The 246,878-nt window shown below is 35.0% G+C and overlaps 10 protein-coding genes and 2 long non-coding RNA genes across 24 annotated transcripts; 4 read left to right on the top strand and 8 right to left on the bottom strand.

The window, feature by feature from the left end:
* Positions 1–4,296: 4,296 nt before the first annotated feature.
* LOC127938080 (C-C motif chemokine 25-like) lies at positions 4,297–8,005 on the bottom strand. The gene is made up of 5 exons (XM_052534486.1): positions 7,963–8,005; positions 7,333–7,414; positions 6,483–6,600; positions 6,059–6,170; positions 4,297–5,501 (listed from the first exon to the last, which is right to left on the bottom strand). The coding sequence occupies exons 2-5, from the start codon at positions 7,394–7,396 to the stop codon at positions 5,487–5,489; spliced, it is 309 nt and encodes a 102-aa protein (XP_052390446.1). The 5' UTR covers positions 7,397–7,414; positions 7,963–8,005; the 3' UTR covers positions 4,297–5,486.
* An 8,806-nt stretch (positions 8,006–16,811) lies between these two features.
* LOC127938028 (ran-binding protein 3) lies at positions 16,812–34,548 on the top strand. 7 transcript variants are annotated; one of them, XM_052534406.1, is made up of 17 exons: positions 16,812–16,871; positions 19,424–19,479; positions 20,494–20,530; positions 21,482–21,562; positions 21,671–21,742; positions 23,539–23,604; positions 25,296–25,409; positions 25,892–25,992; positions 27,139–27,255; positions 27,381–27,478; positions 27,556–27,631; positions 27,929–28,025; positions 29,167–29,291; positions 29,732–29,852; positions 29,938–30,080; positions 31,497–31,692; positions 33,289–34,548. In XM_052534406.1, the coding sequence occupies exons 1-17, from the start codon at positions 16,850–16,852 to the stop codon at positions 33,330–33,332; spliced, it is 1,566 nt and encodes a 521-aa protein (XP_052390366.1). In that variant the 5' UTR covers positions 16,812–16,849; the 3' UTR covers positions 33,333–34,548. The 7 variants fall into 7 exon arrangements, with proteins under 7 accessions (XP_052390366.1, XP_052390386.1, XP_052390401.1 ...); XM_052534426.1 differs by having other exon boundaries at positions 16,822–16,871; positions 25,308–25,409; XM_052534450.1 differs by lacking the exon at positions 16,812–16,871 and adding an exon at positions 17,193–17,242.
* Positions 34,549–36,420: 1,872 nt separating this feature from the next.
* Positions 36,421–38,884, bottom strand: LOC127938064 (calcyphosin-like protein). 3 transcript variants are annotated; one of them, XM_052534466.1, is made up of 5 exons: positions 38,737–38,884; positions 38,281–38,481; positions 37,176–37,353; positions 36,900–37,109; positions 36,421–36,631 (listed from the first exon to the last, which is right to left on the bottom strand). In XM_052534466.1, the coding sequence occupies exons 2-5, from the start codon at positions 38,355–38,357 to the stop codon at positions 36,530–36,532; spliced, it is 567 nt and encodes a 188-aa protein (XP_052390426.1). In that variant the 5' UTR covers positions 38,358–38,481; positions 38,737–38,884; the 3' UTR covers positions 36,421–36,529. The 3 variants fall into 3 exon arrangements, with proteins under 3 accessions (XP_052390426.1, XP_052390436.1, XP_052390420.1); XM_052534476.1 differs by having other exon boundaries at positions 38,281–38,474; positions 38,737–38,797; XM_052534460.1 differs by lacking the exon at positions 38,737–38,884 and adding an exon at positions 38,557–38,716.
* Positions 38,885–41,043: 2,159 nt separating this feature from the next.
* LOC127938017 (uncharacterized) lies at positions 41,044–63,886 on the bottom strand. The gene is made up of 4 exons (XM_052534385.1): positions 63,722–63,886; positions 62,625–63,035; positions 48,017–48,291; positions 41,044–45,108 (listed from the first exon to the last, which is right to left on the bottom strand). The coding sequence occupies exons 3-4, from the start codon at positions 48,264–48,266 to the stop codon at positions 44,657–44,659; spliced, it is 702 nt and encodes a 233-aa protein (XP_052390345.1). The 5' UTR covers positions 48,267–48,291; positions 62,625–63,035; positions 63,722–63,886; the 3' UTR covers positions 41,044–44,656.
* A 12,633-nt stretch (positions 63,887–76,519) lies between these two features.
* LOC127938011 (protein ABHD8-like) lies at positions 76,520–90,872 on the bottom strand. The gene is made up of 5 exons (XM_052534378.1): positions 90,350–90,872; positions 82,794–83,558; positions 81,359–81,529; positions 81,044–81,260; positions 76,520–80,108 (listed from the first exon to the last, which is right to left on the bottom strand). The coding sequence occupies exons 2-5, from the start codon at positions 83,543–83,545 to the stop codon at positions 79,854–79,856; spliced, it is 1,395 nt and encodes a 464-aa protein (XP_052390338.1). The 5' UTR covers positions 83,546–83,558; positions 90,350–90,872; the 3' UTR covers positions 76,520–79,853.
* Positions 90,873–102,878: 12,006 nt separating this feature from the next.
* Positions 102,879–155,193, top strand: LOC127938001 (piezo-type mechanosensitive ion channel component 2-like). Its single transcript, XM_052534359.1, has 52 exons — positions 102,879–102,991; positions 105,313–105,355; positions 107,515–107,677; positions 108,236–108,497; positions 109,425–109,638; positions 112,861–113,029; positions 114,117–114,239; positions 114,615–114,650; positions 115,535–115,664; positions 116,416–116,579; positions 117,394–117,624; positions 118,701–118,815; positions 118,931–119,127; positions 120,720–120,868; positions 121,248–121,421; positions 122,051–122,289; positions 122,951–123,111; positions 123,185–123,361; positions 123,524–123,649; positions 124,149–124,349; positions 125,693–125,897; positions 126,239–126,340; positions 126,618–126,783; positions 129,183–129,426; positions 130,211–130,313; positions 130,502–130,661; positions 131,275–131,364; positions 131,952–132,088; positions 132,296–132,358; positions 134,243–134,346; positions 135,759–135,857; positions 136,355–136,469; positions 136,882–136,950; positions 137,031–137,197; positions 137,292–137,470; positions 138,788–138,961; positions 139,792–140,418; positions 141,302–141,560; positions 142,238–142,420; positions 143,301–143,574; positions 143,745–143,883; positions 145,074–145,221; positions 145,378–145,592; positions 146,578–146,736; positions 147,474–147,621; positions 147,709–147,897; positions 148,832–148,927; positions 149,116–149,288; positions 152,309–152,425; positions 152,526–152,608; positions 152,724–152,949; positions 154,101–155,193. The coding sequence occupies exons 1-52, from the start codon at positions 102,886–102,888 to the stop codon at positions 154,351–154,353; spliced, it is 8,646 nt and encodes a 2,881-aa protein (XP_052390319.1). The 5' UTR covers positions 102,879–102,885; the 3' UTR covers positions 154,354–155,193.
* On the bottom strand, positions 146,714–150,280 carry LOC127938008 (uncharacterized). Its single transcript, XR_008148616.1, has 3 exons — positions 149,268–150,280; positions 147,715–147,969; positions 146,714–147,602 (listed from the first exon to the last, which is right to left on the bottom strand). It is a non-coding gene; the product is annotated as an uncharacterized LOC127938008 (long non-coding RNA).
* Positions 155,194–156,818: 1,625 nt separating the features above from the next.
* LOC127937992 (gamma-soluble NSF attachment protein) lies at positions 156,819–164,587 on the bottom strand. Its single transcript, XM_052534353.1, has 12 exons — positions 164,284–164,587; positions 163,158–163,225; positions 162,981–163,065; positions 162,267–162,284; positions 162,076–162,106; positions 161,888–161,997; positions 161,059–161,125; positions 160,915–160,985; positions 159,428–159,506; positions 159,245–159,324; positions 159,044–159,173; positions 156,819–158,128 (listed from the first exon to the last, which is right to left on the bottom strand). Exons 1-12 carry the CDS (start codon positions 164,337–164,339, stop codon positions 157,988–157,990), a joined length of 936 nt encoding a protein of 311 aa, XP_052390313.1. The 5' UTR covers positions 164,340–164,587; the 3' UTR covers positions 156,819–157,987.
* Positions 164,588–165,104: 517 nt separating this feature from the next.
* On the bottom strand, positions 165,105–178,790 carry LOC127937986 (uncharacterized). The gene is made up of 2 exons (XR_008148603.1): positions 177,118–178,790; positions 165,105–172,455 (listed from the first exon to the last, which is right to left on the bottom strand). It is a non-coding gene; the product is annotated as an uncharacterized LOC127937986 (long non-coding RNA).
* Positions 165,181–174,637, top strand: LOC127937980 (ras-related protein Rab-12). The gene is made up of 6 exons (XM_052534334.1): positions 165,181–165,641; positions 167,411–167,471; positions 169,655–169,793; positions 170,309–170,398; positions 171,467–171,571; positions 172,207–174,637. Exons 1-6 carry the CDS (start codon positions 165,437–165,439, stop codon positions 172,312–172,314), a joined length of 708 nt encoding a protein of 235 aa, XP_052390294.1. The 5' UTR covers positions 165,181–165,436; the 3' UTR covers positions 172,315–174,637.
* On the top strand, positions 175,657–228,483 carry LOC127937933 (microtubule cross-linking factor 1-like). 5 transcript variants are annotated; one of them, XM_052534317.1, is made up of 16 exons: positions 175,657–176,544; positions 182,813–183,037; positions 183,162–183,320; positions 199,522–199,581; positions 200,014–201,429; positions 205,656–205,808; positions 208,737–208,865; positions 209,859–210,077; positions 212,550–212,711; positions 214,059–214,226; positions 215,895–216,134; positions 217,387–217,689; positions 218,036–218,112; positions 219,273–220,836; positions 223,059–223,119; positions 225,801–225,947. In XM_052534317.1, the coding sequence occupies exons 1-15, from the start codon at positions 175,846–175,848 to the stop codon at positions 223,095–223,097; spliced, it is 5,613 nt and encodes a 1,870-aa protein (XP_052390277.1). In that variant the 5' UTR covers positions 175,657–175,845; the 3' UTR covers positions 223,098–223,119; positions 225,801–225,947. The 5 variants fall into 5 exon arrangements, with proteins under 5 accessions (XP_052390277.1, XP_052390275.1, XP_052390274.1 ...); XM_052534315.1 differs by lacking the exon at positions 223,059–223,119 and having other exon boundaries at positions 208,782–208,865; positions 225,801–228,483; XM_052534314.1 differs by lacking the exon at positions 223,059–223,119 and having other exon boundaries at positions 225,801–228,483.
* A 1,961-nt stretch (positions 228,484–230,444) lies between these two features.
* On the bottom strand, positions 230,445–245,778 carry LOC127937769 (acetyl-coenzyme A synthetase, cytoplasmic). The gene is made up of 18 exons (XM_052534303.1): positions 245,539–245,778; positions 245,257–245,452; positions 241,983–242,074; positions 241,732–241,835; positions 240,651–240,723; positions 239,995–240,070; positions 236,834–236,915; positions 236,422–236,559; positions 235,530–235,700; positions 235,253–235,386; positions 234,012–234,144; positions 233,779–233,835; positions 233,609–233,689; positions 233,345–233,453; positions 232,479–232,547; positions 231,457–231,633; positions 231,305–231,379; positions 230,445–231,223 (listed from the first exon to the last, which is right to left on the bottom strand). The coding sequence occupies exons 1-18, from the start codon at positions 245,696–245,698 to the stop codon at positions 231,096–231,098; spliced, it is 2,055 nt and encodes a 684-aa protein (XP_052390263.1). The 5' UTR covers positions 245,699–245,778; the 3' UTR covers positions 230,445–231,095.
* Between the last annotated feature and the right edge of the window lie 1,100 nt (positions 245,779–246,878).

The raw sequence follows: 246,878 nt of genomic DNA, 5'->3' as shown, positions 1-246,878 counted from the left end.
TTAAGATATGTATAAACATAAATCATAAGTCAAAGAGCAGAAACTAAATGTTCAATTAATGATAATTCAGTTAGTTCTCATCAAAATGTATACATAGGTCAAAAAGCATCCTTTTTTTGTTGAAAGAATGCAAAACGCAACCTAGAAAGTGATTTCTATAGTAGCATAGTTAGCAAAAACTGACATCAGTTACTCATTCTTGAACTCATTTTACAAGAATTGCACCTGAATGACCCGTCAGACACAATTTATGGGTTTTAATAGTTCATTTGTTGACAAAACAGCTGCAGTGTGATTGCTGTCATCAACACGAAACACTGTTATAAAGCAGTTCATGTCATCCTATCAAGACTTTCACACCCGCATTTGATTAAACATAATACAGCTGAACTCTGTGCCAAAATCTTTTCATTTTGATTCACTGTGATTTGATGAAAAATACAAGGCACTGAGAAGTATGCAAACATGTGAGTCACACTCGTCCCTGTACTGTTTGATCAGCGGAGCCCTGCAGTGATACCGTACCCAAACACATCCAGATCTGATCTGTAGCTTGACATTTATACAACTTATTGAGCAACTAAAGATCCAGACGTGCAGATCTTTCACAGAACCAGCATATGCTTTGCCTTGTGTTTAAACATGACAAAAGCTCTGTGTAATGTCAGTATCAGCAAGTTTGAAAAATAAAATATTTGTATTCAGCAAGGATGCATCAAATTTATTGAAAGGGATAATAAAGGCTTTTATAATGTTACAAAAGATTTAAACACTGTTCAATATGTGACACCGAAGACTTTGAAAATTCAGCTTTGATCACAGCAATTATTATACAGTATATTCACATCGAAATGAGAACAAAGTAAGGTGATTGCATGCTATATGGTGCATGTTGCAACCTGCTTCATGAACCTGGTGATGCTGTCAAATGTGTTAAAAAATTTAATATTGTGCATGGAGTCAATTATAATATATCTGCTTCAAAATTGGTTATTAAATTATGACATGCAAACCGGCATAAAATTAAAAGATTTTCCTATCAGAGGATTATACGTCTTGTCTTAATCTTAACCAACAATTCCCCCCCAAAAACTGCTTTTATCATGTTTAAGCACAGCACATTTTTGGCATTGAGATTGTAACCATGTCTTGGAGTTTCCCTGGTACTTTGTTTTCTAACAGCAAATATTTTTAACGTGTTAAAATGCTACATTTATATGTGTTAAAATGTCTAGATGATTCATTTCGATTAATCAAAAGTCTGTGCATCTTACTTTTTTATTATTTTTTTTGTAATAATTTTATTCTTTCTGTTTGCTGATGGAATTCCCATTTCATGTAAAACGAAAGTCCAGTGCTACTTCCCGATAACAAAGCACAATCATATCAGAAAATACATCAACTGAAGCAATATATTTCAAAATGTATTAATGACTCTACAGTAAGTGGCCAAGTTCATGCATCATAAGCAACGGTATCATCAACTATCAATGGCAAGGTCAGAGGTTTGATTCCCATTGGAAGTGCATGAACTGATTAAATTTATGCCTTAAATGCAATGACATTTATGCATTTCCACAGCAGCTTACATGCATTTTATCAGTTCGTGCATACCTTGGGAATCGAACCTATGACCTTGCACCTGATTGAGCTACAAAAATGCATGTTAAAGCTTCAATAAGATGTTTAGAAAGTACCGTACTTGGATTTTTTCCTCCAAAATGTTTACTCAGCTTCAGAGACTACTTCTACTCCTCATAGCTGACATGAGGTAAAGTGTGCTTGTGAATTCCTGCATGTTAAAGCTGAGCTCCAACATGTTTGGGATTTAGTCGCCTTAAATAAAACTTCTTTGAAGAGGAATCTAATTCCTCTAAGCTATGCAAGCGTTCTCGAAGAGCAACAATAACAGTCTTGGATTAAATACACAATGGGAAAGTATGGATATGCATGGTTCCTTATAGGCAAAATGAGCCATGCATGTTGTTTTTACATTTGTGGCCTCAATATATAACCTGACCCACATATTTGGATGCTGTTTGCTTTCCTAATATTTTTGCACTACTAGCTCTGAAAGGATGAGCTCATTGTGCACCTGAATTTGTTTTTATGCATTAATCCCTGGAGATAATATTCACCTGAGGCCCGATCACCTGTAGGGTTGGGCAGGATGGCCTACTTTAGAAGAACTACAGTAGTACAGTAGTACTACAAATGCCACCCTCAAAGAAAGCCTTGCCACCCCTTCTGCCGACCCAGTCGGCAGCAACGAATTAAAGGTTATGGCCAATTTGAAGATTTACGAGCGCAAATCTTTTGTGATTCCTGAACCCGCTCCAAACTCCCGAACTGATTCAAATGATTTGCGATCCCCAAACTGACTCAAATGATTCGCGAACCCGCTTTGAACTCCCGAACTGACTCAAAGGATTCGCGATCCCGCTCCGAACTCCCGAACTGACTCAAATGATTCGCGAACCCGCTTTGAACTCCCGAACTGATTCAAATGATCCGCGAAGCCGCTCCGAACTCTCGAACTGATTCAAATGATTCGCGAACCCGCTTTGAACTCCCGAACTGACTCAAATGATTCGCGAACCCGCTTTGAACTCCCGAACTGACTCAAATGATTCGCGAACCCGCTCCGAACTCTCGAACTGATTCAAATGATCCGCGAAGCCGCTCCGAACTCTCGAACTGATTCAAATGATTCGCGAACCCGCTCCGAACTCTCGAACTGACTCAAATGATTCGCGAACCCGCTCCGAACTTTCGAATTGATTCAAATGATCCGCGAAGCCGCTCCGAACTCTCGAACTGATTCAAATGATTCGCGAACCCGCTTTGAACTCCCGAACTGACTCAAATGATTCGCGAACCCGCTCCGAACTCTCGAACTGATTCAAATGATCCGCGAAGCTGCTCCGAACTCCCAAACTGACTCAAATGATTCGCAAACCGGCTCCAACCTCAATATTTTTCTAGATCCGCCCCAGCATGTAATCCTGACATTTATTACATTATTATTGCAGATTTCTTTCTAATTATACATATTTTTGGCTTGCAGCCTTTGGATAAGTGGCTAGTTTAATTCACTAAAAAGAATTATGCCTACCGATGTTAATTAACTAAAATAAACCAATTTATCATTTGTTTGTGAACTGAACTACAAAAAAGTACTAAAACAACTAAATGTTGAAGATTTACTCGTGTGTAATGCTTCAGTCCTCAGGCTTTATGCTCCTCAAACAGGAAAAGATAAAAAGTAAGATAAAGAGAAATATTTTCCTCAGTCACATCATTACCAGGGTATATGATGTTTTTATGGCCTCCACCTCTCATTTTTCGCATTTGAAGTAGAAACCCAACCTGGCTGCAGGATATTTTTGACTCGAGGCCAGAATGAACTGTAGCAACTGGAAACAATTTATCACGAAGGAAGCCAATTTCTGAAGGCACATCTCGCTGAGATGCTATCTGAGCAGACGACCAGCAGTGAAGAGAAGGAAAAATGCCGTAAAGGTGCAAAAGTGGGACTTCACACGTTACGCGTGAAATGAGAACTCCAGGATTACAGCAGCATGCTGGAACCCGCAGGACAGCCGGATATTCAGACAGCGTGTCTAAAGTGTTCCCTATTAGCCTTGAAAAGATAGTGATGCTTGCATTGTAGAGTTTAACACGTCCTTCACTAAGAAAACAACAGCAATGCATTATGTTTTCGGAGATTTACCATGGTAGGACCTTTGGGTGCAATACTGTGCTACATTGTACTTTTACATCTAAAAGACCATTTCTTTCAATGCAACTTAGGAAAGATTATTTAAACAATCAGTTGAGGTAAATAACAAAGTACTATCTGATAACTCCACAGTACTTTCATGTAAACGCTGACCTTTAGAAAGTAAATTTAACAGCCTCGCTCTGTTTCACAAGAGCCATAGGCTATAAATCACTAGCTTTTTATTGATACAGTTTTCTTGCGCAACAACAAGTCTTTGTTTAATGGGAAAGTGAAAGCAGGTTACAAAGCAATAAAAACGATTTGATATTAAATAAAGTCTGGAATGGATTAGTCTACTACAGTCAAAAAGTAAATGCAAGACAATGAAGTCATGAACTCAAATATTTCTCATCAAATTCTTCTAAAATCAACTGATCTACATTTTTTATATATCTCTATACTTTCAGTATGACAACTATTGATTTATTTGTGTCTTATTGTCTGATAGGAATTATAGGAGAAGCATACTTCATAAATACATGCATGCATCATGTAAAAAAGGATAAATCCAGTTATTTTCAAACCATTTTATTTATGATATATGAGAAAATATCTGCAGTGTAAAGAATATTGTACAACGTCTGGAACCCAAAGAGCTTATGACCCAGTTTCAAAACAGCCAAACCAAAAAACACATGGCGTCATAGCCTTTATAAAGATGCATTCTAACTGGATTAAGTGTGAACATTAAAGTGAAAAACAGTAGTTCCACTTAAATAAAAAAAGAAATAAAAAATACTCAAATATATAAAATGAAATATGCAGAAGTTGAGATTCACGAATATAAACGAGATCCACGAATATTCATTCTATCAATAACTATAAAGTAATCACTCCTAAAGCTTAATGCATTAACCAAAATAACAAATCATAATTTACAATGCATTATAATATCATACAAAACTCAAAAGTAATTTGTCGGTGTGTCAGTAGTATAATTAACTCATAAGGAAATAGAAGGATTATCTGCATTTCTTGCAAAACTTCCCACCCACAATTACAACTAATAACATTTTCGATCACACTGACTTTTTATTACACATACTGTTGGGCAAAAGCAGTAAATCAAAGTGTGCAAAGTGAAAGTTCATAATACAGTAGCTTAATATATGACCCTCAAGGTGATGCTGTACACATGAGCTCTATTCCAAAATCTAGTGAGCTGCCTATAAAGTCAGTATGTTCAAGCAGCATTTCACGCATTGCTATATGAACAGAAGGAATTTAAATATACATTTTATTAGATACAGAGAAGTACCAGCTAATGTAGTTTAAATGAAGGCTAAAGTAGTATACTGGACAAGGATGAATCTTTGTAGTGCGCATGCGTCAAGGTTTCACGTTCGCGCACATTATTAAATAAATGCTGCGTGTTCGACAGTGCGCATGCGCTAAAACCAAGTACGCTTCTGGGCTTTCTATGCAGACGGCTCACAAGGTTTTATAACAGAAGGCAACGGCAGCACGTGGAAAATGAAAATAAATGGCCATCTCCCATTCTGAGCATTTAAGCAGCAGTCCGTCAGTGAAGCAACAAAAGTCTGGAAACAGGAAATGCCACCTGATATACCACATACACCGGAAAGTCACGATCCATAATGAAATGTGCGCTTGGAGAGCCAGATCTCAAAGAAAGAACGTGATTGGCCGAGACACCCGGGCTGCTTTCCCTCTGGTCCTCTCTCGGCTGCCACTGGTGTGTTTAACCCCTTAGATTCTGTACATCAAAGAAAAAATGAGGTGATTTAATAACAGATTTACATTTCCAATAATGTCTTTTGACTAAATTATTTTTTTTATAAATATCTCATATTTGTTTTAGTACATTTAAATACATTAAAATAAGATTTATTTGTCATACTGAAGGCGGTATCTGATCTACTAATATTCTGAATTAGATCTGTAATTATTAAAGTTAAGGTTTTTGTCATTTTGTTATTTTTATTTTTATTTTTTTTAATAAAATTATTCCTCTTTCAATATAAAAGTTTCACTCTCTTTCAATTTAAAAGTCTTTACTGCTGACTCCAAAAAAAAAAAAAAAACTCTAGAATATCACTAGAATATCGCACGGCTGGGAAAAGGCTCTCAGTCAATCAGATTTGAGGACCAGAAAGAACTGTTTTAGTTAATGCTTATTTTATTTTGAGTAAAGATTTTAATTAATGATAATAAACCCGACTACAGAAGTATTTAAGTCCATAGGTGATTACAAATGCTTAAACAAACAAAACAATTTTTTTGCATTTTAGATACATTTCAAAATGTTCGCACCTTCCTCTTCATAAATGAGCCGCCTGTCATTGTGTCCACCCTCCGCATGAGTTCATGCACCCATTTTTCCCGAGGGTCGGTGCAAATCATACGGCCACGTTTCAGGGTAAAGCTGCGGAGAGATGATTACATTAAACATCATTAACTATGAGCTTTAAAACAGACAGTCACATATAAAAGACAGATTTCTCTTCTGTGGTTCACTTCAGTGCAGTGCATTTTATGGCTTCACTTTGTGCCACGTGTCTCTCCGAGTGCCACTCACGATTCAAAGAAGTCTTAATATTTTATTTAATCCCAACCAGATTATTATAATATATATACCTAAAACATACAGTCTTACATATACAGCTGTGCACAGAATTACTGGCGCCCTTGGTGATGCAAAAAATCTGTACTTTTATTAAATAATAATGTTGCTTACACAATAGCTGGGATGTTGCAGCCTCCGTCCATCTGTTGTTTTCTGTAGCTGATCAGTCTGTTTTTCATGGACGGTTTAATATTCCTGACATACTGCAGACAGCAGTCCTCATACGAGCCTACAGACAGACAGACATACACATCAATCACATTAAAAACGCGTTTTTGCATCAATAAATCATAACGTCACGGTTTTTGCATGCTATGATTTAGTGAATTTGTCTAATAAAAAAAGAGAACTGAAACTCAATAACTATTCAAAGTACATAAATACATTGCAGATAACATAAAATGTTTAGTAACCTCTAAAATTACTTTTACAGAACATTTACTATTAGAGGAACATGGTGAGGTGGACACACTGTCATCAGTACTTTTATTATATATTTTTTTACAAAATAGATGAGGATAAATGGAAGTAATATAATCAGTCCATTACTGTTTCAGAAGGTCACACTCTGCTATATGCAATATGAATAAAATCACTTAAAAATCCCTTAAAATGATTACACATGCTATAAAAATATACTTTAATAATAATATTATATAAATAGCATAATTAAATATAATTAAAAAAACATATCATGCAACAAACAAGGTATGGATATGACAAAAACAGTTAACTTGACATTGCATGTGTGATTTTAAAATGATGCAATTTAACATTGCTGCACAACTGAAAATATATAAATTTGTTTTTTTCCTTTAGGATTAATTTGAACAGGCAAAATACATCCTGACAATTTGATTTTGAAATCTAAAAATGTATTCAGTTGTTGTTGTTCTGAACTTTGAAGAAGTGTTTTCCCTGTAAAAGATGATTTGAATCAGTCATCACATGTGGTTTTTACCTTGTGCCAGTGTGAGGTAGATGAATCCCAGGAGGACGATGAAGAAGAGGATGCTGAACCGCATGATTTCCCAGTGTCTCTTCTGTAAAAAATGAGTCTGAAAATCATAAACTGCTTCACCAGATAGACTCACAATCACATGCCCACGCAATACATGCTCTTATGAGAGCCTCCATAAACCTTATCAACATCAAAGATGCGTTTTCCAGCATACTCATTTCTCCAGCCTTGACCTTTGGACGTCATAAGAAAGTTCTTTGTGTTGTCAAAAAAACCCAGTTAAAATTATGACAGATATTGTAAAAACATAATTCCATCATTGCAAAAAAAAAAAAAAAAACAAGCAAAAAAGCGAAAACCTACACATTTTATGAAAAGAAGACAAAACAGTAATCACAGTAATCTTGAGTAAATCATCAATGAATATTGACCTGTGTTACAGTTTTTTTTCCGGTCACTCCAATGCATGCAGTAAAACCGCAATAATGTCAAATTTACTTAGAAACCAAACAGGTGACGATCAGCATTTCAAAGAGAAAGCAAAAATTTTATAGATTTCCATCATAAAAGAGTTTAGATCTTTAAAAGATTGCTGTTAAACATCAGAGTATTTTATATTAGTCTGCTCACCTTGTTTGTATAGAAAAGTGTAGTTTCTTCTCATTACCAGGATTCTGTGCACGTTCCCAGCTGCACTGATTTATAACGGGCCCAACCCTGATATCTGAGCCAGACCAAGCCACGTCCCTCACAAGGAAATGATGGGACACTATGAGATCAACTTTCATGGTTGGTTAAATAAAAAAACAAAAAAACACAGTAACTGATTTGTCTATCAGGATTTTAGATGTATTCCCTTTGACTCTGATGCGGCTAACCAACCTATTAGTTTAAATATTCATTCACAAATTGCTGAAAGGCCATCCAAGATGTATATGACTTTGTTTCTCATTGAAATTATTGCAATTAACAGCCAAGCTGCTTTGGATAATATCATCTGCTAAATGCATATATGTAACATGTAAAAAAACCATGCACTGCATTGGATTTTGATTAAAAATTATCAAGTTATCATGCACAGAAAATTTCCACTGGAAAAATTGCTAGCAAATTTACAAATAGTAAATAACACATTGAAATAAACATGAAGTTTTAAAAGTGTAAAACATATTAAAATAAGTTTTATTTAATTTACAACATTGAAAAACCATTTTGTTTCCAAAAAGAATAAAAAGTACAGGAAAATGGAAAAGTGTAAATCATCAAGCCTTGTGTGAGGATCAGATAATCTGTCATTATTCGTGAAAATGTGCTGTAACAGTAACAATAGTTGCACACAGCATTAATCATTAGGAAGTGAATGCCAAAATATTCAGTAGCTGTTTTGGGTTTACGCGACAAACTTAAACCATGACATGATTATGATGTATAAGCACAGGCCAAAAACTACTATAATTCATAAAAAAAAAATATTTTCCTATAAGCAACATATTAAAGATTTTTTTTTGTTTGGCTTGCATATTGCAACAAGCTTCCTAATTCATGCATATTTGCTGAAGATCATTCAGTTCTTGCCAGGAAACACAATTATGGCACAAATTTGCGCCTTGCAGCGATCTAAGAAATGTAAGCCAAACACAGAGCTGTTTAAACTTGACTTGTGTTGAGTGAGACTTATACCATTTTGCAAAAAAAAAAAAAAGAAGAGTGACAGGAGAAAGTGCATCAAATATCAACCTCCGAAGAAACAAACACACTTCAGCTTAAAAGCACAGATGTTATAGCATAGAGCTTGATGTATATCTATAGCAGATCATGAAGTTTCCTTAACCTTTTAGCACAGCATCTTAATAAGTGACAATTTACTTTCTGATTGTCAGGTTGCTGTTTAATTTGTACAGGAACATGAAAAAAGTTGCATGGACTGAAATTCAAAGCATGTGCTAATTATACACCTTTATAAATCAGACTACTTGATCTGCTTTTACAATGAAATCGAAATTAATCTGGATTACTTTTACAGGTAAAAGATTACCAGAAATATTATATATTATTACACTATATTAAGCACTTTTAGTGAAATAAAAAAACACTTAATGATAACAGGGAATACTATTTATTCCCTTTCAGTTGACTTTTTGTTGTATAACTCTTATGATAAACCATCAAACTGATGATAACGAGGAGAACAAAGACATGACTGTGGAAATATGATTGCTTTTTTTGTAACAGTGCAAGTAAGAGAAGATAATCCTCATGGATATATTGCAGTATTGATACAAAGACACTGAACCTGCACTTGAGTCTTTTTTATCTATATGAGTCATGTTGATTCATCCGCCGCTCTGCCGGATTCAAGTTCATTTTTTATAGGGGTTATATGACGCTGCTAAAGAGAACATTATTTTGTATTTATACGGTTAAAGGTTCAAAAAACACATTGTTTCCCACATACTGTACATTATTGTTTCTCCTCTATGCCCCCCCTTTCTGAAATGCAAAGATTTTTACAAAGCTCATCGCTCTGAAAAGCAAGGTGTGCTCTGATTGGCCAGCTGTCGAGTGCATTGTGATTGGCCGAATGCCTAAAGCATGTGACAGAAATGTTAGTCCTCCATAAACTGTGCAGCACACATCTGAATATTTGTGTTGAACTGTTCTGCATTAGTCTTAGTCTCCAATTATGTGTCTCTTTTTGTTTTCCAGCTTTCACAACGAAAAAGCGCCTCCAAAACATGGTGTGCAGTGTTTTAGGAGCGAACGGACCAGTCTAAACTTTTATTAAGATGATCTCTTTGGGTTTGAGACTTTAGTCTTTGCAACTTTAGGGATCTTATCTATTCACGAACAGCTTATAACACTCCAGAGAAAAGGGAAAACTTGAAATTGCATCATAAGATCCCTTTAAACGATTGGTCAAAAAGATTCGTCAGAGTGATTTGACTCCTGAGCTTGTGAGTCTTTTGAACGATTCATCAAAAGAATCAAATCATAAGAGTCATTGTGAATTGAACTACACAGTACTATAATACGGTATCTGTATGTTACAGGTATAATATTATGTCAGTAAATGCCCTTTTACCTTTCTGTATGATGTTATCTTCCTCCGTAATGCTCCAGTACAGAATGACGCCATCGCAACTTCTTGCGTCACCGAGGTAGAATTCGAATTCTGATTTCATAGAACCGCGTTTTTTATTTTTAGTTATTTATTTATAAATTATTATTTTACATGCAGCCTGCAAGGAGAAGTGATGAGGAGACAGTGCTGTGAATCTTTGTGCTGGAAAGTCGCGAGCCAAAGTTTGGAAACCTTTACCTTTGTAAAGGCTGGAATGGTAATGTTATAGTCTCATTTTATTTTAAAGGTTTTTAAAGCGATTTTTGAAGTAAACATTTTTTCTTCAGCTTTCTTCTTCTCCAGATGTTGACTGATGGACTGGAGTGTGTGGATTATTGTGATGATTTTATCAGTTCTTATTCTGACGGCACCCATTCACATATTACACATAAGTCACATATTAAAGCATGCTTCACAGTTTAAATACTGGAACATCAATGTTTCTTAATCACACATATTTTTTGATGATCAATTAAGTATTGTCAGCTATTATGTAAAGAAAATTTTTTTACGTACATATTAAAACAATAAATACATAAAGTATGTTGAAGGCCCGCATAGAACCAAAAATAACTAAAACTATTACAAACCTAAAAACATCAGGGACTCCATATGATTAGAAAAAGTCAAAAGGACGAACAGGGGCATTTATTTCCCAAGCTGTTCTCTATCTCAGGTTGTATCATGTTCTGACAGCGTTTTGCATCATATTTCAAACTCTTCTGTCACCAGAACATTAAACCATGTGTTAAATGTGTTGCTCCTTTGGCCCCTTGTTTCCATTTGAGAGTGGTGTTGAGATGCCAGAGCTTGATGTGGGAATGTGGGATGTGTAAGTGGCCATGTGATAGCGTGGGTCACTGTTTATGTCTCTTTTTCCTCAGGGAGTCCACTGAGCCGTAGCAAGAGCTGAATCAGTTTGCTTTGGACAGAGATTTCTTTTGTGTGTTTCTCACAGGATGCACCCGCTTCTGTTTCTTTCATTTTTAAGTGTTATTTATGGACTTAATGGAAATATGGTTTTAATGAAGAGACTGAAAACTATATGCAGTTATTTTCTAAGAAATTAGGCATAAAACTGATAAAAAAATAAATTGACTTTTGTGATGTTAAAAAAGATTGCTATTTCAGACAAATGCTGTTCGCTTGAACTTTCCGTCCATAAAAGAATCCTGAAAAAAAAAAAAAAAAAAGTGAAGCAGGATAACCATTGTCAACATTGATTGATAATAATCAGAAATATTTCTTGAGCAGCAAATCATCATATTTTCATGATTTCTGAAGATCATGTGACACTGAAGACTGGAGGAATGATGCTGAAAATACAGCGGAGCACCACAGAAATAAATTACATTTTACAATATAGTCATATAGAAAATGGTTAATTTAAATTGTAATAATATTTATAAAAATTACTGTAGTTTTAAGCAAACAAATGCAGCCTTAACAGGTGAAAATAAGTAAATCTTTGTTTTATTTGAGTTTATTTAGTGCATAAACAAGAGAAAATATTAAACATAAACTTTTTTTCTATTATATTATTCTAAATAATTTTTTTATTATTAACTAAGTAGAAAAAAAGTGATCAGCTAATGTATTTATTCTTTGTTAATGGCTCATCACCTATTTTTAAAAACTAAGATAATTCCCATTTGTTTAAACATTGACGTTTATCTGGCATATAACAGCAGTGAACAAGAAAAAAAAAAAAAAACAGTGTTGGCATCTGGATCTTTCTTTTCCTGTAACAGGTCAATATGAGCCATGATGGATTAATGGCACTGATATCTAACAATAGCAAAAATATATTTTGACAGAAAATGATGGTCTGCCACCAGCCGTGTTTGTTATGATGTTTCTTTTGTGCCTGAAAAAACTAATACTGTATGCACATCTTTCCCATGTTATATATCTCTACAGGTCATTTTCGGTGAGTTTTTGGAGAAAATATAGATGTCATTAATCATGAGCGAATCAGATTGGCCCCGGGCCCCTGGAGACTTCAAAGGGCCTCCATCAGGACTCTTTAAAATCAGCCATGATCTTCAATCTGTCATAAACACTGAATTTATACAGCGTCTCCCGGAGACAGAGAGATGAAACAAAGATTTTCACAAGACAGAAGCATTGCAAATGAGATCTCAAAAAATGTACCTTGAGGGGAACAAACAGCTTGAGCAGAAACCTCAAAGTGACAAGTTTGTGCCTTATCTCAAGTCAAGTCATAATACAGGGTGCTTCAAAGCAGCTTCATGGTAATAAACTGGAAAATTACATTCCAACTAACCATTCACTGATGACAAATACATACTAATTAAATTAGTGATGTCTAAAAGTACATTTAGTGGAGAGCCGATGTAGACTTGTTTCTTCTGTGAAAAGGTCTTGAGTTTGACCCAAGATCATATAATCTGAGCTGCTCCACATTCATTTTATAGCTCTATACTTACTTTATGACAACTCATTTCTGTCTTTTTTATCTCTCCTAAGGAATTATAAGAGCAATATCTGCTAAACGTCTACGCTCCTCATACAAATGCCAGGAAATAACCATTTGTGACTCTGGAGCACAAAAACCAGTCTTAAGTTGCTGGGGTATATTTGTAGCAGTAGCCAAAAAATAACTTTTTATGAGTCAAAATTTGAGATTTTTTTTTTTTATGTGAAAAATCATGTTATGTATTACGTAAATTTACTACTGTAAACATATCAAAATTTAATTTTTGATTGCTAAGGACTTCATTTACACAACTTTAAGGGTTATTTACTCAGCATTTAGATTTGTTTTTAACTTCTTACGTAATAAACCATACATCAATTGAAAGCTTATTTATTCCGCTTTCATATGATGTATACATCTAAAATGAGAAAAATTGACCCTTATGACTGGTTTTGTGGTCCCGGGTCACATTTCTGGTTCCCAAAAGAACCTGTCAGTGAACAATTCTTTTAGGAAGCATTTTTAAACATCTAAAGAACCTTTTATGCAAAATGAAACAAAAAAGAATATTTATGTTTAAGTGTGTTTCGTAAATATAGTTAATAAAAGAGGAACCACTGCAATAAAGCTATTAAAATCAAATAAAGCACCTTCTTCAAATTTCAAATTGCCAAATAAATCATAATTAAATCCAAATGTTGCCATTTGAAGTCAAATACATAGTGAAATCGAAATGTTCTTTTATCTGTGCATTAATTCTAAACTTGACTGGAGAAATTGAATCTAAATGTGTCTGCACCTGAGCTGATATATTTATTGCCTTCTGTCCACTGATGACTTTATTGCATTTCTGACTTAAATTGTACTTATTTGTTACATGAACAGAAGCCTGAAAGACACCCATGAGATAAAACAATTAGGCTTTCTGGCATGAAATGTGGTTGCAAAAGAGAATAAGGAATATACAATGGTACAGACATGGTATTCTTGGAAGAGCTTGGAAGTAAAAAAAAAAAAAGGTAAAAATTCTTTGGACTTTTTGGTAAAAGTCTGGATTTCCCCTGCTTATTTCACAAGTGGTCTCTATATCTTTTGTGTTACTCAACTGACAAGGTGTTTATTAGCCATGAAACACCCCTTTATGCCAAAATCTAATCTTGAATTATCTGACCGTATTATTTATGACCTCAATAACAGGGCCAGATATACAACAAAGCGGGGATTCTGCACAGCCTGGATATCTACAATGTATCCGATATCGTTCTTAAAGTCTTTCATGCTCAAAATAAATGTTGAAATGTGTCAACAAGATCCTTTTGACTGTGAGAAGCGCAGATGAACGCTTGAATCATCCAACTCTTGTTTCACTTTAGGCATGAACGAGTCTGTGAGAAATGGATATTATTCAGTTCATGTATACATCAAAACGGTGCCACTGACTCCTGTAATTACACAGAATGGGATTGAATTGTCAAATAAACAGAAACAAATCACTCCTTTTACTGTCTGTCTACTATATAGTAAAAAAACACCTGTTTATACATGTGATGCTCTTTAATGCACCAGTTTTCTCGTTCTGAGAGGAATCTTAATCTTTCAATCAAGCGATTCACTGGGGTTTTTTTTCTCTCTATATAATCACTCACATTTATCTTTCTGTCTGTCAGGAGGTCTCTGTATGTCGCCTTGTTGCATGTGGTTACATGGGTTTTGCCCTAGGGCTGTGTAAATATTGTGAAAGAATATCCCACCCGAGAATATTCTCTTCTCATTTATTATTTATTAAGCACATGGGTCAGGGTTCATGTGCAACACGGGGAGAAATGTGTTAGTGGAGAGCATGAGTTGATTTTTTGCACAATTGTTGTGTATCTGAACTTTCTGTTTTCTCCTCATTCAGGACTCAACCTGCAGCATACAGTAGTCTGCAGTTTATTACATATGAATGCAAACACATGAAAGATTTAAAAAACAATTAATAATCAAATTACTAACATTCAAATCAAATATCACATTTTAAAATCAAAATGAAAAATGTAGAGCTAATTTAAAAAAAGGAAAATGATTAAAATGAAGTTTAGGCATCTATTGGTTCATAAGCGTTGGCAAACTTGGCCATCTAGTGGTTATATTTAATTACTACAAAAGACATGAGAATAAAAAATAAAACAGAAATGAACAGAATATGCAGAAATAATAATGTCCAGTAATATATATATATATATATATATATATATATATATATATATATATATATATATATATATATATATATATATATACATTCAATAAAATAAAAATAAATAAAAAAGGAATAAAAATGACTTATGTAACAAATAATTCTGTAATAGAATAAAACTGAAATAATAGTATAAATATTATTAATTACTAATATAATTAGTATTGATTAAGCTTACACTAGACAATAGTTTTTTTATTATCGTTATTTAATTAATATTGTCAATAGATGCAACAAGACAGGAAAATTATTTGCAAATAATAAAAAATATATAATATTGTGATTAATACCTATTAAAATAATAATTAGGCATTGCAATATGTTACATAACATAATCTTTTTTGTAGCAATAATTAAAATGTTAGTGGATGCACCATGACATAAGATTTGGGATCAAAAAACAAATTTTTACAGTAGATTCTTCTGCTCATTAATGCTGCATTTATTTGATCAAAAATACAGGAACAATGTAATATTGTGAAATATTATTATGATGTAAAATAACGTTTTTTATTTAATATACATGAAAATCTAATTTATTCCTGTGATGCGCAGCTGTATTTTCAGCATCATTACTCCAGTCTTCAGTGTCACATGATCTTCAGAAATCAGAATAATATGATGATTTTTTTTTTTATCAGCGCTGGGAACCGTTTTTGCTGCTTAATATTTTTTTTAACCTGTGTTACTTTTTTCATGATTCTTTGATGATTAAATAGTTAAAAAGAAGAGCATTTATGTAAAATATAAATATTTTCTATACACACTACTGTTCAAACGTTTAGGGTCAGTACGTTTTTATTCTTTCTTTCTTTTTTTTTTAAGAAATTAAAACTTCTATTCAGAAAAGATGTATTAAATTGAGATTTATTTTGTTAGAAAATATTAACATTTTGAATAAAAGTTCTTCTTTTTAACGTTTTATTATTTTAAACTTATATATATATATATATATATATATATAAATAAATAAATATATATATATATATATATATATATATATATATATATATATATATATATATATATATATATATATATATATATATATATATATATATATATTTGGCAGCACAACTGTTGCCAACATTGACAATTCTAATAAATCAGCATATTAAAATGATTTCTGAAGGATCATATCACACTTTATACTGGAGTAATGGCTGATGGAAATTCAGCTTTGTATCACAAAAATAAATTATATTTTAAATTATATTAAAATAGAAACAATTAATTTATGTCGTAATAAGATTTAGTAAGATTACTGATTTTTGATTTTTGATAAAATAAATGCAGCCTTGATGAGCAGGAGATACTGCTTTAAAAAACTTTATAAAAGGGAAATAATGTTTAATAACAGTAAATAGTGATGAATAACTAAATATTATAATAATCATTACGCAACATGATACGTTAATCGTTTTTTATAATAGTGATTCATACCGTTGGTACAAGCAACAAGACATTGTAGAGGAAAATAATATTTTAGAGCGATAATCAGCAAGTTAATAATTATAATATGATGAATTATAATATGATGAATGTTATTAGGCATTATTTACATTGTAATTTTAGTTAAACATTATATATATTATTTTTGACATAAATGGTAAAGATTTCTTGTAAAATGACTTATATTCACATTTAAATTCAGCTGCTTTGTGAGATAAAGCGCACTAGTGCCGCGGTGCATTGTGGGTGTTCACGGAGAAGTAAAATGGCGGACTTGGCGAACGAAGGTAGGCGATCGTGTGAATCCGCACAATGAGTGAAGTAAAGCAAACAGACCGCCACCATGAGCCGTACACCCCATAATAGTGTCGGTTAGAGTGCCGCGCGCGTTTGTGACGCGACCCCCGCGCTTCCGCGGCTCTGAGGACGTGTGTGTGTATGAATGTTTAGCTCAAGTTAGCCGATGAGTGTGTTAGCTTCGCGGGCTAAGCAGCGCACTGACAGACCGTGTGTGTGTGTGTGTGTGTGTGTGTGTGTGTGTGTGTGTATATATATATATATATGTGTGTGTGTGTGTGTATGTATATGAGTGTGTGCGTGTATGAATGTGTCAATTAGAGTGTGTTATGAAGCTAACGGACTATCTCCTGGCCTCTTGGTGTGTTTCTCTTTTTGAAATTTTTAGGCGGGTTGAAACGCTAACTGTAAAATAACGTTTAATTTAATGCGTGATCGCAATGAATTCAAGAATGACGCTTTTCTGTCTTTAACATATGTATCTTTAGCGTACAGTTAAACATGTAGATATGAGGCATAAATGTATTCGATGTATTCTGATGGCATCTTTATGTATTAACACTAGTAGGATGTGTTTTTTTATTGTAATCGTGGCTTATGAGCTTAGACTACTAATTTACCTCTAGCCTGTCAGGATCGGTGATGTGTGAACCGTTTTTAATGATTATTCATCCTTATTGAGGCAGTCCAGTGTTTAAAATTAAACAAATACTGAAACGAAAGCAAATGGTGGGTGGGGTAATGTAGCGAGTTGCTCAACTAGTGGTTGGTTTCGATGTGATGTGGACGCGTTGTCATCTGTTGACGTTATTCTGATATTTGCGTCGATTAATAGTCGGGAACCGGGATCTGGAGCAGGTGGCGGTGGTTCGTTCTCGGAGAAGCCGCTTGTTGGTGATGCTCACGCGGCTCGTGGTGTTACCGGGCTCCGCTGCCTGAGCTAATGCAGGCCCGCGCACTCACCCTCCTCCTGCTCCGGGGTGAAATGCAACCCCATGCACACATGATTATTTTTTTTGCCTTTAGGGGGAAATGTCCTTCAGGGGAGCAGCCTTGAGTGGTGAGATCACCCTTCGGTGGAAGCCTCAACCCTTGACCTAATTACAGTGATGTGCAGGTTTACATGAGCCACCCAGATGACTTGTTTTGGGGAAAGCAGTTGTTTACATATGCACGTGTGCTGTTGCACTCTTTACTGGTTAGCAAATCATCTTCAGAAGGCCTTGCATTCTTCCTCATGAGTGATTGTTGCTGTCCAGTTTTGTTGCTGTCAAAGTCCTGCAGCTAAAAATACTAGACGTGTGAGCCTGGTCACGTGACTTTGTTTATTTACGAAGCATGACGGTCATTTCAAAGCCTTTTAATTGAGCCAGGAGTGTCTAGGGTTGTGTTGTTTTGCTTGAGATAAGATAACGTCTTTGTCTTCCGGTGACTGGTTACTAACCCCAGTTGATCAGATTACCAGAGGCTTGTGATGGCAAGAAATGATATTAGACAACGATACTATTCAGAAAATATATGAAAAGACATTAAAAAAGAAAACTATGTCTTGGAAGAATTGTTGAATTTTTATCACTGATTAAACTGAAAGAAGTTTTCTTTTTTCAGTACTGTTGTTGTTTCTGGTATGTTTTTATATAATCGTTTAAGAATATGTTATAATTGTTGTAAATTATTTATTAAAATTGTATTGTTAATGTTGCTAAATGTTGGTTTCATTTCGGTAACAGATATGGTTTACCTTTCGTCATGATTATAATTATTTATTATAGCATTTGTGAAAATGCCACCAGTATAAAACTTTACTTATTCTTATTATTTTATTTTATTATTCTTATTTTTTCTACAATTTTGGATAAAGAGTTTAGATAAAGAGTCGAGAGTTGAAACCTCTTTTGTCAATTTATTATTGTTATTATTTTTAATAATAGGCTTAGGCTACTGGAGGCCGTGTGTTAGTTATTTTATAGTTGTTTGCAAGCATTTTTATGCATGACGCAAATGCCTTTTCAGAGTTTTAATTAAAACATTGAGTATATTTTCTTCATATTGCATGTTTAATTTTTTTTTTTTAATTATGAGTGAAAATTGAATATTTTCAGTGCATGGTAAAATGTGTTTTAGTATCTGTCTACAGACAAAGCTGTCAGTTGATTTTGATGATAAATAAAAACTGACCTAGTAGGCATGGTTAACTCTGATCTATGGCTGTTTAGTTAAACTAAGATGTTACATTGGATGTTGGGTTCATTTGGTAAGTTTGCGTCAGTCCCTATCCTCAAATAAACCATTTTAGGAAATGACCTATTTTGTGAATGATTATCTTGTGACTTTGGATGTTTGTGTGCGATGTAGGGAAAACTTGGATTGATCAGAACTATAACATTGGTACACTGCAGCAGAGCAGTTTTCTGGTTTGTCTGAATGAAAATTTGAGTTGAAATATCAGCTTATTGAGCAGGATTGTGGAAAGGCATACGTGTTTTATATCTATTTGAGCTATGTTTCATACCAATTCTCTTTCTGTTTTTCTTTTTAACAGAGAAGCCTGCCATAGCTCCTCCAGTGTTTGTGTTTCAGAAGGACAAAGCACAGAAGGTTTGTTGATATGATATTTTACTTCTGTTTTTAATTTCATCATAAAAAACTTAGCATGCACATTTCCTTATTTGACAACAATAGCAGCAGGAAGACCAATAAAATTAACAATAGGCAGAGAGAGAGAGAGAGCAAGAATTGAGGTTCAGTTCACCCAAAAATGAAATTTGTCTTTATTTACTTAGCCTCAAGTTGTTATAAACCTATTTGAGTTTCCTTCTCCTGCTGAACAGAATAGAAGATTTTTTGAAGAATGTTAGTAACCAAACAGTTGACGGTAGCCATTGACTAACGTTGTATTTTTTTTTCATACTATGGATGTCAATGGCTACAGTCATTACTCAAAATACATTGTGAAATTTCTGCTCTGCTAGATTCAACAAACAGCATTGCAAATTTTAAACACACGTGTCCACCATGTTCTCGGCCAACAGGAAGTCCTACTAAAAAAACTCAAGCCTTTTGTTGCGATTGCGTTTCTATTTGGTGGCTAAGAAATGACGCGCTGCAGCTTTATGTGTTGTTTTTAGCAGCTTTGACATTGTGAATTATGTAGTTGCCAACTAAACAAACCCCCTTTTCATAATAGCCGGAGGATTTTATGATGGAAGACACTTAGTGGGAAATATTAAACTTAACTTTTGAGTTTTATAACAATAACAAAAAAGACATTTTCAATAAACGCTCCGGTGGGGCATGAAATTATCACCTTGTACCTGACAAATTTCAGCATTGGCAAGTAATTTCACCAACTCAGTTGGCCAATATGTCTGGCAGTGAGATGAATTTCAGCTGCTGACTGACTAATACTGATATAAATCACTCTCAGAATCTGATTTCCCCCGAAGCAGTTTAAGCGAATTAAACAGCATTTCGATTTTGGCTTTTAGTGAGAAATTATTTAAAAACGGGGCTGTTTAAGATGTTGTTTTCCCCTTGTACAGTGTGTTTCTCTGTAATGTAGTCCAGCTCTGCATGACCAAATACATTAATTTATGTTTTTGTCTGTTCCAGAGATCTGCAGATGGGTCGAGTGCAGAGGATGGAGACGGTGAGTTTGAAAAGGTTTTTTTTCCAGTAATGCACCAAAGTGGAAATTATTTGCGGCTAAAAATTCAGGATGTATTGGGCCGAAAGCTAAATATGCAAATTTTGAATTCACACTTATATTGTGCAGTAGTATGCTTCAGTCAGATGCTCATTTGATACCTAGTTTGGATCCCAAAAACAACACGAAAAAAAAAACATTCAGACTGATTTGTGTATGACAAAAGCACATTGTCCCTTACAGTATATTACATTAGATGTTACTCTCACTGTCTTTAGGTCTTTAGAGGTGTGTCTTGGAAAATGCTAATATGTGTATTGTAATATTAATTTACATTGAATTATAATTGTGTTTGCATATTGACCGCAGCATTCTTGCCATGGACTTGCATTGAAGTCACATGCAGTCTGCCTTTGCTCCAATTGGTTTTACTCCATTGCTTTTGCTTTTAAAGTTGGCAAAAATGATGATGAAAAATAAGAATTGAGATTTTAGTTTGGGGTTTAATGCATTATTATTTAAATCCTGAAAAATATCATAATGCAATATTTGTTATTCTGAAAACAAAACATTTTAACAGCTGAAAACAGAAATATTGACATGGAGCAAAAGCAGCATGTACATGCAATGATGCAATGATGATGTTTTGCTGGAAAGGAACTTGTATATTGATATGTGATGAGATGCAGACAGTGAGATACTAACACAGCGTTTGATGAAATATATTGTAGGACACAGATGTGCCTGTATCATCCAGATATCAGTAATTTTTAGCTCATTTGTTATTGTTAAAGGCACATCAGCTGAAGGTAGAACCCAGTGTAGTTAACATTATCAGAATGCTGAATGATTGCAAAAGGATCATTTAAATAGAGCACATTCAGTTCTCCAGAATTGAAGTGCTTCACTAGTTGTAGTTTCTGAACAGTCTATTGATTTAATTGTGTTCTCCAGATTCAGATCGAGATGAGTACTGTCCTCCAGTAAAGAGAGAAAGGACCTCATCTCTGACCCAGTTCCCCCCGTCACATTCAGGTGAGTCTGTAGCCAGTTCGAAGTATTACTTTGGTGATTTTTACTGAAAGTGTTACACTCCCATCTGACCCTCTCTTCCTTTCATGCTTTCTTTGTCTCCTGCTACAGTTCCCAAGAATAATATCTTCATGCCCTCAAGTTTATGCCAGTCTCCAACTGGTAATTCAGACTCGGAGCCAGGTAAGAACCAACCTTCTTTTCAAAGCTCTGGAAAAATAGTTTAATATGCAACTGTGGAGGAGGGTTTTGGACCAATGAGATTTCACAGTGAGTGAATACAAATAGAAACCAAAACTGGCAGAAAAACGTCTTCGTTTGGGTTCATGACTCTTCAGCTTTTTTGTTTGGATTGGAAAAAAAATATTTTTACTCAAGTTTCAGGGTAATCGACTGTTCAAATGAGAAACACAAATTCATAGTTCTTTAAATCTGTCATAGGTGATCCTTTATTTAAACATTATCTGTGGTCAGAGGACTTCTCTGGTAGTTTTAAAAACAGTTTGCAATGATATTGATCAAAATCTAAAAATACTTTATTTGCTTATTTTGGCTGTCACTAGATGCTTCATCACGCCAGTCTCCGTCTGGACATCTGTTACTCAGAGTAATTTACAGGGTTCTGTGGCCGTCCACAGCTTTTGTCATATTTGACAGTCTTAGGCTTTGTTTACGATGCGCACATCCAATTTGGTTTTCAGATATGAGCTCCAGGAGTGACTGTCTGCATGATTTTTCACATGCTGATGTGGTTTGGAGTGGGTTTGTAAACATAAAAAAATCTGTTTTTGGGATGCATTATAACGAAAGTATAATGACATTTTGTAATGTTATTTCAAGATATTTTTTTATGGATGCATGTGTGTACACACACACACACACACACACAAACACACACATATATATTCATAAATAGTTTATGTATTGTCTACTGTATAAATTAAATGTATTATAAAATGTTCATTGTTAAAAATAATTTTAATGTCATTTATAAAATCACATCAGTGTATGAATTACATTTTATTAATACATTCAGAAATGTAAAATACCAGTAAATAACAAAACATTTACATACATTTTAATCTCATAAAAATACACACACATACATACACACACAATTATGGTGAAAATTTAACATACACTTTGCAATGTTAATCATTTTACCAAAATACGAGGGATCATAGAAAATGCATGTTAATTTTTATTTAGTACTGACCTGAATAAGATATTTCACATAAGACACATTTACATGTAGGTCACAAGAAAAAATTAATTGAATTTATAAAAATGACTCCGCTCAAAAGTTAACATATGACAATGTTAACAACATGCAAGTATCTTCTGTAGTTTCTGAAGGGCAGTGCTACATTAAAAAGACATGATATTTAGGCAAAAATGTACAATCTTCATTCTGTTCAAAACTCATTTAAAACACATTTGCTAAGTGCTTTCAGATCTTTGATCCTCTATATAGCGTGTTACACAGAGTGATGTAAATGGCAGATGTTGTGCATGCATCTGAAGGCAGCTTTCTATTTTGGACTCTCTTGGAAAGAGGCAAGCACACTAAACCCAAATGTGTATCGGCTGCTGTCAGGAATGTGCTTAAAGAAGTCCAGAGGCCTGTGGGGGGGGACTAAGGTCTAACAGGAAGTGGTCAGATCCGTTTTGATGCTGTAGATATGAGGCACAGCGATGAGGGCCCAACAGACGTGTATACTGTGTGCTATGTAGCTCATACTGCCTACTGTTTTTGAAAAACATGAAGCTGTATGCATCTAAAAAAAACTCTACTGTTTTGTTTTTTCCCAAATTTCTGATGGAAAAGCACTAGACCTTTCTTTGCATTGTAGTGGAGAAAAAGCTTGTCTTATTCTTGACCGATCTGTTTGAGGTAGTGTTGTGTCCTCATATGGATGAAGTTTGAGTGTTTGTTTATCTGAGAGCTCTTGGTTTACGCTTCTGTTTGTGTGTTTCAGAGGAGAAGCCCGTCGGGTTCAGGTTGAAACCTCCCACACTCATTCATGGCCAGGCCCCAAGCGCAGGTAAGATTAACTCATTCCTGCTTTTACTACATTTCTACATCTAAACACACGTGTAAATCATGAATGTGCTCTTTAGAGCAGGAAAGATTAGGGAATTTACTCACAATGGGTCGGACTGTAAAGCTCCCTCTTTCAGTATTTTTATTTTTTTTAATATAAAAAGTAATCTTGTGCTTTTGAAAGCTCCCTAAATAGATTAAGCCGAATTGCTTAAATGTTCAGCTATTCAAATAGATCTTGCTTAGAACATTATTTAAAATTTATGGGCTATTTTATATTATTATTATTATTATTATTATTATTATTATTATTGTTAATTATTTTTTTTTATCTAATATTTAATTTGAGCTTTATTTCAGTTAATAAAAAAATTACGATATGTTTTAAATCATAATTCAATTTTAATTAGTTTTAGTCAACTACAGCGACAGTGGCTTAGAAAGCTTTTCCATATATTAAAACATCCCATTGCATGAGAATTGCAATTAAAGATTTTTATTTGATCATCAAACATTGGTGTGTGCTTTTTTGCTTAGGGATGCACCGATAAAAAAATTTCAGAACCGATCCGATAACAAAAATCAGATGTGGATCTGATACAGCACAGGTTTATTTATATCATTTCTATACCTCTGTGTGTTGACCTAATCATCACTGTTTTGTGTGTTAAACACAGTCAACTTCATTATACAGAAAAATAACAAATGAGGAAATGCATAATCATAATCTATGAAAAAAACACTTATAATCTAGTTTAGTGGCAGCAAAAGTTACTATAGAATTTTTTTTAATAAATTCTAAACATTAAGTGAAAAAACATTTTTAAGTGGGCAACAAATAAAGTGAAGGACTAAATCTGGTAAAATGTTACACATTGCTCTTAATATTGTTGAAAAACAAGTAAATATATTTAGACAAATATATATACTGTAAAATTAAGACTTTTTTTTTTTGTTTGTTTAATGTATAGCACGGTAATGAGGCAGCCAAACATGCTAGATATGACAGAACAAGAAAGGCTATTTCTAATCTTTTAATTGCGCAAAAGGATTATAATATAAAAGGCTCATCCCGTGTGCAGAATGATGCTCTTGAAGCAACACAAAGTCACAGCACGCTGCGCTCCACATAGAAAAGTTCAAAGCACAAAGGGAAGAGATATTGATGCGTAGTGTATTATATGTGTGCGATAGTCTTTTCTTTGAACAGTTTTGCATTTCAGTTCCTGTGTGTGAAAAACAGTTCCTAGTGCTATGATCTAATAGACAAAGTAACATGCTTTAGAAACAGCACTGAACTCCAGCAAGATAAAGTCCTCGTATGCAAAAAAAACTAATCTTTATCTACAGATCAAGTATAATAATAGAAACATTGTATCATTTTGGAGAGAGTTGTCATAAGTGAACGCGACACACAGTTTGAATGCTGAATGAATGACAGCTGCAGAAGAGTTACTTAATTTACTTAAAAACTTAAATATTCCTTTGTAACTCACATTAAACGGTTTCAGAACACTTAGAATAAAGTGCATGGAAACTTAACAGTAACATAATTCTATATGCGCAAAATCGTCTCGTCTGACCGATAACCGATCCGGTAGAAAATGGAGTATCGATACCGATACTGAGAATCAGATCGGTGCATCCCTAGTTGTGCTGCGGCATTTGGTTTCTGATTCAATCCGTTAGTAGGTTGTTTTCCAGGCGTTCCCAGTCAGAAGCCCAAAGAACAGCAGCGCAGTGTTCTGAGACCAGCCGTTTTACAGGCTCCTCCGGCCAAAACCCTCACAGAACCCGTCAAGACCAGTACGTACATCTCGCATAATGCTCCCTGCTGGCTTTCACAGCAACACAATCTGTAGAGCTCTCAGTCTGTTCTGTATAGATTCAGATTTCAGGCTCATTTTGTGCGTGGAACGATGTAATTCTCAAGTCAAAACTACCCAGGTTTCCTGAAATCTATTGTATTTTTTATTTATTTATTTTTTTTTTTGGTTGAATGTTTTAACGGGCTACTTAATTCCCCCCCAAAATTGTCTAAAATCTACAGAATACGAAAAATAAACTTTCATGTGAATATTGTGAGAAATAAGTGATTATTTCAGTTCATTCTCATTATTAGGGTACATTATTTGTATATATATTGTCCATCAGTCACCTATATTAGTCGTCTAGTGGACGTTTCGGGTGACCCCTAGTAGTCATGACTCAGGGCCGTGATACCCCGAGCTGGGAACGTGTGTTGATCGTGTGATGCTGTGAGTTTACGCCATTGTTTTCAATCGCAGACTCCAGCTGTGGAACAAACGGAGTGGGGAAGTTTGGAGATTCATCATCAGAAAGCCGATCTGTTTTCCTGAACAACACAGAAAGCTCGGACAAATCACCGGTGAGGACATACTGCACAAACATCTGAGATGGAAACGCTTGATAGATAAACCACAGCTAATTGCACATCTCGTAAATATCAGCGTCACCTGTAGTCATCGCTCATGGGTGCTTAGTAATTCATAACGGATGACTAATAAATATGACTGGAGGAGATTCTGGTCTGATCTAGTTCCAGCATTAATGCAGTTTCATTCTAGAGTTAATTATCTTGGTTTTCAGCAGCAGGATTGTGGTATAATCGTGCTGAACTCTTGACATTTAGAAGGTGTTTCGCTTTTAGAATTATGAAATATTTATTATGAGACTTCATTGAATTAGGCTTAAATATCTTGACAAATCTTTGCAATATAATCTTACAAGTGCATTTTTGGGAGACTCTGTACAAACTCATATTTCTATGCATTGTAAGTAGTCTGTTTTACTGTAATGACAATCTCAGTGTTTTACATTTCATGCTATCAGAATTTCATCCATATAAATATAGAAATATTTTGTGCTCAGTTTGAGGTGTTTTTTTTCCTTCCTTGAGTATGAGCTCTATATTCTCACTATATTATAGAGGGTTTCTGTGGGTCTAAGAAAGTATTAATTCACCCTTCCAGAAAAATGAAGGCTTTAAAAAGGCCTAAACACCCTTAAGTCAAGATACATTTACTTTAGATGCCATCTGGACATATAAAGAAATAGAACTGATGAGTTCATGCTTGAAACAAGAACAAATATCTATAAACGGGGAATTAAGTTGATTCTTCTAAACCTATTGACAGATATTTGTCTTGGTTTTAAATTAACTCCCTTTATTTTGATCAGTTTCTCAGAAAACAAGACTTCTTAATGTATTTTGACTCTTTAGACATTTGCACTAAAAAATTGACAAAAATACTGATTAAGAACAGCACCTTTTAGCAGTGTAGTAATGAAAGACCTTTACATTTAGAGACTAGAATGACGTATTGTTTTCCATTCAGTATTTTCCTTTAATCATCTTTCAGTTTTGGTCTTAAGTCTTATTTGCCTTCATAAAACGTACAGAAACGCTCTTCCTATAAGAGTCCTAAAAGCCTAATGTATCCAGTGTATTCACAAAAGTCCTAAAAACCAACAGTCTTGTTGCCGGATCTGCATTAATTGTGTTCCTTTGCAGAAGCGGGAGAAGGAAGGAGAAGAAAATGGAGGTGGACAGAAAGTGGACGGCAGTCAGAAGGAATGTGCAGTGGACTCATCGTTTGTGTTCGGGCAGAATATCAAAGAGCGAGCGAAGGTCAGCGCTGACTCACTGCTGCATCGGTTTCATTCTTTATTCTAGGAGCAAATTGGCACAAAAGAAGTTCCCAAGGAGTGTTTGTGTTTATTCTTCGATTCTGTTACTGTGTTTTTCTTGAGCAGTTGGATGAAAACAGCACATCCAGTGACTCAAAAGACTCCACACAAGATTCTCAGTCTGGCCGCACTAATTATTTTTTACAGTACATGGGCAGCGCTAGGTAACGATTCAGTAGAGCTCTGTGAATATGTTCGCTTTCTCTGGCCTGGGTAAATCTGCTTCTGTTTGCTCTTACAGCTCCAACAATGCCACCAACAGCTCGGATAAAGGCTCCAAGTTTGTTTTTGGCCAGAACATGTCTGAGAGAGTTCTGGTGAGTGGATACCATCACTAGTTTGGACATTCTTTTGCCTTTTCAGCTTTTAAATGTAGCATTTGAAGGAACAGTTTACCCAAAAATAAAAAACATTTACTCCTCCTTTTGTTTTGCCTCAAAAAGAAGTTTAGCAGAAAGTCCAAGCTGCTCTTTTCCATTCAACTAAAGTAGGAAGTGACTAAATATTTAGTTTTTAGCATGGTTGAACTATTTCTTGATTTCAACACCAGTGTAAACCCATTAAAAGGATCATCAGAGGTGTATAAAGATAGTTTTGTATGGGAATGCTTTCAGAGCCCCCCAAAAGGAGGCGAGGCGTCCGTCGAGGTCAGTAAAGACTGTTCAGCTCCAGCGTCAGAGCCATCATCACAAGAGGCCACACCTGAGAAAAGTAGGTACTCAACTCTATTTTACACAGTGTGTGTATAAATAACACACAATTCAGGGTTTCCACAGCTCTTTGAAAGTCTTAATTTTAGCTAGGTGTCAAATTTAATGCCCTAAAGTCTCTTAAATGGTACAAGAAAGTCTTAGTTATGATTTCGGGAGCTCTTAAATTTGGGGACGGAAAGACAAGAATTCGATACAGCTCAATGTGATGATTAAACGTAAACTGCTGTGTTTCTGTCGTTCCAAAAGCGCCTCCTACTGGCAGCTGTTGAGTTTGCATTTTCAATAAGCCTGTCTGCTGGTTTTGTTCATGTTTTACACAGAGTTGTAGATGTGAACCGGTCATCAAATCTAAACAATTAAGACACTAAGATATAGATTTATATTTAATCTATATAACAATTGATTGATAATAATTGTTTAAATTAATATAATTGATACTTTTGACAGTTTCTTAAAAATAGGCTGAAATGTGAAGTTTATCATTTTATAAACCTTTTAGTTTTCATGAAAACATGTATCTGAACTGTAAGTATCGATATATCTATCTTTTAAGTACAATTTATTATTTATACGTCATCTTTTTTTATACTATTTATGTAATTGTATGTTTTATACTTATATACATCTTATTAGATATGTTTATATATATATATGTATATATATGTATATGTTTGTTTATATATTGTTTGTATTCATATGCATTCTTCTGTTTATATTTATATGCATTGTTTTATATGTACATGTACTATAAAAAATAATAATAAAATAAATTAAAATTATTGAACAATTTGATTTAAAAAATGTATTTAAAATGCATTTAAGTAAATTGAAGTGAATATACAAGATATATATATCTATGATTTATTTATTTTTCAGTAAGCATAAAAAACATTACTTGATGCTGAGAACATTTTAATACCTGATTACATGTATGTTTGAAATTTGTTCTTTCCAAAATCACACTGTTTGGCTCATTGAATATTAAATCAGTTATGGGACCAGATGCTCTGGGATTAGTCAATGCAGTCTTGCTCTAATGTTCATGAGTCAAGCCTTCACCATGATAGGCATGTCTGCTGCGTTCAGTTCATCCTGAGCTGTTGAAGTGATGTTTTTCTCTCTGTGTGTGTGTGTGTCAGATCACAATGCAACGGAGTCTCTGGAAGAGTCCGCAGCCGCGTACACCAAAGCCACTGCCAAGAAGTGCATTCTGGAGAAGGTGGAGGTCCGTACAGGAGAGGAGGCGGAAAGCAACGTTTTACAGGTGAAATCAGGTTTACAAGGCATTCAGCATAGCAGTCACAACAAAAGTCTCCACAATTTAAAGAAACTTAAGAAGCACTTAAAGGATTAGTCTATCCCCATGTCATCCAAGATGTTCGTGTCTGTCTCTTCAGTCGCAAAGAAATGAAGGTTTTTGAGGAAAACAGGATTTTTCTACACTTCACTGCGGACCAACGGGTTGAAGGTCCAAATTGCAGTTTCAGTGCAGCTTCAATCTAGTGAAACAATCAGTCATTTTTAATAATATTCTTTTTAACCAGATACGCTCATGTTGCATTAGCTCTACTAGTCTACAGATGAGTTTCATAGAGCTTGAGTTGAATTGACCCGAAACATTCCTTTAATCTGCGCAGGCCTGTTTTTTCCTCAGTTAAACTTTGATGTCCTGATAATGGTTTGATTGTGTCTGTCTTTCCACAGATGCAGTGCAAATTGTTTGTGTTCGATAAACCAGTTCAGTCGTGGGTGGAACGAGGCCGCGGTCTGCTCAGACTTAACGACATGGCGTCCACTGATGATGGCTCGCTACAGTCGAGATTAGGTAGGAGCAGCGTCGGTCCACTCGCTTTTCTTTAGAGGAGCTGAAATGTCTTGATGTTCCTCATCTGTGTCCGTCTGTCTCTTAGTGATGCGCACGCAGGGCAGTTTGCGATTGATCCTCAACACCAAGCTTTGGCCGCAGATGCAGGTGGATAAAGCCAGTGAGAAAAGTGTTAGAATCACAGCCATGGACACTGAGGACCAGGGCGTCAAGGTCTTCCTCATATCGGTAGGATGGACACCTCCTTAACACAGGACATGCTTAGGTTTTTAATTGTTTGTCTGATAAATAATGCAACAGTTTAAAAAGCAACTCTGGTATCAGGTTTTACTGTTCACAGAAAACAGGAAAAATCAGGTTATATAAAATTCAGGGTTTTCACAGGTCTTTGAAAGTCTTAATTTTAGCTAGGTGTCAAATTTAATGCCCTAAAGTCTCTTAAATGGTACAAGAAAGTCTTAATTCAATCATTTAATCAATGAATAAATATTAAAAACGTACTTGTTTTCATACGTGTGTGTGTGTGTGTTTAAAATGGATTTTTATTATATTTAAGTAACAGATATATAAAATGTATTTATTTTAGATAAAATTAAAACTTTTAAATGTATGTTTTAAATATTATATATATATATATATATATATATATATATATATATATATATATATATATATATATATATATATATATATATATATATATATATATATATATATATATATATAATTTTTTTTTATTATATTTGTTTTAATTATACATTTTTTATTTTATACACGATTGAATAATTATATTATATATGTTATATAATTACATAATTTTTAATGTTTAAATGTATTTTAAATTATTTCAAAATTGTTAGAAGTTTATTTTATTATGAATGCATTTTAAACTTCTTTTTTTTAGTGAAGTGACATTCAGCCAAGTATGGTGACCCATACTCAGAATTTGTGCTCTGCATTTAACCCATCCGAAATGCACACACACAGAGCAGTGAACACACAAACACACACTGTGAGCACACACCCGGAGCAGTGGGCAGCCATTTATGCTGCGGCGCCCGGGGAGCAGTTGGGGGTTCGATGCCTTGCTCAAGGGCACCTAAGTCGTGGTATTGAAGGTGGAGAGAGAGCTTTTCGTGCACTACCCCCACCCACAATTCCATCCGGCCCGAGACTAGAACCCACAACCCTTCGATTGGGAGTCCAACCCTCTAACCATTAGGCCACGACTTCCCCTTATTTTTTATATATATATATATATATATATATATATATATACTTATTTTTTATATATATATATATATATATATATATATATATGTATGTATATATATGTATATGTGCATATATATGCATGTGTGTGTGTGTGTATATTAAACTTTCTAAATTGTAATTATTTATTTGGGGTTAGGGTTATTTCCTCCTCGTGTCTAATATATAAAGACCCATTGTTTACAGGTTTTAAAGTGATAAATTAGTGAAATGTTATAGATGTGTAGGAAAATATAAATTGTCTGGTTATTCTTAATTTTCAAATATTGAATCATATATATGTGATAGTTTTTCTTACCCATTCATCAGTGATCATGTCATGTATGTTAGTTTTGGGATCCCTGTATCATGGTGTAAGTTGTGTGTCTTCAGGCGAGCTCTAAAGATGCGGGTCAGCTGGCCGCGGCGCTGCATCACCGGATTCTGGCTCTGCGGAGTCGTGCGGAGCAGGAGACTGAGAGCACACCCGCCCCGGCCGAACCAGAGATCCCACAGTCAAACGAGGACGACAGCGACGATGATGAACCTGCTAACAACAGCAGCGGCACGGGGAACTCCACCGCCAGTGGTACGGACTATTTACTTTACACGGGCTTGACCTGAACATACCACACATCAGACACTTAGCTTATTGTTTTAGATGCACTAAACTAGAGATGATCCAATAGTGATCAATATTTCTTTTGATAAGGATAGTAACCAATAAATGGCTGAAATTAAATATAAATAAATTTTGTATATGTTCATTTTAGTGTAAATTCACTATACAGTTTACACGCATAAATCAGTAGCTACTACAAACCAAATCTTTGCTGCATGATTGTTTATATCAATGCATGATGTAAACTATATTATCATCCAGCTCTGATCTGCATAATGCAACTATAAGGCATGAATACATTAACATATTCTAAACATCAACATCATGATTTTCTGTTTCAGCTAGATTCCAAGGCAACATTCCTTGTTTTCTTGATGTTCTAAACTTGATGTACTGAAATGTTCCTGTTTTATACTGTAAAGCTGTTTTGACACAATCTGTATTGTATAAAGTGCTATATAAGAAAAATAAAAGTGAAATAACTGAAATTTAAATATTTTTTAAGAAACAAAATGTATGCACTTGACTAACACAGAAATGTACTGCATGAAAAATTACTATGTAAACAGAAACTAATTCACTATAATAGCATCCCAATGATAATACAATAACCCTGCTAAGAACTCAAATCAGTAGAATTTGAAGATATTCAATATTACAGTGATGCATTGTGAAATTCTGACAGATATTCATTGTAAAATCTGATTTATCATTACAATACGGTTTCATTTTTCATCATTAGTAAAATACAGTTGTCAACTTGAAATAACAATGAACAATATACAGTATATGCACCATTTATTAATCTTAAAGGCAGGGTCGGTGATTTGGTCCCAAAACATTTTTTGTGATGTCTGTTCACATCCCAATAGCAATCACTAAGTTAACTGCTCTAAATGTATTTATATCGTGTGTGGAAGGCATAGGATCATAAAATGTTTTGTCCAATCAGAGGATTACGATCCTGTCTGTCTGATGATGCGTCACCTTGTGTGTAGGAGGAGGCGTGGCTTTGGAGAGTGATGATGCAGAGAGGGCGGGATCTTACACTTTCAAAGCCTCTCCGAAAAATCACCTACCCTACCTTTAATGCTGTTTTCACCATTTTCTAATACAATCTTAAAAGTTGTAACATGCACTGTGAATAAATGAACAAATGGACTTTAATTAACAAAGATTAATCATATCTGCATAAAAAATTACATGTATAACTTATTGTTAGATCATTTAAAAAGTGGGAGCCATTTTTACCACGATTTATGAGTTGTGTTAGTATTAAAGAATGTATTTAGATTGTTCCAGTGATGTTAAATACTTTTGACTTGAATAAAACCAGTTATTTTAGAATCCTATATCTTTTTTTTTTTTTTTGTGTAACATTATCAAATGAGATCTGTAAATTTGATTATTAATATCCTAAATATTGAGTAATTAGAACATAACTAATGTAGACTGCTAACTGATAGGTGAACAATATACCATGCATTTCATGCTGTGATTGCATTGATCGTCTGCTGCTTTAGAGCATATTTTCTAAGTTAATGTTGACTTGTTTTCGTGCAGGTAACTGTGAGAACAGCGAGACCCCAGCCGCCGAGAGCACATAGCATCCTGACCCTCTGCCCGACCCACAGCCGCCCTCCGGGGTTTCAGCGCAGGCATCTCTGTGGACAGCCCCTTCGGACCGCAGCCGTGGACCCCTGGAGTGGAGTCTCTCTCACCCAAACTTCTGTTCTTCATTTCCCCCACCAACATTTATTGTAAATCTGGAGTTTTTTTTTTTTTTTATCATTTCATTTGTTTTTAGTTTTTGTTTTTTCTTTCCTCTTGGACTGCAAATAAACAAATTAAAAAGACAACAAATAAGGAAAAGACAGAAAAAAAGAAGAAAAAAACAGACTTTTCCATGTATGGCTTTGGACTTGGTCGCTCATCATATTGATGAGGTTGTTTCCCTGTGAGGGTGTTTCTCTCTCAGTTTAAGACGTGGCTCTTCAAGACTGCAGTTTCTACCGTGGGACCGTTTTTTACTCATTCTCTGTGTCTCTATCGCTCTCTCTTCTCATTGGCTCTCGGCTTAGTTAACTGGCCACATCATCGCGCTTATCGGCCAATCGGCTTCCCGGAAGCTCCACGGTCACCTGACCTCTGATGTGTTCTGTGTAGTTGTACCATTATTCCCAGCTGATTTCTGCCAGATTCACCAAGCGTCTCCTGGACAAGCTGACACTCTTACTAGTCTGTTAAGATGGTAGTTAGATTTCTCATTGGTGTTAACAAATAAAGGACTCAATGGGCACACGGACTCGTGTTGTAGTGAATCGCTTTCTACATCCGCCCCCTGTAAAAGAGAAAAATATCTTCACCCCAACGTCTCTTGAACATCAAATTGAGTTGTGTAGCTTCGTTTAGGGGCAAATAATGTTTATTTCTTTTCTTTTTTATGTAAAATGTAACCTTTAAATGCAGCATCGGTATTTGTTTTTATTTTCCATATTCTGAGGGGTTTGTATTGTGTTGGCCTTTTTTTTTTAATGTTGATTTACTATATTAACTTTTTATCCATTTTCTTGTTATTTGGAGACGATTTGTCAGAAATGAAGATTTTCTTCTTGTGTTGGAAGTTTGAGTGCATTTAGACGGAAAAAAAAGGACAAAAAAAACAAACTTGTACCCTTGAATGTTCTGTAAATTTCTATGTGTATATTATCACTTACTAGCACACCATGTCTCTGAATTCCTTTACAAAATAAATAGTAATATCAAAGTAAAAAAAAAAAAAAAGTTGAAACATTTGAAATAAAATTTTGTCTTATGTCAAAACGTGGGACTCTACTTCAGTTTCTCATATGGAATAATCTTTATTTTCTTAAAGAAGTGATGAATAATTATAGCACAATGTGTTATTTGTGGATTAATTTTATATAAATGTTTATATGCAAACAATCCTTTTCCAAAGTTTGGGGTCATTATGATCTTTTGTCTCTTCTGCTCATCAAATCTACATTAATTTGATCAATAATACAGTAAAAACAGTAATGTGAAATATTTAAAATAGCTGTTTTTGTGAATATTTTGCTAAATATAATTTATTTCTGTGATCAAAGCTGTATTTTCAGCATCATTCCTCCAGTCTTCAGTGTCACATGGTCTTCAGAAATCATGATAATATTCTGATTTGCTGCTCAAGCAACATTTCTGATTATTATTATCTATGTTGAAAACAGTTGTGCTGCTTAACATTTTTATTTTCATGACTCATTGATGAATGTAAAGTTTAAAAGATCAGCATTTATTTGAAACAGGAATCTTCTGTGCGTATTATAAATGTAGTACATTAATAAAATAATAATAAAAAAAAAAAAACTGACCCCAAAACCTTTGAATTTCAGTTGTTTGTTTTAGTTTAAATTTTGTTCAGAGACAAAAATCATTGTAGTTTTGGTTTAGTTTGTAATAACTGCATCAATAAGCAAAACACTCGTTTAGCACAAAGAAATATATCAAGCAATGTGTTTCTGAGATGTATGTGTGGTGCAGTGAACAAGATTTAGCGACCCTTTAGAATGTCCTAGCAACTTTTTTCCCAAAAAGCACCTTGCAACAAATTTATCCATTTAAAACAAAAAAAGTGGCAACTTTAAACAACTTTTTTTTAAAGTGACGTTAAAAAGGCACATATTTTCATCATAATTAGATGAAAAGAGGAAAACATTAAACAGCTAGCCAGACAAGCAGCACATCAACCTGGAGAGAGCTGAAGAAAGATGTCTAACAGTACAAACATAAAATGTGCATTAAGTTGCTTGTTCCAATCGTTACATGATAAATGCACATTTATGATACAACATGGTATTAGCTTGTATATATAATTGTTGTTCAGAAACTGAAAAGGTACTAGTCATTTTCTGCGAGGATGTTATCCATTAAGTTGTAACCATGTAACTTTAAAACACAAAATGCAGTGTGAAATTTAAAAACACCTGCGAAAAATAAATATGAATTGTTCCTTCATATTAACAGTACATTGTGTCCTATTTTACAGACTTTTTTGTAAAAAAAAAAAAAAAAACCCTAATTGTTCAGAATGTGCAGTTGATAAGAAAATACAAAAAGTGTGTACCGTTCAATAATTAAATGTTGTAAAAAAAAAAAAAAAAAAAAAAAGAAAAAGAAAAATTAAGATGTTTCTTGTTACTTTTAAAATTATTATTTTTTGGTTAATAATATTTTTAGTAACAAATAACATTTAAAAAAATATATTTGAGTAATCGTATTGTATATTCTACGTAAAAACGCTGTTTTGTGTCAGTTATGTAACGACGTCATCACGCAATGACATCACAACGTCATTTAGCAACTTTTAGTAGAAAAATAAAAAACCCATCTGCCTTTAGCAACACTTAGTTGGCAACACTGGCTCAGCAGATGGCGCTCATGAACATCTCACTCAACAGCACATTAACTGCATCAGATGAATGGATGCACCAGTTTGCAGTCTAAACAGCTGGTGTGATTTATCAAGTGACTGAAGAGTGTTTGTCAGAGAGCTCAATAAAGCCTTTTGAAGCTGACGTCTAACAAGCCTGGGTTTTTGACAGCGGTCATTTGGTTCACTGGCGTTCTGGTCAAGATTCACATGCGTTCATTGTGTCTTCTGGGAACAAGCACGGTGTGCAACATTAAAGCAAGATGTAGGAATCAAACACTTTTAATTAGACACAGAATTTCTACGAGTAAATATTGCACAATCTTAGTGTTAGATCTAATGACAATGCGACAATCAGACGACAGATGATGATGACTACAGCTTCCATGCGTTCTTCATCATGGTGATGAAATACTCATCGCTGTCGACAGAAGCACTGACTCCGCTGTAATAGTTCAGAAACTCCTCTAGAGTCACCTGGAATGGGAAGAAAAACAGATTAGTGCGTTTGAAATGTGCAAATCATTTATAAAGGGTGTAAGTTGTGTATAAACGGTTTGGGGTTTTATGTCTTTGTGGAGTACATTTATTAGTGAAAGTGACTAAAGCTGAGGCTTCAGCCAACATCTTTTTTGTTCGATGTCTAAAATTATGTTTTATTACAGAATTGTGTTTTAAGGATTGAAATAATAAAATAAAAATAAATATTTTGTAAAGCATCCCACATCCTAAAAATGGTAGGTACCTTTCCGTCTTTGTCATACGGAGAGTCGAAGGTTTCCAGGAAAGAGCGGAAGACTTGTTCTTCTGTCCACTGTCCGCTCTTGTATTTGGGGTGGTGTTTGCTGTCGTATACACCCTGTAGATCTTCTATGGTCACAACACCATCTCCGGTCTTATCTAGTTTCTGAAAAGCCTGATTGATCACCTGTTTCCGTGCGCTTGACATGGGCGGCTGAAGCACAGAAACTGAAATTAGAAGCATGAAGGTGTTTTCAGCATCTTGGAAACACGATCTTACCCTTAATTTCTCCAGAAACTCATCAAAGTTGATGGTGCCGCTTCCATCCTTGTCCATCATGACAAAGATCTGCTGTGCTTTGTCCTTCCCCACGGACATGCCGTAGTTCTCCAGTCCCTTCTCGAACTCCTGGAAGTCCAGAGATTTACTGCCATCATCGTCCATAATGCGAAATGTCCTGGAAAAAATATAAAGAATTTATGTTCTAGGTTAAACTATTGTACGTAAACATTTTCATTATTTCTCCCAAATCCGCTACATTTGTAAAAGCCGAATGAACTACAAAGACAAATATTTAAATTATTGATTCCTAAAATCCCAAACCCATAAATTATTGTAAATTAAGTATATTAAAAGTTCCAAGTCAGCTTAAAAACTTAAGATCAGTCGCTGCTTTTAATTTTTACTGTACTTCTGATCCAACTGTTTGAATCTCATTTTAACTTTTTTTTTTAATCTTGACCATATGAAGCTCTTATAACTTCATGAGTTGAAGTTCAAATATGAAATCATGAGTTCAAATAAATTAAATGAAAAAACATGTTGCCATGGCTTACTGATCATATAATTTTTTCTTACAGTGTTATACATTAGAAATTATATATTTTTCTTTAAAAAGGCTATTTTACGATTAATTAAGCTACAATTTAGATTTTTGAATTATGACATTTTCATTTTATTCTTCAGATTCTCACTATGCTAAAATAATATTTTATGCAAATTGCACATGTAAATACCTTTTTTGTGCATTGTAATTTGTTGATTTAGATAAAAGTCATTGTGCCACAGCTTTATTTTCTGTATCAGAAAATACTGCAATAATGACAATCTAAAATCTGTTGAGCATCACAACTGAGAATAAAAGTATCCATCTGGGATGCATAAGAGTTTTATGTTTCATTTTCATGAAAAATCTCTTTATGTACAAGGTAACTTTTTTTTGGGGGGGGGGGGGGGTGAAATGTGGCTTTGTTTTTTCTGAGACTAACCCCATCACTGGTTCAGTCCCTCTGGTGTAACCTGTGAGGTCAATATCTTACTCAAGGGCACAGTGGTCATAATTCACCTCTAGATTGCTTTAAAGAGAGTAGAATATTTCTCTTGCCTTCCAAGAGCCTTGATCCCCGCTGCGCCTCTCTGAAGGCACTGCTGCCTGAGCTCCTGCACTGCGTCTGTGGACATTGAGTCTCTGTGGATGCTCTTCAGCTTCAGGTTAGTAAAGAGGCAAGACGTGATGCACTGAGGTGGTCCTCGAGACGTCACGTGGTCAAACGAGGAAGTGTTTTTATGTAGCGATTTCTGTTGGCTTGGAAACACAAACTCAAAGTGTAACCACGGCAGCTGTAATCATAAAAATAACTAACTACTGCTATATAATTACCATATTTATAAGACTTAACCAAAGTATCCGTTGTGGAGAAACAAACAAATAAACAAATATTAAGGACAGTAACAGCAATATACGACTTTTAGCCTTATCCTTAGTGTAATTTCTGCGGTCTGATTTGTATAAATAAAAAAGGGTTTAATACGAATATAGTAGATGAAATCAAACAAATACCTCTCTTTTGCGGTGGTCTCTTGTGAAGTGCGCGTCTCGTCTCGTGTGTTAATCAGGTGCACCTGCGTGTTTCTCCGCCCCTCCAAACTCAACTCTCTTTTTGATTGGCTCTAAGGCGTGTCAATCATCAACTTCCTTTGTTCAGCATCTGCATTAATCAAAAATCGTCAAAAAAAGAGTACATACGAATATATGAACAGATATAGATATATAAATGTATCTATATCTGTGATTTACCATGGTAGTCAACAACAATTATTATTTCTGCTGCTTTTTATAATGTGAAACGATCTAAAATTACATTCAAAGTGTAAGACATTTTCAAAATGTTTGTATAAATTTGTTGAAAGTCTGAAAGAATGAGTTTTACTGTAGTACCTGTAGGCTACAACCATTTTAGCGAAAACTACAAGCTCATTTTGTTTAAGGCGGGAATGCGTGATCACGTGACGCACAAACGCGTTTCTCATAAACTTCAAGATGGCCTACTGTTTTAAATCAGACATTTTCTCACCTATTCATTTGTATTTACCACGGTAAACTACGACACTTCAGTACAGGTAAAGATATTATTTAGAAACAACTCTTCTTCATGTGTGAAGTAGTTTGTTTGTTTGTTTGTTTGTTTTTTCTCGTGGATATACATACGGATCACCTTTCACCACAAATTATTACTGTATTTACAATTCCCATTCATTAATTCCCTTTATTCTCATTGATCATTCTCATTTGGTTCACATTAGTAGTCTTTGGAAAGATGGCCTAAACAAAGGAATTATCATCCATATGGTTAACAGGTTAAAAGATTTCATGAAATTCACCCAAAGGCATACATGTTGTAAATAACTGGAAATGTGGCTGTTGTTTTCTATTAAGATGCTTATGCTTACAGGAGAAAGCAGCTGAAATGCTTCTAATTGCTTTCATCTGTTTTGGAGTGGAACGTTATAGAGACAAACACCTCAGTTTGGTCAATTTGCACCACTTAGAGAAAGATTAAAATCTTGGCCCAACGGAGGTATTGTTTATGTGTTCTCGTTTACTGCATGTCAGGGTTTTAAACATAAACAGGTCTTCTCACAGAACATTAGAGGTTGTGGGAGTCATTGGATTCATGTGCACAATAAGTGAAATGCACCAGTGATGTTGTAATGAAATGACCCTGATCTGCTAGTCGCCCTACAACGGGCTAAATGTTTACAGCCAATAGCAACAGTTGTATTTGTGCTCGTGTTCATCTGATCTTTATTTATTTATTTTTTGTATGTGCTAGTGCTTTTGAACATGTGGTCAAAACATTTTTAGTTAATTATGTGATGGTAAAATCCAAATAATGTGTTAATTAGCATGATTTTACAAGCATACTGTGCCAGTAAGAAGTATTCACACCCCCTTGGAAGCTTTCATGTTTTACAACATTTAGGATTTTTTGACACAGATCAACAGTAAAATATTCTTTCATGTAAACACACATCGCACATCTGGCTGATACAGGTTTTTTTTCCCCTTCATCAGTTTAAAAACTACCCAAGCTTGGTCAGCGTGCATGAAAGTCAGGTTGCATGACGTTTGCCTGTAAATTATCAATCAGATTTGGATCTGAGGCCATATTACAACATTTTTCTGTTTGTAAGGGCAAATTGTGTTGAACAACTTTTCAGATCTTAACTTCTGTATTACGACCCATGGTCTGGTTGGGGTAGGCTACTTCTCATTGGTCTTTTGGTGGCCTTCTTGAGTTTCTTAACAATTGATTTAACTGTACTCCATTGGATACTCTGTGACTTGGAAATCTTCTGGTATCTGTTTCCTTCCTTGTGCTTGTCAATTAACTGTATTGATCTTCTTTTTTTCTTAATGGTGGTTCTGCCAAAGTACTGCCTTTCCAGATTGAAGTGTATTTATATTAGAATCAAGCCCCTTGACAACACCAGTGATTTCAGTTTAAGTATTTGTGACCTCTAAACCACATTGGCTGCAGTAGTGTAGGTATAGGTCATTTTAAATGGAGTGAATGCTTCCTTAATGACTTCATTTGGATTTGAGAATCTGTTTTCACTTTGACATTAACAAGTCGTCCACTTATTCATGGTATTGTTTTCATTTTTTTTTTTTTTTTTTTTTTACCGTCCTTACTTTACCCCAATCGCTTGAACATCAAAGCACTGTAAACAAGATCTCTTCCACCAAAACTCAAATCTTCTTTTTGTGCCCTGAAGTTGTGCCATTGTAAATCCGCCGTCTACACATCTCGTAGTTGAGCAGAAACAGGAAAGTGAATTTAGAAACGCAAGAAAAGTAAGCAACTTTTGTTGTAAGCTGGGTATCTTTATTCAGCCGACTTTAGAAATTCCATTTGGCACAAGTGTAAAGTAATAAATACATCTCCCTCCTGAAATATCTAAAAATAAATGACAAGCATTTTGCAATAAATACCATTTATCCACAATACAGATGCATTGCATCGACATTTCTGCTCTTGGTGTGAAAAAGCCAACACTCCCAAATGCTGATCATGATTAGTTGACATTGGAAATGTAACAACATCAACACACACACACACACACTCACACACATTTGCATACCTGTAATACTGCCTCATCTCACTGTACACACAAATACAGACACTAAAGTACTCCACTCCAGTATGAATGGACAGAAGTAGAGTCACTGAACTTATTTGCATAAGCCTTTTCAGAGGGGGACAAACACTTTTACATGCTTGGTGACATCTAGGAATAGTTTACTCAAAAATGTACATTTTGCTGAAAATGTACTCACCCTCAGTCCATCCAAGATGTAGATGAGTTTGTTTCTTCGTCAGTTTTGGAGAAATATAGCATTGCATCATTTGCTCAGCAATGGATCCTCTGAATGGGTGCCGTCAGAATGAGATTCCAAACATCATGATAATCCACACCACTCCAGTCCATCAGTTAAAGTCTAACGTTAAGACCCTTCTTTTGTTTTGTTTTTTTACTTTAACCATTGTTTCTGGCTAAAATATGAGTCCTCTATCCATAGTATTGCTTTCTTCAGTCTCATTCTGACGGCACCCATTCACTGGTGAGCAAGTGATGTAACCATGTAAAATTTCTCCAAATCTGTTCCAATAAACAAATAAGCTCATCTACATCTTGGATGGCCTGAGGGTGAAAAAATCTTAAGCAAATTATCATGTTTGGGTGAAGTATTCCTTCAAGTTAATTTAATTTACGCATTTTATTCACTGTTTGCAATCTCCCAGAAAAATAAATAAATATATATATATATATATAATTTTATTTGCATTGACGGCACTGGTACCGCCTTGTCAAAGCGGGCGATCTCCTTCTGTATCCAATTAGCAAGTTTAGATGCAGTTTAATCACTTACTAGGGTTCCACCATTGGCAGGGTGCCCTAAATCTCTAAAAACAAATTGAAGACATGTTGTCTTGTCTACTGCTGATATATCCTCGGGACATGATGTACTGATTGTTTAAACTTGAGTAACTTGAGTCCTTGCCCTGGGTTTGAAGGTGTGTGGCAACATCAGGGCAACTCCATTGTCATTCAGAACGTACATTACATTTTAAATTCCAAATCACATACATAAATGAGACCTGAATTGAGATGTAAAACGACTGCATGCTCCATTAGCTGTTGCCTAGTTTTTACAGTAATTTGATTAGCTTTAAAGGAAAGACGTGTTTAGGGCTTGATGGATCCTGGCATGACTCCAATCTCATTTGTAGTTTTGTCCTTAATTACTTCAGAGTTACTCAATTAGACCACAGTATTTTTCAGTTGCAAAGAACAGCATGGATGAAGAAGTTATCTGAACCAATCTCAAGAAACGTAGTTGTAGATGTTGCCATTATCTTAATGCTCTACGAACTGATTTGGGGATTGTGGCTCATTTGATTTAGACCAAATTCAGCTATATCAGATTGTTCAGCACGCTTTGTATATAAACCAGATTTGTCCTTTTGTGTTTCTGACTTACATGGAATATGGTGTAATATATACAGGAGTTTAACTGGAATGTAACAGTAAAAAAACTGGCTACACTTTTAAAAAACAAGGCTAAACTTAACGCTTAATCCTGTACGTCTGAACAGCTTAGAACTGCTTACAACTCCACCATTAGACTCTTCAGCAGTTCATCTTCACACATACTGCGATCAGTTAACTGTGTTTATGAGCGGTTTCATGCTCCATAATTAGTCCAGCAACTAAGAGAACATAAAGAACTTTTTCTAACGGAGGGGTGAAGCATGTGCACTCTATAAAAATAAAGGTTCAAGAGATTTTCTGATGTCATGATGTCATAGAACCATTTAAGCTGCACAAAATAGTAACTGTTTAGCTTTAAAAAAAAGTGCATATGCGGAATTAATATAATATATTGCAGAAATGTGACGTGGGCAATTTTTTTTTTATCAACATAAATTAATGATGGCAAAACATGCTATCAAATAGTTCACAATTAATATATTTTCTTTCCATTTAATTTTTCATATTTTTTTGCCTTAATATAATGAGAATGAGTGCAATGAATTGGCATGAACAATGTCAAAAAAAATATATATATACATACATAATTTTACATACATAATTTTCTTTATGCAAAATATATTTATGCCTTTTTGATTTTAAGATTGAATAACCTCTCTTCTTGTTTTCTAAGATTTAACCCTATTTACTGTTGCTTTAGAACCAAAAAGCATTATATTATGAATTTTTGATGCACTTGTACAGCAGAAAATGGTTCTTAGGAGGACAGATCTTTGTTTAATGTAAAGTGCTTCAAACAACCATCGAAGAACCTTTATTTTTAGTAGTATATTATTCCATCTTTGTAAATAAATGTTACAATTGCATGTCCATAAATGTGTTCAAAGATAATAAATGTAAATATTCGCTGCTGAGAAAGACTAAACCTGGAATTAGTTTCCAAAATACAATGTATCTCATTGTCTAAAAGACTTTTAAACCGGAATGTGGCAATGAGAAAAATGAACTTAAGGTATTTTAAGGACGACAACTTTGAGGAAACATCTGTCCTTTTTGGTCTTTCGAGTTGGATAGCCTATATTCCTATTAAACTTAAATATCTGGGTATAAATTGTCGCAAAGATGAGAGAAACTTGGATTTGATCAGACATGCCTTGGCAAGGCTTTAAGGTCAAATCCAGGGGTTTGATATAGTGTGCATATACGTTTCAAGTGACAGTGTTGTTTTAGATAATATCCTTTCGGTCGAGAAGCATTTCTCTTGTATACATTTGATTCATATTTGTGACTAGCGTAATCCCAGGAAGTGGGTGCGGTAGAACAAGATTCATTGCATGTACATTCTTCCAAGGAAACAAACAATAAAGAAACCAAGAAAGAAATGAGGTAGTTTTCACAGCTGCGTTGCACTTCATACTTCAGTATTCAGATTCGTAACAAAAGCGAGCAGCATACAGTTGTCTCTGTAGCCCTCTACGTAAATATATATTTAGATATATCTTTGGTTAAATACTACTGTATCTGAACTTGTTCTTCTGCAGAAGTTCTCCAGTGGAAAGCGAAAGGAGTCTCCTGCCAGCTTTTGGTCCCATTGAATTAAACCAGCGATCCACCTTTGGTTAAATTCCAGTACCCTGTGCTAATCAAAAGTGCCAGTAACCACTGAAAAGGCAGAAGCAAAAAAATCCAATAGTTGCCAAGGCTTTAGACAATTCAGGCCTTGTCTTTTATGTTTTGTGTTTCACTTTTCTGTAGCTTTCATTCTTTCCATGGAGGCATTGTGGGTCCCTCCCAGCATCTTTTTCGAAATAGCAATGTGCCCTATACGTTCTCGAATAGTTCCATGATTTCTGCGTGTTCCAAAGCTCCTATGGTTACCACGGAATTCTGAAACATTCTCTTTTGCCATATTTCCCGGAATGTCATACGCAACCGCATGCTCTCGCAGAGACATTCTGGATGGTGTAGAATTTGTCCTTGTCAAAGAAAGACATCTTCTTCTCGAACTTCGTAGGGCGACAACACGGGGCGTATCGCGCCTTGTCTTTTTTCCCATTATCCCGTCCTTGCCGTCCTTTCTCACTGGAGCTTTTATATAACTGCATCTTCTCCATTACGATGTCATAATTGCGTCGTTCGTGGATGCACTTCCCGCTGCAGTACCTGAAGCGCACAGTTTCGTCGCTCCCGTACCCAAGCCCAAGCTCGCTCACCCTGACCTCGATCTCGTGTAGAGAGCACGGCTTCGGGTCCTTCCGCTCTCGTTTGGTTCTCCGTCCCGTCTCTGCTCTGATCCTCCTCTCCTTGCGGTCCACCAGGGTCGCAATCACCTTCTTCAGCTCGCTCTCAGTGAAACTTTGGAAGAGGTATGAGACTAGAGGAGGAAAAACACCCAGAGAACAACGTTAATGCTCAGAGGTTATTTTTTTCATCATTCAAGAGACTTAAGTGAGTTCTTAGGCAAGAAACATACTTTATACAAGTATGCAATTGTGTATGCTTTCCAAACTTTGGCTAATGTGCCATTAAACATAATTTAACGTGTGTTTGTGTTACTGTGCTGGTAACAAACCTCTAGGGCAATAGAAATGTCATTAAACCAAAGCCAGGCTCATTTAGAATGGATTCCCTCCAGAGTTTCTGTGGTTTTGGTTTTGGATTTATGAATAAAAATAAGGTCTGTTCACTCTGTTGTTAACATTACTTTAACGTTTAGTTCTACAAAATAAATTATGCTCAAATCCTTATAGCTTTTTGTACTTGTAAAAAAAAAATCTTTTCTGGATTTTGTGTGAACTCAACAGATTTTCTCATTAGGATTTTCTTCAAAATGTTTCTCTGCCATGAAGGAAGTTTATCTTACAGAAACGTCTCACTGTAGAAGACTGTGCTAATTCTTGTGGGAACACGTAGTTGCATTGCGTTCGTCTGACACATCTGTGCATTCACCTTAGAAGTGTTTACAGTCTTGTATAGAGTGTTTCAAACCTAGTAATGTTTGCTTTAAGTATCAATTTTATTTTCGGTGTTTTTACTAAAATCCCTTAGAAGTAAAATTAGATGCACATAAAACAATTGTTGAAATACAGTAAGAAAAAATAGACCTCGCTGAGGGCGGAAAGCATTTGACACAAATGAAAACAAGGCTAAAGTTGGGTTTAGACAAGCACCTCATTCTGTTGGTTCAGTGGAAAATCGTATATTCACTGAATTTGTAAATGCATTGCAAGCTCATTGCATTTTACATTGTTGGTTCAATTATGCTGATTATTATGTTGTTAATCTAGCAGGCTAACACTAATGTGGTTAAATATGACTTGAAAGCATCACTAAAAATGTGTTACAGACCATTGTGCATCATTGTTTTCCAGCTAAAGTGTGGTTTTGAATTTATAGTGTTAACTGCTTGCCTGAAAAGAAAAAAAAAACTATATTGTTGAATCCTGGATTTTATATAGAGGTAGTATTTTTCATTTTCATCTGTGTCTGGTTACATTTTTATGGCATCTACATTCACTTTGGTCTCTAACCATAACATTTATGTGGATACAGGCAGTGTGTTTGGGCTTTATAGTAACATTTGAAATGTTCAATATGATTGTGTATTGAGATATCTGAATTTGATTGAAACTTTGTTTTTTGGCAAATGCGAGCACAGTTTGAAACTCTAAAGGTGACATGAGGTTAAGTCTTATTTTCAGGAGACACGTCTGAGGAGTTGGAAACTTCAGCTTCAGTTTCCATGTGCTCTCCATTTAATTCTGTCTTGGTACTCCAATAATTAAACATACTTAATGTTTTAATAGAAATGGATCATGTGTCAAAGTTTAGGGCTTAGCCTGCACATTTTGTTAAGGATTCAACGGCTCATTTTAAACCGTTGTAATGCAGGATAATGTTCATCTTTAAGATGGCTTTAGTGTATTTTTCTGGTCTTTCTCTACTGCATGTTAATGTTTCTCAGCTTTGGCCATGCTGTACCTAACACTGAGCATTTAAATACACCTGATTCAATTTATTTGCTAGTCTTTAGAGACACCAAGATGGGTGTCCGGCTTCTGGGAGACATCAAATGTGTACCAGGTAGGGAAATAATTCTCTATAATAGGTCTGCTTTTCTTTGCAATATTTACAAGTCAGTTTTGGCATGTTTTAGTTTTGCTCCTCAAACAATCTTCATGAGGTGAAACATTTATCGGTCTCTGCATTTTTGATTGACAGTCCTTACCATAACAACTTAAAACACATCCATCATACCTTGTAAGTTTAAGACAAGACACTAAAGTCAAAGACATAGTTTTTCATGCACTGGTCGGTTTTGAGATGATGTTTCAGACTTATAGAAAGAAATCATCCAAAATACACTATTTATTTATTCTATTGCACTTTTTTTTATGTTTGTGTCTGTAGAGTTCAATTATATTTAAAAACTGTTTTCTGTATAGTTTTATTCCTATCTACATCTTGAAGGTTTTTTACAGAGGGTTTGTTCATATATAATTTGCACTGATTTGATAATTTTTTTTTATTTCTTTCGGCATGTTGAGAGTATTTTATTGAGTGATGGACACATCCAAGATCCCTTTTTGTAAAACCTTTAACTCTAGTATATCAACAAACCGAAAAACTAATTTTGAACCTGGCTTTATCCAATGTTTAGATTTATGTTCTGGAAATCCATGCAATTCCATGCATATTTAACTTCATAATGCATCATCTGCATATTTAAACAACATTTCAGAAAGCTTGTAACACAAAAATGTTTGCAATTCTTAAAGTAATAAATCAACTGGAGAAGCATGACACATGTTGCTTCTTTTGTAAATACAAGTGCGTCCAAAGTAATTATGTAAAGTATATGAATAATTAGATTGCTCTCTAAATAGGTTTGTATAGGTTAGATGTTAACATTGGTATATGCACATTTATAAAGGTTATTTCTTTCTTTTATTGGATTATATGCATGATGCACAACATTTCGTTCCCTTTAATGTCTCCACATATTGCAGAATGACACTATAAAAAATGTCGACTCTTTTCACCTGGGCGGTCTTGTCTTAAATCTCAAGTGAGCTGAGAGACACTGTTTGTGTGGAAACTGTGAGCCGAACGATAAATGAGGAGTTGTGTGAGTGAGCAGCGCTGGCTGCAGAGGCATGTGGTATAAACACAACGGCGACTGTAGAATGACATATTAAATCCTTCCCGTCATGTCTGCGTCAACGCTGCCTAATCCACACTGGAAATGTTACTAAGGAAAACCAAAAAAGGGTTTCTCTTACATTCGGAGAGAAGAAAGCCCATGTCCTCCGTGGCTCTGACCGCTCGGCGCGGCGCTGGCTTCCTCGCTGAGGTTGAGGAAAGTGAAGATGAGGATGATGTTGTGGCTGGTGGGTTTGAGGAAGGGTCTGATGAAATCCCTAAGGCCTCTAGGTAGGAGGACCCAACAGGTGATGTGGTTTTCATAAGCAGGAGGAAAAGCGAGGCACCAAAGAGGATGAAGGCGAGGGTGACCTCTTTCCATACCCTCATCTTAGAGCAGCGTGGAGCATTGAAACTGAAAAACATGTCAAAACAAACCCATTAGAAAACACAGCAGTTGCTGAGCTTTTGAATCATGTGACTCTGGACCACGAAACCAAGCATAAGTAGCACAGGTATATTTATAGCAATAACCAACTTTACATTGTGTGGGTCAAAATTATCAATTTTTATGTCAAAAATCATTAGGATATTAAGTTAAGATCATGCTTCATGAAGATTTTTTGCAAATTTCTTACCATAAATATACCAAAACTTAATTTTTGATTAGTATGCATTGCTATTGACTTAATTTAGACAACTTTAAAGGCGATTTTCTCAATATTTAGATATTTTTGCACCCTCAGATTCCAGATTTTCAAATAGTTGTAGCTAAGCCAAATATTGTCCGACTAACAAACCATACATCAATGGAAAGCTTATTTATTCAGCTTTCAGATGATGTAAACAGCCCAATTTCCAAAAAAGTCAACCCTTATGACTGGTTTTGTGGTCCAGGGTCACATATGTGGCTTTCTTCTTATTTATTGAAAGCTTTCAGTGAACTGTAAAAATGTTCCTGAGGAATAGTGGAAAACATGCATGGTTTTAAATGAATACTCTGCACAGAAATTACACTTTGTCATCTTGACATTGTGTCTGTTAACATAGCCATGCAGCTAAAGTGGTTGATTTATACTGCTAAAAAGTGCTAAACCCAATATAAAAACACCATATGAGTGGTTCATATCACTTGTGTGCTATTTCTAGTCCTCTGAATCACATGATAACTTAAAGGGGGGGTGAAATGCTATTTCATGCATACTGAGTTTTTTACACTGTTAAAGAGTTGGATTCCCATGCTAAACATCGACAAAGTTTCAAAAATTAAGTTGTACGTTTGAAGGAGTATTTCTGTTCCAAAAATACTACTTCTGGTTTGTCACAAGTTTCGGAAAGTTTTTTTCGAGTATGGCTCTGTGTGACGTTAGATGGAGCGGAATTTCCTTATATGGGTCCTGAGGCACTTCTGCCGGAAGAGCGCGCGCTCCCGTATAGCAGAGCACTTAGAGCACAACAGACTTCACTGATCAGAGCGAGAGCGTCACGAAATAACACGAAAGAAGTGTGTTTTTGGTTGCCAGGGCAAGACAACCCTGCACAGATTACCAAAGAAAAAACAGCATTAAGGGACCAGTGGATGGAGTTTATTTTTACAGAGCATCAACGGAGTTGTGCAAGTGTTTGTGTTTGTTCCCTGCATTTCGAAGATGCTTGTTTTATAAACAAGGCCCAGTTTGACGCCGGATTTGCGTATCGTTTATTTCTTAAGGATAATGCAGTCCCAACGAAAAAGGGTCACGATCGTGTGTTGGAACCGCATGCGGTGAGTAAAACTGCTTCAAATATCTCTGTGTTGTTAACTTAGCTATCGGCGCGTAAGCACATCAAGTAAACAACATGAGATGTTGTCATCAAACTGCACTTTCCACATGTACAGCTTAAAAAAAAAAAAAAGACGACATAAAGTGGAACTTAGTCATTTTCCAAAACCGCTAAGCAAATATATACAGTTTCAGTGCATACCACATAGAGACGTCGTTGCTGCTGCTGCTCTCGTTTAGTTTCAGCCTCGGGATCTGATTCTGGATCATAAATAAACGGCTGAATCTGACTGTTAGCCATGGTTTGTTTGGGATGATGGTTTTTTCCTCAAGGTAAAGTCACAGCTTCCACATGCTCTCAACGCAAAAGCCTACTCGTGCTTGTGATTCTTTAGCTCCGCCCACACGTCATGCCTCCAGCCGGTCGTGTTTTTCCGGGAAAAATCGGTACAGACTATCTTTCTCTTATGAATATAATAAAACTAAAGACTTTTTGGAGTTATGAAGGATGCAGTACTACTCTATAGGTACTCAAGATTAACAGGATATTGACTGAAAACGAGCATTTCACCCCCCCTTTAACATTTAACAGAATATGTATATTAATTATGGGTCTGTACTGGACGTTTATTAATGTAAAAATAAGGATAATGAGTTTACGCTTAGTTTGCCACCGTCATCTAACGCTCGTTTAAAGTTAATCTTTTAAAAACATGAATAGTTTAATTACACTGTTAAAAATAATCTTTAGCAAATCCCTGTTTAATATACATTTAGGCCTAATAATTTAACTTTTTCATAATGTGAATTATAATGTAACTGCATAAATTCGGTTTACTATAATAGTTTTATTTTTGATTTAGACAAAACAGTATAGAACTTCAATATTAATATTTATATTAGCATGAATGTAATATAAGATGTTTATCCATACACCAAATTTAGCATGTAAACAATTTTCACTCAGAGATTGCAAGTAATTTTTACAATTGTAATTGCAAAGAACAAATTGAATTGCATGTAACATCTTGAAGTAGAAAGACTGACATGGTCTAATATTATTATAACTTTTTTAAATATAATTATTACAAATATAATGTTTTTTTTTAAATCTACTCCAATAATCTTACTTTCATTTACAACTTTCGAAGAATAGTTTTACTGGGCATCAGCCTCGATTGTAATATCAGACATATCTAAATTCAAGTTATTAAATGTCTTTCTTTTTCAGCAGTGATTCTCAAATCTCTTTTGTATTGTTGTTTAAACAGGTTGCATCACTGTCTGTCATGTAACACAAAAATTAATAGTATCTGGCAGCTGATGATGCATCTAAAGGACTATTTTTTTTTTCTTTCCAGAACTTGCCAGTATAAATACTATAATCCACTTGAGAATGGCAAAAAAATTACAGTTAATGAAAACAAATGCTCATTTGTGTGGGGTGAACTAGTATGAAGTATGCACTTTTAGTGACTTAACCTTTAAAGTGTTATAATTTCTTTGCTTTCAGCAGCATACTTGGCAAACAGTCTGTTTTTTTTTTTTTTAATAGGCCTTAAGTGCATTATAATACAACCTAAAGAATTACTGTCTGTGTTGAAAGGTTCAAGATCATCACATGTGCAGGATGAATAGAGTAAGTTTCATTCTTCAGGTCATGATCTTTCTATGCATTGTCTCGTTCCCCAATTGATTCCTCATCTTCATGAAGGTGTGTCTTTCATAGCATCCACCTGGATAGAGACCTGACATCGTTGTACACCGGCAAGTCCAAACAATTAATCCTACTTCTCCTGAGGGGGGATTCTTGTTTGCAGAGATGATCCATTCAATGCAAACAGATTTATGAAAGTAAACAGACCTCAGTGTTTTGTTGAAAATAGACTGGCTGAGATGGAATAGAGTTATTTTTGTTTGATTGACCATTGATAGTTCCATGATGACCTTTCAACAGCCATGCAATCTTTCCATTCCACAAAAGGTTCTTTAATTTCAAAAAAGGTTTACCGAAAGGTTGTTTGGAAAACCAGAAATGCTTCTTCTATGCCCCTGCTGCCAAAACTCCCTTTTGGAAGCTTTATTTTTGAGAGTGCATGTTGAAAACGAAGACCAAAGTGTTTAATAACTGAACATGCTATGGGTGTAGTTGCTTCCAGTTTTCGGGAAATCTAAAGTGCTTTCTTTGAATCTTCGATGTGGGCCTGCTGGTATAACGTCCCATGCTGGATCTGTCTGTTGTCTTTTGTTGATTCAGCTAATCACAGGTCTAGCATATGTCTATGCCTGCATGCACACACACAGTTTTCTTTCATCTGACTGCATTCTTCTGAGGAATCTCTATTCAATGCTGTGTTGTTTTTGCAGTTGAGTTTTTTTTTTTTTTTTTGCTGAAAAGTGTTTGTTTTCCTTGCTATCACTAGTTACTGTTTTCTCTAGAGTAGAAAAGGAAGGTGAAAAAACTCATCCCCAAACGAGGAAATTGCAGATGGGTAGCACTAAAGGACAAATTCAGAAAGCATATGCAGAAGGTGTTTTGCCAGATTGACTGTATGTATGGTGGCTTTACTGGGTCAATACGCATCTGTTGGTCTAAAGTACAGATGCTCGATCCAGTGCTTGCATGCAAAAATTGGCCTATAATTTGGTCTGCCAATTTAACTTATTGTTTTAGCATTTCTTCATTTTTTTTTTTTTTTTTTTGCATTGAACTGTATAGAATGTCAAATTCATTTCGTCATTAAAATGTAGATTTCAATGTAATGTAGTTGGAAATATTGCAACAGTTACTTTTGGCCCACATCATTCAATAAAGTTAGATTTTTAGCCCTGGTCTAAGGAGTTGATTGGTTGTCTGAGGTCAGGGTGAATATATATATAGTTTGGTGGGAAGATGTTATTAATTGTCAGATATAAAGTCACAATGCAAAAAAAAAAAAAAAAATGTATTCCGCAAATAGAGGTGTGTGTGTGTGTGTGTGTATATATAAATATTATTATATATATAATTATTGACCTGATGGGTATTACTACCCACGTAACATTACTTCATTACTCACAACACAAGCTATTACTGTCTTTAATAGAAAAATGAATGCCTTTTTTTAATATGTCTGGAATTCAGTGTCTTGACGAACTTCTCATGCTGTTGGAAAGCATCTTGTCATTTTTGTTGTATTCTGGTCGCTTTATCTCATTGGCTGTGTATTTTGGAAACGGCATTATCACCTTCGTCACTTTGGAGTGACATCTGGCACGTCTAAACGCTCAAAACGTCCAACAGATGATAATGAATAGATACTCGTTATTTAAATGAATGTCATCAAAACATGTTCCGGTCATATTTCTAACCAGACTCTCACGAAAACGCTATCAATGTTATGTTTAAAAAAAAAAAAAAATTGGTGTATTCTGAAATCCAGAGTAAACGGGCAGTAAAATGTGTTTCAGGATACAGCAGAACACTTACCAATAAACTTTACCACTAATGGTTATTCGCCTTTCTGCTTTAATCGCCCTTTAGTTGCAGTACAAATAATCAAACAGCTATTTGAGTTTTCAGAGATGGTGGTTTGATGAATTGGCCCATTGAGGTGAATCATTACCATCAGTAGTGTTCTGCTAATTAACTCGATTTACTCCGAGCGTTATGATCGCAATTACATTTGAGACTGACTTCATGCTGATTATAGAGTTTGACATTAATTGCAGTATGTTTGATTTTAAGTGTTACCTCATCTATTTTAAACGGCTGTGATCTGATTGATCGTGAGAAAAACATTAGTGATGTCATAGTCCTATTCAAAAGGGTGCATGCAACATGTTTGTTTTATTGTACATATACTTTTATGATTTAAACCATCAGAAGCAGCATTTACTGGTTGAAATTATATATAATATTATATATATTTTGCACTAAATTAAATTTTTGCGTGCACAAGCTGCAACTTCCACATATGCTCCACTTACATCCAACTTATCAGTGCATTTAATTATAGGAGCCAACAATGTCACAATACTGAATTCTTAAGCAATAATACTAAACTTATTCTGGTTTACTATTGAACAGTAAATCATTTCTACATGCATTTTATAAAGAATCCATAACCGAAAAATGTATGGAATTTATGGAGATTATGGAATGCCATTCACTCTTCTTTTTCTTCTCTCTCTTCTCTTTTTTTTCCAAGGTTAACAGAGAAACACTTCTGGACTCATTTAAAACAGTTTTGCTCTGAAACTGCTATTAAATTTATCAAATGCGTACAAGGAAACATTAAATTAAACATGAAATTTGGCATTAGAAAGACTTAAATAATGCTTACAAAATACATTTCTTTTTAATATATATATGGATAGATTTTGGTCTAATCAGATGCTATCAAGTAGCAACTGCTTGTGTAAAGTCTAAACTTTTTCAGGTTTCAGGGAGAAATGCATTAACCAGGCTTGTCAGAAAGGATTGTGGGAATTTTTTGGAAGCAAACAAAACAAAAATTTTTCCTTGGAAGAGACTGAATATCTGTCCTTTTTCATCTGTCACAACATCAGTAACTTCCCATCTTATCTCTTATCTGTAGTTGTGAGAAGAAAGCTTGTTTAACAAGAAATAGCATGCAGACTTGTCGCACTAAATGGTTTCTGAGAAGCACGTGTCTTTGTAATCTGATAAAAGATGTCATCGCAGTACTATGATATTATCAGATTGATAACAGTATGGTAGGATGCATTATTCCAGAAAAAACAAACATTTGTCATTTGGAGATCACAGGTGATCTCGATGCCTGTCCTGTCAGCCTCATGCTTTTGCTGCCCAAGAGATATTAATGTGCATTGCATAACATTTCCTCTGGTGTTTTTATAGGAATAGGTACATACCCAAATGTATTAGACACTAGAAAAGAAGCTGAAAAATACAGTTAAATATGTGAAATAGTATTACAATTATTGCATTATTTGAAAAATAAATATTTTGTAACATTGTCTTTACTCTCAATTTAAATGTCTCAATGAAATACATCCTTGTTAAATAAAAGTTTTAATTTCTTAAATATTTTTTGATGCATAATATTGTCATTTATGTTTGTCAGACAACTTAATGCATTCGTATAGAATTAGACTTCATCCAATCAGATTTTAGAATCAGAACTGTCTGTTAGTTAAACTGTTTTGTTTGAACTCAAGTGTTTCATAATTCAAAGCTGTTTTGCACTGATGTCAGTTTTTATATTGTTTATATGTTGTAAATAATCTGATGGACACAAACACAAACAAAACGTTATTTACAGAAATAGATGTTGCCAGATTTGTGTAGTGTTGTAATTTAATTCTGTTAGCGTGATGTGATGTTACGCGTGATGTGATGTGAGGTTTTGCTCGTTCCACCCACCCATAGAGTCACATTTACTGTTGTCAACTTTAACACACCCAGCTGTCATTTTTATGACCGCATGTGTGTCTGAAGTATTCTACTGGTAATTGCAAATGATTAGAAAGCAGATACGGTGACAAACTACCTGTTTCCTGAGCAAATTTCTATCAGCTATGGAAAGGTGCTCAAGTTCACTGTTCGAACTCGAGTAAGAAAAATTCAGGAACTGTTCATTATGTTTAATCTCCAGTAAATACTGAAATGTACTGCTCAGAATCTAAAGCATAGTTAGGGAAACCTTTTGAATGTCTGTCACTTTTCAATTATTATTTTTGATCTAGTTGTTTTTGTATAGTTATTAAAAACTCTTTTTAGAGACGCAGCTAACAGGAATCATTCTAAGAAAGTTTGGCTAACATTATGGCAAGGTTTCCCTCGGTTATGCACAATGTTCTTACAGTAACGTTAATAAAACCTTTAAGTAGAGTTATCTGGTCTCTAATATAATTAAAAAATGTTAGCACATAAACATTAGTTATTCAGCCATCTAGTTTTTGTTTGGATGTTCATCTAACAATTTCATTTATTTCTTTATATTACAGCTGATTAGTTTCAGAATGTTCAGAGAACATTCTAAAGTAACGCTCCCATAGCATTTGCAAATATAAAATGGAATGTTTCTTTCATGTTTGTATAAACAAGAAAAAAATGTTTTGAATTTTTTTTTTTTTTAAACTGGATGTTTGTTTTGAATGTTTTTTTTTTTTTACTTATTTTGAATGTTAGCACATTTTTCTTGGAACATATTTTTGTCAGATTTACATTCACAAAAATGGAACTTTGAAATTTTAAAATTAAGAGTTGATCACTGGAAAAAATTGGTGTCAACTATTTTTAATCAGAAATTGCTTCTAAATTTTTCAAACAAAATTTGAAGTAGAAAAACTGTCGTATTTTCTCGTAAAAATGCTTAATCATTATATTTACAAAAAAAAATTGGTGACATTTGACATGCCTGTAAGAATCCTGTGATTTTAATTTTACAGAAATCAAATGTTCTCATTTTCTATCCTGTCACTTGCATATATCAAATAATCAGACAGCTCCATAAAACACATCAGTTAAACATTCTAGAGTTCAAGAGCTCTGTGTCAGAGCCATAAACTGCACGGTGAAAGGTGAAGCCACTTAATAAATTTGTAATAAGTGTGACACCTACTTCATGCTCTTCATTAAACAGAACAGGAATGTAAGGCTTTGGTCACTTCAGATGTTTGGGTGAAGGCCTCGCAATGCTCGGGTCCATCACAGGGCAGATAGGTGTAGGCTGGATGGCAGAAGGAGGGCAGGAACACACTCCAAAGATCAGGCTGGGATTAGCACTAATGCGTCCTGCTTTATCTAACATCACGTGGGCTAACACCTGGGATTGGCTCGCGGGGTGTGGAAGCAGCCAGCCAGGCTAATCTCACTATCGCCTCATCCATTGGATACACACACTCACTCACTCACTCACTCACAATCACAGACACGCATACACACTCACTCACTTATTCAATCACACACACTCACTCTGTTCCTCACTTTCTCTCACACACACACACACACTCTCACTCACTTTCGCACTCACTCACTCACTCCCTCCCTCCTTCACTCACACACACTCGATCATACACTCACTCGCTCACACACTCACTCTCACTCGCTCACACTGACCTCACTCACTCACACTCACTAACTCACTCGCTCATACACACACTCGCTCATACACATACTCGCTCATTGACACTCTCTCTCTCTCTCACTTGCACTCACTCGCTCACACTCGATCATAGCACACGCTATTAATACTCGGTATTAACTCACTCGCTCACTCACTCACTCATTAACTCACTCGCTCACACACTCGCTCATACACTCACTCGCTCACACACTCGCTCATACTCACTCACTCACTCACTCACTCACTCATTGACACTCACTCTCTCTCTCTCTCACTTGCACATACTCACTCACACTGACCTCACTCACTCACTCACCCTCAATCACTCACAAACTCGCTCATACACTCACTCACTCACACTCACTCACTCGCTCACACACTCACTCACTCACACTCACTCATTGACACTCACTCTCACTGACTCACACACTCACTCTCTCTCAATCACTCACTCACACTCACTAACTCTCACTCACTCGCTCATTCACGCTCGCTCATTCACTCACTCGCTCACACACACACTCACACTCGCTCACACACTCACTCACTCACTCACACTCACTCGCTCACACTCACTCGCTCACACACTCACTCACACTCACTCGCTCACACACTCACTCACGCTCGCTCGTTCGCTCACTCACTCACTGGACTCACACACTCACACTCGCTCACACACTCACTGGACTCTCACACTCGCTCACACACTCACTCACACTTGCTCACACACTCACACACACTTGCTCACTCACTCACACTTGCTCACACACTCACACTTGCTCACACACTCACTCTCACACTCACTCACTCACACTCGCTCACACACTTACTCAGTCACTCACTCTCTTACTCCCTTTGACACACACACACACACACACACACACACACACACACACTCTCTCTCTCTGTCTCACAGAAGCTTTGTAAAAAGTACACACGTTTGGATATGCACAGAAATACTTTCTTTATACCGGTTTAATATTTATTTTGTTACTTTATTAGTGTGTTTAAAATATATTTGTTCATTTATGTATTTATTGTACAAATAAAATACATTAATAAATGTTTATATATTTTATATACATTATTTATTTACTGTAAAAATACAATGTAAAAAAATCTTTGTTTTTGGAGTGTTTTGCAATAAATACTTTTTTACTTGTTCTACTTCAAAATTTTAGATTCAATTCAGTGCGTTACTTGGCATTACCTTTTTGGAAATTGACGTCAAGTAAATTAAAAAGTAATGTTTTACTAGGTACTTGACGTTGACAAACGCTTGCTTTGATAATGTTGTTATCTAATGCAATGACATTAAAAAAAAATTTAAAGTTTGACTAATTAGTCTAAAAGTGTCCAGATACTTTATATGGGCTTCTGTTCTGTTTCTGAAATGTTTGCAGCAGTTGAAGTGGGTCACTTATAAATCTGCCAGTGGTTACATAACTGGACTACATAAACAACTATTTCAACATCTATTGTTGAGACCGTTTGCTAGTCTCTGTGTACTGAATTTTTGAATCCGTATTTAAACAGAGGAGCAGTTAGCATGGTAAGTTATCAGTTATTATGCCAATGTGTCCTATCATCTGCTGACCCTAAATGTTGCATATAAACCAAATGTGATGTGACATCCAGGCTCATTTTAAAAATTATTGACAAAGGCTCTGAGCATCTGCTCTTAGAAATCGCATGTTTACTGGCAGTGTAAGTCAACAGCTGTGAGAGACACCATTTAGCATTAGTTTGTGTATTTGGAGGTCAGCCAGTCCATGTGCGGATGCTATGTCTGAAATACAACAGCTGTCATAAACTGAACCTGTCATCGAGAGTAAAATCGGACCATAACCCTGGAACTAACACTTCTCAATATGTTACGCTGGACTATGCATATATCTGTACAAAGAAGCATTGTGCGTTAACAGCATGCTTTCATTTTGGCATGACAGTGTAGAGAATGAAGAATGCCTTTTCAATTATAATTCAATTAATAATCAGAAATTCAGTAAATTCTTGTAATTCCAATTGACCTTTCACCAGCAGTTTGATTGACAGGCGATCTGACCAATCATAAACCAAACAGGATGTAGCAACAGTAACTAAGGGAGGCGGGTCTTTGCGAAGAGTCAATTAAAATTCCATTTTATTAAAATTTTCAAATCCCATTCCATTCAATTTCCAGGCCATGAACTTGCACAGAAAAATTGCACAATTCTATTGCACAAAGCTGGAGAACACATGCTTCAGAACGTTGCTCCAAGGTGCTTATGCAGGTGATGTGGGTTTGAATTTGACTTGTGGCATTTCCCGATGACATTTATCTGCTGTGTTGTGGAACTCACGAGAGTTTTGTTCACTCTTAAAGATAAAGGTGCTTCAAAAGGTTCTTCAAGTGATGCCGTAGAAGAACCATTTTTGGTTCCACAAAGAATCATTCAGTCAAAGGTTCTTTAAAGAACCATTTCTTTCTTACCTTTTTATAATCTGAAGAACCACCTTTCGCCAAAAATAACCTTTTGTGAAACCAAAAAGGTTCTTCGGATGTTAAAGGTTCTTTATGGAACCATTAAGACAAAAAGGTTGTTCTATTGCATAGCAAAGCACCTTTATTTTTAAGAGTGTACTGCACAAATTTAACCATTTGGAAAGAAAAATATGTATTTTTTTTGTGTAACCTTTCCAAAACATTATCTTTCCATGGAGTAAAAATGGATGGTCATCATTATGCATTAAATAGTTACACTATATGGGTCACATATCGCAAAAATAGATTCTGGCGAGTCAAGGCGCACATGTTTTCTCACTCTTCCCAGTCAATATTGTGTACTATAAAGTGGGAAGATGTTACCAACAGATATTCCTTTGGGGAAGTGTCCCGTATGTGTTTCCAGAGCCAATAAATGGGAGGTGGTTTGAACCTGACCTGGTGTCCTCAATGTAATCTCTCGTATGGAGAGTTTGATCTGCTACACAAGGATAAATATTACTCTTCTTCTGTCCAACATTTTACCTTATTTTATTATATATGTTTGGGCCTCTTGCCAATTTTATTTATAAACTGTGCAATTTAAATGCATTTCAGCTCTCTAAGTGTTTCACCTCTCTTTGGACAGCATTGAATTATATTATATTCTGTGAAACACAAGGGTGCTGTGTGCAAGTATGTTTTTGAAAGCAGATACAAAGTCATCAAAGTTTCACAAGTCGTATGCTATTCTGCCCTGTCCTCTTCTGTATCTTTAAGATATATATTTTTTTTTTACGTTTTCTGTGCAAATTTGGAGAGGAATATCAGCAGAATTCAGTGGAGTGGGTTTATGCAATTGATCGATTTTGTGCAATTGATTTATACAACAATTCACTAAAAAGTCTTAATTGTCTCACCATCATATCATTCCAAACCTGTATGAACACAAAAATATTAATTGGAAGGAAAAAAAGGAAATTCAGTATGATGTTTTCAGTGTTGTTTCTTTGAGTTCAGCAGAAGAAAGTATTTTTTGGAAGGTCAATACTTAAATTCTTTGGTGAACTATCCATGTTAAGACAGCTGAGAATATTTTGTCTGGATAATTCATTGAATTGAATTTCTACAATGTAAAATGTGTTAAAGATACTGTTCACCCAAAAATGATGTCTTGTACACTAACTTATATATGAACACAAAATATATATTTTTAAAAGCCTATAAAATGAAATTCATTGGGATCCAATATTGGTTTCACCCAGATTCAAAATATCATCTTTTTTTTTTCTAGCAGAAGTCTTTCAATGGTTTTTTTTTTTTTTTTTTTTTGGTGAAGAACGTAGGTATTGGTAGCGTTGTATAGGATAACCAGTTTTCCCATTTTACTCACTAAACAAGCACACAGAGGACACGGGAAGTGTAGTAGATTGTGAATGACAGGCATTCAGTCCTTTTATATGGAGTTTCCATGTGGGCCGAGCCGTGTATTCAACAGTTTAGTTCTGAGGTTAGTTTTGTGGTTCCACACAGGATTTACTCCAGCAGGAATTTGATATCTTCATATAACCAAATTCCCAAGGTTTGAGCGGTCTTTTCACCCACTCAGTGTGAATGCTGCGAGTGCATTTCCTGCCATCTTTCCCTCCAGTTATTTGTTGAGGTTGGTATTAAGAATGTACCTCGTGTAGGGAAAGACTGAAACATCTGACAGGAATAAAAGCCCAGTTGCACAATGGAGAGACATGCGCATGTGTGTCACACCAATGATCAATAGCTGAAAAGGACATGACCTTTATATATCCCATTCTGATTAATGCATGCAAAACCGCAATGTATTCAACATTGTTTTATTCACGTATACAAGATTTAGAACTTCCAGAGTGGTTGTTTTTGGTTTGGCAACAGCTGTGTTATCAGCTATTACAAATGGAAAGTCAGATCTGTAAACCGTAAATCAGTTGCATCGTGGAATTTCATAGTCTGGATTGAATGTCACGAATGTTTGCTTTCGCAAGCCAATGCCGAAGTTAGCCCCAATCCAGACAGTTCTGCGTACTGAAGAGCAGATTGCACTCAAATAAAACCCTTGTGCTATTGTGTGTGATAGCATTTTAAACATCCTGATGATTAGCGATTGACACATTTGAATGCAGCCTGCTCTGAGCATGTCGGAGCAGAACAGGCAGAAAAAACAAATGCACCCATCCAAGATCTTCTTTCTGGAAAAATACGCAGGGATCAAAATGAGATGTGTCAAAGCTTACGGTTGCGTTTCGGATGGATAACATTGCACCTGCAAGCTGATTTCAAGAGTTCCCTTTCGAGGTCGAGAGGGAAAGAGTATGGACGAATGCATCGATTTTACAGCACATACCTTCATCAGGTTTGCAAAATAAGCCTCACTGAATTGAGTTGAAAGGCTCAAATGAATATAAGCTTAACCTGCCATGTCTTTGCCACCCCAAAATGCACCAGATCCCATTGACGAATATGATTGGGTCAATGCTACAGGTCAGCTGCAATATATCAGCCTTTCTGAATTTTCTGAAAGTGAAAGTCATGACATTTGCCAAGTATGGTAACCCATACTCGGAATTGGTGCTCTGCATTTAACCCATTCAAGTGCACACACACCGCAATGAGTGGGGAACACACACATACACCCGGAGCAGTGGGCAGCTATTTGCACCAGCGCCTGGGGAGCAATTATGGGTTCAGTGCCTTGCTCAAGGGCACTTCAGCCATGGGTATTGAAGATGGATGAGAGTGCTGTTCATTAACTCCCCCCACCACCTACAACTCCTGCCACTGAGACTCGAACCTGGAACCTTCAGGTTACACCTCCAACTCTTTAACCATTAGGCCACAGCTGCATTTTGGGATGCTAAAGATTTTGTCAGAAGAGTAAATGCGGATTAACCCCAGTGGAGTTCTTGAATACCAACAGATTCTTTTTGGAAACTTCTCTAACCTGGTTTACATTGAACCAACCATAAATACCTGGCACTACAGAGATCCGCTTTGCAAAGGTATGGGATAAAAAAAGACTTTGTCAAGCTTGTTGAACTCAATTGGACTTCAGGTGATGTATGGTGGCCTGAAGGTCTAGGAAAGGAATCAAAGGTTCTCCAAGGGGACTTTGTTGTGGTCGAATGTAACAAACACCATACAGATTTCCTTTTCCAATGTAATTCATCTAATAAAACAATACACGGTCAAGATTACCTAATACAGATGTCTTGGTAATCTTCCCTAAGTATGGAAAACTTCAGCATCTTGGTTCAGTTAATGTAACAACCTGTTTACTGATCATGATCTATGCGCTCTGGCACAGTGACGCTTCCTGAATCTGTGGCGCTCTGCAGAGTTTAACACCACGGCTGTAAGAAGCAGCTTACTCTAACAAAAGAAGATGTGTCCTTACCAAGTGGCCAGCTAAGCCAGACTTATCAAGGTGGTGTTGTGTTGGGTTGACCTCAGGCAGCAGGAGGGGAGGGCAAATCCCTCATGAAGGCGCTTGTCCATCCACACCGTATATCCATGTAATCAGTCAACAACGAGGGCCTTCTGTGGGTTGGTTTGTATGAATATTGAATACTCTACCAGTGTCCTAGAGCTTCCTTCTCATGATGACGTCTCCGCCAGGCCGATATATGTTTACATTCAGATTTCTTCCAGCCACTCTGGAGGTGGGCTCTGAATTTCCTCATCCTTTGACATAGCTGGTTACGCAAGTCCAAGACTAGTAGATTGCGGCTTTGCAATGGAAATCAGTTTGGAAATGAGCCTGCAGTCTGGGTTCAGGTGATTCCTATCCGACTTTAGGATTCCAGATCTGAAACACACAGTCCAAACTGGCGGAATTAACTTTGTACACTTGGTACAAGAAAGACAGCAAAAGCATTATGTGATTCTTAATGGGGAAGCAGGTGGATGTGCAAAAAACTAGCATTTTATGGCATCTCCCATTTTAATAAAGTATTGAATCCAATCGAAATGAAGCATTTTACCCAATTCCCATTAATGTTTGGTAGAGTATCATATTGTTGGCTTGGTATTATGCAAACGCTAAAAATCAATTGTCAATTGTCAGGTCTCCCATGCAAAGCACTATTTCTACAATTAGTTCCAATGCAAAGTGTTTCAAATCAATCACTTATGAGATTCCTCTCGGTTAAGATGCATATGTAGAAAGCACAGCAGCTCACTGAGGTTTTGCAACAGAGCTGTTTAGTGAAACCAGCAAATTTTTGTAAAACTTTAAGGCTCTTAATTTGTTCCAGATCTTCACCGTCATGTAGAGTTTAGACGAGTGTAGAGCATAAACAAATTTAAATGTGACATGCTCTTGGTGTTTCAGTCTAAAATTAATTTCCTGATTTGTCAGATTGTTTCAACGTTCTCATTTAAACCGTAACTCTATACTGTCTAACTGTCAATCCAAATTAAATATGCATGTCTCAAAAATGGTAAGGTACTTAAAACCGACTAAGCTTGTTCCTTCAGTGCTTCCAGACTTACCATGTGCCATGTGAAGCTATCCAGATCCTGGTTTTGATGTCTTATGCAAAGTCCTTCGTGTGTAAGATCCCTGCCTGTGAGTAAAGCGATGTGTGAGAGCAGGAGTTTGCGTGTGTATGTTTGTAAGGGTGTGCGCATGGAGAACTCCCCTTTGGTCCCTGTCAGTCTTTCTCCTCCCTGTGTGTGAGACTCCTCCTCTACCAGCTCAATGATGACTGGATGGGTCGGATTACCTTAGCCTTTAATCGCTCAGACAGTCTTGGATCTGCCCCTCTCTCACTGGACGGGGGCTGAGGATGCTCAAAACCAGGGCACTATGAACAAGGGCTTTAAACACGTACTGCACACCACATGCTCGACACCTGTAATGTGGGACACTCCACAAGCTTCAGAGAGAGTCACTTAACTCTGGCTTTTAATTAATTTAATTTATTTTACATTATGCAAGCTATTTATATACTTTAATTTTTACAATGATTTAATTATTCACTTGTTACATACAAACACCTTTGTCTCTTGTGGATGCATTGCAAGAGATGCAGAAATGCAAGCTGCTCTCTGAAGGCAATTTATTTGGATGCAAGCACTTATGAGAAATGCATTATACTTTTAATAAATATGTCTAAGATGTCCACTATTCCTCAGATATTTTACCAAATAGATTATTACTTCTGCTGACACTCAGTTGCACGTATCACTGTTTGGCACTTAGTCACAAAAGGCTATTTGTACTTGGTGCAAATGGTATCTACAGTAAATAGCATTTACCTTTTTAAATACTCAGTCTAAATATTATCATCATTGCAGTTTATTTCTGTGAGTTTGATGGATTGCTTTAGCAATACCATAGTTAACATAAACTATACCTCAGACCACCTGGTTGTCAAGTTTGCAGATTTTATTATTATATTATAAAGTAATAGTATTAGTGTTAATAGTATTGTTATTATTATTTTCCCCTCAGAAACCACCAAAGAGAATTACGGAAATGCGATGTATCATCCATTACTGACATTTAATATTTGCATATTTCAACTGATACAGACATGCACGGACATTCAGATGTGAATCAACACGCATGTCATATCATCTTTCATCAATATCAATTTCTTATATTGAGTGTTTTAAGAAATGGAGACAGAACTGCAATAAATGTGCTGGACGTCGCTAAAGGATTATGGTGTTATGTAGTTTGGCATGGGTTTTCAAATGACTTCATTTCTAAAATAAACAACTAAATACAATCAATATGCCTGCATGTAATCTCTCTTGCTCTTTTTGCTTGTGTGCAATCATCGGTTACCTTTCTGCGTGTTAATGCAGGTATGCGTACCTTGAGTTCTTCTCGCCCATCATCTTTGACATGCTAACTGTGGAAGTATTCAGGCTTTTCCTTCATCTTTTCTCTAAAGCGGCATTGAAATGTATTGTGGTTCGTGCTCTAAAAAAAATAGAATTGAGATCTGCAATGTTTTCAAGTGACTTTTGCAGTTGTGAAAAGCAGCATGTTTTCCATGTTCTCCTTGGACGTGCTTTGGAGAAATGTGTGCCATCGAGTTTAAAAAAATAAATAGATCGGGTCCTTCCCAAGTGAAATACCTTGAAACTGCCAGGAAGGGTGAGCGTGAGACTCTGCAGTGATCCGTTAGTGACTCACTGAAACCCATCGGCTCTTAGCATTGAGAGAGTTGGAGTCAGCTAATGCAAAGCAGATGCAAGACCTTCACAAAAATAAATGTCTGAACGTACGGCAGCATGGCACACGTTCGCTCTGCAACCGGTCCAAAATCTGGAGTTTTATCTGACTCCCGTAACATTCCCACTGCGTGATTCAGCACCTGTGTGTCTTGGAGAAACGGAGTGCTAAACCTTGAAGCATGTCGTCGCTGAGTTATTTAAGAGGATGGAACAATAGTTTATTTAACATGTTTAATGTTAGAATATGTTCTTCTTTCCAAGTTCAACATGAAAGAAAACCATGAATCATTTAATTCACCTGAACTGTGGAAATGGCACAGCATTATCTTATCTTTCAAAATAGGCTTTAGTCTTCAGCTCCATTGTTGCATAATTAACACGCCTCACCTTTAACTGGAAATGTCAGCGTGTTGGTGTCTGTGATTTACAAAACACTAGGTATTGCCAGTCTATTTAGGTGTCATAACATGGCATTTATTTGTGAAGGTTGTATACTGAATCACAATAGAAACTTACACACTGGAACATTTTGGGAGCGACGACTGCATTTAAAGTGCGAGTGAGTAAATGTTTATGGAATACAGCGGTCAATTGTGAACATGAACTTTTTGGCATTTTGTAGATGTAAACATAAAGCATGAATGTTTAACCTAATTGTTTTTGACCAAAATGACGTTAGCCACAGGAAACATATTATCATCACCCAATTGCATGGAGGACGTGTTTTTTTTAGGCCAACCTGGAAGTTTAGTGTCATCCATCCATAGGATTTTTCCATTGAATTTTGGATTATTGCAGAAAATAAGATCAGTGACCAACAAAAGTTTGATTCCTCATGATACTCTTAACAGCATTCATCAATTTTGAAGCCTTTGAGACCAATGAAACCTTTAAAAAATAAACTGAGCTTGTGTTAAACCACAGACTTTATTTCAGGCATCTAACCAAAAACCCAATTACTCCAGGATGATGAACCAGGAGTACTAAAATGCTCCTCTTTGAGTTTTGGCTTACGGAAATGTGCCATTGCCTATTAGTTAATTGCTGTAAGCAAATGTTTGCTTGTATTGTTTATTTCCAAAAAATAACAAATAAATAAATTTTTCTAAGGTATTTGGGTCAAAGACGAGACGTCCCTTTTTGGTTCATAAGTATTCAGACCTTTACTAATTAAAACAAATAACAAGTAATCATGCAAAACACTATTATTAAAACTTATTGCTGACAAATGGGTAAAACCTAGTGGTTTGAAGAATAGTGGGAAAGATTGGTAAAGATTCAAAATTACAATGAATATGTCTCTTTTAATGTCATGCAATGATTCTTGTTTAATTTGTCTTTTTTATACTGTTGAATTGAATGACATTTTAGTGGGTGCCTTTTTTTTATTTTTTTATAATACAGGACACATTCTAATGTATGGGAAAACAAATTGAAGCTGTATAAAACTCACATTGTTTTGATGCCTGAAAACCCTTTTGTCTTTGACCCATTTATCTTTAATTTCATTATATTCTTAGTCCCACATTTTGTTAGTCTCGAGTGAAAAGAGTGGAACATTATGTACCAGACCACATCTCATCTTTTTTGTTTCGCTTTCTCTTTTCAATAAACACACACCCATCATAACTTCAGATTCCTTCCCACAATTCTGTGGAAGCTGTCAAACCCTCTCTTGTGCTTTTGTGTTAAACAAAGCTGTTCATCTAATCCTTTATCTGCACGGCAGCCTTTCTTCTCGATAAGCTGCTATAGTCAGTCACTAAACACAAGAACTGAACCAAGACCAGATGAATTTCACAGAAGTGTTCTTCACTGGAACCCCAAAAAAGGCTTCCAGCGGAGACAAATGATGTTGAGATGACAGACTTTCTGATGTAATGATAGCAGGAAATCCTCAGTAAATGCTATCCAGTCCAGCTGTAAGCCTACTTCATTGTTATTTTTCTGTTTACTTCACAAACTGCAGAATTTGCTACAGTATTTGGATGCATAAGCCAGAATTAGCTCCACTGTTCTTCATTTTTGAAGTCTCAGTGTGTTTGGTGCTTTTTATTAGGTTGAATTTTAGTGGATATATGAAGTCATTATCAACAGCATTCACTAACCTCAAAAACTGACTGCATTTATTTTCAACTTCTATTGTTTTAGCATTTTCAAACCCATAAACTTTTGTATGAAATGTAAAAATATATATACATTTTATATATTATCTAATGCAATTTTTAGTTTTACAATGTATATTAGCTCACCAAAGTTGCATATATTTGTTACAGAAAACAGAAATATTTTTACAATTTAAAAATAGATTTAAAAAAAAATATATTCCTCTGATGCACAGCTGTATTTTCAGCATCAATACTCTCCAGTCTTCAGTGTCACATGATCTTCAGAAATCATTCTAATAGGCAGATTTGCTCAATAAACATTTCTGATTATTATCAATGTTGAAAACAGTTGTGCTTTGTATTACACAGCATAATTAATTTCAACATTGATAATAATCAGAAGTGTAGCACAAGACATTTTGATTAATGGAGAGTTCATTTTGATCAACTTAATGCATACTTGCTGAATAAAGGTATTAACATCATAAAACATCACAGTAATCCACAGCACTCCAGTCCAAGAAAAGCTGTATGTTTGTAAGAACCAAATCTATAAATTAGGTGGTTTCAATTTAAATAGTCACTTCTTGGCAAAATACAATAATTCATAAAGCTTCCAGTTCATCTCCTGTTGTCTCTCTCACATCAAAATCCATGCACATATTTGTTTAAAGCTGTTTTGACTCACTTGTAAACTGTACTTGATCCGTGCAGATTTCTCTCCTGATTCAGGCGAGATGACTTTTTCACTGGAGAAAGCAATATTATAGAGAACTCTGAAGCAACAGTAAAAACAAAGTTAAAAACATCTTAATGATGGATTTGTTTTGGTTTTATCAGCTGTTTGGACTCATTCTGACGGCACCCATTCACTGCAGAGGCTACATTGGTGAGCAATAATGCAATGCTACTACATTTCTCCAAATCTGTTCCCAAGAAAAAATAATATTGGTTGGACAGAGAGTGAATAATTCCTTTTAAACAAGCAAATTGAATCTTTCTGCATCAGCCATTCAAAAGGAGAAGTGCATTTTGATGAAATAATTCAATTATTGAGTTTTGTAAACCGATTGAAAATATCTTGCTGTATGAAATGAACAATGTTTTGTCTGCTGTCTTTGACGACACTGCTCATGATAATTGCTAGTGAAGGGTATGATGTTATTTTCCTGCAAGCAGTTTATTCTCTCATGAAAGTCATTGAGTCTTTGACATTTTCTGCTTTTCATATAGTTTTTGTTTTCTTCCAGTACAAAGTTTGTCGCATTGTGATTCATCCTGGGTTTGGTTCGTAGTTCAGAACTCTATTGATGATTGCTTTGAAATCCCAATGGAGAAAATGTCATGCTTCCAAAGTGGCCGCTCACTGTCGTGCTCTATTTCATGCACCGCAATTTTAGCATCACAATGGATTGGAAAAGCAAAGCATTTTTGTATTTGCCCTCAGAGTAAATGTTCGATTTCATGAAGATGAGCTTTAAAATTGGCCACAGATAGACCCCCCCCGACTGGATGTTTGGGTTTGATCAGCGTTGATAGTTGTCCTGAAAAGCAAACCATTGATCTGAAACAAAGCATGTGCATTAGAGTTGTGCTCTTCATTACATTCCTCAGTTGTTTATTTGTTTCGATGTATACCATCGGAGGTTTGGAGTCGACTCCCTCTGCTTTGACTCCTCTCCTGGCGGTTTCTCGCTGAAATGCAACAGCTTTGGGTTTAGTTATTGTAACGAGGGACCTCGGATGTTTGACATGTGTCCTGATCTGTCTGTCTCGGCTGTGTTTGTGTTGAGTTGAACCTGTTGGTGTAAAGGTGAGGCTGAGAGTGTCACCAGAAACAAGGGAAAACTGGATACACAAGTGAATAGCTTTGTGCAAAATTCTTCAGAAATGCTACTTTTGTTTACATCATGGGAGCGATTCGATGCCATGGAATGAACAAATAAAAAGCTTACTGCAACTTTTTAATCTCACAAGAGTTTTTTTTCCCCCCTGAGAGTTACAAAATATTCAACTCATTGTTGTTTACATCTGGTAATCTGTCTTTTTTTCCTTCTGAATTGAGTTAACATTTCACAATTATTCGGGGTTGTTGCTGCAACAAAATAAAAAAGTCAATTGTGACTTCGATCCAATTTTTTACTTTATTTTTTTACTTTTTACCTCAGAATTGCTGTACAGTTTTTTTTTTTTTTTTTTTTTTTCCTTTTTTTCTCACAATTATTCTCACAATTCTGATTTGCTTCATGATTTTTATTGCAATTCCTACTTTATCTTAAATTTCTATCTTTTATATCCCTCATTCATACAGTATGTCACAATTGTAAGAAAAATGAAAGACAGAATTGTAAGCTAAAAAGTTGCAATTTTCTTTTTTTATTATTGTACTTATTTTTATCCCATGTCTAAAACAATCTTCCATAATTCAGTGGAAAAAAAAACTGCTGATGCATTTAACTCATATTTGTAATTTTTTTTTGAAGCAGTAGAAAATAGGTTGTCAAAATTAATAGAATTTAAATAAAAAACAAAATTGGGTGTAAAATCTGTATGTGTGTATATATATATATATATATATATATATATATATATATATATATATATATATATATATATATATATATATATATATATATATATATATATATATATATATATATATATATATATATATATATAACCATATTTTCCGGACTATTAGTCGCACTTTTTTTCATAGTTTGGCTGGTCCTGCGACTTATAGTCAGGTGCGACTTACGCCTGTTTCACATATAATCCGTCTGCAGTCCGTGTGCGTTACGAAGCAGCACAGATTCATTGTGCTTTCACACAGTACGCGTTTGCAGTCCGCTACTGATCCGTGGCTGTTTAAGCCACAAAACACAAGCTTTGTCCATTATTTTGATATCGAAGCATGTAAAAAAAATTATTCAAACAAATCAAAATTTTTTTAGCATTGTGATACTCTTTCATCACAGTACAGTAACAATCTTTCATAGACATATTTAAATTCAAATATAAACAACGTATTACTCATGCATTTGACTGCTAGGTTTTTATAATAAGTTGCTGAAACAAGCTGCAACACATTTAAACACAACATTAGCCTACTTTTCTTGTTAGGATATCACAAACATTTAAAATTAAAACTCACCACTGACAGAAACAGTCATGCCTCTCATGCCTTTTGCATTTAAATCTTTATTACACGCAATCCAACTGGTCTTAAATAACTTTGTTTTTTGCATTTATAATGTTGCCTTGTTTCTCTAAAGTTGCTCTTTTTCTTGTTTTAAATCAAGCCAAAACCCATGTGTTGCGTGTGAAACACAGTAAGCTTTGATTAGTATACATTTATTGTGAAATGACTGCATTTCCATGTCAATCCATGTTCATTTTTATCGCGAACAATGCGCTGTCACTTTAATTCAGCGCATGCAGCACAGCAAAAATAGATTCGGTACGTAAACGATCACCGCACTGCTCCTGGAACGCATTGACGGACCGCAACCGCGTGCTGTGTGAACACTGGAATCCGTTAACATGGGTGCGTAAAAAATTAAGCAACGCATACGCACTGCTAGGGATGGGCATGATTAATCGACGATCGATAATTGATCGTTAAGATTTTCCTCGATCATGTTAATTTGTTATCGATTAATCTAAAGCATTTTTTTTATCTAATGCAGGTTGCGTTGCGTAGTGCGAGTCTTCAAGCAATTAAATGAATTTCACTGTGTGGCAGCAATTAAATATTTTACCACCATGGGGCAATATTTGACACCCTACTCGGTTATCTGTGATCTTCCGTTTTGATTTCAAAGAATAATCATGAAGATGTCACGGCGAAGTGTGGCGTGGGACCATTTTGATTTTAAAAAGCGAACTAGTTAACTGCAAACATTGCGATGCCGTGTTTAAGTACAACACAGCCACGACTCAAATGATCATATGCATCCCGGCAATTTTTCATGAGGCTTTAACCCTTTCGAGTCGATTAACGCATATATGCGTTTTGAGTCATTTTCTCCTGATAACCCCTGATAAATTACACTCTCAGTTTTAATCGTACAGATAAGAGCAATACATCAATCGAATCTGTAAAGGGTCTAGTTTTTTTTTTGGATACAGACATAATAACAAAAAACCTTTGTGCACTTATAAAATAAAGATAACAAACAAGGTGCGCTGTCTACAGTCTTTGTCTCCGCTGATCGTCATGTACAAACATTTCATTAAAATGAACCGTAACTCCGTGAATACTCAACGAAGAGACATGAGAGAGATATCTATAGAAAGCCTGGGATGTCTACTTTTAAACTAAACAAGTGCTTCCGAAAAACAAATATTCTGAGATAAAGTAATCCATATGAAAACAACGCAATGTCTGTTTTTCATATCTTCCTTCATTATATTTAATGTGACCACGCCCCCGCGCTGAACTCGCTATTCAGATTCAAACTGAAGCGCGCGGCTTGAATACGCCCACACAGAAGAAAAGGCAGCGAGACTGTTCTTCAAGTTTTTATTTTATTTTACTGTTTGCTTCGCGATGAGAGGACTAAGACATAATTCACCCCAAAAAGATGTGATGTGGTTGATGATTTGAGAAATGGATTTCCTCAGAAAAAAGAATGAAGCACTTTATTCAGACTCAAAACGCATATATGCGTTAATCGACTCGAAAGGGTTAAGAACGCCTGCTAGCAGCTGCAGGTTCCGCTGCTTTAGAGCACTGCATATGCACGCGGATATATGTTCGGTTTGCCTGAACGTAGTTTAACTGTCTGCCACAAGTTGATCTTGTAATAAAGGTCTCACCGAGGAAAAACACGCTGTATTTTTGTATTCATTGCATTTTTTTATTATAAAAATTAAATAATTAATTATATTATAAAAATATTAATGATTAATCGATAGTCGATCGTTAATTCTCCCGACGATCGACTAAGAAAATTTAATCGAATGCCCATCCCTACGCACTGCAGACGGATTATGTGTGAAATGGGCGTTATTTATCAAAAATAATTTGACATGAACCGAGAGAAATGAACCAAGAGTTCATATTACCGTCTCCAGCCGCCAGAGGGCGCTCTATGCTGCTCAGTTCTCCTGTAGTCTACACTGAAGACATAGAGCGCCCTCTCGTGGCTGTAGACAGTAATGTTTTCTCTTGGTTCTAAATAAATGTGACTTATAGTCCAGTGCGACTTATGTTTTTTTCCTCATCATGACGTGTTTTTGGACTGATGCGACTTATACTCAGTTGCGACTTATAGTCCGAAAAATATATATGTATATGTGTGATTTACTTTGTATTTTTAACAACAAAAAGTAAGTTTATAAATAATTTGGTCCCTATTTCTTTAATTTGAGGTAAAATTGGTTTAGAGTATGGATTAATTAATCCCAGTAACCCATTTGTTTCTATGAGTTACATGAAGAGAATTCTAAAATAGATTTGATTTTAATTGCAGGAAAAAAAATGCCTGAAAGTTTTTATGGGTTTCTGTCTTCAAATAAATAATATGAAAATATCCAGATCTGATTTTTCTTTTTATCAGCCGCCAGTTGAATAAAACAAAACTGCAGTGGACACAAGCCACTCAGTGAAAGATATGAAGGAACGCCGGCAGAATCACATCCAGATGCGTGTGTTTGCAGAGGACTTTATTTAGCAGATTTTATTATGGGGGAAATCAGTCATTTAGTTCTTCCCCACACTAAACCGTTGTCCAAGTCTTATGATGTGTTTCAGACTGAATCTACTGATGCATCATGACGGTTTACAGAGCTGGACTGAGTTTAAAATCAGTGAAACCAGTGTAAAACAGGGAGGTCTAAATGTGATCAGCACCTGTTTTAATATGTTAATGTTCTCGACTCTTTCATCAGAAGATGTCAAGTTAAAATAAATCCTAGTTAAGTGTTATTCAGAGGTGAAACAGAAACACTGCCTTCTGATATAATAAGGAAACCCTTTCGATTCTATTATATATAATTTTTATGAATTATATTTTTATTTTTGATACGGCTGTTTAATCTGTATTGTCTATTGAAATTTAAACGGTCTCTAATTTTTTAGACACAATTCCAGAATTAAGACTGCAATTTTTATTTTATTATTTAATCACATTTTAATTAATTTTTTTTGTTATCCATATTAATATACACTCTTTGTTGCTTTCTTTATTTAATTTATAGTAAATGTAATCATAATAAAAAGAACACTTTTATAAAAAAAAAATAATAATAATAAATATATATATATATATATATATATATATATATATATATATATATATATATATATATATATATATATATATATATATATATATACATACATACACTGTATTTATTGCTAGATTTATTTTTGTAATTTTAACTTTTATTTTAACATTGTTTTATTCAATTACAGTGCCATTAAATTGAATAAATGCTAATCAATGCCCCAAACTCCTGAACTTATTTTTCCATAGCATAATCTTGATCTGATCGTTTAACATATTTTAAGTCCAAAAATGACACACAAGTATACATTTGGCTTTCACTGTCCTTCTTTTTCCGTTCTTTCCGGCGGTTTGCGCGTGAACTTTACATGGATTCCCAATGGGAGAGATGTAATTAGCTATTTTTAATTGTCAGAAGTATTTTCAAAATAACCAGATGTTATAAACATGTCTCGTCAAATCATGCAACCAATTACGGTGATTCAAACCACGAGCTCATGGAGAAAATGATTCCTCCTCTAAGTTGGTTTTAGTCAACATGTTGTATTTACTTTGGTGAATTATGTCTAGAGCGCAGGGCTTTTCTCGAAAACATCATTTCATGTCACTTAAACCACCGGATACTTTTGAGCAACTGAAATACAGTATGAAGATGAATCACTTGCATCATATGTTCATGTCATAATTAGTGCCTCAGACAGGCAGACTACACAGATATGGGACTTCTCGGTAAAGGTTTATGAAAATATACATGAGGGGTGGGACTGACATGTGACCCACGAGTCACATGATATTATGAAAGCTGTCTGAACTGTTTTCCATGGTGATGGAGGCTGTGAGGCAGCACAGAGTAAATATTTGGCTTTTTTTCTTTGGAAGAGTCAGCTAGTGTTTATGAACCTGATTATAACCAAATAATTATAATATCATTTAAACCAATGCATTTGTCTAGGTTACAATTTTACTGTATTGTTTAATGCTCATTACAACCAGAAACAAAAGTTTTAGTGTCTTTAACTCCATCTGTTGGTTGTTTGGTGAGATTGCAAGTGTCTAACATTTTAAAGGGACCATGACATCAGATGTCAAATCAAAATAAACCATAATTGTGCTATTCAAAGATGAAACTGAACATTGCCACATCTTTTTGGAAATGGCCTCTAATATATAGTATGTACGGTGGCCGAGAGAGCTCAAAGCGCTACAATTAAAAAAAAAACACACATGCAAATTGAAAAATAAACAGCAAATAAAAAATCATTATCGTTTAAAATTAAGGAAGGCTGCAAATCCTCAAACACATGCAATTTAAGAAACGCTGCAATTCCTCAAACACATGCAAATTAAGAAACGCTGCAAATCATCACAACACATGCAAATTAACACGCTGCAAATCATCACAACACATGCAAATTAAGGAAGGCTGCAAATCCTCAAACACATGCAAATTAACAAACGCTGCAAATCATCACAACAAATGCAAATTAAGAAACGCTGCAAATCTTCAAACACATGCAAATTAAGAAACGCTGCAAATCCTCAAACACATGCAAATTAAGAAACGCTGCAAATCTTCAAACACATGCAAATTAAGAAACGCTGCAAATCCTCAAACACATGCAAATTAAGAAACGCTGCAAATCCTCAAACACATGCAAATTAAGAAACGCTGCAAATCCTCAAACACATGCAAATTAAGAAACGCTGCAAATCTTCAAACACATGCAAATTAAGAAACGCTGCAAATCATCAAACACATGCAAATTAACAAACGCTGCAAATCAAACACATGCAAATTAAGGAAGGCTGCAAATCCTCAAACACATGCAAATTAAGGAAGGCTGCAAATCCTCAAACACATGCAAATTAAGGAAGGCTGCAAATCCTCAAACACATGCAAATTAACAAACGCTGCAAATCCTCAAACACATGCAAATTAAGGAAGGCTGCAAATCCTCAAACACATGCAAATTAACAAACGCTGCAAATCCTCAAACACATGCAAATTAAAAAACGTTGCAAATCCTCAAACACATGCAAATTAAAAAACGCTGCAAATCCTCAAACACATGCAAATTAAGAAAGGCTGCAAATCCTCAAACACATGCAAATAAAAAAAACGCTGCAAATCCTCAAACACATGCAAATTAAGAAACGCGCTGCAAACAGTAGGCTACTGACCACAATGGAAATGTTTCAAGGAGACCTCAAAAAGTGTTGAACCCGGCTCTCTCGGCCACCGTTATTATGAGATAATTCATTGTTTTTTCCCTCACCCATAGACAATGATGGCAAAATGCATTAATTGAGAACTTATTTTATGATTGTGTGACTAAAAGGACTTTTACATATCTATCACTTGCTGGATTTTTTTTATTGTAGTAGTAATAGTAATAATAATAATTATTGTTGTTGTTATTCTTTCTCTCTCTCTCTGTCTCTCTCTCTCACACACAAACACACACACATATATGGAATTGTGTGTGTGTGTGTGTATATATATATATATATATATAATGTATATGTATGTGTGTGTGTGTAAATGGGTATTAAAAACTAGACAATTATATATATATATTTATATAGTTTTATACATAATTTACTAGTCATATTTTTGATACCGCTGACTGTGTGTCGGTCACTCAATTCTCAGTTTATTATTTTTATTATTATTAATATTAATAATAAATGTGTGTCATGAAGAATAAAATCAATCTTTGATGTTTTAGATGGAAAAAGAAAACAGAAGACGACAAGTGTTACATTTTTTAATCCCATTTTATATAGATTTCATTACATTTTATATGCACATATTTTCAGGCAGTGCACATACAGTACTTTCCCATAGATATATGTAACACACACATTTGACACAAACTGAACCACAGTGTTCACAATGTACTGACATCAGTACTCGACCAGAGGAAGAGGAGTCCATCATCATCTCCATCAGTCTTTAGTGTCATCTGTAGATAATATTCATCTCCCCCAAACCCACTTCACTCACACGCTCCAAAAATATTAGTCTGTTTGTCTCCTTTTCACTCCCTTTGGCAGTTTATTTTAACAGTACTGGCCAGTATTGTTTGTTTATTGTATTTCATTATATTGTTTCTTCACTTCCAGACACTCGGACTTCTACTACCACAGAAAAGCATTAATGCTCCTGTCTGTGAATTAGAAACAAGGAATGTCAAACGTCAAAACACACCTAGAATGTTACGCAACCGTTACATTGTAAACTCAACATGGGAGGTTGCCAGGGGCGTTGCTATGTGATGCTAGTTTTTTTTAGAATGTTGCTACATCGTTGCTAGGTGTTGGTTACACACTGGCCTAACAGTCTGAGTCTGTTGTATTTTTTTTTTTTTTCGGCCAATCTTAAATGGGGATGCTCAGCCATCCTTTCCTCCAATCAAATGTCAGAGAAATAATTTATATCGCTTTGATAAAGCTGTATATGAGCAAAATGCATTTACTGCTCATTTACATGAGTCAAGTGTGCTGTATTATCCAGAAGGTTTAAGCATTAAATTTTTTTCGGTCAAAAACAGATTGGTTTTTGTTTTCTAATTCACAGGAGTGGCTGCAATACAATTCATATCATGTGTGAAATTATCTAACTCCATTTGCGTTGCATTACAGTGAAACTGCAAATGCAAGTAGCATTTAAATATTTCTGGGTTTGGTTCAACTTAAACTGTTTTTGTAAAAACAAAGGAACAACGCATGTACAGTAATGCACTTTCAGTGGAAGTCTGCACTGGGAGAAATGCTAAAATATACACCGTTTTGAACATATAGTCACAAGATTTAAATTTCATACATGTTAATAAGAGAATAGTCTTATTAGAATGTTTGTCTTATTCTGACCATGCATTATCCAGTATCACTCCACAGGCTTGGATTGTACAGTAAGTGCATCACTGTAAATGCATTTTAGTGTGTGTTTACAAACTGAGGGATGAAACTAAACGACAGCAGGCAACGGATGCCACCCACAGGGCTTCAGAAGAATTATAGAGGCGTTCAGCTGTAATCACTGTAATCCACGCCGCAATTTTTCCTTTATATATCTTAAATTCTTCTATCAATCACATCGCGTGGATGTAAAATAACTGAGCTGATAATAAGGTCTACATTTCTTCAACAGATCAAAAAAAGTGTACTTGTCCTTCCAGAAGAACGTGTGTTATGCTATTAGAGGTTGAATCAGTGTGTTGCATTGTTGTAATCTGTTGTTGTTGTTGTTAAATGGGAATTTAGTTACACTAGTTTTATTTGTTTTCGAAAAGTCACCAAGGCTGCATTTATTTGATTGAAAATACAGTAAATACAATAATGAGGTGAATAATTATTACATTTCAAACTGTGACTGGATCTTAAAATTGCCGTGATGCAAAGCTTTCTTTACTCCAGTCTTCAGTGTCACATGATCCTTCAGAAATCTTTCTAATATGCTGATTTGCAAACATTTCTGATTATTATCAATGCTGAACACAGTAGCTGTTGAGTAACGTTTGCAACGGAAATCTTTTGTAATATTACAAATATATTTACTGTCAATTTCGATCAATTGAATGCATCCTTGTTGAATACAAGTAGTAATTTTTCTTTAAAAATAAAAACGTACTGACTCCAATCTTTTGGACTGTAATGTTAACGAAAGCCTTTAATTGTCATGTTATTAATTATTAGTTTAAAAACAACTACAGTGTGGAGTCAGCTTTCTTCAAATGATCAGTGGGATTTTATGTTACATAATTTAAATTTGATATATTATGATGTTTGACTGCTTTCATTGCATAAAGGTGAGGAGCCTGCAGAGATCTCATGATGTCTATGTGATGATGGAGGGTTAGACGGACCAGACCTCCACGTTAATCCATTTATCCTTAGACTACTTGTTGTCATTCAAACCAATCGGATGCATGCCGAAGCTGCATGTTATTCTTTGCATAAACTGATGGTCTGTCCTATTGAGCATAATTGCTGACTAGATATTCACAATATCATTTAACTATTAAATTCCAACTTTAAAGCAATCCGCTCTGTATGAATGCATCGTGATATTATAGCTTATATCCTGTTTTTCCTCAGCACCGTGTCATGTTGTTGCAGGTGGCATCATCTCTCTCTCTCTCTCTCTCTCTCTCTCTCTCTCTCGCGCACCATGTATTTGCTCTAATGCCCGACTTTCTAGTTGCTAGGAGACAAGTGCATGAAATTTCCCCTTGTGACAGTCATTGTTTACCCTTGTCCTGTTTTTATCCTTCCTGTGAACCGACATCTGTGGTTTGGTTTTTAAACTCACACGATTAGTTTCAAGTAAAATGCATGTGTCCGCTTACGGTACGTTATCTTTTTAAGACGTTTTGACAGGATTGAGTACCTCACACATCTGTTTTCATTCGCTCTTGCACTCCAAGCAGTGGATTTGATTGATGAGGGAAGACGGTAAAATGTGTTAGTACGAGAAAGACGTCACGTGAACACAGATTTTGTAGAAAACGTCCTTTAAAGTCAGCATGAACACAACCCTGTTATTTTCCAATCCTATTATGCACGGTTTATTAGTGCTCATTATTTTAAAGTAACAGCTGTTTTTCGTAATTGTACTTTTACGTCTTGTAATGACCAGTACTGTATGTCATATTATGGAAGTAAAATAGGTTTCATTTCGACTTTAAACTCTCTCTCGTTTTTTTTTTTTTTTTAATAATTAACTTCAGAAATGTCTTCTCTTTCCCGAACTTCAGTCTTGTCTGGAATCAAGTCACACTTGATTTTCATCCTCTGTACGAACGTCCAGTCTTTTCTTTAGACAGCACAAGAAGGAACGTTATTGGCCAAAGGGAGCATAGAGAAACAAAGGCGTCGTGACTTTATAAACCACCATTATTGGTTTAAAACCATCTGCTGCTTTTCCCTCATCACTAGAGAGTCTCTTCAAACCCGTGAATCTCTCTTACCCCCTTCTGGACACCCGCTTGGGCCTTCTGACCAAAAACCAACTCTCAGCCAAAGTGAGGGTTGGACAGCCTGCCATCAACAGCCTTCTGATTGGTTCACCCCGAAAACCTCAATCACAGGTTACTTGTTAAGGGGCTTGTTGACCTTGAGCGTCGCTGTGCTGCTGAAGCTGTTGGCAACGGCGAGCGTCTGGATGGGAGGGGCCTCGTCGGCTGAGGTCTGGCTGGCTGTTACCATGGTAACCGTATCCTTTTTGGCGCTGTCAGGTTCCCAGAGGAAGAACTCGTGCAGGAGCGTGTTGACCGTCTCGGGACACTCCATCATCACCATGTGACTGCCTTCCTCGATCACTTTCAGGAATGCAAACAAGAGGATCTGAAAAGACGAAGATTTGCAAATAAAAAATAAATATATAATATATACATTTATATAAAATAAAGTATAATGAAGAGCTGTTCTGCTTGAAATGTCATAACATTTTCTGGTGGAACTTAATATTTTTAATTTTTTTACTGTGGGAGCATTTATGTAATATTTTGGGGTCATGCACCTATGCTTCAGACATTTTAGGATGTGCATGTTTTTTGTTTCTTAACATTAAAATATTTGTATGTAAAAAAAAAAATACAGAATTTTTGTAAAGTAACATATCAAAAATATATTTATACAATACATGGACATATAAAATTATATTTCTAAATACTTAAGTAAATATTGTCATGTAAATAATATTTAAAGTTGAAAAAAGTTTTTTTTTTTTTATTCTTATTGATGGTGAATCTTGTTAGGTTATCATTATTGAAGTGTTTTTTTTATTCTGTTGCAATTAAAAATTTGCATTTGCAATACAATTCTATTTTAATAATTTATTCATATTTATAAAATCATATTTTAGTCAGTATTTAAGTATTTCTTGCTTGTATGAAAGTCCTAAACTAGTACTAAAATGTATTGAATTTTTTTTATTAAAGTTATTGAAAAAAGGTTCTACATTTTATAGCAATAAAGCCCTAAAGCGTATCGCAAAAATGTCCCAAAATGTATTTTAAAAAGTCCTAAAATGATTTGAAAAAGTCCTAATGCAATGTTTTAAAATGTACTGCATAAAAGGTCCTGAAATTTACTGCAAAATAAGTCCTAAAATTTATCACAAGAAAATCCTATAATTTATTTCAAGACCTCCTAAAAAGTTACATTTTGATTTCTTTCCAGAGTACATTTACTAAACTAGTAAATTGTGACGCAGCCAGAGAAGGCTCTGTACTTATACTGTCACACAAGAAATTAAGTTTTATTGGAAGTGCTCAAACCTCTGCCATCCGCTGATCCTCATCAATCGGCACAAACTTGTCGTGCATGCCGTGCACCAGCAGTATAGGGACGGTCAGCTCGGCGTGGTAAACCTCATCCCCCTCGGGCCAGTACTGACCGCTCATCATCGCTCGCAGGACGAACGGAGACACGTTAAAAGCGTTTCCCTCTTTCAGAAGCTGCTTCTCTTTAGCTCCCTGCCTGGCGAAACCAGCTCTGAGCGGAAAACAGAAGAAGAGACTTGTTATTACCATGCTGCAGGTTGTGCTCAGACGACTCTTGTTTCTGCAGTTGTTGTTGTGTTGCGCTCTTACTTGAGGAAGCTCCAGGCCAGACAGGGAGACAGACAGTGCAGGACGCAGGAGGGAAGCTGGAAGATGGAGCACAGGCTGGGCTCCAGCGCCGTGGGGCCGCCTCCGTTGATCATCACCACCTTATGCACCTGCTCCGGATACTCGTGTGCCAGGAACGTACAGAACGACACCCTGCACAGGAGGAGAAATAAAGTAATTATACAATTACAGTAGCAGTCACGGTTTGGCAAGCTTGACTAAATCAGTATTATTTTAGTATTTTTATATAATGTTGTTTTTTATTTGTATTTTCAGTTTTGCAAGTTTTAGACATTTTGTCACTTTTATTCATTTTTCTTTATATATTTCAATAGAATTTTATGTTAATTTGTAACTAATTTTAGTACATATTTTATTCCAGTTAGTCTCATTTCTAATTTGTTTTTCATAAAAATAATTATTTTATATTAATGAAAGCAATTATTAATCCTTTTAGTTTTAGCAATATTTATAGACAATTATAGTATTTATTAATTTTCCCCCCATTTTTTCAGTTCTCATATTTTATTAAATTTGTATAATTTTTATTAGTTTTTATAAAAAAAAAAAAATTAAATGCAATACTATACAACATAATTTATTCAGCTTTATTTCTATTAACAAAAAGCAATAATAACTTGCGATTTAGTTTAATTAAACTATAACAACTCTCTAATAGACTAAATTAGTTTCCCATGATCTAAAACCTTTTAAAGTTGAAGGTTTCTGCTTGTGCTTTGGAATATATATATATATATATATATGCGCATTTAGCAGATGCTTTCATCCAAAGCGACTTACAGATCATTTAGGCTATCAATTTTTATCTATCTATCTATAGAAAGGTCACAAAGTCAGCATTTATTTATTTAAAAATACTAAAATATTTCTAAAGCATTTCTGAAGAACATGTGACACTGAAGACTGGAGTAATGATGCTGAAAATACAGCTGTGCATCACAGAAATAAATTATATTTTACAATATATTCACATAGAAAATTGTTATTTTAAATTGTAATAATATTGCACAATTTTATTGTTTTTACTGTATTTTTGAGCAAACAAATTCAGTTGAAAGCTTCTTTCACGACTTTAAAAAAAAACTTGCATTTTTTAAATTTTTTATAGAAGTGGATGAGCTGGAGCGGATAGTTTAGTAAAGAGCATGTTCAATATATTTAAAAAAAAAAACATCCCAGGATGCACCTCATGAAGCATGTTGATGAATGTATAGAGCGATTAGATCTGGAATATTATCCAAGAAGTAGCTCATATATGTATATATATATTACTTTTAATAGCAACATATTTGTCATTTCTCATCATTTTACTGTTATTTTAGTAGATTAAAATGAATCCTCAGAAATGGCTGTCCATGCTTTTGACAGATACCGTGTAATGCGAAAAAGTGTTTACCCGTAGGAGTGACCGATGAGGATGTTTCGTTTTCTGGCGTATCTCTTAAATATGGCGCGCAGGTCCTCGGCGAGGGCGTAGAAGGTGTACGCCGCTGCTATCTGCGGGGCCGTGCTGCCGCCGTGACCCGCCAAATCCGGGGCGATGACCTCGTAACCCAGCCGTGAAAAGAAATCCAGCTGACTCCCCCAGATGTGCAGCGAGCCGGCCACGCCGTGGATGAAGAAGAGCGCCACGTCCGAATGCGTCCCCTTACAGCTGCTGATGCTGCGCTCGGTGTCGATCAGCACGGTGCGCTTGGGTCTCCTCCGCCGGCGTCTGGGAGGAGGAGCCGGCTTCTGCTGGTCTGAGGTGGGAAGCGGCGGAGCGGGTCTGGAATCAGGGGACGAGGGTGCAGTGGTGTAATCGGACAGCTCCACCTCCACTGTGCTGCACTGCTCCACGTCTCCGTTCTGACACTGCAGGATCTCGGCGTGGAGGACGTCTCCCAGGTTCTCGATCACCAGCTGGCCGTTGCGGTACACCGTGATCTTGCGCTTGCAGTGGACGCTGCTGCCCGCTTCTGGTTGAGATTCTGTCGTAGCAGACCGTTCAGGGAGGATGTGGCGAACGCGCAGCACACGGCCCGGTTTCACCTCCACAAACTCGAATCCGTCAGCCGGCTTGCCGTCGGATGATTTGACCGGAAGCACAACACTGGTCGTCTTTCCCATCAGACAGCAGAAGATGCTCTCGGTGATGCTGGTCAACATGCTTCTGCTTTACCTGAGGACAGACAACAACACACAGTCTGCTAACTCTGAACCTTATCTTTCAAATTACAACCATTTCCTCAGAGATGCATGAAATCAAAATTGAGGCTTTTTACATTTAAGTTCCTCGGCCAGAATTATGAAAATCTTAGGAAAATAGTTTTTTTTTTTTTTGTAAGTGTAATTCTTGATAAAATTCTTTTGAGCTTTTTTTTCTGTGAATAAAATTGCTTATTATAAACACGTTAAATTATTTTCTTTTGTCTTGTTTTTCTAGTACAAATATCAAAACATTCTTCAATTAATACGCATTTATTTGAAAAGGAAAATTACATAAGATATTAAATCCAGTCTTCTGAGCAATTTATTAAAATTAGGTGAGTTTCTGTTTAAAACATGAAAACTATCTGCTGGTAGGGTAAGAAAAATGATCTTGTTTCCCTTTTAATTTAGTAATTAAGTTTTATTTTTCTAACCCCATTTGAAGATTATTTTTGTTTTCTGGTTTTAAGCAAAAACTAATTTAGCTTTGATATATTTGTACTGTTTAACAAGTCAAAAACTACTGAGTAAGAATAAATTTTTGGAGTGAAGCTACTGTTCATTACATCCAACAATATAATCATATCCTGTAAAACCAAAATAATAGTATACCAAAATGTTAATAATATCTGATGTTGTAATGCTTAATATTTAAAAACGAATTAAATTCTTTAAACTTTTTACTTTTTGGAATGAAGTATCAGTTGTTATTATGTTTGTCATCATAATCTTTAATCAAAATTTAATGTATATATTTTTTTAAATAACTGTAATGACATTTTGGCTAAAGTCATTGCATATTATTCTACAAATATTTTCATAGAAGTCCTTGTTTACGAATCATTTGTTCAGTTGCTCCCCATTAATCAATGCATCTATGTAATTTTTCTCACTGAATTTTTTTGTTTTACTCCCATTTTCTCTTCAAAACTGAAGTGACCGTTCACCAATCACAGCTCAATCCATTACCACAGATGTTCTCTGTTAAAGTTTTGCATTTAGTCTAGGATCAAGAGGAAACCAGCCCATGCATTTCTGCGGCTGAGTAACTTTCACCCAGTTTCAATCTTCCTGACATCATTTTAGCGCCTGTTGCACTAATGCGGTGTAATTTCATTACAGTGGATATATTGTCAAACCCACTCTGGTCTTTGTGTGGAGCTGCACAACAGAAGCGCTGCATTGCTGTTCCTGCGAGCGACGGTGTGACAGCTGCTTTCACAAAGACACCAGGAAAAATACACACTACACTGCAGAGAAAGATCCAGAGAGACACTGGACGCTTTTTCCAAATGATCTAAGCTATTCACATTCAGTTTTTAACATTTACTCACCCTCAGGCCATCCAAGATGTACATGAGTTTGTTTCTTCATCAGATTTGGAGAAATGTAGCATTCAATCACAATGGATGCTATGCAGTGAATGGGTGCCGTCAGAATGAGAGTCCAAACAGCTGATAAAAACATCACAATAATCCACAGCACTCCAGTCGAGAAGCCAAAAACTGCGTGTTTTTAAGAAACAAATGCATCAAGACATAACCATCACTTCTGGCGACAAAAATACGAGTCCATAATTATGCTTCCTCCAGTGAAAAAGTCCATCACCTGTTGCTGTCTCACATCAAAATCTACCCACATATTAGTTTTTGCTTGTAAACAGTACTTGATATGTGCTGATTTCTCTCTAGATTCGGATGTGATGACTTTTTTTTAATAGAAAAAGCAATTTACCCCCCCCCCCCCCAAAAAAAAGGCAGTTTTTGGATTATTTGCATTACTTGTGGATTATTGTGATGTATTTATCAGCTGTTTGGACTCTCATTCTGACGGCACCCATTCACTGCAGAGCATCCATTGTGATTGAATGCTACATTTCTCCTAATCTATTTCTAGGATGAAACAAACTCATCTACATCTCAGATGATCTGAGGTTGAAGACATTCTCAGCAAATTAAATGTACATTTTCAGGTGAACTATTCCTTTAAGAGAGTCCATTCTGATTAAATAAATTTCTCCAGGAGTTTAAGCCACTATGAAAGTAAGTATTTAAGAACATCTTAAAATGCACGCACACTCACCCATAAAAATAACCGCAGTAAACGCAGGCTCATGTGAGAATAAATTGTGGTGCATGTTGCTTGGATCTTGCCAACGGCATCCTAGTAGAGGAAACGATTCACATTGTGACCTGGACAAGGATCTAAAAATAGCCCGGGTTCTTCCAGTGTGCTTCCCTTGTGTACTAATGGAGAAAACGACCCCTATAGAACGTGACTACAGGGATATTTGCACATGAATGAATATAAATGCATCTGTATAGCTGTGATTGTTTCTTAGTAGTAAATGATGTTCTTGAATTAGGTTACTGCTAGTGAATATTTACAGTGGCTGATTTCTGCGCCGGCTAGATTAGAGATATTAAAACAGACAGCAGCTCAGGATGTGTAGGATGCATCCTGGATAAATGTCCTACATCGACTGATCTGAATTATTACATGATTTCCATGCACCATGACCAGAAACACACAGTCACTGACAACTGTCAATCAGAAATGCATAGATTTTGTTACATTTCACAAATAATTAGAAAGAAACAGAAATTAACACATTGAATTAGGCTTACAATTTAGAAGTAGAAAGAAAAAAAGTCAAAAGTCCTTCAATAATCTTTAAAATATTATTTTTTTGTACAGTGTAGAAATGTTGGTTACAATTTGGTATAAGGAAACATTTCTCACTAGTAACTAGTTGCTCATTAGCATTATTATTATTAATACATTGGCTGTTTATTAGTACTTATAAAGCACATATTCTGCATGACCATATTCTATATCCCTAATCTAACCCCATACATAAACTACCTCTCTAACTGTTAATAAGAAGAAAATTAGGAGTTTATTGAGGTTATAGTTAATGGTTTGTTAATAGCAAGAATTGGACTTTAACATAAAGTGTGACCAAAATGCCATATCGCAATATAATTAATATGTAAATGTCAACAATATGTCAATGTAAGCATAATATATAAACATGCAAATGCTCATGCATAGAAAGATGAATTATTCTCTAGTGTAAAAACATTTTCTTTTATATCGCAATATAGTATGTAAATGTTGAAATGAGTAATATGTAAACAATTGCGATATAATTGAATATGCAATTGTAAACACTGAAGATTTAAACAATAATGAAATATATAAATAAATATAAGTATATTTGTAGGTCTTTTTTTTGTAGTAAATAAAGATTATTGGAGTGTGTTGTGTGAAGTGCAAATGTTTGAAGTTTTTCTTCTTCCATTTTATGTTTAATTCAAGAATGTTACTTTGAAATTTACTAACACCATTTCTTTCCCCCCAGTCGTCTTTCAGTAGATGGTTGTTATCTGAGGTGTGCAGTTTCACTGAATAAACTCAAAATCCCTGCATGTTTTTTAGTGGTGCTTGCTAATATATTCACAGTCCTCTACTCTACGCTCTGTCTAGCTCTTCTGAAAAGCTCATAGACGCCAGCAAACACATATTCCTCCTCTTCTGTCCTTACCGGCCCTTCAGATTCATCTTGAGGGGCACGATACATTATTCAGACTGAATGAGAGAAGGTTTTTAGCGGCCATCTATTATTAATCAAACGTATGAGCTTCTTGATGTAAAAATTATTTGAACCACTTAGCCGGAAAACTGCTATTTCTAGTCATCGAGGTCATATACAGTGATCTCAAAATGTATTTGGATGTTAAAATATCAGTACATCATTGTCACATAGGTACATAACTAAATGGTCGCCGTCATTTTGCCAAATAAGACATGTTTCTGGATCAACATCTTTTGATCAACATTATTGTCCAAAAATATAAACCTAACCCTATAATCTGTTCCTAAAATCAGAGGGAAATGATGGCTGATTAACAAGAGTGTAGAAGCACCTAACCCTGATTTTAAGCATAAAACAGACATTTCTTGAAAAGTTATATCTCAATTTGGATTGGTTGATTGGGATGTTGATCCAGGAACATGTTGTACTTGGTGAAATCACACTCACCATAACAAAATATCAAAGCAAGTGCTATTTATTTGAACTTGAGGAGAACTGACCTCATACTGTATGTCCACTTAAATCTGCGAAACACTTGATTAAAATATGTTGAAACTTAAAATAAGTTAGTGTAAAGAAGCAGCATTTGAGATGATACAGATGCTTGCTTTGATATTCCGTATCTAATGCAATGATATTCTGGCATTTGTGAGTGTCCAAAGGTTGTTTAGGGTCATATTCAGATTTACAGTACTTTTGTCAAACTCAGAAATGTGATTTTAAAGTCTCGCAAATGTAAAGACATCCTGGGTTCTCTAGGAATTGCTTTTTTTGCGGGAGCAATACTTTTGCATTGGCATCTGCAGCGGTGAAAGTGTCGACTTCAGCACCTTCATGAAAATCAATGATTCTGCCATAGTACATCTCTAGTATTATGCAGTGATGTTAGAGCTCATTATTTCGTCTGAGAACTACGGTAAAACACGGGCACACGATTCATTTTTCAATCACGGATCCTCATTTGATTGTTTATTCATGATTGACTAGAAAATCTGAAAACTGATATTTAGGTTGGTTTTGAGGGTTATCAGTGGACTCCAGTCATCTCAAAATGGCCAAATATGATCTAATCAGTCAGCATGGCAGTAAAATAATGTTTCATCTTGATTTCTCAGTCCTCAGTTGTACAAAAGCTTTGTATGAGGAACAGACAGAAGGACAATGCCGTAAAAGACGAGGAGGAGAAGCTACAGAAGAAGTACAAGCGTTTTGAGGGTGAGCTGATCAAATTTTTTTTCATATTTGGTTAAACAATTTCCTCTAACTCTAAGGAGGCTAGAAACAAATCAGCGAAGGTTTGAAATCCAACAGTGAGTGATTTCAGACGGGGAGGAGAACATCGATGCTGCCAATTAGCTAATGATTCTCCTGCATCAGCTGCTGTTTACCACATCACCACAGGAACGCTAATTAGATGAACACAGTGAAAGAACGATGGATGGAGAGAGGAAAGGTCCTAAGGTCGATTGCATTGTGCTACACTGTACTCATTTTGAATGATGCAGCAGCAATAATAAAAGCATTGAAATTATTTACCCAAAAATTACAATTTAAAACTCAACCTCAGGACGCTCAAGAGTTCGTTTCTTCATCAGATTTGGAGAAATGTAGCATTGCATCACTTGCTCAGCAATGGATGCTCTACAGTGAATGGGTGCCGTCAGAACGAGAGTCCAAACAGCTGATAAAAGCATCACAATAATCCACACCATTCCTGGTGAAAAAGTTGTTTTTATTAAGAAACTGATCCATTATTAAGATAATTTTCTTCTACTTGCTTTTGCCTTAAATCCATGATCCATAATAATTTAAAAGCGTCTGCTAAATGAATAAATGTAAATGTAAACTTCCTCCAGTGAAAAAAAATCCATCTCCTGTTGTCTCTCGCATCAAAATCCACACACATATTTGTTTAAAGCTGTTTTGGACTGTTTTCACTTGTAAACGGTTCTTGATCTTTTAGCTGGTTGCAACAGGTTTGATGTTAAATCGTAGATGGATTTGTTTCTTACAAGAACGCAGCTTTGGTCTTCTCCAGACATTAACTGATGGACTGGAGTGATGTGGATTACTTGTGGATTATTGTGATGTTTTTATCAACTGTTTGGATTCTGACGGCACCCATTCACTGCAGAGCATCCATTGGTGAGCAAGTGATGTGATGCTACATTTCTCAAAATCTGATGAAGAAACAAACTCATCTACATATTGAATCATCTAAGGCTGAGTAAATTTTCAGCAAATTTATATTTCTGTGTGGACTGTACCTTTAAAGCAAAATACATAACTCCGAATCAGGGTTTTATTAACAAACAGCACACTGATTAACTGTACCTTTTTATAATATATTAATTTATTTAAAAAAATAATAATCAAAGAAGTGGTTTGCATTTTTACCAGAAACTCTTTTTGTGTTGATCGAGTTGTTCAGTCCCCATTTGAACCATTATTTATTTGTTTTTATTTTATTTATTTTTTCGCTATTCCTATAATGTCAGTTTTCACATACACTATGAACACACTGCATATCACTGGGAATAAAATCTTATTGATTGATCATCCTAGTCTTGCTATTGTATATTTTATATAAAAAAACAATTCTATTCATACATGAAATCCAAAGCAAACTCTTGCACGCATTGCCCTACATTTACAGAGTGGGAGTGTGTTGTGATGTGTCATCATTTAGTCTGCAATGCAGAATTGGAGTGTGTAGGCAGACTGCTGTACAGTACATTGCTTAGTAACCTACATTATTAGGTACAATATGTACAGTCCCATCCAACCCCACATGGGTTTCACTGAGCTGTCATTGATGCATGCTTAAAATCCAAGTCATTCAAATATGGATGCATGGTGTTTTAATACATGATGCACTGCAATGCATCACTGCAACAACGATGCCACATTAAGCCTCATGCAATCACCGTTAATATTGTCTTTTTGCATCCCTTAGGACAAGCTGCCATGGTTTGATCATGTCGAACAATGTAACACTTCTGAACACATCAATGGCATTGATTGATTGGTTGCTGCGCAATGCACGTAGCAGAGATGCAGGTTTGCAAAACACACTGCATACTGCATCACAAACACACCTAGCTAGTATGCAACCTTACAATCTGCGTATGAATATTAATATGATTTTGAATTATGATTCTTACCTGGATCGATGCTTGTAAGACGAATTAAGCTTATAAATGATGCACAGATATTTGATAGATGATTTATGATCTTAAAAACAATAAAAGCAATTACACCGCCTCTGATCTGTCAATTCAACCCCCGTTTATAGTATTTAATCGGATTCTGCAGAGCAGGCGAAAGGTGTTTGGCATCCTCATTCTAATCTAGATGTACGCATTTTGAAATCAAATGAAAGCGAACGCATGCAGGTGCACAGAGATCAAATGATGCATCTTAATAAAAGCGATCCGGTGCATCCAGAGTTGAGTCGCGGAGAGAGACAGAAGAGGGCGGCTCTCAGCATCCTCACGGCGGGGTAATTATCCAGCTCAGTGCTCTTGTTTTCTCCTGTAGCCGGGAACCAGGTCTTGGTTCGTGTTCTGTTTGACTGACAGGAGATGTAACGAACTGCAGGGCTTCCTTCAGTCTGTTCTGACCAATGCAATGTCTCCCAGTGCTGTTGCTAAGCCCGGATGAGAGAGAGAGCAAACGGGTACCAGTTTCTACCTCAGAGTCAGGCATCACGTATAAATATATGCCATGTATAAATTACCTTTTAATTTTTTTTTATTATTTTTTTATTATTATTATTATTATTTTTTTTTTTGCATTTGTTAGTAAATTAAACTGTAAGCAAATATTTATTACTTTATTATGTTGGTCCATTATACAGTATTAATGCCAATACTAAATGTTTTGTTAATCTTACTTCTATAGATCGTAGCGCAAAGTCCTCGAACAGTTGCCTTGGTTACCATGTCAGGCGAAATATGAAAATAATAATTTTATGAATCTAGGAGTCTGATCTAATCAACAGGAGTCTTCATCCTTCATCTTCATCACCAAGTGTCCCACTGACGAACAGAGAGACGGAGCTTAGACCCAAAGTACTGTTGCACTGTATGACATTTAATAACACAAACATGCATTCGTGTATTTACATGCTTTATGATCTGTAAATCGCAAAGCCATTATGAAAAAAGTCAATGCAATGGAAGTCAATGGCTACCATCAACTGTTTGTTTATCAAAATTCTTTAAAATATCTTCTTTTGTGTTCAACAGACGAAAACAACTTGAGGATGATTAAATCATGATTAAATCATGACAGATTTGGGTGAAATACCCCTTTAAAGCTGCAGTTGGTAACTTTTGACGCTCGTTCGGTCGCTCGGTTAATAAACAGAACTGCTTGCGTCTTGCGGAATAACATCGTAGCCGGAACTACTTCTCTCTGTTTATGTCTATGAAGAATCACAAAGGTACTGGGTTACTCCGCCGCGGTACCCCCGAAGCAATCTAAAATAGTCCGAATATAAACACTTATTATAGGTGCACCCTAGTGATTCAGGACAAGCTAAAAACACGGTTTGGAAAATGGATTCATGGTGTACTCACTTATTATATACATTTTGTAAATTTTGAACACATAAAAAAGATCCAGTATTCAGTCTTCTGTGATGTCCCATCCTGCCACTCAGATGATGGGATTCGGCACAGACAGAATGTGAAATTTGCCAAAAACTCCTCCATTATACGCCTCCAGGCCTTTTGTTGGCCATTCTTTCACAGCTACAACACAGAGAAATAGAGAAACTGTTTTGATAATGGCAAAGTTTTTCTGTATTGACAAAATTAGAGTTGAAATTTGATTTTGTAAAATAGCTTGAATTTAATTAATGCAACAGCTGTAAACCAGTGTTTTCTTTTTGTATCACTGAGATACTATTAACGTTTTTAGTAATAGTTTACTTAAATTTTTTGTTTTTATTTAAATTTTAATTAAAGTTTTGGTAATTTTGTTGTTTTTATTTTTTTTAATATGTCTATATAGTTTTATTAATCTTTATTTCAGTTTTAGATATCTTAGCACATTGATGAAAACGCTAAATATTTTTTTGGCAACTTACCAAAATGTTTTATTTTATTTATTTTTTATTATTATTTTGTCAACTGTTTTTATGGTTTTAGTTAACTACAATGACCCTGCTGAACTGTTCATGATAAATACATTTATAATTTGTATCATATTAACTTTGCTGCCATGATGCCCAACAGTAGGAGAGTTGTGGTTTACTATTTTAATTTATAACTTACTCAAAATATGCACTGATTGGGCCATTTTTGTAAATCTCAGCCTTCATTGGGTCTCGTCCTGAGACGTCCCCATAATCCCCAACTTTACATATGGTGTAGTTTTTAATTATCGAGCAGGAGCCGAAGAACGTGCATGTGCCACACTGATTAAAGGAGTCACATTCTGCCAAAAATCAGAGAAGAAAAATAAGACATATTTAAATCCGCCACAACTCGCACTGTTAGAATGTGCATAATATATTGCATGATTAGTGCAGTTATTGTTACTTGGACAAACGTTTTAATTTGTACATTTATTAAATAATTAAAATAAATGCCTTTTATATGCAACTCATAATACATTTTTATGGAAGCCTGTTTCTGCTATAAGATAAATTAAGGTAGTTTTATTCTCCTGTCTCTGTCTTCTGAGATTACATCTTGTAATTCTAAATTTTTTTCTTCTTCTCAGAATTGCATTTTAACTCACAATTTGTTCCTAGAATTGTGACTTTATATCTTGCAACTATGAGTTATATCCCATAATTCTAATTTTATATCTTGTGTTTCTGACTATTTTTTTTTAGATATGCACGTTTATCTCGCAATTCAAATTTTTTGGTCCTGCACTTCTGACCTTCTTTCTTACATTTGCAAGGAAAAAGTCAAAATTGTGAGCTAAAAAGTCCATAATGAAATTACCTTTAAAATAAAATAAAAAAAATGTATCCCGTGGTGGAAATAGGCTTCCATACATTTTCACATTATTATAATTACAGAACTTGTATCATATCAGTTCAGTAAATAACAGCAAGTCAAAAAAAGAGAAGATATTACCATGTCAGGTGTTACTATAGTTAATGTCCAAAAACAATGTATTTCAATGGTATATGTACTAAAACGCAGGTACTGACGTACTTATTCAAATCTTGCCATAATGCAGTATCTTACGTTTGTAAGTAGTATGTAAAGGTTGCAAATAAAACATGTACAACTGAAAAATATTCTCATGCTTTGTGAATGATGGTCTGTGTTCCTTCATGGGTTTGTAGCATGAATCTGATGAATCTGAAGAAAGCTATTAAAACCTTTATATTAATGGATTTGTTAACCCATTATATGTGTTTTCCATTACACAGAAAACCGATCCAACCTACAGTAAATACATTTCTATTATTTCACTATAAAAGTGAAACTGAAAACTGCACATCAGTCCTAAAAGGTTTCACAGTCCCTCTGCAAAATGAGCACATTTGTCATTTAAGGCATTTTAAAGTGTTTTGAGATCCGTGAATTTTAGAGAGAGTTTCTTCTGAGGAAGAGCTGTTGATTATTTGATGATACTGAAATGCTGCAAAGCACAGCTTATTTATATCCACAATAACTGTTGGCTCCCCACGTTTGGTCTAGTTTGTATAAAACAGGTTGTAGGGATTCATTCTCACGAACAGGTGGCACTAAAAACGTAGTCAAATGTTTTTAGTGTTTCAAGTATTTAGTATACAGTAGTGTTTAAGTATATGTTGTATCTTAATATTTAGGGTTAGGGTTCATTTTATTTTACATATGTTTAATTTGTTTGGTTAAAATTTAAATAAAAAAAATGTAAATATCTTAAATTACTTTTCAACTAAAATAAAAACAATCTAAATTATGAAATAAATTAGATACATTTTCAATTTAACAAAACAGTACATGTTTAAGTAAGAAATGCCTATAAATGCATGTACCTTTATGTTTAAGTGTTGTTAATGTAATTACTTGTTTTTATTTACCTTTTTTTTTTTTTTTACATTTTATTGATTGAATGATTGATTGATTGTTAGTAAAGTCATGAGTCCTATATTTCCAGAAAATCATTTTCATCAAGCCATGTGTTTTTCTGTTTTACTACATGTATTATTATTATGGTCTTTATCATTATGAGTATATTTAAAGCAGATTCTAGTAATTAAGGTATGCTGAGATATTAACATCACATTGATTAATGATATGGAATCTACAGGCACTAGCCTATCATGAGCAATCCATTAGTGATATTCCCAGTTGGGGTGTTTTTAACCAGCTCATTTTCTTTAAGATGAAGTGTGTAAATCATGCTGTCATGATGCTCGAATGTTGTATGTTCAGAGTCAGTGTTCATTTAATACTATTGAAATACTTGTATGTTCCAGTTTTTCTTTTTAAATGTCTGTATAGTTGTTCATTTTTCATTTTATAAATTAAAATTTTAGTTTTAGTAAATTTAAATAAAAGAATGTCTGAGAGTCATAAAGAATTCAAAATGTCTGTTTAGTGTTAAGTATATCATTACATAATATAGAATAACATTTTTGGAAGATTAATGAAGCTTTAATGCATGTACACTACGCTAAGTTAAAAGAAATATTCAACAAGGATGCATTAAATTGATAATTACAAATTATTTATATTTCAAATAAATGCTGTTCTTTTGAACTTTGTTCATCAAAAAAAAAAAAAAAACCCTGAAAAACAAAATGTATCATGGTCTCCACAAAAATATTGAGCAACACAACTGTTTTCAACATTGATAATAATCAGTTATATTTCTTAAGCAGCAAATCATCATATAATTCTGATTTCTGAAGATCATGTGACTCTGAAGACTGGAGGAATGATGCTGAAAATACAGCTGTGCATCACAGGAATAAATTACATCTTTATAATATATTCAAATAGAAAACAGTCATTTTAAATGTTAATAATATTTTGCAACATGACTGTGGACCAAAAGGGTTTTACAACAAGTGTGTGTGTGTGTGTGTGTATTCAATATACAGTATATTAGCTGTATGACGTAAATTCAGTTCGCGTCTATGTTCACATGTACAAATCTGAGCAAACTGGCCAAACTGATATTTTCATTCATAAAGTAGCTACTTAAAATTGCATTTCACAATATGATGCAGAATTATAAAATATTATCCTTTATTGAATTTCCTTCTGATATACTGGCAGAGATGGAAAAATATGTTGTGGTTTATTGCACAGCTTTATTGTAAAATCTTAGAAAAAAAGGTATAAAAGCTGTCACTGCTGGGGCAGTACCTTTTCAAAAGGTACACTTTTGTTAATTATGAAATAAATGTTATTGGCACCCAATTATTGCAACATCCTTTTCCCAGTCCTGAGGTTTTTCCTGTAATGCCTGATGAGTTTGGAGAACACTTGACGAGATCAGAGACCATTCCCTCATACAGAATCTCTTTAAAAAAATCTTCCTGACCCCATGATTTTTGATCCGTAGCATATACCTGGAAAGCTGCTCTGCCGATCAAAATTGAAGTGTTTATAAAACACTTTTTTTTTTACTTTAATATTTCGTTTCTGATTTGTTTGGTAACCCTTTGTTCCTAAAGTTTGTTTTTTAAAAAAAATAATAATAATATTTGTCCATCAAATGAATGTATAAATGTCTATCAATCCATTTATTCGACTGGCTCATATTATTTCCCAGCTAAAAAAAATACAAAAATAAATAAATAAAAGTGCATGACTGTGATAAAATCTTTTCTAGAAGCCCTTTGTAATGATGATGAGTTCCTAGTAAAACAGCAGTCAAGTGGAGCGTCTCTCAGGGTTCGCAGGCCCCGCCCCCCTCGGCCGCTGATTGGATCCGCGCTACATCACTCACGAACGGGGGTTTGTCATTGGCCGGAATGCTTTCAGAGAGATGGAACAGAGGAAACCTTCGACATAAGTGACTTTAGGTGATCAAAGGACAGTTTATTTATCCTAGGTGCTCTGGTTCCACAGGATACGAAGAGATTTTGAAAAATTTCCAGGATTTACGCTGTTCCACGGACGCGTCCCGCGCGCGCTCTGGCGCAGGAGAAAACCAGGACTTTGCGCAAACGAGCAGCACATCTCCATATCATCATGAGTTAGATCAAACACTTTCACCCACTCGAGACACACAAAAAAGAACTTGTTTTAAACAAAGGGAGTCCTTAACTGGAAGTTTTGGTGCAGGACGCATGGAGGATCCGGTGTAAAGGTGCTCGAAGGATGCCGTCCCGTGCCGAGCTCAGGACATCTGTCCGCTGGACGCTGAACTGTGTCCTTCTCATCTGAGAGCCATGGCTACTGAGGTGGTGTGTGGCCTGATCTTCAGAGTGCTGTTGCCAGTGTGTCTGGCTGCAGGTAAGAGTCTCCATCGACACTCGTTTCCAGCCTTCGCTCCTGTTGAGGATTTAGGGGTCAATGTGGAGATGCGCGGGTCCTCCATTACGCGGCAGGTGCGGATGATCACGCGCTCTTGATCTGTCAGATACTGTTTGAGTTTAAGTAGAATGTAGATGAAAAATATTTTACAAAGACAGAAATTCATATAAACTGTCATTTTATGAAAAAATAGAATAGTTTGTATTTGTAGAAGTGCGCTTTGAGCATCATCATTGTATATTTGATCTTTTTACGTTTTCAAACGTACAAATCACATATATTTGATTAGTGTTTGAATTCTGGGTTCAAATAACTTTTCTAAATTATAGTAGCCTACTTCTTGTAGTAGCCTACTGCGTTACAGATTTACAAAGTAGCTAAGTGTTAAAAATGCTGCTTTTGCGCTCATGTACAAGAAAAGTGTGCAAGGAAAACACTGAATTCAATGTGAAATTTCGAAGTAGAAAAACTGAAATAGTATTTTCTTCCCATTGTGTTTTTTTTAGAAAGTTCTTAAATAATATATTATCTTGAAAATATATTATATATTCTAGTGTTATTTATTTATTAATTCTTGCGACAAAACATATACTTTCAACAACATATGAGGATTTTTTGTCAAATAAAAAACTAAAAACTAAATTAAACACAAAATTCATGAAACACAGTTTAAAAGGCATTGTTTTAGGTTCAGAAATTGTATTTTAATTTTTATTTTGATAAAAATGCTATTTTCGAGGATAAGATTCACAGTTTTCTTAATTTGTGGAAGTATTACCAACATACTGTACAAAAGAACTGCTACAAAAAAATTGTGTGTGTGTGTGTGTGTATATATATATATATAGTTTTTTGTTTAAAATTTTTAGTTATTTTAGTACATTAAGTTAAATGAAAATGAAAATGAGAAAGGTTGCCAAGTCAGAAATAAATAAATGCATTTTATTTTGAGTGATGCTTTTTATGGTTATGGTTTTTATGGTTTATTTGTTGTGACTTTGACAATTTTTTTATTTTTACAATTTAAATGAAATTGAGAAATATTGAAACTAGCTGGGATAAAATCAGCTTTATTATTATTATTATTATTATTATTAGTTAAAGATTTATAAGCTATTATAATAACCCTGGGACATTTAGTGTTTTTTTTTTTATACTGTTGGTACTTTCAGTCGCTTTTACCATCATGAAATATATCTAGAAGCTTTACAGTCTCTGTTTAAGGGTCTTAATCGGATCTGTGGTTACCCACAATTAATCCATATTCAAATTTCTATATACTTAACACACACACACACACACACACTGTCTGGCTCTCAGTAGTGTTCCTTCTATAGGTAGATAAGATCCCCTCTATAGGATTGTAATGTATCTCTTGACAGTCCTTTTTGTCTTTTTTCCTACAAATACAATTTCTAAGCCGTGGAGCATCTCCATTAATCGGTGGAAAGTTGTTTTAACGGCATGAATTAATAATGCGGCATCAGAGGAGAATAGAATTGGCTGCCCATTATTGTAAACACCTTAAATATTTGATGATTTTATTTTATTTTTGGTTGAAGTAGTACTGAGCAAAGGTCATCTGCTAAGATCATCAAAGGTCATCTGCTTAAATGTCTGTATATTTTTTTCTTTTTTCAGTTTGAGATATTTCAGTACAGCAAGTTTAATTACAATAAAAATAAGTTTACTTTACGTAATGCAAGTGAATTATTATTATTACATCAAGTTAAATAAAAATTATGAGAAATGTTGAAAGCAAAATATGATATATGTGTCCTTTTTAAAATAATTATCTTTAGTTAAAGTTAATTTAATTTTAAGTATGAAAGTTTTTTTATGGTTTTAGTTAACTATAACAACACTGAGTTGAATTTATTGCTAATGTCCTAAGCATCTGTGGTTTGATGTAAAGTGTTTTTGACCTGCTGTCAGTCTGAGCGCTTCTGAAAAGACTTTCAGTTTCCCAGAAACTGTGGAAAAGAAAGATGTTACTGATGTGTTTGTCAAGGAATCAGTGAATCTGATGTAGCCGCATTTTATTATCATCTCAAGTTAACCATGCATGACAGAAGCATCGTGTTAAAAGGAAAAGATCTGATTAGATGGATTTGTATGTGGAGTGCAGTGCTGTATGTGACGAATTAGAAAAGAAATGGACCCATAAATGTCAAAGTGTTGTTAAAAATACAATATTTAACCAAATTTCTCTTTATGAAGTTTCTTTAGGTAGCCTAATGTTTCAATTTCAACTTAAACATTTCAGAAAAAGTTTAGCATTTTGTCCTGAGATGGTGTGTAATCGGTAAGACCGAAAATGTTCCCTCACTCACTCATTCATAATGTAAATAATATTTATTTTTTCATTAATTTGCATATAATATTAATGTAAATTTTCATCCATTTATTCATGCATTCACCTATAAATAATATATATAAAATGTATTAATTTAATTACAAATAATATAATATAAATAATACACATTAATTAACATCATACTCATAATATATTGTAAATACTTATTTATTTCTATATTTAATTACAAATAATATAATATAAATAATACACATTAATTAACATAGTATACATAATATACAATAAATACTTATTTATTTCTATATTTATTCAACAATTCATCCATTTACAATAATATAATATATACAATATAATGTAAATAATAATAATTATTATACTTTTTTTTTTTACAAAGTGTCATATTATGGTAACATAACTGTTACTTATTGACCATATTTTCATCCATGTGAGCATTATTTCAGATGTTATGTTTTTCAAAAAGAGAGATGGAGTGCAACAACTTTATTGTTTTGTTTTTAACTCTAGATTCCTCTAACATGTTGATATCTTCTCTCCGCAGCATGTCTGTTCAGGTACAATGGACTGTCCTTCATCTACCTCCTGTACCTCCTCCTCATCCCGCTGTTCCCCGAACCCTCCAGCATAACCATGCAAGGTGATAATCATCCCTGCACCAGCACAAACTCTTCCCTAAGTGTCACAAATCTGATGCAGGAAGCACATCCGTCTCCTCCTGAATCCTCCGTTAGTGCCTCATGCAGGAAAAGGGTTAACAAAACATCAGTTGAATCAACTAGAGTCAGGAGACCCTATAGATGGTGATTTAGGATGCAACGAATGTGTGCTGATCATGCTGAATAATTAATGAGGACGTTAATCTGTGGAGACGAGGAAGGTTTAAGCGTTAGAGAAACTGATCCGTGTGACTTTTATTCTCCTAATAGAGTTGAGTTATTGAGCTTGATGAGGCCGATATAAATGAAAGACTGTGAGAGAAACGTTTACATATGATGTCAAAGATCAAACCATTATTTTAAAAGTCACAGCATTATATGCTAATTTTATGCGTAAGGTGTTAGAAACAAATCAGCAAAGTGAAGAAGTTTCTTATGCTCACCAAGGCTGCATTTATTTGATAAAAAATACAGTAAAAACAGATTTTTTTGTGAAATATTGAAATGTTTTCTGTTTTAAAGTGTAATTTATTCCTGTGATGCGCAGCTGTATTTTCAGCATCATTCCTCCAGTCTTCAGTGTCACATGATCTTCAGAAATCATTGTGATATGATGATTTGCTGCTAAAGAAACATTTATGATTATTATCAATGTTGAAAAACAGCTTCCTCATAATTTTGTTGAAACCGTGCTACATTTTCTTTTTCAGGATTCACAGATGAATAGAAAGTAAAAAAAAAAACAGCAGTTATTTGAAATGGAAATCTTTTGTGAAACTATAAATGTCTGTCACTTTTGATCAATTTAATGCATCTTTGCTGAATAAAAAAAAATCCACAACTTTTGAACAGTAGTGCATTTTAAATATTAGAGTGAATAATGACAGCGTTCTCTGAACCTCAGGTCCATTTCTGCTCCGTACTTTGCGGCACATTTCTGGAATTTCCGAGGTTTTTTTCTGATTGTTAACTATGTATAAGAAAACGTTTTTGTGGAATAAGATGAAAGAGGAAGAGGAGAGGACACTTTTCAAGTGGTCCACTTACACTCATCAATAGTTAAGCAGACCTGTGCTCATAGTAAGAGCAATGCATTCTGGGCTTCACGGTTCACACAGATTTATCAGATGCTCATTTGGATCCTATTTGTGGGAATATGTAGATGTGGTAATGCAATGACTACAAAGAAACAATATAATGGCATGCTAGTGTTTTCGGGTAATGCAATTGGAAAAAACAGAAATGCCTGCAGGTGACTGTGCATCATAATCAGCTGCTGTGTTTCAGTCAACATACAAAAAGAAAAGGAAATAAAAGAGGAGCGTGCAAACATGCAGATTCACACATGCACTTCTGTTCTTTTGCTTTGTTTACAACGGACAAAACCAGACAAAACTGCTCAAAGGCTTGAAGTGACTTTCTCATTCTGGTCCTCTGATAAAATAATTTGATTGTTAAACTGAGTTCAGTTTTGCATCCTGGTTACATTACATTTCATATTTTAAGTGCAGAGATGTATATGTGCATGTGTGTGCGTGCATGTGCGTGTATATATATATATATATATATATAGAATCACCAAATGAATTTATAAAAACATAAAGATGGAATATTTGTTTTATTTTTTTAATGCATTTTTTGGGCATAAAATTAGTAATTATAGAGCTTTATCATTTGGTGTCATCATTTTACCATTAAAATATATATATTTTAATTTAGGTGAGATGAAAATAATCATTGCATAAACCCTTCATAATAAATGCTGTTTAATATATATATAGCTTGAATAAGATGCAGTAATAGGAATCTGAGAAAATGAGCCATTATGTGATTTCTCTAATGATTCTCAAGGATCTCAGGTTTATTAGGCTTGGTCGTGTGTTTGTTATAGTAAACGGAGAAGGATTGGAAGTGTTGTTGGTTTTGGCAAGTGTTTTATTTGTGATGTCTGAAGCTGTGTGATATTGGCTGTATTTTACTGGAATGTGATCTAACTCACGGTGGTGAATCAATGTCTTCTGTCAGGTTCTGTTAAGCGGACACCATTGCATGTGCTGGGAACATAGATAAGGGGGATTTTTTTGTCATATTCATTATGGCATGATTCATCTTCATCTGACACTTAATGTCCCATAATGATAAAGCTCTGTATATTTGGGGTCCCACAGACCCTAATACTTTATATTGTATCGACCCTGGACCACAAAACCAGTCATAAGGGGCAATTTTTTTTTTATTGATGTATGGTTTATTAGGATAAAAGCATTAGTTTTTGGCCATATAAATCAGAGATGGCAAAAACTGCACAGTAAATTGAAAGTTTACCCTGGTCAGGAGAGATGCGGTTAATCAAGTCATATCAAAAAGCACAAAAACACATTCATTCAAACCCAATTTTTTATTAGTTATATCTTAAATAAAGAGCTTTTATTGTTGCTTCTTTGGCTTGAAACTTGTTTGTTCAAACGTGGCATAACATTTTAGTGGTATGACCCTGGGGTGACCAATTTTGAATATTGCATTTATTATTAATATTGCATTTGAATATTGCAATATTGCATATTAATTCAGTTGAAATATATGAACATAAAACGTCTTGAATTGGATAACAGAAGGTGTTAAGTTTAGAAATGTAAACACAGCAATAACAATACAGCCTAATGTGATTATTACATTTCAGAAGGCAATGATTGAAGTTAATAAATCACATGCATATTTCAAAGTCAAAACATGCCAATTTTTTGCAAGCTTATGTTTTTAAAACCATTTTCAATCAGTGGGAACTGCACATTTATTCTTAAGCATTTGCTTATCTAATTTTGATGAATTTTGGTTTACATTATGATGTTTATATTGTAATATCTTCATTTCCCCTCATATTTTGAAAAGACCAACTCGAAGTGACATAGACTTTTCAAAATAAGAGTCCCACTGTATTTCATGCTTGTTTATAATTAACAGTCCTGCAATATGTACACTATACAATCTTTTTTTCTGGTTATTATTGATTATTTGGTTAAACTGTATCTGGCATTTAATTCTCATTGGGTAACAGGGAGGAAAGACTTTGGACTTTATTTAACACATTTAATACAGGTTTTACTATAATTGGCACAATGCCTTTCTTTGAACTCATAATTATTGTATCAGGAAATCCCTTATGAGTTGTGTGGTTCATTACCATGTCAGACATGAATCATTACTGACCCTCCATGCTTGTTCCTGTTGCTTTTTCTCTTCCAGGTTACACGGGGCAATTGCTAATGTCTTTATGCTTCTGCAGTATGACCTTCCTCTTCTTTCACATCATCTATCAAATCACCATCTACAGTTTGCTGGCTGCAAACTCTATCAATTCTCATTTCAACTGTAAGTTATACTTCCATATTTCAAAAAGGCTCCATCAAGATTGTCATAAATTCATGCACACGCCTTATCATATGTTGGTGACTGGAAAGTTTTGCATGCAGAATTATGAAACTACAAGCAGGCCAAAGTTGTGCTTAATTTAATTTAATTTAATTTAATTTAATTTAATTTAATTTAATTTAATTTAATTTAATTTAATTTAATTTAATTTAATTTAATTTAATTTAATTTTATTTTATTTTATTTTATTTTATTTTATTTTATTTTATTTTTAAATGTATTTTTTTTATTATATTTTAATCTAATTTTATATTTAATATTTCTATTTTATCTTTTTTGTTTTAGAAATATTTATTTTGTTATTACATTTTTTATTTTTATTATTTAATTTAATACAATTTTATAAATCTATTTTATATATTGTATTTTTTACATTTACATTACATTTTTATTTTACTATAATCTTAATCTAATTTTATATTTTTATTTTTTATTCAATCGTTTTTGTTATAATATTTTATTTTATTTTTGATTGAAATGTGACAGACATTCTTTGTGAAATTCACTCTTACAGCATATGATCCTAAATCTTTCTGGCACATAGAGACCAGAGGCAATAAGTGTTTAAAGAGGCGTTATTATTATTACAGTTTTTTTTTTTTTTACTTATTATTATTTCTATATCCTGCCTTTTTTATTTAATTTATTTTCTTTCTTTTTTTTCTTTATTATTTTTTTAATGACACCTTATCATATGAGCAGGGTTTCTCATCTTACACGAGAACAGCAGTATTTTTTAGTCTTCTTTAACTTTAAATAACCATGCGGGAGGCTTATGGGAAATGTGCCACTTAGATTCGTCTTCGTCCTCCAGTTGTTCTCGTCTGAGCAATGGAAACATTACTCACATCCCTCAGAGACCGGAGAATATTTACTGTTTCTAATGCTTCAAATCTGGGAATGACAAAAGCATTCAACTTACTTTTATAACCCTTTTCTGAGCTGATTATTAGACAGTTTGGTTTACTTAGACCCTTTTCTTTCAGTTCTTTCCTGGTGTGACTTTTAAACTCAGTTCAAGTGCATCATATATCTTTCATATACTTGTTAAAATATTAAAATCGATCATATTAGATTTTTTTTTAATCACAATATCACATTTAGTTGAACTTAAATGTGTCTAACTAGCATCTCTACCCATGCTGTTTTAACTTGTATCTAATGAATACTTAGGAGCACTATCCATCAAGGGATGAAATGAATCCTTTTGTCTTGGGGCAATGAGTGATGTGTGGTGTTTTCCTTTATATATTTCCTTTATTTATATATAATATTTGCATCCTCACATTCTCCCTGTCATCAACATTAGATTATCATCTTAGAAATCAGCTTAATAAAATTAAAGAGAAAAGAGGTTATTTGAACATAGAAAAGTGTTTTTTTTTTTTAAAATACAGATAAAATATAGATATAGCACTAATGTTAAAAAATGTATTAATTATTTCTATATATCGGTATCAGTAACATTTTATGTATTCTTTTTTTATTTATTTATATTGTTGCCATTTTAATTATTTTTTATGTTTTTTATTCATTAAAATTAAAATTATCTTTGATTAATTATTTTATTGTTATTTTGTTTTAAATGGATTGAATTTAAAACATGGTTGATATTAGATAAACACATAATATCACAGCTTATTTATTTTTTTTTTTTCAATTTAAATAGGAAACTCTTCTTGTATATTGGGTCTGCACTTTTATCCATCAATACTGTTTGGTTATAAAAAAAAATACAAAATTTAATATCAGTATTTTTCTTTAAACACAGATATAACACACTAACATTAATACAATTTATTAAGTATATAAAAAATTACTACATTGGTACCAGTTATTTTTATGTATTATTTTTTTATTATTTAATTTTTTTAATTATTTAGTTTCATATTTTATATTTTTAATTAGGTCAAATTTTTATTTTATTTTAATATTTTTATGAAATTAAAAAGAGCAAAGGGCAAGTGAAGGAAGAACAGTGCTTCTCTGTAAATAGAACAGCCCGCTCTTTTTAAAGAGTACGTGTCATCTCATCACATGAATCATCTCTAGATACATTAATTCAGTCTTCCTCAAAGAGCTCAGAAGTGACCCACAGTGACCCTACAGTCTGACAAAACAAAGCACCTTGGCTCTCGTCATTGTTTCATGAAAGCCCACGGTGCAAGTAGTTATCAGAGAATCACCCTGTGCTTTTAAAGTCAGCGTGCTGGAAAATCCTTTACAATTGGTAGTAAAGCTTTATCTTTTCTATTTACCAGGTTCAGCGTGGGAGAAGTCAATACGACAGATTGGTTTCGAGAGGTGAGTCCAAGCGCTTATTTTAATCACAAGCCTATAACCTGCCTTACAAACATTTTATGAAGGTTTCATTTCATGCCTGTTTATCAAACTCTCACATATCGCTATTGTGAATATGAAAGGTGTTTAATTGGAAATGTTTTTACTGCATGAAATCTTTTTTACAACTGCTTCTTAACAGCAAGACTCTAACAACCTGCAGCAAGCACCGCAAAAACATCCCTGAATATTGATTGAGTCTTTATAGAGAGTTTTGAGGAGGAAAAGAAAAAGAATTGTTGCTTCCAGAACTTTGAGAGCGGTTAAATACTGTGCAGGATATACTATACACTAAATGCTGTTTTAAAAAGAACGTGAATCTACATTATGCAATAATGACAGTCATATATGCACCATTTTTTTTCTGTTCAAAAGTGTAGTCAGTAAGATTTTTAATGTTTATGTATAATAATAAAACTCTCTCTGCTCTGCAAGACAGATTTTTACAATCTGAAATAACCGTTTTCTTTTTGAATATATTGTAAAATGACATTTACTCCTGTGATCCGCAGCTGTATTTCCAGCATCATTCCTCCAGTCTTCAGTGTCACATGATCTTCAGAATAGTATAATAATAATAAATACCATTAATATATTATATATAATTGTTATTTAATGTTATTATTATTATTAGTAGTAGTAGTAGTATAGAAATAATACAAAATAGCATTTTCATTTATTATTATTATTATCATTATTTCAAGTAATGATAACTCTTACAGTATCAGTCAAAGTAATATTCGAAAAAATATATAACCATTTAGTGATATTAACCTTTGGAATAGTAGTACAGTATTGCATTGTCTAGTATTGTTTTCTAGTACTGTAAGGTAATGGTTTTCCTGATGTTTGGAGTCACTTAGAAGTGTGTAATATCTTGGACACATAAGAGGGATGTGTTTTCGGTTTGAAGTACTTCAGCAAACAGAGACAGATAACATTACGCTTCGTCTGAAAGTCATTGTTCAGAGCTGAAATAGGGAACGTAATTTAGCGGAGGAGAGGTCCTGAAGACAGTTGCATCAAAATGGAAATTAATATGATGCAAAAAAGCTCTTAAAGCTGTTGTGTTTTATGATATTTTCACAGTTAGAATTATATAAAAAAAAAAATTAAAAAAAAAAAAAAAAAAAAAATATATATATATATATATATATATATATATATATATATATATATATATATATATATATATAATTTATATATAATTTATATATATAAATATATATAATTTTTAATTAAATTAAATTAAATTAAATTAAATTAAATTTTATTTTATTTTATTTTATTTTATTTTATTTTTAAATCCTGATGCACCGATGCGGAAATTAAGGCAGACATTATAGCAAAAGAGTCAGTAATGCCTCAAGGTTTAGTTTTGTTTACAATCTGCATTTAAATAGAGTAAACGCTTTTGGGGCAAAGAAAAAGGAAGTCCTTTTCATTTGCTGTAAACCAAATACTTAAAACCCAATAGTGACTTTTTTATTTTTTATTATTGATTTATTGTTAAGTTTTGTTCAGATACAGTAAAATCAGCTGTTTACTCAAACATAGAGTCATGCTAACTTCACTTTCCTCATCTTGTGGTACATATAGTCTGACCGGAGGGCACATTATATCTTGTATAAGCACATAAGTCATCCATACATGTCCAGTTATTGTGTTCACCATATGTTTCCTTTCATAATAGCATGAATAACTGCTTTTCATTGTCTCAATGATCAACAAAACACCTTCATTCAGACCTGTTTTGACTAAATCCTCCCGACTCCAACTAAGCACTTCAAGACTTCATTTCACTCTTGTGTGAAATGTGTTTTATGAGAAATATTTATACTTTTTTAATATGGTGCAAGTCTGATTTTACTGACCTGGGTGTGGAAGCATATAAACGGCACACAACAGATGTGTGCAAAGCTCAAACTGGAAAATGTTTTCCACCCTCACAGATGGCGTGCGGTTTAATGGGAATTCTGGCGATGCTAGTTTTCTTTGTTATAGTCACGATCCCCTGTAACAGGTTCATGTGAATACTGGACGTCTGCAAAGCTTTTCAAAACACATGTTAAAGAAAGATGCATGAATCATGGTGTGTGTTGATGTGCTGTCTGTGTTCGTAGTGTTATTGGTGCAGATGCAGGCAATGGTATCCGAGTTTTCCTTCCGGATATTGGGATGTTCATGGCGAGTCTGTCCGTGTGGCTGCTGTGCAGAAAGCTGGTTCAAAAGCGTTCCAGTGAAGAAATGGCCCGGGACAACTATGACTTTGAGGCGGAGGTCAGGGTTCCTGCATTGCCTGATGAATTACTCAAACACACACCTGCTTGTTTTCTTACTCCGCTATAGTGACATATCTCTCATATCAGTCCATGCTTTCATTCTTCTCACACCATAAAATAATTTAAACTCAAATCAGTGTTTTATATTTCATAAGTAGACAGTATAATGTACAGTCAGCCCTTTATTATCACCAAATAAATCTATATGTCTACATTAAAGGTACAGGTTGTAGGACCTGCCACTAGAGGGCGCACTACCAAAACAATAACAAGTTTGAAGTTTGTTGCGAAGCTACTTCTGCATTTGTCCACGACACAGATGTCATGTGGTTTCTACGTCAGTAAAGACACAAAAACACGAAACATGGAAAACAAAACATTTGTTTATTTTAGCCAATATTATTTGCTCATTAACATTTCAAAAAATATAATGCATTTTTTTTTTCTGTTTTTGTACTGTCAACTGTTTTTTTTCCATTGTACTCTGCACATTTGGTCAAGTGTTTTAGGTCATGTGGTACAGTGAATGTGCATGATTCTAATGTTCTGTGATCAAACACAGGAGGAGAATGACGAGAAGATGGAAGACGGTGACGATGAAGAGATGATCTTTGATGAGGACTTTGATGCAGAAGATGAAGCAGAGAAAGAGCACGGGGAGGCAGAAGGTCTGGATGAGGAAGAGGAGGAGGAGGAAGAGGAGAGCATAAAGATGAAGATCCTGCGCAGAGTAGCAGGAGTGGCAGCCAAACTCAAAGAGAGCATCGGTAACCTCATCACTACTGCTGGACAAGTGGTGGTTACCATTCTCCTGGGATTAACAGGTGCGGACACGGGATACTTGGTTTTAAATAGACAAGCATTCAAATGATTGGGGTCGGTAAGGTTTGAATGATTTTGATAGACTCTATATTTATATATAGAACCATAACCATCATCATAATCTATCATTTGCATCTTTAACCATGAACCATCTCAGCTGCATTTATTTGATAAAAAATCCAGTAAAACTGTAATACTGTGAAATATCATTACAATTTAAAATAACTGTTTTTCGTTGTAATATATTATAAAATATAATTTATTTCTGTGATGCTCCGCTGTATTTTCAGCATCATTCCTCCAGTCTTCAGTGTCACATGATCTTCAGAAATCATGAAAATATACTGATTTGCTGCTCAAGAAAAATGTCTGATTATTATCAATGTTGAATACAGTTGTACTGCTGAATATTTTGTGGAAACCATGATTTATTTTTATTTTTTTACTTTATAAATGTTTCTGCTGTCACTTACAGAGCCTAAACTTTAGAACGGTAATGCAAAAGCAACTGAGATCATTTTGCATTCAATTTATATAATATATTTCATGAAAATTGACATATATTTCTGTGAATAAACGTACAGCTCATATTTAATCCCAAAAATTAAAAGCAAATATAAAAATTCTATTACATGAAAAAAATTACGATTTTTTTGTAACGTTAAAAATATCTTGCATTGTATTTTTTGTATTAATAATCACACACTCTACCTAAATATTTATTGTTTATACCGTGAAAACTGTATATCATCCTTAAAGAATGTACAAAAAAAGTCCTTTATAAATTAAATCATTTATAATGAAATATAAAAATAAATTATGAAAATAATGTCTCAATGCAAATAAATATGAATGTACAAATTCTAAATATATATAAAAAAAAAGCATGATCAATTAAAGGTGTAACCGGTCAATGCTCTGGTCTCCAGGTGTCACGCTTCCCTCTCTGAGCTCAGCCGTCTACTTCTTTGTGTTTTTGGGGCTGTGCACGTGGTGGTCGCTCTGCAAGAGCTTCGACAAGCTCTTCTTCAGCTGTCTGTGTGTCCTCATGGCCATCTTCAGTGCTGGGCATCTCATCATACTTTATTCCAACCAGTTCCAGTTCCTGCAGGAAACCATCAGCCTCAACGACAGCTACAGCAGGTCAGACACCAGCAATATCTATAACAGCAACCTGAATTAAAAAGGTGAACGGTTAGAATTATGGCCAGTGACAGAAGAAAGTGCAAACATGGTGTAGATGTTACTACATCCAAAGGGCAACAGAAAAATACAGACTTGGTTAAACAAAAAACAAAAACAAGATTCACTGTTTTGGATCACTTCATTTAATCTGGGAATGTACATAGAATGTATAAATACAGAATATGCATCTGGTGCACGATAGAGTAAACATTTACTAGTGCATGCAGCACAACAACAACAGCTTCCCCCGGGTCCTAATGCCGTCTGGTAAGGTGTTTTATTTATTTAGTATTTTGATTAAAAAGTCATAAAAATCACAAACATGACACGTAAATTAATTCATTTTACTGATTTTTTTATTCTTGTGTAATATATTTATTCTTGTGTACTTGATTCACTTAGAATTTTTACAATTAGCCTATTTTACTTGAAACAATTAAACCATTTAAAGGTTATCCTCTGTCTGAATTGTTTTTTATTATTATTTTCAAATGATAAAATAACAAGTAGGTTTTTGTTAAAAACGAAGCAAAATAGAAAAAAATTACTTGTTTATAATCACAGGAGAGAGAAAGATATTATATATATCAGTATCAATATTGGCCAAAATAAGATGAAAAATATCGGATATCTCCAAAAATTCAATATCATGCATCACTACATTTTTCATCTTATTTTGGCAAATATCTGATGCCAATACCTAAATATTTCCTTTCTTTTCAGAATTTTTACAACTCTTTTGCTTTAGACCATCTAAATCTTTAAATAAAATGTTAAGGTTATTACTGCATCTGTCTGAAAAAAAGCAATGACCAATTTATAGTTATTCTCAAATTATAAAATAACTTCATTATTGTTTATTTAATTATAAAAAGTAGGTTTTTGTTAAAAATAAAGCAATTAAAAAAAAACTTGTTTATAATCACAAGAGAGAGAAAAGGGAAATATACTGGTAATGGTATTGGATATAGGTCAAAATAAGATGACTAAATAGTTAGAAAATAAATAAATAGAGTTGTGTCCTGATATGACACAAAAACAAGAGCACACACACACACACACACACACACACACACACACACACACACACACAGTATAAATATAGAAAGCTTTATGCAAATAATCTGCTCTATAATTTAGTGGACTCTGAATGCAAGTTTGTACGACAGTGCCAGTAATACTCATAAAATATGTCATATGTTTAATGTCATCATATGGATATTAATCTGCACCTGCCGTGTGCTGTAAATAATGAATGAGAATGAGAATACCCATCATGCCCTGCAGCGAAACATGGCCCTATTTCCTGTGTCTGGCCTCTGATAGACACATAGTGTTCAGGCGGTGTACAGATAAAAGTTTCCGTGTCCCATCTGTTCTTGTTTGTTCTGACAAAGGGCAGTCCACAAAAGAGCTGCAGACGAACCACAGAGTTACACGCAGAACAAGTAAAGCATAATAAATATAGCATCATTAATGCATTTCAGCCGAATGCTGTGTATGTACAGTATACTGTATGCCAAAGAAATGACTCATTCATTGTTTTACATTAGATCCATCATTTTTATGATGTGATTAACAAGACAGTTTTAAGTGTTAATTATGCATTAAGGTAATAGCATATTATTGTACTTACATCACCATAGCATAACAAGCATGAGAAATATTGCTGCATAAAGGCATTTCTTTAAAAAAAAAAAAAAAAAAAAACCTGCCCACAAACTTAAAAAAAAAAAAAAAAAAAAAAAATTTCATCATAAAGAACTAATTTTATATTTCATATATATTTGGATAATATTTCTGTGAAGAAATGTCTATCTCGTATTAGATTTATTAGCATTATTACATTAAGGTTATGAAAATTGAGCACACCCCTAAATAGTCCTTATCATCATAATAATAATAAAAAAAACATTATGCTGTAATAAAAATAGTACTTTCTAATTTGAATAAAATATCATTAAATATAATAAATATATAATGGAAATATTGTCACAATGCAAAAAAAAAAAAAAGTAATGTAAAAATTCTAAATATTTTAAGAAGATTTGCAACAGTGGAAAAGGCTGTCAGTAAAATAGCTTAAAAATTCTATATTTTGTACTTGCTGCATTGCATTCTGGCATTGCCTTCACCATGACAAATAAATGCTGTATGCTTTCTAATTGGGCCATGATATATAATTACACTCCCTTTTAGAGCAGTTTTGCATTGGGATCAGCCTTAAAGTACAGTTTTATTTACAACTATGAAAAATCACCGGAGATTATTGGAGTTTGTTTTACAAGGACAAAACATTTCATTCTTGCCATTTCAAAATTCTATGTTTTATTAATTGTTACTTGCTGTCGTAAACTGAAAAAGTGATTTTAATTTTCTACCCCTTTTTTTTTTTAAATGTGAAATAATCAGATCAATAGGAAAGATGGTTTTATGAATACGAGGAATGTTCAACCACAAATCAATCATTATTTACTGAAGAAAGAACATCTGGTGTGTTCCTGGTGTGTTACTCTTGAGTGATGAATTCACTGGTTAAAGCCGTTTTTAAGGTTTGCCTGTCATTGTGTTTATAGTTATGATCTCAAGGTTAATTAAAATGACTGAAACTCAAGTTAGAAGTGCATTATGGTCAGATAAACTCATTAAACTCAAAAAGTGATGTTCTTCCTCAGTATATTGTCTTATTTTCCACAACAAATATCTACATTCTTCAATCAAGAGCGAAATTACACAAGATATTAAGACTTGTTTTCAGAAAAAATCATCAAAATTAAGTGAGTAAGAAAAAACAAGGGCAAAGAAAAAATAATCTTGTTTTTTCTTTAAATTAACTGAATTTGTCTGACCCTATTTGCAGACATTTTTCTTGTTTTGAACAAAAATTTTCCAGAAAACAAGGCATACAACAACAAAGTCATTTTGCATCCCAAATAAATGTTATTTATTTAAATGTATTTATCTATTGAAATGAATCTTGATTTAAGGACGTTTAGATTTATTTATTTTCCATTGATCTGCATGACTGTGTTGACAGCCAGCACTTTCCACATCACTTCCTGTTTTCCCCTTCACATGGGTTGTGGTCATGTGATCATTTCTGTCACAGCAACAGTAGAGAGCAGAATAAAAATGATATCATCAAAGCAAAATGACCCGGTTTACTTTCTTCCTCCACAGTTTGTTTGGCATCTCCTCCATCATTCGAACCGACTGTTCCTCGACCTGGAAACTCACTGTCAACAGTGGCCTGAACTGGCACCATTTCCTCAATCCCATCATGCTCTTGGTTCTGTACTACACACTGGCCACCTTGGTCCGTCTGTGGCTGCAAGATCCCATGATCACGGTGAGCCTAATGCCACTTGAAGTGAAAAAAAGTACTAATATTTTATAGTGTATTTTAAGTATTTGAATATGCACACTGGCAAAAAAAAAATATTTTAATGAGATTTTCCAGTTAAAAATATCCAAATATCAATTAAACAATATATTTGACATTAATTCCATTGGAAAATAAACATAAAAATCTTGTTTTAAGCATTAACTTCACTAGATTTGATGAATGGATAAAAATGGTTTACATATAAATGTACTTTAAAAACAAGTATTGTATTGTATTTTACACAAAAAACATTGTTTTACTTTTATTATTGATGTCAAGCTTGTCTCAATTTAATGCATTTAATACACTTTAATACAAAGAAATTAATTTGGGGATTTTACAAAAGGCAAACATATTGAGGACGGAGGGACAAATATATATAATGATTTATTGACCAATTAACATTTAGTTTAAAAAAATGTTAAAGCAAGTAAAATTTTTGGTTAAAATAAAGAAATATGCAACATTTCTTAATAAATAAATGTTAATATTCCTTAATAAATATTAGTCATTAGACTGTGTATAATATGATTTGCTTATATTAAAAAGTGTTACTATTATAAAACTAAAACTTAAATGATTTTTGTTACTTTTTTAAATAAAATAAATGTTAACCTTATATAATATATATATATAAAATTTAATATAAAAAATGTAAACCTTTATAAAATAAAATTAATAAAAAAACTATTAAAAATGACAGTAACACAAGAATATTTAAAAAACGTATACTAAAATTATTGTGAAAAATATTAACAAAAGAATCATGCATATAAGAGTATATCAATGATACTAAAGTAACACTGATATGAAGATGTATATGATAGGTAGATAACATGTACAATGTTGGTTTGATCTCTGTCACATTTTCTCCATCTGTCCACATGCTTTATAAAGCTTTATAGAGCTTTAAAACCTCACATGCATGAGATTATTGATTCACACGCCTTCAGATATTGAGAGTTTTCCTTCCTAAGCTGCTCCACAATGCATGTTTTAACTTCGTTCACACTCACTGAATATGTGTCTGTGTTTATTGATTTTCCTCCAGCAGAAGAGTGAGGAAGAGGAGATAAACGAGGAAAATGAGTCTGCTGGAAACCGTTTCATTTACACGTCGATCAGGAAGAGGCTGCTCTGGTGGAAAGCGCATCAGACGACTGAGGAAACAAATGTGAGGGAACAAAGAGCATTTAAAAAAAATGTCTCACAATGCAGTACTTTATCCTCAAAGCCACAATATAAGTCTGAATTTAACATGCATGTAATGAAGTCATAGACTAGTGAAACAAAAGCATTCAAAATACACTTGAAAGTGTTTATTTTATTACACTTTATCTATTTGTGTCTTAAACTTTAGCGTCCAGCCTCTCCCGTCAATATGAAAGGTTTCTGTGAATGTGTGTGAATAGTGCGGCTGTTCTTTGCTCTGCTCAGCACTGATGTGATGTTAGAGAACAGTTTAATGTTATCAATCCTCCGGTGTTCATCAGTATATTCACCTCGCCCCGTCTGCTGTCTTTCTTTCTCTCTCTCTCTTTCTCTTTAGCTCATTTCCACTCTGGATGGGTACAGCACCTCAGAGGTTTGAAGTCTTATGTAACTTTGTGTTTGCAGATTTTAACTGTAGACAAATATAGTGTGATTGATTTAAGCTTTTTAGCAGCTTGTGTTTGTGTGTATGCTGCTCTTGATGTGGCGAAACTTGATCTCTTCGGGTGAATCTTCAAAACTGTAAAATGATAAGAAAAAGATGCCTTCCCACCCTTTTAAAATTTTCATGAGTAGTTTTTTTGTAAATCTCATTATATTATATATATATATAATATATATAATAAACTGCAATACTGTGCAATTTATCTATGATTTGAAATTCTTTTCCATTTATTAAAATTATAATATAATTATTTATTTTCAGTTATAACTTTTTATTTCCCATTAATCCCATAAAAATTGATTAGTATTATTAGTTTCTTTAAAAAAAAAAGTTATCGTTAATTACAGCAGCATTTGATTGATATTAATCACATATTAATCAATAACAGTAATAAAAATTTACTGTATTTTTTATTTCGGATTTATTTATTTTACAACCAGGTGAATGAGAATTTGTAGCAAAAATATGTGGTTAAAGAAAATGTCACAATTCAAAAAATTATTTCTATTGAATGTAATTATTATTTTTTTCTTCTTCTTTCTTTTTTTTTGTGACATTTTCTTGTAGGTTTTGTGAGATTTGGACAAGCAAATATTTTTACACACTTTAACTGTGAATTAAAACACTACTTATTTGTTCAAATTAATTGTACATTTTATTTCATATTCTTAAACTGTCTGCAAAAATGATTTTAGTTTAAAAAATTAATTTTGCATGCTGTATATTAATTGCTTTTAGATAGATTTGAGTAATTTTCTGTTCATATTACATGACCTGTTCCTTGTGTAATTTTTCCCCCTGTTATTATGAAGGTAATGTTGCTTAACTCTAACGGGACGTCGTTTGACTATGTGTCTGCTGTGCCCATTGAGAACGGACCGGTCACTCTGGATATTTACTCAGCTCCTCAGTATAAAGTGGATCAGTCTGTTGAATTTGACGGTGAGATACCATAAATACACATCCTTCATTTATATAGCGCTTATATATATATATATATATATATATATATATATATATATATATATATATATATATATATATATATATATATATATATATATATATATATATATCCATAGATATTGTTTAACTGTGAAATGCCTAGTACAATTAAATCTATATATTATATCCAGGGTTATTATAGTTATACAAATATATTGTAATAATGTTATATAGTAATTAAAACACTAATTAAAATATCAGATAGTAATCAAAACAATGTTACCTTAAAATATGAAAAATACTTAAAAATATGTAAAAACGTTATTAATTTCAGTTAGTTGCTAAGGCGTCACTTCTATTTAGTTTAACTTAATGTACGTAAAAAACAAACAAAAATAAAATAAAAATGAAACTAATAAAAAAGACAAAAACTTGCCTTTTCATTCTGAAGATGTTTATCTTAAAAAGTAGAAACTAAAAGCCAATTTAAAAACAAAGTGTACCACAGTATAGTGTTCTACTCTTCAGTATCTAGTTTATTTGATACTAAGGCTCTGTAAAAAACAATATGGTAAAAACTGGGGCAAATCCAGTGACTAGTTCTTCCTCACTGTAACATGGTACTTTATAAACACAACTGATTAAAATCTCTCCACTGTCTGGGGCTGAGACTAGTTTCTAGTTAACTATTTGATCATTCCACTGACATTTGGAAAAATGACTGTATTATTTATAATGTCCCGCACAGAGAAGACAGATGAAAACACAGCTGAGCTCAACGACTCACAGCTGGAGGAAGAGGAGAAGACAGACGAGGAAGAGGAAGAGCAGGGCGGACCGCCAGACGCTCTCGTAAAAGTGTTCAAGTTTATCATGAAGCAGAGCTACATCTGTGCTCTTATTGCTATGATGGTGAGAAGGTCAAAGGTTAAATGAGGTTAAAGGGATAGTTCACCCAAAAATGAACATCTGCTGTTAATTGCAGGCCATGGAAGGTGTACAGTAGGTGACTTTTTTCCTGAGTAGAAAAGTAAAGATGATTTTTATGTGAAATTGTGGTCCTTGGTGATTCATAAAATATAAGTAAAAAAAAATCAAGGCAAACAAGTTAATACCTGTGGCTTCTGTTGATATATTGAGTTCTTATGAAGTGAAAATATCAGTTTGTGCAAGAGACTGATTATTATTTACAACATTATTACCTGTAATTCAGAGCCTGATGCAAACTTTATATACCTTAGGCATGTAAAACATCCATCATTTTGGGTGCTTTAGTAATAATAATATATGTTACATCACTACATGAACTGTTGAATCAGTTTTTTGAACCAGAAGCGAAATGTCTAAAAGAACCAGTTCATGGAGAAGAATCATATTTCCATTTGCCTGAGGCTGTGAATTAGAGATCATAATGTTGTAAATAATTAATAATAAGTTTCTTGCACAGACCAGTCGTTTCACTTCATAAGACCTCAATAAATTGTCAGGAGCCACGGGTATCAATTTTGTGTTACTTGATATGTTTTTTAATTCTCAAAAACTGGGAGCTGCTTACTTGTATTTCATGAATCACCGAAGACCATGGTTTCAGCTAAAAAACAGCACGTTTAAATTTTTGGGTGAGCTATCCCTTTAACTTTTCTTTTGAAGTACTACATTTGATTTCGAGTAGAAAAGCATGAAAATACAAGCCTTGACATCTCATCACTCTGTCTCCATTTGTAAGGCGTGGAGTATAACGTACATTAGCTGGCCAACGTTTGTCTTTCTGCTGTGGTCCTGTACTCTGTGGATGGTGCGAGACCGGAGGAAATATGCCATGCTGACCTCCCCGTTCATGGTGGCCTATGGGAACTTCCTGCTGGTCTTTCAGTATATCTGGTGTTTTGAGCCCTTGAGACCAGTGCCAGGTTTCTTTCTGAAGATGGAGGTGCCCTTCAGTGAACTGAGCAACAAGGTAACAATTACACAATAAACTCCCTGATTTGTGTAAAGATTTTGTATGTAAGTAGTGTATGTAATATATACTGTATATACAATTTAATAAGCAGATTTATTTTTTAGCAAATACAAATAATGCATGTTTTATTTTTAGCAGCTGGTATATATTAATTATGTCATGAATAAATATATAGAATGCCTGTTAAAATTTTGGAATTTAGAATTTTTTAATGTTTTGAAAAAACTGAACAAAACTGAATTTATTTTATCAAAAATACAGCAAAGACTGAAATATGTGGAATGTGATTTGATTTTTTTTTTTAAATTGGTGCTTAGTAGTCAATTGCAAAAATTTTATTGCCTATACAAAAAAAAAAATCGGGGGGGGGGGCTTCTTTTGTAGCTTCTTTTGTATCTTCTCATACACATCTTTACTCTCTTTAGCTTTTCTGATTAAAATGATTGATTTATTTTTTTCCTTTTTATTTTTATTTTTTATAAATATACTATTTATATTAATGGTAGTGTATCACGGTTTCCACAAAAATATGAAGCAGTACAATTGTTTGATAATAATCAGAAATGTTTCTTGAGCAGCGAATCAGCTTATTTGAATGATTTCTTAAGGATCATGTGACTGATGCTGAAATTTAGCTTTGATCACAGGAATAAATTACATTTTAATATAGTATTTAAATATATTTATATAGAATACAATCATTTGGAATTTCACTGTTTTACAAATGTTCTTCTTTTACTGTATTTTTGAACAAATATTTGCAATCTTAGTGAGCAAAAGTGACTTTCAAAAACTTTTAAAAATCACACTGACCCCAAATTTATGAATGAACTAGTGTATGATTTAAAATAAATGTCATTTCTATGTAGTATTTAAAGATTTTTTTTAAGATATTAATTTATTTGCATTAATAGCTGGAAAGTACCACAACTATAATGCAACCCTATGACTTAATAAACTTACTTTTGATACAAAATGTCAGTATACCGTGATTTATTTATACATTTCAACCCATTCTTGCTGTTCTCAAAAGTGAGTTGCTACAGTTGCTGTTTCTGTCATTGTGTCTGTAGGTTCTGTGTCAGCTGAGTTTCTGGCTCCTGCTTCGACAAACTTTGATGGAACGACAAGAGAAGATCGAAGAGGAAGCATCGCTTTGTGACGTCAAAGTAGATGAGCAGGAACAAAGTGGGTTGTTCATTGAAATCTAAAACAAATGGTTTCCTATTTATAGCATACAGACTAAATCTTATAATCATCACAGTCTTAATGCATAAAAAACACCTTTCCATATGGGTTTTAGAGGAAGAAAAAGAGGAAGAGGAGGGGGACGAGAATGACATGATGCATGTGATTGGGAAACTGGTGATGGGTCTGCTGGTGAAATACTGGATCTATATCTGCGGAGGAATGTTCTTCTTCGTCAGCTTCGAAGGAAAGATGGTCATGTACAAGATCGTCTACATGATGATGTTTCTGTCCTGCGTGGCTCTTTACCAGGTGCTGCTATCTAACCCTATAAAGCCAGACAGGTTGTTGGGATTTTGACTTATGGCCATATGCCTGTGGAACCAAGTACAGGTCACACTACAAAAAATAGAATATATATGGGAAAGAAAAGAATGGTGAACAATACATATTTAACTAAAATAGGCTTAATTTTATATGTATACAGTAACTTGCCCAGAAATGAATGTGTGTGTGTGTGTGTGTGTGTTGTGTGTGTGTGTTGTTTGTTTATATATATATATATATATATATATATATAAGGGATGAGACAATTCTCAATATGATATTAAACCGTTCTGAAGTGGCATCTAGATGCATTTCCACATTTCCACAGACAGGTCATGAATGCATTTAACTTGCAGTAACAACAGCATAAATAATGTTTTGATGTTTAAAAAAACTTTCAATACAGATATTTTAAATTATTTTTTGGGGAAAAAAAGGGAAATATGTTTTAATTATAATCTCAAAATCAGTGCCTGAGTGAGATATTGAGTCATTCATTCAACTGATTCGTTCAAACAGCTGATTGATTCAGTAATGAAACATTGTCATGTGTTGCTCAGAGACGCAAAACAGTTCTGATGTGGCTTTGTGAGAAACTATTTTCGTTGATAAAACGAAAATGTAAATGTAAAAAGTCTAAAATGTAAGTCAGTTAGTATAAACTTATTGTTTATTGGACAGTTTCATAAAACCAATATCACATTTGCAATTGTACTGATAATTGGAGAAAAACATCACTCTTTGAGTGATATGAACAATATCAGATGATAAATATAAAAGATATATAAAAGTCATACGGGGACATATTTATCATAGTTAATGCATGCACTCTCTTGGTGTGTTATGTTTGGTTTGTATGATATACTCGATAATGGCAAATCGCATATTGTTTCAACAATAATTGTGATATTATTGTAGATGATATATATTGCACAACCCTAATTTATTACATTGTGTTTTTTTGCATAAAGATAAGCCTCATTTATTATACATTTATTGCAAATTTATATACATTTATATATCTTTTTTTAATTTAGTGTAATATACAATATATATAAATGTAATGTATTTTTATCATAATTCTATCAATAGAATTTACATAAATGTAATTGCTAATTATTATTTGATTGTATTTTTGAATAAAATATGTCTATATTATTTATATGAATGATAAATGAGATGTTTAACCAAAAATATTATGATAAAAGAGATAAATATTAAAGCTGCAGTCGGTAACTTTTGACGCTCTAGCGGTTAATAAACAGAACTGCTTGCGTCTTGCGGAAGAACATCGTAGCCGGATCTACTTCTCTCTGTTTATGTCTATGAAGAATCACAAAGGTACTGGGTTACTCCGCCGCGGTACCCCCGAAGCAATCTAAAATAGTCCGAATATAAACACTTATTATAGGTGAAAGAATTTATTTAAGAATTTATCAGGACATAATGACAGGTTTAATAAATATTTTTTTACAAAAGTTCCCTACAGCACATTTAAATATAAATTATGACAGAACTTAATTTTGTGGGGAACTTTTCCTTTAAAGGTGTTTGACAGACAGTGTTGTTCTCCTCAGGTGCATTATGAATGGTGGCGCAGGATCCTGAAGTACTTCTGGATGTCTGTGGTGATGTACACCATGCTAGTGCTCATCTTAATCTACACCTGTCAGTTTGAGAACGCCATCGACTACTGGTCCAAAATGACGGGGTTTTCAATAAATGGGTGAGTTTTGAACCTCCTTATTTTATGTTTAATCAGGTGGATTTACCTCCAACCATACTAGTGAGCTTCTTTGATGTCTGCATTTATTTTATTTTATTTTATGCATTTAGCAGACGCTTTTATTCAAAGTGACTTACATTGCATTCAGGCTAACAATTTTGTCCTGTCATGTGTTCCCCGGGGATTCAAACCTCCAACCTTGCGCTTGTTAAAGCAAATGCTCTACCAATTGAGCTACAGGAACACTAAACAGTGTTTGAACTGAATTTAAAACTTATATTTGGGGCACAAAATTTATTGGTGTTGCTTTCGATTCCGACCAAAATAAAAGTGTTTTAAGTCAGAAGAATGCGGTAATGATTCCCTGTCGCTCTCTCAGACTGGAGGCCATGGGTCTGGAGAAGTACATCCTCTCTGATCTGTTCACCCGTATCTTCATCCCCACGTCCTTCCTGCTGGTCTGCATCCTGCACCTGCATTACTTCCACGACCGCTTCCTGCAGCTCACCGATCTCAAAGCCGTCATCAGCAAAGAGCAGAGCACCATTTACAGGTAAGAGATGACGGCTTTCCCGCTAGTCACAGCTGATGCTACCAGGAAGTGATGTCATTTTACGTCATGTCTCATAATATCTGAAATCTGATTCAACGAGTCACATTTAAGGTCGTAACACAAATGCATACCAGTAACCACATATCAAATCAACTATTTTCTTAGTGAGATAATAATAATAAAATAAAGAATAATAAATATGCATTACGAGAGCTAATATTCAATAAACGATTATAATTGTCGTCATAATGATTATTACGTGATTGTGATTGATTATGGTTGTTATTAGTATTTATTATTATTACTAGGCGGTATAATATATCGAGTTTGTTCGATATTTAGATAAATAGGCTATATGGTATGAGGCAATCACGTCTTTATCAATATCATATATTTAAAATCAATAACAGTAGAGGACAGAGAGTGAGCTGCTGTGGGCAAAGTGCAGACTCCAGTTTGTCCTAACCTTTTAAAGCTGTTAGACCAATCTGATGCTCTGACAAAAATGCGACATGCGCGGTTTAATGCACACACACAAACACACACACACACACACACACACACACACACATGTATATACTGTAAATTAAGCTTTCTCTTCTAATGCAATCTTCCGATGCGATCTCTAGACTGGCTCATCCTGACGGGAGTCTGGCCGATCTGACAATGATGAGCTCGTCTCCAGAGCCGCTGCTGAAGGAGGAGAAAGAGAAAGAGTCCATGAACGAGGTGATGCTTGTGGACTGTGTGGACGAGGAGAAGAAGAAAGAGTCTCTGTCCATCCATTCAGCTCATCTGTCCAGTCAGGAGGACCTTCAGCAGTTCAGCGCCGCCACCGATCCTGAAATGCCCTCCGAACAGAGCTCAGGTACTGTCCAGTCTTGTCCAGTCTGGCTAGTTTAGTTTATTCATTCTAGTACAGTATATTTTCCATACTTTTGTATAGTTTTGCATGGACCTGTATGGATTTTATCCTGCTGTAGTCTAGTGTAGTTACATTCCTATATCAATTTTACATTTCTTATTTTCTTTTATTCTATATAGTTCTATGCACCAGAATATGTATATGTGTATATATATATGTATATGTTTATTTACTTAATTATGAAAATAAGTTTTCAAAATAACACTTTTTAAAAAGTAAAATTAATACTGACTAATAACCCTTTCATTGACATAAAAGTGAAATACACTGAACCTTATTTAAAAGAAAAAATGTGCGTATATATATTTGTGTGTGTGTGTGTGTGTGTGCGCTAATCCAGTAAAGAGAGCATTACATTCAATGATTTCAATTCCTCTGAAGTGTGAAATTATCGGCTAGTTCTGCAGTTCACATTTTTCTTTTCTTTTTTTTATGCGTTTATATGTGTCTGTTTAACTGTAAAGTAATTACTCAGTAACTTTTCAGTATTTTGTCTCAGATTAAGTCAGTTTTTTGGTCTAAGATTGTATCTCTTGTGTTCATAACATGTAAACCAAAGAAATCAAGCTTCAGTTGTCCAATCTCTCCTCGCTTCTGTATTTAGACCTCAAGAATAAATGGCACTTGGTGGTGGACCGGCTCACGGTCCTGTTCCTCAAGTTCCTGGAGTACTTCCATAAGCTGAAGCTCTTCATCTGGTGGCTCCTGGAGATGCACATCATCAAGATCGTGTCCACTTACATCATCCTGCTGTCTGTCAAAGAGGTAGAAGCACACACTTGAGATTACGGTACAGTAATCTGAAGGTGTTTCTGTTTCTGACGTGTGTCTCTTGCAGGTCTCGCTCCTGAACTATGTGTTTTTGATCTCATGGGCGTTTGCGCTGCCGTATAAGCAGTTTCGAGTTCTCGCTTCTAGCGTTTGCACCATCTGGACATGTGTCATCATCATCTGCAAGTTGTTGTATCAGCTAAAAACCATCGAACCCAAAAACTACTCAAGCAATTGTTCTATGGTGGGTTTCTTTACTCGTCAAATGAGTTGAGATGAGACGGGATTCGTTTTCATGTAATGAAAAGCACTTTTCATTTCAAACCCATCCATATCTAGTCTGGCTGTAGCAGAAGAACAGATTTGCTGGTTCTTGTTTTTAATCGTGTGATTGTGGTCTCTGTAGCCATCCAACTACTCAGACAAGCAAAAGATGGACCTGCGTCATTCTCTACTGTACCAGAAGCCTGTGGATCCTGCAAACTGGGTCGGCTTGGAGAAGTTTGAAGAACCTGTACTGCCCAACCTGAGGGTGAGGAGACATGATCAATATTTTCAGGGAAATATACGTTTTTCAATAACGTATGATACCAAACAAGCCTCTACTGAGTGCCAATGTCATGTGTTATGCTAAATGTGCAACCTATTATTATTATTATACGTCCAAGTATACCTATCATTACCTATTACACCATATTATAATTTTTATTACAGTTTAGGATTACATAGATTTAAAGCTATATTCCGTACCTTTGATTTCTTTGGTTAAAAAAGATACAAAATCAGTGATTGAGCAAGTACTGTACATAAGCGATCAGTGTTTTAAATCACCTTAGTCCGATTCACAACGGTAAGCTTGTTGGCACAAACTGGCAAATACTGTAAATGTAAAACAAATCCAAAAGAGCATGTATTATTTAATGTATCCTCTTCAGGTGGATAGTCTTTCTTTTCTGAATTACAGCATTTCATTGATGAAGTAATTGAATTGTTGACATGGCTTTAAATTAATCTCCTCGTTTTTTTCTCAGAATAACTTGTTGATGTTGGCCATCTTGGCGTTTGAAGTCACCATTTACAGACACCAGGAGTTTTTCCGTCTGAGAAACAAACTCTCTCCTCCTCCCTCTCGGACCATCTTTCATGACATCACCCGGCAACACCTCGACAACAGCATCATCAACTGTGTCAAATACTTCATCAACTACTTTTTCTACAAGTTTGGTTTAGAGGTGCATCTATCTATCTATCTATCTATCTATCTATCTATCTATCTATCTATCTATCTATCTATCTATCTATCTATCTATCTATCTATCTATCTATCTATCTATCTATCTATCTATCTATCTATCTACCTATCTGTCTGTGTCTGTGTCTGTGTCTATGTCTGTCTGTCTGTGTCTGTGTCTGTGTCTGTCCGTCTGTCTGTCTGTCTGTCTGTGTCTATGTCTGTCTGTTTGTCTGTCTGTCTGTCTGTCTGTGTCTGTGTCTGTGTCTGTCTGTGTCTGTCTGTTTGTCTGTGTCTGTCTGTCTGTGTCTGTGTCTGTCTGTCTGTCTGTGTCTGTCTGTCTGTCTGTCTGTCTGTCTGTCTGTCTATGTATGTTTGTCTGTCGGTATCTGTCTGTTTGTCTGTGTATGTCTGTGTCTGTGTCTGTGTCTGTCTGTTTGTATGTTTGTCTGTTTGTCTGTGTCTGTCAGTCTGTTTGTCTGTCTGTCTGTCTGTGTCTATGTCTGCTTGTCTGTCTGTGTCTGTGTCTGTGTCTGTGTCTGTGCCTGTTTGTCTGTCTGTCTGTGTCTGTGCCTGTCTGTCTGTGTCTCTGTCTGTCTGTGTCTATGTCTGTCTGTTTGTCTGTCTGTGTCTATGTCTGTCTGTTTGTCTGTCTGTGTCTATGTCTGTCTGTCTATCTGTCTGTGTCTGTGTCTGTCTTTGTCTGTCTGTCTGTCTGTCTGTGTCTGTCTGTCTGTCTGTGTCTGTCTGTTTGTCTGTGTCTGTCTGTCTGTGTCTGTGTCTGTCTGTCTGTCTGTCTGTTTGTGTCTGTCTGTCTGTCTGTGTCTATGTATGTTTGTCTGTCGGTATCTGTCTGTTTGTCTGTGTATGTCTGTGTCTGTGTCTGTCTGTCTGTGTCTGTCTGTTTGTCTGTGTCTGTCTGTCTGTGTCTGTCTGTTTGTCTGTTTGTCTGTGTCTGTCAGTCTGTTTGTCTGTCTGTCTGTCTGTCTGTGTCTATGTCTGCTTGTCTGTCTGTGTCTGTGTCTGTGTCTGTGCCTGTTTGTCTGTCTGTCTGTCTGTCTGTGTCTGTGTCTGTGTCTGTCTGTCTGTGTCTGTGTCTGTGCCTGTCTGTCTGTCTGTCTGTCTGTGTCTATGTCTGTCTGTTTGTCTGTCTGTGTCTATGTCTGTCTGTCTGTCTGTGTCTATGTCTGTCTGTCTGTCTGTCTGTCTGTCTGTCTATGTCTGCTTGTCTGTCTGTGTCTGTGTCTGTGTCTGTGTCTGTGCCTGTCTGTCTGTCTGTCTTTCTATCATTCTATCAATCTCTTTATTGTTCAATCACTCTGTCTTGTTCCTGTCTGGCGTCAGGTGTGTTTCCTGTTGGCGATCAATGTGATGGGACAGCGGATGGATTTCTACTCCATGCTGCACGGTTTGGCTCTGGCTGTGGTAATGTACAGACGCCAGAGGAAAGCCATCGCTGAGATCTGGCCCAAATACTGCTGCTTCCTTGCCTGCATGATCACCTTCCAGTACTTCATCTGCATTGGAATCCCACCAGCTGCTTGTCAAGGTGTGCGACTTTATGCCTTTTCACATGTCTGTCTTATTAATCACAGATTCACATTTTCTCAGTGATACTGATGCAGAAACTCAGCCGTGTTAAAAGTATTTTAACACATCACTTTTCAATTTTGAAGCAGTGGATTTAGTATAGTTATTTTCAAAGCATGCAAATACAATTTGTGTGACATCTTCGTGCAAAGACCGATCATGTGAAGCACATCTGAAGTTGAAAAATAGTAGTGAACATCCAAGTACACTTGTGTGATATCATAACATCTGTATGTCTGTATGAGTTTTGTATTTTTCCATTGATCAAGAATGTTTATTTCTCTAAACTCGTCTTTCTAGATTATCCCTGGAGGTTTTCCGAACCCATGATGGATTCTGACATCGTTAAATGGCTTTACCTTCCTGATTTCCTCACTCAGCCCAACTCCATGTTCCTCACCTGTGAGTTCTTCCCTCAGAAATATTCAGCATTGCTTATATGTGTTTCCATTTAACATTAGAGGTTGTTCTGCTCAGCAGGACATGTGAACATGAAACGGCGGTCAAACTTAATCAGTCCTCTTAGACCTGCAGGGTCAGACTTTTCACCATCAGCATAATGTCTGGTCCATTTCGGTCCAGGTTTTTCTGACCCACATGCAAACTGACCGACCACATTTATATTTGTTAACGTGACGTTTAAGGAGCTCTCCTCTGTTGCTCTGTTTGTCTGATGTAGATGACTTCATGCTGCTGCTGTGTGCATCGCTGCAGCTGCAGGTGTTTGAAGATGAAAACATAGCAGCTGTTCGTCTGATAGCGGGAGATAACGTGGAGGTCTGCCGAGACCTGGACGCAGCATCCTTCAGCGTTCACAACCCCGTACCAGACTTCATTCACTGCAGGTACACACACTTAACTGAACTTAACTTAAAAAATATGTGAAAACTTGTGGAAAAACTACAATTGATTAATTATGTTTCAGTGGAGCAGTGGGGAATCTTGAATTGAGTCTAAATTCAAAGCCGTTTAGATCAAAATAGACTAGATTACAGTAGTTGTATAACATAATAATTCATTACCAGCAACAACAATACTAATTATTATTATTTATTTGGGCTAGATGTTGTTTACCAAATAAATAAAGGACAAATAAATCAAGTACATACTGTATATAGAGTAAGTGCAGTATGTAAATAACTATTTTTTCAGATATTGTTTTAATTGGAATAATCAAATACAACTTTCAGAAAGAGAAAAGTATAAATAAATAAAAAAAAAAACAAGTAAATATGTAAAAAAGAAAAAAATCGAAAATTTCTCCTTCAAGCTAAATGAAAAATAAATAAAGGATACATAAATCAAGTAAGTAAATAAATACATTTTTATTAGACTGATCAAATGCAACTTGGCAAAATATAATTTTTCAGATTAATAATCAAGCAAGGACAAATTAATCAAGAATAAATAAATCATGTTAAAGAAATAAAGTAAATTTTTCCAATATTGTTTGATTTTAAATAATCAAATGCAACTTAGAAGATTAAAGTGTTCTCTTTCAGACTGATAAATTATAAATAAATCAAATAAACAAGTAAATATGTTGTCTTATCCCAGGCCTGTGTCTAAACACAGCGTCCAGCTTCTACAAACAGGGCGTGAAGCCCGGAGGATGTACTTTAACTTTTGAAGCTTTAAGCATGCAAGAAAATGAGCAGCGCATCCATATACATGTGAAGGAATCGCTTCGGGTATCGATCCGCTCGTTATAATTATGCCTGTCAGGTTGTCTTATACTATATATGAAATGAAGAAGAACATTTAAATAAATGTTGCCTGCATTCCCATGTTCATACTTCTGTTCTGTCATTTTTTCACTGTTAACATGTTTTCTTCTTTGCAAGTTTTATTTAACTAATTATTTATTTAACTTGTTACAATATTTTATTTATGATGTTTTGTTTTCAACCAAAATGCTGATAAATGCTTAAATATATAAAAAAAAAATTATATTTATACTTTTTGTGTTTTTATTTATTTAAAGCCATCATATAAAATAATGTTTTAGTTACAGTGAATGAAGTGGAATTATTAATGGTCAAATACTTTCTCCTCTGATATTTCTCAAAACTCAAATTGTTTATTTGTTTTACATTTTTATTTTAGTTCTATTTTATTTTATTTTCAGCGATGATATAGTAAAATGAGTTAGACTGCCGCAAGCAGCACATTATCTTAGAATTATGCATTAATTTTAAAGCATTTTATTTGCTCTACATTTGTCATAAAATTATCAAAATAAATAATGTTTTAGTACCAGTGAATGAACTGGGTAAAAAAAACTTTTTTTCCTCTCCTAATTTATTAACTCATCTCAACATTTTATTTTGTTTGACATTTGTTTTGCTTTATTTTTCAGTTTTATATTTTGTTTGTCCAAGTTAAAGCTCTTATAGTTCTATTTGACCCTATGAATCACAAGACAGTGTTGCCAGGTCCACGGTTTTTCATCACCAAACATCATTTGTAATGCGTCTTCCATTCAATAATCGCAAAGAGCTTTGTGCTTCATTAATTCTGATAAAAAACAAAGTTTCAGTTTCAAGTCCTGTACATTTTAGCACGAAATGTATTTTTGACGCTCTTAAAGGTGACGTGACAAACCCCTGTAACAGCGCGGAGCGCGAGTCTCTTCCGCTTTAATAGCTACAAGTTAAACAGGAAATAATCATGAATGAACATCAGAAGGTATGTCGAATGTAGTCACTCAATCAGCCTTTCAACCGAAAGAAAGACAGCAGGTAAACAGCAATATGTCACTCAACGATGCATTTACCTCTGCACAGTTATCCAGTGTTCACGGATCATTAGTTAGCCATAAAAAAAAATACACTAGAGGGAACTTATTTAGCCTACTGTTAATTATAAATGTATTTATGAATAAATCTGTTATAATGCCAAAACTATATCACAGTATGTGCAGCTGAGTTGTATACAAGAGTTTTTCTTTGAGTTAGATTTATTATAATCTTAAAATAAACAGCATTGAGTTACGGAAACCCCGCATATGACATGCATGGAAAAAAATAGTAGGCTAAATCGTGTGCATGATTAACTAATTCATTCCCTCGGTGTACTAAAACGTGTAATTAATAATATTAGTCAGGAGAGGCTAAACTGTCGGCATTGGCAGATATCATTCTGAATAATCAGCATCAGCTGAGAAATATAGTCTCATTGCATCTCGTTTGGAGAGCTGTCTGTTAAAGGTTGCTCTCATGTTAATGTTACATTCTTCTCTAAGGTCGTACCTGGACATGCTGAAGGTGATCACGTTCAGCTACCTGTTCTGGTTCGTCCTGACCGTCATCTTCATCACGGGCACGACTCGGATCAGCATCTTCTGCATGGGTTACCTGGTGGCATGTTTTTACTTCCTGCTCTTCGGTGGCGATCTCTTGCTCAAGCCAATCAAGAAGCTCATCCGTTACTGGGATTTCCTCATAGCTTACAATCTTTTTGTCATCACAATGAAGAACGTGTTTGCTGTGAGTGTCTTATCCCTTAAAGAAATGCTCTTAGTAGTCTTAGTACTTCGTAAAGAGATGTTCTTAGCAAATAGCTTATTTGATTTATTTATTGTGTAGATAAATACTAAGAACATCCAATGTCAGCATGTTTTATTAATTTATTTCATTTTAAATTACATTTTTATTTATTTTACAGTATATACTCTACATTTAGCATCTAATTATCATAATTTTTTTTATATGTGAATACAAAACAAAACATTTTTATTGCGTATTATATATTATTTTATTTTTCTGAAACATGAATCATGCTTTAAAGTTGACTACGCTACATTTTCAAAACAATAATCATTTTTGTAGGAAAATTTCATCAATATTTATTTTTTATATTAATCACGTCAGCTACCAAATATCATGATTAATTATTTTACATGTACAGTGGCTTTTAATTATCATATGAAAAATTTTAATTAAATAAAAACATGACATCAATGAATCATCTTTGTTGCATATTATTTGATATTTAATAAACAAAATTACATCAATTTAATATCTTTTTTTTTTTTTTTTTTAAATGAGAATCATATTCTTTTAAAATTTTGCAAGCAAGAAACATATTTGGAGGCTAATTGCAGCAAATGAAGTATTTAGGATTTATTGTGTTAACAAACTATTAAGATTAATCATTATTCATTCTCTTAATCGGTTGAAGGGGCTAATAAATGCAAAGCAGAGAAAATGAGTGAAGCAATATATTAAAAGATGAGAAATAGCATGCAGTTTTTTTTTCATTTATTCACAGATCTTGGCGTGTGGTTATATCAAGCAACTGGTGAAGAATAACTGCTGGTTGGTTCAGCTGCTCAGTCTTGCCTGCACCATAAAAGAATACAAAGCTCTTGAAGGTAAAGAAGGGTTTATTATGTTATATAAATTAAACGCATATTTTGAGCTGTAAAAGACACATAGCATCTGTCTTTCACAAAAAAAAGATCTTGCATTGCGATGAGCCGAAGTAGTACCCACAAATGTCAATGTAAAATTATCAAATTCCCATCTCTGATGGCTTCATATGTTTTTGGTGTGTCTTCAGGCGTGTCTTTAGAGGGATGTGAAGTGCCGAAGGACGAGGCTGGGATTATTTGGGACAGCATCTGCTTCACGTTCCTCCTGCTGCAGAGACGTGTTTTCATGAGCTACTACTTCCTGCATGTGGTCGCAGACATCCGCGCCGGACAGATTCTAGCATCTCGGTACAACAAGTTTACATACGTTTACCCAGAATGCTTTTCATGTTTACTTTTAGGAATAATTGTATATTTGCAGTTTGAAGAACTTTTTTCTGCCGTGTCTCTTTATCTCACAATTCAGACTTTTCCCTCATAAATCTGAGAAGAAATTAAAACCTTGCAATTGTGAGGAAAAAGGTCGGAACTGTGTGAAGTTCTCCCAGAAATCTAAGAAATAAAGTCAGAATTACAAGATACTATAAACTCACAACTGTGAGGAAAAAAAAGAACATCAGAATACAAGATGTAAACAAAGAATTCTAAGAAAACAATTCTGATTTGTGAGATCTTAACTCAAAATTCCGAGAGAGAGAGAGAGAGAGAGAGAGAGAGAGAGAGAGAGAGAGAGTAAAAAGTCTAAGTTATGAGATGTAATGTCAGAAATCTGAAAAAATGCAACTTGCAAATAACTTTTTTATATTTTTATTGCACAGCAGAAACAAGCTTCCATACATTTCAAATATAAGAACCCTTGATTTTTCAGTATGAACTAAGAACATAACTGTGTAATTTCTAGACGGTAGTAGAGTGTAAATGTCAGTCCAGTATAGCTGAGTGTTGTCTGTCTGTCTGTCAGAGGAGCAGAGCTGTTTCAGGCCAGCATTGTGAAGGCTGTAAGAGCTCGTCTGGACGAGGAGAAGAGATCCATGGAGCAGCTGAAGAGACAGTGAGAAACATCCTTTCATTCATGTGCTGTCATCTTTGTGTTCGTCTCGAGTGTTTCTTGATTTCATGAATTGCATGTAGTTTTTATTCAGCAAGAATGCATTAAATTGATCAGTAGTGACAGTAAAAATATTTATAATGTAACAAAACATTCCATTTAAAATTCCATTTCAGTTCTTTTGAGCTTTCTGTTAATCAAAGAATCATGGAAAAAAAACTGTTTCCAACATTGATAATAATCAGAAATGTTTCTTAAGCAGCAAATCATCATATTACAATGATTTCTGAAGATCACGTGACACTGAAGACTGGAGGAATGCATCACAGAAATAAATTGGATTTTACTACTTTATATATTCACATAGACATTCACACAGTTATTTTAAATCAGAACGATATTTCACATTATTACTGTTCTTACTGTATTTATGATTAAATAAATAAAGGCTTGGTGAGCAGAAGAGACTTCTCTTTTTACATTAAAACAACCCAACTTAAGCATATATTACAACAGTGTTTTATTTGATTTGATTATTATTATGTGTGCAGTGAATGATTTCTCTCACTACCTTGAATCCATTAATTTAGGATGGATCGTATTAAGACACGACAGCAGAAGTTTAAGAGAGGAAAGGAGAAGATGCTCAGCATGGCTCAGGTGTCTGGAGACGGGCAGAAACTCGTCCAGCCCGACAACAACGATGATGCTGATGCTGATGCTGATGGTATGATGTAGATCACGACAGTAGAAGAGTGGAGGAGTGATAAAAAAGTGTCCTTTCTTAGGAATTTCATCAACAGAAAAGTTAAAGCCATCATGAATGGATTTAATTGCATATTATTTCCATAAAGCAACTAGGAAAAGGTTTCGTTTCCAATTTCACCATCACCTCCGATGTGCTTTCATTAACGCTCTGACCTTTCATTTGCAGAGAAAAAGAAAAACAAGGTGCAAAAAAAGCAGTGGTGGAGGCCTTGGGTTGACCATGCGTCCAGTAGGTTCCTCATACCTTCCTCTGATCTCACTGATCCTTGTGTCCTTGACCAGAAGTCAGAGGATTCCCATAATGCACCTGGGCTCCGTCAGACCGTCACACACCATACAGACCTCAGACTTTTCTACATCTATCTGTTTAAGACCATCAGTCTTATGAATCCACAAACTGTATTAAGTACCAGTGGTAGAAACTTTAAAGCAGGCATTTTATCAGGAATCACATTTTCCTTGATCTTCCTTTCCTTGAAGTGTAAAACTTTAATTTAGACATACATTAGAGAACCACTCTGCTTTATTAAACACTGTTGTAGAAAAGAGAGGGGCTTATGCCATATAATAATATAGTATAAGAATCAATGTCAGCTGCTTTGGTTTTATAAGAGTAATTCATCCATAAATGAAAACGCTGTTTTTTCTTCAATGGAATATTTTAAGGAGTTATTTCGCAGAATGTTCACGGTGCGCTTTTTTTGTGCAATGAAAGTTAACGTATTGTTAATCTTACAAAATGTATACTTTTATTCAGAAAAGATGCATTAAATTGATCAAAAGTTAAGACAGTAAAGACATTTATAATGTTACAAAATATTTATATTTCAAATAGATGCTGCTTCTTTGAACTTCCTGTTCATCAAAGGCTCCTGAAAAAAAAAATCAGCTTTGACATGACAGCAATAAATTATATTTTAATTATATTCAAATGGAAAACAGTTCTTTTAAATTGTAAAAATATTCCAGAATATTAAACTGTTTTACTATATTTTTATACAAATAAATGAAGCCTCAGTAAGCAAGAGATACTTCTTTCACAGACGTCTTATGGCCCCGAACATTTGAACAGCTGAATAAACTGAATTATATGAGGATTACTAAATAATTGTTCAATAAACTGGAAAACTTTGCCTAATCAACTCTCATAGTGTTCCAGGGGCACAATCATTTGAGTGACAAGAGGGTTAGTAAATGCTAATTTATGGGTGAAATAACTTTATAACCCAGAAGTTTATGCTAAGAGAGTGAGAGAGTGCTCAACAGAAAAGCATCAAAAAGCAAAAGAAATACATTTTGTGTTCCAGAGTCAAATATATATAATTAAACTGTAACAAAGACACCTTAAAATAAAGTGTAACCCCATATTCATATACTATGGTATTTACGTGTTTTGCAAAGAATACCATAGTATTATTATCATGATCCTGTCCAAAAAGCCACGGTATTACTGTGGTACCATGTCTAAAAACCATGGTAGGTTTTTTTAACGACAGACAGTAATCACTATAGAAAATTAGATCTTTTTTGGAGATCTTTGGGGCCATGATTTGGATTTGTAAATACCAGGCCCACAAATAAAGTGTTGATATGTTTTCCCAGCATCCTCTCTGTCCTCCTCCTCCATTGTGGCTCTTCTGTTCAAGGACACAAGGCAGTTTCCTTCTCCAAATCCTGTTTTGCCATGCAATTGTGAAACTGCAGACACAGAGGTGTTTCTGAGCTGTCAGATAACAAACTAACACAACTAGAGATAAGAAATGGATCTAGTTTTATTGTCATTTTGTTGTTTTTGTTTTTTGATAATTACTGTTGAAATACAGTAGTATTAAAAAAAAAGCATAAAATGGGATATGAAAGATTTAATCTAGAGTTTTATTGTTTGTTGTTGTACTTCTTTTTAATTATGTTTATGACTCATGCTAATCTGTTATGCCTTATGAACTTAGTTTGATTATGTTTTTTTAGATTTAGAGATTCAGGTAAGTTTGGTCACAAGATTCCTTGGGATTCTCTCAAGCACTGTATGTGCAAAAACTTTCAAAACAATTTCAACCTTCATTATATATGTATGCATTTGTATGCTAAACGCTCTCCTCCGTTCCTCTCTCAGTGGTTAGGAGTGGTGATTATTACTTGTTTGAAACTGACAGTGAAGAGGAGGAGGAAGAAGAGGACAGAAAAGATGAAGAACAGCCCAAGAGATCAGCCTTCCTGGTGAGTGAACCGCTGCTGGTCGCATTGAACTTCTCTGGAGTCAAACTTGTTTGAGCTTCTAACTTCGCAAGTTTGCATATGTGTTTTCGGTTTTGTATGTTTTTGATACATCAGGCTTTTAGTGTATGATAAAGTGAGAAGAATATGTAATTTGGTGCAGATGCTGATATTTATACAGACAAAAAAGTATGAAATTCTGGTGCTTTATAACAGACTGGTTACTCATTCTACAGTATATCTCACAATATGTCTTAGTAAGATAATATTTAAATGCTTTATGAATCCAAATATGTGACTCTGGACCACAAAACCAGTGTTAAGTGTAAATTTTAGATTTACACATTATCTGAAAGCTGAAAAAATAAGCTTTCCACTGATGTATGGTTTATTAGGATCGTACGAAATTTGACTGAGGTACAAATATTTGAAAATCTGGAATCTGAGGGTGCAAAAAAATCTAAACACTGAGAAAATCGCCTTTTAAATTTGTCCAAATGAATTCTTAGCAATGGATATTACTAATCAAAAAATTATGGGTTTTTTTTATATTTACGGTAGGAAATCTACAAAATATCTTTAATTAATATCCTAATGATTTTTGGCATAAAAAAAAAAAAATCTATAATTTTTACCCATGCAATGTATTTTTGGCTGTTGCTACAAATATACCCCAGCGACTTAAGACTGGTTTTGTGCTCCAGCGTCACATACATTGATGATTGAGAGATAAACGTTCCTCAAAATCCCGATGATCAGATTTGAAACTCACATTTTAACTTGATAAGAAGCAAGTCAATTTTAAAGTGTTTAACTTGAAATATTACAAAAAATATCAAAGTTATCCTTTCTGTTTTCTTTTTAAAAATCTGTAAAGATTTGAACTCAATAGACATGTGGACGTTTATGCAATTACACTAAAAGAGCTTTATGGCTCAATACGCAGATTGTGTAGATTGTATGAGATTTTTATTTATTTAAAGCAAATATTTTACATTACTTAGAAATGTGCATTTTAAATGTGATACTGTACGTTTTATAAGAAGTTAAAAAGTTTCTCCTAATGAAAATTGTTATTGTTCAGATGCTGCCCTGAGGTAGTAAAGATGAAACAATGTTTACAAACACACACCACCACTAAAATTCAGTTGGGAAAATACTTACCATATTTTCTTGTTATTTCCAACTTTGGTCAAAAGCCAATCAAACTACTTCATTTGTGTGTCTTCTCCTCTTAAAATAATTCCAACATTTCACATTCTTATTTCCCAGGAAATTCTGCGTTAGCATTGTTTTATCCATCTGTTTAGTGACAAACTCATGCATTATTGCTCATGTGTTGTATAGTTCTGTAACTGTTTGAAAGGCTTCAGGACACTGATACTGTGACTTTCTCCTGGTTTCTCTCCTCTCAGCGAGCGATCAGAAAGTTTGCATCTGCCCTCGTGGCTTTACCCAGATCAGTCATAAAACTGCCCAAAACTGTCCTGCAGTATTTAATCAGGGCGGCCAAGGTACCACGGCGGAGAACATGTTGTCTGTGTTTGCATCTCTGTGTTTTATTGTTATTAAGATTTCCATTCCATGTTGTTCCAAATGTGTTATTTGTAAAAAAAAAAAAAAATGAAATGGTGAAATGTTACTCCTAAATAAGGATGCATGGAATGGAAATGATATCAAGGTGTTGTTCATTGTTTCATGTGGTGTTTTTGGGGGGACATTACTTTTATTTCAAGTCATTTCATTGTGTCCTTTCTGTTTTATTTGCATGTAAATGATGTGATTTGGAAATCAGTTGTTTGTATTCAGTGTGGGTGTTCTGTGGTGGTTGTGCTTGTTTGTCCAGGTTCAGTCAAACTCAGTCTTCTCAGGCATTAAAAACCAAAACTCGAATCATGAGTTAAATTTCAACTGGCTTCCTGAAACGGCTGAATGTGCGACATGTTGACCACGTTGCAGCACTGTATTTAATCATTGCATTAATGCATGAATTCATATTGATGCTCTGTAGTTTGTGTACCACACTTGGATTGCTGACTCTAAAGCAGCTCTGAAAGAAAAAGGCAAAGGGAGACGTCATTTCTGGAAGCGATACGGACGCAGACGTAGAAAAGACAAGAAAGAAGGTACGGCTGCTTTTAACATCTAAACATTTTGGAAGCTTGTTTCTGTCACCAATAAAAAAGATAACTGCGACTTTGTATCTCACAATTCAGACTTTCTTTCTTGCAATTCTGATTTTATATCTAAGAATTTCTCAGAATTGCAAGATATAAAAGCAGAATAAAAAAAAAAAAAAAAAAAAATAGAAATTTTTAAATCTGAAAAAAAAAAAAAATAATAATAAGTCAGGATTTTGAAGTGTGAAATGAAATTTATATCTGGCAAAAAAAAGAAAAAAAAAAAAGAAGATAAAAACATGCAATTGCAAGTCAGAATTGTGATATTAAAAGCCTAAACGGTCTTCGATAGAGAATTGAATTGAAAAACTGTTTCTATAATTGCTGGTCTAATGGACAAGCAACTTTCTGTGTCTAGGTCATGAGGCGATAGAGATCGATGAAGAAGACCGTGAGAGTTCAGAGGAAGACAAAACGGACGGACCAGGTGTGTTCGCGGAGCAATTTCATTTCCTGTTCATATCAACTTCAGACAAACCAAACTAACCTTTCCTCCACTTCCTGTAGACAATATCATCAAGAGGGTCTTAAACATAATCAAGTTCACCTGGGTGCTGTTTCTGACCACCATTGAGAGCTTCACCAAGTGGCTGAACTCCATCTGCAGAGAATACATCGACATCTCCACCGTTCTGCGCATCGAGCGCTGCATGCTGACCAGAGAAGTCAAGAAGGTTCTGCATAAATATATATATATATATATAATTAAATGAAATAAAGTAACAAGTTTATGGAACATGTTTATGTTAACATTGGTTTGTCCTGCAGGGACATGTGCCGTCCCGTGAGAGCATCCATATGTACTACCAGAAGCAGATGAAAATGATAGGATCTTGTGAATCTGGACTGGACCAGATCGGTGAGGAGGACTACTGCTCGAACACAGACCACCGCAGACGGGTCGACCACAGTCTGGATTCCTTCGCTTCCAGAGACAGCATGTCCAGGTCTTGCTCTTTGACTTATATTAGTATAGGCTGAATCTGACATTTCAAAAGAATCAGAATTAAGTAATATGTTTTGCATTCTGACATCTTTTTTTTTTTTTTTTTTTTTTTTTTTTTTTTTTTTTTATGACATTCATGACAGTTTATGTTTTTTTTCTCTGGAGCAACATCTGAGAACCAGGAGATTTTGCAAACTCATTTCATTTACTAAATTTTTCACTATAACTTTACTATTTAATGGTGTGCAGTTATTATAAAGTATTACCGAAAAAATGAGTTAATTCATTAATTAAGCATTGGTAAACAGATAATTTATAAAGCATTAATAGACATTAATAAGCAGTTTATAAATACAGATATAAATGCTTTATTCTTTTATTTAAAAGCATATCTATAATGTGTTTGATAATTTTATTGTCATGCATAATTCATGATCAATTCATCATTTCTCAATGAAGTATAGCATTATTTACAAACCAGTTATTTAGGAGTTGCCAGTTATTCATAAGATCACAAGAAATTGTAAATAAATGTACTTAATCCAGGTAGTTATAAACATTTAGTAGTTGTCAGTTAACTATTTATGTGAGCTCATCTAAAGTGAGGACTAGTTATGCCTTGTAAAGCATTTATAAAGGATATTTAAAGGCTCAGTTATCTTCTGAACAGAAAAAGGAAACAAACAAAACACAGTGATACAGCATAGAAATTATTAAAGCATAGAAATATTAACAGCCTTTAAATCTCATTTGTAAAAGCTTTATAAGGCATAAATAGTCCTCACTTTACATGAGCTCACAAAAATAGTTAACAAACAACTACATATGTTTTATAACTACCTGAGTTAACCCTGAATTACAGTAGAAATGTTAATAAACCATTTATTTATTAACACTCTAAGTAACTATTACTATATGTCTGAATTATAAGATGTATGAATGCACATTTAAATAGTTTATTAATCATTTACTTACAATTTCTAAGTGATCTTATGAACCACTGACAACTCCTTAATAACTGGCGTGAAAATAATGTTATACTTCATTTAGAAATGATAAATTGATAATTAATAAAGTATGAAAAAAACAATTATTAAATACATTATAGATGTGCTTTTAAATCAGGTATAAAGCATTAATATATGTATTTATAAACTGTTTTTAAATGTCTGTTAATGCTTTATAAATGATGAATTAACTGTTTCCTAATACTTAACTAATGACTAACAGCGTTTAGTTATTATAAAGTGTTACCAATTTTTCTTGTTATCTTTTCATTGCATTATGTTCCCGCTCATGTCATCTGTCCATCCGTCAGTGCATACACCGAAGCCACCATGCTGTTTTCCCGTCAGTCCACCTTGGACGATTTGGATGACATGCCTCAGAATATTCCCAAAACCAGCGAGCGTGCTCGTCCCAAACTGCATAAAATGTACAGTTTGGAGATTTGCAACTCCTCTTTGGACAGTGGAAGCGGCGTCATGTCCAGGTGCTGAACTCATAATCATCACATCTTCATCACATTCATCCTCACCCTCCACACTCCCATCATATGGAGGACCAAACCTGCAGAAATTAAAAAGAAATAAATATATAGATAAGTAAATGTTATAATGTAAAAATGTAAATGTAAAAATAAAATTGAACCCTAAATTTATTTGTATTACTCTTTTCTTTTATGTATTATTTTCTTTATTTATATTTACATTTATTTTGAATTTTTATTTACGTATTATTTGAATTAGTTATTCATTTATTTATTTATTATTATTTATTTAATTTGATTTATTCATGTATTTATTTGTTTTTAAATGTATTTATTCATGCATTTACTTTATTATATGTATTTATTCCCACATATATTTTTTTTTTCCAGATTTATTTGTTTATTTCTTTTTTTACCTTTCCATGTGCAACATAGAAATGAGGGAAGCAGTGCTTGTGCATGCAGAAACTAATGAAATTAATTATTAAAATGAATGCAATTTAATATTGATATTATTAAGATCATTATTAGTATTATAAATGTCATCTAGTGGAACTAAATGGAACATTTGACATAATAGTAACAACAACAACAGTAATAATAATAATAATAATAATAATAATAATAGTGTTATTATTAAAATAAAATAATACAGTACATGTATTATTATTATTATTATAATAATAATACATAAATAATATACATGTTTTTATTATTGTAGCATAAATAAAATGATTCATTCTATATATTGGTTATAATATAATAAAATAAAAATAATTTAATATTGTTATAATAATACATCAACTGTTTCTTGTTTGTGGTTTTACTTCCAGTGAAGTTACTCAGTCCACCACACTTTTCTCTCAGCAAGGAACCAATGACAGTATAGACGAGGTCCAGGACGAGAGAGAACAGGTGGAGGAAAAAGAGAAGGAAACTGTTGGAGAAGATCATGAGGAAGTGAAACAGGAAGTGATGGATGAGCTCACAGAGGAAATGACACAGGAAGTGACGGATGAGCTCACAGAGGAAGTGATACAGGAAGTCTCAGGAGAAGTGGAAGAGGGAAAACAATGGGATTTGGTGGTTCCACAGAAAGCAGATGAAGATGTTCAGGTTCCTCAGCTGGATTGTGAGGAGCATCGAGAGGAAGAGCAGTGCATTTCTGAAGATGAGGACGGTGAACAGTCAATCCGACAGGACGAAGGTGAATCATCAGGATTGGAGAACATGCAGACAGATGTGGTCAGTGTGCAGCTTTTCACCCCGGACACAGACGCTGACATGCCGCCCAGCTACAGCAAAGCCGTGAGCTTCGACTGTCTGTCTATGAGCTCGGTCGAAAGCTACAGTGACAAACGGCGGATGCTGATGACGCCTGACAGCAGATCTGATCTGGATGACCCTCCGCTGCCCCCCATGACCACCGATCTGACCGCCAGCGAACTGCTGCTCAACAGGTGAGTTAGTCTTGATTACATTACAGCTTCTTCAGAAGGGTCTGTGGTGTCAGTGTGGTAAAAAATCACAATAATGAAATAATAACTTACTACATTCTGTTGTTTTACTATTACAGTCTTTATTAATATTTTGAATTTGCTTTTTATTTTTAGATTTTCAGTTTCATTTTTAATCATTTTATTACGTTTTGGTAATTTTTTATTAATCTTTGTTTGTTTGTTTGTTTATTTTTTTCATTTGTATTCATTTTTTAATATACATTTCTAAATATTTGTAATTAAATTTGTGTTTAAGCTTTAGTTTTATCTCAGTAGTTTTATTATGTGCCTTTATCTTTTTTTTTAAAGACATTTTAAAATAGTTCTTTTTTATTTGTGATTAAGGCTTAGTTTTATTACAGTTAGCAATTGTATCATGTGCTTTTGTTTCAGTTATTGTTTTCAAAGGTGTTTGAAATTAGTTTTAATTTATATTTAAGTTTTAGTTTGATCTCAGTGAATAGTTTTGTTATGTGCTATTTCATTTTTTTTCTAATACCAAAATATTTGTCTTTTTTTTATTTATTTAAGCTTTAGATTTACTTTTGTTTCAGTTTTATTTAATTTTAGTATTTTAACTTAAATGCATTTAATTCACTTGCATTTACTTTATTAATTTATTTTTAGACTTAAATTGATTTATTTCAGTTACTCATTTTACCTAAAATTTTAAATATATACACAACTTTATATCTCCATATCTTTAATACTATTAAATATTATTTCCTAAAGAATGCAATTTCTCCTCACCAGCAAAACTAGTGCACAATAGAAGTGTGAATTGTTAGTATGTGATTGTCTACATACGGTCATTTAATAAGATGGTTTTCGCGCTGTTACCCAGAATGTTCTATGATGAGGAGCTGGAGAACTCTGAGCATTTCTATAAATCGCAGCCGCTCGGGCTCCAGCTGTGTTATGCTCTTTATAACCTGCTGGTGGCGCACTCTGAGATGGTCTGTTTCCTGGTCATCATCCTCAACCACATGATCTCAGCATCCATGGCTACTCTGGTGCTGCCCATCCTCATCTTCCTGTGGGCGATGCTCTCCATTCCTCGGCCCAGCAAGCGTTTCTGGATGACGGCCATCGTGTACACAGAGGTCAGGGTTTGTTTTTTGGAGAATGCTATTTAAATTAATTATGTAGGCACAGATTCTGTGCAGGCCAAGTTATACACCATCAGGCAATCCAAGATCTAAATGAGTTTGTTTCTTCATCAGATCAGATTTGGAGAAATGTATCATTGTATTAGTGTCTCAGCAATGGATGCTCTGCAGTGAATGGGTGCCGTCAGAATGAAAGTCCAAACAGCTGAAAAAAACATCACAGTAATCCACAAGTAATCCACAGCACTCCAATCCATCACTTAATGTCTTGAGGAGCCCGAAGCTGCGTGTTTGTCAGAAACAAATCCATAATGAAGACAATTTTATCATTAAACCATTGAGTCCTTTGTCTATAATATTGCTTTCTCGAGTAAAGGAGTCATCTTGTCTGAATCAAGAGATAACTGATTGACTAGAGTGCTGTGGATTTATTGTGATGTTTTTATCAGCTGTTTGGACTCTCATTCTGACGGCACCCATTCACTGAAGAGCATCCCTTGACGAGCAAGTAATGGAATGCTACATTTCATTAAATCTGATGAAGAAACAAACTCATTTAGATCTTAGATGCCTCGAGGATGAGGACAATTTCAGCAAATTTAAGTTTTAGGTGAACTATTCCTTTAAATGTGTGTATGAATAATTCATAAATGTGTTTTTATTTCCTCAAGGTCACCATCGTCGTCAAATACTTCTTCCAGTTCAGCTTTTTCCCATTCAACCAGAACCTGGAATTCAACAAGGGGAAGCCGTACCATCCGCCCAACATCATCGGCACAGAGAAGAAAGAAGGATACGTGCACTATGACCTGGTTCAGCTGCTGGTGCTGTTTTTCCACCGATCCATACTAAAGGTTCGCAACTTTCAAGTATAATTGTGCTTTTTGTTAAAAAATAAATAAATAAAAAATATATATATATTCTTGCTTCAAGAATGAAAATATGTTGTCATGAAGTCATGAAAATATTATTTCCAAAACTTCTCAGAATGTTCAAAGTGTCCGGAATCTTTAGATGTTTTCAAAAAGTTTTTGTTCTTTTAGTTACGCCAAAGTTTAAAGGAACATTCTGTTTGATCATTTTAGGAATGTTACATTTGAATGTTCTCTGAACATTCCGAAACAGGTAGTAACATTTGAACATTTTTAGATATCATTAGATGTCCACCTACAACATTTCTGAAAAATCATGTAAATTGTTTTTGGGCTTTTGAGTGCATGATTAAAAAAACATATAACTTTTGAGCAAATGTTCCCTGTTAGCTGCGAATTAGCATATGCAAAAATGTATGCAGAGTATATAGAAATTAAAAACATAAATAAGTATATTTTTATTATTATATTATATTGTGCATATTTATTTGAGCTTTACGTTTTGCACACTAATGGATGTTGTGTTCCAAACTCTTGTTCAGAATAAAACACAATCCAACATGACTTCATAGTGTAACTTTTTAAAATATTATATGAGCAATTAGGATTTATTTAAGAAGATGTCTGCTATTATTTTGCAGCCCTGCAGTACCTAATTTTGTGTTTTTTAATTTATTTATTTGTATTGATTAATGTAATGCTATAGCTATTTGTATCCTGTTTGCAGAAAATGCCTTTTATTTACTTTACAACTTAAGCAGGCAATAAATGGGTCTCGGATGAATCAATCTAGCAATAGAAAATTTTAAGTTTGTTCTCCTTCATTAATGCACCTGCTGTCTCTCTCTATCCGGGGGCTCAGTGTCACGGACTCTGGGATGAAGACGATCCTAAAGCGTCCCATAAGGATGAGTGTCTTAGTCAGGACGAGTCTGTAGACGAGGGGAAGATGGCTCCCAAGGAAGAGAAGAAGAGTTCTCCATGGTACTCGTTCAAGTCTGTGAACCTCAGCATGTTCGTGGATTTGTCCAAGGTGCACAAGAACGTACGTTACCCTCAGCATCGGCCTCACCTGTCGCAGGAGAGCACTAGTGGATTTCACCTGTCCCGCCGCTCATCTGTGCGCTCCAAACACGGTGAGCAGTCGTAACACAAACATCGCAGACCTCAGATTCACATGCATAGATAAACCCGTGCATCGATTTCACCAGTACTGGCTCATCTTGATCTAGCATCATCATTGTGAAATTAACCGTTTGTTTAAGCATTGCTATAGTGAAGTTTGGTTGCTGGTTGGGTTTCACAGGCAGCTCAAGCACACGGAACAGCATTCGCAGGGAAAACAGCATCGCAGAGCCAGAAATTCCTCAGAAGAGCCGGAAAGAAATGATCATGGAGAAGATCCGAGAGCAGCTCATCAAAGTAAAGGTTTATGTGATCAAAAAGTAAGTGTGTTTGGGAACAGAGATGCTATTGTGAAAGATTTTTAAAAAATGCATCATGTTGATATATAAAACAAATAATAATACAAAAAAAATCTTAATTTAAAAATGATCATATTTATAATATTATACCAAAAGAATGAACTTATATTCAATAATTTTAATCTTTCTCCACCTCTGAGGCAACTTTTTCTTTCTGTGGATGCAGTGAAACCTGTGTGGGAGGAGACAAATAATATGAACCAAAAATATCAGAGCTCAGTTAATGGGCCCTGGAATCCAATCATAAAAATTGTAGAATATTTTGATACTTTAGATTTTTTAATCAGATCAATATGGATTAGTGCCTGTGATTATTAAAATGCTAAATATGAGGTTTGCATGTTTTGCGTGTATCTACAACAGGTACTGAAGCACGCATGACACTCGTCTGTCGTCTCAATATGCTAAAACTGTCATCAGATACTGTACATACAAAAACGTAAAGCCCTTCATGACAACCCGTCAAAATAAAAGCTTGATTTAACTTTGATTATTTAATAATGACTTACTATTGTACAATAGAATGTACTTTTCAAATTAATAATAATAATAATAATAATGCAGTATATTAAACATCAGTTTTTAAGGACTATTAAAACATTTTTGTTCCGTGTTTTAATTTTAAAGTGTAGATCTCTCTTGTGCATCACTGTTTTCCAAAAAAAAAATTAATAATTTTTTTAAAAGGTTAAATTGTTAAAGATTTATGCATATGCTTTATTACCGTTGTCTTTGATGATAAATTTGCATTCAATTGTAAAAAAAAATAAAAAATCCCGACAATTAAAACTATTTAAAAATATTTCTTATGACACTATTATTGTTATAATTTTAATAAATTATTAGATTTTATGAATTCAGTTATTAGACATGCCTTTTGCTTGTTTAAATTGAATTAAAGTATTAAAACAGAATCTAAAATTTAAATGGGAAACATAATCAGAATTTTTTAATTCAGTAGCACCCTGCAATTTAAAAGATCCAATCAACTGGGTAATGGATAAATTCAAGTTTTCTCTCACTGAACAGATTACAGAAGGGTTGTGAATGCCATTTCTTGCTGATTGTTTTGGCTGACTGATGTGCACTCTTTCATTCTTTATCCTATGTTTAATATATTTTAAGAGTCTCTGTTTATCTTCTCTCTTCAGACTGGTTGAGTTTTATCAGCCCATCCGTCAGTTCTTCTATAACCTGATCCATCCGGAGTACAGCGCCGTGACGGACGTCTACGTCTTGATGTTTTTAGCAGACACCATTGATTTTATCATTATTGTCTTTGGATTTTATGCATTTGGGGTAAATTTGAAAAGTATTTGGAATTATAAAGAGTGACGATAATAATATGCACAATGCATGCCACTAGACAGCAAGGTTTCAGATCAGATCTGCCCTTTTCTCTTCTAAATTGACTCTGAAAATGGACTTTCCATGGCTGTGTGTTGTGGCTCACAGAAACATCATGCTGGTGCTGACATCACATCCTCGCTGTCAGAAGACCAAGTCCCCGGGCCGTTCCTCGTCATGGTGCTCATCCAGTTCGGCACGATGGTGGTGGATCGCGCCCTGTACCTCCGCAAGACAGTGATGGGAAAAGTGATTTTCCAGGTCGTCCTGGTGTTCGGCATCCATTTCTGGATGTTTTTCATCCTACCAGGAGTCACAGACAGGTAAAACAACGCTGGGAACTACACTTCTCAGTTTAACTTGAGGCAACAAACAGGATTCTGATTTGAATTAAAATCAGGAATATGTGGCTAAATACTTAATACTTAAATCATTACAACTAGTTAAAAATAGATATAACTGTCTCAACTAAACAGCGTTCCTCAGGACACAAATCAAATGGTCAAACTGGTATTCTTAAACCAGTGTTAATTAATTAATCAAAGACAGCTGGTTAATGTGTGGGTGTGGCTAAGATGTGGGTGTGGCCTCTTAATACAAAGAGAAAAATAAAGGAATAATAAACTATATATATATATATATATATATATATATATATATATATAAAATTAAATAAAAAAATTATTTATGCATTTAGCTGACGCAACTTACAGTGCATTCAGGCTATCAATTTTTAGCTTTTTTTTTTTTTTAGCTGTTTTTATATATATATATATATATATATATATATATATATATATATATAAATTCAGGATGGTTTTTACATATTTTATTATATGTTCGTTATTCCTTAAAAAGATTAAAATAGGTTTGGTCTGTTAAATTTTTACATCATTTTGATCATTTTGCAATGATCAAAATTCATCAACAAAATGTCATTTTAGTGAGAGTCTAACTATTTATGTATAAACTATATAAAAAATAAAATTAAGAGGGAAAAAAACAACATTTCATATGGCCATATGAAAAGTTTAATAAATTCATTAAAATCATTAAAACCAGAATCCAGAAAAATGAAAACTGAAAAACATGAAATCTGAGGCGAGGAAAAAACAAACAACAACAGAATTTGAGGAAAAAGGTCCTCAAAATGTAATTGTTGTTAAACTTAAAGTTTCATGATTTCGATTTAGACAATCTCTTTGTTAACTAAAAATGTATTTTAGCAATGGCATCCAGGAATAATCAAATGTAATAAGAATATGTAGTAATCTGTTAGAACAAAGGTGTTTGATCTCCTCTGTGCAGACGCTTCAGTCAGAACCCGATCGCTCAGGTCTGGTACTTCGTCAAATGTATTTACTTCGGCCTGTCAGCGTATCAGATCCGCTGTGGATATCCAACTCGCATCCTGGGAAACTTCCTCACCAAGAGCTACAACTACGTCAACCTCTTCCTCTTCCACGGGTGAGAAACCTGTTGAACAGCAGTGATGCATGTCTGATATCTCAGAGAGCATCATATATCTCAGCTGATATATATATATGATTTCAGACTATTTCAAATAAAGATAGTTAAAACACATGGATGACTGGTTCTTTATAATTATTTTACATAATATATACTAAATTGGAAAAAAATCATTTGAAAATTAATTATCTGAAAAAAAAAATCATTTGAACTTAAATTTGAAAAAAAAAAATCTGTAAAATATACTGATTTATACTTTGGATGTCAACTTTATTCTGTAATCCTATTATAGTATTTTTTTATTTATTTTTTACAAATAAGGAAAATTTTAAAAAAATGAAATCTATAAAATATAAAATGTATATATATAAATTTTTTAATTGAGGTTATTTTTTAATCATTTATTATTTACAGAACTGTTAAACAAACAGAAAGCTAATGTAGACAGACAATGTGAGCGCAGGTGCTGACATTCTTATCACTGTCAAAATAAAAGTCCCATTTATTGTTAAATTATTATTATTTTTTTTTAAATCCCAGTTATTCTCAAAGAAAAAGTCCCACTTCTGATACATAAGCCTGACAAAAAAACTATCTACAATGCTGATAATAAAAAAAATTAAAAAGTCAAAGATCATCTGATATATAGGTCAACCACTAATTTTATAAGTAAAAGGAAATTAAAGCAAACCAAGTCGGTTTCTATACATTCTAGTATGCGTTGTGTGTCCCAGGTTCCGTCTGATCCCGTTCCTGACGGAGCTGCGTGCGGTGATGGACTGGGTTTGGACGGACACGACGCTCAGCTTGTCTAGCTGGATCTGTGTGGAGGACATCTACGCTCACATCTTCATCCTCAAATGCTGGAGGGAGTCCGAGAAGGTGAGAGAGTGAGAAATAACACAGGCTACATAGAGCGCTTGCTCTTAAGGCAGCATCCTAAGCATATGTGTGTGTGTCGTGTGGCAGCGTTACCCTCAGCCCCGCGGGCAGAAGAAGAAGAAGTTCATCAAGTATGGAATGGGCGGCCTGATCGTGATGCTCCTGATCTGCATCGTTTGGTTCCCGCTGCTCTTCATGTCTCTGGTCAAATCTGTGGCAGGAGTGGTCAACACCCCGCTGGACGTGTCCGTCACGCTCACGCTGGGAGGACTTCAGGTGCACCTCACATTTAGGACACAGTGCTGCTCATCTGCATGGTCATTTCAGATTTCTGCCAGCTTTTATGTTCTGTAAAAACCAAGGAATATTTTATTGCTATTAATTCTGTCCCAGGTGTTTCTCCTGAAAGACATTTGTCGAGACACTTGAGTCATCCAGTAAGATTATAAGAAAGCACTTCAGATCAGTTGATTAGAAACATTTCAGTTATTATTGAGGTTAATTTACTTATTAGTTCATATACTGTTAATATTTTGAATTTTATTTTATTTATTTTTTATTTTATTTTTGGTTTTAATAATTTTATGTTTTTGTCATTTTTTAAGTATTTTTATTAATATAGTGTATTATCATTTATTATTATTATTAGACTTTATTATTTTTGTTTTCTTTTTTAGTTTAATTTAGTTACTTTTTTTGTAATTTTATATTATATCAGATTTATTAGTTATTGTATTTTGCTGTGTTTTTCTATTTATTTAAATTATATATTTATTATAATTTATTATTCTTATTTTGTTTTCATTTTTTATTTTAGTTTAAACTTTAGTAATTATGTTATCTCAAGTTCTAATAGTTCTTGTTTTTTGCAGTGTTTTTCTACTTATTTAAATTATATATTTATTATTTTATAAGTTATTATTATTCTTTTGTATTCTTTTTTATTTTAGTTTAAACTTTAGTAATTATATTTTATCTCAAGTTTTATTATTTCTTGTTTTTTTGTACTGTTTTGCAGTATTTACAATTTAGATTAATTTTTTTTTATATTTCAGTCAGTCAAATCTCTATTTGTTCACCATTTAATCTCAATGCTGTCTAGGTGATCTGATGTTTTTGGAAGCGTTCAGATCTCAGGTTGCTTACCATTTGATAATTAACATGGTGCTCTTTCTTTTTTTTTCTTTTTTCTTTTTTATTCTATTTTCAGCCGATCTTCACAATGAGCGCCCAGCTGAACCATCTGAAACAAATCTCTTCAGACACAGAGTTTGCCAAGTTGTCAAAAATATACCATGCTAATCCAGTAAGCAACTAACTGTCTGTTAAGATCACAGTGGCTCCTTCGTATTTTGACATGAACATGTTTTCTAGTAATGCACCAATATATAGAAATGATTTCCGATATATCTGATGTGCTTTATTGTCAAACCAATGCAAGAAGTTAATATTGTCTGATAATGATAAATTGTGCATCCCGGATTGTTTCTAAAGAGTGCCCAGCTGTTCTTGGAGTCTTATAATTATGAGGATTTGACAATAGCAGAACTAGAAGGAAGTTCCAACTCGCTCTGGACCATCAGCCCCCCGAGCAAGAAGAACCTCATTAATATGCTCAATGACACGAACGAGAAGTTTCCTCTCACCTTCACCTGGTCCATACAGAGGTAGAGTTCAACATCACAGCAGCATACAGGCTTAGACAGAGCGCTTAGAAGAACCTGGTCTGCTAGCGGCGGCTGATGGGTGAAATAAAAATGATTTCATCCTGAGATCCCATAATGTTATTATACTAGATATCATATTCAAGGGACAGTTCACTGGAAATCTGCTTTTATATTTTTCTTCAGTAGAACAGTCAGCCCATCTTTGAGAATTAAAAATTAATACCTGTGGCTCCTGACAATATATTGAGGTCTTATGAAGCAAAGTGATCGGTTTGTGCAAGAAACCAAACATTATTCACAACATAATTGCCTGTAGTCCAGAGCCTAAGGCGAGCAAATCATTCTTTAGTTCACAACGGCTCGAGCAGCACAGATCTACAAGTTATTCAATCAAAAATCACTTTCAGACGCCTGACAGTCGCTCCGACTGGAAATATCTGATCCTGTGATGAATGAATCATTCAGTGCTTCAGTTCCTAAAAACAGTCACTGAACTGAGGAAACAGTTTGAATCTGATATGAGCATGAGTGAACCAAACGCTTGAATGAAGGGGCGAAAAGTCTCAACGGTTTCTCATTGTTTATGTAAAATTAAATTTAAAAAAATTTAATTAAATTTATGCATTTAGCAGACGCTTTTATCCAAAGCGACTTACAGTGCATTCAGGCTATCAATTTTTACCTATCATGTGTTCCCGGGGAATCGAACCTCCAACATTGCGCTAGCTTGCTTGCTAACGCAACACTCTACCAGTTGAGCTACAGTAACACTAAAAAACTTATGAACAACAGTTTATTTACTTTATATACCGTATTTTCCGGACTATAAGTCGCACTTTTTTTCATAGTTTGGCTGGTCCTGCGACTTATAGTCAGGTGCGACTTATTTATCAAAATTAATTTGACATGAACTGAGAGAAATGAACCAAGAGAAATTAACCAATAGAAAACATTACCGTCTCCAGCCGCGAGAGGGCGCTCTATGCTGCTCAGAGCTCCTGTAGTCTAACCTGAAATCATAGAGCGCCCTCTGGCGGCTGTAGACGGTAATGTTTTCTCTTGGTTCTTGGTTCTAAATGAATGCGACTTATAGTCCAGTGCAACTTATATATGTTTTTTCCCTCATTATGACGTATTTTTGGATTGATGCGACTTATACTCAGGTGCGACTTATAGTCCGAAAAATACGGTACTTTAGACATGTAAAGCATTCATGCATCACATCACTATTAGGCGCTTTAATTATAAAAAATAGATCTGGAAAGCGATTAAAATTTTTAATCTATTTAATTACATGATGTGGTGATTAATTAATCTAATGAATCACACACACATCAAATTTGGAGAAATTACTCTGAAAAGATAATTTAAAGTCATTGTTGTGCAAAGCATCGAACAGAGATTACAAAAAGTAGGTTCATCTAGAAGTTTTTTGTTTGATAAAATTTATTACATATACTCTTTTGGACCATGTGAGTAAATGATGACAGAATTGTCATCTTTTATTAAAACTTTAATAATTTATTTTATTAATTTTATTATTATTATTATTGTAAAAATATGAAATTATTTCTTTAATGAAATTATACTCTAAATAATAAACTAAAACTGCCAGTAGGTGGTGGGAAATGTCTTAATGATTAAGACATCGAGTCATTTATTCATTCGTTGATTCGTTCAAATGGCTGATTCATTCAGGAGTGAAGTAAATGGTTCTTTATGAATGGTTCATTGAATCATTAGGCTTGTTCGACTTGAAGTGGATCATCACCATCAGATCGATCGGTGTGTGACATCAAAGAACAACAAGAGCTTAAAGAGCAGACGACTCCTTGTGCTTTTCAATCGCTTTTCGCGGTACTTTGATGTCATAAACCGATCGGTCTGTGCCAAATGGTTCAAATTCGTTCAAAACGTGGATTAAGAAATGAAATGCTGATGTGGGTTGCTCGGAGATGTACAGTTCTGATTTGTCTTTATATTTTGGTTGGCAAAATTAAACAAAACAGACAGCATTGTGTCTAAAATAACACAATACTAACTTCTTAATGAATTGTTGTACAAGATGAGAATCACATTTGCATTCATGTGATATTGCACTTAGCCTACAGCTCGTGTGATATTTCTTAACTATGTGATGTAAAAACAAGACAACATTTTGCCCCATATCTTGAATTTTAGGGATATTTTCTAGGCTCCATCACACAGTATGTTGTTGTCCTGCCTCATATTAGTCATCAATCGACTGTATGAAATGGCAAATGATCCACATAGGTCTGGGGTGGAGAAAGTGCGTTAAATGCGTTAATTATTTTAACGCGTTATTTGTCTCCATAATTAATTAATCTAATTAATGCATTAAATTACCAGCCCTAATAAAAAAAATATGAAATGTTTATTATGTAAACATACTTGTTCATTGAAACAAACTGTCTGAAGGAAACAGATTTCCCCATTTGCCTAAGGATCTGAATTAATGTAAATCATTTCACTTCATTAGACCTCAATGTATCATCGAGAGCGGCGGGTATTAATTTTGTGGTCCCTGATATGCTGTTTTTGACTCTCAAAGTGCTGCTAGACGCTGACTTGCATTATATTAATCACCAAGGACCACGGCTTCAACTAAAAATCTTGGATGGCCTGAGGATGAGTAAATTAGCAGCAAATTTTCACTTTCCGGTGGTTATTTTTTTAATAAAATACAAATGAATAACAATTATAGACAACATTTTTCGATTTCTTTCATGAATTACTTTTAATCCAACAAATACAAAAAAGAGAATAATTTTGTCACAGTACAGTAATAGGAATTTACAAACGTAATTTATTTTGTGTGAGCCAGACATGTTTCATACAGTCATCACCCTGGTATCCCCTCATGAGAATTTGTTTTGCATGTAATGGCATTGATATGAATTATGTGCCGCTCTGGTCAGGACAAAGATGTTAACGATTTTCATTAATGAAGTAACTGAATTCATTTCTGTTTGGTTTCATTTGCTGTATTTATCCAACAGAAACCTCAGTTTAGGTGCCAAAGCTGAAACTGCAATAGGAAAACACACGATTAACTTGGACATGCCCACGAGAACTAAGCTCAAAAAACTACTGAATGGAACCGAACACAAAGAAGTGTGAGTTCAAGCTTCAAACACAGACATATTTTTCCTTACTTTTTTACCACTAAAAAGCCATTTGACTGAATGGTAAATTGTAATGGTGTTTTTTATTAAGGCTCATCGAAAACATTTTTCCAAGATACATCAGAGCACCAAGTGACTCCAATGCCAAGCCTATTGCACAGCTCTACAAAAATGGTAAAACTTCCAGCTCTCCACCAGGCATAGCTTTGCCTTTGCTAAATTTCCCATGTGTTTCTACAGCATTCATCAACAGATCTGTTTCTCTTCACTCTTCTGTGTGCTCTCTAAGGTAAAGAATACATGAACATCATACTGTCCTTACGTAATTCCAGCACAGAGAACAAAGCGAAAAGAGACAGATCAGACGCCATCCAAGAGTGGTGGGTGGTGAATCAGACAGAACCAGGGCCGTTGTCTGTGGGCTCAGCCAGGAAAGCAAACGAATCTGGTCTGGACATCTATATCTTCAGTGACGAAGTCAGTCCTCCCAGTCTGGGCTTCCTGGCTGGTTATGGGTGAGTGAAGACATGTTTCTGTCCTCACAGCACTAACATTAAAGAGATGTATAGAGGTTTGTCTGTTTAAGAATACATTTTTAAAAACCAAATTTAAAATTTAAGTTAAATTCAATACAGGGATGCACCCGATTTACATTTATGATACACTGCATTTCAAAGGTTTATGACTGCTAAGAATATTATTGAGAAATTACTGCGTTTATTCAGAATGTTAAAATTGTTACATTTTTCAAAAGTGACAGTAAAGACATTTAGAATGTTGCAAAAGATTCAAATAAATGCTGTTATTTTTGACTCCTGGGAATCCTGAAATAATCCTCAAAAATATTCATCAGCACAGCTGTTTTCAACATGTTTAATAATCAGAAATGTTTCTTGAATGGTAAATCAGCATATTAGAATGATTTCTGAAGGATCATGTGACACTGAAGACTAGCTTGTGAATGTATTCAAATAGAAGCTAGTTATTTTAAATTGTAATAATGTTTCAAAACATTACTGTTTTTACTGTATTTATTATCAAATACATGCAGCTTCTGTGAGCATATAATAATAAAAAAATATATTCTGGCATTAGTTTACAATATTTACTGATATGATGGATGAAAAAAATAAAGAATGATTTAAGAGAAGTCTGATTCCATCGCAGAATAATAATAATAAATCTAAAAATTTGGACTTTTCTTCATGCAGCCCTTAGAAAGAAAACAAAAATTCTGCCATGGTCTAAAAATTTGTTAATTGCAAGTTTTTATCTTTCAAATCAGATTTTTTTTTTTTTTTTTTTGAGAGATATAAATTCATAATTGCATGAAAAAGTCAGAATCGTGAGGAATAAATGCAATTTTGTGGTGAGATAAAAGCCAGAATTATTACCTTTTTTTGCAATTCTAAATATATTCTAAAATATCCTAAATGCATCTTGCAATTACATTCTCCTTGCAGGTCTGAGTTTTTTTTTTTTTTTTTTTTTTTTTTTTTGAATTTTGAGAAGTTGCATGTACTTTTTTTTGTTTCATTCCATGGTGAAAATGAGCTTCTATAGAAATGGTCATAATGTTGCACATCCCAAATGAAATCCATATGAACCTAATGGAGATAGATTTGATCAATCTAGGATTAAAGCGTGTGAACCTGTGTGTGCACAGGATCATGGGTCTGTACATGTCGGTGGTTCTGGTTATCGGGAAGTTTGTGCGTGAATTCTTCAGCGGGATCTCGCACACCATCATGTTCGATGAGATGCCTAACGTGAACCGGATCCTCAAGCTCTGCACGGACATCTTCCTGGTCCGAGAGACGGGAGAACTGGACCTGGAGGAAGACCTGTACACCAAACTCATCTTCCTCTACCGCTCTCCAGAAACCATGATCAAGTGGGCCAGAGAGAAGAGCGAGTGAGGATGAGGAGGAACTCCAGACGAACCACGAGAAGCACAAAGCTGGAATTGCAAGTGTTGGATTGAACCGATTGTTCTTCATGATAACTAATGTAACGTTAGCACTCGTGCCGTTTTTTTATCCGGTGTATGTGCACTTGCTAGTGTTTGATAAATGAACTTTAAGGGCTTCATCTATGATGCAACTTTCACCTTAATTAAGAAATACTCAACCTACTTTAGACTTAGCAGGACCGAAGCCCTGTAGGTGGCGCTGTGAATGACTTGACTGTCCCTATTTGCCTTATTTCATTTGTACAATCAACTAGATGCATCATGATCCACTATCTCTCTCAGGAATACATTCGGATAATTTCACGAAAACAGGATACCAACCTTTTTTCTCATGTGCAACAAAGTGCGAAGAGGAATACGCAACTAACATCTGTAATTTATGAACACTGATTTGGGAAGTGAAAAGTATGTTTGGTGTTTTATATGTATAATGACTTTTCATAACTAATGGGAGATTATTTTCACACTATAATGAATTATCAGTTTCAGCAACTCATTTGTTAAACAGAGAATTCATGTTTCTGTGCACATTTCTTTGGGAATCCAAATCATTTCAGGAGTAATTTAAACAGATTTGTTCAGAAGAAATTTGGGAATGGATTTCTGTGTAGATTTCTTCACAAGTCAAAGTGATTTTATGAACAAATTTGCACAGAAATCGGTTCAGAATGAATTTTAAAATATTCTTCATAAATCCAAATGATTTTATGAATTATCTATACATTAAATGTTCTAAATGTTTTTTTTTATGTTTCTTTTTTAGTGATTATTTCCACAGAAATAAGTTAAAAAAAATAATTTAAATGTGCTTCTTTCTGCACTTCTTTGTAAATTCTAATGATTTTATGAATAATTTAATCAAAATTAGTTCAGGACAGATTTTTGAATGTTTCTTCATAAATTCAAATGAATTTATTAATTATTTATACAGAAAAATAAATTTGTTTGTATACCCTTCTTCATAAAAACACGATTTGTAATGGATTATTCATACAGAAATTTGTTCCGAATTATTTTTTAATGTGTTTCTCTGTAAATCAAAATAATTTTATGGATGATTCACACAGAAATGCATTCAGAATTCATGAAATATGGGCAAAATCAATTATTTCCCAAAGCATTGTTTGATTTTCACAATGCAACAACGACGTAAAATGTGCTTCATTCATGCAACATGAACAGAATGAACACTTTAGGTTAGTTCAGCTCATGTTTTAATGAATGATTATGTAGCTAAACATCTGACTTGTGGTGACAGTGAATAATGAATGTTAGTTATTAACAGATCCTTGAAGACATGACACATTTGCAGATTGTTAGAGTAGAGTTATTACTGTTCGTATGCATCACCAGGCGAGTTGTGCTCGTCAGAAAGCTGTTTGTACATGGAGAAGAATCTGACTCATATTTGTACTTCATACTTGTATTTATTTGAGCAATATGACAGGAGAGTCATTCTCAGGAACGAGCTTTCTTTGGATCAGGGTCTCACAGATGAACTGCTGGAGTCTCAGTTTACAATGGGATCATGTATATGATTTATATGAATATCAATATGAGCTCCATGCTGATGGATCGTCTTGTGCTGATGCTCAAAGATGACACTCAATATTGTTTTGAGTCCATCTTTGAACTATGCATTAAAGACAATGTTGCATGAATGACAATTAATGTTTGACATGAAACGCTTACATTACCTTATATCCTTATATCAAAATGGGGAAAAATGGAAACTGTATCTGGATGAAACAGGAAATGGGAGTTTATTGACTTCAAATATATCACACATGATTAAAGGATAAAAGTGCCTTTTATTCACTTTTTTGTTACTGTATTTCTCATTTTTTCACGGTTTGCACAGAAATATTACACAGCACAGCTGTTTTCAACATTGATAATAATCAGAAATGTTTCTTGAGCAGTAAATGCACACTGACACTGAAGACTGGAGGAATGATGCTGAAAATACAGCTGCGCATCAGAAATAAATTACATTTTACAATATATACACATAGAAATCAGTTATTTTAAATTATAATAGTATTTCACAACATTAGTTTTTACTGCAATCAAATAAATGCAGTATTATTAAGTAAGAGGCAGCATAAGAGGCTTCTTTCTACACTGTATATATATTTTAAATATATATTTTTTTATTTTTTATTTTTAAATGTATTTATTTTATTATTAATAATAATTGTACTATTATTTTTATTCTTAATATAAATTTTTTTACATGTCTAGATAGTTTTTTTTTATTTTATAAATGTTTACCTTTATATTTTAGTTACGAAGATCGACACCAAATGAAAATTGAGTTACCATTTGAAATCAGTTTGAGTTTATTTAAGTTAACGTTTATTTCATCAGGTAATTCTCTAGATAGTTTATGAGAAAACACAGCAGACCAAACAGTGTAGACTGTTGTTTATTAAGTTATTTTTGCATCTTGCCTGTCAGGTTGTATATTGTATTTGGAAACGCAGCATGACGCCTCACTCCACAGCGACATTTACATTTCAACAACACTTACAATAAATTACTATACATAATAATAACATTATAGTATTTTACAAAGATTATAACTGATTTAACATCACTTTGACATTACACAGTGTTCATAAATAAAAATAAGTAACAGCTTCTGTACACAACTACACATTTTCATTATGAAATTAAAACATATCTAAACACAATTTATGATCACACACACACACACACACACTAAAAACTTCCAGTGCTTACAGTTTAGAGGTTGAATTAATGGTGTGATTTCTGGAAAGGGACTATCTGATTGATTGACCAGTGGAGAACAAGTGCACTGAAAGTCATTACCCTGAAGTCAATGGTGTTTCTGAATGTTTTTTCTTTTCTTTGTTAAATAAGGTCATGGTTTAACACTAGATATTTTCACTTTTTATTCTACATCATATAATCTGATTACTTTTTTCAAGTAAACTAGTAAAGTAACGCACTACTTTTAAATTTAAAAGAAAGTAACTTTTAGTTTTTTCCCGTTCATTGTTATGAGAAATAGGAGCGAGGTGCAGAGACTTACTCATTTCACTTTTGATGTAAAGGGCTTTTACAGTTACCAAAAATATAACTTTTGGGGTTATTGTTATTAAAAATAAATAAGCAAGCCAAGACCAGGTGAGAAAAAGTAACACGAAAGTAACATAAGTGCATTAAGTTCCATAAAAAGTAAGTATCACTATTAGTTACTTTTTAATGAGTGAGTGAGTAACTTTAAAAGCAACTTCCCCAACACTGGCAGTAACAGTTGTTGTTATTGTTGTTTTTTAAGTTACATTTATAATCGCGCTCTTTCAAGCTTTTCAAACTTTCAGCAAAAATGTTTTTCAATGATAACAGAAAGAGGCTTCAAATCTCATGATGAAGAAAATGTCTAATATGTAAACACACTGGAATTGGGGCACTCCTACAGATGGGACAAACGGGAACAGAATTCCTCAAGAATGACTCTCTGCCCAAAGACAGGAAACACTGATATGCTTGTTCACACACACACACACACACACTCACACACTCATGGATGGAGGAGTCTGTCATTCTCTCCATTAACATAAACCTCCCTCGTAATCGTCGTCTTCCTCTGCGGGTGGAGGACCAGCGCTGCCTCCTTGAGGAGCACCAGGAGCTTTCTTCTTCTTCCCACCGCCTCCACCGGGCACCTTCAGAGAGATCGCCAGCTTGGCATACTGCACACACACACACACAAGAAAACAGCTCGTTATTACTGAATGATAAGATGATTATTGGATTTTTGGAAATATAGTTAATGCCTGGGCCTGGTAAATATATTATGTTTCCACCAAGGTTATTGTTAATTAAAAATAAAATCATAAAAAAACTTTATTTACTTGAAATAAAATATGCAATATATAAAATTAAATATATTAAAAACAACTTACGATTATTTTATTTCAGCTTGTTGCAAAGGTATTTTTGTTTTAAGTTGTAGTACAAAATAAAAATAAAAAATACAATAAAAATAAGAGTTAAAACAAAAATACATGAGAAAAACTACACATGCATATTAAATATAACCTGAAAATACACAACAAAAGTAAAAAAATTAAACAAATGCAAACTAAAACTTATACATATATGTGATCCTTAACAATTCTAACAAAAATTGTTTGTCAATTTATTGATAATGATTTTACAGAATAATTATACTAACATGTACACTTTTGTTCAAATGTTTGGGGTCAGTAAGATTCAACATTTTTTAAATGAATAAAAAAATATATATTTTAAAGAAATGAATACTTTTCATCATCAGTGATGCATTAAATTGATCAAAACAGAAAAATATTTTTTTTAGCATTTAAGATTTCTATTTCAAATAAAGGCTGGTCTTTTGAACTTTCTATTCAGCTTTGCATACAATACTTAAAATGGAAAACATAAGAGACTTCTTTTAAAAAAATTATTATAAATGAATTATTGTTATTATTAATTTATAGTTTTATTTTAATTTAATATAATTTGATTTTAACTCACAAATACTGAGCTAAATGACCTCTTTATTGAGTGTAATTAATTATTTTCTCTCTCTTTTTCTCACGGTATTGTTCTGTTTGGAGTGTAATATGATGTCTGAGACTCACGTCGTTGTCCATGTACTTCAGTAAAGGTGAGTTGCACACGCGTGACATCACATCCTCGTCCTGCTCGTCAAACGCCGCCAGTAACGTCTCCATCGAAACACAGTCCTCACTCCCGCTGAACCCTGGGAGACTGAACAACACAATAATTTCACACTGAGCAGAGATGATGCAAGGACGATGGATGATGTTACTCGTTCGTACCTGTAACTTTCTCTGACACACTTGTCTGCAGCCACAAAGTCTCCTCTGTGGAGATGAACCAGCACTTGAGCAATGGTTTTCTGCAATATCAAACATCTGTTGAAACTCATGCAATATTATAAAAGCTCAATTGTACATTAAAAGTTTATTCCAAAAACTCCAGGTGAATATCAGTATTTGCACCTTAAAGCAGGTCGGGTAATTCTCAATTTCCTTGTACATGTTCTTCTCTTTCTGAAGGGACACAGCAGCGTCATCCAGCCTGAGGACAAGAAACAACACACACTGTAATAAAGAATACATAACACTGGTTTATTCATGATCCTTTGATAAGCTAGCATACAGAATCATGAACCAGTGTTAGTTTGCTATCATTATTATAATACATGGCATTACATAGTATTTCTTGTTTTCTGTTCTTTTTTTAAATAATATTTTACATTTTTTCACTTTAATTTAAGTTTGTGCTTTTTTTTTGGTGATTTGTACGTTTTTATTAAAATTTAGTTTTTTGTAATTTTAGTACTTCAACCTCAACAAAAAATAGAAATGTACCAACTAACTGAAATAAAATAAGTTAATAAGAATTTGTTTTTATTTGGATATTTTTATTTTTAAGTAAACATTTTAGTAATGTTGTGTTTTGTGTGTTTTTATATTTTTTAATGCTTGTTTATTTATTTATTTGATTCATTTACTTTTATTTTTATTTCAATTTTTAGGGTTCTGACTATTAGGATTTCTATTATACTGATATTATACTAATATAGTTTACGTAACAACACTTTTGAAGGCATAAGAAAAGCTAATGAGGACGATTATCAGTGAATAACGACTATAATTAGCTTTTGTGTCTCAGACATTTTCAGTTTTTCTGTTAATTTAAGTTTTTGTCATTTAGTTTTTGTCATTTTTATAAAAAAAACATCTTAATTTTAAATCAATTTTAACTTTTTTATATTTCATTTATTTTATTTCAATGAATAAATTTGTTTTATATATTTAGTTTTAGTTAACAGCACTATTGTGAAGTCATCAGGAGAGCAAGTGAAGTAATAAAGGTGATTAAATGATATTATATGCAACTATTTAATTTACTGAACACTAAACAAAGGCGGTATTATGACATGGACTATTAATGCTGAAATGGCACCTATTATGCTTTTTTTAATTTTATATTTCCTTTAGTGGATAATAGAGCTGATACAAGCACAAAGTCATAATCAAAGAGATTCCAACAGAAAATCTTGCCTGAAATGCCTTATTTGTAATCCTGCCATTATTTTATTTATTGATTTAGCTATGATTGCACATTGCAAATTTGCATAATGCCCGCCTACTGCTTCTTTGGCCCGCCCAAAAAGAGCAGTAAAGTGATGTCGAGGAGATGCTGTTTTTTCACCGCGAAGGCCAAAAAAACATATGGACTTCCAATATGGATGGCAGTTACTGTACAGTAGATATACAGTAATACTGTTTACAGCTGTTGAAACTCGGTTATGATAAATTTACCAGTTTATAAAAGATGGGGGTGGACTTGGCTTTTCAGAAGGCGGAGCTTTAAAGCAACGGGAACTTAAACGGAGCGTTCCATGTATTTTCTGTACTTCAAATCATGTTAATCATCATAACTGAGCATCATTTGAGCAGTTTAATGCTTTAAGACATACCTGCGCAGTCTCACCAGAAGTCTGGAGGCTTTTCCCAGGAGCTCTGCGGCCTGTCTGAGACGATCTTCATTCTGAACACATCACAGAGCAGTTCACATGGGTTACGCACGAGTATTTAGGATGATCATGCTTGCGTTTCCTCACCTCAAACACAGATGCGGCCTTCTGGTACAAGTCCACGGCTTTCTCCAGATCCATCGGCTCGATGAGTCTGAAAAAGCAGATGGCACTAGTTAACACTGGTAATGGTAACACAAGCTTTGCATGCATATTATAGTTGTTGAGGCATCTCTAACACGTTTGCAGAGGGTACAAAACGCGGCTGCACGTTTATTGACAGGGACACGCAAACGAGACCACATTACACCTGTATTAGCTTCCCTTCACTGGTTGCCAGTTCGTTTTAGAATTGATTTCAAGATTTTACTTTTAGTCTTTAAATCATTAAATAATACTGCTCCTAAATAGCTCTCAGATCTATTACAGCCATATGCTCCATCCAGAGCACTTAGGTCGGCTGGGCAACTGCTTTTAGTTTCCCCCAATGCAAGATTAAAGAGCAGAGGTGACCGTGCCTTTGCAGTAGCGGCCCCGAAACTCTGGAATAATTTACCTTTGTACATTAGGCAGGCATCTTCACTTGCTGTTTTTAAATTACATTTAAAAACATATTTGTATAGTACAGCATATAACACAGTATGAGAGTTACCTGTTAGGAGTTCTTTTAAGTGTGTGTTATAAATCACTATTGTATTTATTGCATATTTTATTGTGTTTTTATTTATTATATTTTATTTCTTTTTATGCTTTTTAGTTCTACTGTTTACTTTATATTGTATGTACAGCACTTTGGTGAACACCTGCTGTTTTAAAAAGGTGCTCTATAAATAAACTTTGATTGATTGATTGATTGTTTACACATGAGAAAGCACACAAGTGACCTCTCAGGAAGTGTTTCGATCCGTTTACTCACTTCCCAGCCCTGTCCAAGGCCATTCCAGCGGTGCCAGACGTCCCATTCTCCATGTACATGATGCTGGCCTTCTCGATCAGCTGAATGGCTTCAGGCATTTTCTTCATGTCCTGCCGACGGACAAGAGACATTCAGACACTCCTGAAACCTACAGGCCGTCCATAACAATCCCTGTGTGACCAACTCACCTTCAGCATCATGCCGGCTTGTTCATACGCTCTGAGAAGAAGAACAGCATGAGTTATGATGGGTGCCATTTTTTAGATCTATACGTAGAACAACTATTAAAAGAAACTGGTAGACTTTAGATTAGTTTGGCTTTGTATTGTCTGTACAGACTTAGGGGTAATAAGTATATGAAATATTAATGCTCACTTACTTTGCTGCATGGAAGAGTCTGTGAATTGTAGTTAAGTAAATATAAGTACGAATGAGAGAATAAAACCAAGAGTTACTCAAATACTACACTGTTTGAAAGTTTGGGGTTGGTTGGAGTTTTCTCTTATGCTCAACAAGGCTGCATTTAATTGATCAAAAAATATTGTAAACACTGTAATATTGTGAAATATTATTATAAAATTTAAAGCAACTGTTTTCTATGGGAATATATTGTAAAATGTAATGTATTTCTGTGATGCTCCGCTGTATTTTCAACATCAGTTCTCCAGTCTTCAGTGTCACATGATCTTCAGAAATCAGATTAATATGCTGATTTGATAATCAAGAAACATTTCTGATTATAATCAATGTTAAAAACATTGCTTAACATTTCCATAGAAACCATCATACATTTATTTTCCAGAAAGATCAGAGGATCAGTGTTTATTTCAATTAAAAGCCTATGAAAGTCTTTAATGCATCCTTGCTGAATAAAAAAATATTTTTCTTTAAAAATAAAATAAAATTGTACTGTATATGGCACATTCTGGCAATACATTTTACTCAGTATTTACAGATAAATCACAAATAAGCATAAAAATTACAGATACAGTAACCCCCAGTGATATACGGCTGTTAAATGAACTATGATAATTCTGATTTCTTCTTCTGTCCTGAACTAGTAACTGCAGTCTGATGTGCAAGAGAAGGATACGCTTTGTTTTCTGTGTGGTACTCGGCCTCCTTCAGATACGCATCCTTCGCTTGTTCAAACTGTTTGGCGTTTTTAAAAGCCACAGCTGATATAACACCAACAGACATTGTGTTATGCTCATAATATTTCACTGTATCTATCAATAACATCAGTGCAAGACGTCACTTTATTCATCACCTGCTTTTGCCATCTCTGAAGCGGCTCCATCATAATCAGGTTTCCACTTGGTCATGCTGGTCTTCAAGCTGCATGAGGTAAAATTCAACTGTTTTTAACAATCGGTGTGCTGCTTAAATGTACTGCATGTGTATAACTAAAAAGTATAACTTTTGAAGAAGTAAACTTATTTTGATGTGAAGACCAATGTAGCAATAAAATTTAAACTGTAGTGTTATTCGATATTACATTTCAAGTAAATACAGTATATTTTAAATGCAATCAAATGCAATTTTATCATTAGAAATTTGTAATAAAATTTCAATAGAACTAAAGCATACTTTAGTTTACCATGAAAGCTTTTCAGTATATTCAGTAGTACACTACAATATTTTAAAGACAACAGAGTTATTAAATTACATTTACTTATGTACTTTAGTCAGAAAACACATAGGCTCAATGTAAATTTAAACTATAATGCATTTTCATTTAATTGTAAATACTATACAATTGGGTTTTTAAAACATTGCATTCAGTTCACACTTATATTATTTTAAATAATTTTTCGTACTCTTTTTAAAGTATTTATTTTCCACAAGGGAACACATATTAAAAAAAAAAAAAAAAAAAAATGATCATAATTCATAATGCACATAATTTAGGTGAATGCAAAGTGTGTCAAAAAACACACCTGTGTAACAGAACTTTAGATTTTAAATCTTCTGTTTACTGTCATGTCTGTCTTCACAAACTTGCCCCGGTACTCCCCTACATGATGGGCACATACTGTAAACATGCAATGCTTTTCAGGAATAGCCCACATCATCAGTAGAACCCTCATAATAATGACCACATCAGGACCACTGCAGCTGTCGCCAAGGTAACCTCTAGCACTGCACGCGCGATTACGCAATCAGTCTCGCTGTGGAATATTATAATGATCGCGTATCATCTCACTTAATCATCAGGACAAAACTGCACCAATGATTGAGCTGAAAAACCAGCTGCATCCGCTTATCTAGCAGTATTAGTGACAGTCTGACTGACAGCGACAGCAGGCCGATCCGAACGCAGTGTGTGTGTGTGTGTGTGTGTGTGTGTGAAACGATCTGTTCTGTCCGCTCATTGAGAATAGTCCTTATCTCACCATTTCTCGGCTTTGGCGATGTGATCGTGCGCCTCGTTGATCTTCTGTGCGGCCATGGCTCTCGGTTTGGCGGATGAAGAGGACACAGACCGACCCGCTGCTCGCGAGGATGACGATGAGGATGGACGGTTACGTAGATTATCCTGATTTTCTCCAAGAGCTCAACCACGTCACGATGGTTTCTACGGGAGCCCGAATGGATGCTGCAATGCAACATTCAACATCTGCGATTCACACTTTATTTATTTTTTATTACAGGCATACTCATATATTTATTTATTGAATCAATATATAAGTAGATTATTATTATTAATTTATTTACTGATTTGTAATTTTAATGGAATTGTAATTATTATAGAATTATAGAATATATATATATATATATATATATATATATATATATATATATAACATTTTCAATGTGTTTATAGATATTTACCTTTATATTATATTATATTATATTATATGTGAAGTAAACCATATGTATCTATTCATTTAACATATAGAATATATATATATATATAGAGAGAGAGAGAGAGAGAGAGAGTGTGTGAATGTGTGTGTATATGTATGTATGTATGGATAGATGGATAGATAGATAGATATCATATAATAATCTAGTATCATACATGTGTAGTATTTAAATTGTATTAATAAAGACCATTTTTACAGTCAAAAATGGAGAAAGGTTAAAATGGATTTGTTTTTAGTTTAGACAAAAAAGTGTTCAAAATTAGGTAGAATTTAATTATTTATTATTATTATTATTGTTATTATTATTATTATTATTATTATTGCTTTTTATAAAATAAAAAAAACGATTTAAAAGGCGACAAAAAATTTTTTATTTTCCACATCTGATTCTAATATTTGTAGTGGATAACGTAAATCTTGCAAGTGTGTATATTCTAAATGGAATTTTGCTCCGCTCTTCCTTTGGAATGCGTCGGAACCGGAAGTGTTGGTGACGTCACGGCCGCTCTCATCATATTCCCAGCGCAGGACTATAACCGACTGACTGAAGAGATTGAAAACTTTGACAAACTCTCCCGAAAAGCCGCCTTAAAGTTCAGTAAAGTTTCCCTCCGTGATGCGAGGGTGTGTTTGAAGCGGACTGGCCGTGTGGCAGATGTGGACCGGCTGTTAGCGGTGGATGGAGTCGGGGTTCGGTGTCCAGCGGAGGGCCGGTGGTGGCTCGCCCGCTGTAGGAGCGTCGCAGCGCCGCAGGAAGATGCCGCCGAGAGCGGCTGATTATAAACTCCAGGTGATCATCATCGGCTCCCGTGGAGTGGGAAAAACCAGCCTTATGGAGAGATACACGGATGATACATTCTGCGAGGCGTGCAAATCCACTGTGGGTAAGACAAACTGACAGAGAGAGTTAGTGAAAGAGGGTCAACAACAACGACTATCCGTTTATTTGTGTTACTAGTATCCGTTATCTTTCTGTTTACGTTAGTTACCTTAACAACACAAACATACCACATTGTGTTTATCTTCTCAAGTCAGTTCAACTGTATCCAAGGTTTGAATAATGAGAACGCTACAGCATAGATAAGTCAACTATACATAGATAGTTTTGTAATTAAACGACCCTTAGCTAGTATGGGATAGATATGTAACTAATTTGCAAACAGTATCAGTGTTTACTTAGTAAACCATAGATGAATATTAAAGATACAATAACTAATAAAACATACTCCTTTATTAGAGATGGATAATTCTATCCAGTTTGGAAAGCATAGATAGTTAACTCCAATTCATTTGTAAACTATTAATGGTTTGCAGTTGGCTGTTAGATGGATATTAGTGTTTTAGTTTTTAATGCACCGATAGTTAACAATGGATATTTAATAAACCATAGATGCCTATTAAAGATAGATAACTGTACATATCAGTTTAGTAAAGATTAATAATTATTTCCAGTTTGGTGAGCATAAATAGTTAACTATTTAATTAGTGAAGTATAGATGGTTAGTAATTGGCACTTTGATGAATAGTTATTTTCAGTTAAAAAAGTAATGGACAATGTTTATTAGTGAAAGTAAAACTATTAATGAAATATAAATGGTTATTATATACATACATAAATTCTTTAAATGGCACATTTTAAATTGTAATAATATTTCACAATATTATTGTGTGTGTGTGTGTGTGTGTGTATGTAATATTAAGAATTAATAATAAATAAATAAAATAATATGAATATATTAATATTTGTTTTTGTGTACATAATTGTGAACTCTGCAGTTATTTTATTATGGATATTATAATTTTGTATAATAAAAAATGTCAAATAGTCAAAAATAAAAAAATAAAAGTGTTTGCCTTCTAACATTAAGAGTTTCAGCAGTATAACAATGACCACTTAGCAACAGTTCAGAGGTCAGAGTAGCAGCTCTGGTCAATCAGGTTTGGTCCTGACTGTGTCGACAGAAACTTTTCAGCCAGATGTTAGAAAGCCACAATCTGAAAATCACATCTGTGCCAGTGACCACGTAAATCCGAGAACATTTTCCTAATAATAATCTGACTTTTGTAACACAGATTGATGCAAACAATTTCAAATGATGTAAGAGTTTGATGTTAACACATGAATGTGAGTTTAGTTTGCATCTGTGTCTAAACGGTTTTCATCCCTCATTCTCATGCCCAGTTTTTTTATAATGTCGTTTCATGGGAGATCTGCCGAATGCTGAATCAGTCTGCATCAATCATGTGATGAGTGCCACGTTTAGAAAACATGCATTAATATAATAAAACCGTTTGGTACAAAATCAGTGATTTTTAGCCAACACATAAATGTTTGAACCAGTGCACATGTGAAAACTTCACTCAGTTGTGACAGGCCTTCACATCAGATTAGTTGCATGCCAATATCCCAGAATAGCCAGACACACACAGCTGCTGTGACATGATCTGTGCTTTGACTTTGGCTGTGTTTATTGCCATACACATGGGAATATTTAGGCACAAAACCTAATCTATTTGTATGTGTTATATTAAATGTTAGTGCTTTCAGTTATGTGTCAGATAACAGTGAATTTTAGAGGCACTGTAAAGCTTGAAGACTCCGTATGACTGATCTTACATGTTGTTTCTTCGTGCTTGTCTGTTTGTGTTGAAGGTGTGGATTTCAAAATCAAAACGGTGGAGTTGAGAGGAAAGAAGATCAGGTTACAGATCTGGTGAGTAGAGAGGAAGTGCTGTGTCCTTATCGTTGACTCAGCCCACTCTGTCACTTCCTGTGTCTCAGAAGCACATGAGATGAAGTCGCTCTGCACCTAGTCATAAATTCCAGTCCAGAGTCTGTTAGACTCAAACCTCTTTCATGTGTTGCTGCTGAGATTTAATCAGCTGTGTTTGCTTGCAGTTAACCAACTTTTAACTTACTCTGTGGCATTTTAACATCATAAAGAATTATTAAAGCATTACAGTACACTCATCACTAATATTGCGACTTTTAATTTGTGATCGAATGCTTGCAGCATCCCAGAATTCAACAATGAATTTAAACATGTGCATTTTAAGTGTGATATCACTAATTTCATAACACTAACTGATGTGTATGTCCTTTTTCACCTACTCCTGCCAATCTCGCCGACTGACATTTGTTTATTCAATTCTATTCAGTTTTAATCTATCCTATTCTATTATTTTCTACGATTCTGTTGTGGTCTGGGTTTATGGTGTATTCTATTCTTTCTTTTTTTGTTGTGATCAACTCTTTATTGTCTTTAGATTAACAAAATAACATCCATACAAACAAACAGGGAAGGGGGAACAACAGACATATTATTAAGGATTTCCAACCTGAAAGGCTTATTCTATTCTGATCTGTTTCTTATGGAAGTGTTTTTCTGACACGGGATGAAAAACTAAAAAAATGTATATAAAAACTGTTTTGCAATTCTGACTTTTTTTTCTGAATTTTGAGTTTGCATCTCGCAGTTCTGTTTTTGCCTGTTTCCTCCATGGAATAAAAAAAAAAGTATTGACATTTTTTACCACATTTCAGACTTTTCTTCACAGAATTGAATTTTCAGAGTTAACATCTCAAATTATTATTTTTATTTTTTTCCTCAGAATTGAGAGAGAAGTTGCAATTGCATTTTTTTTTTTTTGGAAAAAAGTTTCCATTGTTTCTTTTTTCAATTCTGCTTTATTTGATTTGGCTCTGTTACATTCTATTAGATTCTGTTTCTGTTTTTTATTTATTTACTTTGGGTCTGTTGTATTCTATTCTGTTTGGTTCTATTCTACAGAGTTCTATTCAGATAGAGTTTCATTTATTCTTTTCTATGTTCTTTTCTATATTTTTAATTGTGACTAAAAATTAATACAACAAATGATATGTGGAAGACTCCTAATAATTAAAAAACATGAATGTAAGAAATCTTTCCACATTTTACTTCATCAGTTAGGCTGTTTAGTATAAGTTTAATTGGTTTAATTTATCATTCATACCATTCACTAATAATGTGATGCCTATAGAAAATATAGATGCTACTCTTTCTCATTTCGATTATTTACTCTTCATTTTTACAGGCAAGCCAAATCACAAAATGTATTCATTGAATTAGAATAGTCTATTATAGCCTATTATTGTGAACATCTCTAGTTCTTTTCTTTTTAGTCTGTAAACTAATCTTTCTGTTATTGAGAGTCTGGTTCAGTCATTTTGTAACCGGTCCAAACTAATACTAACCTCCCATCTCCTCCACTTTATCATCATTATTTCTTTTGACCCTAAAACTCGCCGGCTTCTCTCACACCACACTTCTGCAGATGTCTGCTTTCGAACGTCCCATCTGTAAAACATCTCCACTCACATCCAGCTACCCAGCATCCATGAGTGTCTGTCTTAACTGCTCATTGACATGTGACGCCTCACCGGTCTTCTTTGTGACATCATATCCTGTTTTGGAAACATGCAGCCAGACTAGGGTGAATAAGGTACAGTAATAACATGGAAATTGACTTTTGCGGTGTCCCATAATGTTAATAAAAATTAATCAGAATTGTCTTTTTCCTTTTAATCAAGATCTGTTCATGAAAGACATTAATGTTTTATGAAATTACTGGCAAAGCAAATGATCTGAGCAAGTCCTAATGCACCTTCCTGTTCTTGTTATGAATGTTATGAGTGATTCATTGGTGCATGTTATGTTTGTCTTTGTAATCTTTTATTAAATTGAAAATAAACTGACATTGTTTTACAGCTGAGGTCACAGCCCCCCTCCTTACTTTTTCCATCCCTCCCTTCCAGCCGTCTGTGATTGTAAAGACACGATTTCTCCTAATAGTCGAACGTATGATTTCTTCCTCACTCTGGATGTCATGCAAGTCTGATAATGTTGGCTGATTGCAGGGACACAGCAGGACAAGAGAGGTTTAACAGCATCACTTCAGCGTATTACCGTGGCGCGAAAGGCATCGTACTGGTCTACGACATCACCAAGCAGGAAACCTTTGAAGACCTGCCTAAATGGATGAAGATGATAGACAAGGTACTCAAACATCTAAAACACTGATTCATTTTAAACATTCAAGTGTTTTGAACCATTCAAGCACAAGAAGAGGCAAAAGAGAACTCAAGTGCACACACTCAAACACTGCATCATATCCTTAAAGAGGCAGCAGCCTATACACACCTGCTGCTGTCTGTCAGCTTTGACAAAGATCTATATGTATTGTGGTATAAAGAAAGTAAAGGGTTCTTTAAATAATAAAGAACCATTTCTTTGCTCATCTGAAAATTATCCAATCTGTGACTCAAAATCTGTAATATGATCCAAGGTGATCAGTTGCATCTCTACTTGTTATTTGAAGAAAAAATACAATCACTAGTTTTTTTTTTTTATATATATGTTTTTGATCATCCTAATTTTCCACAGTGTGAAGTTCAGCTGATTTCCTTTTTATTCGGTCTAGTTAAATTTATTTAAGGCTACCAAAACCTGAAGAATGCCTGCCCTAAAGGGATACCATTTGTTTACTAAAGTGTTGTTTTGCTTCTGTGTAGTATGCATCAGAGGATGCTGAGCTCCTATTGGTTGGGAACAAACTGGACTGTGAGTCTGATCGTGCCATCTCACGACAACAAGCAGAGAGGGTGAGAGCAGTGTTATTTCAGTATTGTTTATGTACCATATTAATAAATAATAGTTATGTATATTTTTATTTCAGTTTAACTTTGTTTGTTTTAGCATTTTTGGTACTTTTATTTCGTTTGCTGAAAGTAACTTTTAATAGTTTTAGTTGGCTAATTTCTGTTTTCTGAAAGTAACAAAGGTTATTTATTTATTTAATTATTTTTTTGTAATAAAACTTAATTTGTAGATGCTGAGTTAAAAAAAAAATAATACAAAAAACTTTTCATCTTGTACAGCTATTTCACATCAAGAAGCTGGGAGGGTGTTATTTTAGTATTATTTCAATAGCATTTATTAATGTTGAATTATTATTTCAGTTTTTATTGCAATGTTATTAATTTATTCATTTTTTTATTTACATTTTAGTAATTTTGTTATGTGTTTTGTTCTTTTTGATTATTATTATACTTTTAAATCTTTCTGTTTAGTTTTCTATTTTAATTTTAGGTTTTAGAATTTATTTATTTCAGTTAATTGCAAAGGCAACATTTCTAATATTTTCAAACTATATACAGTAAATAAAGCACTTATCAAAATAACTAAAGAAGGCAAATGTCAGAAGCTTTTATTTGAATGGTTTTAATGACAAAAAGAGGTATTCAAAATGTATTATTTAACTTACAATTTGCTAAGGGGTGGAAAAATATGTTCAAAAACATTCAATGGCAAATAATTTTACAGCCAAAACAATATTTTAGGATTCAGCGCCTCAAAATTAGTTAGAAACAGGCATTGTTTCATTCAGCAAATATGAGTGATGTTATAATGCTTTTTTATGATTTGCTATTAGAACTTTATTTTTGCCTCAGGTTTACCTTGACATTTAGCTCAGTGGAGGGCATCTTTCAGTCCGTCCAAAGCCTATACATCTTCTGAAGCCATACAATATTTTGGTCTGTTACTATTATGAAGAAGAAAGAGCCTCAGTCAGCTGATTGCATTAAAAAAAAACAAATATTGAATTATTTGTATATTAATCCCATTCAGAAGCACCATCAGACTGAAATAAATGTCTTCATTTCTGTCAGTTTGCTTCACGGATATCAGGGATGCGTTTCTGTGAGGCCAGTGCCAAGGATAACTTTAATGTGGATGAGATATTCCTTAAACTAGTTGATGACATTTTGAGTAAGGTAAGTGGAGATGTTTTGTTACCATTTTATCAAAATCTTTGTTCATCAAAATGTTCTCTTTGAAAAATTCTCAGTGCCTGAGAATGAGGCATTAACTATCACAAGTGTTTCTGGCCTCGTTGCAATTCTAAAATAAATGCATTTTTATTTTATTTTTTTAAGTGCATTTTTTTGATTATATAACAATAAGAATTACAAATAATAAGAATAAAATAATAATAACTAAACAATATTAAACAAAATAAGAAATACTGTAATATTTTACTTTGAAATTAAGTCAAGTATTTAACAAAAATCACTACATGACATGTATGAAATTCTGTACGTGACAAATAAAGAACCATTAGTACAACTGTAAAATTTGAATCTTAATTTTCAAATGTTAAGCTTTAATTTTGATGGAAAAATGACAACAGATGCACTTGTTATTACAAGTTTGGGAAGATGGTTGGCACATTTTTCAATCTCGAATGCAACTCAAGCGCACGCATTCGGTTTTATTTTGATTTATCGTTCAGCCCTGATTCCCATCTCTTTTGAGCAAGTACTTACCATTTTAGTGTGCAATGCACATCAGACAGTCATATAAGAGTATCTAACATCTTACAAACTGACTAAATGTTGTGCTTCCACAGATGCCTCTTGAAGTCCCCAGTAAAGAGCTGTCCAACAGCGTCCTGTCCCTTCAGCCCGAACCCGAAATCCCACCAGAGCTGCCTCCGCCGCGCATGCGCTGCTGTTGAGACTCGCTTCACGCTTTATTTAGAAACCCAACACCACCTTCCCTCTGAGAACCCAACACATGCTGTTAAAGACTCCCGCCACCAGGGGGCGAAATGCCCATCTCATGAGAGTCCAGCCCATACGGATGATGAGATGATGGCCTGTCATTACCAAAAAAAGATGAAAGACAAACGCTCTTTACCACATAATCAAAGATCCCTCACAAACCATAGCCTCTGCAATTTAACATCCTCTGTATTTTGTTACCTCTAGCTGCCAGTAGAGAACATCCGTATCATCACACACACATAAATGCATTCATTTCGACCGCCCATACATACACTACCTCATTTCTGGAAATCAAAGGATAGTGTTTGTCTGACGTGTGCCTTCCTGATCTGAAAACCGCTGCACGCGCATCACAAACAAACATGAAATGTCATAACCCATCAACTTCTATTTATATGTAGTTTCCATCATCATATACTCTCAGTAGAAACAAGAAACTACTATTTCTATTGGACGACGGATACTCTAACCTTGTCTTTCACGTCACGTTTCAAAAAATGCATTCAGCTGATTTCTTAAGGAAAACTTTACAAGTCCCAAATTGGTTTGGCATTAAAAGCGAACTGGATGTACATTTCATGAGAAGCTGCGTGTTTAGGAGTCAGTTCGTGGTTGGGTTGTCCTTATGCCTTACGTTCTATCAGTGTTACTGTGTTTGAGGTGGATTTCGTGTTATCCGTCGTGTTTTGCACTACAATCCATTCGGAGCTAACAGCTGAAATGCTGAATGTTAGTGAAGGACCTGTGTACAGAAGATTCATCTTATCATTAAGCAGCAGAGAGATGCTTCCTGGTCTTTTTTCACTCTCATTTAACTCGAGTAGAATAAAGGAAGGTTAATAATTGAGTTCATTGTTTTATTCTCTAGATCTGGACTGCAGAACTGAAATGCTCTCACCGAAAGGGCTATTTCTCTGTGGAGAGCTGTTTGGGAGTAAAACGGGACATTGGCTTTAACACTTGTTCCTAAAAACACTCTTCAGTTAACATCACTATGCTTCTGTGATCCTGGACAAACTGCTGACTCCACTGGATTTCAGGTGAATTGAATCATTTGCCTGCGTTAGCTGAAGGACAGTAGTAATGATAAAGCTGTGTTATATAACAAAATATAACCGGTGTTTGATGGGCACGGCTATTCCAGCTGAACCAGATATGCAGTTTTTTGTGAGTTTATGGAAATATGATGCATTTTTCATAGAAACTGTAGAGGACTGACAGTGTTACTGTGCATCTGGAACATCATCTACAGAGAAAATTTAAAAATCTTAATAAAACCGTGTCTCGGTCAAATTTGACCCCAAATATTTCAAATAAATCAATGGGTTAAATATGACCTATAAATGTTTTGGCAGGTTTAATGCGATTCACCAAGTCAAATAATAGAAAGATGATTCATGTGTGTAGTGTTGTTTATAATGCATTAATATTCTCATCAGAAACCAGTATAGTGTTAAATAACCAAACTTGTGTCTGTTTCTGGGGGACTGATGTTTGACTGTTGCTGAGGTTTTTGGTTTCGTATTATTCTTACTCCATTTAACTCCAATTTAACTTCTTCGAACTGTGTGTCCTTTGAAAGTTGATAACCAACCTAAACCTTATGTGTTAACAGTGTTAGGAAAAGTGTACTAACCACCAAAAAAGTTGATGGTTGCAGACTGGTGCCAAATTATAACCTTATGTGTTACTCTAATGATCATCTGATCCTTTTCACCAAGTGCTTTTTATTTTCTTTCTCTGCGGGATTGGCAGATGTTTAATTTATTTTGGATGGTAGTTGAATTTCTTCTGAACCTGGAGTCAGATTTTTTGTGTGTGTCTGAAGGCGCGCACTCTTTAGTTTTTCTTGTTTTTAATTCATATTTTATTTTGCTTAGTTTGAAGCTTAGTAAGTCTGACTTTCATGCTCTTCAGAAAGACTGTCAGTGACACATCAGTGATCTTGAAAAAGCTAAACCCAACATGCTCTTTGAACTCAGTAGAGTTTCTTAATTCTAGTGGCAAATGTTGCCTTTATAAACCTTAATTTTGTACAGAATAGCCTTGGATTTGTTTTAGTCTCTTGGCCAATCACAGTAATCCATTACAAAAACTAAAAAATGAAACGGATCCTCATTACACTGCAAAACAAAACAGTATTTTGTACGAATAATATGTTGGTATTAGTTATTTGAAACAGTTTGGCATGTTTAAGCAGTTTTGTGGTATTTATAACTTGTGGTATTCTTTAACTAATGAAGTGCAAATAAAGATATATATTTATTACACAAATGTGTGTAACCATTCTGATGCTTTTCTTTCACTTTACCTAAGCCTAAACTTACTTTTGCAGGATTTTATTCTATTTATTCTTAAATTGCAAAATATGTGAATGTGTGTACAGTGTTATGAGTTTCATTTTTATGTTCAGAAATGTACTTTTCTCTTTTCACAGTATGATGGCGCTGTTGGATAAAAAAAACTAATTGTATAACTACTGCCATCTAGCCTGGGTTAATTTAGTATTGTTAATTTATTTAGTGTTCATTTAATACAGTTTTATTAATATTTTCATAATTTCATAATTTTTATTTTAATTATGGTTATTTTATTTATTTCAGTTTTGGATTAAGTTTACTTTATTTCCAATTAGTATGCTATTTCAGAGCTTTAATTTCAACTGATTTCAGTTGGTAGCGGTTTCATTTTAGTATGTTTGAGATACTGTATTTTTATTAATATTGCAGTTTTACCGCAATAGTTTCCGTTTTCAGTTTAATTTTATTTTTACTATTTTTTTTCCCTGTGTTTTTGTCGTTTTTAGAAGTTTTTGTCTCTATAGTTTTATTAATTTCAGTTTCAGTTATTTTACATTAGAAACATTATTTTTTTGTACATAGTTTATCTGATAACACCATCAGTAAAATGGTGTTGTTTTGTAATATTTTTTTAAGACTCACCCGCATGCATTTATTGCATGTAGTTAGTTTTTTTTTTTATAACACATATAATGATAAAACATTGTTTCTCTCCCTGTGTCTCTTTTGTAGTTGTTTGTGTGTGTGTGTGTGTGTGCGCGCGCGCGCTTCTCGTTGCGTCTCCACGCGTACGCACGCGTGCCTGACCTGTACCGGTGCACGAGGAGGGGTATGTTCAGTATTTGTGTGTGAAAAACGGGCGCATGCGCTCCTCGAGACACGGATGGGAGCGTCAGACCGCAGCTGCAGATTTTTCCCATCAGTTGGGGGGAGAAGCGGCCAGGAGGTGGAGAGGACAGCAGGGATAGATGGGAATACTGTAATCCTGGGGAGGGTGGGGGGAGGGATGGATTGATTTTAAACGCACAGAAGCACGGACACCACCAGCACTTGGCCACATCATCCACCGTATTCCGTGAGGAGCATCGCGGCGATGGCTGAGGGCAAGTGAATTACGGGCGCGCGTCCATCTGAAGTGATGAGACTGAAGCGCGCGGCTGGATCTATCTGTCAGGTTGTATAATGGAGAGCTCCAATGGCTCCGACACCAAACCGCTGAGCCATCATCCTCATCCTCAGGTGGAGAAGAAGAGGTTAAACCGCGCGCCTTCCCCTGCCAGACCCGTCCTGAAGGATATCCACTCGCGAACGACCAAACCGATCGTGCCGAAATCCCCCAAATTCAACAAGCAGCCCGCGTCCGCCGCGCCGGTGACGCCTCACAGCCGCGTTCCGAGACGCACCGTACCAAACGCGAAGGACAAAACCGCATCAGCACCTGCAAAAACCAACATCAAGCGCTCAGCGACAAAAAAAGCTGTTAAAGTCATTCAGCATGCAGCATCCGAGCCGAAACCGGCCTGCAAAGCGGTTGATACCGTTGCTCCGCAGATCGCCAAGAACAAGGGAGGGCTGGCCCCGATACGCGTCCCCACCGGACGCGGCGTCTGTCAGACGGACAGCAGCTCGGATCTGTCCGACTGTCCCTCCGAGCCGCTGTCCGACGAGCAGAGGCTCGTTCGGGCCGCCAGTAGCGATGTGGAGTCTGGAAGCGGCTCCGGTTCGAGCGAGCAGGCGGCCGGGGCTCGGGTGCGCGGTGCGCACGCGGACAAATGCAAAGCCGAGAAAGATGCACAATTCAAACCGGAGGGCAAGGAAATGGCCCAAGAGGAACTGCTGAGGGAAATCGAAGACCTTCGATCGGAAAATGACTACCTCAAGGTGAGCAGACATTCAGTATTATCAGCTTTAAGATGCATCTAAGTATGAATTTTTTTTTTTGGTGATGCTTTAAACTTTTAAAAAGAACTGTGGTAGTTTGGTACAGTGGGGAACTTTGATTTATAGGCCTACTGTACTGTATTATATTCATCCTGTTCGTTTACATCTCTTAGACTAACTACTGCAGCATCATGTGTCTGTTAAAGCTTCTTCCTAGTCCTTTGACACACATATTTTCCAGAGTAAATAAATACATATATGTAACATGGCCTAACAGTAGGTCATGGTACAAAAAAACAATTTTTTGGAATACCAAATAAACATGATACAATATCTCTTACAACAAGAATCAAAATGACAGTGCCATTATAGTAAACAAAAAGATAAATAGATTATAAAAAATATTTTTTTTATATATATATATATATATATATATATATTTTTTTTTTATATATAAATGTAGTTTCATAACAAGGTTCGGGAGAAGCACGTCAGATACTTAACCTAATTAGCACAGGTGGAACCACTCAAGATAATCAACCTTAGGGTATAAATACAGCTGAATCAGCCTACCTGTCTCTATTGACGGTTTATCAGCATGCCGGTTCGCTTCGTCTGTCACCTTACCACGGACCCATTTTTCGTACCAACGAAGAGAGCTTCACCGGGGATTTATAAGACCTGCTGCTTTTGCCGGACCCGCGATCTTTCCTACCCAGTCAAACACGACCATTGAGCAGCATTAAGCGTCATCGCGACAGCTGCTCTCCTCGTCAAGCCACAAGTCGTGGCCAATAGACCGTGCAAGCTCCGAGCTCGCTCGCTCGACACAATGATCATGCCGCCCGAGACCGAGCTCTCTTCGAGCTGGAATCCAACCAGCCTGGGCCGCACCCAAGTTCTCACGGCAACAAGGCTCTCACTTCCCGTCGCGACTCAGCCTTTCACACCGGCGTTCCGGCCGAGTTGCAGTTTGACCGCGCGATGTTAACCAACACATTTTCAGGCGAAAACTCTAAAAGCTGGTTCATTGGATTTTACGGCAGTTGGCATCCAAAATGTTGCATCTAAAAGTAGGTTCGCGGCTAAAGTTTGTTAAATGACGTCATGACGCAGTTCCATCTTCTACTAGTGTTTTGTGGTGGTTTTGGCAAACCAGCGTAAAGATGCATTACCGCCACCTGCTGATCTGGAGTGTGGAGTGCGCATAGATTTGGACTACAGATACAAACGTAGATCCGTCAGATAATAATGCCACATTTAACCACGAACAAAGGCATTATTTCCATCCACACTGAAATGTCCAAGACATTACATTTGCCTTACCGAGCACGTTTAAACCTCACTGAAATGATACAATAATGTTCCATGATAAGTTAAAAAAAAAAAAAAAAAAAAAAAAAAAAAAAAAATCTCCATGCAATTTTTCTGGCAGGACCAAATTATTTAGGGACTTATTTAGTGATCACTCAAAATTCATGTAAAACGCATCTGCCCTCGTGTTTTGACACAGGACAGCAAGTGGGAGTAAAATTAATGTTGCCTTTTCAGGACCGTAATATGAAAAACAGGCAAGTAAATATCTTTAGAAACCACTTAGAAGCGAATAGCACATAACTGCTATTAACCCATTCGCTTGCAAGCATCGCCGACGGCCCCAGTTTATTATTGTTTCACTTCCACAGCACGTTAAACTTCACTCTGACTTGATATTGATAAACCGTGCATCAATTGAAAGTCTAAAGACTCTGGCTTCGATATTTGACCAATATTTCGATAAAACATATTTTCAGTGACAGTTATTTAGTAAATTCTATCAGGAATACGATTCCTATTCCTGAACGGTAAAACGTTGAAGTGTCAGCTCATGGACAAACGTCGATAATGTATCTAGTCAGAAAGAATCATGAGCAGAAACATTTTTATTTTGGGTATGTAATTTCTGTCTCCATGCAAAATGGGGGGTGACTGGTACGTTACTGCTATAATCATGTCCTCGGGTACAATGTCTTGCAAGACTAAACATGCTTCATCGTTTCCAAAACCCTTTTTTCCACAGTCCATACAACAACGTGAAAACAGCCTTCCAAACGTATCCGCCCGGGAGACCGCCTAAGAGCCCGGAGGCAAAATGAGAGGAAAATATGCTTTTCCAACAGTAACATAATAATGTGGACAATGCTTGAGGAATTGTCAAATCAGGCAACCAATTGCTAAGCTGGTAACACAATAGGCTACCCATTCATTTTTGCTTGCCCCATCAAATGTTACTAACCCTTTTTACTCTTACCGCAGCCAATATCTACAGCAGCCAAAAGCAAGTAGCCTTTCCTGTACCTCCTCACTGCCGCAGCTCCCGCAGGAGCCTTTCCCATATCTCCCCACTGCCGCAGCAGTGTCTGCTCCCGCAGGAACCTTTCCTGTACCTCCTCACTGCAGTATCTGCTCACGCAGGAGCTTTTTCCGTATCTCTCCACTGCCACAGCAGCGTCTGCTCCCGCAGGAGCCTTTCCCGTACCTCCTCACTGCCACAGATCTCCCCACTGCCGCAGCAGTGTCTGCTCCCGCAGGAGCCTTTTTTGTATCTCCCCGCTGCCGCAACAGTGTCCACTCCTGCATGAGCCTTGTCTGCATCTCCCGCATTTGGTCTTGCAGCGAGAACTGTTCTAGTAGAGCTCTTACGTTTTCTCTTTTGTCCAGTGAGCATTGGGTCTCTCAGTGGACACAGTGTGAGAAATCTCCCGGTCAAGCTTTCATTTCCCTCTTTCCCATTTTCTCTTTCTGTCCAGCGAGCATTTGGTCTCACAGCGGACGCAGTGAGAACTTTCCCGGTAGAGCACTTACCTTTTCTCTTCCGTCCAGTGAGTATTGGGTCTCACAGCGGACGCAGTGTGAGAAAATCTCCCGGTCAAGCTCTCATTATCTCTTTTTCCTGTTTTCTCTTTCTGTCCAGCGAGCATTTGGTCTCACAGCGGACGCACCGAGAACTTTCCCGGTAGAGCACTTACGTTTTCTCTTTCGTCCAGCGAGCATTGGGTCTCACAGCGGACGCAGTGTGAGAAAATCTCCCGGTCAAGCTCTCATTTCCCTCTTTCCTGTTTTCTCTTTCTGTCCAGCGAGCATTTGGTCTCACAGCGGACGCAGTGAGAACTTTCCCGGTAGAGCACTTACGTTTTCTCTTTCGTCCAGCGAGCATTGGGTCTCACAGCGGACGCAGTGTGAGAAAATCTCCCGGTCAAGCTCTCATTTCCCTCTTTCCTGTTTTCTCTTTCTGTCCAGCGAGCATTTGGTCTCACAGCGGACGCAGTGAGAACTTTCCCGGTAGAGCACTTACGTTTTCTCTTTCGTCCAGCGAGCATTTGGTCTCACAACGGACGCAGTGTGAGAAAATCTCCCGGTCAAGCTTTCATTTTCTCTCTTTCCTGTTTTCTCTTTCGGTCCAGCGAGCAATGGTCTCACAGCGGAGAAAGGCACAACTCGCCTGATCAGTCGCTCCAAATTACAATTGCTCCCCGTTGCAGGCCAGCAGGGCCCGTCAGTCCAGGTACAGTGAGCCGCCATCACAGGCCCACTGGACAAACATTCAGACCCTTTCTCGAGATGCCAGCCCGCCAAACGTGGCACTCATTTGGGGGGGTCTTTAGTTCGGCCGGCTGTCCTCCTGCTCTTTAGCTTTTTGGGGGGTACTCTAGGTTCGGGCCATTCCCGAGCTCGGAGCCCCTTCCCCGGACAGCACGCCAAATACGCATTATAATATTCAGTTAATTATATGTAAGTGTGAACTCGTGAAATGTAGTTTCATAACAAGGTTCGGGAGAAGCACGTCAGATACTTAACCTAATTAGCACAGGTGGAACCACTCAAGATAATCAACCTTAGGGTATAAATACAGCTGAATCAGCCTACCTGTCTCTATTGACGGTTTATCAGCATCCCCCCTCCACCCCTTCTCCTCCACTAGAGTTCACTTTACACTTTCATATACGGGGGGGTACTCTAGGTTCGGGCCATTCCCGAGCTCGGAGCCCCTTCCCCGGACAGCACGCCAAATACGCATTATAATATTCAGTTAATTATATGTAAGTGTGAACTCGTGAATTACATGGTACTGTGAGGAGAGTAAGATCTAGATCCATGAATCTGCACTTGAACTGATTTTAGGTCACATCAATCAGATGAAACCGGCGTGCATCAGAAAGACCCTCAAACTCTCGCAGGAGACACATCACAGGCTTCACCCTCATTGTGCTGGGTAGATGAAGGCAGGCCTAATTAGCATAATTTCATAAATGATTTATCTTTTTTGCCAGATGCACAGGGACCGGCTGCTGTCACAAACAGGATTTTCATAAGTTTATCTCTGAAGACGTTGTGTTAATCCGCTTTAGTAGCTGTGCATGTAATGGCTGCGTCCCTCGCAGGGGGCCGTTCGCAAACAAGCGTCCCTCCTGACCCAGAGCCGGGCCGTGTGTTTGGAGTCTCCCTAAAGCAGATGTGCACAGCATCTGTGTGCTTATCACTCTTATTTTTGTCTCTCTGTCTGTCTGTCTCTCTGTAAGTAATACTATACTGCATTTATGCCTCAATATTTAATCAAATAAACAGCAATGTGTCCATGTTATAGTAGTAGTATGACATTAATCGTTTGGTCCACCATAACTCATGTTTGACAGGAACATCCATACAGCTTCTGTCACAGGACTTTGTCCCCAACATCATACAGTGAAGGTCATTGTGTTTTGGCTGTTTGTAACTGTCGGTCTTTGTTTGTCTGTCTTTCCTTGCCCTTCTGTCGTTCTTCCTCGACCTTGTTTACACTGATAGGCATTGTGCAGTATTTACTGGGAAATGAGGCGTCACAAATGACGGGGGGGGGGGGGGGGTTACAGATGACTACAGTTTCTTTACCTGCACTCTTTTTTGTTCATTTTTGACGTGTCGTTTTTTTTATTGTAGTAGGAAGGTTGTTCTTACCATTTCAGACCATGATTTTAGTTCATTTAGACTGCAAAATTAGATCAATTTATAATCCTGAATTAGGATTCGTATTAGAATTCTAATTCAGTCCTAATTCTGATTTTCATTTCATTTTCATCTGATGTTTCTCATTCTGGCTTTTAGTCTGATGTTCATCATAATTTTGATTCTGATTTTCCTTTTGATTTTACATGTAACTTTACAGGACTTTGAGAACAAAAGCATTGATTCAGAGATTTATAACCTGATTCTAATCCTGATTCTTATTACTATCTTATTATTAGTACTGATTCAAATTATGATTTTCATTATAGTTCTTATGTATTACTTTCCCTTTGTTCCAACCCTAATTCTATTTCTGATTTTCATTGTTCTTGACCAATTCTGATTCTCATTCCGTTTCAAATCCCGATTCTTGTCCTGAAGTTCATTCTGATTTTGGTTTTCATTCTAGTTTTGGTTCCAATACTTGGTTCTTTTTCTTTTTTTTTATCCCAATTCTCATTTTAATGTTCATTTTTTTTTCATTGTAGTTCTGGTTCCAAATCCGCTTCTGATTCTCTTTCTGCTTCTAATCCTGATTCTCATTTTGCTGTTCATTCAGGTTTACTCCTAAATAAAGTAATTTCAGTGCAAGTTCATAATCAAATCCGTTTGAATTAGCCTCCTGAATGAGTATGATTCAGAATTGTATCCTTGATTCCCTGATTTTGATTTTGATTCTATTTCTGATTTTCATTTTAGTTCTGATTCTACTTCTGATTCTCTTTCGGTTTCTAATCCTCGATTCTCATTCTGATGTTCATTCTGATCCTAATTGTCATTCTGTCTCTGATATTGATTCTGATTTTAATTCTGATTTGAACTCTAATCGGAATTTGATTATAATTCAAATTCAAATTTTCATTCTAATTCTGGTTCCTATTCTGTTTCAAATCTTGATTATGATTCTATTCTTCTTTCTTTTTTAATTCAGATTCTCATTCTGATGTTCATTCTATTTCTCATTTTGATTCTGATTCTAATCCTAATTGTCATTCTGTCTCAGATATTCATTCTCATTCTAGTGATGATTCTCATGGATTCTGTTTATTCAGATTTTCGTTTTGATTCTGATTCTCCTTTTTAATTCTGGTTTGAACTCTAATCAGAATTTGATTATAATTCAAATTTCAATTTAGTTCTGTTTCCAGTTCTGCTTCTATTCTTGATTCGGTTACTCTTCCTCTTTTAAACCAGATTTTCATTCTGATGTGCATTCTGATTCTAATCCTGATTCGGTTTGCTTCAGGATGAAGTGGACGAGTTGCGAGCAGAGATGGAGGAGATCAGGGACAGTTACCTGGAGGAGGAGGTTTACCAGCTCCAGGAACTGCGAAGGGAACTGGACCGCTCCAACAAAAACTGCCGGATCTTTCAGTACCGCCTGCGCAAAGCTGAACAGAAGAGTCTGCGTGTAGCTCAGACGGGACACATCGACGGAGAGCTTCTGCGCGGTCTGGAGCAGGATCTCAAGGTGTGTTTTTATAGGCAGTGTGTGGGGTTAAATGTGTGTTTTGATATCTAAGATCACATTGGTTAAACTCTTTTACTAATGAGAGATGAAAACAAAGTAACATAACATGTCCTTCAATCCATAGGTGGCCAAAGATGTATCTGTGCGTCTGCACAATGAATTGGAGACGGTTGAAGACAAGCGCACGCGGGCGGAGGATGAAAACGAACAGCTCAGGCAAAAGCTCATCGAGTTGGAGATCTCCAAACAGGCCATGCAGAACGAGCTCGAGAGAGCCAAAGAGGTACAACACGCTTCCCTATTACATATTGAGATACTTCTCCATAGTGCATACTTTTATTGAATTGAGGAAGTATTTTATAAGTCGCGATTTTTAAAAGCATGTTCATGAAGTAGTGTGTCGATTTTGCGTCTTTTAGGAAACGTGTGCTGTTTAATTTTTATTGCGGTTAACAGTTATTAAGAGGAAAATTCTGGGTTGTTTACTTACTGTTTAATTTCTGTGGACAACCTTTTATCCGATTACGAAAAAAAGCAGGAATTCTGTTTATATTAATGCACTTACAATGAAATCCTGAGGCAGCTACAGTTTTTTCAAATAAAAATGTGAAGCTTGTGTTTTTGTCAATGGCGCGCTTAGACTTTTTCGTATATAATGCATAAATCATTCAGAAATTAATGCTTTCCTCAAAATTAATAGTTAAGTAACATCAACACTGAGCAATAGGGTGAAATCATGTCTTTTTGCTATTGAGATGACAGTGAAAAATGGCCCAAATATCCTACACATTTGTATTTTTGAATATTTTTATCACTTGTTTATAAAAATACAACTCTTCATTGTTAGTATACATATTAGGTTCATTAAATACCTAAAGACAACTTTTGATTTTAATGATGTATTAGTAAATGTTGGATTTAACTTTACCGTACAGCAAAGTGTTTTATATAATATATATATATTTATACTTTACTGTACTGCAATGTGTTTTCATTGCAGTGCTACTTGTTTTCCACAGCATTGTTGTGCTTGAATTATAAATAACCCAGAATATTACGTGAAGGCAGTTGAAATGATTCAGACTGTAGAAATGCTGTGATGTAAATCTTGCTGGATCACCTTTGTTGAACAAGGCACTTAAACTCGACGGCCTGAGGGTTAGACTTCCTCCCACTGTTAGTGTACTGTGAACTGCTTTGAAGTATGGATGAATACATTAACTTTGAAGTCTGCTGTCCTGTGCATTAATGCATGAGAGGCCGTAGTGGTTGCTCTGCTTCTGTAATTGGAAGCTGAGGAGTTTTTTCTGGAGTTGTTCAGGTTAATCTGAAACAAATAAATGCAGAATTGGAGAGCATCTGTTTTGGCAATGCAATCTCCTGTTGCATTGCCTTTTTCGGATTTAGTCAGATTTTAGATCCGCTTTACAAATATGTATGTGCGTACGCTATACCCTTGTTATTGCAGTTCAAACAGCAGAGGATCACAACAGTGAATCATTGCACTGGTATCCCAGAATCCCCTTTGATTCATGCCCTGGGGGGAACAACAAATCTTCTTAAAGGAACAGTTCGTTGGAAAATTAAAATCCTGTCATTGTTTATTCATCTTCATGTCGTTTGAAGCCTGCATGGCTTTATTTCTTGTCTGTGGAATAGAAAATTCAAGCTGCTTTTTTTGACATGACATGAGAGCGCCATTGTTTGTTTTTGGGTGAACTTTTTTTTCAGGATGCTGTCAGCCTTTATGGTGTAAATGAATTTTTGTTTTATTTTTGCATTAATATTTATCATGTATTTTGGAAAGGTAAACACACTCACAAGGACATATATAATGAGTGTGAAGGAGAGAAAGTGTTGAAATGAGTGTTAGCGCTTTGTAAGCTATAGCGTGTCTCTCTGGAGGCTTGCCCCAGAAAAGGTCTAGCTTCACTTTTTCTCCATTCATCATTTTCGCCCCACACACAACATATGTGACTGAAATGGAGAATCATGCCATTTCTTGTACACTGCCATTTTTAGTTAACGTGACGTACTGTTCCAGCTGATGTCATGCCTTAAGTTTAAACCGGAGGCCAACCTTGTTTCAACGTTAACCGTTTTCAAACTTTAGCTGAAATATTAAAGCAAACATGAAATCAGAACTAACCCGGTTTGCTTTTTAATACACATCCCTGGTCTTAATGTGAACAGTCTATTGGTGTTTATGAAAAAACATGTTTGTTTAAATAGTTTCAAAATTGTATATGTAGTTAAATTTCAAAATGCTGCATAATGTAAGTAATGTTTTTTTATTTTGTTTCATGTCGACTTCAAAGACTTTACAGCTTAAAACCAGTCGATCAATCAATCGATCAGTTAGTTTAATTTATCGTATGTAAAGCAGAGTAGCTAAACATTTATTTATTTAAACAAATTTTTGGGTATTTTGCTTTAGCTTTTAAAAACAACAACAATAATAATAATTAATAACTTTAATAATAATTAATAATGACATACTAAAATAAATGCTCAATATCAAATTGCTAAATAATAATAAACAAATATTTTACAAATGATAAACATAAAAACTATACAAAAATATAATGAATGAATAAAAGGAAAAGGAAATAATTAATTGGAACAACCAATTATTTGACTGAAAGTAGTATTTGTTTTTGTTTTTCTGAATATCAAAAGAAACCGTATAGCAACTCAAGAACCCCTTCTGTGAAAAACAGTTCTTGATCAGCAAGATCTTTATTTTTGACCTGCATGTGTGGCACAGGTTTGGATGGTTTTTCTTGGAATGAGGTTAAGCTACACAGACGGGATGCTGTTTCCGTAAGCATCTAAATACTGATCTGGCAGTGAAGGAGCGATTCTGAACTAAAAATACAGCATTCAGTGTCATCAGAGTTCAGGAGGGTGCAACTCTAGATTTCACGATTATCAAAGCAGAGTTTCCACCTGTCTGTGTTTGACAATATAATGCTTGGTGCTTTTGATTTACAGTATTTACATTTTACAGGGTTTGAGGCACATAGATCTCTTTTCTTGTGCCGTCTTGCTTAAAATACTGTAGATATCAAAAGTGGCTTGAACTACTGTGTTTTCAGTTTCTTGCATGACATTTTGTGGCAAGTTTGCCTGCATTTCTTGTTCTTGTTAGTGACAAAAAAAGAAAGCAATGTGTTTGGATGTTTCACTTTTTTTTTCTGAGAATAATTTCCATAATTTCTCAAAGATTAAAAAAAATATATATTTAAATTACTAAATTTATATATATATTTATATATATTTAATATATAAAATATGTATAAAAATATTTTTTTAATATAAAATATATATTATAAAATGTGTTAAAATGTTGTGTATTATTATTTTGCATTTGTGTATTAAGAATGTTGGAGAAAATAGAAATACACTATTAATACACAAGTATTGTGATTAAAATATTTAAATTCACTTTTTGCTGTTATTGTATAGAAATGTTTTGTGTGTGCTATCGCTGGTGTCCAGGCTGTTTTCTGTCAGCTCGGGTTCCTGCAGTGGGATTGGCACTCGCACCAGAATTAATCCAACTGAGCTAGCTGTTATGAAACCTCCTGACAGAGAGAGAGAGAGAGAGAGAGACATGCTCAGAGAGGGAGAGATAGAGAGCGAGAGAGACATGCTCAGAGAGGGAGAGAGAGAGAGACATGCTCAGAGAGGGAGAGAGAGAGAGAGAGAGAGACATGCTCAGAGAGGGAGAGAGAGAGAGAGAGAGAGACATGCTCAGAGAGGGAGAGAGAGAGAGCGAGAGACCAAGAGAGAGAGAGGGAGAGAAAGTGACATGCTCAGAGAGGGAGAGAGAGAGAGAGAGAGAGAGACATGCTCAGAGAGGGAGAGAGACTCTCAGATGGGCATATTATATCTGTCAGGCTGTGATATGACATCAGTTTATGGAGGTTTTTGTAAACAGTTGAGTCGTCTCATGTGCGAGCGTCTGTCATTTGTAATGCACCGTACTGCCACCACACGTCCAGAACCCTGTTGTTCAGATAGATCAGCATGCAACTGAAATGTTGCTCCAGGTTTCAGAAGATTCTGTTCAATCTCAAATGTTATTATTATGTGGTATAAGCAGTGTTGTGGGTAACGCGTTACAAAGTAACGCGTTAGAGTACTCTAATTACTTTTTTCCTGAAATGTGTAACTTAACGCGTTAGTTTCGTGCGTAAGTAATCAGTAACTTCGTTATTTTTAAAAAAAAAAGTAATCCGTTATTTTAAGGAAAGGAAAATCCCGACTGCAGCCTGCTTTTTTTCAGACAGTAGGCCTAGGTCTATTGTGCCACCTGCGGATGTATCAGCGGAGCCGAAGCTCTGTGATCGTAAAGTCAATGGCTGTGATGCGTCTGTGCCCTGCGCCTGACCCTATGTGTGTGTGGGTTTTTTTTTTTCCGAACTCCCGGCAAGATAGCAGAGAGGACAGCGTTTGGTTTATGGAAGTACGCACATTATTTTCAATTTGTCAACGAAAAAGAAAAGAACATAACGGTAAAATGCACACTCTGCTTTGGTGAAAAGCTTCTGTCGACCGCCAAAAATTCTACCTCAAATTTAACGCTACGTTTTAATCACTACTTTGAAGAGTAAATGTAAGAGGACTGTGTTAAAGCGAATTTAGGCTTGTGACTGTGAGTGACACTTTAATAATAATTAGTTCAGCTATTAAGCGATTTGTCATTTGCCTGTGTGGCAGTGAAGGATTTAATTCGGTTTGTTATCATTTTGTTTTGACAGGCAGCTGTTAATTTCTGTTAGATCGTTGGCTGGCTGGTTGTTCATCAATTCTAAATGGATTTAAATCTGCAAGCTTGTTTAAGGTTGTGTTTACAAGTAAGCATACTTGTACTTTGATAACTGCATTATTTAAAGTTAAAGAAAAATCAGGAGTTATCTTGTGGTGCTCATAATATACAGTAGCCTAGGCTACCCGGGCTGGGTAACGTTAGGTGCGAATTTTGATTAATAATATGTTCTGTGATAATAAATAAATAAAACGCCTTGTGGAATAGCCGATTGCTGACTGTCTTTCCTGTTATTGTTATCCTGCAGTGTTAATTTAGTCGGATGACTGACGTTATTCATTGTCGGGAGTCACGACTTCTAGGTGCATTTAAAGGGGCCAGGGGCTATGTCTGTCGTGTGTGAGCCACTGCAAACGGCTTTTAATTTTTGGTAACGCATGAGTACTCTAACGCGTTACTTTTATGAATAGGTAACGCTGTATCATAACTGATTACTTTTAATTGATGGTAACGTTGTAACCTAACTAACTACTTTCCAAAGTAACTATACCCAACACTGGGTATAAGCACATAAAATAGAGCTGATCAGGATGTTGTCCAAACACTGGGAGAATTAGCCTTTCTCAACCTCGTTTTTCTCTGAGAACTTGTTTGAATATATTTCTTTGTTCTTTAACATAAATTACACACGGTCAGCTGTGTGCTTCATTGCACAGAAATGTTCACAGAAGTCTCTGTGTGGGCTAAATTGAAGGAAATGTACTCGCTCTCAGGCCAACCAAGATGTAGATGAGTCTGTTTCTAAATCAGATTTTGAGAAATGCAGCATTGCATCAGTGTCTCATCAATGGATGCTCTGTAGCGAATGGGTGCCGTCAGAATGAGAGTCTGATAAAAACATCACAATAATCCACAGCACTCCAGTCCATCAGTGAACATCTGGAGAAGATGAAAGCTGCATGTTTGATAAACAAATCCACCATTAAGGTGTTTTAACACTAAGCTGTCTGTTTTGTAAGAAATATAAATCCATAATCCATAATACCATTTTAAGACCCTTACAGTATATAGCAATTCTATTTTGCTATTTATTATCTCAGTGCATATGACTAAATTGAATTCTTCTTTGTGTTCATTTAGTGCAAACATAGTGGACATTTCTTGATTATTTGTAATGCTTTTATTTTGGATATTTAAATATTTTTAAGCTAATCGGCAACCAGTTACATTGAAATGTTACACTTTCACGTTACCCTGAATCTTCATTAATAAATGTTATAAAATATTGCACAAAAATGTCTTTCACGAATACTTATTATTAAAAATGACAGAAGTGCACTGAAAAGACAAATCGTTCTCAATATTTGTTGTTTTCATATTTGGGGTCAAATATTGTTGTGGTTTCTTCAGATGTTGTAATTCTCTAATTAAAAATGAATAAGGACTATATAGATTATTAAATAAATGAGAAAAGGGTTTTTAAAACTAAAACAAATCGAAATGGAAATGAAAAACATATATATATTTTTTATAAAATACTAAATATATATAGAAAATGTATATCAATAAAAACTTAAAATATATAATTGATGCTAAAATAACGCTTTCATATTTTGTTGTATTACATGACGTTTAGATTAATGCATTTGACAAATATTTTTATTCAAAGCAACTTATGTTGCATTTAAAGTATACAATTTATGATTTCATGCATTCCCTGGGAATCACTATGTTATTTACTGGTTTGAGATGCAGGAATGCATTAGGTTTGTATGAAGAACAGACTGAAATGTAGTTCTTTGTTTTATCTTTAACAAAATATATTTTGCAATCACCATCTTTGAATATACGCCATCTTTTCAGCAGGGCTCTGAGAGATGCATTAAACATCAGCTTGCTGAGGACCATCAAGAGCAATTAAGAATCAAGTGTGTGTGTTTTCATGGTGGATGAGTGTTTAATATTAGAAGTAGCATATTTAATTTGCTGTATGTTAATCTGTGTTCATATATTTGAAGGAGATAAACATTCAGCACAGCTCTTTTAATCTCCGCTGCTTTGCTTAGAGGTAAAAAACACAAGATCCAGGCTAAATAGTGTCTCTGTGTGCATGTTCAATCCAATCCACACAAATAATAGTGTGCTCAATATCTCTAGCACAATATTTCTGTTTAGTGTTCTCTTCAGTATGTGAATCAGAGGCAGTATCTTATACGAGTCCTTACAAAACACTGGTGCTACTACAGTACAGTATGGTATCAGATGGTATTTTGATATGTACAGTGGCACTAAATGGCGACTGTATTTATAGTTTTGAAATGTGACTTCTAAGAACAGCATTGTCTGATCTTTAGCCATGAGAAGAAATACATTTTTTTATTATTTATTTATTTATTAAATATATATGTATATATATTTTTAAACACCTTTCTTTTTAGTGCTACTAAAATAAACATAAACGGTGTATAAAAAGAGTTTTTATTTGGTATTCTATAAAATCACTTTTTTTGGTTGTTATTTTTCATTTTATTAAATATGTAATAATTATTAATAAAAATAATAATCAAATATTTAATAGATTATTATTATTTATTATTTAATTATTTATTTTACATATATTTGTTTTTATTGTTATTTTAGTTGTATTATTTTTAAACACCTTTACAAAAAAAATTACCTATGCAATTTATTTAAAATAAACAACAATTAACAAAAAATAAATAAATAAATTTGGTCATAATGATAATACCACAGTATTTTTACATTTTATTATTATTATTTTTTACAGTACTATTTAAGTACATTAGTATTTTTTATATATATATATATATATATATATATATATCATTGGGTATTTTTTGCTTAGCTAGAAATGTTTGCATTCACATACAACCAAAAACCATGTTAATATCGTACTTCGCTAACGATCTCTAAAGAAATTGTGTGTCCACAATCAGAATGAAGGTCCAGAGTTACTTTTAAAGTCAAATTCTCATATTTATCCTTATTAAAGCACATTAATTTAATTCAGCATTAATGAAAAGTGTCCCAGTTAGGCAAAATGGCTTTGGATCTCAGTGTGAAGAGAGTCAAAAACTAAACTACTCAACACAGTTAATCTTCAAAGCAGCGTGCCTCTTATCAAAGCATGACAGTGGGTCGTTAATTACATTCTGTCTCTAATTGAAAGAAATGTTGCAGGTTCTGTTCAGACGTTAGCACCTAGCATTACCACTTTCTAAAAATAATGCAACATGTACGCTCGTTGTCCTTTTCTGGGACTGTTATATTGAGAGTGTCTGTGACGTACTTTTGTGAGATACAGTGTGTGTGACTGACTCTCATCGCTCTACATTGCTTTCATCTCTTTCTCTGACTGTGTCTGCAATGCATTACTAGTGTACTGAATACTGCACTGTATATAAGTCATACTGTTTTTGTAAATAGCTTGTAAAATATACACATTTATACAGAGTAAATGCTCCAACCAGTAGTCTGCTACATTGTTGTCACATGTTCAGTATTTATATGCATTGTTTTTCTTGGGTTGCAATCATTTTTTTTATAAAATCAAAATTCTTAAGTTAAAAATAAATAGATATTCTTTCTGCTGTCAAATCTTGACTGATTTTTATATGTGATTGTAAGAATAACTTTTATATCATTAGTAATATTTCAAGATGATCACTGACTTGACTGAAGCAGCTTGGCTTTACTTAATTATCCAGACATCATTTTTATAAAAATCAATTATTAAATATCATCATCAGGTCAGCTCTGTTGCATTGCACTATATATTTTTTTTTTCAGAAAACTAAGATTTTAAATATCATCTTCAAATCTTAATGGAGAAATAGAGTGAGATTTAGCAATTCATGTATGTAACTGCTATACCGCTATCACAAACATCAGAATTTCAGATTTTTTCTCCAACATTTGCACCAAATTGCAGATTTTTGCTCTGAATAAAACTGACCATTTTTTCTCTTCATATTCTTACTATATCAGACTAGATGAGCCATAAAAGCCTGATGGATCAAATATAAAACATAAAACACATAATATTTTGCCTAAAAGTTCAATGAACTGTTCCGTTATTATTTTCTATGTCAGGCTTAACAGTATTAAAATGATTCATTTAAATCTAGGCGTGTTAAAAATCACAATTTGTATTGGCGGCAATGGAAAGTCAAGTCAAATCAAGCACATTGCATTATGGGATACAGTGTTCTGTGAAAGCAAGCAATACGAAGCATAACCTTTTATATTGCATGTACCTTTTTGGCCACATTTGTGAGAGATGCAATTTGAAACTGTGTGGGAAAAGCAGCACGGAGGAAAACATTATTCCAGGCCCGGCTCTTCCTCCCTCGAGTGGACAGAACTACTTCATAGTATTTGGCACTGAGAGAAAGACTGTGACTCAGTACAGCTCGTCTGGGAAAAACAGCATCACAGTGAGAATTATTTGGCATTTTAGCGGTGGTTTTAGATTCACAGTGATGCTCCACAGTCTGTATGCATCATCTGTGATCATCTGATCTGGAACAGCAAACTTCTCAACAAGCTGCGTTATTAGAGATATCATCTATGTCAACACAAGCTCAGATCACCATGTATAAGTAACAGGACACTACGGGTTAACACAGCTCACGTTCCCTTAACCCCAGTGTGTTTAATGACCTTGTGAAGATGCAGAAGTGGTCCAGGTGGACTCCATCCTGTTCACTTCTCCTGCTCGTCTGTTAGGACAGATGGCATCCCTCTAACCAGCCCTCAGAATGACAATGCAAAGCTTAACTGGACGTCTCAAGGGAAAAAGATCTGTTGTTGTTTTCCCTTCATCTTCTTTTTGTGGCAAGGATCAGGCGCCTGAGAGCAAACGCTAAATTCATTAACGGATAGTTCTGACAGGATGAGCCACTTTCAAAGCCACTGAAAAAAAACAACTGATATATTAGTGACATCATATCAGCTAAAATCTGATGTAGTGCTCTGTTTACAATATATTTTTTAATTCTATATTAGGTTTGATTTTAGGCTAATGAGCTATAATATTTGTTAATATTTATTTGTTTATTAACATCTTTTAATATATTTTTTATATGTAAATAATTTTTAAATATGCATTTGAATAATTTGGATTGTAATTTCTTAAACATATTTTTAAATGTTGAGCAGTTCATATATAAGAATACATATATACGTACATACACTTACATTTGTAAAAATTTTTGATGCAATATTTTTTAAAATGTTTTTACAGATAGATAGCGCTTTTTATAAATGGTAGAAATTTGAGTTGTGTGTGTGTGCATTATATGTATTATGTCATATAATTTCAGTTTTATATGTTATAAATTAAAATAAATTGCACATTAGTTATATAATATATAGTGTGCAATCTATCTATCTTATTATATATAACAAATATTATAATGAGATAATAATATATAATGCATATAACATAGTTTGCATTGAAAAAATCTTGAAATGCATTTTTTATTAAATAAGTGCATTAAATGCATGTATTTTTAAGCTTCTGTCCTCCTCCATTCAAACAGCTAACCAGATTTCCAGAAGCAGGTCTTTGTGAAGACATTAGTTGAGCACAGAGGTAATCTCTCTCCAGCTGCCCAGTGTCAGACGCCTCTGACTGCAGGCTCCGCCCCCCTATTAACCACTCACAATAGGGAACCCACTGACCCAGCGAGACGAGAGGAATTGTCTTTGAGTGCAGAGACAGCCTCTCATTAACCAGCTGCACACAGACAAATCCCTCCTCTCTCTCTCTATTTCACACACACACACACACACACACACACACACACACACAATCGCATTCCCAACTCTCCGGAGACCACAGCATCCCTCTAGCCAAATGAGAGATCTTAAAAGAGCTTCCATTGTGTTTGACGCTCTCTGTAGTGATGGAGATGGCTTGCTTATGTGTCCGGAACGTCCTCTGGGACTGTGTGCGCGGCCCGTGTGGGGATGGTGATACACACAGGGTCCCTTGACTTTTCCAGACAGAATCCCAGACAGAGATTAATGGCTTAGAGGATTCTCCGGGTCTCCTGGCGACAGCGGACAAGTCTTATCATCATATACATAATGCTAATGAAATCAGATCAGTCACTAAGAATTCATGGGCTGTGTTGGGAATGGAATAGTGGTATACTGCATACTGTGAAGTGTATACTTGGAACTGCATACTGTAGTATATGAAACCATATGTTATATGTTTTAAATGTTTATTAAATATGATATTAAAAAAAATTATTGTATTATTGTATAATGTATTATTTGTTAAGTTCATGCATTGCCTGGGAATCGAAACCATTACATTGGGGTTGCAATGTTACTTTTTAAACTGAAGGATTGCTCTATGCATTTACAATTAATCAATATGCAAATGTGCCACAAAAATGTTAACTATTAGCTGTTTTTTTGGAGACCTTTTCATTCATAGAACTAATATGAAAGCCTATTTATATTTTATATCGATATACATTTATATTTAATAACTACCTAAAAATATTAAATGTAAAAATAAAAATGCAATTTTTAAATATTAAATATAAAAATATATCTGTGTGTTTTTTTAGTTCTTTTTTGCCCCTTTATATGAGGATATTTTGAAATAATAAAAAATGTTCTAAATTGACTAATTAGCCTTCTTTTTCTCTTTAGCTTCTGTATAAAGCAATGCTAAAACCTAATGAGTTTATTATATCATAAACCCATCTTAGAGAGAGTCTCGTATTTTATTTTATTTTTTGTAGTAGATGAAATGCATTAATGTAAATGTGTTTTGAGACACTGCATCTTCTAGTTGTGCATCTTTCCTGCTGTTTATTGAATTTTACCTGAAAAGTAACATTAAAGCATGTCAACATATTCTGTTACACCAAATACACAATGATTTTTACGACCCCTTTAAAATACCATGGTATTCCAGTCGGATCCTCACAGTATTTGTTGTTAGTGGAGTGTAGTGGAGCACAGGGATCAGAAGAGAAGGTGAGGGTTTCTCCAGGGATGTGTTTGTGACTTTGGGGTGACCTCTGTTTTACTGCAGCGTCGGTCAGTCTGTCAGTTCAGGTTAGATCAGCACTAGATATTAGATATCAGTCAACCTTCATTAGATGCATTTCAGTCCATCCTCTATTTATGAAGGCTGTATGCAGTGATTTATATAGTAAATCTGATTCTGATATAAGATTTGATGTCTAGATACAGTATGCATACATAAAAATATAAAAAAATCTCAACGATAAAAATTCTATAATTTTTTTTTATATCAAATATATATTTTTTATCTCTAGATTCTGACTTATTTCTTAGAATTGCGAGACGTAAACTCGAAATTAAGACTTTATTTCTTACAATTCAGTTTACATCTTAGAATTATGAGTTTATGTTTAAAAAATCTGTAATTTTATCATATCTCACCATTTTATGTGTATGTCTTGCAATTCTGAATTTATATCTCTGAATTTTTCAAAAGTGGCAAAAAAAAAAAGTTTAAACTGCAAGGGAAAAAAGTGTGTGGTTAAAATCTGGTAATTACCTTTTTCAGTTGTTAATTCTGTGGTGGAAACATGCTTCCATGTACAGATATGTATTTGTGTAAATAGTGTAGGAAATGCAAATGTGTGTGTGTGTGTGTGTGTGTGTGTATGTATATAAATAAAACGTTGAATGCCAGATTCTTCCTTTGTGCAGATTCATTAATTTGTGTATTGAAATGTTTTTTGAGTGTTGAATAAAGAATGACTGAATGTGTTCTGCTTCATCCACAAAGACCTCCTGCAGGAGAGAGCAGATGGACACGAACCTCACGCAGTGTTTCCAGAACACTGATCCCCGATCTGTAGATGCAACCTCAGCCTTTCCAAACCTATTTACACAATCTGATCTGAGATCAGCTGAGGTCTGACTTTACAGTCTGTTTTTAGGGCGAGAGAATAACCTCTATCTTCAGCAGAGACAGATGACTGAAGCTTTGTGCTCATGCTGAATAGAGCAAGTGTGTAACTGTGTTCTGGCTAATTTCATCACTCATCACTGCTTACACACAACTAAAGTCCCTCGAAAACACATTCTAGCCTTTATTCACCATCATACAGATGGTCAAACGCTTTAAATAGTCAACATGGAAGAGAAAACACTGTGTAAAAATATTTTTCTAAAGCTGTTTTGGAACAATGTTACTTGACAAAGCTCTGTACAAATGCATTTGATTGAATTTATACCGTGAAGAATGCCTTTTCACAACAAAAGTGAAACAAAAGAGCAAAAATAATTGATGATGAATGATCTATCAGCAACATTCAAGCTCGTTTCCACCACAGAATAAAAAATAAAAAAGGTAATTGTGACTTTTTTTCTCAGAATTGCAAGATATAATTTTCTCTTGCAATTTTGAGTTTTAAATCTCACAATTTTGTCTTTTTTTTTCAAGCAATTCTGAGTTTATATATATATAATTATTTTTATTTATTAATTTTTTTCACAATTGCAGGAAAAAAAAATTGTGAGGGGGGGAATTTGAATCTTTATTGTTATTTATGTATTTCCTGTGGTGGAATAAATTGAATGTTCAGGAGAAAATACCTTTAAAACATGATTTCTCTCTTGTCACGTCATGTCTTTTTCTTTAGAATACTTGTATTTGTTGTACTGTATCTACTCTAGCTGATCTGATCTGTTGTAGTGTCATCCTGATGCACTGGTCTGTGTTGTGGGATTGAACAGTAGCTGTCCGTCTGTGGATGTAGTGAATCAGAGGACGAGAGCTGATCTGATTTGGGAGGAGGCCAGGCAGCAGGATTTGTCGACTGTAGTTCGACTGTGATTATCTAAGCCTGAACGCACTACTGTTGTGAGCACAAGCTGTCATGCAGCTCACCTCTTCCTGATTTTCTCTTCTTGTACCAGTTGACATTTTTGCTATGCGATATTTTTAGTTGCTCAGATGTTACGGTTTACATACTTTCAAAAAAAGTTTGGGGTTGGTACAATATTTTATTCAAGTCTTGAAATCTCTTGTACTCACATTGACTGCATTTATTTGATCAGAAATACCCTAAAAACAGTGAAATATTTTTACAGTTCAGAGTAACTGATTTCTAATATATGTTTTAAAATGTAATTTATTCCTGCGCTGCTGAATTGCACTGCACATGATCCTTCAGAAAACACTCTAATATACTGATTTGCTGCATTGCATTTGCATTGTTATTGTTTAAAACATTAACTGCTGAAACCATGATACATTCATCAGCTCAGATTATTTAATCATGGTGAAAGTTGATGGGAAATGAGTGCATTCTGACTTGATTGCAGATTCAGTAGACTTCATTTGTTCTCCATATAATCATGTTTAGGAGAAACAGTTGAGATTTTTTTTTTTGCAGGTTTATTATCTGAGTATTTTCACCATACTCCATGTGAATGTATACTGTAGTTCAACAGTAACAGTGAGGGTTCAGTTTGGGTTTTCAGCAGCTTTTTTTTTTTTAATCAGGCATTGTCACTAAGCTACACCCGTTACATTACATCAGTCTGGAAACACATGCAAACAGGCTGCAGAGAAAAAGCATGCTGTAATCCCTTTCCAATTAGATAATCGTGCAAATGTAAGAGGGCCAGAGAACTGAGGATGAGAGAAGAAAAGCACATGTTTGCTGATCCGTTATAAAAGATCCCTTTGTTTATCTGTTTTATTAGAGGTGTTTCATTAAACACTCAGATCACCCTCGTCATGTGTTCCTCTAAAGCCGATGCATGGCATTTCTGTTGCACATTTTAAGTATGTTTTAAGCTGCATGTGTGTTTGCATGCTAGCGATGCGTGGATAGAATTAAACCGAGAGTGTTTTGCACACTAATGCATTAATGTGTTTGTGTAACTTAATCTCTGTGTGTGTTATGCAAACACGTTACAGTCTCTCAGTCAATTGCGAAAGTCATTGCCACAATGCAAATTCTGTTCTGAGTGGTTTCCAAGGCACTACAATGTTGCTACCAAGATGTTTTTAGCATTTTTTTAGCATGTTAGGTGTTGCTATGCAGTTGCCAGTTTGTTCTGGATGGTTGCAAGGTCTTTACATTCAAGGTGTACAACCTTATTAACCAACAAAAGCAACAAAGTACAAGCAATATAATGCATAAATGTAATGCATTACACACGATGAGGAATCAATACGTCTGGAGTGTGAATCATGCACTAAACTTCAAATGCTTAGTCTGAGGAGAATGTAACTAAATATGAGCAATGGTAATAGTGACGTTTGACTTAGCATGCATAGAAATGTTAGGTTTTTTTCTTAATGGTTGTGTGATAGATGTTTGTGTGGCAGCTAGTGGTGATGACTTCACTGGAGGATGTCTGAACGTGAATGGGAAAATTGTGAATCATAAATTGTAACTAATTTGCAGACTCCCTCAAGCCCACATAAAAATGACATCACCTCATCTCATCCCCTCCTTTGTTTTGGAGTCTCGCCTTGTTGCTGTGTGTTGGTGAAAAACTTTCAAACTCCTTCCTCTCCTGTGCCCATCTCACACTTTCCATCTGTCTGGCCACAAATGATTCAAGCTAACGCAGCCATCAGCAGCAGCTATTTAAGTTCGGTGTATGACTCAAGATAGACTGTGCATAAGCAGGGCTAAGTTTAGCTACTTAACTCTTGATTCAAGTAAGAGATTATGTGCGGTCAGCCAATGATTATAGCAAAATAATTGGATGTGTTCTTATTTTTGGTAGCTAACTTTACTGACTTTAACTAACTTGCTTAGTATGATTCCCTTAAAACTGTTCCTCCACAATGACAGTAGCTGATCTGAAGTAGAAATGAGAATAGAAGACAGTTAAAGTCTTGCTATAGCGCCTCTTGTGGCAACTCTGAGAATGCAACTAACGTAGTTCATCTTTGGCCTGATTTCACCCTACACAGATTCAACAACATAAAAATATATTCAACTTTATTTTATTTTTTTTCCAGCATATTTACTGTCTTCCATATTATTACCAAACCTGTTTGTTCACATCTTTTTCATTTCTTTTTTCTAAGTGCTTGGCAACTATTTTGGTTTGTTCTTCTTCACATATGTTGCATTCTATTTAATTAAGTCATAATTTTACATTTTTAATTTGGAAAAGTGCAAAAAATGAGATAAAAACTGCATTTGGAGCATTTGCAGAATCTCAAACTAGTATTGCATACAGTAGTTTTGTTTATTATTGTTAATATCCAGAGTCGCCTTTATTAACAGCAGAACAGCTGAAAGGCCAATGCAGTTTGCAATGCATTGACAGTTTTGTTTATTATGAATTGTTAAGTTTTATATTTATGTAGTTTTCCGACATATAAACTGACTGCAGCAGTGTTTTATTCAAATAGTAAGATCTACTAGATAGTTAAGGACCATGACTTGTAATTCACATAATAATAGTTTTAAGCTTGACCCGGTATTCATAATTAATAGTGTGTACAAAAAAATAAAAAAAAAGATGCTGATAGTTTTTATTTATTTATTCAAAATTAATAATTTATTATCAGAAGCTTGCTCCTGTTTTTCATGAAGGTTACCAGGCTTGGTAACAGAAATCAAGATGTTGTTCATTAGTCGCTGACTCCCACATTTTGTTCATCTGCTCTGTCCTCTTTACACTTTGTAACTTGGCTCTTTTTGTCTTTCAGACTGCTCTGCGGAGGCGAAGCAGTAGAGAAACCTTCAAAGATAAGAAGTCTTTAACTCAGGTGTGTACAAAGAAACACAAAGATCAATTCACAGGCCTTATGTTATGTTTCTTTATTGACATCTGTGGTTTTATGAAGAACCTTTAACTTCCACGGAAACTTTACGTTGCACAAACCATTCTTTAAAAGGTTATTTCGACTATTAAGTTCTTTACATAAAAAAATTCTATAAATAACTGTTCACAGAAAGGTTCTTTGGAAAATCAAAAAATAGTTATTCTCTGTCATGGCTTCAAAACCCTCCTTTAGAAACATTTATTTTTAAGAGTGCACAGAACAGCACAATATGCTAAATGCACTACTTGTTGAGTATATAGACTACAGAACCTCTTGACTTCTTATATGTTGTCGAAACCAATTGTTCTTTCACTATTTGCTATTTCAAAATGAATGGTATTGCCTTTTATTGTTCACCTATTTCTTTCTTTCCAGGAGGACAGTGCAGATCTGCGCTGTCAGCTACAGTTTTCCAAGGAGGAATCTGCTCTAATGCGTAAAAAGATGGCAAAACTTGGCCGCGAGAAGGATGAACTGGAACAAGAATTGCAGAACTATAAATCAGTATATGGAGACATGGACTGTCCTTTGCCCCTTGCAGAGGTGACAGGTGGAGGCCCCCACACCTCCCGGGAAGCTGAATTAAGGTTACGACTCAAACTGGTGGAAGAGGAAGCCAATATTCTGGGAAGGAAGATTGTAGAGCTGGAGGTGGAAAACCGTGGTCTTAGGGCGGAAAACGACGACTTGCGCTGTCAGTACGAGAGGGACTGCTTTGGGCGTGAACCCTTCTCAAGTGTCCCTACCTCACCGTATGGTGGCGATGCCCTGGAATCTGCAAGCGAACTACGGCGACACTTGCAGTTTGTGGAAGAGGAAGCAGAGCTGCTGCGGCGCTCCATCTCTGAGATTGAGGACCACAACAAGCAGCTGACGTCTGAACTCAACCGCTTCAAATTTGGACCCAGCCAAGCCGACCGGGAGTCCAAGGGATCTGAAGGTGGAAATGGTGGCACACTCAAACCTAACGGAGGAGGAAATGGTTTTTCAGGAGCAGGGAGTGTTGCCACACAGCAGGAGGAGCTGAAAGCCGCAAGACTCCAGATCAATGAACTAAGTGGGAAGGTGATGAAGCTGCAGTATGAGAACCGGGTGCTAATATCAAACATGCAGCGCTGTGACTTAGCGGCACACTTGGGAATACGCACCAGTAGCCCACGGGATAGTGATGTGGATAGCGATGCTGGGCGAAGGGAACCAGATGAGGACGAGACGGCCAGGCTACTGTTGCTACACCCCAAACGTGAGGGTCCTGTCGGCGGCGAGAGCGACTCCGACGACTTGTTTGAGAGAACGGCGACATCTGGTTTCGCCAGTGGTGAGAAACCCTCAGATCCTGGAGAGCTGGGAGTGGCCGAGTTTGCCCGACGGAGACGGGAAGACCGGGAGACGCTCCACAACGTCAGGCGTGAAGCTGAGATGCTTGGTAAAACGGTGGAGCGGGTCATCGCAGATACGGACAGTCTGATCCACGAAGGTGGTCTTGTTGTCCTGGGAGGGGATCATCTTGCAGAAGGTTCGGAGTTCAGAGGCGATGGCGACTCTGTTGAATCTAAACCCGACTCTCAGGTGCTGGATTCCATCAACAACCGCATGAGGGCTTTCCGAACGGAGCTCCAGCAATTCATGGACAAGGTGGACCACCTTGGGGAGGGTCTAAGGGAACGCATCGACGACCTTTCCCCCATGCCCAACCTCACCGAATCTAGCAGCTTCCTTTCCACAGTTACCTCCATGTCAAGGGACTCACCTATCGGCACAATGGGAAGGGATCTGGTGACGGACTTCCAGGTAGGTTATGTATATCTCGTCCCTTCATCTTTATTCAGTTTTTGCCGTCACATGCAATCACATGACATAGCAACTTCCTTGTTTGCTTTGCTGCTTCCTCATTTGAAATTCCTTTTTTGAGAATTAATGCACACCTTTATATTGATTCTGCATCTTCACGTATCATATATATCGAAGGTCATGAATGCATCACAAAGGAAGCTATTCACCTAATTTGGCTGGCATGACTCTTCATCTCAAATCAGAAACAGCACTCAGATAAGAAGGGAAAAAGGTAGAGTTGTTTGAGATATGGAGCTGTAGGCAGATTATCAAACCGTTGTCTTGCCCGACAGTGATATTTCTTATCTTTTCTGTTGTAAGTTAGGTGTGAAAAAAGATCCATGTGAAAGATAAATGGGAGATTTGTGAGCAAAGTTACATTCTGGTAGACCTGCTCTGAGATTAATGAGATTATAAAACAGCAGGAGACACAAAATACCAGCCCTAGTGCTAATGAACTCATCCAAGATGCCCCTACCTCTCCTTTCCTGGCAAAACCACCCTCAATGCTGCTCATAGACACCTGCATCTGTACCTGCCACATCCTCTTACCCACAACCCCCTTGTCTCGCACCTGGGGTTATTTCCAAGGGGCAAGGAACTCGACCGGAAGTTGAAGTCGGGTGGGGGCTGCCATCTTTTAGCAGAACTTCACTTGCGTTAGCATTCCCATTGACTCCCATTCATTTTGGCGTCACTTTGACAGCGAATAACTTTACATATGAGGCGTTTAAAGACTCTGTTTGTCCATTATTTATTTCTAAAGATACACGACAATGTATAAAGGGCTCCATTACCTTCTAAGTTACATTATGGCCCCGTATAAACAGTTTTTGTAAAAAATAGGCTAACGATTGCGTCATAACAACTCGGCTCTCTGTCGCATTACCGTACAGACAGGAGGAGAAGCTCGCAGGCAATTAACTTAATATGGCGTACTGGCGTTACATTTTAAAATACTATACAAAATAATTAATCAGATTACTTACTCCTGCTCACTCATGACAAAGAACTCCCCGCTCAAGCTCGCAGCTCTGCAAGATTAACGATGGCAGTTTGCACGCACAGCTTCTAGAAGATTTACATCTGCCAGACAGGTTGCTGACGTCGTCAAGCTTCGTTTGAGTCTGCGCGTCAGAAACGGAAGTGCTAAAAAACGCTAAAACTGGGCTTCATTCGTCTCAATTGAGTTCCAATGGGGTCGCTGTGTCCATTTCTTTTACTGTCTATGGTTATTTCCTGCATGGCTTGACAGAGCTGTGTACTGTTTGGTTGTCTATGATTTGAAGGGTCCAAAATGTACTATGCCAGTAGTGGGTAAACTAAGAAATATTTCCCGGCCGTAAAAGTGTTTTTTACTCAAGCTTATTTCATACCACAGAATAAAAAATCTTTTATTTTCGCAGTTGCAAGTTCTTTTTTTTTTTTTTCAGAATTCTAAATTTGCAACTCGCAATTCTGACTCCTTTTTTTAAATATAATTCTACTTTGACTCCTTGCAGTTCTGACAGTTTTTTGGAATTCTAAGTTAACATCTCACAATTCTGAGTCTGTTTTTTGGAATTCGGAGTTGACATCTTGCAAATCTGCCTTTTTTAATTCTAAGTTTACATCAATTTAAAAAACGCAATCTCGTAATTTTGACTTCTCAGAATTGTGAGTTAACATCTCAGAATCGCAAAATGTGACAATCATGAATTGTGAATTAAAAAGTTGCAGTTACCTTTATTTATTCCATGGCAGAAATAAGCTTTGATAGTATTTAGTATTTTTTTAGTCCATATCTGCTATATTCGTTTTATGCATATTTGTCACAAATAGTCTAAATGTTATTCGCAGCATCATATATGATATGAACACAAGTGCACATACCAGCTGTGAGCGACTGATCAGGGCACATTTGTACAAGCATTTGTTTATAAATTGTGTGCCATCTCGTTTTGTAATGCGTAAAGTCTATTGGATATTGCTAGAAGCTAATACTCCCTCTGTGCAAATCTTTGGCCTTAAACTTCACTTTTAACAAAGTCAGGAGGACACATTGTGACTTAGATCCTCATATTTTCACATTTGTAGGTTATTGTAATTAATCTGATCTCAATGAAAAAATTATTTACTGGCACTTGTCCATTTTGGTCCCGGCTGATGTGGTATGATGCATACTAACACTAGTTAAAATGGCAGTAAAATGTGTTTGTCATCACTTGGGATCTGGCCTTAATACTTAATAGTTAATACTGATGCAACATATATGCAGCCATTAATATGAGATATGGCAGACAAGAAATGATTATACTGCGTTTTTGTTTTCTGAGTAACCTCCAGAGGCTCTGTGTGACCTGTAAACATACTCTGAATACACTAGATGTTTGTTTCTCTGTATATTTTTAAGTGACTCTGATGTGGTTGATCTTTCTCAGGAATAATTCAGCTGTGTCTTTTGTCTCAATGATTTTCAGATGTTTTGATGTCATATATGCGAAATAGTCTCGGAAAGCTGCCCTCCATAGAACTGCATGTAGCTTATTTCCTGCTTTGTGCTTTGAATCTACTTTATGATAACATGAGTCAACTTTCCAGCTAATAACCTGCATGTAACTACGGGTTTGACATCTATTGAAGCTTTAGTAGCTTTGAAAGCCTCTGCATGTGATTTGATATTTCAAATTTAAGGTCAATATTGGTTGATTAGCTCATTTGGATCATGTTCATTGGTGCAAGCCATCGGTTAAGCAGAGCTGTTCTTTGCTTTGGGTCACGTCACTTGAATCCAACCACTAAAACAATATTCATCAAGCATAAAGCCACAGCCTTTTCACCTCATATCAATGAACGGTTAGATGTCCCTCACCGGTTAATGCTAACAGACCTGATAAACACTCATATAGGATGTTTTTAATTTTTCAATATGCTGCTTTTCTTCGCATGGCTGAGCTTTGCTACAAGCATCATGCTGCCGTCGTGCCACATCCAAACCCTTTCAAAGTCCTACACACCTTGCAGATGTTTGTTACGCCTCTTCCAAAAGCCTTTAGCATGGTTCTATCAATGATTAAACAATAAACAATTAAACAATACATCAATGGTAATTATATAGTATAATATAATGTTTTGTATTCATCAGCTATAATTAGCTATGGTATAATCTGTATTATTTTAAGTGTAAAATTTATTTGTAATTTATTTTTTCAATTATCTTAATTGTAAAAAAAAACTATGTATTATTTTAATTTCATTTATTATTTAAATATTAGCTACATTAATATTAACATTGCAATGAATGGTAGAATAAATGTCATAATAATAATTAATATATTTAATAATTATTAATTATATTAATAATTATTTGGAAATGTATTATTTTAACTACATGTACTATTTTAATTATTAGCTTAATATTAATGTAAGGTACTTATTAAAATGATTAAATGATATGTAGTTAAATCATTAAAAGAATGTAATTTTCATTGTAATTTTTTAATTAAGATTTATTGTATTATTAAGATTTGATTGTATTAATATTAATTCAGTTATATAGTACAATTGTTTAGTAAAACAGCTCCAAAAGTTCTTTAAGTCGGTAGACAGGATTAAGCATTAGGGTTTTGACCTGGTCTTGGATTTGGCATGACACTGTAAGTGTTTAGTGGCAGCTGTCAGTCACTGCACATTTTGGGTTATTGGTTGTAAGGCTCATGTATCCCCATCGCATGCGCTTCATAACCAGTGTTTTGCATTCTTTTTTCCCCTTGGCCCTTCCCTTCTTCTCTCTTCGTCCCTTGTTTCATTCCCAGATGTTTCAGCCCATGATTCTGTTCCTCCTCATTCTCGTTCTCTTCTCGTCTATCTCCTTCGCCATCATCTTTAAGTTGGTCTTTCTTTTTGCGCTTTTCTTCATCTTGTAGCCCGATGGCTCTCTCTCTCTCTATCTGTTTTCCATTCGATCATTGTTTTGTAATTCATAATCATTTCTTGAATACAGTGTGTATCGATGACCCCCTCACCTATGCATTTCACACTCTTGAGTTTGGCATAAACCTACATTCAGTTTTATTTTTCCCCTCCACTCTTTTTTTCGTCTCGTGTGTGTGTGTGTGTGTGTGTTCTGTTTGTCGTTCACCGATCCCCATGCACCTCCCTCTGTCTCCTCCTCCTGGACCCTTTCCTCCCCTCCTCACTCACAGTTCGGGCGCAGGGAGGAGCAGGAGAGGTGTCTAGAGCGGCAGATTGTTCCGGAGACCCCTGGACAGGGACAGGGCTTCACTAAGGGCTCCGTCACAGCCAGGGGAGGCCCTGGACTCAGTAGATACACCAGACCCCACAGTTTCAGACCCGAGGTCAGTGCCTCGTCCATCTCCCTCTCGACTTTAAGACAGATACGTTTCTAAGTGTCTTTGCAGTGCCTCTGACTTCCCGAAACACTGACAGTTTAATGTGGTACGCAGTAAGATAGTAAACACTGAATGGATATTCCCGTACTCTACCAAAACGGCATGTTTATGGAAAGCCTTGGTTATCTTGGGATTTCGTCACATGTTTGATTGAAATATGAAAGCAGCTGAAAAATTAATGTGGGGAGTAATTTTCAAGAAAGCACTGTAGTTTCAGAAAAGTGTTGCATTTATTGACTCTGAAATGATTTGTTTTTTTCGGAATGTCATTACTTAAACTTTAATATATTATATGAAATATAATATTATGAAACGGTGTGTGTGTGTGTGTGTGTATATATATATATATATAAATAGTCTACTATAAATTTAATATTAAGAAAAGCTCTTATTAAATATGGATGTTAACATTGTTTATATTTATAAATTCTATATTTTATATATATATATATATATATATATATACATACACAAAATATAGAATTTATTATATATATATATATATATATATATATATATATATATATATATATATATATATATATATATATATATATATATAATTTAATGTTTGTAAGTTTCATACATTATGCAACTTCAATATTTAATTAAATTAAATTATTAAATTATTAATGATTACATGGTAATATAATGAATAATATATATATATATATATATATATATATATATATATATATATATATATATATATATATATATATATATATATATATATATATATATATATATATATATATATATATATTAATGATAATGAATTAAAATGTTACAATTATATACCATCAAAGTTGCAAAGTTTTTCCTATGTTAAAATGTAACCATATCTCATGAAAAGCAACAGCTGTCAAAGATATCCAGAGATAACCAAGGCTGTAATCCTCTTTTTAACAATAAAACAGGTCAGTAAGAGAAGATACGGTGGTGTATGGAAAACTAGAGAGCTGGAGTGCCTTTCCTTGTGAAAATGTGCAGTACAGATTTGTTTAATGACAAAGCTTTCCATCCTGAAACAGGAATGACCTCGCTTCAGACAGACCAAGAACTGCCTTTTCTTTATTCTTTTGTACTGTTTTCTGAAGTCCACTTATAATGTTATATTTTTTGTTTCTACATGAAAAAACAGAAAAGCTGCTCACTAGGTCATGTTTTTGTGTTTAGAAGGAAAGGAAAGCCTCTTTAGTATGAAGAGCAATTCTCTTTAGCTTGTATGTATTTCTTAATTTAAGTTGATTAAATTGAATAAATCTGTAATGTAGTAAAACCAAATGCAAGCGAGCCAAATATCCTAAAATAGCACTTCCAGTTATTTTACACCAGATTAATAGACCAAAAACAGCAACAGCATCAATTCATCTGATGCAACTAAATTAAATCACAAGATCTAGCCGAGATCAGTTTGTTCGCTCGAATAATTTAATTCACATCATTGTGATTCTTTTGGTTTCTTCTCACTCAGCTCACAATCACTGCTGTTATTTTAAAATCACACTGATTTGTCATGAATTACGATCACTCACCATCCTCTCACACAGGAGCTTTGAGAATGTGATGTTTCTGTTTGAAATAAGGGCTGTATGTGTATTAAGCATGCCATCTGTATATATGTTTGCATTTAATTTGTTGTATGTCTATTGTTTGTCCCAGTTTATGTGCTATTGCCATGCATCCAAATCAGCTAAAAGACAGGTAGTCAAGTGTACTTAGCATCTTGCAATATGCAACAATGCACACTTACTTTACAAGCATCATGCTTCCTTCAAGTCCTGCTGAATAGGTCCCTATTTTTCAGTCATTTTACAATGATTTTGACTGGAACAAATTAACACTGGTAATTTAATATTTTAACTTTATCAGTTTTAGCACTACTATAACAATATAAAAAGTGATGGATGTGCATTAGTTGTGCAACTGAAGCTGTGGATATTTTAGCGTGTAGCTGCAGAGAATGATGGGAAATGTAGTTTTGCATGTCGCCTCATAAAACCACTTTTTACCTGTTACCAACATTGGGGCTTCGGGTGTAAATTAGTAATGTCACTGTAATCTTGCATGTTTATATTATCATTTTTATACTGATGTGCATTACAAAAAAATGCACTGCATAAATAAATTATATATATATTTTTTACAAATAAAATTATTTTAAAATAATCTTAAAATAATGTTTAAATCTAGTCTGCAGAATTGGACAGATTTCCCTCCAAAATTCAAATTGCAATTAAAAATCCCCTCAAATTTCAAGACTCGAAAACTAAAGCTTCTGCAATTATGACCTGATGTTACTTCATACGCTCTCAATCATTAATGAAATGACTTGAAGGCAGCATATGCTTATTTTTCAGCTTGAGATATTCTTGCATATGAATCTTAATGATATTTGATAGTACATGATATATGATAGTTTTTGTTAATATTTATATTTAGATAAAAATTAGATTTTATTTGTATATTTTCAGTTTTTAATTTTAGTAAAAAAAATTTTTTTTTTTTTCAGATAACGAAAATATTATTAATGGTTTTAGTTTTGGTGTTAGTAAACAATAATAACTCTGATTCAGCCTTACAATAAGACAGCACATAAAGCACAGCTGTAGTATGGAAATAAATCTAAATTGATTATGAGCTTATGGAGAATCTTCCTTTGGCTGACTGAATTAATTATCTTGTGTTTATCACCAGCGATCCAGAAAGTTTATTAGGAAACTAACTTAACTTAAAATGCAATTTAATGTTGTCCTGGCTACCCTTTCCATGTAAAGGGAGTGCATCTAGAATGAGAAGATACCTCACATCTGCCTTGCAGCATGACACATATGTGTTTATGCATGAAAACTGATGGTGTTTCTCTCGAAGTGCTGGGATTTTGAGACTGGTGTTCTGTGTTCTGATGGGGTCCAGATCCGTGACCCGGTCCTGGATCACGACAGGAGGATGAGAGCTGGAGCGGAGGAGAAAGACAGCTTGACTTCATCCATCACTCAGGTACCTGCTGTTTGACATCATGCATGACTGAACTAAACTCAATCACCTGAGAGCTGCTTTACAGCTCAAATTGTATTCATCTCATAATTGAAGATTAAAAATCACAGTGAAGCTCCTTTGAAATGATCTATAATTGTATAAAGTGCCATAACAATAAATGCGACTTGAGATGGTTTACTTTTAGAAACAGGATCAGACCTGCAAGTCATCAATTCAAAGAATCCTCACATAAAATACTGATGTGAAAATAGTAGTTTGCAATGAATAATGAAGTTTGCATATGTTTTTGTTGAGTATCATATTTGATATATCAGGCTTTTATGGTTCGTATAGTTTGATATAGTGAGAATATGGAGGAAAAAGGCCCAAATTGAGCAAAAATATGCAATTTATTACAGATCCTGATATTTATATCACTAGAAAAAGTGATGAAATTCTGATGCTTGTAATGTAAATCAATGAGGTCTTTATTACAGAATAACAGACTACTTACATAAAATGCATATAAATATCTATTGTCACTCTGTATGTCTCAATAATATGTTTTTTAAGATGATAAATAAATGCTGAGTTTGATGATCAAACCTTATAATGCAATGCAATCCAATGATGGTTGAGAGATGTTTCTCAAAAGCTTGATGATCATATTTGATACTCACATTTGAACATGATTTTATGGATATTCAGGTAAATCTATGTTGTTTCAGTCCAGTAAGTGTTCATCTTGAAATAGTACTAACAATATCAAAGTTATTCTTATGTTAGTCTTATTTATACCAGCCTAGCCAGGTTCCCACTAACTAATAATCCACCTAAACCAGCTTATACTAGCAAGAAAACTGCACAATAAAAGTGATTTTAGATGGGTTTTCTAGTATGCTTTACTTTTCCGCTTGCCTTTAAACCCCCACATGATCTTTCAGAGTCTTGGTGCTCTCTATGCAAGCATGCATCTGTCTAATATCATAATGATAACAAGTATATTAACCATAGGAGGAGGAGAGGAGGCGAGCCGAGGCCCAGCGAGGACTGGAGCTGAAGGGACTTCAATCTAATGAGCCAACATGGGCACAGGATAGAGTCCTGCTGCAACAGGAAGTGAGGTTGTTCCATCACAACATGGTCATTGTGTACATGAAGCTGCGCTGGATCCTGATGCACTGGAGGTTCGGACGCAGGACGGACGCCCTGGAGGAGGGAGCACATACTGAGGTGAGCAGATCCAGAATAACTAGCCGAGATGACTAAAATTACCAGGACATATCCTGATTGACCCGTTGCATCAATAAAAACACAATAAAAATATCAGTGGAATATGTGACTCTGGACCACAAAACCTGTCTTAAGTGTGCATTTTTCAAAATTGAGATTTGTACATCACATGAAGGCTGAATAAATAAGCTTTCCATTGATGTATGGTTTATTAGGACAATATTTGGCCGAGATACAACTATTTTAAAATCTGGAATCTGAGGGTGCAAAAAAAAATATTGCCTTTAAAGTTGTTCAAATGAGTTCTTAACAATGCATATTGCTGATTATATATAAAGTATTGATATAATTACAGTAGAAAATTCACAAAATATCTTCATGGAACATGATCTTTATTTAATATCCTAATGATTTTGGCATAAAATAAAAATCGATCATTTTGACCCATACAATGTTTTTTTGGCTATTGCTACAAATATACTCCAGATAGTTCAGACTGGTTTTGTGCTCCAGGGTCACATTTTATATTTGATCATTTACCACATGCTATATTTTAATTATTTCTGTATTATGCATTAATCATGCTAAAGTACTGGTGTGTTGTATGTATTTATAGATACATCAATGCATTTTGAATATAAATAAACAATGATAAAAAATAAAGCAACTAAATATTTTTATATAAGACTAAAACCAACTGAAACAAACAAACAAAAAATAAATAAACTAAACTTTTTTTTGTTTTTTTTAATATATATAATTTTTTAACTTAGTTTTGTTTTTTAATAAAACTTTGATTAATACCAGAAATAATAAACTTTCTGAGATGCAAAATGTAAAACATGCATGATGTAAAGTTTGCATTTCTGGTGAGTTCTTGTACACCTGTATCACTTCTTTTTTTAGATGCATTTGTCTCTTTCATGGCAGTTTTTCGTCTGTTGAACCATAACAGTTCATTAATGGAACAATGTGAGCACATGTTGTATGATTTTTAATTTCACAGTCCATCTGTCATTTCTACAACAGATGCTGTGTTCTGCTGTAAACAAATGTTGGTTTTCTGAAGCACAGCAAAAGTTAACTATGAAGCTCAGAAACACTTCCAGTGCAGAAATATTAGTCAGACTGAAATTATTTTATGGCACATCAATACATCATCATTTCTGTAGCAGGAAAGCATTGCAGTATTAACGCCAAGATGATCCACAAACTGAGTCAAATGTATACTTTGAATGCAATTTAATGTAAATACATACATTAAATTACATCAGAAACTACTTTTGCATAAATACATAATCCAGTTCAAATCACAGGTAAAAAATAAATAAATAAATAAAATGAATAAATGATTGAACACCTTAATACATTTAATATTAATTTAATGTAAATACATACATTAAATTACATCAGAAACTACTTTTGCATAAATACATAATCCAGTTCAAATCACAGGTAAAAAAAAATTAATAAATAAAATAAAATGAATAAATGATTGAACACCTTAATACATTTAATATTAATTTAATGTAAATACAAACATTAAATTACATCAGAAACTACTTTTGCAAAAATACATAATCTAGTTCAAATCACAGGTAAAAAAATAAATAAATAAAATAAAATGAATAAATGATTGAACACCTTAATACATTTAATATTAATTTAATGTAAATACATACATTAAATTACATCAGAAACTACTTTTGCATAAATACATAATCCAGTTCAAATCACAGGTAAAAAAAAATAAAATAAAATAAAATGAATAATGATTGAACACCTTAATACATTTAATATTAATTTTTTTCCCTAGTTTTTAGAGACGCAATGGGTGAATCTCATAAAAATGTATTGGTCGTCTGTCTGGTCAGAATTTAACCCAAAATAAAGAAATAAAAATGTAAAAGTATGTTTGAAACCTGTTTTAGGACCATCACAATTTTTTAATGAATATAATGCCACATGGATTTAACAAGATTTATTTATGTATTTTTGTTTCATTTTTTATTATTATTTTATTATTATTATTTAGTTTTATTTTACGGAACCCTGCACATGGCATGCAGGAAAACAATACTAGGCCAAATCATGTGCACAATTTACTATTGTGTTTCCTCGATTTATAAATTGTGCTGCAAATTTTCTTATTCATTCCCTCGATTTGCTAAATAGTGCACACGATTTATAAATCCAGAGAATGAATTAGTAAATTGTGTGCACAATTTAGCAAATCAAGGGAACGAATTAGTTAATCGTGCACACACTTTATATTTATTTCTTACGTCATGTCTGGGGTTTCATATTATTTTTTATAAACAAATACATTTCTATTTAATTTTATTACGTTTTTAACCAGTTAGCATTCAACTGTAAGCTTTAAAACACGCAGCATTTTAGGGAATTTTACAGAAATGCTAAGCGTTTAACTGTAAACATTTTCTCTGCTCACCCTCTTCTTTGTTTCTTTAGTATGAACAAATGGAGAACATTCCAGAACTGGGCATTATGACTGACCAGGGTGATGGAGAGACAGAGAAGGAAGACAAAGTGAGCGCCCAAATCACAGGAAGTGACCTCACAGAGCCCGGCCCCTTCCTGCTGTCACCGGAGAGATTCCAGAACCAGAAACAGGTTAATACCACAACAATATGTTTTGTAATAATGTCACAGGGATTCCTTCAGTTATGCATTTCATTTGATTTGATTTATTTATTTATTTTAAATACCACAGGAACATATCCATCGAAAATGTAATAAAAAGAAATTTGTGCTTTTGTTTGTTCAACTTAAAATCTCTCTTCTATGTGTTCTGTGGTAAATATTAAATCAGTGTAAATGTTTTAGCAGCGGCGCTGGCTTCTCTAATTGAAATGCAATATTTGTTTATCGAAAGCTGAATATATCTTTATTTCAGTGAATGGTGAATTTGAGATTTGAGTTTGTTTGCAATTTTGTTTAAAAGTTGCACACTTAAAGGGATAGTTCACCCAAAAATGAAGGGTGAGTAAATGATGGGGTGATTTACATTTTAGGGTGAACTATCCCTTAAAGAGAGATCTGATATTAATGGGTCTCAGATTTTCTAAATGTTCTTTTTTGATCATTCTCATTTATGCTCACTTTAAGTTTGAACAGGATGCATTTGAAATGAGGAGTGTGAATAAATGATGACATGACCGTTTCTTTAATTAAAGACGATTAAGAGAGTCGCTGACTAAGAGAGACTGAGTTATTGTGTCATGATTAACTCTCTCCCACATCGACCTAATTAATAATACAAACCCACAACTAATGATTTTTATCATTGTAATGCATTTCACCTCCCTCACATGCAGAGAAGAAAAATCACAGATGAGTCCCTTGCAAAATATCACTTATTTCTCCTATATATAAAATGAACAGAGAATAGACAGAATACATAGAATAAAAAGTCGTGCTTCTCAGATGTTTCTCAGCACAAATGATCATTATTATTATTTTTGTATAACAGTACTATTACAATACTACGGAGCCCCACACATGACATGCAGGAAAAAATATAAGGTTAAATCGTGTGCATGATTTACTAATTCGTTCCCTCGATTGCGAGCGAACGCAATCGAGGAAACGCAATAGTAATCGTGTGCACATTTAGAAAATTGAGGGAACGAATTAGTAAATCGTGCGCACAATTTATTAATTTTTTCTTGCATGTCATGTACGAGGCTCCGTACAATAGATATTAATGGTTAATATGTTTTGCACCTTTTTTTATACAAATGCACATTACAGAGAGATCTCAATGTAAACGTAAACATTTCTCAGTTGCTGTTCACATTAATTTTATAGCTCTAGAGTCTTACTAGTGACTCATTTGTGTCCTTTTCCTAAAGAATAGCAGGGGGAACATCTGAGACGAAGTTGATACTTAAACTGGGAACTCCTTTAAGCTACAACAGAGCAATCTCTGAGCAATAACAGTGTCCTCCATATGTGCAGACAGGTGACAGTCGGCGTGTGCTGCACGCGCTGCGCTCTCTGCTGGAGGAGCTCAGGGCGGAGCTCCGCGAGGAGGCCCAGCGGCGCTGGCAGCTGCAGCAGACGTTAGCCAATGAGAGAGCGGCGTGGGAGATACAGCACGCTGAAATGAGGAGTCACGTCAACAGGGTACAGAAACAAACCTGACATCACAGCAGAAAGCACCTGTGACAGACAGGAAGCACCTAAAACAGGACTGCTGTCTACATAGGCAGCTACCTTCTCAGACAGCATCCCAAAAGACATGGAAACTTATAAGTGACTGAACTGAATCTACATCACATCAACTCTATAAATAGTCACTCACTCATCAATGAGACACATGTATAAGCACAAACTAATATATATGTGGAAAAATGGAATTTTGGATCAATTCTGCATGAAAAAGAATTTATAGAACAATTGTTTAATTTAAAAAAGTTAAAAAGTGTATAAAAAATACATTTTTTTTTTTACAGTTTAGGGAAAGTAGAAATAAATTATTACATTTGTTCATCAAGGGGACATTAAAATGATCAAACATTTTAATGTAAAAAAATTTTTTTATTTCAGATAAATGCTGTTCTTTCTTCTGTTCATCACAGAATCCTGAAAAATGAAACGTGTCATGGTTTCCACAAAAACGAAGCAGCACAACTGTTTTCAACATTGATAATAATCAGAAATGTTTCTTGAGCAGCAAATCATCATATTAGAACGATTTCTGTAGGATCATGCGACACTGAAGACTGGAGGAATGATGCTGAAAATACAGCTTTATGCCACAGGAATAATTTACATTTTAAAAGATATTCAAATAGAAAACAATTGTTTTAGATTTTAATAATTTATTGCATTTTTCATCAAATAAATGCAGCCTTGGTGAGCAGAAGAAACTTCTTTCACAAACATTACAAATGTCACCGACCCAAACTTTTGAAAGGTAGTGTAAATAGCTTTTTCAATGTCAATGTCCAAGGTAACTTTCTAAAGAGTCAAATATGAAATTTGGTCTAGTTATAAAACTGATTTTCTTCATATCTTCACTAAACATAAATCTAGTTAATCAGCATATGTGAAGATGTTAAGCATCATCAGTGCCATGCGTTGCTTTCAGCTTACAGTGACTTGTGCTGTTTTTGTGTCAGTAAGTTAGGGAGCGTCTTTAAATAGCCAGCTATATTTATGCAGTGGTGCAGTTCAGCCATCAAACACAGTCATGGTCTATTAAAAGAAAGGAGATGTGAGAGGATCCCTGCTCATTCAGACAGCGAGTACAAACATGCAATAAGAAAAGTGTATCTGGACTCTGCTGCACTACATTTACTGCATTTCATTTGATAAACTTACACACTGACTATATATTTAAAGTGCTATATGCACTGCGTACTGCTGATTCCATTCTTCATGGTATACACTATGTACTGTACTGTATACTTTGTGTTAAAAAAATATGATTTAACAAATAGCAATTCACTGTATGCTTAAATAAAAGAAACAATCATTGATATTTATTAGACAGCAGTCTGTTTAAATAATGAGTCAAGAAGTTGATGTTATAAATCACAGTTGTAATTACCATTCTTTTGTTGCACTGAAAATTGAAGGTCCAGTGTAATGCATTTAATTAAGGGATACAGTTTCATGATGAAGGTTTTATACTGCACATTTTGCTAATTATAGTATGTCATTCGGTTGTTCTGCAATGCATATTTAAAATATGTGTATCATGCATGCAATGCAATGAGCAGTATGTTATTCCAAACATACCCTATGGTGGAATTTATTCTTTTTCTTGTCTTGCTGTCATCCCTGCAGCTGCAGGATATGAGAGGAGAGACTGGAGACACAGTTGCTTCAGATGTACTACAGCAGGAGCGGGAGGAACAGAGCCGTCTGCTGGCCGACAGTCACAGCACAGCACTGGAGCTGCACTGGAAACTGCAGCACGGAGAGAAACGCTGGACCCACGAGCGGAATGAACTACTGGAGCGGTTCGAGAAAGAGAGGCAGGAGTGGGACCGCAGCTTACGGGAAATGTACCGCAAAATGGAAAAGGTCAGTGGTGTAATTCCTTCTTATTTAACTCATACACATCACTCAGTACATGGTAGACGAGACATGTAAGTGCGTGCAAAGCCAGAAAGTATTGGTATTAAGCGTAATTAAATATGCCAATAATACAGTCAACTTTGTTTCTATAGTGTTTAGTACAATACAGATTGTGTCAAAGCATCTTCACAGAGATAAACAGGAAAATAGCAGAATCAATCATGGAAACTCATTTGTTCCTTCGTTATTTGAGCAGCATGTTAACATAATCATCATGATATAATCCACTGCACTCAGCATCTCAGAGCAGTTTAGTTAGCAGTAAATGCATACATCTCTGCTTGTGCTGTGAGTTTAACATGCATTTGGTAATTCAACATACACTAGGTTCACTTTATTTACACATTTTCAACAGTTATGTGGACAGAAGTTACAGTTTTTCAGCAGTATTATAGCAAAGGTTGAGGATTTGAAATGTTTAAGGCTTGAGGGTTTAAACGTTTGAAAATATTTTTAATGTGTTTATTGTAATTTGCAACAGGAATATATTTATTTATTAATTTCTAATTATTAGAATTAAATATAATTATATAATAAGAACTAGAAATATTATTATCATTATATGTGACCTTAGACAACAAAAGCAGTCATAAGTGTCAATTTTTCAAAATTAAGATTTGTACATCATATGAAAGCTGAATAAATGTTTCCATCGATGTTTGGTTTGTTAGGATCGAACAATATTTAGCAGAATCTGAGGGTGCAAAAAAAAGGTTGTATTGATGTAAAATGCCTATATAGAGTTGTCCAAATGAGTTCTTAGCAATGCATATTACTAATCAAAACTTAAGTTTCAGTATATTTATGGTAGGAAATTTTTTTTTTACAACATTTTGGGCTATTCCTGCAAGACTGGATTTGTGGTCCAGGCTCACCTATTATATTTGATTGGGCTCCAGTTACAAAGTCAAAATAAAACACTAATTAATAAATTATTAATATTTTATCTATTACATGCATGTCATGTGACCGTTAACCAACATCAGAGAACCATGAACATGAAAATGTATGGTTGAATTATATAATTATTAATTTATACTGCCAAAAGAGTAAATGTAAAAGTAAATGTAACACATCTAAGGGGTTCAGCCGGCCGAAAAACCCTGCCTTAGAAGATAGTTGGCTATGTGTACAGTTGGCAGCAACACGGCTTACTAGGTCTTGAAACAAAGCCAGTATCTCCTCTTCTCCATCCCAGATGCAGAAAGACGTTCTCCAGCAAGAAGAAGGCACAGCACATGTCTTCTCCCCTCAGGAGAGCCCCTGTAAGGCTCCTAGATCTCCACGCTCCCCCTGCACAGCCGCACACATGCGTTCCCACTCCGACTCGGAGGCCACACTGGAGGAGGAGTGGGTGCTGGGCAGACCCAAACCCTTTGAGGGACACCGGCCCCAAGAGAGCCTGTTCCTGGATGCCCTCTCTCTGGATCCTCTGAGCGAAACCGAGGTGCCTCCTCCATCACGTCTGGAGAGCGAAAAGCGGTTCCCTCATCTGGAGGAAGTAAGAGAGAGAGAAAGAGTAGACACTGCACGATGGGGCGCATTTCATATCATGCTTTTTTTTAATGAGGTCTACTTATAATGTTGTTGTTTTTTGTTTGTTTGTTTGTTTGGCATCAAAAGCTTTTTTCCAAAGTCGTTATCCTCTCTTTGGCCCTTATTATTACGCAGGATGTTTTTGCTGCTATAAAAGAGTTCTATATGAAAATTACCTCTTTTATGATTTGCATCTTTGCATGTGAAATGAGAAAGATTTATTACATGGCAGAACTATCTGCACTGTACTGCATACATTTTTAAAGCAAGTTAACAATGGTTTTAATGTTTTAACTGTGCTGTTGTTTCAGGCACTGAATGAGATTTCTGAGAGTGTGGATCCTGCCATTTACCCTGAGGAAGAGAAGAGCGGTGGCAGCCTACTCAGGTATGGTTTTGGTTAACAAGTATGTGTGTGCTAGTCTAAGAAAGTAAAGTAAGTTTGTTCTTCTCTTTGCGACATAAGACTCCTCTAAAGAATAGCAAAGCTTGACAAAACAGCTGCGCAATTGAATAATCTTATATTTCAATGCTAAAAGATGTATATTATGATTAGGGTTAATTTGTCATAATTATAAATATAGTGGTGTTTGCACATGCCTGGGTGAAAAGTGCCCACCCCAAATTTCAATGATCTTCTGGCTTCTAGATATGGCTCGGATCCCTTCCATTAGTCTGATCACTTTGTAACAGCCTCACGCGTCTTCTCAACGAGACAAATGATTTGAGATGCCAAAGTTTTCTACTGAAAGGGTTAGGGGTGAGATTGGTCAATGAGTAGTAAAAGTAATGCTGGTCTTACAAAACATTGCTAATTTGCTCATTTTAAACATTGTGTGAATGTGAAGCCCGAGGCCTTTAGTTGCTAGTGTTGTTATCTGGCAGTGACCTCATGTGAGTCCATGTTATTGACCCTATGTCCATTTATAATTGTATTTTCAAAGGTCTCAACATTGTCTAAGTTACTGTAGATAAGCTTCAGTGTCTTTTCCTGAGCGTCTCACCTTGTACAGATCAATCAATTTCCCCCATATCCACAGTTACCAGACTTCCAAATTCAGGAGGGTTCTATGTTCCCCAGTTCCTAAAATCCTTTATCCCTACTGTCCTTTGTCCCCTGTTCCCAAGATCTCTACTGTCCTTTGTCCCCTGTTCCCAAGATCTCTACTGTCCTTTGTCCCCTGTTCCCAAGCTCCCACATTGATAGGGCTATATGTTCCATAGTTTCCACTCTCCCATTATCTATGTTCTCTAGTTTCCAGGATCCACTGTTCCCAAGGTCCTATGTTCCCTAGTTCTTAGCGTCCTTTGTTCACAGGGTCCTATGTCCCCAGTTTCCACAGTCCCCTGTTCCCAAGCTCCCATGTTCTTAGGGTCCTATGTTCCCCCTTCCCCAGGATCCACTGTTCCCAAGGTCCTGTGTTCCCTAGTTCTAAGGGTCCTATGTTCTCAAGGTTAGGGGAGCATAGTGTTAACTCTGAGAGTTGCATCTATCATTGGTTACAGTGTTTTGAAACACCAATGTAACTTTTGTTTTTGCCTCCGCAGGGCAAAGTCAGTCTGCTCCATGAGTGACTTCCAGCGTTTGATGGACAGTTCCCCCTTCCTGCCAGATAAGAGCAAGCCTGGCGAGCATGGGCGGGATGATGTGACTCCTCCCCTTTCACCAGATGACCTCAAATACATTGAGGAGTTTAATAGTAAGGGTTGGGATCTGCCCACCAGCTCCCTGGCTGCTTGCCCCATTCCTGACCCAGTAATCCCCTTTCCAGTGATGGAGGCCTGGGCAGAGAGGGCAGAACCAAGAAGGGCCGAGTCTACTTCGGAAGCATTCCAGCCAGCCTCCTGGTACCTGACCACCAGCGCTACCTTGACCACCAACACCATGAGTATCCCTGAGTACTGCCAAGAGCTCCCACTCAGTGCAGCCCAGGAGGGTGAACAGTTTGGGGTGCAGTTCCTCCACAGTCCTGTTCGAGGTGAGCGGTCGGCTCCAGGACCCCCTGAGCAGGAATACATGTTATCCAAAGTAAAGGCAGGGGAGATAGTTGGCGGTGCTGATGAGGTGTTTGGAGGAAGGTGGCCATGTGAGCTAAGGAGTCATTTGGAGGCAGGACTTAGGCCTGGAGAACGTCCATCGAGTCGTGCTGCTGTCGGGTATACCTCGTCATTAGAGCTGGAGCTTTCACGGAATCTGAGCGATGACATGAAGGAAAAGGCATTTTTTGCTCGGAATGCCATGCGATCATTTGCATCTGGATCTAGTCCTCCGGAAAGGCAGCTACGGGACATGGCATGTCAGACAAATGGTTTAACCACACGAGGAACACAGACCACCCAGACCATCAGCGTGGGATTGCAAACAGAGGCTCTTCGCACCCTCACAAGCAGCCCTCACCGCTGTCTGACACCCAAAGGAGGCTCCACGCCCATCTCATCTCCTTCACGTAGCCAGAGAAAGATGCAGTACTCTCCAATCATACAAGCCAAGTTTGAACGTCCATGCTGTTCGCCGAAATATGGCTCACCTAAGCTCCAACGGAAACCTTCTAATTCTGGCAAAGGAGAACAACCTGTTGGCCAACCCCGTGCTCCCACCCCAGCAACCACTGCTCCGCAGCAAAAAGGGAACAATGAATCGGCTTGGGCCCGTTCCACTACGACCAGAGACAGTCCCGTTCACACCACCATCAACGACGGCCTCTCCAGCCTCTTCAACTTCATCGACCACACGCCAGTCGCTTACGAGCCCATGCAGAAATTCAACAAGTCCCCTAGCCGCTCTCGTCCCACTGAAACCGAGCCTCAAGGGCCAACAGACCCTAAATCTCCCAGTGTTTGTGCTGCACAGGGGCCTTTGAGGAACTCACGGGGCCGGTCCCCAAGCCCTGTGCAGCTGATTGTAGAGACGCAAGGCGAGAAAACTCCAGAGGTGATTAGCACCAGACAGGACCTGTCCGCTCCTCCAGGCTACACGCTAGCTGAGAACGCAGCACGGATCTTGAATAAGAAACTACTGGAGCAGAGCTTCAGGGAAGAAAGGAGGCTTTCCGCTTCATCCACAGCTGCTCCGAGCAAAACCGGAGACACAGAGAAACCAGGATGTCTTGAGGTAACTGAGAGGTTTTATTTCTTTCTACCTAAAAGAAGAGCACATATGCTCTTTTATAGCTTTGGAGAACTAGTCAACTTTAAAAATGTACCTTACTTTCTTATTAGTTGTTCCTGGTCTTATTGTGCATGTGCACATGTTTGTAATTTGTCATCAAAATGAAGATTTTGTTATAAATTGTAACTTTTATTTCATACTTTAGTATCTTTGCAAATCTAAACACAGTTTGAGACTGTTGATATCTCTTCTCATACACTAAAGGAGACATGTATAAGATTACTGGGGTATTTTTCTAGGAGAAGACCAAAGCAAATATCTTCATTTGGTCTAATCTCTTTGATGTCTAGTAGACAGAATTAATTTGTGAATGCAGGTGCATGCATGCATGTGTAGATTGTATATTGCGATATAAAATTGGCTGCTTGTTAAATGTTTTGGTTCTTAACCAATGCAGTTTCAAAATTATTATAATAAATAAAGTATCAAAACGTCTCATTGCCAGCTGCCAAACGCTGCCTGAGCGCAGCCCTTACACATCTGAGCTGCCTGCTATAGCGTGCTGCTTTGTTGCTATACTAACAGTAGTATAATCACATGCTGCTTGTTTTATTATTTTGCAATGGACCTAGCTTGCATAATTTCTTTGGATACTTTGGATCTAATTCACTATAAAAAGTAGTATCCAGTGTTCCTCTATCCATTTGGAAGATTAATCCCTCACATAAAAGCACGAAACGTGTCAACAGACAGATCAGCATTTACTACAGGAGCGCCATCACTGCACAATCACATGATACTATGTTAATGGTCAAAGACACATTTACAATGATTTTAACATCATTAAAGGCAGATGGTTCTTCGTGAGTTGTGTTTTGAACGGAATGGATATTACAAGGCATTAATTCATACAGTACGACAGAAGAAAGTGTTGAATACACTAAACCGTTGTGCCAATTTAGAAAACAGTGTTTTAGGTTGGCGGTACGTTTTATATTGGAAATTAGGTGTTTGTACAATTTTTTATTGATTATTTCTATTGCTTGAGACAGTCATCTGGCTGAATAAATCTGAATATCAAGGCTATTAGGAAAAGTATGAATATATTCTGAGTGTACACAGGTAAAATCATATGTATCATAGAGTACACGTTATGTATCAACCTATGAGGACGAATCTCACAAAAACTTGTCCTGGTCACATTTCACCCCAGATTAAAGGCACAATATGTATTTTTTGTTGCTAGATGGCGCGTATTCAACATAAACAAAGAGCAGGTAGTGTAGTTTGATGATGCCGTGACTGAGTGTGGAATCATGGGAGTTGCTTCCGCTCCTTCCTGTCATTCGTATGTAGCGCTGTTTTATCATACTGGATACACTTGAAAATTCTGTTGTAATGCTACTCTGTGCGGTCATCACAGGTCTATTAAAATGCTCAACATATTAAAGCATCCAAACATTTGGGAAAATGGAAGTACACATTTTAATAAAAAAGTCTTACATATTGCGCCATTAATAATAATTATTATTATAATAAAGCTATATTTTGCAAACCTTTTTAAAATTATGAATAGATCTTTTCATTAATAAAAAATAGTGGCATTCATATTTATTTATTTATGCAATAATGATTATATTACATTGCTATGCACATAAGTACGGAAAATTGGGCAAAATAAAACCAGAATACAATTGTATTATATTACAAAATATATATTGTATTTTTGTATTTATTTTGGAGGAGATATATGGCTTGGACAGGTTTTGAAACCAAGCTTCTATATTTGTGAATCTCACAAAAACATGTCCAGGTCACATTTCATAGCAAAATAATAATAATAATAATAACTATATTTTTCATAAGTGTACTTATAACTATAAATAAATCTTTGCATTAAAAAAAATATATATTATATTATAAATTTAGATTATATTATACAGTATATTGCAATATTGTAATGATAATTTGGCAAAATATAAAGGGCAAAATACAATATTTTATTATAATATAATTATTTTGGGGGAAATTATGGCCTGTATTGTGTTGAGATTCACCAAACTTCTATATTGTGCTACAATGTTTCAATTTAAAGGACAGTGAGCTGCTTTTACAGGTTTAACCGTAGACGTCCTGTGACCGGGCCAGACTTGCCAGATCCCCGCTGTAGTGTTTGCATAATTTTGACCAGTGTGTTCACTCTTGTTTTTCTGGGTTGTCTCCAGAACCACACTGTCTTACTAACTGCACCCTGGGGACTGTAACGCAGCTTGTGCTCGCCGTGCAGTAAGTTCCACCGATCTTACTTGACCTTTGACCTCACAATGACCTCACTTGTGTTCCGTCTGACTGATTTTAATGGATTTCTCTCACCGCATGCCACACAGTTTGTAGACACGGTATCAATGCTAGGCATTGTGGGAAATATTGTGTGTGTACATTTTTTTGGTCCTCATGAAGGTGTGAGCATGCCCATCGTCTGATATTAATGACGTCATTAATAAACAGCCATCCAAAAAGCTAGCTAGGTTTTATTGGACCAAAATCATCCCGAAAATTGATCAACATGGGGTGGGACTTCATGTGACAAAACACAAGAAGCTTTGGCTGATATATCATTGCTCAAATTTGAAAGCTAAATATCTCAAACAAACTATTCAAACCATTTCCAAAACAGACATTTTAACAGATTAAAATATAAAAAATAAAAAAAATTGGACACTTTTTAAAGTGATTTAAAGTGTTAGTTCATCCAAAAATTACAATTGTCATTATTAACTCTGTTTCTTTCTTTCATTTGAGTATTGTTATGGTGAACAAAAAATAAGATATTTTGAAGAATGTTGATGGAAACCATTGACTTGCATTGTATTTTTTTCATACTATGGAAGCCAATGGCTTTGGTTACCAACATTCTTTAAAACATCTTCTTTTGTGATCATCAGAAGAAAGAAAATTATAAAGGTTTGGAACAGCTTGCGGCTGAGTAAAGGACTGCATTTTTGGGTGAACTGTTCCTTTAAGTGTTCAAACATCTTTATAATCACTGTATATCAAACTCACAAGTGGCTTTTTGGTTGGTGTAACCATTTCGACTATTAATAAAGGGTCTTAACCTCACCAGCCCTACTGATGGAAACTACAGTGTATCATCTCGTGCTTTCTCAGTTCACAGTACTGTAATATTTGCTGTCTGGTGTTAACAGGATGCAAGCATGTTAGCTGTGATAGTGGTGTTTTTGGGTCGTTTGGGGTCATTGGCTGGTGTTGGTGTTGGCTCTGCCTTTGCTACAGTGTTTAACATCTGCTGCTAATGCTAAGTCTCATTTCTTAACATCTAACAGCAACTTTACACTCATTCAAAGCTTGCAATTATAGTGTGTTTCAGGTTAATTGTTATAGATTTGTGATGCATTTCATACAGTGATATTTTACTATAGTTTATATAGTATATCATATATTTATTGATATTTCTATATTATAGTATTTATTTATATTATTTTAATATATTTTTAGTCATTTTTTTTTCATTTTTATTAGCTGTTTTTTAATATTTCTTTTTAGCTTTAATCTCTTTTTATTTCAGTTGTTAAATATTAGTTTTTGTTTACATTTTAATTCAGGTAGTTGCTAAGGAAACATTTCAAATTTTCTAATTTCTAAGTTTAAGTAAAAAAAAAGGTTTAAGTTTTTCATCTGATATTTATGTTTTAAATTATTATTCTTTAATATTTGCTACAGACAGTATGAAATCTATGTTTATCCATTTTATTTAAAAGTATAAAATGTAAAAGCACTAAAGCTTGCAGACAAGTGTTATTTTAATATTGTTTTTATATTTAGATGTTTAATTTTAATTTTAGTTTATTAATTTTGTTGTGTTCTTTTGCCATTTTTATTAGTATTAGTTGTTGTTATTTCTATTTAGCTTGAATTTATTTTTATTTAAATTTTTCATTTTAGTACTTCAACTTATTTTATTTTAGTTAGTTGCCAAGGTAAATTTTCATTTAATATTTATGTTTTATTTTATTTAAAGGTACACGTTGTAGGACCTGCCACTAGAGGGCGCACTACCAAAACAATAACAATTGCGTGGTTTGATGACGCTAAGGTGGAATGATAGAATTTGTTGTCTTCTACACATCCGCTGACGGCCATCAATCAGACGGAAAGATAAATCATGGATTTAATGCGAGTTGCGTGAGTAGATTACATACAAAGTCAATGCAAAGACGCAATCAGACGATGGATCAGACGCGTCCTCGTGCGGGTCTAGAGACGCGATGCCCCGCGTTTGGCGTGTATACCCCATAATACTAATGTTGTTGATCGTTATAATAGCATATGTTTTCTGTAAAGATACGAATCAAAACAACTCACCTGTCGAGTAATACACAAGCGAGATCAGCATCTCTTTCTAGTTGAAGTTTGACGCAAAGCTACTTCCGCATTTGTCCACGACACTGTTGTCATGTGGTTTCTACGTCAGTAAAGGCAGTAACAAAGGGGAACTAACATTATTGACAGGTGACTAAACTGCCCCGTGTCACTGTTTAGAATGGGAATTTTCTCATGAATTACAAGTTATTGAAAACAATAGAGATATAAATGAATAAATTATGCATTTAGCAGATGCTTTTATCCAAACCGACTTACAGTGCATTGAGGCTAACAATTTTTACCTATCATGTGTTCCTGGGGAATCGAACCCCCAACCTTGCGCTTGATTTCTGTTTCAGTCATTTTTAGTAGTTTTAGTCATTTTTTTACTTCAACCTAAATTTATTGAAGATTGTTGCAAAGTTAACATTTCTATTTTCGTTTATTTATTTATCTAATATTTAATTTTATTTCTGCTTTATTTCAGTTAACAAAAACAATTGACAATTCAGCTAACAATAACACTACTGTTGCAGACTTACCACCGACCAACAATTAAAGGTATGTTTTCTCCCTCGACGCAGGACTTGCCTCGTTCGCCAGTGGCTCCACCTCTGGACTCCTGCTTCCTGCGTCCGGCTCGTCCTGCCAAACGCCGTCCTCCGTCCCGCTGGGCCGCCCACTCGCCCTCATCCTCGCCCAACTACAAAGACCGATCGGAGAGGTTCTTCTTCCCTTCACCCGTCAGACCAGTTCAGACCATCCCGGAGATAGAGGAGCCCAGTCAGGAGGATTTCCCTTAACCAAATCTGTCACCATGAGTTCTGTCAGAAAACTGTTTATCACAACCTCAATTATGAATATAAAGCGAGATGTAGAATATGAATTAAAATTTTCACTTCTGAAAAAGGGAAGGGTGGTGATAAATCAGGATTGTATTTATGCTTTCACTCCCCTTAATCATCTCCCATTCCTGACCACACGTACGCACACCATCAAGAACCTTTCTAAAAAACATTTAACTGCCCTGCCACTAGAGGGCAGCATTCTGTGAGCACCAGCTGAACTTATCCAATAGGAAACAGTTCCAGAAATTCCGTTTCGGAATTATCATAGGACCTGGAATGTACTGAAGTGAAACACCGCAGAGTGTTCCATAAGAGGTGCCTACACACACGTGACCTCGCGACGGTCCCGTACTCGTGTGTGTCCGTGTAAATGTATGCAATACATACCACTCGATATGTGTTGGTCATGAAGCCGCAAACTACTTTTCAGATGTTCTGAAAAATATAACTGGATAGTAATAACATTTGGCGGATCAGCATATAAGTTTACATGTATTGATTGTTGTTTGGAGGGGTGAATATCATTTGTTAAATTATGTTTTGTGTATATGGTTTATAAAACGAATTTCTTAATTTCCGCGTACATCCCATTTCGTTTTAAACCTTTGATGCTTGAATTAAAAAGACTAAAAAGTTGTATTTGTAAAGAGAATTAGATAAAGACTAAAGGAGAAAACACACACACTATTTAGACAGGGATGAATGATATATGATGTCAATCATAATGTATTTTAAAAGCCAATATAAACCTGAATGTTCGACATGATGACAGGAGAGTATATTGACACGGATTATCCTTATGCACATTTCCCAAGTCACAAAATCCTGAAGGAATATGTGCAGGATTCCAATGGAAGTTAACGTCGTAATTTGATACCAGTTGGGGTTAGGAAAAAGTTTATGAACTAACAACATTCAAATCTGCTCTGGCTGAAGCATGCTGCAAAAACGATCCAAGATTTAAATGCGTGAATATTTAAAAAGCCATCCATTGAGGCAGTCTGTGATTGGTTGTTTGTTGCTTAGCAACTCATTGTTACATTCTAACATTGGATGGTTTCATACTGTAGACGTTTTGAAGCAAATTGTGTGTCCCACATCCGACGATGGCTAAAAGTGATGAAAATCTATTTTCAGAATTAGAAGTTTGCAAAGTTGCTCAGACCAGGGTTAAAATGAACCCTAAAGGAATAGTTCACCTGAAATTTAAAATGTGCTGTTTGTTTCTTCATCAGAACAGATTTGGAGAAATGTAGCATTGCATCAGTGTCTCATCAATGGATGCTCTGCAGTGAATGGGTGCCGTCAGAATGAGAGTCCAGACAGCTGATAAAAACAACACAATAATCCCACAATCACATCCCACATCACTCCAGTCCATCAGTTAACATCTAGAGAAGACAAAAGCTGCATGTCCATCATTATGATGTTTAACCTTCAAAACCGTTGCTTCCGCCTGAAATATGAGTCTATAATCCATAAAATAGCTGTCTCCAGTGAGAAAATCATCTCGTTTGAATCAGGAGAGAAATATGCACAGATCAAATACAGCTTGCAAGTGAAATACTTTTAAAATAGTTCTGAATAAATGGAGATGGTCTTTTTAACTGGAGTATGGAGTGTCGTATTTCGACTATTTAAAGTCTATTTAAATCGAATGATGGATGTTTCTTACAAACATGCAGCTTTTCTCTTCAAGACATTAACTGATGGACTGGAGTGGTGTAGATTACTTGTGGATTATTGTGTTGTTTTTATCAGCTGTTTGGACTCTCATTCTGATGGCACCCATTCACTGCAGAGCATCTATTGGTAAGCAAGTGATGCTAAATTTCTCCAAATATGTTTCAGTGAAGAAACAAACTAATCTACATCTTGGATGTCCTGAGGGTGAGTAAACTCTCAGTAAATTTGGATTTTTATTTTGGATTAGATCGGTAAGTGTCCAATAGTTTAGAATTGGTTCCAAATTATGGGATCTATTCCACTAGGAATCCAGTGCATGTTTCTTCTGGATGTCTTGACTAGAGTTTGGACAGAAGTTGTGCAGATATCATATTTGATATGCATGCCTTTAAACACTAGCACTGTAGTGCATGTACTCAGACACTGTTGTACCTTGTGATAAAGCTCTTGATGTAAGCCCACACACACACACACACACACACACCCACCAGTTCACCGTGTGTGGCGGCTCATGTCATTTTTCTTGCCATTGAATTTGCATTGACACAATTAAGAACACTTTTTTTAGCCCATTATTGTACATAATAACTGGTCTTTGTATAGATGTTATTATGAATTCAGATCTTTCTTTGGAGGAAAAAGAAAAAAATATGAATGTTTTAAATGAAATCTCTGTCAGAAGTCTAATGAGTGTTAAATTGGTAATAAATCGAATGTGTATTTACAAGAAAAAGCTGTACGTGAATTTTGTGATTACTTTCATAAGTTCACAAGGATGCATTAAATAGTGCATTAAAGAAAGGGATTTATAATGTTACAAAAGATTATAAAAATACTGTTCTAAAAAATAATTCTGGGGGGGTTCTGCAGAAATATGAAGCCGCACAACTGTTTTCAACATTGATAATAATCAGAAATGTTTCTTGAGCATCAAATCATCATATTATTCTGATTTCTGAAGATCATGTGACACTGAAGACTGGAGGAATGATGCTGAAAATACAGCTGCGCATCACAGGAACAAATGATATTTTACAATACATTAAAATTGCAAACAGTTATTTTAAATAATAATAAGATTTCACAATGTTATTGTTTTTATTGTATTTTTGATCAAATAAATTATAGAAAATTATAGACTTCTTTAAAAAAAAAAAAAAAAAACTAACTGACCATATAGTACTTTTTTCTAAGTGAAGCTATTAATGGTATATGTCTAAATTAATATGGTATTTAAAAATGATATAACTTGTTGGAATCTATTTCAGAGAAAACAGCTGATAGTTGCAGGTCATAAAATGAGCAAAAACTTTTAAAGACGGTTTGAGGACATGAGATGACCACAGGCTTGAGTTTGCTGTAAGGAGATTTCCCAGGACTCTCAAATCCTTTCATTTCAGTGTAACGCACAATGTTGAGTTTAAATTTATGCATTTAAAATTAAAGCAGCGAGTGCTGCGTGAGACTCAGAGGAAGATCACATCAGGCACTGGACTGTATTGTGTTACTCTAACAGCACAAAGGTTACATTTATAAGGACTTTTAGGTCCCCTTGAAGGAATAGTTCACTCAAAACCGAAAATTTGCTGAAACTTTACTCATCTTCATCATGGATGGACTGAGGGTGAGTTTGTTTCTTCATCAGATTTGGAGAAATGAAGCATTTCATCACTTGTTCACTAACTGATGTTCTGCAGTGAATGGGTGCCGTTAGAATGAGAGCCCAAACAGCTGATAAAAACATCACAAGTGATCCACATCACTACAGTCCATCAGTTAATGTCTTGAGAAGTGAAAAGATGCACGTTTGTAAGAAACAAATCCACCAAGACGATTATAACTTTGAGCTAAAATGTGAAAGCCTTTCACACCAGAGCATCAAGAAAATGTGTGTGGTAAACACATTACATAACAGTTCAATATAACAATCATATAACACAAACTTTATGTTACCATGTAAAACTCTAAAGGAAATACTTCTTATTTATAGATCTTATTTAAATCGTATGAGTGTTTTTAAGCTCTTGTAATATTACATTGTTTCATGGAAGCATCTGTTGTGGTGGAGCTTAAACCGAAAGAAAGAGGAGATGATCCGATCAGAGCTTGAAAAAAAGAGCTTTGGACATAATCTTAAACTGCCTGCGAACATGCATTGTGAAGATTTCAGGAAGATTAAGATTTAAGCAGAATACAACAGGACAGAAGTGCTCTGTAAAGATAGAGAGGGGTCAGTAAGATTGTGTTATTCTCATTGAGTCACAAGGGGAGTGAGTGTGAGTGTGTGTGTGTGTGTGTGTGTGTCTTCAGATTTGGCTTTTTGTGAAGGCCATATGTTTCAAAATGACCTCACAAATTAAATGAAATGTTATTAACTATGATATTATACTGTATATGATATTGACTTGTTCTTTTCTATTTGAATAACTAGTTGGGTTTAGCATAAATAAAAATAGGCATTATTAAAATGCAGCTTCTTTGAAAAAAAATTTTTTTTTTAAATGAGTAGGGAGAGTTCGGGGGGGAAAGTGACTCTCATTAAAGCAATGTCATATCAAAATATTAATAGTCATGAATATTTTTGTTGTTTTTGAAATATTAATATAAATAAATAATATACATTATAATAATTTTTTAATACATATTTTAACAAAAACCAACAGCTTTTAATGAATGCAAATAACTGAGAGAACGTATCAGATATGTTTTATTTCATAACAACATAAACAGAACAATAAATGCATTTACTATTTGTAACTAATATTTCTGTCAAAGTAACATTAATAACTGATTATATAAGAGCTTATTCAAGATGCACATTTCTCTCACAATTTTTTTCATAGTAAATAAAAATAAAATGAGATAAAAAAAAACAAAAAAAAAATAAAGCCAGCACAGTTCAAAACAAAGTTGTCTGAATTCCTAATCTTTTTTTGTGAAATGTGAAATTAAATTTTCCTGATGTCTAATATGAAATTGTTTTAGTGGTGTGAAATAATTCAGTGATAGAGACTGCAATTATGGATGCAATTAAAAGCAAATGCAAGTACATTTTCCCTGAAAAAACATCACAAACAAAGAAAAATATTTACAATATGCATCACCTGACAGAATAGAAAAAAAACCAAGAAATCCATGGAAATCTGAATGTATTATAATGCCTGTGGGATGTTTAGTATCCTGAGGTGAGGTTTTGTTACACACTTTGTGATTTATTTTGTTTATTTTAGTTTTACCTGAATCAGAGCCGATCCAGGAGAACCAGAGCCGGTTCTAACCCAAACCCAGAGTCTACACCGCACACAGGGTCACAGAGGCATCAGAAGGGATTGAAAAGAGCCGTGTTCACGCTGCCGCCTCGCATCTTTGGCTGAACAGCACTTCCACGACCTTGGGGTCAGCCAGGGTCGAAAGGTCACCCAGGTCTTTTTCATTGCGGGCGATCTGTCGCAGAACTCGACGCATGATCTTACCTGCAGGACGGGTGAGAAGCTTGAGTTTAGGAGCAAACGCAGAGACGTGGGGAGAAACTGAAAAACGCAAGATCCCAGTACCTGAGCGTGTTTTGGGAAGCCCTGGAGCGTTCTGGATGAAATCTGGGGTGGCGATTGGTCCGATCTTCTCCCTCACTGAATGAATAGCTCACGTTAGGAAGCATGGAATAGATTCCGATTGTATCTTCTCTAATGTGATCATGAGCTCTGACCTTTTCTCTTTAGTTCCTCCATCAGCGTGCGGTTGAACTCTTTGTGGTCTTTCAGAGTGACGAAGCAGTACAGACACTCTCCCTTCACTGTGTGAGGCCGACTGACCACCGCAGCTTCAGCCACTGACGGGTGTTCGGTCAGAGCCGCCTCCACCTCTGCTGTGCTCAACAGATGACCTGAGACAAGAGACACCACACAGAAATAATCACTGCTGTTCACAGCTCCGGGGTCAGTATGACTGCTCTTATAAACAATGAATACTTTTATTCGGCAAGGATGCATTCAATTGGTCAAAAGTGGCAGTAAATGCATTCATGAATCATGGTTTCCACCACAATATGAAGCAGCAACTGTATTCAACATTGGCATTCAAACAGAGAGTAATAATTAAAAAAGATTTCACAATATTACTGTTTTACTGTATGTTTGATCAGATAAATCTAGACTTGGTGAGCAGAAGAGATTTCATCAAAAACATTTAAAACTCGTAATGTTTCCAATTTTTTTACAAGTGCATGCATATAGATAAAATATAGATATAATATTTATATAGACATAAATAAGCTGCTATCTAGTATTTGAAAAGATACCTTAAACTATTTGTTTTATTAAGAAATGTCCTGTTTTGCATCTTGCACATATTTAGTATTTCATACATATTATTGCACTTGGAAAACATAACATAGTTATAGCAACTGTATGTAGTTTTTTTTTTTTTTTTTTTTTTTTTTTTTTTTTTTGCGACATTGGAGTCGAATCCAGTGTTGTAAATACATCACTGTCGTGATTACATTTGTTTCTGTCGATTTCATCCTGGCTCACCAGAACACACGTTTGGGAAAGAAACAGAAGCCATACGTCTTATTAGAAGTCAGTGTACCATCAGAATGATTTTAAAATTGATATTTCAGGGTAAAAAACAAACATACAGTAGCTTCTGGAATGCTGAGAAGGAGTTAGGAATAGTAGCCTAATAATGTGTCATCTCTGATGGCCAGGAGACACTGAAACACAGTCTCACCAGAGACATTCAGCATGTCATCGATCCGGCCGGTGATCCAGTAATATCCGTCCTTGTCCCGTCTGCAGCCTGAGGACAGAAGGACACTCGGTTACAGTAACACACATCCCTCATGCTGTAAATAGTAGCTGCTGAAGCTTGGTGACTCTGCTGAAACAGCCACATGGTGACTGGTAATGTACTTGTGACAAATGCATATTAAGAAACTGCCTGTGATTCAGTAAGATTGCTTTTGGATGTAAAGTAATGCATTACCTTATGAATTTACATCATAACACAAAAGTTACTTTTTCAAACAAATAACAGAATTATTTACTGATGAATCCACTTTTAATTTTACCCATACAGCAAAAAAAAAAAAAAAAACAACAACGAAAAAAAAACATATTGTACATTGTTTTTTTATTTTATTTTAATTTCATCGCTTTCTGGAAGAAACATGCAAAGCAACCTTACCTTCTGAATTTACATCATAATACCTAAATTACTTTCAATTTAGTAACTTGTGTGATATTTAAAAAAAAAAATATATATATATATTTCAAAATGTATTCCAATTTTACAGTGTTATATACACATTCACAATTATTAAAAAAAAAATATATATATTTTTTTTTATAGATGTGTATGTGTAAATAACACTGTAAAATTGGAATACATTTTGAAATATATTCTGGCCTATGAAAGTTGAAATTAAATATATATATATATTTGCCATATGGACTTCCAGACGTGAGAGAATGTGACACAAAATTCTATAAAAAGTAACAATCATAATCCTTAACTTTTGGAATAATGTAACATTCCACTTTGAAATGTAACATTCACCAAGAATTTTTCTTGATATGGATGTTTTGCTACATTACCATCTCCTGTCACATAGAATCCTGGGAATTTTCTGAAGTAGGTGCTCTCGAATCGCTCCTGATTCCCGTACACACCCCTCATGATTCCCGGCCAAGGCTTCCGGAAAACCTTCGACCAAAACATCAGTTTCTAGTCAGAATAAACTGCCACGGTTTGGAATATTTAAACTACTGCTTGATCTTTAAAGATGAAACGTTATCAGGGTTCAGAAGATCATTCGATGTTTACTTTTTAACCAATCTAAACCTAGGATGAAATCTCACCAGGTATCCCTCTGCCTCGCCTTCTAATTCTTCTCCGTGTTCATTGAGAATGGCAGGCTGGACTCCAAAGAATGGGCAGGTCTGCACAGAGAGACAACCGTCATCCATCCCCATTTAAACCGATACACATTTAAGATGTGATTAGTGAAGGTGGATCTCAGGAGACTCACGGCAGATCCAGGCTTCAGTGGTGTAGCAGCTGGAAGTGGAGTCAGAACATGGCCACCCTGCCGACGCAACACACAGAGTTAACTCATAACTTATTATTATTATTAAGTGTCTATTGTATGACATTTTATGCAAGCAGTTATGCACTTTAAATCAGCATTTTACTACAGTTAAAGGGGGTTTTATGCAACTTTGTTCCAAAAAAACGTGGTTTTGATTGTTAAAAATGTTTTACCGTCTCTGTTTGCCAGAAGGTGTCGATAACCGGACAGCGCTGCTGACCCACAACATCATAATACCAAAGCCAAGCCTCCGGGTTTATGGGCTCACCTACTGTACCCAACACACGCAAACTGGACAGATCAAACCTGAAACAGACAGAAACAAGATTACTAAGATAACTAGTTATACACACTGCGGTGCAATATTTGTACAATATCCATGTTTAAAGCACATACTGTGTGTTGTGCAAAACGATAATGAAAGAAGGTAATTTTAGGTTGCACTAAAAACCTTTGATAGTGTAATCTCTCTATGAGCATAATACCACACTGAGAGATGTGTGAGATACCAAGAGTTCAGCACTATTGGCTACTAGTTAACCATTTAACATCATCTGTACCAGGTCTAGCAGGACTAGTTGACCTGTTGCATTATCTTTAATAAGTCAATTTAAACATCCTGTGATTCTGAAAAGGTTCAATGAAGGATTTGGTTTGCTGAGGCCTCCAGCTCCCCCTGGAGGACAGCCCTTTGTACAATACAATAATATTTATGCATGCAATTATTAATTACTATTATTATATAAATGCATTTATTATTACATAACGTCAACAATAATAGCTGTTATTTTCTATATATTTTTTGTCATAGGTTGTGGATAAACTATATTTGTATAAAAAATAACTTTTAAAGTGATGTATAATATTTTATAAGTAAAAATGTTAATCGTATTTGTGTATATATATATATATATATATATATATATATATATATATATATATATATATATATATATAATATTTGTAGCAACAAATGCATTTAAAAAACGAAATAATAATAATTCTAAATTGAATAATTTTTACTATTGTTGTTTACATCTTTTACTTTCTAAAAGGTTATAATCGTCTTGATGGATTTGTTTCTTACAAACGTGCATCTTTTCACTACTCAAGACATTAACTGATGGACTGGAGTGATGTGGATTATTGTGATGTTTTTATCAGCTGTTTGGACTCTCTTTCTGACGGCACCCATTCACTGCAGGGCATCCATTGGTGAGGATTATGAGGATACATATGGATGTGTGTGTGTTTGTTTGTTTGTGAATGTGTGTTTGTTTGGTTGGTTGTGTGTGTGTTCGTTTGTGTGTGTGTGTGTGTGTGTGTGTGTGTGTGTGTGTGTGTGTGTGTTTGTGTGTGTATGTGTGTGTGTGTGTGTGTGTGTGTGTGTGTGTGTGTGTGTGTGTGTGCTCACCGCTGCAGTGGTTCTCTCCCGTATTTCATCAGCAGTCTTATAGCAGTGGGTGCAGTGTAGAACTTGGAGACTCCGTACTTCTCAATGATCTCCCACAGTCTGCCCACATGAGGATACACCGGCACCCCTTCGAACTACACACCACATCACTCTCATTCAAACTGTTTGTGGTAAATGATCAGATTTACTTGATATTTTTGGAAATTACAGTAAAAGCTATGCTGAATATTGCAGAAACAAGTTTACTATTTACCAGTATCTGCATCATATTTCTTACCAGCACGCTGGTGGCACTGTTGGCTAGCGGGCCGTACGTGATGTAGGAGTGGCCTGTGATCCAGCCAATGTCTGCAGTGCACCAGTAAACATCATCATGGTGATAATCGAAAACATATTTGAAGGTCAGTGATGTATAGAGCATATAACCAGTGACGGTGTGAACGACCCCCTGTATAGAAATGAAGAAATGAACCAATGAAATTAATACTCACGTACTGCTTAGAGCACACTGTGCAGTATATACTGTATACTGCCTTCCATTTATAAATAAATAAAAATAGTATGTGAAGCAATATGTGCTGCTGAAACTTTTAAATTGATATCATACTAAAAGTGTTGTCACATTGATTTAACAAGTACTGATGGAAATAGGTTACCATTACAAGATAACTTTTAGTACATTTAGCAGCATTTATCTGATCAAAAATACAGTGACAATTTTAAAATATTATTACAATTTAAAATAATAGTTTTTTTATTTCAATATATTTTAAAATGTAATTTATTCCTGTAATTTTCAGCATCATTCCTCCAGTCTTCAGTGTCACATGATCTTCAGAAATCATTCTAATATGATGATTTGCTGCTCAAGAAACATTGCTGATTATTATCAATGTTGAAAACATGTGCTGCTTCACATTTTTGTGATTTTTCTTTTCTTTTCAGGATTCTTTGATGAACAGAAAGTTCAAAAGAACAGCATTTATTTGAAATAACATTATAAGTGTCTTTACTGTCACTTTTGGTCAGTTTAATTCATCAGTGCCGAATAAAAGTATTAATTTCTTTCAAAAAGAAAAATCAGACTGAGCTGAATCTGTACACTGTAGTGTATGCATGTACTGTACTGAATATAATACTTCTATATTTCTAGGTGAGCGGTCCCTTGCCTTGGGTTTTCCGGTCGAGCCGCTGGTGTAAAGTATGAAGAGAGGATCTTCTGAGTCCATCCACTCCGGCTCACACTCGTCTGACACACCCTCCATCAGATCATCCCACCAAATGTCACATGATTCATCCCATGGGGTCTGGAGCACACACACACACACACACACACACACACACACACACACGACAATAGTTTGGACATGATTTTTCTAGAGAGTAGGATATGAGAGGTTTTTAAATTAATAGGAAAATATTGCCATTATTTACTATGCATATATATATATATATATATCGTTTTTTCTTCTAAAAGTAGGAACATTTTGCCATAATTTACTTTCCATTCAACAAAAACGCATGGTAATTTTTCATGCTAGAAAAGTATCAAATAAGTTAAAACTGGTCTGTTTGACCAACCTGTAGTTTGTTGGAGGCATCACTGTTTGTTCTGAAGGCATGATGTCTGACCACCACACACTTCTGAACACACAAGTCCATGCTGAGGAAGACAGAGATCACATTATGTACATAAAATTATATTTGCAAATTGACTGTGGCTGTGATGATTAGGCAGATGAGGACTTAACCATTAGGCAAAGGTAGGCGACCGCCTTGGGCCCCCAAAAGCCAAGGGACCCCTAAAATGCTTGATGCATGGACGCACGAGTGGTTGGTGTGGTGTTCATTACCAACTGTCAGAATTTACTGTTTTTTAATTTTGATAAATTTTTGATTGATCCATTAAAAAGGAATACAGAAAAATAGATTTGAAAGCACAGAATTTCGGCCCAAGAATGACATTTTTGTTAACTTTTTAAATTATACAAGTTTCATGATTTCGATTAAGTAGACATGATTTTTGATTAATATTTTAATATAACCATCCAGAAAAATGTAAATGTAAAAATGGATAAAAAAATAAATAAATGGGTAAAAATAAAACAGATTTCATAGGGCCCTACAAATGAAAATATCATGCATATGAAGCTATATTTGAATTCTAAGCAACAGTGTGTGTTATGTTTATTGTTTTAAGTCGAGCTCACTCGTTTCTGTGAAGGACCCAAAAAAAGAGAAAACATCACACTTACTTTCCACACAGGCACACTTCATGTTTGACTGAAATAATCCTTAGATGTGTAAATGTATCATTTCATTCAGTTTCATTCAAATTTTTTAATTAAAATAAATAAAAGAAAATACATGTATTTTAAAGCTTAGAATTATCCTTAGACAATTGCTTAGTGAATGACCTCAAGCACCACCTGGTGTCCAACCTAAATGTGAACAAGGAGTTTACAGCATAAAAGAAATCCATTATTTATAACGTACATGAAAAACTTAACACCACTATGACATATTGATAACACTGAACCTTTTATAATGCTCTTAATGACATGTCGATGCATACTGTATGCATTAGTGTGTGTGGTGGTGCTTATGGGGTATGGTCAGGAATTTGCCTGAAAGTGATTAACGGGCCTCGTTTTTACCTAAATGATTTATACTTTATTTTAATATATATTAAAAATGTATAAGGTGTGCATTGTAGCTGACACCTAAATGAACACATTACAATTGTTTTATGACTGCAAGTCTTTCTCCTCAAATGCTATTGAGCTTCAAATTTGCTTTTGAGCCCATGTGCAAGAGTAGCATAATTTACATATGATTTACAGATAATTTTAATAATATCAAACATTTAATACAATTGTACATTATGGCTGCAACTACATGAACAATTACAGTTGTTTTTTATGAATATAAGTCATTCCCTTCAAATGCTACTGACGTTAGAAAAGTGTATACCAATATCGCATGTAACTTTAGAGACGGTCCTTAAATTGAGACTCGTCCAACGTCCAATGTCAAGTCAACTTTATGTCTGTTTTTTTTTTTTTTTTTTTCGTTTTCGTTTTCTTTTCTCTTCGCTGGATTGATAATGTACTCTACCCGGGCATAGATGTTCATCCATCAATCATGAACAACTCTGGGAGTTGGTGCCCTACTCTGCGTCTAGGGAGCGACGGTACCTTTAATATTTCAGACACTAGTCCATATCGAGATTTGATTAAATGCTCTACTTTTGATTTATTCATTAAAAAATGGCCGAATTCCTTGACGTTCTGCTTTATACAGCAAGTTCCATTTCCGCTATTCAATCCATGTCGCTTTTCAAACGGGGTGAATTTATGAATGAAAGTGTGAAAGTTCTGACGCAAAACGAAGTTGTTACGTATCCTCACGCTTTTTAAAAGTGGATAACTATGTTTGACAGGTGCAATATTTGAAAATTGAAAATTATTAATTTATTTTTTAAATTACATTATATCTGAATATATGTCAGAGTTCGGAGCGTGTTCATGAATCATTTGAGTCAGTTCAGGAGTTCGGAGCGGGATCGCGAATCATTTGAGTCAGTTTGGGGATCGCAAATCATTTGAATCAGTTCGGGAGTTCGGAGAGGGTTCGTGAATCATTTGAGTCAGTTTGGGAGTTCGTAGCGGGATCGCGAATCATTTGAGTCAGTTCGGGATTTCGGAGCGGGTTCGCGAATCATTTGAGTCAGTTTGGGGATCGCAAATCATTTGAATCAGTTCGGGAGTTCGGATGGGCTTCGGGGATCATTTGAATCAGTTCGGGAGTTTGTAGCGGGTTCGCGAATCATTTGAGTCAGTTCGGGAGTTCAAATCGGATTCGCGAATCATTTGAATCAGTTCGGGAGTTCGGAGCGGGATCACGAATCATTTGAATCAGTTCGGAAGTTTGTAGCGGGTTCGCGAATCATTTGAGTCAGTTCGGGAGTTCAAATCGGATTCGCGAATCATTTGAATCAGTTCGGGAGTTCGAAACGGGTTCGCGAATCATTTGAGTCAGTTTGGGGATCGCAAATCATTTGAATCAGTTTGGGAGTTCGGAGCGGGATCACGAATCACGAAAGATTCGCGCTTGTACATTTTCAAATTGGCCATAACCTTTAATTCGTTACTGCCAACTGGGGTGGCAGCAGGGGTGGCAAGGCTTTCGCCACCCTATGCCACCCCGATAGATCCGCCCCTGGTTTCTAGAGCATTACTATGTGGTTGTTAAGGCATTTTTAGAGGTTTTTGCTCATTTGTAAGCTCATATGAGTAAGAATGAATAATGATAGTAATGTTTGCACACATGTTCTCATCATGGCATTATTTACATTTATGCATTTAGCAGACGCTAATCCAAAGCGACTTACAGTGCATTCAGGCTAACATTATTATTATTAATTTTTTACCTAACATGTGCTCCCTGGGAATCGAACCCACAACCTTGTGCTGCTAACGCAATGCTCTAGCAATTGAGCTACAGGAAAACAGGATTAAGCCATTTATTGAGTGACACCGTCAATAATCATAAATGATTATGCACCAAATCAACAACATCATCATTCAGTCACAGGCTACACAATTCACAAGCTGTGTTACATGCTTGCCTGGCAAACCCTGGCAGTCTCTGACTGGGTGAGTGCTCTGGTGTGTGTGTGTGTGTGTGTGTGTGTGTGTAATGGATGGGTGAGAGGTTGATGTAAACAAACAGGGATGTACCTCTCCTTACAGCGCTCCAGAGCTTCAGACGCAATCTTCTTCAGATTGATCAGCTTGTCACCCCTGTAAACACCATCTGTAGGACACATATGCACACAGAGAGAGAGAGAAAGAGCAAACACATGAGATAGGAAGAGAAAGATAGACTGTAGGAAGATGCACATGATTGTATCAGTCCTTCAGGAAACAAACAAGTTTATTATAGGTACCAGTTTGCTGGAATCATTGACTCTGGAGAAGAAATCAGACAAAGCTTGTGTGGTGACAAAATATCATTGAGTTTATATGTAGAGGCTACTACTACCCGAAATAAAATTATAAATATATATATGTATACTGTACATCCTTAGCAGCCTGAAATAAAAACTAATGCAACTATTTAAAGATACAGCTGGATAAAATCAAAACAATCACCCTCCTCCTAAAAATGACTTGTAAACTCAATCAAGTGGAGCTAAACACCTTCTCAATGGCACACCAAGCCATTTGACGTTCAACTGTGCTCAGCTGATTAAAATGTGATTCAGACTTCGCCGACAGTCAAAAGTGTGACTACAGATCTCTCGTCACATTATCTCTGGTTATCACGTACTGTATTTCATCATTCTCATCGTGCTAAACAAAACAATCCTCGTCAATAAAACACTTAATGTTACCTGCTGTTACCAGGATGTTGCACTGAGCATCCATGATCCTCTCGCACAGAGACTCAGACGAGAAACCTGCAAACTGAACGAGGAAGACAGGAGAGAGTTAGACGCTTCTGCATCTGCTTTCATCTTTATTTCTCAAGATAAATGATATGGATATCTGAGGTTCCAGAACAAATGATCAGAATAACAGCCTGGCTGAAATGGGGTCATCACACAAACATAAAAATAGGCTTTGATATCAGATATATAGAGAACCCTTGAAAGCACTTCAGTGCTATTTTAAACTCTATATACAAACTTCACATGGCTGAAGAGGCTTGGCGGGCAGAAATAGTCCTGGCAGTGTAAATGAGGCTGCATTCATTTCATGCATATCAACGATACTGTGCTAAACTCTCCATCTGATCATCCACAAACTTAAACAACCACCCTCAGTCCATCCAAGATGTAGAAATCTAGCATTGCATCACTTCCTCAGCAATGGATGCTCTGGAGTGAATGGGTGCCGTCAGAATGAGAGTAATCCACAGCACTCAAGTACATCAGTTAACGTCTTCTGATGCGAAAAGCTGTGTGTTTGTATGAAAAAAATCCATCATTATAATGTTTTTAACTTCAAATCCTCACTTTGGCCAAATAATGAATCCATAATCCATAATAACGCTTCCTCCAGTGAAAAAAGTCCATCTCCTTTTTCATCTTTCAAAATCCACATATTTGCTTAGAGCAGTTTTGGACTGTTTTGGAAATCTGTGCAGATTTCTCTCATAATTTGAGATGTATTATTAAAGATCATTTGAGAATATTATGGATAGAGGACTCTGGAGTGCCGTGGATCACTTGTGTTGTTTTTATCAGCTGTTTGGACTCTCATTCTGACGGCACCCATTCACTGCAGAGCATCCATTGCTGAGCAAGTAATGCAGTGCTGTATTTCTCCAAATCTGATGAAGAAACAAACTCATCTACATCTTGGATGGGCTCAGGATGAGGATATTTTCAGCTAATTTTTGGATGAACTATTCCTAAACCCAGAATATTTCTTTAATGTAAAACTATACCACAGATCTGTAAAGCTGCTCACCACTATCGAGTGAACAGCCCCGATTCTTGCACACGCCAGCATCGTATACACCAGCTCTGGAATCATGGGTAAGTAAATGGCCACTCTGTCTCCTTTCTTCACACCTGGACCACAGAAAAAAGTACTGTTGTGAATCTGAATGTGTTAATGTAAATGCTCACACATGGATGTCAGGTTCAGCACACTAATATTGGATTTGCATTCCAGAAAATCAGAGCAAATGTAAACCCAGAGGAGGATGATGGTCTTACCCAACAGCTTCAGTGCATTGGCACATCGGCACACGCTTCTCAACAGCTGGATGTAGGTGATGGTCTGGTGATGAGTAGGTGAGTTCCCCTCCCTGCAGGAAAAACCATTAGCAAATAATGGATTCATGGACTTCATGATGCAATAAAGTGTTGCTGGCCTTTTGAACATACTTTATCAGACACATTAGGCACATAAATACACAATTAAACTAAACTTGAAATTCAAGTGATTTTGCAATTCTGAAAATTCTTCTATTTAGCATTTAATACATCACGATAAATAATATTATCAGCAATTTGAGTGAAAAGTTGAATGCAGTGTTAAACTATCAACAACTGTTTTCATGTAATGAAATAAATCTGAAATAAAATAAAACAAATATTAGATTAATAACTTGCACTTAAAAAACACAAATGAAAATGTTGCATTAACAAATAAACTAAATATATTAGTTTACGTACTAAAATTACTTTTATAGTCATTTTACTCTTATATAATATTACTAATATTAATAGTAATATTTATATATATATATATATATATATATATATATATATATATATATAATCACTATGTAAAATGATATTAAACAAATAGGAATATTAAAAACATAAACAAATAAAATTTTAAAAAGTGCAAAACTGAAAATGTTAAAAATTTCAATATTAGTTCAATAATAATAATAATAATTATATAATAATTTTTAAAATTAATAAATGCTATAATAGTATATAAGGAATACTAAATAGTACTGTTTGGGGAAAAAAGAAACCTTTTTAACAAATACACGATTTAACTTTTTTTTTTTTTTTTATACAATAGCATTATTTCCTCCAAAGAGCTTCTTGTGCTTTAATGGAAGTAAAAAATCTCACATGATCAGCGACACTAAATTACTCGCATCTGAATTGTCATTTTATAAATAATGCATAATCTGAAACAATTTCTCTTCGTTTTATGCCATAATATTAATTTGTTGTTTTCAACACTAAAACTGTTTATTCCCACACAGAAATTAGACTTTGATAGTCAGTGTGGTCTCAGACTTTTGGACCCCACTGTACGCGTCTCATTTTTACAGGAATACGGTTGTACTTTGGCTCTGCGTCCTGCATTAGATCTGAATGTCCGTCGGCTGTTCGTTTGGCCAGTGGGCTTCATTTATTGCACAAGTCAATTCAGCAGATTGTAATATGGCAACATGTCTTGCTAACTACACTTCAGTCTTAGATTTTTTACGTTTTCTGAAGACAATTAGTTTGTGCAAAAGATGCTGCTTTTAGGTTTGTAGCTTGTGTGCAAATTCACGCAACACAAGGAACACTGAACTCTCAATGAAAGCTTTCAGTCTCGGTTTACTGTGCAGCTGCACCTGGCCGTCCAAAAAAGGAAAGATCAAGCTAAGCGACCCCTTAGGTATGAATAGATGACAGCACAAAGAATAGATGCTGACCTCTGTTGTCGCACATTGCATCATATTTTGTATTACATAACAAAGAACCCATATGTTTGAGGATATGTAGTGTTCACAGTGCTTTTAAGAGTCTGTGTGAAGTCCTCTGTCCTCCATTAGCAACTGATGGTTAATGTCTAACTGAAGTGTGGCCTCAGCATGGCTCTCATGCTTCAGTTCTTGGCATCTATCAGGAAACTCTCTGCCAAAACCACCTCATGTAACGTGCCAGAGAGAGACAGTCTAGACTGTCAGAACTACAGCCGCAGGAATCTGTCCTCATAGCACGCTTCTGTTCTCCCATGCAAACCTCTTCATTTGATATTATTCATATGTTTAGATTTAGATTACCACAGACATTTTTCTATTGACCTAAAATCTTAATAAATACTAAATTGTATTTTGCTTGAATAATAATAACAATAATAATGATGATAATAATAATAATAATTATATATATATATATATATATATATATATATATATATATATATATATATACAGAGAGAGAGAGAGAGAGAGAAATTAAATAATAAATAATACTTTTTTCCTTTCTTTTTTTTGACTGTTAAATTAATGAGAATACATTAAGAATAGTGTAATCTGTGTAAAAAAAAAAATATATTTTTTTATAATAATAATGTTGCTGTAGAGTTTTTATATAGATTTTAGGTTTAGAAGTGCTAAATAGCCATGAAAACAATAATGCTCCTAAAATTGTGTTATATTAAAAATGCACAATATATATAATAATATGCAAATATGTGTAATAATAAAATAGGCACAATAAACTTTCTTATTTCCTTACAAATTTTGGGTGAAATATGACCCACTGTTAGAATTGCAGACGCCTGATTTGATTTGAGTGGTTCTGTATATAACAGCAGTTACATGACACCCCTTGTTCCACGAGACTATTAATACTTCAGAGCACAGCTAACACAAACAACAATGATTATTCTGAGTGCTGCTGAAGCATGTCACCTGCATACAGTATGACATCAAGCCAATATTATATCACTTTGAAAAAATATTGGAAAGAGAGATTCAATCAATCTGGAATTAATATTTGGATGACTTCTCCTGGTTCGTTCATGCAATTCTTACAGGAACCATCTTATCACAGTTTACAGTATGTAATCAAAGTCTTGTGTGATAGCTGGTGTCAAATGTAGGTGACGTGGTTCAATAACACTCATAATAATAATTGTGCACGGCCTCTTCTGGAGCTTCTGCCAAGCCCTACAAGAAAATACTTATAAAATCATATTTTCAACATTAAAAGTACAGATCGGACCTTGCATGAATGCATTAACGCAAAACTATTTAGACTTTAGAGTATTTAGAATTTGAATTTTATTAGAATTAAATGATGTATAATTATAACTTAGTATTATATTTGTAATGATAATTCATTTTATATATTTATGACCATGTTGCAACATACTTACTTTTTTAACTAAAACTGACATTAAAATACACACACACACACACACACACACACACACACACACACACACACACACACTGGTATATTATTAGTAATATTACTAACAATATTAGTATAATATTAATATTACCATATATAACAATAGTAAACAAATAGCCATATAAAAACAGAATTCACACAAAACAAAGTACTAAAATGTCTTAGCATTTTTTTTTAGCAAATTCTTTATATTTGCTACGTTTCTTTTGCTTATGCTTTGACACTATCGGCAGGCCTCAAATGCATCAACTGATGAATGAAATCAATCATGCATTATATGCAGATGTAGTTCTGTGCATCATTTCAGCACAGTGAAAAGATGTTAGTTTACCAGTAGTAAGCCACTTTCTCTCCCAGGTTCCTCTCATGCACGTTTCGGTCAAGGACGTTATAGCAGATGTTGGTTTTTGCTCCCTCCATGAACTTGATGTAAATGTTCCCCTTGTTGACGTCAAAGTTATATTGCAGCATCTGGCCTGACGGAGGCTTCTTCCAGTAAAACTCTTGAGCAACATCAGCCCAGAACTCTGCAATGCATGTTAAATGAACAGGTTTATTGCATCTTACATTGGAGCATCCCTCTCATTTATATGCATGCACCGTTTTACGGTACCTTCAGGCTCCTCTGTTGACTTTTTGTATATGGCAAGATATGCATCAAAGTCTGGCACATGTGCATCAGTGAACAGGCCGTCGGATGGATGGTAAATCTTCTCCTCCGTCTCCTGAGGTCCTGGAATGACCCTGTTGGTGGAGTCTGAAACGGGAGACATCTGTCAATCCGTATGAACTGTGTCAGGATAGATGTCAGTCAGTAGATGAAGCTTTCTGGCTGTGCATGTGGTGTGCACCCTTTAATCATGCCCAGTCTGCTCAGCACCGCCTCCACCAATCAGAGCGCTCCATTCAGCACTCCTACTTTTCCATTGGCTGAGCAGCTGCTCGGCTGCTGATCCCACTGCAGAGGGAGGCTCAGCACGAGTCTGACGGATGATCTGCATGTTTACTGAAACACACACACACACACACACACACACGTTCGTTTTTGTGAAAAGTGGGGACATCCCATAGGAGTATTAGTTTTTATACTGTACAAACTGTATATTCTATGGCCCTACACCAACCCTACACCTAACCCTAACCCTCACAGGAAACTTTGTGCATTTTTTCTCTCTTAAAAAAAAACTCATTCTGTATGATTTATTTTGAAAAATGGGGACATGGGTTATGTCCTCATAAGTCACCTTTTCCTTGTAATACCGGTGTCATACCCATGTCATTATACAGAGTTGTGTCCTGATATGTCACAAACACACACAAACACACACACACACAAGTTTTAGTTGACGGGCATAATGGGAACAAATCATGGATTTCATTACAAAATAGTTTTTATAATTATACTTGAAGAAATTAAAGAAAACAAATGACGATGAGGACACAAAACTAACACACAAACAAACCATAAAAAACACAGAAATAAGTGAATAAATATTTGGTTAAATAAAGTCTTTGTGATTTGCATGACTCATTCCCCCTCTGTCCTAACTCTGGATTTTCCTGCCCACTCATGGAATGGGAATTGATGCCTACGCTGAGATTTCCTGGAAAAGAAGCCAGTTTCATTGGGAAAGCGAATCTCGTTTGTTGAACTTTCAAAACTAAGGAATTTCTACTAAACCAAAGACTAGTAGAACATATGCACAAATATTTAATTACAATTACAAATATACTACCTCAATAAGTATCATACTACATTGATTCTGTTATTGTATTTAAAAAAAAATTACCAAAAAAGTATTAATCAGAATCAGAATGTGAATCAGAATGAGCTTTATTGCCAGGTATGTTTACACATACGAGGAATTTGTTTTCGTGACAGAAGCTCCGCAGTACAACAGAATGACAGCGACTGAACATAAAACACATAATAAAAGAATAAAAAATACAAAA

Source organism: Carassius gibelio, chromosome A2, assembly GCF_023724105.1.
Source record: "Carassius gibelio isolate Cgi1373 ecotype wild population from Czech Republic chromosome A2, carGib1.2-hapl.c, whole genome shotgun sequence".
Classification (NCBI taxonomy): domain Eukaryota; kingdom Metazoa; phylum Chordata; class Actinopteri; order Cypriniformes; family Cyprinidae; genus Carassius; species Carassius gibelio.
Note: the sequence above shows the minus strand (reverse complement) of the source record. Positions and strands in the feature narration are given on the sequence as shown.

Bases quoted from the DNA above. Each gene is read 5' to 3' on its own strand.
- LOC127938064 (XM_052534466.1), bottom strand. From the start codon at position 38,357: ATGTCCACAGACGCAGTGCAGGAGCTCAGGCAGCAGTGCCTTCAGAGA. The intron at 37,354-38,280 runs GCAAGAGAAATA...TATTTTTTCCAG, and splicing joins GGGATCAAGGCTCTTGGAAG to GACATTTCGCATTATGGACG. The intron at 37,110-37,175 runs GTAAGATCGTGT...TCTGTGCTTCAG, and splicing joins AGTTTCTGGAGAAATTAAGG to CCGCCCATGTCAAGCGCACG.
- LOC127938011 (XM_052534378.1), bottom strand. From the start codon at position 83,545: ATGTTGACCAGCATCACCGAGAGCATCTTCTGCTGTCTGATGGGAAAG. The intron at 81,261-81,358 runs GTAAGAGCGCAA...TTTTCCGCTCAG, and splicing joins CTGGCCTGGAGCTTCCTCAA to AGCTGGTTTCGCCAGGCAGG. The intron at 80,109-81,043 runs GTTTGAGCACTT...TCGTCTTTTCAG, and splicing joins AGGATCAGCGGATGGCAGAG to ATCCTCTTGTTTGCATTCCT.
- LOC127937933 (XM_052534314.1), top strand. From the start codon at position 175,846: ATGGAGAGCTCCAATGGCTCCGACACCAAACCGCTGAGCCATCATCCT. The intron at 212,712-214,058 runs GTTAATACCACA...CCATATGTGCAG, and splicing joins GATTCCAGAACCAGAAACAG to ACAGGTGACAGTCGGCGTGT. The intron at 218,113-219,272 runs GTATGGTTTTGG...TTGCCTCCGCAG, and splicing joins AGCGGTGGCAGCCTACTCAG to GGCAAAGTCAGTCTGCTCCA.
- LOC127937769 (XM_052534303.1), bottom strand. From the start codon at position 245,698: ATGTCTCCCGTTTCAGACTCCACCAACAGGGTCATTCCAGGACCTCAG. The intron at 240,071-240,650 runs GTAACATTAAGT...TGTGTCCTACAG, and splicing joins CAACATCCTGGTAACAGCAG to ATGGTGTTTACAGGGGTGAC. The intron at 232,548-233,344 runs GTAATGTAGCAA...TTCTGTCCTCAG, and splicing joins ATTCTATGTGACAGGAGATG to GCTGCAGACGGGACAAGGAC.
- LOC127937992 (XM_052534353.1), bottom strand. From the start codon at position 164,339: ATGGCCGCACAGAAGATCAACGAGGCGCACGATCACATCGCCAAAGCC. The intron at 159,507-160,914 runs GTATGTCTTAAA...TCTTGTCCTCAG, and splicing joins CTTCTGGTGAGACTGCGCAG to GCTGGATGACGCTGCTGTGT. The intron at 158,129-159,043 runs GTGAGTCTCAGA...GTGTGTGTGCAG, and splicing joins TGAAGTACATGGACAACGAC to TATGCCAAGCTGGCGATCTC.
- LOC127938001 (XM_052534359.1), top strand. From the start codon at position 102,886: ATGTCTTTATGCTTCTGCAGTATGACCTTCCTCTTCTTTCACATCATC. The intron at 102,992-105,312 runs GTAAGTTATACT...TCTATTTACCAG, and splicing joins TATCAATTCTCATTTCAACT to GTTCAGCGTGGGAGAAGTCA. The intron at 107,678-108,235 runs GTTCCTGCATTG...GATCAAACACAG, and splicing joins ACTTTGAGGCGGAGGTCAGG to GAGGAGAATGACGAGAAGAT.
- LOC127938028 (XM_052534396.1), top strand. From the start codon at position 17,914: ATGTCCTTCAGGGGAGCAGCCTTGAGTG. The intron at 27,479-27,555 runs GTAACGATTCAG...TTGCTCTTACAG, and splicing joins CAGTACATGGGCAGCGCTAG to CTCCAACAATGCCACCAACA. The intron at 31,693-33,288 runs GTACGGACTATT...GTTTTCGTGCAG, and splicing joins GGGGAACTCCACCGCCAGTG to GTAACTGTGAGAACAGCGAG.
- LOC127937980 (XM_052534334.1), top strand. From the start codon at position 165,437: ATGGAGTCGGGGTTCGGTGTCCAGCGGAGGGCCGGTGGTGGCTCGCCC. The intron at 165,642-167,410 runs GTAAGACAAACT...TTTGTGTTGAAG, and splicing joins GGCGTGCAAATCCACTGTGG to GTGTGGATTTCAAAATCAAA. The intron at 170,399-171,466 runs GTGAGAGCAGTG...CATTTCTGTCAG, and splicing joins CACGACAACAAGCAGAGAGG to TTTGCTTCACGGATATCAGG.
- LOC127938017 (XM_052534385.1), bottom strand. From the start codon at position 48,266: ATGAGGGTATGGAAAGAGGTCACCCTCGCCTTCATCCTCTTTGGTGCC. The intron at 45,109-48,016 runs GTAAGAGAAACC...TTCCTCCTCTAG, and splicing joins GGGCTTTCTTCTCTCCGAAT to TCTCATACCTCTTCCAAAGT.
- LOC127938080 (XM_052534486.1), bottom strand. From the start codon at position 7,396: ATGCGGTTCAGCATCCTCTTCTTCATCGTCCTCCTGGGATTCATCTAC. The intron at 6,601-7,332 runs GTAAAAACCACA...GTCTGTCTGTAG, and splicing joins CTACCTCACACTGGCACAAG to GCTCGTATGAGGACTGCTGT. The intron at 6,171-6,482 runs GTAAGCAACATT...ATCTCTCCGCAG, and splicing joins TGCAACATCCCAGCTATTGT to CTTTACCCTGAAACGTGGCC.